The sequence below is a fragment of the Crinia signifera genome, chromosome 8 (assembly GCF_055691185.1).
Source record: "Crinia signifera chromosome 8, ASM5569118v1, whole genome shotgun sequence".
NCBI classification, from domain to species: Eukaryota; Metazoa; Chordata; class Amphibia; order Anura; family Myobatrachidae; genus Crinia; species Crinia signifera.
This window is the reverse complement of record NC_139224.1, coordinates 131,559,742-131,848,099: the sequence shown is the minus strand read 5'-3', so window position 1 is coordinate 131,848,099 and position 288,358 is coordinate 131,559,742. Positions and strand designations below refer to the sequence as shown.

Genomic DNA, 288,358 nt, shown 5'->3' with positions numbered 1-288,358 from the left:
TAGAAGGTTGACATGGTTAAGGTTGACCGGGTCAAAAGGTTGACACAATCATTCGATCGATAACGGGAAGGTCAACATATATTTTTTTTTTTACGTTTTTTTAGTCAACAGTGCTGTCAGGCAGTATTTCATGCCCTACCATACACCAGGGCATGGTTGGTGAGTGGACGCGGTGCACTTTTTCTGTATCCATGTGATGGTGTTACCATGCGGGCCAAAAAAAGTGAAAAACCAATGTCTACCTTTCGACTGTTGACATTCCCAGTGTAGACCTAATGCATGTGTTGACCATTTGACCCGGTCAACCTTAGCCATGTAGATCTTTTTCACGTATTGACCTAAGTCCGGTCGATCTTCAGTGTTTGACCCAATGCATATCGACTTTCATGCGGTGGACCCAATGACCCATACTCGTAACAAACAGAATGTAGGTATGCAGTAGATCATTTTAATCAGAAAGGTCTGCTTGTGCGTCTTATTCGTATAATGATGCATTTTCAGAAACAAAGACAACAGACTTGTGTGGGACTACTGGCTCACTCAGGTCATGTATCTAGCGGTGCATGATGTAATTGAGGCTAGATGTAAGAGAATATATCTAGAACATGCCATGGAGAGTTGTTTTTCTTTGGTATTGTGCTTAATATAGGTGGATTTATTTTTGATACTATTGAAATCCCTCACATCTGTACTTCATTCATCTTCTTGTGCACTTGATGGGTTTATGTGCGATTTGTATTGTTTATGACCTGCAGTTGACCATCCAGTACTGTAGAGTTGTGAGGCACCACACAGGTAAACGATAATACATTTGCCTATTTGCTGTACAGTTTGGAAATCCATCTGCCATGGTCAGTGCATTCTATGTACCGGACTGTACCTTGAATACGTTCAATAAAACTAAAAACATTTTAGTACTCTTGTTTTATTTTTTTAATACATCATTCAGTCTGACACATTTGTCATGAGCTTTGCTTTGGTTTTGAGCAGTTGTTAGTACAAACTTTCCATGAGTTAAAAAAATAATAATAATGACAGTGGTAACTTATGAAATGCACAGTTCACTCCTCACGGCGTGGATCTTCAGGTCTGTCACAATAGGCAATCCTTGTGTCACACTTGTGGACACCAGTACCGCTTTCGAATGAACCGTGTCCGGAGATTTAGGTACAGATACATGGCAAGCAGGCACATGCTGGTGAGGAAATAAAGAATGACACAGAGACTGATGTCTAGACGAGAAAAGCCCACTTCCAAAAACTTCACCCAACGCCCCTTCCAGTTAAACTCCCCATTTTCAATTATTACCCCCATCAGATAATTTTTGTCGATCCCCCTCTGAAGTAAACGATCCCTTGCTGCAATATGGTCAAACTCTATATCTTGGGAATCCAGCAGCCTTTCTGCCTGGAGAACCTTGTTCTGGCCGAAGCTGGAATCCTGTAATGTTCTGCGTTGGAAGATATGGATTTCCTGGGAATCCAAATCCACAATCTCATCCTGCCCCTCTCTTAGCATACCCCTACTAGATTTCCTTTTTATGATGGTAGGTCTGTGGTTTGGAATCTGTTGTCCTTTAGAAACAGCAGGTAAGTCTACATTCTCTTCTGCATCTTTGATTGGTGTGTTGGAAGCGTCATTTCTGCTCTCGGCTTCCTGTTGTTCCTCCTCCTCCTCTTCGGCCTCCCTTTTACCCCTTACCACACTGGCAGTTTTTTTCTGGTTTTCCAGAAGAACGGACTCGTCCTCCAAATACTCATAGGATAAATTATTTTCTGAGTAATGAGACTTCAGAAAAGAGAGAAGACCAGACCTGATCCAGGCGGTTTCACTCCTATACTGCTTCTGGCATTTGGGACAAAGCTCTGCAGGGGGCCATTGCATCTTTGGAAATTCTGGATCATCACTTCCCTGTCCTAGGAAAACAAACAGATGATGGAAACTTGTCAGTCACATCGAGAAATGCAGCAAACATTTACTGGCATACAAATGATACTTATAAGGGCTTCTACATATACATGCATCAAGAAAGGTCCAAAATGACACACAAGTCACTAGACAGATGGGTGCCGAATGACTGCCCGACAGATGGGATCCTGGCGTCGGAATCCTGACTGCCAGTGCCTCAGCAGGGAGGATCCAGACTGATGGGGCTATTCTCCCTTGTTGGGGTCCACGACCCCCATAGAGGGAGAACAGAACCTGTGGCGTGCGAAGCGAGCCACCAAGCCCGCAGCGTGGCGAGCGCAGCAAGCCTGCAAGGGGCTCCTTCACATTCATCCCACTGTCGGAGCACCGGCAGTTGGGATTCAGATGTCGCCATAACCCGTCGGGCAGTCATACCACACCCAGACAGACATGGATTCAGCACGGCCTACTGTCTTACATCACTATGAAATCTCTTCTGAGCTGTTGGAATGGTCTCTGAACCAAACTGGAGTTGCTTCTTAAGCTGCATTCGATAAGTGTTATACTCTGCATAGACCAGGAGTGGCCAAACCAGTCTTCGAGATCTACTAACAGTTCATGTTTTCCAGACCACCTGTGGATCTGTAGAATGTGTTGGTTAGGAATGAATGCAGCATACGTTTGAGAATGTGCCTGTTAGTAATGACTACACCTGTGCACCAGCTGGTAAACGTGACCTGTTGGTAGAACTCGAAGACCGGTTTGGCCACCTCTGGTGTAGACACACTGTCAACTTGGTAGCGGATCTACAGTCATATTAACAGAGTGGGCAATACAGGTAAGTACAGTATATACACGTATTGATCATCTGCTAAATGTGTTGTCCTGGCTTCAGAACTGGTCAGACATTTGAATTTGCTGACCAGGGTGGGTCATAAGTCCCTGCAGCCACTGGAGGGGCAGTCGGCACATATCACAATATATCAGCGGTTCAAGCCAACGTACCGCCGAGTGTGTAACCCAGCATTACACTTCATTTCATCTCCAAATATATCTACCTGGAAATTGTAGATCCTGGAAATATTTTAGTGGCATACAGGCATAAAGGAGATCTATTTGACACCCACATTTTATACATCAATGATACAAAACCTTTATGTATCTGTGTTGTAAGGGGACCGTGCTATCTAACATGTAGCACTTTGCCGCTTGCCTCCAGTATCTACCCCTAAGCTTGACTTTGTCCCCATCACATGGAACACTGTTTGTGATTGCACGATCATACCAGTGGACAGGTCACTGCCTCCTGTAATATCATCAGCACACGCATCCTGACCATGCTAATTAGCTAATGAGCTAGTTAGCTATCCCCAGGTAGCAAGGATTGTAAAGTTGAATAGAATAAAGTGTACAAACCCCAGGTAAATGCACCATGCACATCACATATAAGGGTAGTAACAGTGACTATTTTGGAAAAACAAAACTTTTTTAAAAATAATTGCACAATTGCAATCACGGAAACAGCAAGTTTAATACAATAAGACTTTCTGCATAGAATATACATTGTTTCTATGACCCATAAATCCTTCAGTTCTTCCCTGAACGACAGCATGGCAATCATATTAATTTACTGAATCAATCACCTCAATTATGCCATTTACTAATTATAATTACAAATACCATTTATTGTAAGAAAACCAACCAATCAATTTTAAATTCAATTACTAAATTTGCCATCAACATCTAGCTTGGAAGAAAACTACAGCACTATAGTCTAATTCTTGTATACAATATACTCATTTATATCCTGTAGTACTTGTCCTAATACGTTCCAAAATTCCACCTGTGCTCCTGCGGGGGGCCACCATCTTGGGGGCGTGGCTGAACCCCATTGAAGCAGGTCATGTCCCAAAGGAGGGTTACTAGTGCTGCTAAAGAGGTCTTCCAGCCCCCTTAAACCCCCCTGATTTGCCACATAAATAGCAGGACATACCCCGAACAGATCGTAGGCAATCTAGAGAATAGCAATCAGTGGCTCAACACTGAGTAACACTGGTCTCCTTTTGGGCAGATAAAAAAAATGCCAATAATAAATACCTAATACCTTCACTCTGTTTTAGTCCAATGTAAATACACTGAGAAAATGCGGTGTGCTCTAGCGTCAATATGCTAGCGCGAGATAACTTGTGCGAGTGAGGCGCCAGTCCAGTGCAATTCTGAGAACGTCTTTTGTTGTCATAAATTCAACATGACTAGGACGCACAAAGATACTGTGCTGATTAATCTATGACACGTGTTGTGCGACTGAGTTTGTATATGGAGCAGAAGAGTACCTGTACTGTACAGATTCAGGGACTCAGTCATACACAGATATACAGTAGGTTGGCCAATCCTGGGATCGGGATCGGCGGTTTCCTAGGATTTTGACCCCAAAATTGCCGGGATTTCAATCCTGGGATTGGTATTAGACTGTGCACGTGCAGTGTAATGCTGGGCAGCAACTGAGCACCTGCTTAGCCACTGCCCTGCGGCTCTGTGCAGCGTGAGGTGGTCAGAGGTCTCGCTGGCTCCCGGCCACACCGCCCACCCATCTGGCTCACGGCCGCATATCCCACCTGCCCGGCTCCCCGGCGCACCTGCCCATGTAAGTAAATATGCAGTGCAGACATTTTTATTAGGGAAACCATTCCCGGGATTGAACATTTTTTTCAATTACCGATTTCCATAACATACAGTTGTCATATCACATAAAACAGTACAGTCTCTTCAGGCACCCATTTTAAGCAACAAATAAAATAAAAAAAGGCCTAAAGCTAAGAGATTCAGACGTGATCTAGAATGGCAGGTTTTATGCTACTACAGTGAAGATGTATGAGAATATATCTGTATGCTACTGATAAGCAGTGAGTGGAGGATATCGCGACGGGAGTAGAGGTACTTCTCATAAATCTATCATACCTACCCCGTCCTGTTAAAAAAGCTCTTTTAAACATATTGATGTACGCACCTATTCACACGACCAATAGTGTCCACAGCACCCTTAATTAGTAATGTCCGTCTTACAATTCAATAAAAGTATATAAAAATAAATACACTTGTGGTTCTTTTTGAAAGAAGCTTTTTCTTTTCAACACATGTGACCATTATCCCAATGCGTTTAGTCTCTTAGAGACTTCATCAGGGGTTCATGACCTTTAGGTTATACTGTAACCCTTCTGGGTCCAGAGATGGAAAAATCACAATTCAAACTTGCAGATTGGATCCCAAGGTGAACACATCTCCCTCAGTTACAGGGAATAAATCTTGTTCTTCTGGGTGCCTAATACCACTGGACTGTGGATTATCAACAGATACTACCCTACAAGGTTTCCAACTAAAGCCTAATATAAATACACTCCCTTACCAGGGTCTATAAGTGTCACAATTTTGAGACCATAAGAAGGCTTCTTCTATACCAACCATCCACCAGAGGTGCTCCAATTGGACCCTAAACACGGTTCCATTTATTGAATTGTGATTTTTCCATCTCTGGACCCAGAAGGGTTACAGTATAACCTAAAGATCATGAACCCCTGATGAAGTCTCTAAGAGACTAAACACGTTGTGTACTGGTCACATGTGTTGAAAAGAAAAAGAAAAAGCTTATTTCAAAAAGAACAACCACAAGTGTATTTATTTTTATATACTTTTATTGAATTGTAAGATGGACATTACTAATTAAGGGTGCTGTGGACACTATTGGTGGTGTGAATTGGTGTTTTCAGTCCCAACTAGTAGGGGATTGAGTGTAAACAGCGACCATATAAATTTGTATTTTAATAGCGCAATTTTAGAGATTTGTTGTTGTATTAATGTACGCACCTGCCTGATCTTGATTCAAGAGTAATAGTTTGCAGTGCATAGCAGACAGCACGGAGATGGGAGGAGAGGTGTTTTACACATAATGAGTATACCTAACCTGTTCTGTTAAAAAGTTCTTCTCAAACATATTCATACTTGGGTGTTGAATTCTACATTGTCTACCATTTAAAAAAAAAAAAACTTTGGTAGAGATACCGTTTTTTTTTTTTGCCTTGTGAATTGTATATTCTTTTTGTTTTTTTTATTTCCATTTTTTGAACGGATACACATTGTGCATGAAAAATAAATATCTGTGATTTTTTTACTACTAAGAGAAAGTCACTATTTTATTTTGAAACATCCACCTGAGCGCCTGGTATCTAGATCATCTATCTTTCACCTACAAGCTGTATTTTATTATCTAACATACAGGGGCAGATTTATTACAGTAAGCTTATATTAAGCTCGGTGAAGTGATAAAGTGACTGTTTTTTATCACCGGCCAATCAGTTCCTAACTATGAAGTTACAGGCTTGGTTTGAAAAAGGACAGGTAGGAGCTGATTGGCCGGTGATAAAAACCAGACACTTTATCACTTCACCGAGCTTAATAAATCTGCCCCACAGTATCTTAATAAAATTTTTTAAAAAATAAACCGTAGCGGTTAAACGTGCATTTATCGCCGTCTTTCTAAGTGATTTTCGCCGTGTCGCTCCGTGTAGCAATTCTCCATCTTTTCATGGAGAAGTGGAATGTGAACTTTTAAAATAAAAGTTTTTTTTGTTTTAATTTTGGTGTAAAAAAATCAGGAATTTTATTCTGTGAAAGGGCATGCTATTTTTATTCATGTGCTTATAGCACATGAATACATATTTAATAAAAAAAAATATATATATATATGTATATATTTTTTTACACATAACAGCCAGCAGGGGGCCGGAGCCGAGAGCCGCTCATTAGATATTCATATATTCACTGCACCCGATCGGGAGCAGTGAATATAACCGGTCCCCTGCTGGCTCGGGGGGGGGGAGGGGGGGCAGCTTGTGCTGCCTGAGTCCCAGGGAGCCCTCCTCCCCTCCACATACGTTCTGCGGCAGGCAGGGAGACTTCAATCTCCCTGCCTGCCACTGTCCCACGGCTCTCTGCCGGGGTTAAGATTCGCCGCGAGGGGCAACGAGCCCCTGCGACGTTGAATACTGGGAGAGCGAGCACCAGCCAGCCCTCCGGAACACAGCGAGTGTGCAGCGAATCCTAAACAGGATTCGCTGCACACCGCGATTTTTTACATTGAATACTGCCCTTAGTGTTGCACAGGCACGGATCATGCCATTGGGTTCTTAACTATTACCCTGTTATATGGGGTTTGTGTCTCCATAGGCTATTTATATTGTACTAACTACTACATGTTCGGTCTTTTCGTCCCAATAACCACAGCTTCTTTCTAACAATATGCTGTTTGCTTCTTTCACCTGTTCTCATATGTGAAAGAGGCACAAAATGAGAACTACAGGACACTGTATGTATGTGAGAGAGGTGATGTTCCTTCAGATGTTACCCCAAAACAACTGGTATGGCAGCGTCCACTCACATTATATTACTCACCTGCAAGTCTTTTATTGACCTTGTTATGACGTGACCACAACCATAAGATCGCTCCATCCAGATCAAAAACACTGTTCATGGAGCTCTGCGCCATTTCCTCAAAGTGTGTAGCACATTCTCTGCAGCCAAAGAAGTAACGGACATAGCCGCGCATTGCCTGCAAGACCTCCAGACGAGCTAATGCACAAAACAAGGGAAGAGGTCAGACGAAATGAAATTCTACTTTTTGTAAAGTTTTGAAAATGCGCAAAGCTAATAGGTTTTCATGCTGCGAATGTTCAAAACCAGTGACATCAAATGTAATATCCAAGTGCATTAAGATAGGGCTTAAACAATGAGACCAGGGCTTGCATTGGGGGTTAAAATCAGCCAGGTAAAAAAAAAACTTAAATTTTCCAGATGTTTTTAGGGTTATTGTATTCATCCTATTCAGTGCCTGTCCTGATCTACGTGTTTTCAACTACTTTTGTGCAAACTTGTGGGCATTTTCGACTGATTTTGGGTTCATTTTTCCCCCATGATAAATCCCCCCCCCTCCCCCCCCCCCCCCAAAGGGAAAAGCATGGGAGCGAAAAAATACTACCCCCTTAGTTTTATAGTTTAATGTAATCTGATGGTGATGATTAGGTGTCAAAGTGTGGTAGGTTGTGTTTTATGCCCATCACAGTTTGACTATATTGTGGATTGGAGGCCGAAGTTTTAAACCTTGGACCTAATAAATGTTTGTACATCGCATGCGCTGAGATCACATTGCACATACATCAAGGTGCCACTGAGATCCCGCTCTCTCAATGAGGATGGGAAAGGTATTGATAGGAAGTGACCGTTTGGAGGTCGGAGAGTGGTTGCAGAAATGCAGACGTGTCAGTCTCATTTTGGGGGCTCATAGGTGCCATCTGCTGTGGGCTCATATGTACAAAGACATGGATATATAGGGGAGAACCATACACTCTACACTCAAACTAGAAGTAATGAGGTGTGCCCCTCTGCTGAGGTTTATAGTGCCACACAATAATAATATGGAGCTGCACTATTCAGACATTGCTAATTAAAACTGTAATACATTTTGCCATTAAATAGAGATTTTTTGCATAATCTTGCAACCCTTAGAATATCTGGGGTGAAATGTAATAGGATGAGAGATTCAGAAAGTGAGAGATTTGGTAAGAAATCTCCAGTTTTTTTAAAGTGGCAATCATTGACACAGCAAAACCAGTGTGATTTTGCTGTGTCAATGATTGCCACTTTAAAAAAACTGGAGATTTCTTACCAAATCTCTCACTTTCTGAATCTCTCATCCTATTACATTTCACCCTAGGGATTTATCCAATGATGAGGTTACCTGGACGGGGTAGGTAAGCCCATGAGCTTGGCCAAGATTATGTGAAAACCTCGATTTAATTGCAAAATGTATTGTACAAAAAACATGGCCTGCTCTACTCCTGCCGTGTCCAGTCTGCGTATCCATAGGGCTCTCAATGGTCCTCATTTCTGTATACAGGCAGCAAATGTGTATGCAACTGCAAATGAGTGTGCGATCACTACGGTTACGTCTCTTTTCAATCCCAGATGACAGCTTTGCCTACTAATTTCAGCAGTTGCAAAGTCAAGGAAATCGCAGGCATGTGTGTACAAACATGAATTAGGCCCCATGTGCGAGGTTTGGTGGTTCTAAAATCACTTCATTTGCTTGCAGTTGAGATAGACCAGCATGCCGGAAGCAGATGGAAAGCATCTCCTTTTATTATTTTACCAGCCCAATGCATTTCAGCAGTGACGCTAGTCCTCTAGTCGGTGGGCCTTAAATATCTATTAGGCACTTGTACTTACAGTAGAGAGGCCCAGCTCAATGTTGAATAGAATTGGGCCTGGGATTGAATACCCCCCGAAGAGTATGCCTGCTTAGCTGGCATAATTAGTAGAATTATGCTTGCCCCCTTTAGTTCTAACAAATTTAATTAAACAATCAGAACTGACAGATTTACACCCCCATTCAACACGCAGAATTGCAAGGGCACCACAAATAACACAGGGGTAGATGTATGAAGCAGTGATAAGGGAGGAGAAGTGATAAAGTGCCTGGTACTTTATCACCGGCCAAACAGTAACTGTCCCTTTTTAAACCCAGCCTGTAACTTAACAGTCAGGAGCTGATTGGCCAGTGATACAGTACCAGGCACTTTGGGGGTTATTTTGGTTCACTCTTTCTGACAAATTCCTTCTTAGATGGACAAAACCATGTGCACTGCAGGGGGGCAGATGTAAAATGTGCAGAGAGAATTAGATTTGGGTGAGTAATTTTGTTTCTTTGCAGGGAAAATATGGATTGCTTTATTTTTACACTGCAATATAGATCTCACTTTGAAGTAAAACCCCTCCCAAATCTAACTCTCTCTGCACATGTTACAGTGCATACATTGCTGTGAGAGATCCTTCTTTTAGTGTAAATAAATACAAATACAGCCAAGTCCATTCATTGAAGTTTAGTTACATATTGCACCCAAAAAAGAACAGTCGCTGTGAGGGGCGCTGGAATTTTTTAGTGAATATTTTGAGGATCTCTCACAGCAATGTTGGCACTCAAAGGGTTAATGCAATTTAAGACCTTGAGCACGGAATCCCACCTTCAAAAACAACCTTAATGCAATTTACAGTGACAAAAACTATGACTGCAATAGGAACATGAGTGTACAAAGTAGCACAACACACACATATCAGCAATCCTGACTTAAGGCCCCCATACACTATGCGATTTGGTCCCGATTTCACTTGATTCAGATGGATCGGGCATGGAAATCGGGCCAAATCGCTTGTCCAGACACCCGGTCCGACTCGATGCGCGGTCCCGTTCGCATCGGATCGGAGTCGGGAGGTCGGACCGGCTGCACATAAGATTTGCAAAATCTTATGTGCAGCTGGGCAGGAGACGCCGGAGCTAGCAGGGAGCTGTGCTCCGGGAAGGTGGAGGGAGCATGGTGGCTGGGATGCTGCGGGGAGGATGTCGGGGGATCGTAGGGCAGAGGCAGCGGACGCTGCGAGGGACAGAGGCGGCAGTAACGGAGAGCCGGGCAGGGGAAGCCGGGAGCTGTCAGTGCTGTAAAAAAAAAAGCCCATACAATGAATGGGCAGCCTGTGATTGGCTGAGCGCTCTCTTAGCCAAGACATTGGTTCCCTCGGCACACTCAGCCAGCAATTGGCTGAGAGAGCGCTCAGCCAATCACAGGCTGCCCATTCATTGTATGGGCTTTTTTTTCTCAGCACTGACAGCTTCAGTCCCGCTTTCCCCTGCCCGGCTCTCCGCCACTGTCCCCCGCAGCGTCCCCTGCACGCTGCCCTTCTAGCAGCGCAGCCCAGCATTATCGGCGCAGCTCAATGTTTTAAATAGGAGTCTCTCCCGCTGCTACACCAGACCCTGCGGCGAGCGGGAGAATAGAAAAAATCCTATTCAAAAGACTGGGCGGCCGTGATTGGCTGAGAGCTCAGCCAATCAGCGGCCGCCCAGATTTTCAATAGGATTTTTTCTTCTATGCTCCCGCCGCTGCTGACTCCCCGCGGCGCCCCTCTGCCACGGACCCTCTTCTGCAGCCCCCCCGACCCTGCTCTCCCACTGCTCCCCGGGTTTACATGCGATAAATCGAGCCGATTTATCACATGTAAAAAATGTCACATCAAGTGCCAAATCTTATCAAGCTCCCCCGGGGAGCTGCCGGGGAAGCTCAGGGAAAATTGGGGCTGACTTGTCAGTGTATGGGGGCCTTAACATTGCAACACAACAGGAGAAATTGCACGGGTTTTATCACAGGAAAGAGATCTTTAACACAATGGTTCCACATTTAATCAATTTAATGTATTATTAGTGCTGGTGCGTTATGTTTATGTTTTTTTTTAGCCGAGACCATGTTTTCATTAAGGAACCATATATACTTGTACTCACGAGATTGTTCTTGGTCAGACTTCATTTCGGCAGCTCTGACGGTCAAAAGGTGGAACAGCGTCCAGACGGTACATGGAAAGCCTCGATATTCAGGCTTGGATCCCTGACACCCAACATAGTTAACATGTGATGCCAGCACAGCATCCTGAGCCTGGGGATGGACAGACAAGGACTCACCAAGTGAGGAGGCGGAGGCACATGTGTCACATATAACTGAGGCACTTATATCTGTTATATTAGTGTATAAATGTGCAATTTCTTACTGCGCATATGCAGATTATGGTGCATCTCACGCTTGGGGTAAATTTACTAAAGCTTCCAAAAATGAAAAACAGATTCTGTATATCATTTCTCTATTGCATCTTAGAAAAATGGGTACTTGTTTCCTAGCACGGCGCCCACGATTTTGATCGTAGTGCATCTTATGCAATCGCTGCGCTCGCCACGCTTCAGGTTGGCATTGATAGTGGGGGTGGCGTTGACAATGGGGGTGCATTTAACGGTAATATCTGGGCGCCCAATTTTTTCATTGCATTGCATTCAATATAGTGGCATACAATTCATGCGATGCAATTTTTCATTGTAAAGACCCGATTTTTAATTGTATAGTCACCCATGGGTGATTTCATAGCCCCACTATCCAAGTACGCATGGAGATGATTTTATATAGTGTGGCGAGCGCAGCGAGCCACCGAGCCCAAAGTGTGGCGAGCGGACGCAGAATACATGTAAAGTAATCCGCGTCCCCTTGCAGGGCTCGCTGCGCTCGCCACGCTTCGGGCTCGGTGGCTCTATATAAAGTCAACTCCATGCGTAGATGGGTAGTGGGGGTATGAAATCACCCATGGGTGACTATGCAATTAAAAATCTGGTCTTTACAATGAAAAATCACATCGCATCGCATGCCTTAAGTAGTGGCATTCAATGATAAAATCGGGAGCCCAGATAATACACAAGTACCCATTTAACATTGTGTGCTTGTACAATTAAAAATCGCATTGCATCGCATCGCATGCCATTTGCTGGCATGCAATGCTATGCGATATATTATTGTACAAGCACTCCTGTTAATTTAACGGGAATATCGCATCGCACACCACTAAGTACGGTATGCGATGGCCGTCGTGCTAGGAAACAAGTACCGAAAAAATGATTTGGATGAATCTGGTTGGTTGCTATGGGCAACAACCCCTCTTTTAATTTTTAGATGCTTTAGTAAATTTACCGGTCACAGTTTTCTATGTACACCTTGTACTGTGCTGCGTTGGGTATAGTCATTAGGGGCGGGATGTATTAATATACATCGCCGCCCGGCCACCGCGATGCCAGCGCATATGTACTAACATATGCGTCTGGCATCGCGGTGCGGTGACGGAGGCCCCCGCGATACCTGTGCGGGGAGTCTCCGTCACCCCCCCCCTGGGTGCCTCCTCCTCCCCTCATGCCGGGACAGCTCAGCGTGGCTGTCCCCGGCGCCTCCTCCTCTCCCCTGCAGCCGGAAGGACGTCCGCCTGCCTTGCTAGGGGGAGGAGGGGTTTACCTTCCAGGTCCAGGAGGACCTGCAGCAAGGTAAACCAGGGGGAGGGGGATCGGCAGAGATGGCGGGTTTGCGGCGGAGGCAGCGGGTGGCGATAAGAAGCCCATAGGCTTCTATAGGGTATACCCTGCTATGCGGTGACGCGGCAGCCGGATATTAATACATTAGGAAATGTGGTAAAACCCCCGAAAACAGAGGTTTTACCGCATTCTTAGCTTAGTACATCCCGCCCTAGGTCAACAGTGTCTAAGTCGACAGTCAAACGGTTGACCTCTATCGAACAACAGTCAAAAAAGATCAACACGTGGAAAAGGTCAATATGGTCAAAAGGACGACACGCAAAAGATCGACATGGGAAGAGGTTCTCTCGCCATGGAGGGTCACGGTGCCTCACTGTGCTCAGCACATATATATTCTCCTACTATGCCCACTGGGATGGTGCAGTATGAACAAGTCTTTTTCTTTTTTATTTAAACAAATCATGACCTTTTTGACCTTGTCAGGTTAATGCAGGTCAACCTTTTCATGTGTCAACCTTTTCACTGTAGACCATTAGTAGTTGACCATTGGACTGCCATCCTAATTACTGCATACCGCTGCGTAAACCCCGTGGCACCTTATAAATAAAATATAATAATACAATGGGAGATGTGCAATGGAGGAAGGGACGCAGTGGTGTAACTACTGTAAGGCAGCCCCAGCAGCCGCTTGGGGTAGCAAGCAGCAGCAGGGTCTGTGTGGGCGCCGGCACCAGCTCGACGCACTGACATGCTGCTGTCTGCCGCTGCCCACTGACTGAGCACTGGAGGCGAGTCAGCCACAGCGCGGGTGGGGCCATGGCAGAGATGACAAATTTCCCCACTGATTCTATTGACTGTACACAGAGCTGGCTATTGGCTACTGTGTGCAGAATGGACGGGCTAATGGGCGGCCTGGGATGGGCGGGCTAATGGGCGTCCTAGGGCGGCCTGGGATGCGTCAGTGCCAAGGGAAGCAGCAGTGTCTGCTGGTCTCTCTTCCTCTCTTCTGCTTCAGTTTCTCCGTTATGCGTGTGATGTCATCATGTCACACACTGGGGAAACATGCTGGAGAGGAGCCTGGAGAGGGGGGGGGGGGGAGGGGGGCGCCACAAACTTTTTGCAGGGGGGAGCAAAATTTATAGCTATGCCCAGGGCTATTTTTGTGCAGGCTCCAGCAGGAACTGTAGCCCTTATTCTAGTTCACTCTTCCTGACAAAATATTTCTTAGATGGACAAAACCATGTGCACTGCAGGTGAGGCAGGTGTAAAACCCCACCCAAATCTAATTATCTCTGCACAAGTAACACCTGCCTCACCTGCAGTGCACATGGTTTTGTCCATCTAAGAAATATTTTGTCAGAAAGAGTGAACTAGAATAAGGGCCACAGGTACTTCTTTACTTTCACGGCGCCACTAGATAGGACAGATAGGATACTAGATAGGATACGATTTTGTATACGATTTGACATAAGATATCGCATAAGATATAGGATAAGATTTACTATCCATTTCATTACCCCACTATCCACTAGGGCGTGGAGTTGATTTTATATAGCGTGGCGAGCGCAGCGAGCCCCGCGAGGGGACACGGATGTTGTTTCAAAGCAAGTACCCAATATCGCATGCCATTTGCATGCAATTCCATAAAATACATTCCATGTCCGCTCGCCACGCTATATAAAATCAACTCCACGCCCTAGTGGATAGTGGGGTAATGAAATGGATAGTAAATCTTATCCTATATCTTATGCAATATCTTATGTCAAATCGCATACAAAATCGTATCCTAGCTAGTATCCTATCTGTCCTATCTAGTGGCGCCGTGAAAGTAAAGAAGTACCGGGCCACAGTTCCTGCTGGAGCCTGCACAAAAATAGCCCTGGTTACACCACTGAAGGGACGGGCATGTAATAGCGGATTGGAAGCCAATCTATCTGTAGGGAGGTGGGAGGGGCTGGAGGACTTGTACTGTGAGGCACAATAATGATGATTACTAGAAGCACTATCTAGGTATACCTGCCAGGCAGGCCTCATTTTATAGTATGGGACAATAATTAGATGAACTCACTTGATCCTTGTTGTTTAAAACGTCAGCAAAGTCTTTGTACAACGCAATCTTCTCTTGCTGTCCGCTTAGCCAATCATAGACAGACCCCAGAAGTGTGTGGAGCATGGGGCGTGCGGGGAAGTACTGCAACAGAAATAATGATGAGCACACTGAACTCATACCTACATTTTACTGGTTTAAGGACCAGATGTACAAAACAGTGATAAGGGACGAGAAGTGAGCAAGTGAAGAGGTTGCCCATGGCAACCAATCAGCACTGAAGTAACACTTATAATTTGCATACTATACAATTATACAGAGCAGCTGACTCCATTGGCTCACTGCTTCATACATGTGCCCCTAATCACTAAGGTGCGAGTCATAATTAAAAACATTTTGGTCACAACTTAATTATTTAATTGTAGAAGTAAGCAAAAAATTACTCTGTAAATTTTGTATGCAATAACCTGCAATAAAAATAAATAAGTCACACAAGAGATGCCTGCAATGGGAAAAATCTATTAGTAAGAGTATAATGCAAAAATATCAACTTGACGCCCTCTTGTGGCTAGTCTATGTAACACTATTTGATATGCAATCTTTATTACTCGGTTCTCTGATTAATAGAAAAAGAGATCAAATCATACATGCCTACTTTTAATTTCACCTATCCGGGAGAAGCCCAGAGAGGCAACACGTCAAGGGGGCGAGAGCAAGTCTGACATCACTTGGCCCCGCCCCCATGCCGGAAAATTCTGTGATTCGCCGGCCGCAGAGAGGAGGCGAGGCTTAAATGACGCAAAATGCAGGGATCGCATCATGTTAGCCCCGCCTCCTCTCTGCGGACCCGCAATTTCAGGTAATTACACCAGTGGCAAAGGGGGGATCGGGGGCAATTACCAGAATGTGGGAGACTTGCCTACCTTCCCGGGGGGGCCAGGAGAAGGACCCGATTTCCGTGAGGCTCCCCGCCATTCCGGGAGGGTAGGCAAGCCTGAATCAAATACACATAAAAAACATTATGGGCCAGATTCTCTAAGCTTCAAAAGTGATAAAATGGAGAGTGATAAACAGCCAGCCAATCAGCTCCTACCTGCCATGTTACAGACTGTTTGAAAAATGTCAGACAGGAGCTGATAGGCTGGCTGTTTATCACTCTCCATTTTATCACTTTTGAAGCTTAGAGAATCTGGCCCTATATCTTAAATGACTATTAATTAGTCTATTTATGCTAGAAGCAGTTGTCAATGTGCTCCAATTACTTAGTAGTGGTGGAGATTGCAGGCAATCTTATAGCACACACCTCGAGGGGGGAATGTGGTTATAATGACAGCACAGGCTGGTATGTGACATACAACTTGTTTATGATGTGTGGGATGCAGGCTGACTGGTATATTTTCTGTGAGGCACAGGCTGGTTAAATAAAAATATGTTGGAACATTACTGGTATATTCTATGTGAGGCACAGGCTGGACTAATAATTTGTGGGCACGAGAGGTATGTGAGTTTGGTACATGGTGTGGCATAGGACGATGCCATTATCTGTGGGCTTGTGTATCCTGAGTCTGATTCAGAGTTAGCCACACAAGTGTGTATATCGCTAGTTGGCGATTTCTGCGTGGCTGGAGTGTGAATGTGCGAGACCTGAAACTGCGATCACATCAGATTGCAGTTTCAGTGTTGAAAAGGGCGGTGAGGCAGCGTTTTGTGGGAGCAGTCCGGACAACACTGGCGTGTCTGGACTGATCGATCGGGAGGAGGGCTGCAGCGTGTTGTCACATGCACTCACTGCGATACGAAACATGGCTTTGTAGCTAGGCTGCACAGCCAAGGGGGAAGCGGTGATGTGCAAGTGTGTTGCTGTGTAGCAAAGCGCTCACACTTTAGTAATGTGCCCACAAATGTTTGCAAGCACATCACGGGACGGGACCAGGTATGTGGGGCAGCTTTGCCCTGGGCACGGTGCCCCGGGAGATCAGCTCAGCCTCCACATCTACAGAGGCACTCAGGCTCTGCGTGGCAAATCAATGCCCGATGATCTGAGAGATTTTTAGCAATCATGTAATGACATACGGAGTTGACGCAATCACAGTGGGCTTTATTTTACAAGGGTTAGCTTATATTAGCATATAACTGCAATTGCATACGGCAAATCATTGCAACAGGAGCAGGAAGAACCACCGCACCTGAATGACTCACCGTGTATAAGATGCACAAGCAGACTCTGATGATTAAAATGATATACTGCACTAGTCTTAAGGCTCACATTTTTTGTAAAGTAAAAATGTTTTTAATTTAATGGACTCTTATAGGCCTTCAACCACTTCAATGGTATGGCTGGAAATCAAACATTTCTGAGGCTGAGCTGCGCTGCAGGAGCAGGCTCTCCCCAAATAAATCTGTGCATACCACTGTAAAGAAAGGGTGCACCAGTCATGCCTCCACTGGCGCATCACCATCCCCCTGTCGCTGATTCCGCCCCTCCCCGAATCACCGATCCTCCCCGTCGCCGCTCAGGGAGGAACATGGCCGCTTGGGGAGGTTCAGTTGCACTCGGCCTTTCGAGTGTTCGAGCGCCCAAAGACAGGAATGCCCGAACAGACGAACGGCTGAGCGCCCAAAAACTCGGGCACTCCCGAGCCCCCCAAAACGGCCCCCAACTTCTCCAAGCGGGTGCAAAGCTGGCAGCAGCAGCCCTAGGGGAGCAGGGTCTGCTGCATAAAAGCAGCGGCTGCCCCTTTTGTGGTGAGTATTTCGGGTCCACTTATGGGAGTCTGTTTATTGTGTTGTATTCACTGTCATCGAGAGGAGGGGGGGGGTGCTGCAGAGACCAGGCAGTGGGAATAGAGAGCAGAGGCTACCGCCGCGGCACAGCCTGTGCGCCGACACACAGCCCACACCTCCTGCAATTTTATTTTTATGGGAGCGGGGCCACACCCCTTCCATTGGCCACACCCCTCCCATTGACCATGCCCCCTTTTTAAACCGGAGCTCGGCGGCCCTGATTGTATTCAGAAAGTCATAAGCTTTCCAACAACATATGCATGAAAACTACAGAAATAGAATGGACCCTTATTACTGCACCCTTATGGGGTCCTCTGATTAAACCCATTTTTGAACTACTTAGGTACTGGGCATGGTTTGAACACGATTAGTTAAAGCATTTGACAGGGCCAGAACTAGGGTTTCCGGCACCAGGGGCAAGGCAAGTCTTTTCAAAATCTGCTTCCCGCCCACCGCCCGGCACATAGCGCTAGGAGACGGAGTAAAAGCTGCCGCTACAGTGTACAGTGCAGCCTACACCAGTCCCTGGACCCCCACTGCCTGTCCCCAGATCCCCGCTGCCCCTTCCATGAACCCCCGCTGCCCGGACCTCACATCGCCCCCCCCCCCCATGCAGCGCCCGGTGCGCCTGACCCCCAGCCCCCCCTAGTTATGGCCCTGCATTTGAGAGTTATCATGGAGCATCCATACACACACACACACAATCAATTATACTTATGTAGATTATACTTATGTAGATGTCTATATTCTGTTCGGAACTGTAGCAGCTTCTGCATACAAAATGCTACGTGTAACATAGCATATCATATGCAAAACTGTGCGGCCAGGGCCGCCATCAAGGGGGTGCTATGGGGACAACTGTCCTGGGCCCGGCCACTCTGACAGAGGGTAGGGCCCAGGACACCAGCACCCCCCTTTAGAAACAGTTGCGTCCATCCGCTGCTCATCTGTCTCTCTGCCCCCTCAACAGCGGAAGGTCATCCGCAGCCCGCTGCACAGACACAGCTTGCCTCTAGCCTTCAGATGGCAGCCGCCCCCAGCCCCGCCTGCTGCCCGACGGTGATCAGTCAGGCAGTACAGTGGAGAGCAGGAAAGCCGGGAGCTCCCATACAAAGATGTCACGCTGTCTCCATCCCAGACGGAGAAGGACGAGGAGCGGTGATGGGAGAGCAGCGTGTGGCCATCCGGCTGTCCGCCCACCCACCTGTGTGTTGGTGATTAATTATTATTATAACACTTATAGCAGGGAGAGGGGAGAGGCGGGGCTAGCTCTCTGAGTCTGTAACACATTATTGGGATATTGGGCCAGATTCAGACACATGGGTATCAATTGCACTTATTGATACCCACCCCCACCCCCCCATTGTAGATTCTCTAACCTCTGCCCCCTACCATCCACTTATACTACCTAGAGGGGGGCCCTGCCAACTTTGTCAGCCCCGGGTCCCCCGCAATTTCTGATGCCAGCCCTGGTAATGTGCGTATGAAGATCATTTCTTGATATAATAGGGATACTAACAATCCAGTTGTGGGTCATTAGAAGAATGCAAAAGGTAATACAATTGATTTGATGTTGTAGGTAGTTGGGGGGGGGGGGGGGGGTTTGTTAATTTTCGCTTTTCAGGCAGATAATTGTTTTTATTCACTTTTCCAACAGGCTCCAACATCCCGGATGCGGCCAGGAAGCAGCTGACTTGTGGCATCAAAGTGTAGAAACAGCTTCAGGATCTAGTAGGAGAGAGACTGAGTGATTGGCGGTAATACTGAGAACTATGAACCTCGATTACAGGTAGGTGTTTGGCAGACATAGTATCGGCAGTCATAGGATAGAGGCAGCTGCTCATTATCTTACTGATCAGTGCCTTTGCTGCAGCCAGTCTGGGATTATACTGTATATCTGGGCAGGGGTTCAGTATGATTTCCCCACATTCAAAATACTAACATGTTTGAAATGTCGACATTCATTATGCCGATATGGTCCAAATGCCGACATTTAAAATGTCAACATGTCAAACTGTTTTGTTGTTTTTTTACATTTTAAATGTTAGTATTTGCACCGTGTCGCCATTTTCACCATGTCGTCATAATGAATGCCAGCATTTTAAATGTGTCGGTATTTTGAATGTCTGCCAATGCTTGTCGGCATTTTGACCGTCAGTATTTGGGATTCCGCTGGTCAGTACACTAACAATGGAATCCCAATTGTAAAATGCCCGGCAGTCAGGATCCCAACTGACAGGGGTTATTCTCCCTCGTGGGGGTCTATGACCCCCGTAGAAGGAGAATAGAACCTGTGAGGAGCGCAGCGATCCCACAAGGGGTTTTGTTGTGCTTGCCCCTCTGTCAGAATACCGGCAGCTGGGATTCCAATGTCGGTATACTGATCGTCAGGAATCCCGAGTGTCAGGCCGGCATCCCGCACCCCTGCAGTGCCCAGGTGTACATATTCTGCTGGTCTTGCATAAATACCCTTTGTTGCACCTTCAGACACAATCATTTGTTGCAGCGATGAAACTGGCACTAGCCAATGTGAGCGATTGTGCATCTGAGTGAGCGACAGTGACACAAGCACTATACTACTATAACACGCCCATAGGATGGACCATCTCTGTGCACCTGCATATCTCCCTCCCAGTCACCAATACATGTCTGATCCTATGCCTCTCACTAGCAGCTGTGCGACCCTTTAGTGACTATGACACATGCGCAGTAGCAGAATATCGCTCAGCTTCCGGAACATCGTCCATTGCAAACAGCTTATACTCTGCGCCTGCTCGTTTATGTTCTGACCCAGCAAAACAGTTTCAGAGAAAGCTGTGTATCGGATTGGAGGATATGTGATGTGAGGGAAAAAATGCTTTGATACATATATAGATAGATAGACAGATAGACAGATAGACAGACAGATAGATAGATAGATAGATAGATAGATAGATAGATAGACAGATGTACCTTGTCAGTCTCTTTATATCTACTTTGCTCTCCTTAGGCCCACAATGGCCATGTAACTGGTCGGCCTATAGTCTTGGGCATAGGGTCACTGGGGAAGGCTGAACGTTATTACTCCATAATACATGAACATGGCTTGCAGGTGCTCGCACAGGATTGGTCAGTTACAGTGATTACACACTTTGGGCCTAATTCAGTAGTGATTGGAACGGGGCGAATTCAGCCCCATTTAGATGGTGGGGAGTCTGCGCATGCGAGCGTCCATATTTGTACGTTATATATATATATTCGTTCCAGCGGGGGCAGACATCAGACAGACCAGAAGAATGCCAGCGTTTTATGAGCATCCCATTATAATGCGGGGCGTTCCCCAGGGAATGAGGGCTGGATGATGCCTGGCGGTGACATCACATGACATCAGGTTCCGCCCCATCTTCGGCGGACAGCGAAGGAAATAAGAGTCAGTTTAGGCAGAGGGGTAAGAAATCATTCGGCGGTCGCCGACCATGAAATGATTTCTCTCCCCTTCGGCTGCATGCGAGAGATGTGTTCTCATACATCCAATCGCATGGTACCAAGGGGATTCGGCTGCGGGTGGCCGATGTCGCAGCGGGTGGCGTTTCAGGGCTCGCTAAGCAGCAAGCGACTGCTGCTTAGTGAGCCTTGCTGAATCAGGCCCTTTATGCAGAGATTTTATCACTCACAGTTACAGTATTTAATGCCTAAAAGATTTATTACATTATTATATTTATGACAATGAGGGGTATTCAATGCCCTGACGGAAAGTGATCGGCACATAGGAGTGCCAATAACTCGCCGCCGGGGTATTCAATGAATCCTCACCTGTTCCCTGAGGCGGGGTTCACTCTCCCTGAGGTGAGGTGGCAGCGGCAAGTGTGGCCATTAAAATAGTAAGGCTCACCACACAATGCAATGGAGTTGCTGCATTTGCGGTGAACCTCACCGTGTAACGGGATCCTCGCCAGACTCTCACAGTGAGGATTCGGCCCAATCATTGAATATGGCTAGGGGGCTAAAAGCCATCCTCGCCGTCCAAACCTGGTCATCTATAAAGAGAATAATTCTGGCTGAAGTTACACTCAGGGCAGTCAGCTGTGAGCTCAGGAGAATACTTGGTGGACATCCAGGGGGACAGCCTGTGAGATTGCAGCAGTGCTTGCAGCCTATAAGACTTTTCTGCCTTCTACCCAAATATGATCTTACATGTGTTACGTCATATAAATAGATAGAGAACTCAGTAAATCAATTCACATACACAATACACCCAAGGCCTGATTCAGACCCATGTGATGGAGTGCGGAAATTGCTAAGTCAGAGTGTGCATGAGTAAGCCCTGAAAGTGCGACCACAGGCGATTTCAGTTTCAGACTCATCGTGGTAGGCGGCAATGGACCGCTGGAGGAGGGGAGGCCCGGAGACCGAGCATTTCATGGGAGCAGTCCGGATGTTACACTCAGCCGCTGTGACCCGAAACATGGTTTATGGGCCTGATTCAGACCTGATCAAACACAGCAATCAGATAAAACCGCTCCACTTGAATCGATCCCCACCCCTGTCCACAGCATCGAATGGTTTTCCCCGTTTGCAGACCCCATGCATGCAGGGCCGTATTTCTCACTAGGCCCGTGAGGCACGGTCCTAGGGGCGGCACCTGTTGTGGGCGGCAGGGGCCATGTCTCCTCCTCCAATAACAGTTTGACATAAAGCAGGGACACTGCTGCTTAAGAACTACGGAGCCTGCACGGGCAGTGGAACGCGGTGGAGGAGGAGTAAGGCTGCCGCTGGAGGAACACACTGCTTGCTCAAAGGGGAGGAGGACTGCTAGACTGCTGTCTATTCGATAGCTCTGCCCAGGAAAGGGTTTGCTACCTGCTGCTCACAAATCAGCGCTCAGGGTTTGGCAGAGGATGGAGGACAGCAGGTAGTCTGTGTTCGGGCAGCAAGGAATGTCTGCGCTGGGCGGTGCTTTCAGAATACACAGTGCCAGGAGCCTCCTCCTCAGCCTGATGCCCCGCTCTGACCCGCCATCCTTTCCCGCCCGGAGCCCGCTCCTGCCCGCACTATCATTACTGCTTCTGCTGTGGGGGTGGCAGGTGCTGAGCCTGCCCCCATTCTACCCCAACAACTGGTACCATGTGCTGGACTCCCGGCTGCTGCTACATGGGACCGTGCACAACATGACCATCTGCAGTGAGTACTGGGTGGGGGGATGGGGGTGGTAGAGGGGAAGCTGGGGGAGATGGCTGCAGGACATGGTAGGGTGGTTGGGGTAGTAGTAGTACAGGTGCCTAGGGTCCTGCGGTAGCGGATGACAGAGCACTAACCCACTATAATTAGCTCCACTTTAAGTCCCAGGAATAAAATAAAATGGGGGGGGGGGGACACAAAAATGTTGTGCCTAGGGGCGGCCTGACCCCTAAATCCGCCCCTGCATGCATGTGCACTGCATACCATGCCCATGGACGGTCGTTCCATAATCAATCAAGCGACACATAAATTTGCAGCCCAGCAATCAGGTCTGTATCAGGCCCAATCACCTTAATTCATGTTTGTATGCAATGCCGATGTTTTCACAACTGAGCGATTGTCAGCAGCCTATTCATGTGCTGCGAGTGACGGGACCATGTGGGGGAGATAACATGGACAGCAATATGCAAATCTTGCATCTATTTTGCAGTTTGTGCAATTGGGAGTAACTCTGACCCTTCCACTAAATGATGACTGTGACGGGGCGGAAGCGGTCATTGCTGACATCACAGACCCTCCCCATAAATGCCCGGGCACATCACTTTTTCAGAAATACCTGGAAAACGGCAGGTTTCCACCCCCAAACGCCCACTTCACCCTCACACAGTCAATATGCAAAATAGGATTAAACATCTTTTATACTGACCGGGACGCTAGTCACAGAACAATAATATAACAGTAATAGCATTAATAAACAGAAAGACTCAGACACCGTGATTGCCAGTAATGGGTATTTATTTCATTATTTATTATAATTAAATGGATTAGGAAATGTCTGGTGGCAAAGATGCCCATAACCTTCCACCATCTGAGGGGTGTCCCATGTATATACCATATAATATATACCATATAATCACACACTCGTAAGTAACCATAATATGAATAAAGACTCGGAGACATGTATTTGGCAGAATAAAAGGTGGAATTTATTTAAAACACATCAGGATTATTTAAATATGTTTAATAAACTAAAGTTTGGTGGCAAAGGGGCCTATTCGGGAATCAGTGAGAAGAGTGGAGGGGTGAGCCAGAGGAGATGTTACCATGGCAACCAATCACACTTCTCCCCTCTTTCACTGCTTCATGAATAGCTCCTAAAAAATTTTGGTACTTCTGTAGTTTCACGGCGCCAGCATGTTGGCATGGAGTTGATTTTAAATAGCGTGGCGAGCCACCGAGCCCGCAGCGTGGGCGCCGTGAAACTACAGAAGTACCAAAATTTTAAACTTAAATTAATGATCTGCCCAAAAAAAAAAAAGGCAAAAAAAAAAAATTTGTTTAATTGAATGCCAATTAGTCGAATTAAGACAAGCTTCAGGGCCAATCAGAAGCAATATAAAGACACATGAGGGGAAAGGGGGTTGGGGGGGAGAGAAAGGATAACACAAGTAAAACTCGGCAAGAGGTGAACCCAAAACCCTGCTGAGGGACTGAGGAATTTGAATTGTTGCCAATTAGCCAAATTTAAATGAGCCAAATTAAGTCCGTCAGTTCAGGTAAAAAAGGTAAAATCCCTCAAGACCTCTGCTGACAACAGCAGCAAGTAGCTAATCCCCGAGTAGGGTAGACAGGGGGAGACAAGACAACAAGGACACGACCAGCTGTAACAGTACTTACATCCTCGGATTTCCTCTAAAGACGACGCAGGAAAAGTCTGCTCAGGCATCGGGAGCGGCACAGGGGGCAGATGGTGTTAATGTCCAGCCACTGTGTCAGGCATGAGATGTGGAAAACATGCCTGCAGGATGTGACCGCCACTTCCTCTCCAATCCGAAACTGGGAGATGCAGATGGGGCAGGACTCTACAGCGCCTCCTTCTGTAAAGGTGCATCTCCTGTAGGATGGAAGGCGGGCAAGGATGACTGCTGGTCTTCGTGCTCCTGCCACTGCTGGTGCTCCTGAGGATGGTGCTGCTGCTGGTGGTCCTCCTGATGTTGGGGCTGCTGCTGATGGTACACCAGAAGATGGTCTGCGGCGCCCTGACCGTAGCCAGGAGGTGTTCGGATATGGCCCAGTTCCAGTTAACTGGGCCAATTCCCTCCGGCTCATCGTTGGTGGTAAATTGCACCAAAGGTGCAAAAAAAAAAAAAAAAAAGAAAACACAGATGTTAATGTGCGCTGATCTCTCTGATCACTGTGATAATACCTGGAGTAACCGCTGTAAAAACTGGTTCTCTCTAGGGGGGTCTGTTTTTCTTGCACTCACCTCTGCCTCTGCTCAAGAAATGACAGTTAGAGGCCAGTGCACTGAGGTTTTATACCTGGCATGTGGCATGCGGGCGGCAGTTGGTCTCTCTGCCCCATAGCCCACATCATCTTCCCACTAATATTACACAGTAACACAGTTGGGGAATCAGTGGGAAGTGACATATTAGTGCTCAGGAGTCACCACACTGGGGCCCAGATGTAATAAGATTAAAATGTGATAAAATGGAGAGTGATAAACAGCCATCCAATCAGCTCCTACATGCCATGTCACTGACTGTGTTTGAAAAAAGACAGGCAGGAGCTGATTGGTTCGTGGTTTATCACTCTGAATTTTATCACTTTTGAAGCTTAGTGCATCTGACCCTCAGTGAGAAAATCGATATATCACATATATCACATAGCATCCGATGTTTCGGATGCAATGAGATATTTCCATAGGGTTGTATGTTAGTGAATTTACTATACAATATCGGGTGCCATGGCATCCGATAACCGCATTGCATCCGATGTTTTGCATCCGATATTTTGCATGCGAAACATCGGAGGCGATGCAATGCGATTTTTCCATAGGGTTGTATGTTAGTGAATTTACTGTACAATATCGGGTGTCATGGCATCCGATAAAATATCGGATCTGATATTGGATCCAATTGTATAGGGTTTTATGCCATATAATGTACTAACCATGTATTATATGACATATAATGTGATGGATGCACCCCCCCACTATCCACGCCACCCCGAAGTGTGGCGAGAGCAGCGAGCCCCTCGAGGGGCGGCGGAATGCGCCCGCCTGACCTTTTCATACCTCCACTAACCACGTCGGCGTGGAGTTGATTTTATATAGTGTGTCGAGCGCAGCGAGCCCCGCGAGGGGACGCGTATTACGTTACATGTATTTCGCATCACATCGCATCTCATCCGATGGAAAAAGCGCATCTCATCGCATCCGATGTTTCGCATGCAAACCATCCGATGGAAAACATCGGATGCGATGCGATTATCGGATGCCCTGGCACCCAATATTGTATAGCAAAGTCACTAACATAGAACCATATGGAAAAATCGCATCGCTTCGCATGCAAAACATCAGATGTGATGCGATGCGATTTCCTTACGGTAACGTAGGTATGCTAATTGGGCGCCCAAGTAACATATAAGTACCATATATATATATATATATATTATATATATGCAACGGAAATAAGGCTGCACGTGCGGAATTGGAGTAAAGAAGGTGCAAAATTTAGTGCAGATTGGTCCTACAGGTTTCGGGCTCCATTGCCCATCCTCAGGTATCAGTAAAATAGTGCACAGATTTATATATATATATATATATATATATATATATATATATATATATATATATATATATATATATATATATATATATATATATTTTTTTTATTAACAGTTTCTTATATAGCACAGCATATTCCGTTGCGCTTTACAATAGGAGACAGTGAAACAACAAACTGGGTATTTACAGACATTCAAAGGTATGAGGGCCCTGCTCGCAAGCTTACAATCTATAGATACAGTATGTGTATATATACTGTACATACACACACATACATACATACATACATACATACGTTGTGTCTGGAAGTCACACTCATCTGTCTCTAATTATTGGTAGAGTGCCGGTCAGGAAAAATAGAAAACAAGTATTTGCTACCAGTATCCCGTCTGGGAATAGAGCAAATAGGCCAGAACACCGAATGTATACATTTTAAACATACTTTTTAAATCCATGCTCAGTCAGAAAGTTCAGTAACAGTCTCGTAACATTCACCCACCATAAATAGTTCAAGTAGCACCGCGGACGGCACCATTTTGGTGTCTGTCACCTTCGTCCTGGGCTACTCATGAAGGTAACAGACACCGAAACAGTGCCGATGGCTGTGTTACTTTAACTATTTATAGATCTCCCACCCACATCTCACCAAACACTAGCATTTTACACAAATAATCACAATTAAATCAAATACACTGGGTTCTCACAGTGTGGCGCAACTATGAAGGGAGGCTAGATGGAGGACATATCTGAGGCTGGAATTGATCAAAGAAAGGACTTTTCCTGCTCTTTGTGCTGTTCTGCAATCAATACCTCCCAACAGTGTGGAACTCAGTGTGGGTGTATAGTGGTGTCTTGATGGAGGGGGGGAGTATGGCCATGCCATGGCGGGTGGTGTAGTCATGCCACTAGTGTTTTTCATAAAGGAAACACAAAATTATTGCAACATTGCTAGAGAGGAAAAACCTCAAAACAAGAAAAATGTATCGATCAGAGGATCCATGGAATCAAGACTGTCTATTAAAATTGGGAGGTATATGCTCACGCAGTCCTCTATACGATCCTGTGCATGGAATTAACAAAGTGGATATGGAGTGTGCCTTGGAACGGACATTCTGTACATCCTTATACAGCTGTGTTCTCATACATCATCTCTGCGCACCAGGAAATGTGAGAGACTACTAACGACTGAGTGGCAGAGTCATGTGACTAGGATGCACCAGGATACTGTGCGGACACTAGCATATCTGTGTGCAACTGAGCCTCTAAATCTATATACATATACATAGCAGACACAGCTGTTTTCTATTGTGCTCAGTATACAGACTCAGTCGCACACAAGTGTCACATATCAAATTAATTTGCACAGTCTCCAGCGTTGTGGACGAAGACACTTTTGGGGGTAATTCAGACCTTCTCGCTAGGCTGCATTTAGTTGCTGCCTAGCGAGCAGTTAAAGTCGTCATACCCTTACACATCTGTTGGTGAGTGGCCACAAGGCAGAAATATCTTCTGATGGTCGCTCACCACGGTGACTGCCGAAATGCGGTCGGATGCTGACACCATCCGCCTTGCCCCTAACAGCAGTGGCGTAACTATAGCCCCGCAGCCCCCGCGGTGGCGGGGAGGCGCTGCGGTACTGTGGGCGCCGATCTGCGGGGCTATAGTTACTAGCCTTCCCACCGACCCAAGTAAACTTACACAGCCCCCTTACCCCTCCGCATGCTGCCGCCGCCACCGCCGCCGCATTCAGGGTAGTAATTAAGGATGAAAGAAGACGTTCGTGGCCAAAAATGCATCCAGTTCAGATTTATATTCATTAACAGTAGTTGCTGTAATCAGCCGCACCGGCAATGAGTTTCAGAATGTTACTGCTCTAATGGTGAAGAATCCTCTTCTTATTTCAGTACGGAATTTCTTTCCCTGGAGCCTCAGTACATGACAGCGTGTCCTAAGTATAGGCATGTTACTGAACAAATCATCTCCCAGTTCCATATGATCCCCAATCCTGTATTTGAACATACTAATGATATCACCTCCCAACCTCCGTTTCTCCAGTGAAAACATGTTCAGCCTGGTTAACCTATCTATGTATTCTAGTGATTCGAGATTGTGTCCATTATAACCTCGGGTACTTGTGTATTATCACAGCGCCCGATTTCATCTAAATCGCATACGATTTAGCAGCCGATTTGCGGCCAATTCGATCCGCGTGGAGTTGATTTTATAAAGCGTGGCGAGGGGACGCGGAAAACGCTTCCGAAGCGTGGCGAGCGGACGCAGAATACACGGCAAGTATTGTTTTCTGCGTCTGCTCGCCACACTTTATACATTCAACTCCACGCCGACGTGGGCTGACTTGGATAGTGGGGGTGTGCAAGGATGGAATAGTATGCAAATCGGCAGAAAATTGCAGAAAATCAGCTGCAAAATTGCATCTGATTTTTGCATGCGATTTGCGGCCGATTTCACTGGCGCCGTGATAATACACAAGTACCTAACCTAGTTTTCAGCTGATGACTTTGCTGAGAACCCTTACCCCTGAGATTGATAGACAGCAAAGTGGATGTCTGCACTGTATGCAGGTAACATGTATCTAAGATGAAGTAACGGTACATCTTCCAGTTGCCATGTTTGAGATCTGTATTGCATCAAATTCCTGCTCACCTTCCTCAGCACACCGACATAGCTGGTAAGAGCTTTCAGGCGATCTCCTTCCAAGGTGGAGAACCGAGCCACCTCAACTCGCAATGAATAGTGGATTGATGCCTCCAGATCTGCCATGTACACCACAGAACTGCAACATGAGAACAAAGAGGAGTATCAACCTGATAAAGAAGAGACCGACAATTGGGACTAAGGGCCAGATGTATTACATTTCAGAAAGTGATCAAATGGAGAGTGATAAAAAGCCAGCCAATCAGGTCCTACCTGCCATGTCACATATTGTGGTCAGGCAGGCAGGCGCTGATTGGTTGGTTGTTTATCACTCTCCATTTTATCACGCATCAAGCTTAGTGCATCTGGCCCTTTATCTATTAGGGTTCCACCTCTCTAACAAGCGGCACAACTCTCCTGCACCATAAACAAGATACCATCTCTGAGGCACCCAAAAGTGATGGAGCTTGGACCAGAGTATATGTGTCCGTGCGACAGTCTGCCTCTGCTCACAATTGTGCAGACGTGCCCCTACAGTGCACTAAACATCCCGTTCCTCCCCATCCCGCCTGTCCAGCAGCAAGAGAAAGCGGCAGAAATACGAAAATCTGCTAATTTGTATGGCTGGTGAATATAATTATTTTGCAATATACACAGCTGGTATAGGTCTCATATTTAAATAGTGGAATTTATTGATTAGACTCTAATGCAGCCCACACACGCACCGATTCCAGCGTGCGTTGTGGGCTTAACTAGCACACACAGCATCGCATTGTATGCCTTGTGCATACGATGTGCATGCGATGCGATGCTGTGCTAGAAAAAGCTAGTACAAAAAGTATGTGCAGCACATACTTTTTGTACTGTACGATGAGGTGCCGCGGGAGCGCGCACCCCATCGTACAGCATCACACCGCCGGCATCGGCGCGTGTGTGGGCTGCATAACTTAAGTATAACTAACTTAATTTTTGGTACTTTATACTATCACGGCTCCCACGATGGGCATCGTACAGGGAAAAATCGCATCGCATGCGATATGATGCGATGCGATTCCATTTTTCTCAAAAATCATGGACATGTGTTAAAATCATGTCAAATGCACCCCAAATGTCATTTTTCACACTGTACCACTCCCACTATCAACGCCAACCTGAAGCGTGGCGAGCGCAGCGAGCCCGTGAGGGGCGGCGGTACGCGTCCTACGACCTTTTCATACCCCCACTATCCACGTCGGCGTGGAGTTGAGAATAGAAAGTGTGGCGAGCGCAGCAAGCCACCGAGCGAGGGGACACGGATACCTGTGAAGCCCGCGAGGGGACACGGATACCTGTGAAGGTATCCGCGTCCGCTCGCCACGCTTCGGGCTCGGTGGCTCGCTGCGCTCGCCACACTTTCTATTCTCAACTCCACGCCGACGTGGATAGTGGGGGTATGAAATGGTCGTAGGACGCGTACCGCTGCGCTCGCCACGCTTCGGGTTGGCGTTGATAGTGGGGGTGGTACATTGTGAAAAATGACATTTGGGGTGCATTTCACATGTTTACTACTCATTTAAAGCCATTTGCATGCATTTGTGAACAAAAAACGCATGCCATCGCATGGTATGCCATGCGATGGCATGCGATTTTTCTCACAAATGCATTAGAAACCCGGTAAAAATCACATCGCATATGGCATGCGATGGGAGCCGTGATAGTATACAAGTACCTAATTTTTTGTTAAAGACCCCCCCCCCCCCCTTTGACAAACCTCTGGCATCAGATGAAGGCAAATTTACTGGTGGCAGCTTAAACCAGTTTAATCATATAAAAGTTATCATGGGATCATTACTATATACAGCAGCTGACTGGATTGGTCACAGATCCTGTCCAATCCGATGCTGTGAACAATACACACCCATGGATCCATGAGCTATCATCTCCTCTGCAGGGAGCCATATGAAGATAATGCAGGCAACAAGTGATGGGAAAATAGACAGCTAGAAGACAGAAAGGGACTGAGGGGGGAATGCTGGCTAAATTGCAAGAGTTCCAAAAGTTCTGTGCCAGGGATAACCCAGGAGAATACTATGTGCTTGGTTTATTCCATAGAAAAGGCTTGACAGTGCTAGAAGTGTCACATTACCCAATTACATACTACTATAATGATGTATAAGGACAGTGTTTTTAATAAATTCAAAAGTCCCACTAATCATATAAAAAATATATATAGAAAGAAACCCAAAATAAAAGTAAAATGAAATACAAGCACCCGTTGTCTTCCCCTTTAAAAACAAATTGGAATATAATTAACTGCCATGGTGTGAACACGAATATCAATATGCCCTTAACTTCATCTAACCTGTTTACGATCTTCTTTTCAACTATGTCCCCAGTAACAGGACCAGACCAGCCAATGAGATTCATGTTAACCTTCTTCACCCCGGGAAGATCCCGCAGGAGCTTGGTGTATTCAGCACGAGACTCCTCCAGCCTGCGAGAGACAAGCGGATTGACAAACAGATAACAACATGGGGTTGTGCATGGTCACTTGGAGAGATACTCACAGCTGAATTTTACTTATGGATCCATCTCTGTTCAACAAGAACCCAGATGGAAAGGAGGACACCTGGAATTTATCAACCAGATCTGACTGCTCACTGAGGACCCTCCGTACGGAGACACCCTTGTATTGAACCATATCCAGAGCAACCTAAGGAAAAATGAAAAAAATGAATCATAATTATTAACCATTCTGTCAGAAAACAGTAACAGTCAATATCTATTTTATAGTAAAAGAAAGGGCATACAAATAAGCAATAAATCATTGTACAGTGGGGCTCATAGACATGGGTAGTGGGGTTATGTAAGTGCTGCTCCACATTGATCCACTTGAGCCAAGCTTGCTGCTAACTGGGTTGGTGTAAGGAACACTAAGAAGCAAAGCAGCCAACAAAGCTCACCTAAACCACACTCCGCAAACTAGATACCTGGGTGACCAGAACTGTATCCTTCTCCTATACATAATGAATGAGGAGGAAACACACAAATATTGTAGATCTCCCACCGTTCCCACAGTAAGCATGAAGCACTGAAACTCAGTGCTTCCATTACTGCAAGATGGGTTCTAGCAGAGTACCCACTACCTTGGATCTCCATAGCAAATTTGGATGGTGTGCCTCAGGTTTGTAGGGACGATCTCCTCATATACCTTATCAAGCCAACCAACTGCCTCCTTCACCACCACCACCACTGCACACATTCACTTCCGACACACAAAAGGAACAGTTAGAAATGAGTGTGCATTCTGAGGCTTGCTTATGATACAAGAATGGGGTGATTCTAAGGAACACGCTGGTCTTTTCCATGCTGGTTGCAAGGGCTAAGTAGGGTGCACTGCGTGAACTCAGATCTGTTCCTCAGAGAGATGGGATTAGCACACAGTAGGGAAGAAAAGGTCATTGACCTGAAAGCTAGAAATATCAAAACTGAGGCACTGTGACAAAGGAGACGAGGTAACCCCATACAGAACAGTCCTGCCTTCAAGGATGGAAGCTACCGATTTACATTTCTGAATGTATCCCCCTTCACACTCCCACCCCCCTCTTCATTCCATAAATGAATGCGGCCTCTACTTCCTACTGATGAAATCATCCAACACCAAGATTTTGCTTATACTGCTCCCTACCTCTGGAACTCTCTCCCTCTCTCAGACTTTCTACAAAACTCTGAATGGACTCTTAAGATCCGTTTGACGCGTTGTCTACCCCATCTATCTCTGTCTGTCCTTGTCCTATACAATGTAAGTACTTATGAACCGTATTCTATCATCTACTCCGTACATGGGGCAGACTAGATGAGCCAAGTGGCTCTTATCTGAAATTACATTCTAGGTTTCTTTACACAGCCCCCTAACCCTTGTTTGCTGCTGCCCTGTTGCTTATTTGAGTATTATGACCACTGAGGCAGCAATGTTTATATACCATGTACTTGTCCTGCAAAGTCTTCTACTGTAAGTCACAGCTGATTACTTGATTTGCTCATTTGTTTATGTACATTGTTAGGCACTGCAGAACCCTTGTGGCACCATATAAAGGATAATAATAAGACTCTCTCTGATTAACAATATCTAGACTTTTATATACCTGTGTATATACACAGAACGCCACAGGTTGACCAATGTCGGCCTTCCTGATTCAGTGATGGGTCTTAGAAAAGACGAGTGTACAGATCCTCTGTATGGTCTCTAGTCTAGTATAGCTGTCACGTTTCACAGGTATGCCTTTAAGTCTACCCAATAAAGATGTAAAAAAGTAGCGAGAGGTTCACATCGCAAAGAAAGAGTCAGTGCTGCTATGCAAAGAATTATGTGGCCATCAGTCTGTAATTACGATTTTGACCCATTGGGCGGATGAATTGTGTGAAAAGTTTCAAATCGTATGTCATCTGGAGATGGTCACCACTGCACTGCAGGATACATTGTATGTGATACCTGGCCCTAGTGTAAGGGGGCCTTTAGTATACTTACCAGACCCCTTCGGGCATTCCATCCTTTGGGTGTTGGTATTCTGAACACTGGCATCCCAAACTATGGTCATCTGTATGGGTGTGGTATAATACTCCGACAGTCGGGATTCCGACAGTCATTACTCAGACGTCGGAATCCCGACTGCACAGCGGGGGGAGCGCAATGAAGCCCCTTGCGGGCTCGCTGTGCTCGCCATGCTGCGGGCACGGTGGCGAGCACTATTTTATTCTCCCTCTAGGGGGTCGTGGACCCCCACGAGGGAGCAGTCGAGATTCTGACGTCGTAATGACTGTCAGCATCCCGACTGTCGGGGAGCCGTCCGGCACCCATCTGTATGTATCCCCTGAAGCCATACGTAAGGGTACTCCATATATCAGTACGGTTTGGGGCATTGCTGACCTGTGATATTGCAGTCTGTAGTAAGCATAGGTGCCAATTTATGTTTTTGCTGGTAGGTGCTCAAGCCAAAAATATAGAGGAGTGGCTTCATGGGGAAGGGGTGTGGCCACAAAAAAATACTAATTTATATTACGGAGCACAGTTGTCTCCAATATTAAAATTACGGCAACAGAGTTCTACATACATAAATGCCCCCACAGTGCAGGTACATAAATGCCCCCACAGTGCAGCTACTCCGTGGACAGAATACACTCTTCCCGGCATACTGTTTCCCAGGTGGCGGGTCCGGCAATGTGGGTGCTGCAGCTGCAAATTAGAAAGTTAATATGGCGGCCCAGCAGCGGGACTCGGGCCCGTGGGTGCTCAGACATTACCGAAAAAGTGGGGGAGATGTGCATACATATAAAAATGTATTTAAGAATGTTACAGTTGCTCAGTATCTGAACATTTATAACTAAGTCCTCTAAATCATAACCACATAGATATGTATTAAAATGATTCAAGTAATGATTCAAAGTAAATGCTCATTTTCAGAATGATGGGCATACAGATGGAGCCAGCCTATACTTTGCAGGGGCTGGCGACACTTTTGCCAGCCGCCGGTTCCCGCCACGGGGGTGCGTGCACACGAGACGCTTGCGCCCCCCGTGGCAACGGAGGTTCCCCCGGGTCCCCGCCGACGGTCCCCCTCGCCATCCCCCTCCTAACCCTGGTCGTCTCCCTGAAGCGGAGATGGGCAGGAGGATTGGGACGCGCGCGTGTCCCAGTTCAATGTAACCCCTCTCCGCTGGCGCTCGCCAGAGGGGAGGCTCTCACGAGCCCCGGCCAAAGATGACAGGAGCTACTTCTGTAAGTTATTTTCTGTAGAGCGCTGTGGAATATGTGTGCGTTATATAAATAACTTTTAGAAATGAATGAATACGTAACCTAGACAAATATAAACCACATTTCTGGCCAACGTAACCCTACACCAAGCTTTTGTGTGCCTCTGTATGGCTTGAGAACACTAGAAAATGCTGACTTCTAGCAGATCGTCAGTGCCGGATAAGAAATTAGGAACCTCTGCAAGGAACAGATGTGCAAAGTTCTTACCTCTCTCGCCATGTATGTTCTGGGTTCTTCAAAAATCAAGGTTAGATATAGGTCTTCATTATTCTCAAAAAAATGTTCAACCTCTGGCCCACTAAAAGACAGGAATACATTATTCATTGTAAGCAATATTACACTAAGCCTACAGTGAGGGAAAACAAGACAAAGAGAGCAAGGCAAAATCATGCTCAAACCTTTGAGTGCCAAGTGAATTTGTCAAAATAGGTGTGAGTATTGACAAGCAAACATTTTAATTTATCTTAATGACCTGCAATGTTTAGCTTACTGTATTATAGGGAATATAATCTTTTTTTTTACACAACTTTTTGATTTGATTTTTGAAAAACCTTAAACCCTCCTGTCTAAAGCCCCATCCACATTAAAGGATATTGTAAATGATATTGCTCAGAAAAGGGCTCTGTGCGATACAATAAAGTCTATTGTTTACACTCAATATCGTTAACGACATGCTCCCCTGTGAATCACTAATGACCTCTCCCGTCTGCTGAACATGCAGGTCAATTTGGCTATTAAGCCAAACAATCCGCATGTTCACTACATACCGGGGACGTCACGGAATGATATAATTTACCGTTATCCTCAGTGTGTGCACTCAATATCAGCCACCCATGGCTGGGGTGGGTATTGTTTACAATATGATACTCAGCCCCAAATGCTCTTTTATAATGGTCTCTTCTTAAGGGGATCAGAACTGCCTCTCAGCACTGAGGTCATGGGATCGATGCCCATTGGGCCCGTAACTGTGTGGAGTTTGTATATTCCGCCCCCCCCCCCCCCCCTGTTTGTGTGGATTTCCTCCGTGTGCTCCAGTTTCCTTCAACAATCCCAAAATATACTGTTGTTGGTGAGTATGTGCAGATATCTTGTATAAATCACAAGTGCAGCAGTTACATCAGATGCTTAGCAAAATTAAATCGGTACTTATGCAGTAGCCGGGCGCCCAATTTGCATACGTACGCCACCGTAGTGAAATCGCATCGCATGTGATTTTTTGCATGCGATGCGATTTTCCTATGTAATTTATTCACTGCTGTCTGGCCTTGGGTGGTGTGATGAGATCGCATGTGATCGCATCTCCCGCAAAATCGCATGCTATTTTATAGGGTGCGATGCCATTTAATGTACTATACACTTGTATGACATACAATGGGATTTAGGCACCCCCCCACCCCCCACTATCCACTCGGCCCCGTAGCATGGCGAGCTCTCAGCGAGCCCCAGGAGGTGTGGCGGCACGCGTCCTCCCGACCTTTTCATACCCCAACTATCCACGTCGGCGTGGAGTTGATTTTATATAGTGTTGCGAGCGCAGCGATCCACCGAGCCCGAAGCGTGGCGAGCGCACGCGGAATACATGTAACGTAATTCGCACCCCCTCGCCACGCTTCGGGCACTATATAACATCAACTCCACGCCGACGTGGATAGTGGGGGTATGAAAAGGTCGGGAGGACGCGTTCCGCCACCCCTCGCAGAGCTCGCGTAGTGGGGGGGGGTGCCTAAATCCATTTGGATGTCATACAAGTGTATACTACATTAAATGGCATTGCACCCTATAAAATCGCATGCGATTTTGCGGGAGGTGCGATGCGATCTCATCGCAGTGCCCAAGGCCAGAGAGCAGTGAATAAATTACCTAGGAAAGATGCGATTTTCTTACACAGAATCGCCCACTAAGTTATTTGCTTAGTGGGCACCTGGCTACTACACAAGTACCATTAAATCTAATAGTGTCTAAATGGAAAAATTTTTAGGCAGAGACTGGCAATATCGATAGCCAATCCAGACCCTTTCAGAGCTTAAGGACAGATCTGACCACTTTCTGTGACAAGGTTATACCTGATTGGCCCTAATGGAGGACAAGCAGGGGGCGGAGACTCTTTTTGTTCCTCCAGTCTATTTATAATGCTCTGTCTTAACGCCGCTGGATCCCGACCTGCGGAAACATGGTGAGTGAGTATTGGGGGTAGGGTTGCATAGTATAATGGTAATAGACAAAACAACAACTATAAATCAAAGATACAAAGGATAAAACTTTGTAAAAGAAACTTGCAAACAGCCCCATCTTTACAACATGCAGCTCAAAGCAGAACCAAGTCCCCAAAATTGAGGGTTAGCCATGATCTCAGTGTTGGCAGAATGCATACCTGGTGCCGCATCTCGCTGACCACCTAATTCTGAGACCCGTGTTCTGCACTCAGGGGTTAAGTACCAGCTCCAAGACTGCACAGAACAGGGGTCCAGATGTACTAAGCTTGAAAAGTGATAAAAATCGAGAGTGATAAACCACCAACCAATCAGCTGCGAACAGCCATAACATGAAGAAAATCCTCATGTTTTTATTTGCTAGACACATACAGATTTGCAGTGTATTATTGTTAGCGTCAATTGTAAAAGTCTTTATGATATGTATACATGCCAGTTCTATGCAATGCGGTGCACAATGACTTTTCCTGTGTCCTCTCAAGCCTTCAAATGTAGCAGGTTTTAGTATTGTACACAAAAGCAAAAGGACTTGTCAGGTGTGTAAATGTTCAGAGTTGTTGCCGACAGTACGTACGTCATTTAATGTTTTATAATAGCGGTAGTTTAAAAACAGCTGTTGAGTTACAGCTGCAGCGTGATTTAAAGTAAACATTTAGAGAAGAGATTGGTAAAAGAGTTGGAAAGCATGGAAGCTGATTTTCTTCCCTCGCCCATAAAATAAACATAAAATGATCAGCACACAAGATGATTGGGAGAGGTGACACAGCTCACGTACTCTGAATCACGATGCCATCCGATGGACTTCGAGAAAAGGTATCGAAGAACTGGAGAACAAAGAGACAACACGGGTCACTCAAAAACAAAAATCAGTGATAAATGATAAACATGAAAGGGGCATAGTGTGCGAGGGACGAATTACTAATGAACTCTCATTAAGCAAAAAAGACAATGAAAAAGAACACAAGAAAAACTGTTACTTTTATAGTAGGGTATCCTTGTATCCCAAAGTTGGTGCAAGCTCCAGTGTTGGATTCATCGCCACAGTCTAAGACAGCCAGATATACTGCAGGCCTCCAATCTGTAGAAAGAAAACACCAATATATGATCATCATGTCCTTTTTAAACTTCTAAATGAACTTTTTGCAAGTATATTCTTTACAAAAACATCTTCCTTGGAATGTGCGCGTTTCGCCTGCGCAACAGCACAGTGCGCGTTTCGCCTGCGCAACAGCACAGTGCGCGTTTCGCCTGCACAACAGCACAGTGCGCATTTCGCCTGCACAACAGCACAGTGCGCGTTACGCCTGCACAACAGCACAGTGCGCGTTTCGCCTGCACAACATGCTCAATGTTATGTCAAGTTTCATAATCGCTATTTAATCTGTGGTTTGCAAGTCAAAAACCCAGTAATACCCAGCTTCCAAACAAATGCAAACACTATTATTACTGAAACTATTATAATAAACCCTAGCATCAAAAAATTTCTATTTTGACATGGAGCAATTAGGGTTCTTCCTTTACATGTTGAACCTGCATGTTCGCTTCAGTGCCGAAGTGCGTTTCCATGACTTTAACGCAATAAATCAATTCAGACAATCCTCACTGCACTGTTTAAGATGGATATATACACAAATAAGTAAAAATAGGCTTCATGTAGTCCCGCTACCCAAAAACTCAAATTAATCCAGCTTTAGGCAGCCTTTAGTTCCAATGGGTCAACAGTGAAAGCCAGACCCATTTCTTTATTTATTAAGTTTCTTATATAGCGCAAACATATTCCGCAGCGCTTTACAGAGAATAACGGATAGTCCCTGCCCCTGTGGAGCTTACAATCTATATTCCCTACACACACAGACATTCTAAGGTTAATTTTTTTCCGAGACAATTTATCTTCCAGCACATTTTTGGATTGTGGGAGGAAACCGGAGCACCCGAAGGAAACCCACATAAGTACGGGGAGAATATACAAACTCCACTCAGTTAGGACCATTGTGAGATTGTCATATCTATGACCTCAGTGGTGTGAGGCAGTATTGCTAACCATTACACCATCCGTAGGTGGTAGGCAAGCTTGGCAAGTATTCCTTGTTTATTTTTATTTTGTCTTACTTTATTTTAGTTTTTTAAATTGTCAGTTATTTTTGGGTTGCTGATTCAGTTTTGCTACATGCATTTTATTGTTTCACAAATATTTTTATGTTTATATTCATTATTATTCATTATTACTAGAAGGCTATTTATTTCCAAACATGAGTCATATTTATGAGGATTACGAGATTAACATACTGTACCTGTTTGCATTATAACAATAAAATATGTATAATTTGGACACCACTATTTCTAAATAAAATATTATTTTACTATTAAACAACCTCTCAAGTAATATCTCATGAAAATTTCAGATTTAAAAAAATATATATTTTTTATTACAATTACTTTAAGCTTAGCCCTCAAATTATTTAGGTTTTAATACGTTTTTAGGTATACACCCACGATCACAGTTCCCGCCGCCACCAGTTTGAGCACTGCCTGCTGTTGCAGTGGTGGGCTGGGCCGGAGGGCTGAGTAGGAGCGGCACACCTGGTAAGAATCAGAAATGACCCAAAACATGCCCAATTCACATACAATTGGTATCTAAATTGAGTGTTTAGAGGCTAACACGTTCTGGTGTGTACCCAACATAAATCCTTAACATAGTAAAACTCTATAGTATTCCACATTTTACGCAGAAATTCAACAATGTGCCCTATTGATTGAGTGCCAGTGATGATGGCAGCGGTGATAAAACCAAACCTATGGATAGGGCCAATCCGAGAGATGCGTACATATTATTACAAGTTATTTATATAGCGCACACATATTCACCAGCGCTTTACAGAGATTATTTGAAAATTCACCAGTCCCTTCCCCAGTGGAGGTTACAATCTATATTCCTTACCACATGTACACACACACACACACACACACACACACACATTAACCTACCAGCATATTTTTTGGATTATTTATTTACAGTTTCTTATATAGCGCAGCAGATTCTGTTGCGCGTTACAATAGTAGACAGTGATAAACAAACTGGGTAACAACAGACAGCCTTGGAGGTTAGAGGGCCCTGCTGCAAGCTTACAATCTATAGGGGTATATGAGGGAAACACAAGGACAGGCACCAGTAATAGCATAGCAGTCCCACCAAGTTACAAGTCCTGAAGGGGAGCTATATAATACATAAGTGCCTCAGAGGGTTATTCGTGTAGAACTTAAATATGATGATTTTTTTTTTTTATTAGATTGGGTTTATATGCGATTCTTAGGGTCAGTTATGTGGTAAATGGCAGGATTTGCTTTTGTTTGTACATTTTATGATTGGCAGCCACCAGCACTGGTTTTTCTCATAAATAATTAACCATTAATCATTTTAGTTGGTCCTGGACCACCAACCCAGGCACCCCCTGCAATTGTCCTGATGCACCCCAGGGAGCCACGGCACACAGTTTGGGAACCACTGATCCACAGTATGTTGCTTCCAGCTACTGGTCTCAGACAGGTCGTTCTCTGATAGGGTCAATATAGTTCTCTGTAATGGTGTATACACATGGGCCGATTCGGTGGCAGTTGATATTGATTTGATATTGTTGGTTGCAGGGACCTTTCGGGGTGCCGGCATCCGCTGGCAAGGAGGGGGGACCCCTTGTATTCAGTATCCATTATGTTAAATATCTTATGTACAGATGAGCTCCGGATAATCTGACATATTTTTGTAAATAGCTCTTTTATATAAAGAAACTTGGATTATAGTTTCAATGTCATTTGAAATGATTGTAAATACTAACAAAATACAAATATGAAGTCCTTTGCTTTTGAATCCTGGTAAAGTTTGCACCTCTAAATATAATCAGTGGAAACTCCTCTGTAACATTTCCAAGAACACGGGTCCACCCGCTTTGTACACACAGAGATCACACAAAATGTGCAAACATTTGTTTTTCTACAAAGAAATACACTCAACCTGATCTCATTTTAAGCTGTATCTGTTGTGAACATTTTTCTTACAATTTATTCATAGTGTAAAGGCACACACACACGGAGTGATAATAACCCATTTTCTAAGCAATCTGACTAGATCGCTTAGAAATTAAGCATGGGTCGCTCCGTGTGTGGGTCTCATAGCAATGGCCGTGTGTCGCAATAGCCGGCCACATTGCTAGTGTTCTAATCACAGATAACTGGTTAGCACAGATCGCCCATACACACATTGCTATGCGTGTATGGGCGATCTAGCACGCCAGGTGTGCCGAGTGGTGCGACAAGCCTAGATCGCTAAGCACACAAAGTTGTCCCGTGTGTATATCCCTAAAGCCCTATTCACACTAGGCGATATTGTCAACAATATCGCCTAGTGGGTGCACTCAATATCATCAAGTATGCACGCTCCCGGGCACCATTAACAACCCCCTCCCTCATCTGATAAATACTTTAAAGATAATATTCCTTTATTTATTTTTTTAACAGCTTCATAGAAATGGTGATAAAACAAAACCTGGTAATAACAGACAGTCGCAGAGGTAGGAGGGCCCTGCTCGCAGGCTTGCCTTTTTAAAAAAAATTACCTACCATCCACTAGGGCATAGTGGGAGAATAAAATAGCGTGCCAAGTGTAGCGAGGCACCGTGCCCGGAGCATGTCGAGCGCAGTGCTATGTTTCATTGTCCATGTAGACTGTGTCGACATTCTGGTAAAAAAACCTGTGAAAACCACTGTGTCGACCTTATGACTGTCGATCTTGCCCATGTCGTCCTAATTCTTGTGTCGAACCAACGACACGTCGATCTAGACCAGGGGTGTCAAACTCAAATTCATCGGGGGCCGCATCAGCAGTTTGGTCACCCTCAAAGGGCCGGTTGTAATCGTAGGTCCCCCTGTATAATTATAATGCCATGACACCACAGGCTGCTCCCCCTGTATAATATAAAATGAATGCCATGACACCACAGACAGCTCCCCCTGTATAATATAATAAAAGTAATGCCATGACACATAAATGATTATACAGGAGGAGCAGCCTGTGGTGTCATGGCATTATTATTATACAGGGGGAGCAGCCTGTGGTGTCATGGCATTAATTTTATATTATACAGGGGGAGCAGCCTGTGGTGTCATGGCATTATTATTATTATTATACACGGGGACACCTCAGGAAACAGCAGATATATATATTTTTTATTGTGAGTGTGATCCTCATCCTCACTTACTGTTTCTCCGTCTGTCCTGCAGCTTCCAGCTTTTCTTCACTGCTTGCTGCGGCTACACTGTCCCCGACTCCCGGTCCAGCTTCCCTGCCTGCTCCTACTTCTCTACAGAAGCATGGGCGGGCGGCGTCATCGTCATGACGTCCCCACCCAGTGTCTGTCACTGCCGGGCATCAGAGGGAACAGGCGGCCGGGCCCTCCTCCACGTAGCCGTGGAGGCCGGCGGCCATGTTTCTGTAGCCGCATACATATGTGCCTACAGGAACATGGCCGCCGACAGTGGAGGAACAGGTAAGGGGGCCGCGGACACACTGCCCCTGCGTGCTATCTCCTCGCGCGGGCAACATGACGAGGTCTGGCGGGCCGGATTTGGCCCGCAGGCCTTGTGTTTGGCAGTGGCGTAACAATAGCACCGCAGCCACCGCAGTCGCGGGGAGGCGCAGTGTAAGTGCGGGCGCCGGGTGGCTGCGGTGCTATTGTAATGCCTGCCTGCTCCCCCGCCTCCCCCATATGCACCGCAGCTTTACCTGTCAGCGCTGCGGTGGTCCCGGCTCCCGTCCTGGCTTCATTCTGAGCCTATGGAGACGGACCATTATAAAATGTCCGCCCCCATATAGCGACAGTTCTCTGAAACTGTCTGCTGTATGGGGGCAGACATTTTGTGATGGTCCGTTCTTTATATCAGAATGAAGCCAGGATGGGAGTCGGGACCACCGCAGCGCTGACAGGCATCCCAGCTCCCACCCGCACTGATGACAGCCCGGCTCCAACCCGCTGCCCGCATCGCTGACAGCCGGACTCCTATGTATGTAAGTATGGCTGGTGGGAGAGCGGGCTGGTGGGTGGGTGGGCGGGGCGCAAAGAAACTTTTGGCCGGGGGGGCTCAAGATTTGAAGTTACGCCACTGGTGTTTGACACCCATGATCTAGACCCATGTCGATCCAATGCATGTCGACCTAACTGCTGGAGACCTAATGATCCATACCCCTTCTCACTAACCAGTTGCTTCTGGTAGAACTGTCCCTTAGAATGGGAATAAATAAGTTAGGGGCATGGAGATACATTCTGACACAAGCTACTCTTCGCTACTGTGCTGCCAGAGGAATCAGCTCCCCACAATTAAAGCTGAGATTTAATTTAACCTAAAAAAGGAAGATGAATGCCTCAGTGAACTTCAGTCAGCCAATGCTATATCACACCCACATACATACAGTATATCTATACTAGAGTATATTTTGTACAGAAATAAATTTCCTACCAAGTACAGTAGACATGAAATACAGTATGTGACCAACTTTTTCCATCCAACGTGTGCAGTCTGATCCAATATAGCCAACACAGGAAATACTTTCTTAAGCCTTTCAGCTCAAAATCGCCTAGTGTGTATGGGCCTTTAGGACAGTGATCTGGTGTTGAAGTTTGTACACGCACACCCAGACATTCTAGATGTCATTTTGCTGGGAGCCAATTAGCATACCAGTATATTTTTGGATTGTCGGAGGAAACCGGAGTAAACCCACGCAAACACAGGGAGAATATACAAACTCCGCACAGTTAGGGCCATGGCGGGAATCGAACCCATGACCTCAGTGCTGTGAGGCAGTAATGCTAACCATTACACCATCCATACTGCCTCATACTGGTAACAGTACACTTCTCACCTGGACTTCACACCACGATTCCTGACCCCGCCTGGTGAGTGAGCTTTGAGCTAATTGGAAGGAGGGAAGGAGGGGGGGGGGGGGGGGGGGGGAGTGGTGCAGCAATTAGATCTTTCTCTCTGTTTGAACCTACATAGCATATTGCATGGGGGGCCCTTTCAAAATGTTGCTGCTCCTTTAGCGTGAGCTAAGTGGGTTCCGGTAGCGCTGAATTCCGTAGTGATGTAATTCAATGCGGTAGTGGAATGTCTGGGGTGAGTGTCTGCCGGCAGACTCTCGCTCGTGCTGTTCCTGTGTGGGCAGCGCTGGGCGAGTCCAGAGTTTTCACATCAACTAGTTTCGCCTCGGACAGGCTTCTTCAGGATGTAGAAGCCTGTCCGAGGCGAAACTAGTTGATGTGAAAACTCTGAACTCGCCCAGCGCTACCGCATTGAATTACATCACTACGGAATTCAGCGCTACCACATTGAATTACATCACTACGGAACCCACTTAGCTCACGCTAAAGGCGCATTCATATTAGCATACGGCCACCAAAAATCAACCTATTGGTACCAGAAGGACTGTGTTAGTCTGTTTGTTATCCACTTCCCCCACCCTCCCTATTTGTTGGCATGTGTACCGGTACTAGCTAGTTAAAAAACAGCTGTTACAGTCTATTACACCACCTACATTTGCTATAGAGATCTTATAGCCAGTATCTCAGTATTGTCATTTTTACAGCAATAGGATGAATCCTTTTCATATATATCTTCCAATATTTGCATTTTATATTCATACTTTGTTTTATTGTACCTGATTTTTATCATATAAATTACTCATACGTACTATTAATACAAATAAAAAGTATTTCTATTTTTCAACTTAACAAAGAGTATGTGATTTGTGCATTAATATCAGCATGACAAACACACAAACATTTAGTGGCAAGTGCAACCGAGCGCATGGTGACACCTTAGGGCAGGGCTGGGCAACACCGGCCCTCCAGATGTTGATGAACTACACATCCCAGCATGCCTTGCATCAGTTTCAGCATGGCCACATAGCAAAACTAATGCAAAGCATCATGGGATGTGTAGTTCACTAACATCTGGAGGGCCGGTGTTGCCCAGCCCTGCCTTAGGGTGTACAATCTACAGTAGATCACTTCTATCCCCAAGAGGTACCCTGTAGTATACCTCCAACACCCCGCAGCCAACCCACTTGCATCCAGTCTACAGCGCGTTCTTCCCAGAAAACCCTCTGAACGACATGTACGGAACTTTAGTTGACCATTACTCAAAGGCAAACCGAAAACAGAAACACAAAAGCTCTGGTGCAAATTTTAATTAATGATTGTGACTACAAGAACAAGTGCAACATTAAGATATTTAGATCACAAATATACATAAAATGCAACCATAGATGCAATAAATAAACATGCAGTATAACAAACTAATACAGAGGCTTGGGAAGAAGAAAATGCTATAATTGGAGAGTACTACTATGCAGTCTCCAATATGGCTCCTCTGGCGATGGCTTCATTCCCTTAACAAGAAGCGCACTGGCAATACATGTGCAGCGCCATCTTGTTACTATGAATGAGTGACGTAGTGACATAGGGCCTTATTCTAGTTCACTCTTTCTGACAAAATCCTTCTTAGATGGACAAAACCATGTGAACTGCAGGTGGGGCAGATGTAAAATGTGCAGAGAGAATTAGATTTGGGTGAGTTATTTAGTTTCTGTGCAGGGTAAATACTGGCTGCTTTATTTTTACACTGCAATATAGATTTCACTTTGAAGTAAAACCCCACCCAAATATAATTCTCTCTTCCCAAGTTACATCTGCCCCACCTGCAGTGCACATGGATTTGTCCATCCAAGAGGATTTTTTGTCAGAAAGAGTGAACTAGAATAAGGCCCATAGTGGGAGACAGACGGCTACCCCTCAGCTCCAAGAGAACTACCATCATTTATCCTGGGTGCCGCAGTTCCAGTACCCTGCACCACTACGCGCATCCAGGAGACAGCCACCAGATGGCGAGCTGTCTGAATCCTCGCTCCACTACAAGCTCCATTTCTTGCCATCAACCAGTAAAACAGGAAATATAGCTGTAGCATCACTTATCAATAAACTGGGCTCCAGACGCAGGACAGACCGTATCTAGTTATACCCCTTTTACACCACCAAAGCAACCTGAGTTATTGCCATGTCAACCTGGATTGATTTGTGGTGTTAAAGCACCACTGACCAAATTCTTGGGTTGAGCATCCAAGCTTTTCAACCGGGGTCACAACCAGTGTTTAACACGCCTTTTTCCTAGGTTGCATTCACACTATGGAGGAGGCAGCGCTTGGAGACAGCATCAGTTCCAAGCGCTGCCTCTTCCCCAGCCACCAATGATGTGCCGCCGTTCCGCCCGTCGCCGTCTGGTGTCAGCAACCAGGCTTATTGCTGGGTTGCTGTGGTATCTTTCAAATTGCAAATGCTGGGTCACTCCCAGGATGGACCCGTGTCCAAATCCCAGGTGTAACCCAGCATTTGCGCAGTGAAAGGGGTATCAGATAGTCAATAGGTCAACTCCATATGGTTGGCATAAAATGGGTCACAGGTTCTCAAACTCGGTCCTCAGGACCCCACACTGTGCATGTTTTGCAGGTCTCCTCACAGAACCACAAGTGAAATTATTAGCTCCACCTGTGGATCTTTTCAAATGTGTCATTGAGTAATGAATGCACCTGTGTACCTGCTGGGTGACATGGAAAACGTGAACTGTGTGGGGTCCCTAGGGTCGAGTTTGAGAACCCCTGCAATAGGTCAACGTGGACTAAATGTCGACAGGTAAAATGTCAACTGCGATATGGTCAACAGGTACAACATATTGTTACGCGTCAAAAGGTTGACATGACAATGTTTGACACAGAAAGGGTCGACACACAACCTTTGCTCCATTTACAATCTATGTGGACTATGATCAGGAATAGTGCCTGTGGCGAGGGCAGAAGTAGCGGAGTGAGGCACCTTTCCCAAAGCTTGGATGGCAAAACGTGTCATACAAAAATAACACCACAAAACTTATGCCAACCTTTTTATTTTTTGTATGGACCATTTGCATGTGAAGGTTTTGTATTGATCAACCTTAGACACAGTTGACCTTTTTACCGTCAACATTTTTTCATGTTGATCATGTGGGGTTGACCTTTTGACTGTCTATTTACTGTAGAACTATTGAACCACATCCCAATACGCCACACTACCGGGATAAGCCAGTGAACTTGCGATTGGGTCAAGTACAAATTCCGCTGGTGTGTACATGACTCATCCACCAGTGTACACAAATATATATATATATATATATATATATATATATATATCTCACACACATATATACATACAACAAAAAGGAACGCTTGCAAGGCAGAAATCCACGCTATATTGGACAGCAGGGTGTCTTTGATTGTCCCAAAGCAATAGACATAATATCCACAATGGACTGCTGAGTAAATAATAAATGCTAATGTGAATTAGAACAGTCAGACGTGAAACGTTTAGCTTTGCTTACAGCAAATATTATCCAAAGGTCCTTAAGGGCCAAGGAGATGTCTGTGCTGGCAGACCTCCAGATTGCACTGTATGCCTCTCATACTGTGTATACACTCTGCTGTCTGCCGGAAAGGCAACACTAAAGGCCCATACACACATACACACACACACACACTAGGCGATTTTGAGCTCAAAGTATCTCACTTTTTGAGCTACTCTACTAGTGTGTACTGGCGGGCAATAAGGGCTGATGCGTGCTCCCGCATCACTTTGGGCCCCACCACTTGTCGGCTTATTTAACAGGACAAGTGAACCACTTTCCACAGTCTCCTACTATGAAAAAGTGGTTAACCTAACCCTAACCCCCCCCCTGTGAAAACTGCTGGGCCGGATGAATGAACAGATCGATTTATCGGCCAGCGATTTTCACATCATCATACACAGGCCACTGCGTACATACCCTAATAAACAGAAATGTGCAGCTAACTTGCAACTGGACTAGATGACGCCTGTGCCCCTGAAGAAATAATTTCCTCTGCTACAGATCAACACATTTCATCTTTCATGTCAGACTTTTGAAAGAGAAAACGGCAGCTTAATACACTACACGATTTATATTTCTAACAGAAGGAAAAATACAAAAACAAGAAAACAACAACAGTTTTACCTCATAAAACTCACAGGAACAATAGGCCCAATTCAGGTTCGCAATTTAAATCTTGGCTGACCTATATTTGAGCTGTCCGGTCCAAGAACGGGGCAGGTGGCTGACGTCCTGTGATGTCAGCTTCCCACCCCTGGCAGGCAGCTGCCCAGCCTGCCCTTGCATGGTGACACCCAGCATTTTCTTGGGTGCACCCATACGAACGCTCCCTGCCTGCCTCAATCTGCACCCCCCCCCTTTTACCATGCGAACACCTCATCTAAGCAAGTTGCCGAAGGAGTCAACACATCAGACCTGCACATGGGCATATATCGATAAGGAGTAGACAATGTCTCTCATTTGTATGGTTTTTATTTTGTTTCTTACATTGGCCTGCCGTCCGTCCATCCGTCTCCCCCCGCCTCTGTGCGTCTAATTCGCTCCCAGCTGGCTTTGGACAGCACAAAAATTTGTCAGCAGCCATTTTCACCGATCCACAATTTTTTCGACTGTCGGAAACTTTTTGGGGTCTATTAACGTAGTAGTGAAAAGCCCTTAAATCACTCTCCTACAGTGAAAACAGATCTTTTCCCATCTTTGCACCGTTCAGAGTAGGTATGCCGGCTGTGGGGGCTGTGTCCTCCCACCCTAGCCTGCCCTGGCACACTGGCTCCCAGCTGTCATGTACACATTACACATGTGGGAAAGCTGCTGTGGTTTGGTTGAGTGAAGCACCATATTGTTCCCAACCCCCAACCCACGTATATGTTTTGGAGCTTGGTAAATACAGTGGGCCTTATTCTAGTTCACTCTTTCTGACAAAACCATGTGCACTGCAGGTGGGGCAGATGTTACTTGTGCAGAGAGAATTAGATTTGGATGGGGTTTTACTTCAAAGTGAGATCTATGTTGCAGAGTAAAAATAAAGCAGACAGTATTTACCCTGCACAGAAACAATAACTCACCCAAATCTAATTCTCTCTGCACATTTTACATCTGCCTCCCTGCGGTGCACATGGTTTTGTCCATCTAAGAAGGATTTTGTCAGAAAGAGTGAACTAGAATAAAGCCCAGTAGCCCCATAGAAACCTATAGTGGCTGCATATTAGGATGAGACTATATCGACCATGGAAGATATCTGCTGTAATCCATTCCCTTCATAGTACATCTGGGAGTTATATCTAGGGACACTGAATATTTGAAGGTACAACCCAAAAATGTAAATACTGATACTCCATAGTGCAAATGAATACTTGCCACAATATCATGTACATGAAAAGACAACTTGGGCTTCAGTGCCACCTGTTCTAATAATTTAAATGTTTATGTCTTTACTCCCTGCACCTACGTCATGCTGGGGGGGGGGGGGGGGCAAGCCTAGCACTGGGGAAAGCTACTGCTGCGCTGACCCAGCCTGTGCGGTGAATAGATGCCGCACTCATGCGCAGAGCATCTATTTACTGCAGGATGCTGCGGTTTGGAGTTGTGGGCTTTCCTATTGCTGTAAATGGGTCCCGGGACAGACAAATCATTTACCCGTGTTAAACCCACAGCATTTTTCGGGTGGATTGCTGGTTCTTTAAACCCAGGATATTTTTAGGGGCCATTTACACTGAGGCCCAATCCGGATAGACCTGGTAATAACCCTCAAAAATTGCTTTGATATAAAAGGGGTATAAGCTGCAAGTGAGTCACTGTTCTTTAATAAGTTTACAGATGCAATTCTGTCAGTGGTGACTGGTACCTTTTGCAGGAGGGGGCTGCTGCTGGCCACGATGCCAGCAACCCCCCTGCTGCCACTCCTCCTGGTCCTGCGTTCTCAACGCCTGTACTATGATGACAGGCGCCAGGACTGGAGCATGTGCAGTAGTGACCTCTTAACTGTGCATGCGGCCAGCTTCTATGGGCTGTTTCAGCAACAGCCCATAGAAGGGAAATCGCAGTCCCAGTGCAGGCACCGGGACCAGCACATGAGAAGTACAGACGTGGGTATTGCGCATGCGCAGACTCCGGTTTTTATGGGCTGCCGCATGGCAGCTCATAGAGAGGCATCCAGGAGGAAGGAAACACCTCCCAATGGGACTGCCTTTGTGACTGGCAGGTTGGACTTCCAATAGGAAGTCACTGTTTGTCACAGTGAAGCCAGTGCAGCCTCACAGACTGTGGGGGGAGATTCTCTAAACAAGAAATGCGGTAAAAACCCCGTTATCTGGGTTTTTACCGCATTTTGGGTTAACGCGGCGGGGGGCATCGCCAGAAAAATCTGGCGATGCCCCATAGAAGCCAATGGGCTTCTACCGCATCCCTCCGCCGCCCCGCATCACCCCCTCACCTGTGTCCGGGCAGCACAGCGCTGTGCTGCCCGGACCTGTGACCTCCTCCCTGCACTGATCCTCTTCCGGGTGCAGGGAGGAGGAGAGCCCGGCACAGCAGCAGCAGCGCCGGGTGTGTGAGGGAGGGGGGAGCCGCCGGGACCTGCTGGGACCCGGCGACTCCCACCGCAAAGGACAGCTCTTAACGCAAGAGCTGTCCTTTGCCTTAATTATCGCATATGTTACAACATATGCGATAATTAAGTATGCGATGGGCGGCGAAGGGGGGCGGAGATTCTTAGAGAATCTCCCCCTGTATCTGGCTTCACTGCAGTGGCTGATTTAACCTGGGGGCCTGCAGCCACTGAATTCTGTCCATAGTCACAGGCCTTTCCTCACAGTGGGCCTGATTCATATTTGTATAGCAAAAAAAAGTACAGTAACTGTAACTGAAACAAACCATGTTGCCATGAAGAGTAGAGAATTCTGTACATTTATATTATAGTGTAAATATTGGCCACTTTTGAAAAGTAGTCCACACATGTTATGGGCTCTACACACTTACCGGTGTGTGTAGGGTATCCGGACAACGGGTCTACACCAAATAGGTCGCCAACCATTAGGTCGACACCATTAGGTCGTCAAACAAGAAGGTTGAGATGCAAAAAGGTCGACACAAGCATCAGGTCAACATGGGGAAGGTTGACAGTCAAAAGGTTGACATGGGGTTGTTCACTTTTTTTGGAGCCAACATCTGCCGACAGGCGGTATTTCAAGCCCTACCATCCACTAGGGCATGGTGGGAGAATAAAATAGTGTGCCCGAAGCATGGCGAGAGTAGCGAGCCATGCGCGGGGACGCGGTGCTACGTTTTAGTGTCCATGTTGACAATGTTGATATTTTTAACAATTTTTTTTTTTTAAACCCATGTCGACCTTTTGACTTTCAACCTTCCCCATGTTGACCTGATGCTTGTGTCGACCTATTTGAATATCGACCTTTTTGCATGTCAACCTTTTTGGTGTAGACCCCTTGTCCCACACCCGTGAGTAGGGAGAGCGTTCTCAGCAATGCTACATCGTTCAGAACACTCAGGTTGCTCAGCACACAGCCCCATGTATAAGGCCCATCAGACAGCTTTATTTTTACACTGCAATTTAGACGATTTTTATTTGACCACACCTCACCCAAATATAACTCTCTCTGCACATGTTACATCTGCCCCACCTGCGGTGCAGCATGGTTCTGCCCAGTTACTTTTTGTTTTTTTGCTTTACCTACAAACATAAATCAGACCCAGTAGAAGTAGTATAGATTCCATAACAGATTCAATTTTCAAGAGCAACTTCCCACATACGGGGGAAATCTATTGTCAGTGAGCAGTTTAAAAAACCCTGTGGTGTTGAGTTTTTTACCAGAGCTGCGGGATTTGATATTCAATTAAATAACTGAAAATAGGAAGCAGTGATTTCTAGAAAACATGCACCCTCAGAGAAAGTCTGACTTTGCCTAAAACTGTTAAGCTACATTCCCAGATGCAAGATCATGGTCTGACACAGAAATGGTACCAGCTATAGTGCCTGGTAGAAGTGAATGGTGCGACCGGTGATGCAACTGATGACTGGCATATAAGGACACACTAATTGTTATTACAGCATATATGGGAACTAAAATCGGGCTTCTCTGTTCTGGCACATTTGGCTTCACGGATGTACTGTACACAAACAGGGCGCTGTTCCATGCACTTTACTTGCGACTTAGGGACAGATGTATCAAGCTTCAAAAAGTGATAATGTGGGGAGTGATAAACAACCAGCTCCAAACTGCCGTGTTAAAGACTGGGTTTGAAAAATGGCAGTTATAAACCAATTACCTGGGTGTTTATCAATCTCCACTTTAGAGCACCATACACAAAGGGGCTTCTGAGTGATATTGTCCACAGTATGGCCTAGTGTGGACACTCAATATCGGTAACGATGTACGCTCCCGCGCATCATTAACAAGGAATGAGATCTACCTAACATGCCGGTCAATCAAACGACCCGCATGTTCGGCGGGTACCGGTGACATCACTGAAGGGTATCGACGGCAAATACCATTCAGGGTGTATCGACAATATCGGCCACGGTTAAATATATAGGCTGCAGCCAACTTGATACATCTAGCTCTAAAGGTCCATACACACTGGGCGACTATGCCCAGCGTGTATGGACAGCGATGATGACAATCACCGCTGCAGGGAAAGCTGCTCAGTGCATACACACTGAGCGGCTTTCCCCCTGCCCGGTGCCGATGGAGGGGGGGGGGGGCGGCTTTGCATAGTGCAGATCTATGCAAAGCCGTCCTCAAAGCCACACATCTGGTATTACCACGCTCCACCACTCATCACCGGACCATGCACACTGGGCGGCTTTGAGCTGAAAGCCGCTCAAACATTCCGGCGCTACCCACTCAGCAGCTCCTGCAAAGCAGGGAGGCGCCATGCTGAAAAGGCGCTGTGTCCCTCCCTGCTAAAGCTGCCTCTGCCCTCACTGCCTCCTTCACGCCACCTGCAGCGCCTGTCTGACAGCGGGTGGCAGTAATGGAGAGGCTGAGCAGCTCCCTGCACCGTGCACACACTGTCCTCCTCCTGCGACCTGCCCCCTCTTCCTCACGGACACTTGCGCTGAGGCATGTAGCGCTGTCTGTGAAGGTCTGGATGACATGTCATGTCCGGATCCGCCCCCTACCCATTGCTCCCTGCACCTGTCAACTGTCGACCAGGCAGCAGCGCCGCCTCCCCTTCCTTCCCTCTTCTCAGTGTGCTGTGCCAGTGCCACTGCCAGTCCTCAACACTCCGCCCCCTCTATCTCCTCCCCTCTTCTTCCATCTCCTCCTTCTCTCACCTTTCCCTCTCAGTCACGAGTGCTGCACATACTTTTTGTACTGCTTTCGGATCGCATCGCACACACTTTGCATGCATGCCGTGCGATGCGATCTAGCCCATAACGTGATTCCCACAGCGTGTATGGGCACCTTTGGTGCCTGCAACATTTTGCGGACACAGCACTGAGATGGTGTATGCATACATGTACATGCACCCGAGATCCTCCATAGGATCGCATGTTGCATATGCTCCCACAATCGGGCTGCAGCTTGTTGCAATGGCAATGTGAAAGGGCACAAAATGTATGGTTTGCAGGAGGGCGCCGGACACCCTAGCACCGGTCCTGGTCAGCCCCTTGGTGTCTACCCCAGTGGTTTCCAAACTTCTTGAACCAATCCACCCTAAAGTATCAGCATTTTATTCATGGCACCCCTAGGATTAAATTGTGCCTACTTGTTATCCTTTGAGCCAGTTATGTGGGGGTGCACAGTTATGTGGGGGTGTACAGTTATGTGGGGGTACATAGTTATGTGGGGGTACATAGTTATGTGGGGGTGTACAGTTATGTGGGGGTGTACAGTTATGTGGGGGTGTACAGTTATGTTTCTGATTGGCAGCAGTTAGCACTGAATTTGCCCATGAATTTAAAAAATTTGATTTGGTCCTGGACCAGTAAACCGAAGCACCCCTGCAAGAGCCTTGTGGCATCCGAGGGTGCTTAGGCACACATTTTAGAAACCAATGGTCTACACAACTGAAGGCCATACAGACGTATTACACATTTCCTCCAATGCACATGTGCCAGATTGCTGCGCATTATCAGGCTACTTATTGCTTTATCACAGAGAAAAAACTGCCAAGTCCAATTTGCATTATGAAAGGTACCACACCAAAGTGATTAGACTTGGCAATATCCAACATCAGTGCATGAGATGTGGGTGTACCATGTGACCATTTTACCAACACTCAAATGGAACATTTACATTGCAAACAAAAGAGATGACCACACTGCTTCAGAGGCAACTGGCCATTGAAGCGCTTAATAAGCCTTATAACATTTTATATAGATCACTCTGTCTTTCTGGTCTACAGTGATGGTGCTGATACCAATGCTTGCAGACCCTGTGAGGTTGGTCATTTGCCCAGTAATCCCAGCCAATGGATGGGTTAGCACCTTTTAGCTGAATATCTTCATTCAAAATTACCTAAAACATTATTATACATTCATCACTGTAGTGTAACCTATCCCAATACACAGCAGCTGCCACAGCATGACGGAAGAGATGCACTTCCAACTGGTTACATAATAGTGTCATGATCAGTGTTCCCTCTAAGCTGTGCGCGTGTGCACACACACAACCAGCGCGCGCGCACAGACATTACAACAGAGCACACAAAGCAGCAGTTGTCCCCTTTTTGCAGTTGTGGACTCAATAAATGTGTTTCACCCATTAACTACATTGGGCGGGATTCACTAATAACCCCCGCAGCACATCGCCGGCATTCGCATTGTTAATAATCACATATGCACTAACATATGTGATTATTAACATCAAGGCGAAGGCCGGTGATGTGCAGCGGGTTCCCCCCTCCCTCCCTGCACCCTTACCCGCTGACTGGGTGCTCCATTTCCTCCTCCCTGCACTCAGAAGAGGTGCAGGGAGGAGGAGATCACTGGTCCGGGCAGCACAGCAGGAGGCTGCCCGGACACAGGTGAGGGGGGTGCGGCGCTGATTGGCGGGGGGCGCGCGGGGCGGCGGGGGACGCAAAGGGAAGCCCATCTAGAACTGGCGTAACCCCCGCAGCGAAACCCCGGCTGTGGGGCTTTGCTGCATATGGAAATGCGGTAAAAAAAACAAAAACGGGGTTTTTACTGCATTTTCAGCTTGGTGAATCTCGCCCCATTGTGTGTTGTGTTTTGAATGTTTAAATGTTTTGAATGTTTAATATAATTTTAAAGTAAAGTTAACACAAATGCTGAACATTGTTTTCCAGTTATATATGTAAGTAACGCACAAAAATTTAAAATTTCCTTCCAAAGTTGCACAGCCAATATCTTTTGCCGCACTCCGCCTTCGTAACATTAGAAGGAACATTGGTCATGATTGCTGCCTCTGTCACAACATAGGAAAAAAGCCAATAGCAGTATGGGTGTGGTATAGGTTTCTGACAGTCGGGATCCCGACGTCGGGTAAATGACCGTCAGGATCCCGACTGTCTGGACCGCGTCTGGCACCCATTGTCCTATGGAGGGTCACCCTTCATGGGAACACAAAGTTGGGTGTGGGTAAAAACCGGACCAGGACAAGACCCCCGGACCGCCTGACCAGACATCAAACTCTGCATTTTGGAGCTTGTAGCGTCCGGTCCGGGGTTGTCCTGTCCGGGGATGTCCTGTCCGGGGGGGGGCATAGGTGACACCTGTTACCAGGGAGAATAAAGCCTCCCTGTATGGCCCGGGCATGTAGCAAAAACATGAACGGTCCGGACCGAATGGGGAGGCTGTAATCTCCCCTTCTCCATGTCCCTGGTGAAAGCTATTACAGGGACCCCCCCCCCCCCCCCCAACAAGGCACACCCCCGGACGGGACACCCCAACGGACCAGACACTACAAGCTCCGGACTGCAGATTTTGATGTCCGGTACGGTGGTCCGGGGTCTAGTCCGGGTCCGGTTTTTACATAGTTCCCACAAAGTTATATATACACTACATGGGTCATACAGTAAGCACAATGGGGCCAGATGAACTAAGCTTCAAAAAGATGTCAAGTGGAGAGTGAGAAGCTACCAGCCCCTAACTGACCAATCTGTAATGTGACAGTCAGGGGCGGATCCAGGATAAAATGACAGGGGGGGCACCATGATAAAAGAGGGTTTAGGTGGGGGAGGGGCAGTGTTAGTGGTGCCAGTATACATGCTAAGAGAGCGGCAGAGAGAGGGTGGGAATGGGACTAAAAATAGGTCCTGGCAGTTAAAGTACGCAGGCCCACCATGGCGACAAATGTGAAGGATGTAATTGTGCGCACGCCGAAGGCGCGCTCCAGAAAAGGGGGTGTGGCCACTCAACAGGGGGCGTGTCCTTGAGTGTAGTGTACAACACCATATACAACTTCTACACATTATGCAACAAAATACTACACCCCATTATACTTGCCCCTTACACATGATGCCAAATGAAATAAGCCAAAATTCACATAATGCCACACGGATTGAGCTAGAATTTACATAATGCCACAGGGATTGAGACAAAATTCACATAATGCCAAATGGATTAAGACAAATTTCGCATAATGCCACATGGATTGAGCCAGAATTCACATAATGCCACACAGATTAAGCCAAAATTCACAATACGCTTCATAAACAGGGACATTGTGCGCCAAAGGCGCGCATTAAACATTTACACCATAATGTCCATTACACGTGAAGTTACAGGCTATTATGTCCATTATGTATTATGCCAAACACCATAATGCCTATTAAAAATTATGCTACATAAGTGCTGCTTATCTACATGCTCATTGCCAAGGGTTCCATGCTCATTGCCAGAGGTTCCATGCTTGTTGCCATGTGGGATTACATGCTCATTGCCAAGGGGGAATACATGCTCGCGGTAAACGGGGACAGCTGCCGCCAGGCAGAAGTGACAGCCACTGACAGTGGCAGAGCCTGGCTGTATTTAGAGCACTGCAGGTCCCCGCTATTTGAAAAAATACCCCTTTTACACCAGAAAATGCATTCCCAGGTTGGCCCCTTTTACACCAGCCTAGTCCCTGCATTTTCTGGTGTGAGGGGGAGAGAAAACCACCCCTTCCCCCCTTTAACCAGTTATCTAATTTAACCGGCTATATCTTCGGAACCAACTGACCCATTTACATGAGACAAATATCATATTGAAGAACTTTTGAGTGGGCTTTGAATGATTTTGGTCCAGTGAAACTGGAACGTTTGGTTCCAGAGTAATCTGCCCTCAAAGAACATGAACAGCCATGAAATTACATTTCAAAAATAAAAAAATTGGTTTACATGCAATATCTCTGAAACTGATTGACCGACATGGACCAGCCTGGTATCATATTGAAGGCCCAGCGATTTGGAATGGAATGAGATCAACTACAAGCTTCTTCGATGCCAGGGGGGGAGCTGGCAGCCGCCGGAACCGGGTGGGGGGGTCGGAATTGACGGGTCCCATATTATCCTATGGGGAAAAAAAGTTACAGCTTTGCCAGGCGATATCTCCGGTTCCCGGGAGGCTAGAGACACGGGGCTGGGCTCGTTGGAAAGCCCTGGTCCTCAGCTACAAAATTAATGACAGGGGGGGCACGTGCCCGGGTGCCCCCCCCCTGAATCCGCCACTGGTGACAGTTAGGGGCTGATGGTCTGGTAGTTTATCACTCTCCGCTATCACTTTCTGAAGCTCAGCACACATCCATACATAAGCAGCACAGCATGGGTGACAGTAGCTAGGTATGTGTAAAATAACACCCATGAACGCTATGTAGCAGAGGCACAGATACCCCGCAGGGTGCACTGGTGCGAGCACACCACACAGCACAGCGTTTGCACACACATGTCACACACATGTCCCAGATGTCTGCTCTCACCCTTCACATCGTGCGCCAGCTGCATCCAGTCCGGCTTGAACCTCTTGCAGTGGCCGCACCAGCTGGCGAAGAACAGGCTGACCCAGGAGCTGGAGGAGTTGAGCAGCAGCTGACTGGCCCCACTCGCCAGGGACACCAGGGGATCAGTGTCAACGAACATGTGAGCCTGGCCCGGGGCTGCGGCGGACAGTATACCCAGGAGAACCCCGGAGACACACAGCCACACCGGGACCGGCATCATCGCCATCAGCTCTGACTATTCCCAGGGAGACAGCGCCGACATCCCAGGGGTGGAGGAGACGCTGGTCCTGCCCACATGGCCCGGAAGGCAGGAGCCCGACAGTGGAGGGAGACACTGACTGACTGCTCTCCTATGAGACATACATCATTCTGTATAGGGGAGAGACATACTGACTGCTCTCCGTATGAGACATATGTACAGGGGAGAGACACGCTGACTGCTCTCTTATGAGACATACATATGTGTGGGGGAGAGACATACATTACTGACTGCTCTCCTTACATGTCTCAGCAGTAACAATTATAGCCAATAGACTAGTGAATACAGTGAGTGGAAACTCCTTGTGTAATTTATATACTATCTGTATATGGGTCATGGGGTCGACAGCACTAAGGTCGACATGCATTGGGTTGACCACTGAAGGTCGACATGACCCAAGGTGGACATTGACATTGGCTTAAGTCGACATGTCATTAAGTTGACTTGACATGGGCTAGGTCGACAGTCAAAAGGTCGACATGTTTTTTTCACTTTTTTTTTATCCCGACGTCGACACAGTTGATATGGACACTAAAAATTGCACCACATCCCCTGGTGGTGGTAACCAGCTGTTTCATGGGAATGCCAAGAAAAATGCTAGGAGTGTCAGGGACAATGCTGGGATTGACAGGGGAAAATGCCTGCCCAAGCAACAACAGTCAGCAGGGCGGATCCAGAAAAAAAATAAAGGGGGGACACTGTCAATAGGGGTAGTATGGTAGTGGGAAGGGGGATTGGGTGGAGGACGTGTTAGTGGGGACTTCCATTATGAATACATAGGGCGCCTGATCTCCTGTTTTAAGTGACGGGAGATCACAGGGCAATATTCAAATGGTGAATTTCATCACGCATTTGACGCCCATTAAACTAATCAGCACGTTGAGAAAAAATCCTTTTGGATGCCCAAACAGGTGACTTTTCTCATCTTTTAGGTTGCTACCCCTGGGGGTTGTGAGCTGAAAAGATGTGTGCGCCCATCGGTAGTAACATTTTGAATACCACCAGCAGCCGCCCATGGGTGCCGGGATGATGCTCAACATTTAAATTTCCCCCCAAAGTGTCCCCTGAAGTTGTTGTGCCAAAAGTTATAGCATATGAAGAGGGTTAGGCATCAGGGAGAGGGATAGGGTAATGCTGCGGTAGGAGGTTAGGATTAGGCCCTGGGAAGAGGGATAGGCACTGAGGATAGATATAGGGGTAGGCACTGAGAAGAGGGTAAGGGTTAGGCTGCGGTAGGGGAGGTTAGGGTTAGGCTGCGGTAGGGGAGGTTAGGGTTAGGCTGCGGTAGGGGAGGTTAGGGTTAGGCTGCGGTAGGGGAGGGTAGGGTTAGGCTGCGGTAGAGGAGGTTAGGGTTAGGCTGCGGAGGGGAGGTTAGGGTTAGGCTGCGGTAGGGGAGGTTAGGGTTAGGCTGCGGTAGGGGAGGTTAGGGTTAGGCTGCGGTAGGGGAGGTTAGGGTTAGGCTGCGGTAGGGGAGGTTAGGGTTAGGCATTGGGGAGAGGGTTAGTGTTAGGCTGTGGTAGGGGAAGTTGGCATACGGTCGCATTGTCGACCACACTTGGTTGACAGTCATTAGGTCGACACCATTGGGTCGACAGGGAGAAGGTCAACAGGGTTCTAGGTCGACATGGGCCAAGGTCAACAGGTGTTTATGTCGACATGGGACAATGTCGACATGGGTTTAGGTCGACATATGCGTTAGGTTGACAGGTTGTTAGGTCAACATGGGTTTTTTCACTGTTTTGTGAACCGATATGTGCCGACAGGCGGTATTTCATGCCCTACCATCCACTAGGGCAGGGGTGGCCAACCCATCTGAGACAAAGAGCCCCCAAAAAATTTCTGTTAAGACAAAGAGCCGCAACCATTCAAAAATGGGCGTGGCCTAGCCCCCAGAAGGCCACGCCCCATTTTAAATGGGTTGTGGCTTAGAATGACATTTGTAGGAACATGACTTTGGCAAAAAGAAAACGAGGGCACAGCCAGGCAGTTACCAAGCGGGTGCCCTACTGCACCCTACAAAGTCCCCAAGATGGTGTCCGGGTAGCAGCGTATGCAGCACAGTGAGGTAGCAGAGCACAGGCAGGGCCCCCCTCCCCAAAGTACTCATGCTAATCATCAGTAGCAGGACAGCAGCTGCTGAAGTGTTCATGGCAGAGATCAGAGATCAGCACTAAACTACTACTTTATAATAACAGGATACCACAGGCTTGCCCGCCACTGGTGCCAGCCCTTGGCGAATATATATATATATATATATATATATACATACATACATACATACACACATATATATATATATATATATATATATATATATATATACACACACACATACATATATATACATATACATATATACATACATGCGTATATGAATGTATTAGATCAGGCAATGTTCCTTCAAGGACCGCATGCTGACAAAATCTTACTGTATACACGTTTTATTGATGACTTGCTGATAATATGGAAGGGAAGTGAAAGTGAACTAACTGAAATGTTTAAACTTCAAAATGAGAGTTTGAGTCCTGTCAAGTTCACATATATCCTTAGCCGTCAAGAAGTAAACTTCCTTGATGTAAAAATTAGAGTTAAGGATAACAAAATTGAAACAGCATTGTTTGTGAAAAAGACAGACAGGAACACACTCTTGAGATTTGAAAGCTGCCACCCCACCCCTTTAAAACAGGGTCTTCCGTATTGTCAGATGTTGAGAGTTAGACGCATCACGAGTAGTGAGGAGCAAACCATAAAAGATCTGGAGGTGATGCAAACTAAATTTGAAGAAAGAGGATATAAAAGAGAAAATTTAGAAAGAACAAAATTGAGAGTCCTCGCTATTCCCAGAGAGACCATACTACAAGGGACACCAAATAGGAAAGACCCTGGGGAAAAGATACCATGGGTGACACAATATACTGGGGGCAGTGAATTAGTCACCAAAGAAGTCAAATCTTTGTGGCCAATTATTAAGACAGATAAAAATCTTAAAAGCCTTAATAATACTAGGTTAATGCCCGCATACAAACGAGGGCGCAACCTGGCCAATTTACTGGTCAAGGTTGATATTACTGAAATGACTAAAAAAGAAAAACCAACACACTTCCTTTCCAGACCAGCAGGATGCTATAAGTGCATAGGCTGCACAACATGCAGTTCTATGCTAATTGGCAATACGGTGAATCATCCATACACTGGTAAGAAATTCCACATTAGGCATCCTGTGACATGTACAACCCGCTATGTGGTATATATTCTGTCTTGCCCATGTGGTCTTTACTACGTGGGCAAGACAGAATGCCAATTCAAAGAACGTATGGCAAACCACAGACTGGCCATTAGACAGGCAGTGACCACGGGGCACAGTGACCAACCGGTGGCCAGACACTGTCTGTTAAAAAATCATAATGTGGCCAGTATTAGGACATAAATTATTGATCACATTCCGATCCCTATACGTGGTGGGAATAGAAGTAAAATGCTCCTGCAGGCTGAGGCTAGATGGATATTCCTCTTGGATACTCTATCACCCAAGGGGTTAAACGAGCAACACGGCCTATACCATTATGCATTGTCTACTATTATAAATTATGTATATATGTATAAATGATATGGTATTGTTGTCCCCAAGGTGAGCACTATCAGGTGGCACATAGGCAGATTTGTCGGGTGCATCTGATAGAGGCTCACGCTATATGTATGATACTATTTGTTTATAACATCCTTAACATTTTTTAACTTTATTGATATTTTAGATGTGCACACATATGACCGAATGGGTCTCTTAATGGCGGCTATTGTAAGCCTCTTATATTCACAATGTATTTTTTATCTTAGATGTGTTTTATGTTGCTATGACAACACACCACAGCGGGGAAGGAGGCGCTTCCGGATTCCAGAGCCGACTGCACGGGCGTGCGTGATGACGTCAGGGGGATGAGCCGGACGGAGATTCCCGGAAGGCACCCTATGATGACGTCAGGAACATGGTAACGTGTGCCGCGGCAACGGGAATAGGGAGACGCCGGACCCCGCAGGTGAGGTGTATTTTAATGTAATTGTGTGGCGGGATTTCCTTTAAGTATATATCACGTGTGTTGCACTATGTATTTTGATCCCTGAGGACGGGCCTTGTGGCTCGAAAAATGTCGGGTCTGTAACATGCAATAAACTTGCATTTTTTTCACTAAAAGAACTCCGTGAGTGCCGCCTGATTCTGCTATATATACGTGGGCTGAGAGGTCTAGTAAGGAAGGCACCGGGCAAGAAAATTACTTGGAAGCTGATTGGGGAGTGCCGGTTCGTGGGACTTTACATATATACATACATATATATATATCCTGACCTAAAGCAAAAAAAAACAGGTAAGCAGAGAACACCCTCCCTGGATATTCTCCCCTCCCCGAACACACAAACACCTCTAGCTTATATAATTATATGCATTATATTTTGAACATACACTTTACTTGTATTAGTCGAGAAGGGCTCAGGCTGGCAGGAGGCTGGGCGATGAAGAAGGAAACGGAGAACCAAAAGGAGAGAGAGGAATGCGTACGCCGACTGCGCAGTAATAAAATTGCGCCGTGCACACTGTTCCTAGTGTGACTGCGCATGCGCTGGCTCACGTCGCCCGCGGCTCGTCGCCACACATGACAGCCCGGCGCTGCAGAGCCGCACATCAAAAGGAGGAAGCCACTGAGCATCCTATGAAGGGATTATAGCTCCCGAGCCGCACATGAAGCAGAGAAGAGCCGCATGCGGCTCGGGAGCCGCGGGTTGGCCACCGCTGCACTAGGGCGTGGTGGGAGAATAAAATAGTGTGCCCGAAGCATTGCGAGCAATGCGAGGGGCTGTGGTTCACATCCAACTGTGTCCATGTCGACTGTGTCGACATTCTGGTCAAAAAACTGAAAAAACCCATGTCGACCTAATGCACATGTCGACCTAAACCCATGTCGACCTTGTCCCATGTCGACCTAAACACCTGTCGACCTTGACCTATGTCGACCTAGAACCCTGTCGACCCAACAGTGTCAACCTAATGACTGTTGACCAAAGTACTGTAGACAAAACGATCCATACTCGGGGAAGTTAGGGTTGGGCACTGGGGAGAGGGTTAGGCTGCGGTAGGGGAGGTTAGGGTTAGGCAGGGTGCTGGAATCTGGATGATGCTCCGACAGTTAGGATTCCAATGGTCATTAGTCCGACAACAGAATCCCGACTGTCAAATGTCCGACAGTCGGGGTCCTGACTGACAGGGGCTATTCTCCATTGTGGGGGCCCACAACCCCCATAGAAGGAGAGTAGGATATGTGGTGTGCACAGCGAGTCTGTAGGAGGCGTTGTTATAACTCCCCCCCCTCACCCCGTCGGAATACTGACAGTCGGGATTCTGATGTCGTTTTAATGACCATCAGAATCCCAACTATCTGAGTGTCATACCACACGCTCAGGGCTAGTGTTAGGCTGTGGGAGGGGAGGTCAGGGTTAGGCTGCGGGTGGGAAGGTGCTGGGGAGAGGGCTAGCGGTAGGCTTTGTATATATACATTTCTGACTGTATTCATTGCAGCCACCAAGTGCCTCCGGCTCTTCTGAGCCTGCGATGGTGTTCACAAGGCGCACACATCCATTTGCATGGCATGCCCATAAATTTGTGATGTGGGATTTCACTGTAGAGGGGCGGCATCTACCTGATTGCTGGCCGCCGCACATTTGCGGCTGTGCGATCAGGTTTGAATTAACCCATAACCCGTATTATAACCACCCATGGCCTCGAATAAAATCAACACTATCTGTCACTGCATGACATAACCCGTGTTAATAGTAGTAAATGACTTTCAATTAATACAGCGGAACCTCCCTGCATATTATGTATGAATCCCATGACACACCATTATGCTGTATATAATATAATCAGCATGATTATCTTCTATTGCAGGGCGATGGGTGGTGAGATCTCAGTATACACTGATTAAACTCTGCATTCAGTTGCAGTATGTACACCCACACTTCTTATGAATATTGTGCAAAACTGATAAAGGGTTTAACCCCTTCCTGACAGAGCCAGTTTTTGCGTTCCTGACAGAGCCCTTTTTTTCAAATCTGACATGTCTCACTTAAGTGGGGATAACTTTTTTTTGCTTTTACTTATCCCAGTGATTTTGAGATTGTTTTTTCGTGACACATTGTACTTCAAATTAGTGGTAAATTTGGGTCGATACAGTCTGTGTTTTTTTGTGAAAAATACCAAAATGTCGTAAAAAAATGGAAAATTTTGCAATTTGCAAAATGTTAAATTTTCTGCTTGTGAGACAAATAATCATAACACTCAAAATAGTTAATAACTAACATAGACCATATGTCTACTTTATGTTGACATCATTATTTCAACTTTCTTTTAATTTTTTTGGACACTAGGAGGCTTACAATATGAATAGCAAATTCTCAAATTTTCAAGAAAATTTCAAACACTGATTTTTTTAGGGACCAGTTCAGTTCTGATGTGACTTTGAGGGACTTGTATGTGAGACACCCCCATAAATGATACCATTTCAAAAACTGCACCCCTCACAGTATTCAAAACAGCATTTTGGAAGTTTGTTAACCCTTTAGGTGTTTCACAGGAATTAAAACAAAGTGTAGGTGAAATTTCAAAATTTCATTTTTTTTGCAGATTTGCAATTTTAATACATTTTTCTAAGGAACACAGTACATTTTACTAGATAAATGTGACTAAAAATTGATTCCCCCAATTCTTTTGTTTTCATAAATATCCTATATGTGGCCCTAGTGTGCACGTTGACCAAACCACAGGCTTCATAATAGAAGGAGCACCTACTTGATTTTGGAGCCTCCTTTTTATGAGATTATTTTTTAGGCACCATGTAGGTTTCTAGGCACCATAAGATGCTAAAAGTTAGGAACCCCCCCACAAGTCACCCCATTTTGCAAAGTACACCCCTCAGGGAATTCATCTAGGGGTATAGTGTACATTTCAAACCCCCAGGGGTTTCACCAATTTTGATACAAGTGGGCAGTGAAAATGAAAAATTACATTTTTTTACACAAAAATGCAGTTCTGGCTCAAAATTTTTCATTTTCAGAAGGTATGAAGGAGAAAAAGCACCCCAAAATATGTGCCCCAATTTCTCCCGAGTACGGCAATGCCTCACATGTGACCAAAAAATACCAGTTGGGTGCATGGCAGGACTCAGAAGGGAAGGAGTGATTTTTGGATTTTGCAGCTCAGATTCTGGTGGAATTTTGGTGGGTGCTATGTCGCATTAGCAAGACCCCCCAAGCACCAATACAGTGGAACCCCCCCACAAGTGACCCCATTTTGCAAACTACACCCCTCAGGGAATTCATCTAGGGGTATAGTGTACATTTCAAACCCCCAGGGGTTTCACCAATTTTGATACAACTGGGCAGTGAAAATGAAAGATTACATTTTTTTACACAAAAATGCAGTTCTGGCTCAAAATTTTTCATTTTCAGAAGGTATGAAGGAGAAAAAGCACCCCAAAATCTGTGCCCCAATTTCTCCCGAGTACGGCAATGCCTCACATGTGACCAAAAAATACCAGTTGGGTGCATGGCAGGACTCAGAAGGGAAGAAGTGATTTTTGGATTTTGCAGCACAGATTTTGGTGGAATGAATGGTGGGTGCTATGTTGCACCAATACAGTGGAACCCCCCCACAAGTCACCCCATTTTGCAAAGTACACCCCTCAGGGAATTCATCTAGGGGTATAGTGTACATTTCAAACCCCCAGGGGTTTCACCAATTTTGATACAAGTGGGCAGTGAAAATGAAAAATTACATTTTTTTACACAAAAATACAGTTCTGGCTCAAAATTTTTCATTTTCAGAAGGTATGAAGGAGAAAAAGCACCCCAAAATATGTGCCCCAATTTCTCCCGAGTACGGCAATGCCTCACATGTGACCAAAAAATACCAGTTGGGTGCATGGCAGGACTCAGAAGGGAAGGAGTGATTTTTGGATTTTGCAGCTCAGATTCTGGTGGAATTTTGGTGGGTGCTATGTCGCATTAGCAAGACCCCCCAAGCACCAATACAGTGGAACCCCCCCACAAGTGACCCCATTTTGCAAACTACACCCCTCAGGGAATTCATCTAGGGGTATAGTGTACATTTCAAACCCCCAGGGGTTTCACCAATTTTGATACAAGTGGGCAGTGAAAATGAAAAATTACATTTTTTTACACAAAAATGCAGTTCTGGCTCAAAATTTTTCATTTTCAGAAGGTATGTAGGAGAAAAAGCACCCCAAAATCTGTGCCCCAATTTCTCCCGAGTACGGCAATGCCTCACATGTGACCAAAAAATACCAGTTGGGTGCATGGCAGGACTCAGAAGGGAAGGAGTGATTTTTGGATTTTGCAGCTCAGATTCTGGTGGAATTTTGGTGGGTGCTATGTCGCATTAGCAAGACCCCCCAAGCACCAATACAGTGGAACCCCCCCACAAGTGACCCCATTTTGCAAACTACACCCCTCAGGGAATTCATCTAGGGGTATAGTGTACATTTCAAACCCCCAGGGGTTTCACCAATTTTGATACAACTGGGCAGTGAAAATGAAAAATTACATTTTTTTACACAAAAATGCAGTTCTGGCTCAAAATTTTTCATTTTCAGAAGGTATGAAGGAGAAAAAGCACCCCAAAATCTGTGCCCCAATTTCTCCCGAGTACGGCAATGCCTCACATGTGACCAAAAAATACCAGTTGGGTGCATGGCAGGACTCAGAAGGGAAGGAGTGATTTTTGGATTTTGCAGCTCAGATTCTGGTGGAATTTTGGTGGGTGCTATGTCGCATTAGCAAGACCCCCCAAGCACCAATACAGTGGAACCCCCCCACAAGTGACCCCATTTTGCAAACTACACCCCTCAGGGAATTCATCTAGGGGTATAGTGTACATTTCAAACCCCCAGGGGTTTCACCAATTTTGATACAAGTGGGCAGTGAAAATGAAAAATTACATTTTTTTACACAAAAATGCAGTTCTGGCTCAAAATTTTTCATTTTCAGAAGGTATGAAGGAGAAAAAGCACCCCAAAATCTGTGCCCCAATTTCTCCCGAGTACGGCAATGCCTCACATGTGACCAAAAAATACCAGTTGGGTGCATGGCAGGACTCAGAAGGGAAGGAGTGATTTTTGGATTTTGCAGCTCAGATTCTGGTGGAATTTTGGTGGGTGCTATGTCGCATTAGCAAGACCCCCCAAGCACCAATACAGTGGAACCCCCCCACAAGTGACCCCATTTTGCAAACTACACCCCTCAGGGAATTCATCTAGGGGTATAGTGTACATTTCAAACCCCCAGGGGTTTCACCAATTTTGATACAACTGGGCAGTGAAAATGAAAAATTACATTTTTTTACACAAAAATGCAGTTCTGGCTCAAAATTTTTCATTTTCAGAAGGTATGAAGGAGAAAAAGCACCCCAAAATCTGTGCCCCAATTTCTCCCGAGTACGGCAATGCCTCACATGTGACCAAAAAATACCAGTTGGGTGCATGGCAGGACTCAGAAGGGAAGGAGTGATTTTTGGATTTTGCAGCTCAGATTCTGGTGGAATTTTGGTGGGTGCTATGTCGCATTAGCAAGACCCCCCAAGCACCAATACAGTGGAACCCCCCCACAAGTGACCCCATTTTGCAAACTACACCCCTCAGGGAATTCATCTAGGGGTATAGTGTACATTTCAAACCCCCAGGGGTTTCACCAATTTTGATACAAGTGGGCAGTGAAAATGAAAAATTACATTTTTTTACACAAAAATGCAGTTCTGGCTCAAAATTTTTCATTTTCAGAAGGTATGAAGGAGAAAAAGCACCCCAAAATCTGTGCCCCAATTTCTCCCGAGTACGGCAATGCCTCACATGTGACCAAAAAATACCAGTTGGGTGCATGGCAGGACTCAGAAGGGAAGGAGTGATTTTTGGATTTTGCAGCTCAGATTCTGGTGGAATTTTGGTGGGTGCTATGTCGCATTAGCAAGACCCCCCAAGCACCAATACAGTGGAACCCCCCCACAAGTGACCCCATTTTGCAAACTACACCCCTCAGGGAATTCATCTAGGGGTATAGTGTACATTTCAAACCCCCAGGGGTTTCACCAATTTTGATACAAGTGGGCAGTGAAAATGAAAAATTACATTTTTTTACACAAAAATGCAGTTCTGGCTCAAAATTTTTCATTTTCAGAAGGTATGAAGGAGAAAAAGCACCCCAAAATCTGTGCCCCAATTTCTCCCGAGTACGGCAATGCCTCACATGTGACCAAAAAATACCAGTTGGGTGCATGGCAGGACTCAGAAGGGAAGGAGTGATTTTTGGATTTTGCAGCACAGATTTTGGTGGAATGAATGGTGGGTGCTATGTTGCACCAATACAGTGGAACCCCCCCACAAGTCACCCCATTTTGCAAACTACACCCCTCAGGGAATTGATCTAGGGTTATAGTGTACATTTCAAACCCCCAGGGGTTTCACCAATTTTGATACAAGTGGGGAGTGAAAATAAAAATTACATTTTTTTACACAAAAATGCAGTTCTGGCTCAAAATTTTTCATTTTCAGAAGGAATGAAGGAGACAAAGCACCCCAAAATGTGCCCCAATTTCTCCCGAGTACGGCAATGCCTCATGTGTGACCAAAAAGTGGCAGGACTCAGAAGGGAAGGAGTGATATTTGGATTTTGCAGCACAAATTCTGGTGGAATGATGGTGGGTGCTATGTCGCATTAGCAAGACCCCCAAAGCACCAATACAGTGGAACCCCCCCACAAGTGACCCCATTTTGCAAACTACACCCCTCAGGAAATTCATCTAGGGGTATAGTGTACATTTCAAACCCCCAGGGGTTTCACCAATTTTGATACAACTGGGCAGTGAAAATGAAAAATTACATTTTTTTACACAAAAATGCAGTTCTGGCTCAAAATTTTTCATTTTCAGAAGGTATGAAGGAGAAAAAGCACCCCAAAATCTGTGCCCCAATTTCTCCCGAGTACGGCAATGCCTCATATGTGACCAAAAAGTACCAGTTGGGTGCATGGCAGGACTCAGAAGGGAAGGAGTGATTTTTGGATTTTGCAGCTCAGATTCTGGTGGAATGTTGGTGGGTGCTATGTGGCATTAGCAAGACCCCCGAAGCACGGTGAAATGATGAACCTAATAATCCATAGATGTGTGGTATATTTTAAAACACTCCTTTATACATAGGCCGGGTTTGTCGGGGCAAGTTTCACAGTGGAAAATAGTTTCCTTTCTTATTCCCTTTTTATAGCAAACTTTGCACCTTTTTTGTGTCCTGCCCTTTCTTGCAGTGGAGGGGATTTCGTTCGGAAAATGCTGCCCTGGTACAATACGGGGGCCAGTACTAGAAGTACTGGGGCCCTCTGCCTGCTGGTTCCCAAATACTAGGCCCTTTATGACTTCCTCTTGAAAGTGCATAAATGTCCCTCTCTGGCCGGTAGAACGGAATAGCACGTAAGCGTTATACAGTGCCATCTGGATGATATACACGGCCAGCTTCTTGTACCAGATTTTTGTTTTCCGCAGGGCACTGTACGGCTTCAGTACCTGATCTGAAAGATCCACTCCGCCCATGTACCTATTGTAATCCAGGATACAATTAGGTTTTGAGGTGTGGGTACTGGTACCTCGTACAGGGACGGAGGTGGTACTGTCTCCGTGAATTGTTGTCAGTATAAGGACATCCCTCTTGTCCTTATATTTGACCAACAACATATTTTCGGTGCATATTCCCCTGCTTTCACCCCTTCTCATTACTTGGGCAATGTGCGTTTTTGGGAGGCCTCTTTGGTTCTTGCGCACAGTACCGCAAGCTGCTGTACCTCTTGAACCAAGGGCCTTAAACAGGGGGATGCTAGTGTAAAAGTTATCCACATAGAGGTTATAACCTTTATCCAGGAAGGGGTGCACTAAATCCCAGACAATTTTTCCACTAACACCTACGAGGGAGGGGGGGCATTCTGGCGGTTCAATTCTTGAATCCTTCCCTTCATATACCCTAAACCTGTGAGTGTACCCTGAGGTGCTTTCACACAGCTTATACATTTTTATGCCATACCTTGCCCTCTTACTGGGAAGATACTGGCGGAATTTAACCCTTCCTTTAAAATGTATAAGGGACTCGTCTATGCAAATGAATTTATCTGGGATGTACATCTCTTCAAATTTGGCACTGAAATGATCAATGACCGGCCTGACTTTGAATAGCCGGTCAAAGGTGGGATCATCTCTGGGTGGGCACTGTGCATTATCGTTGTAATGCAAAAATTTAAGGATCGTCTCAAATCGAGCCCGGGGCATGGCCATACGGTAAAATGGGGTGCTGTACAGAACATCTGTACTCCAATATTGCCTAATTTCTGGCTTTTTTACTATGCCCATATGAAACACCAGACCCCAAAACGTCATCATCTCTACTGCATCTACAGGGGTCCACCTAGCAAATGATGACGTGGGGTTTTGGGCAATAAACTGCTGGGCATATAAATTACTTTGGTCCACCATTAAATTTATAAAATCATCAGAGAAAAAGACTTTGAAAAAGTCAATTTCTCTGAGACCTGTGGAATCAAATTGGATTCCTGGCATGGCCAAAAACTCAGGAACCTGGGGCTCAAAATTGTCTGGTGGTGGGGTCCATACGAGATCAATTATTAGGGGGGGGGTCTCAGCTGCTCTACGGGGGCGTCTTTGAGGGGGTCCCTCATCACCAGAGGAGGAAGAGGAGCTTAAGGCGAATCCTTCAAATTCCCCGCTTGCATCACTGGCTGTGTCAGAGTCAGAAGCAAGCATGGCATATGCCTCCTCCACTGAATACATTCTTCTGGATGACTGGGATGACATTTGGGATGACATTTGGGATGCCATTTTTATTTTTGTGTTACTGGTAGTGAAATGTTTCAACACGTGTATAGTGTAGGGGGGGTACAAACTTTATTTCAACCAGGGGGGTATGTAGTGTGTAGTGTGTATGTAGTGCAGAAAAAAAAAAATACTTTATACAAAAAAAAAAAATGAAGGGGTTAAAAAAAAAAATTGAAGGGGTTAAAAAAAAAAAAAATTGAAGGGGTTAAAAAAAAAAAAAAAAAAGGTCCTGCGCCAAAAATTGAGCACAGATGTTGGTCAGTAACGTCCGTCACTGAACAGCGCTCAAAGGCAACAGGAATTTGATCAAAAAAAATAAAAAATAGATCAACCCTGTGCCGAAAAAGATGATCAGTGATGTACGTCACTGATCAGCGCACAGCGGCCACAGGACACCCCCAAAATCACAGTGTGTGTAAAAAAAAAATTAAAAAAAGACCCCACAGCACACACAAAAAAAAAAAAAGGTGATCAGTGATGCGACACTGATTACCAGTGAGGGGCAGCAGGTGCACAACCTTTGGTGCAACTGACAGTGCAACTGGCAGGTATATATAAAAAAAAAAAACCTCTGCACCCCTAAAAAGTTGCTGATCACCTCAGATATAGTGATCAGCACAAAAGGCGGGGGCAGCAGACACAAAATTTAGCACTCTCTATCACTCTCTGTCACTATCTCTCTCTATCTCTCTATCTCTCACTATCTATCACTCTATGACACTGCAGCAGCAGCACTGACAGTTATATATATGAAAAATAACCCCTGCACCCCCAAAAAGTTGCTGGGGGTGCACAAAAGGGGGGCAGCAGACACAAAATATAGCAGTCTCTATCACTCTCTGTCACTATCTCTCTCTATCTCTCTATCTCTCACTATCTATCACTCTATGACACTGCAGCAGCAGCACTGACAGGTATATATATATATAAAAAATACCCTGCGCCCCCAAAAAGTTGCTGATCAGTTAATTTATACTGATCAGCACAAAAGGGGGGGCAGCAGTCAGTTATATAAAAAATATATAGCACGATCTGTCACTATCTCTCTATCTCTCTCTATCTCTCTCTCTCTATCTCTCTCTATCTCTCTATCTATAACTCTATTACACTGCAGCAGCACAAAATATAGCACTCTCTGTCACTAGGCCTCTCTATCTCTCTCTCTCTATCTCTCTCTAACTCGATGACACTGCAGCAGCACAACACAGCACAACACAGCACAGGATGTCACAAGATGAAGCAAGATCCCAAGCAGTGATCAGGTAAGTATTGAGCAAGGTTCTGGTCAGTAAATGGCGACAGCTGGGCACGGTGACCGCACTGCACGCTATTCCAGACCGGAATGGCGTCTGCAGTGTAGTCCCCGTTAGTTTAAACCCCCCTCCATGGCTGTGATTGGTCCGTCGGACCAATCACGGCCTTTGGGGGCGGGCGGGGTGAGGTGGGGTGACACCAGTGTCACCCTTACACCCCGCGGTGATTGGTGCTGTACTTTACAGCACCAATCACCTCCGATCCCGTGTCACCGGCGAACGTTATTCGCCGGTGACACAGAAAACGCTGTAATTGGCTGTTCACACTGAACAGCCAATCACAGCGATCGCCGACGGGGGGGCTGCATCGCAGCCCCCCCTGGGCATGCAGGGACATGTCTGCTGTCAGGGACAGCAGACATCGTCCCTCTGTCACTGCGTCTCTAGACGCAGTGACAGTTAGAAGTCATGACGTATATATACGTCATGTGTCGGGAAGTACTTCCCGGCCATGACGTATATATACGTCAAATGTCGGGAAGGGGTTAATTACATCTCCTGGCATGCTTTGAATTGATCCAGAACTAAATATTCACAAAAAATGCCAGCGCCCCTCACAGCGACTGTTCTTTTTTTTTGGGTGCAATATTTAACTAAACTTCAATGAATGGACTTGGCCGTACTTGTATTTATTTATACCAGTGGTCAGGGAACTCGGTCCTCATTACCCCACGCAGTGCATGTTTTGCTGGTAACCCAGCAGGTGCACAGGTGTACTAATTACTCACAGACACATTTTATAAGGTCCGCAGGTGGAGTTAATTATTTCACTTGTGATACGGGGCCTTATTTTGGTTCATTATTTCTGACAAAATCCTTCTAAGGTGGCCATACACATGCAGATTTATCTGCAGATCTGTCCGGTTGGGACAAAAACATGGTTATGGATGAGAGCAAATGACAGTTGACCATTTGCTTGGAAATGGTGGAAAAATGACAAACTGTCACTCATCCATAACCATGTTTTTGTTCCAACCAGCCAGATCTGAAGATAAATCTTACTAGTGTATGGGGACCTTTAGATGGACAAAACCATGTGCACTGCAGGGGGGGGGGGCAGATGTAACATGTGCAGAGAGAATTAGATTTGGGTGAGTAATTTTGTTTCTGTGCAGGGTAAATACTGACTGCTTTATTTTTACACTGCAATATAGATCTCACTTTGAAGTAAAACCCCACCCAAATCTAATTCTCTCTGCACAAGTAACATCTGCCCCACCTGCAGTGCACATGGTTTTGCCCATCTAAGAATGATTTTGTCAGAAAGAATGAACCAAAATAAGGCCCCCTGTGAGGAGACCAAAAAAACTGCGTGGGGTAATGAGCACCGAGTTCCCTGACCACTGGTATAAATAAATACAAATACAGCCAAGTCCATTCATTGAAGTTAAGTTAAATATTGCACCCAAAAAAAAAAAAAAAGAACTGAAAGAGCTGTGAGCGATGCTGGCATTTTAGTAGATATTTTGAGGATCTCTCACAGCAAAGTTGGGACTCAAAGGGTTAACAACACAGTGACGGCACTCCAAAGTAGGGATGGCCATCGGCACATACCCCATCGATGGCTTCTAGAGCTGGAATTATCCATGGCTATAAACCATTCTATCTCACACCATCGATAGTTCTCTGCATGCGCAGAGCAACGGGAAGGGTCGGTGCGGGTAGCCTGTTCAGGCCGGGATCCGCGCACATGCGCAGAAGAAACTTTAGCCATCAATCCAGTTTAAGTTTCTTTTGCGCATGGGCGCACCTTCTGGTGGGGCAGGCCGCCCGCAGCGATGCCGCTGGACGCAATGACGCTGCACACGCAGTGCGCATGCACCCACAACTTTTACCATCGGAAGCCATGGATGGCATAAAACTATTCGACCATCCACTATCGATGCCCAAAACATCGAGCACTAGGTCCCAACCATCAATGTTTTGGGAACATCGATAGTCGATGGCCAACCCTACTCCAAAGGGAAACATCAGTGGGTTTTGTCCAGGCTTTGTTTTGAGCCGACAGGCGGTATTTCATGTGTGGAGGGAGAATAGAATTGTCCGAAGCATGGCGATTGCATCGAGCCATGTGAGGGGACGCGGTGCACTTTTTCTGTGTCCATATCAACTGTGTTGATATTTGGGACAAAAAAACTTGAAAAACCACCTAATGTTTGCGTCGACCTATTAACCATGTTGACCTTAGGCATGTCAACCTTTTCAGGTGTCGACCTAAGGCCAGTCGACCAGAGGTCGAACCAATGTAGGTCCCAAATGGTGCTGCGTCCATTTTTTCCTGCAATTTCCCCATGCGCAGTGGAGTCTGGGCCCTCTAGTGCTCAGACTCTACATTGTTGGCTGCAGTAGCAATCACCAGTCACCAAATCACCAGTAAAATGGCCGCCGTTTTTATCTGAAGATTCGTGCATGCGCAGCAGGGTCTGAGTGCTCTATTGTTCAGACCCTACTACACACTGAGCTGCTCATCAGAGAGGAGGGGGCTTGGTCGGAGGAGGCTGCACATGGGCCACCTCCTGTCTTATAATGCTGCTCTCCCTGTAATATATACAGTACAGGGGGAGAGAAATACTGGATGCTGATTGGTGGATGGCTGGAGCTATACACCAATTAGTGTGCTGGCAACCATTCACTGTGTGGCAGTAAGTGGAGAGATGAGGCAGGGGTCCACAGTAGGGGCAACTTATGATGTTTGTTTAAACTATTTTCCAATTAATGGTTGTGTGTGTTGGGAGGGGTGTGCATTGCTTTACCCTGGGGCCTACAATACTGTTAAGATGGCCCTGGTACAGGGGAGAGACAGACTGACCGTTTACTGTGTAACAGATATATACAGTACAGGGGGAATAAGAGGTAGACTGACTGCTTTCCATTTAGCACATATTTACAGTACCGTGGAGAGACAGATATATATATATATTTTTTGTTTTAAGGGAATGGAACAGTGCACAGGTATATGTTTCTAGTATGGTTTTGCAAGAAAAAGAGGTTTCCAAAGTTAACCTATGGAGAGAGAGAAAGCGTGGCCTCTTTAATAATTGGAAGGTGGAGGTGCACCCTTGAGAGTAAAATAAGTATTTGGAAGGGAAGAGGGAAAGACTCTCTTTTTGTTGGGGCACTCTTTTGTGAAGATTACGTAAAGTAAGAGAGGGAGCAACTAAAAGAAGGGCAACTAAAATGGTGCATGGCCTACATCCCAAAACGTAGCAGGAAAGACTAAAAGATCTTAATATGTATACTTTAGAGCAGAGAAGGGAAAGGGGGGACATGATAGAAACTTTCAAATATATGAAGGGTTTTAACAAGGTACAGGGAGACATTCTTCACAGGAAGAGGAGCAACAGAACACGAGGACATGCACTGAAACTAGAGGGAGGAAGATTCAGGGGAAATGTGAGGAAAAGTTACTTCACGGAAAGGGTAGGGGATAAGTGGAATAGCCTCCCATCAGAGGTGGTAGAGGCGAATACAGTAGTACAATTTAAACATAAAAGAAAAAATAAAGTAGCGCTTGCCAATGAGGAAAATCAATATAAAAATTTATTACACATAATAACAATGAATAAACCAATATAATAAATATAATAAAGAAAGTATTTCTTTATTATATTTATTATATTGGTTTATTCATTGTTATTATTATGTGTAATAAATTTTTATATTGATTTTCCTCATTGGCAAGCGCTACTTTATTTTTTCTTTTCTGTATCTACCTTTTGGGGACCCACTCAGTCCCTATTAAGTAGCTGCTGCATTTGACTGACATCCCATAATAGCGCCCTCTGACCGCCCTAGGGCAGTCTTCTTCTTGTACCCCTACAATTTAAACATGCTTGGGATAGGCATATTGATATCCTTACAAAAAAATAAGGATCAAATATGGTTTGAGGTAACATGTTTAAAAAAGGGGCAGACTAGATGGGCCAAGTGGTTCTTATCTGCCGTCAAATTCTATGTTTCTATGAGAGAGAGAGAGAGAGAGAGAGAGAGAGAGAGAGAGAGAGAGAGAGAGAGAGAGAGAGAGAGAGAGAGAGAGAGAGAGAGAGAGAGAGAGAGAGAGAGAGAGAGAGAGAGAGAGAGAGAGAGATGAACAATCAGAGGTCAACTCAACCAAGGATCCATAGGAAAAAAATCATTATATAGTCAACAAAAGTGCAAAGGGCATTATTCAGCAAGTCTCACTAAGCAGTGGTTGTCGCTGCTTAGCGAGCCCTGAAACGCCACCTGGCCTAATGTCCAGCCCCCTGACGTCGAATCCCCTCGGTACCATGCGACCATCGAATGATTTCTCTCCCCTTCTGTGTCTGCCAAAGACGGGGCAGTCACTGACTTCATTTTACTTGTGGAACAAAGACTGGATAGAGACCACTGCAGTCAGAGAAATGCTCTTTACCTTCTCATACCTCCCAACATGACCCCTGCCAGGAGGGACAAATTACTCTGCTGCTGGACTTTCCTCTTAATGTATGATTGCCATCACCTGTTTTTGAACAGGTTGACTAATAAGAAAGTTGTATCTCCACAAGTGATAGCAATCAAAATGAAGAGGGAAGTGCAGGAGCATTGTGTTCCTCCTGGAGAGGGTCATGTTGGGAGGTGTGCCTTCTTACACTTACATCTGTTACATGCCATTTCCCTTTAATTGCAACAAAATAAAAATAAACATTTGTTTGGATAGGACTGGGATTAACGAGGATTAGGAAGTGTCTGGCCTGAGGTGTTTAACTCAGTGTTGACAATATTTATGACTGTGCCAAAAAGTGTCCTACTGTGAAATAATACATCTAGAACAGGAGTAGCCAACTCCAGTCCTCGAGAGCTACCAACAGTTAATGTTTTCCAGGTCTCCTCACAGAATCACAAGTGCAGGGCCGTAACTAGGGGGGGGCTGGGGGGGCACGCGCACCGGGCGCTGGAGGCAGGGGGCGCTGGAGGCAGGGGGACGCTGGTGTGACCAGCGGCAGCAGCGGGGAGCTAGCGCCGCAGCCGCTGCCACATCAAAGATGGCCGCCCGCCGCCGCCCCCTAGTCTCCCCGCTCCCCCGCTGGCTGCCCTGCTCCCGTCCCCTCACGTCTCCCCCGTTGTGTATACGGGAGAGACGTGCTGCTGCGGTGCTGCATATGCTGCTGGACCGCTAGCCAATGGCCGCTCGCGGTCCAGCAGCCACCAGTTGATTGGCTGCTGGACCGCGAACGGCCATTGGCTAGCGGTCCAGCAGCGGGAGTTAGAAATGTTAAAATCATACAGCACAGCAGCAGCACGTCTCTCCCGCGAATACAGCGGGGGAGACGTGAGGGGACGGGCAGGCAGGCACAGGCACACTGACAAGCCTGCCTGCCTGTCTGCCTCCCGCAGGCGGGGGAGGGGGGGGGGGGGTTCTATCCCCCTTGGCAACGAGCACACTGGCATTCTATCCCCCTTGGCAACGAGCACACTGGCATTCTATCCCCCTTGGCAACGAGCACACTGGCACAGATCAATCCCCCTCGGCAACGAGCACACTGGCACAGATCAATCCCCCTCGGCAACGAGCACAGAGGCACAGATCTATCCCCCTCGGCAACGAGCACAGAGGCACAGATCAATCCCCCTCGGCAACGAGCACAGAGGCACAGATCAATCCCCCTCGGCAACGAGCACAGAGGCACAGATCAATCCCCCTCGGCAACGAGCACACTGGCACAGATCAATCCCCCTCGGCAACGAGCACACTGGCACATATCTATCCCCCTTGGCAACGAGCAGAGGCACAGATCTATCCCCCTTGGCAACGAGCAGAGGCACAGATCTATCCCCCTCGGCAACGAGCACAGAGGCACAGATCTATCCCCCTCGGCAACAAGCAAATTCAGTCCACCTTGGCATCGGCATGAAGCCCCTGGCATTGAGCATATAGGTAAGTGGCACTTATGTGTCAAATGTGTATGGTGTGTTATACAGTATGTCATGGGCATTGCGTCGTGTTATATAGTATTACATGGGCATTGCTTAGTGTTATAAAGTATGACATGGGCATTACGGAGTATTTATTTGTAATGGGCATTGCGGTGTTATATAGTATGTCATGGGCATTGCGTAGTGTTATATAGTATGTAATGGGCATTGCAGTGTTGTATAGTATGTAATGGGCATTACGGTGTGGCTGGGGCATGGGGGCTGGGGGCATGGCTAGAGGCTCACAGAGCCTCTGGGTCATGCCCCCATAGCGGCAAAATGGGGGCGTGGCCTCGCGGGGGAGCAGCGATTATAGGCCACGCCCCCAAATTAGGCCACGCCCCCCGAAAATTTCGGCGCGCCTCCGGCGCGCAGCATCACTAGGGTGAGGGGGGGCACCAAAAGACTGCCTTGCCCCGGGCGCCGGAAACCCTAGTTTCGGCCCTGACAAGTGAAGTAATTAGCTCCACCTGTGGATCTTTTAAAATGTGTCAGTGAGTAATGAGTGCACCTGTGCAGAAGCTAGGTTGTCTGGAAAATGTGAACTGTTGGTAGCTCTCGAGGACTGGAGTTAGCTACCCATGATCTAGAATAACTGTGATATTTTATACCTCCAGTATAACACTGTGATATTTAATACCTTTAGTAACTGTGATATTTAATACATCTACTCTCAGAGATTTTATATATCTGGTGAACTGTGTTAAAACTCATGGAGAATCACTGATATACTGTAATACATTTAGTAAAATTATGTGGTGTAATACAACTATTATAACTGTGATATATTGTAATTTATCTTGTAAATGTCTGAGATATAATGCATGTAGTATATATAACCAGTGGTGGCGGCTGCAGCACCGACTACCTAATGCAGAAGGGGAGGGGGATCTGCATGTACCCTGCATTCCAGTTTGGGGAGAGGGTGAGGTTAAAATGACACCAATTGTGTCATTTTGAATCATTTTAGCCCCGACTCCTCACCATTGAGCCACAAACCATGGTGTTTGGTGCCCCCTCTCCGGGCTTCCCCCGGAGAGGATCACACAAAAGCTGGCAATCATGGTGTTACGGTACATATATATAATATATGTATTACATACATCTATACATGTATTAGAAAAAAAATGTGTTCACCTAGATGAACAACTACAGGCGCTCAAGGAATGGGATGTAGAGCCAGCTGCTCACACCAGGGGGGGGTCAGGCCCCTAGTTAACAAATCACAAAAAAGGAAAAAGGGGGATGGTGGAGCGCTTAAACTAAACAATATCACACATGAATCAATTGGGAATCACATAAAAATAACACAATTTATTTTTTTAAATATACTATCGACAATTAAAATATGCACATAATAAATTGCTACGGACAGAGGAATATTGTTATGGTTTGGTCTCCCATTTGTATATATATAAAGAGAAAAACCGCACACCACTTAACTCATTAATTTGTGGGTGCTAGATCCCATATCACAATATCAATACATCACTTTCCACCTGAATGGGAAAAGAAATCTGCACACCAAAAACACTTTAGAAGTTTTAGTTAAAATCAAGTCTTTATCCAACAGTGACATTTTTTTTAAAACACATGGCAACATATTGAGTACAAAAAAGCTGCAAGTTATGTATCTAACAATCTCCGAAATGCCTGTAGATACCAACGCTGGCCCCATGGCCAAACTGCAAGCTGGGGTATATACGGGCATTTTGGAGATTGCCTGTTATAGATAAGTAACCTGCAGCTTTTTTGTACTCAATATGTTGCCATGTGTTTAAAATTTAATTTCACTGTTGGATAAAGACTTGATTTAAAAGTGTGCCATCACATGGTTTATATTATTGTAGGTAAGTACTACTCCAGGTAATAACTAGGCTTACATGTTCACTCTCATTCCAACATCTGCATGCTTCTGGAATGTAATGCATACACTACAATGACATTCCTATTGCAGTAGCATATACCTCCCAACATGGCCCTCTCCAAAAGGGACACAATATTCTACTCCTGGACTTCCCCCTAAATTTATGCTTACCATCACCTGTGGTTTCACCTTTCTTATCAATTAACCTACTCAAAACAGGTGATGGCAATCATAGTTTAAGTGGGAAGTCCAAAAACAGAGCATTGTGTCCCTCCTGGAGAGGGTCATGTTGGGAGGTATGTCAGTAGCCATGCTACCTAGCTGATAAACCTATATACACATGTACCCTTTTCTCTGGCAGCTACATCCTGGACATTTCATGTTTTCTTGGGGTTGCACAGGTGAAGCATTAATGCACTCCATACATGTTATTAGCACACTCCTCCCCACAGCTAGCAGACCTGGGTCCTTCATTTTTAAGGAACACTGGGGCAGATGTATTAAGCCTGGCAAAGAGATAAAGTGAAGATAAAGTGGAAGGAGATAACGCACCAGCCAATCAACTCCCAACTGTCATATTTCAAACATAGCTGATTGGTTGGTGCATTATCGCTTACCACTTTATCTCTAGTTTATCTCCTCACCAGGCTTAATACATCTGCCCCACTGTAACCCTGTTAGCTCATGCAGGGGCGGATCCAGGATAAAATGACAGGGGGGGCACCATGATAAAAGAGGGTTTAGGTGGGGGAGGGCCAGTGTTAGTGGTGCCAGTGTACATGCTAAGAGAGCGGCAGAGAGAGGGTGGCAATGGGATTAAAAATAGGCCCTGGCATTTAAAGTACGCAGGCCCACCCTGGCAACAAAAGTGAAGGATGTAGTTGTGCGCGCGCCGAAGGCGCGCTCTGGAAAAGGGGGTGTGGCCACTCAACAGGGGGCATGTCCTTGAGTATAGTGTACAAAACCATATACAACTTCTACACATTATGCAACAAAATACTAGACCCCATTATACTTGCCCCTTACACATGATGCCAAATGGAATGAGCCAAAATTCACATAATGCCACACGGATTGAGCCAAAATTCACATAATGCCACACGGATTGAGCCAAAATTCACATAATGCCACAAGGATTGAGTCAAAATTCACATAATAACACACGGATTGAGACAAAATTCACATAATAACACACGGATTGAGACAAAATTCGCATAATAACTTACGGATTGAGCCAAAATTCACATAATGCCACATGGATTGAGACAAAATTCACATAATGCCACACGGATTGAGCCAGAATTCACATAATGCCACACAGATTAAACCAAAATTCACAATACGCTTCATAAACAGGGACATTGTCCACCAAAGGCGCGCATTAAACATTTACACCAGGCATGTTCAACGTTGGCCCTCCAGATGTTGTGAAACTACACATCCCAGCATGTTTTGCAATAGTTTTAGCATTCTCTAATAGCAAAACTGTGGCAAAGCATGCTGGGATGTGTAGTTTCACAACATCTGGAGGGCCAACGTTGGACATGCCTGATTTACACCATAATGTCCATTGCACGTTAAGTTACACGGCATGATGTCCATTATGTATTATGCCAAACACCAATGCCTATTAAGTGCTGCTTATCTACATGCTCATTGCCAAGGGTTCCATGCTCATTGCCAGAGGTTCCATGCTTGTTGCCATGTGGGATTACATGCTCATTGCCAACGGGGAATACATGCTCGTGGTAAATGGGGGACAGCCGCCGCCAGGCAGAAGTGATAGCCACTGACAGTGGCAGAGCCTGGCTGTGTTCCGAGCACTGCAGGTTCCAGCTATTTGAAATAATACCCATTTCACACCAGAAAATGCATTCCCAGGTTGGCCCCTTTTACACCAGCCTAGTCCCTGCATTTTCTGGTGTGAGGGGGAGAGAAAACCACCCATCCCCCCCTTTAACCAGTTATCTCATTTAACCGGCTATATCTTCGGAACTAACTGACCCATTTACATGAGACAAGTATCATATTGAAGAACTTTTGAGTGGGCTTTGAATGAATTTGGTCCAGTGAAACTGGAATGTTTGGTTCCAGAGTAATCTGCCCTCAAAGAACATGAACAGCCATGAATTTACATTTCAAAAAGAAAAAAATCGATTTACACGCTATATCTCTGGAACCGATTGACCGATATGGACCATCCTGGTATCATATTGAAGGCCCAGCGATTTGGAATTGAATGACATTGAAGCTCCTGTAATGCCAGGGGGGGAACTGGCAGCCGTGGGAACTGGGTTGGGGTCGGAATTGACGGGTCCCATATTATCCTATGGGGAAAAAATGTTACAGCTTTGCCAGGCGATATCTCCGGTTCCCGAGGGGCTAGAGACACGGGGCTGGGCTCGTTGGAAAGCTCTGGTCCTCATCTACAAATTGAATGACAGGGGGGGACGTGCCCGGGTGCCCCCCCCCCTGAATCCGCCACTGAGCTCATGCAATCCCTTAGTGCTCCATGGCTCTGAAATGACTGCCGGCCTGTAATTGTGAATGCTGATGATCCGATCACATACTAGAATATAAGTCGGTACTTGTTTAGTTTCACGGCGGCACTTCCAAGCAGATTGAGCAAATCGCATGCGATTTAGCACCCCCCCCCCCACTATCCACGTCAACCCGAAGCGTTGCAGCGCAGCGAGCCCCGCTAGGGGATGCAGTATGCGTCCACGCGACCTGTTCATACCCCCACTATCCACGTCAGCGTGGAGTTGATTTTATAAAGTGTTGCGAGTGCAGCGAGCCACCGAGCACTAAGCGTGGCGAGGGCCAGCGAAAAACGAGCCCGAAGCGTGGCGAGGTGACAGGGAATACACATCAAGTAATCCGTGTTCCCTCACGGGTTCACTGCGCTCTGGGGTTGTTTTCCGCATCCGCTCGCCACGCTTTGGGGTCATTTTACGCGTCCGCTCGCAACGCTTGGGGCTAGGTGGCTCGCTTCACTCGCCACACTTTATAATATCAACTCCACGCCGACGTGGATATCGGGGTATGAACAGGTCATGAGGACATGTACCGCATCCAATCGCCACACTTCGGGCTGAGGTGGATAGTGGGGATGTGCTAATTCGCATCTCGGATCGAACCGTATGCAAATCGCACCCAATATTTGCATGCGATTTGCATACGATTTCAATTAAATTGTTTCAAAGAGAATTTCTGTGTAATGTAAAGTTTGTTTGTTTAAAGCTCACACACAGAGGTCTATTTCCCCAATATTCCTCTTGTCGGTCCATGTTACCTGATCCTCCAGGCTGTCTTAGCTACATGAGATTGCATTTCTCAGCCAGGCGGTGTTTATGGGCATGCTCAGCAGCGATCAACCGCTGCATAGCGAGCCTTATGGAATCAGACAAAGATGTGATTCTCATCATTCGTCGAAGGGGTATTGTGGGAGACTGGGGGGATTGCAGGGGACTTGCCCACCTTCCCGGGGGCCCGCAGGCAGACCCGATTTTCGGGATCCTCACGGCCATTCCGGGAGGGTATGCAAGTGTGGTTCAAGCTCTATGGCTGACCATGGTGCTGGATGCTTAGTTCAGTTAGCTGCACTAAGGAGAGCTATAAACAAGCTTTATTTGGGTTGTCAGACAACGGCTTTACAACTGTTTATATGAAACTACCTTCTTTATGTGGTTAATACAAATGGTTTCAGATTGCTGACTCAATAGATTCTATTTTTCAATGAAGCTGACAAAATCTTCTTTCGCAGATAAATAATGGCTGCAGCTGAAGAGAGGCAGCATTGTTTTATATGGAAGATCTCCAAGTAACTTGGGTATTTGTTCTTCAATATACAATAAAAACAATGCAACGTTCCCTGGGAACTTTTATCTTAGAAGTAATATTAATGTTACAACTGGCCCACACAAGGTTCAGTCATCTGCTCTGCTAGAGTAGTTGGCCAAATAACAGTGGTCTCCCACGAGTCACCATCGTCGGCTCAAATATTTAGTGCATGCACTAAATATCTAGTCAGATCGCCTGGGCTAGATCGCTTAGCACACGTCACTTACCACACGTTGCATTATTTTATTGTTTTGTGGCAAAATTGGACCAGTTTCCGGATATCAGCTGGTTTGTGTACAGCATTGTGGTTGAAAGCAGAAACTTTTAATCATGTTCTCTAAAGGTTCTCAAACTGAAGCCTCAGGAACCCACACAGTTCATTTTTCAGGGTTACCTGCTGGTTTTTAAATTGTGATGGTTGGTTATACTGTATACAGTGATCCTACTGGGTGACATGGAAAGCATGAACTGTGTGGGGTCCTCAGGAGCAAGTATGAGGACCACTGTTCAACAGACATCTCAGACTGTAAATGGGGTTAATTATTTTATGATCATGTCAGTAAGTGAATTAATAGATTTCATCTTCTTGTCACTTATGGAATTATACTGGAAATTATTTATTTCAGATCTTTCCCTTTCTTGTGTGATGCACCATGGAAGAACTAAAACCAACCTGAAAATTATTGGGAATAATGTGTCCACGGTTTTCCATGGAAAAGTGTAGAAGATGGTCAAATGCTGTGCATTTTTTTGGGGAAACTGAAGATGATCATGATTTGAACTGGATGTTTGAGATCAATTTTTATTGTTTTAGTTATCAGGTTCAATCCTAAATTCCAGGACTGAAAAAAATGCCCTGGTATTGGCATCCCTAATCATCACATTCGCAAACACTCTTCATCCATACTGCTGGTCCATACTGCTGGTACCATACTACAGTCTTTCCTTGTATTCCTTTCAGACTGGATACTTTTAGGGGAGGAATCAATGTTAGTCGTGCTCCCGCAGCCATCTCCCGACGGGGGAGATGGCTGCGGGGCCCTATTTAATGCTGTCTTCCCTGACAGCATTGAACAGGGGTTCCCGGCCGGAGCTCGTCTATTTCCATCCTCAGCTCGTGGCCATGCCCCTTTCTCGCCGCTCGGCGGCCGGGACATTGAATCCCGACCGCCGAGCTCAAGTCGAGCAAAGCGAGCACGGGACAGGGGCACGGCTGTTGAGCTTGCTCGACAGCCGTACCCCTGATATTGAATACCCCCCATAGACTTAACAGATGAGGTGTGTGAGTTATGCAAATGGCATAACAATATAATAAGAATGTAAATGATAATACTAATAAATATTGATTTATTTAAACAAATATTTAAGGGAAAGTATAGTGGCAAAGTAAGAATAACCAGAATCAGCACAATGCACAATAACAACCAACAACATATGTGCGGATACAATACATCCGGAAAGTATTCACAGCGCTTCACTTTTCCCACATTTTGGCCCTTATTCTGATCGGTGCGGCCCGATCAGAATATGTGGCCGCAACCGTGCAGGCGAATCCCCGCCTTCCATACGGATCGCCACCTGCCGTCCGTACGCGGATATGTGGCGATCCGCATGAAATTGGACGGGGATACGCCTCCTCCATGGTGGGAGCAGCCCCTGCATTCGATGGTCGCCGAACATCGAATGCAGGGCCGCACGCTCCACCAGGTCCCGCAACACAAGACCACACGGACACTTGTCCGTGTGAAATCTTGTATGGGGGCGGGCAGCTGACATCCGGCGATGTCAGATGCCCGCCCCGTACCCACGCGTCACGGCCTCATTACCATGCATACGCCCCGCGTTTGCATGGGAACGCCCATGAAACGCGGGGCGTATGCATAGGGTAATGAGGATAAGTAGCCCCTCACGCCCCTCTACGCCCCCTGTGCGGCGTATAGAGAATCCTTGCGGCGAATTCGCCTGCACATGCGCAGAGTGACCTCTGCACATGCGCAGTAGATAAACATCGGCGGCCCGTACGCAAGCGGGAATATCCGCATCGATCAGAATAAGGGCCTTTGTTATGTTAGAGCCTTATTCCACAATGGAATAAATTCATTTTTCCCTCACAATACTACACACAATACCTCATAATGACAACAAGAAAATAGGTTTTTTTTCAGAGATTTTTGGATATTTATTAAAAATTAAAAAAAAAAAAACTCCTAAGAAATCACATGTACATAAGTATTCACAGCCTTTGCTCAGTACTTTGTTGATGCACCTTTGGCAGCAGTTACTGCCTCAAGTCTTTTGGAATATGATGCCACAAGCTTGGCTCACCATCTTTGCCCAGTTTCACCCATTCGTCTTTGCAGCATCTCTCAAGCTTCATGAGGTTGGATAGGAAGTGTCGGTGCACAGCCATTTTCAGTTCTCTCTAGAGATTTTCAATCAGATTCAAGTCTGGTCTCTGGCTGGGCCAATGACATTCACAGAATTGTCTGGAAGCCACTCATTTGATATTTCGGCTGTGTGCTTAGGATTGTTATCCTGCAGAAAGATAAACCCTTGCCCCATTCTGAGGTCAAGCGCCCTCTGAAGCAGGTTTTTATCCAAGATGTCTCTGTACTTTGCTGCATTTTCCTCTATCCTAACTGACCTCCTTGTTCCTGCTTCTCTGTACGGATGGTACTGGCCTGGTGATGAGCCGTGCCTGATTCCTCCAATCATCATTCAATCTTTGTCTCATCAGACCAGAAAATTTTGTTTCTCATGGTCTGAGAGTCCTTCAGGAGCATTTAGCCAAACTTCAGGCAGGCTGCCATGTGCTAAGGAGTGGCTTCCATCTGGGCCGCTCTACCATACAGGCCTGATTAGGGAATTGATGCAGAGATGGTTGTCCTTCTGGAAGATTCTCCTCTCCACAGAGGAATGCTGTTGCTCTGACAGAGTAACCATCGGGTTCTTGGTCACCTTCCTAACTTGGGCCCTTTACTCAGTTTAGACAGCTGGGCTGCTCTAGGAAGAGTCCTGGTGGTTAAAAACATCTTCCATTTATGAATGCTGGAGGCCATTGTGCTCATTGGGACCTTCAAAGCAGCAGATATTTTTCTCCCAGATATGTGCCTTTATACAATTCTGACTTGGAGATCTATAGACAATTCTGTTGACTTCATGCTAGGTTTTTACCCAGACATGCACTGTGGGACCTTATATAGACATTGTCCAATCAACTGAATTCACCTCTGGTGGACTCCAGTTAAGCTTTAGGAACATCTCAAGGATGAGCAGTGGAAACAGGATGCTGTGAATACTTACAGTATGCACATGTGATTTCTTAGTTATTTAGTTTGAATAAATTTGCAAAAATGTCCCTTTTTTCATTATGGGGTATTGTGTGTAGAATTTTGAGGGAAAAAAATGAATGAAAAAAAAAAGGAGAAAGATGCGCTGTACCTCCCAAGGCGCACAACTCAAACTCCCCCACCCCATTAGGGTTGTACTGCCAAAAAAAGCCCCATACATACTAGGTGATATATAAAAAGATATCGCTCAGAAGGGCCCTTTACTTTATCGCCTAGTGTGTAAATACTGCTAACGATTCATGCTCCCGTGCACCGTAAATGACCCCTACCTTGTCTTGCTGCATGTCCAGATGAGGGAGACAGCTATGCTATCCCCCCCCCCACACACACACACACTGTCATTCCCTTCCCCACCAGCATTGTCAAGTGTGTAGTCACCCAGCCACCGACATTATCGGCGGGGATCGCCTAGCGTGTAAGCGCCTTGACAGTAAATGAAGTGGAGCTGCTGGGGCCCTAATTGTCGGGCTGTGTGTGTGTGTGTGTGTGTGTGTGTGTGTGTGGGTGGGGGGGGGGGGGGGGTCAGACTGCGAATCGATGCAGGGGTTTGGGCACCCTGTGAGCGGGAGACGAGCTGAAGAGGGGTGATGGGAATCGTGCTGCGGGGGGCTCACTGCATACAGATGATTCAACTGATAATCTGTCAAAATCCGTGTTCAACCTGTATAACAATCATTTGGATTTACCACCTGTTTACACTTGTAAATAAGACTTAATTTGGCCAAAGCAGTGTGTTTTTAATAAAGAAGCTTGGGAGACATTTTTCTTTCTTCTCCTCCACTGTTTTAATCTGATGCCTAAAATAAGGGGTCTGCATGTTTTCCACAAGAGTGGCCTATAATAGTCAGAGTGAACTATTCTTTAGATCAGTGATTTTCAACCTTTTTACCTTGCTGCACACTAAACAAGATTTGAAAATTGCTAAGGCACACCATAAGATCCCCACAGGGCAAAACATATTGGCCCCTACAGGAAAAAAAAAAACACTTATTGGCCCCATATAAAAAAAAACAATCACACTGGTCCCCACAGGTAACAAAATGAAAATACATTAGCTGGTTTGGGCTGGTTTGGGCATCTCTAGATCTGGGGGCACACTTGAGAACAGCTCAAGGCACACCAGTGTGCCACTGCACAGTGGTTGAAAAACACTGGTTTAGATTGACTTTTGTTCCTCTGTCCCCCCCTTTCACACATCCTGTATATCAGCACGAGGCCCATGTATGGCTCACCGCCCACAGTGTAAACTTCGTAGTGAGCCCAAGATGGCTGCCTCATCTGGTACACTTGTGGATGGGATGAAAACTACATGGGCCTGACTGTCTTGTTGGGACCCTACTCTACACTGCAATCACCCATTTTGTGTAGTTTCTTCTGGGGGTGACCTATTTCACCCAGGGTATTCCTACGCAGTGCGCGCAAGATGGCTGCCTCACCTGGTACCTGGGAGAGTGGAATACACAGTGGAAGTTACTTTCCAAAATGCCTGCACCAATCCTGCATTATGCTGATTACTTATTGTGCTCTTAAGAATGTCTGCTGTATCTGTGTGACTTGTCCATTGCTGTTCTCATTACAGTGTATGTATTATGTGCATTGTTTTGATGTCTGTTAAGCTCCTATGGGAGAAAGTGCGCTATAAAAAAAAAACTTACTTACTAAATCAAGACAATAAAAATAACACTAAAAACAGCCTAAAAATCAAGCTGAAAGATTCCACCTATCATTCTTGGACCCAAGTTCAATTCCCAAATACAAGTCAAGTTCAAAGTGAACTTGTCCTACTAACCGTACCTTGCTTGTTTCCTACCAAACTGGGAAAGTCAGTTTAATACTTCCTGAGGTGGTAGAGATTTGAATGTAACCAGGTGGATCAGTCTTGTGCCTTTCTCAGTGCTCAGGAGACTATCATTAAGATTAGTATTTTCACCCCTCCCCTGACACCGGGATGCAGTTGATTTGCCGGCGGTCGGAATCCCGACACTGGAATCCCGACCGCCGAAATCCCGAAACTTTCTCCCTCCGTGGGTGTCCACGACACCCATAGAGGGAGAATAAAATAGCGTGCCGAGCGTAGCGAGGCACCGGGCCCGCTGCGTGGCGAGCGCAGCGAGCCCGCAAGGGGGGGCGATCCATGTCCCCCCCTTGTCGGGATTTCGGCGGTCGGGATTCCAGTTTCGGGATTCCGACCGCCGGGATCCCGACCGCCGGGAAATCGTATCGGATCCCTGACACCACCCCAGACTGGTCTATATAATAAAAAGCACGTGTCGATACTAATCTTGTACATGTCAGAATGTTGCTACCTGGAGAATACTAATATAACGAGTTGGCTGCAAGAAAAGTATGTGCTGACGTTGAGGCAGTTGCAATAAACCAGTTACCAGCTGAGTATTTAAGGAATTCCCTCAGGTTCTTCTGTTGATAAGAAGTATTAGTAGTAGGTAAAATTGGGTTCAACTTCACCATTACATCCAACTCAGAATAAGCCCCATTATGATTAAGCATTATAGAACAGGGTTGCCGACCCTCACAGAAATTTGCGGGAGTCTCCCGAAAATCGGGTCAACCCGGAATCAGGGGGACCCCACTGAGCCCCCCGATCGCGGCATTTATATGCCGCAATCCGCAGGTCTCAGGGGAGGGGGCGGAGCTAAAACGGCACAATCATGACGTTTTAGCCCCGCCCCCTCCATGGATAACTGTTATTTCGACTATTTGTTGTAATAGGGGCGGGGCTTAATGACGTCACTGTTAAACCCCGCCCCCAAAACGCGTAATGCAAGATTCCTCTCCGGGCTTCTCCCGGAGAGGATTTTTTGAAAGTCGGCAACCCTGTTATAGAATGCTAGAATTTAACAGCATAAAAGAACCTAAGGGTCTTTCTATTCATGGGTGATTTAAGAGAGGAGGGGGCATGTGTAAGAGAGGAGGGGGCATGTGTAAGAGAGGAGGGGGCATGTGTGCAGAGTAGACTCTCCTTTCTGCAGTGCAGTAGACCCTGGCACTGTACCAGTGTCTAATGCACATGTGCAGGCAGGGTTGACTACCCTCCCGGAATGGCCGGGAGGGTCCCGGAAATTAGGTCCCCCTCCTGGCCCCTCAGAAAGGGGGGCAACCCTCCCACATTGGCCTCCATCTCCAGTGGAACGTGGGTCAAATGACGCGATAGCATCATTTTAGCCCTGCATTTTAGCCCTGCCTCCCGCAGTGCAATACATAATACCGGTATTGCACGGCAGGGGCGTGGCTAAAATGCCACAATTAGCCATGCCCCCAAAGAGATCAGCCCGTCTGTGGCTCCGCGCCCCACACCGCCCTTTTTGATCCTGACAATGGCCCCACCCCCCTGCCTTACTGAGCTGGCTGCCCTCTCCTGGGGAGGGCAGCCAGAAAGTCGGCAACCTTGTGTGGAGGTCTCCAGTAATATTGCTACCACCATGTTATCGGTGACTAATCTCTACTGCACAAACGCAAATCAGAGAAAATGGCTGCCACACAATTTTCCAGGTAATTTCTGCTGCCAGTCTGATGTGGGACCCTAGAGAGGTAAGTAATTAAACATGGGTGCAGTGTGGGCACTTTTTATTTGTTAGATTTGTGCGCTTCATTAGCGTTGTCATTTATTTGAATGTTTCTATCATGCTGAATCTGTTTCTTCTCTGCTATGCTGCGTACACACTATGCAATATGGTTAACAATATTGTCAGAGCTCCTAGGTGAATGATCTAGCGCAGTGGTTATCAACCTCGGTCCTCAAGGACCCCCAACAGTGCACGTTTTCCAGGTCACCCGGCAGGTGCACAGGTGCACTTGTTATTCACGGAAACATTATAAAAGATCACAGGTGTAGCTGATTATTTCACCTGTGATTCTGTGTGTAGACCTGAAGAACGTACACTGTTGGGGGTCCTTGAGGACCGAGGTTGAGAACCACTGATCTAGCGCATACACACTGAAAGATATTACAATATCATTCAGTAACATCACCTGCCCCCCCGCTGAACATGCAGCCATTGATGATATGGTCAATACTTGACTGCATGTTCAGACGATGATGGGGGTGGTGGTGGTGGTGGGGGGGGATTGGGGTGTTGTTAACAATATAGCGCATAGACACTGGATGATATGCACAGTAATATCATTAATGATGTCGTTATCGTGCACATCATTTTAATATATCACATGGCACCCTTGCCTTGTTCCCGGTGCATATGCACAAATCACTCGGAAACGGCCGTGACCTCCATTTTTCAAGTGATTTGTGTCTGCAGTGCAGAGATGCCGCTGCGGGACTTTGGATGGGTAAGTATGATATATGGAAGCAGTATATGTGGTTGGGCCTTCCCTGGACTCTGGGGCCCGTGTGTGTACCTATTATAGAAACACTATGAGCAACAGGCTGCGTTCTCTATGTGTGTACACCTTGCTGTGCGAGTCTCCCTGTACTGACCTGGTCTGTTCTGATTACTTTTCTCTGCCAGTAATCAAACTTCAGCCTTGTTTACTTTTTATGAATCTGAGCTGCCTGTCCCTGGCCTGCAGCATATTACTGACCCAGTGCTGCCAGCCAGGAACATACTGACCCCCCCTTGTTGTATCGTGTCAGTCGGAAGCTGAAGCTGGAGACTAGCCTGTACCACAAATTGTTATGGAAGGTTCCATTAGACTCAGCACAATGGCCATTATTCTGGTTCACATGCAAAGGAAAATTCCTTTTCAAATGGACAAGACAAAACCATGTGCACTGCAGGGGGGTGGGGGGTGGGGGCGGTGGGGGGTTGTCAGATGTAACCTGTGCAGCAGTGGCGTAGCTAGAATTTTTTCTCCCCACTGCCATCAAGAAATCCGGCGCCCCCGCCCCCCAAGAAGGGGCAAGGTGACGGACTATGGGCCCCGCTGGCTGAGCTGACAGACGACCCAGGCAGCAGTGATCGCTGAGCTGGCCCTACTCCGTGCATATCTAATCAGTGGGGACCCAGTGCAGTGCATATTTAATGAGAGGGTCCTCATCCCGTACATATGTAATGGGACCTGCTCATTACATATGCACGGGGCGGGGACCCACTCATTCAATATGCACTGCACTGGGTCCTTGCTCATTAGATATGTACAGGGCAGGAGCAGCTCAGCGCTCACTGCTGCCTGGGTTGCCTGTCAGTTCAGCCAGCGGTGCCCACCACAAACCCTGCTGGCTCCGCTCCCCCAAGCTGCCATGGGGTCTGCCACATATGTAGCTACGCCACTAATGTGCAGAGAGAGTTAGATTTGGGTGGGGTTTTACTTCAAAGTGAGATATATACAGTGTAAAAATAAAGCAGTCAGTATCTTACCTGCACAGAAACAAAATAACTCACCCAAATCTAATGCTCTCTGCACGAGTAACATCTGCCCCCCTGCAGTGCACATGGTTTTGTCCATTTGAGAAGGAATTTGCATTGTGAGTGAACCAGAATAAGGGCCAATAGGTGTTTGCCCAACACCATTGCACACAGGCCCTCATCAGTACTTAAAGGTGCCCATACACTAGGGCTAATCCAATTCTGGCGAGAAATCAGATAAAAATCGCACACCACAGCATCATCTTACAAGCCTCCAAGTCTCCTCCCATCCGGGAGTCGAGCCCACCCTGCTCCACCAACCAGCCCACACTTCCGACTACGCGATCCCCGCAGAACCCGGAAGTGCGGCTGTTTGCTGTAGAAGCGGCGTGGATCGGCAGCCGGCGTCTTCCCCAGAAGCAGACGCCGGTGCAGTCTCCAAGCCGTGGACAACACCGAAGGACCCTCCAGACGGGAGAAGATCAAGCGGGTATCAGGTACGTGCACGGTGCACCGCCGGAGGTGCTTGGGACGCCAGCCTTCGACGACACCCTGTCACCTTCCTTGACCCAGGACTGTACTCTCTCCGCTGTAGGCATCCAGTGTTTTCACTCCTGCATATCAGTCCGGGACTATCTGGGCATCGCCCAACCCAGAACCACCGTACTGTTCTTCCCTGACCCCCCATTTGCCCCCACCCACCACCACCCCCCCTCCTCACCCAGACTGTGCATTTCCCTACAGGTGACTGTGCCACCAGCACGCTGTGTCCTTTAGCCCTGCCCCGGCTATCAACAGCTGCTGCAACACAGATCACACCAGCACAGTCATTTTGTGCTCCGTTATAATTAATAAATAACATTTCATTTTTATACTGGCTCACAGACTTCTCTGTTACAGTACGCTCACATTACCGATATATCACACCATATTTTCGACAGGGCCTGAGCGCTGGTCACCAAGTATTAGCTATAATTCTCTGAGTTGGGACCCACTCGACACAGCAGCCGGCAAATCTAGGTTCGAGTGCCACCATCAACCAATATTAGCATAAAATCAGATAAAAAGTCAAATTCGCTGGTGTTTACATCAGGTCAGTGTGATGCACAGTGCGCCTGAAGATTGCACGTACTGCACTATAGATATATCGCATCACCAAGCCTCCGTACACATCGCATGCAAAAGGGTGATCGAAGGCGACTTCTCCCTTTGGTGTATGGGCACCTTCGCAGTGCAATTTCATTTATTACAGATTTTATTTGACGCTGGGCTTATTAATGTATTTATATACGGTATTGTGTTGAATTTAAAGCCTTGGCATAACAGGCTTACACGTGCTTACTATTAGAAGTACTACAATATATGTGATATCAGAAAGAAAACAGAAGCTGGGTACTTCCCTGAACAGTTTCTTTATTCTCATTATTTGTTTTCTCAGAACAGATCCGCCCTATACTTTGTATTTCTAAGGGAAATCTCATCATTAGTGCAGCCATAGGAAAGTAAAGCATTGTGTCAGGAATGTAACTTACATTTCCTGGCTCCTGTCAGTGACTCTGCACAATATCCTGCCACCTTCCTCGAGGAAATGTTCAAATAAACACAAAAACCTAAATACACAATCTAGAAAATTACTATAACAAAATGTAAAAAAAAATTGATATGCATACCTCCCAACTTTCATGAAGGAGCAGGAGGGAAAAACCACATGTGCGCCTAAGGTGTGACCTAGTGAAAGGGGCATGGTCTATACTCGCGACTCTCCCGCAAAGCCACGCCCCATTTTCTCACAGCTGTGGGGAATGATGAATAGACTCTGATCCAGTGCTGATTCAGAAGTGGATGCTATAAATTTTGCAGTGACCTGATGGTAATGGACAGTGGCATATGTAGGCCCCATAGCAAAAGTTTGTAAGGGCCCCGATTTACCACCCATATACAAAAATGTATATGTTAGGAATCGCGGTGAGCGCACTGCCCATGCATGTCACTTACCAGTGCACTGGTTTTATCCTGTGCCGCAGGAGCTGCTTGTGGTTATTCCCTGTGCATGATGTCCCTGTGTTACTTCCCGAGATGGCCAGATGCCGCCCGGCACTCCCTACAGATTTTGACAGACATGGGTGCCGCCATGACACCCGGGGTCAGCTGACCTCTGGACACCTGTCCACTGTCTCCAACAGAGGTCACATGATCCAGGTAAACTCAGGCAGATACTCCCTGGTCCAAAGTGCTGCTGCAGCATGCAGCCAATCAGCAACCACCAGGGGGATATAAGCAGGCCTCCCAGAATCGTCATGGCCTTGAACAATTGTCTGTTCCCTGTAATACTTTCCAGAGTCAGCTCCAAAGGGTCCAGGCTAATACCTGTTCCTCATACCTGTGTGCCTCTGTCCTCCTGCTGCAAACCTGCTTCCTGGTTAACCCTACTGCTGCCAGACCCACTTCTGCTGTTTACCACCTCCAGCTTTCAACCTGGAGTATTTACTGTTCCGTCCAGGACTCCCCAAGCAGAGGAACACTATCGGTTTCCAAACCGATAATATTTTCATAGGTTCCCCGACCAATAATATCACCATCGGTTCCCAGACCAACTATCGGTTCCCAGGCCGATAAACCAGCTCCCATTGGTTCCCAGGCCGACCATCGGTTCCCAGGCTGATACTAGCCTCCATCGGTTCCCAGACTGACCATCGATTCCAGTCCCAATTGGTTCCCAGACCAACCATCAACTCCTAGTCCAACATCCCAGTCTCTCTATTGTTTCTGAACCATTGATAAATATTAAACCTCCGTTACCTAGCATCCACCACCGGTCAAATATGGGCATAGAAGGAAACACAGTGCCCTCTGGTCCTGACAGTATATAGCACATGCTAAGTTGACTGGAAAGGTGGGCCCCTCCACACTCTGGGCCCCATAGCTGCTGCACTCCCTGCACTTATGGTAGTTATGCCCTTGGTAATGGATCTACATATGTGCACTAGACGCACAGCACATGTGAAGATCTGAGGATGTTGCTCGCAGTTCTCCAAAATTCCACAGCATGTTTCATAGGCTGTTGGTGTTTTCTAGGCATGGTGAAGCCAGGGAGAGTGACTGGGTCCTTGGACGAAGCAGCAGTTTTACTCCCGAATTCTGGTAAAATATCTCCTCTAACCCCCAAGTACGCTGCCTTGTAGTTATTCTTGACATATTTAATTCAATTATGGATAATACATTTGTAGTATGAGATTTGTATTTATGCCTCTACAGAGCTTACTTTGACTTCAGCTATGTGTGAAGCTACAAAAACATTGTGGTGTTGATTTACCAAGTGTGAATGGCCGTGGTAGTATTGCGCACTTGAATTTGCATGTGTCTAGCATTCTTCCAAACACACAAGTTGGTAGAGTTGGGCCAAGTGAGGGCATTGCTTGCAGCATATGTAGATGGTGCACAGGTGCAGCACACAGTGCTAGAAATAGATATGACCTTCCTGTCTGTTTGGGGGGTTTCTTTAACATAAATGGAGAGTTAAATGCCATAATAAATCCTCTTGATTTTTGGACCTCCTGTAAGAGTCTTATCCTATTCTTCTGACGGGACTCACCTTGCCTCTTATTCTGTTCTGATGGGTCTCATCTTGCCTATTATCCTATTCTTCTGATGGGATTTACCTTGCGTCTAATCCTAATCTTCTAATGGGACTCACCTTGCCTCTTATCCAATTCTTCTGATGGGACTAACTCTGCCTATTAACTTGTTCTTCTGACAGGACTCATGTGCCTCTTCACTTTTTCTTCTGACGGGGCTCACCTTGCCTCTTATTGTGTTCTTCTAATGGGACTCACCTTGCCTCTTATCCAATTCTTCTAATGGGAATCTCCTTGCCTATTTTCCTGTCCTACTGAAGGGACCCACCTTGCCTCTATTCAGTTCTTCTGATGGGACTCACATTGCCTAGTATCCTGTACTTCTGATGGGACTCACTGTTCCTCTTATCCAGTTCTTCTCATGGAACCCACATTGGGGCAGATGTATTAAGCCTGGTCAAGAGATGAACGGAGATAAAGTGGAGATAACATGAAAGGAGATAAAGCACCAGCTAATGAACTGTGGGGCAGATGTATTAAGCCTTAACAAGAGATAAATGCAAGTGTGATAGTGGGGCAGATGTATTAAGCCTGGCGAAGAGATAAACTGGAGATAAAGTGGAAGGAGATAATGCACCAGCCAATCAACTTCCAACTGTCATATTTCAAACACTAATGGACGGTATAAAATTGATAATAAATTTTACTAAAAAAAAAAATATATAATATAAACAATAAATAAACAATAATACAAATACAATTTAATTCACATTAATGCATTTTTTTATAAAAAAGGACTAATGGTGAGTGGGCTCAGTCTCAACCACCAATAGGTGGTGTATAGAAAAAATATATGTATATTAAAAAAGATATATTTTAAAAGTCAAATAGCAGCTGTTGGGGTATAATATTGTAATTATATTACCATCCTTGATTCTCCTTGTGTTTTGAATGAGAATTTTTGTAATCCAAGGATTTGTGCTGGACCAGGATTTTTCAGTGCTCTGTGTTGCCACTAGCACAATTCCCCTTATGTGTGGCTCACCGTGATATCCAAATTCAGGGACCAGGCTAAATCCCACAGCCTCAGCGTTGGAAGGATTTGGTGAAGAGAGGTGCCAATTTGTAGGGAAAGATGAATAGGTCCACTGGATGGATGGTACTGGATGGATGGTACCCCGTCTGCTCAGTGTAAGCTCAACGCGTTTCTCCGGTATATTTGTGTGTCCGGCTTCCTCCACTTGCTCCTGAGGAAGCCGGACACACAAATATACCGGAGAAACGCGTTGAGCTTACACTGAGCAGACGGGGTACCATCCATCCAGTGGACCTATTCATCTTTCCCTACAAATTGGCACCTCTCTTCACAAAATCCTTCCAACGCTGAGGCTGTGGGATTTAGCCTGGTCCCTGAATTTGGATATCACGGTGAGCCACACATAAGGGGAATTGTGCTAGTGGCAACACAGAGCACTGAAAAATCCTGGTCCAGCACAAATCCTTGGATTACAAAAATTCTCATTCAAAACACAAGGAGAATCAAGGATGGTAATATAATTACAATATTATACCCCAACAGCTGCTATTTGACTTTTAAAATATATCTTTTTTAATATACATATATTTTTTCTATACACCACCTATTGGTGGTTGAGACTGAGCCCACTCACCATTAGTCCTTTTTTATAAAAAAATGCATTAATGTGAATTAAATTGTATTTGTATTATTGTTTATTTATTGTTTATATTATATTTTTTTTTTTTAGTAAAATTTATTATCAATTTTATACCGTCCATTATTGTTTTTCTTGTTCCTAAACAACCAGCGCCAGTACAAACCAATAATTTTTTTTCCTACATATATTTGGGGCTGACTACCCCTAGTACCGGCTGCTGTTAATTGCGCACCATACACAACTCCTCTTTTCCATATTTCAAACACTGCTGATTGGCTGGTGCATTATCTCCTTCCCCTTTATCTCCACGCCAGGCTTAATACATCTGCCCCTTAAAGAGAGATAAACGTCCAGCCAATCACCTGCTAACTGCCATGTTACAGCCTGTGTTTGAAAAAAGTCAGTAAGGAGCTGATTGGCTGGACATTTATCTCTCCTTATCACCCTTGCATTTATCTCTTGTTAAGGCTTAATACATCTGTCCCTGTGTTTGAAAATGACAATTGATTGGCTGGTGCTTTATCTCCTTTCACTTTATCTCCAGTTTATCTCTTCTCCAGGCTTAATACATCTGCCCCATTGCCTCTTATCCTGTTATTCTTATGGGACCCACCTTGCCTTTTATCCTATTCTTCTAATGGGACTCACCTTGCCTAGTATCCTGTACTTCTGATGGGACTCACCTTGCCTTTTATCCTATTCTTCTGATGGGACTCACCTTGCCTGTTAACTTGTTCTTCTGATGGAACTCACCCTGCCTCTTATTATGTTGTTCTGATGGGACTCACCTTGCCTAGTATCCTGTACTTCTGATAAGACTTACCTTGCCTAGTATCCTGTACTTCTGATGGGACTCACCTTGCCTTTTATCCTATTCTTCTGATGGGACTCACCTTGCCTGTTCACTTGTTCTTCTGATGGAACTCACCTTGCCTCTTATTATGTTGTTCTGATGGGACTCAACTTGCCTCTTATCAGGGCCGAAACTAGCGTTTCCGGCGCCCCCCAAAGGAAAGGATGGAGCTGAGAGGAGGGGGCTATGGGATGCTCGCTTGCTGTCTCCCTGCTGCTGCTGACAAACAAAGTTGGAAATAAATAAAGGAATTGTAGTCTGAGATGCTGATGCCAGTTTACCTAGACATTGTTGACCCCCTTCACCATAACCTACCAAGCTATGTTGAAAAACATGTTAGTAGATTTCACTTCAGCATCATTTTGTTACTAGTACACACGGATTCCATCACTGTGAAGAACATGAACCTGAACGTCTGCAAACTTAATATGCTCCTTACTATATTGGTCTTTCCTTTTATAAAGCAGGGATTACTTGCAGACAAGATATAATTATATATTTAAGCCGTGTCATCCTTATAAACTTTATTGCATTTGTAATTGCATTAGAACAGTTTAAATAAAGCTCCAGTTGTCCCTGACAAGTCCTGACAGCCAATATACCTGCGGCTCAGGAGCTGTAGTTTTAGATCGTCTGGTATGCAACAAGCCTCACGCATGATACAACCACTAGTAAGAGATCTATGTACATCAGTGATGTCAAACTCATGGCCCTCCAGCTGTTGTGGAACTACAGGTCCCAGCATGCCCTGCCACAGTTTTAGCAATCCATTGTACAAAGTCTGTGACAGGGAATGGTGGGATGTGTAGTTGGAGGGCCATGAGTTTGACACCACTGATTGTACACCTGTGCCTCTTAGTTTGGGGGTACAGTTCAGGATAAAACACTACCTAATGCCTGAACTTCCATTTGACTGCTATTTATAGCAGAATGGCACGTTAGTTAATTATTATACAATTATTACAATTTAAGAAGCATTTTCTTGTTCTGCATTACACTTGTCATAAATATATTCCAAACAGGCAGGATTAATAATTAATCCCGCAAATTACTCCATAATATGCCCTGGCACAGAGGAGGTGATCCTGCCGGGAATAGATCTGGAAATTTTGACAAGTGAATGGCTCTTGGCTCGTTGCCTTGTTTTATATGTACATAAAGCATAGTCGGGAGGTGAACAGACTCAGGACGGGGGGAGGTAAAAGTTCCCACATCTCACACTGTCAACATTAGCTGAACATGCTGACGTCACACAGAGCTCTGTGTCTGGGAACCGGTTGGCAGCTCGCTGCCGATTCTAACATGTTGATGCTGCAGTCCAGCACTGCCTGGCAGAGGGTACTGGAGGGATCCTTGTATGGGGGTGCGCCTATACACTGGCCACTCATGCATTGCATCATACATTGGTGTAACTATGGATGAGAAAGGAGTCTTGATGCCTAAATTTGTTAGCAACAGAAGTCAGCACCTAAGCTAGTTAAGACCCTTGCACAGATTATAACCCCGATAAAACTTGATTCCATTAGGTGAAAATAGTTTTAAAAAAGTGCAAAGTGCAAGCAATTTTCTCCTAGAACCGAACAGACAATGCTGCAGCGCAACATAGTGAGAGTAAACGGGATACAGTCATTAGGACAAGCCTATTAACATCGACACCTGATATAGGACGACAAGCATTAGGGCAACAACGGGAAGGCCGATAGTTAGAAAGGTAGAAATTATTTTCCTATTTTTTTTTTGAGCAGACATAATTACAGGTGGTATTTCATGCCCTACCACCCAATAGCGTGTGATGGAAGAATAAAATAGTGTGCCGGTCACAGCGAGGGGACGTGGTACACTTAGGGGGGTATTCAATCTCCGGCGAGCACCTCCCATCGGGGAGATGCCCGCCGGGCCCTATTCAATGCTGTCTTCCCCGACAGCATTGAGCAGGGTATCTCGGCAGAACGAGCCAGACATCACTAGCTGTCGGGCCCGTTCTGCGGAGAACAGCCGGGAAGTGACGAGCTGCCGGCTGCAGCTCGCCTCTTCCCGGCCGCAACTCGCGGCCACACCCCCTTTTTGCTCCCCGGCAGGCGGGACATTGAATCCCGCCTGCGTGTTCTCGGTCGAGCTGACCGAGAACGGGGCTGGGTCACGGCGGTCAAGCAAGCTCGACTGCCGTGACCCTGACATTGAATACCCCCCTTAGACGTTGTCCTTGTTGACTTTCCAGACAAAGAAACGTGAAAATCTCATGTCGAACTTTTGACTGTAGACCTTCCAATTGTGGCCCTATTTCAGGTGTTGCCCTTCAGTGGTGGACCAAACACATGTCAACATAAATTGGATGGAACCAATGACCCATGCCCGGAGAATTTTTTTTTTTTTTTGCACGCAGTTTTGTATTTACACTTAAATTTAAACTGAAGCTAGGACTCCCCCCTTCCAACTTTTATATCTGCCCCACGTGCTGCCAGGAGTGGGTTCCCAGAAGCATGCTGGTGATCAGTGACTGTTCGGTGTCCAGAGATCAGGTAAGGGGCATAATTGCAGTCCTTTATTCTATTCCACTCTACACCTACGTATTAGATGTACCCTCTCGCATCTAGCTTTACTAGCCATGTAGCGTGAGATGCCTGGTGTGAGCAAGCGGCCAGGTTCCGTGTAACTCTGCTAGTGGTGAGAGTATTTTATTTTTTGCCAAAAATGCATCTTCGTCAAAACAAAGTGATTAATTTGAGTCTGTATATGGAACATAACACAGATTAAAAGCCTCAGTCCCAAACAGATATACAAGTGTCATACCAATCTCTAATACCTATATCCGTATCAACTGCTGATACAGATGGTTATATACCCTGTACTTTTCCTATACGGTCTTGAACTGTAATGCCCCGTACACACTAAGATTTACATTAACGATGTCATGCATAATTGTTGTGTACACAAAATATATTAATATTGATGTGCGCTCCTGTGGATTGCGAACGATAACCCCCATCATCTAATTTATTCAGTCAAATCTGATGGTATAGTCAATGACGGCAAATTCGGTAGGGGTCCCAGTGACATCACTGAACCACATCATTCAGTGTTTAACCTGTGGATCGCGCGTTTCCTTGAGTATCATGTTGCTATATGAATAAATGATAATAAATAATAATAATCAGGACCTTCTTCTCATTTATATTAAATGTACCCCATTTCGTGGATGCCATCTTTGCCAAGCCATGTTGGTACACTACTGATTTTTGGTAGTAACATTAGAAAGGGGACTGTTACAGAAACCTTTAGCTAGTCCTCTAGTAAAACATATCCCTGGTGTTACTTTAACTGCTGCTCAAATCACAGACTCAAGATGTAGGTGGACTAGTGTCTTTCAATTTAAGGTGCGTCCACAAGAGCTTGATATTACTGCATTGTAAGAAATATTGGAAAACCGTTGACTGACAAATAAAACCCTTTTCTGCTAAAATCCTGGGTCTGAACATGGCCCAACCTGGCTCAGGCACTATTTACAGTGCATCTATGACCCAAGTTATTCCTAAAGCCAGCCTCTACCACACTGCACTAATGTGCACAGTTTCTGTTTTGCTGATGCTAAGAGGTGACATCTCCTGGAGCCAGGTCACTCATTTACACTGCTCCATTACCAGGTCCACCCCGGGCCAGATTCCCAGGTCCCTTGAACCATATAATTCCTCTAAAACCCTATTTAACTGAGCAGCGACCCGTCAATAATCTGGATTATTGAGGCAATGGAAAAAGGGGTAATATTCCAAAGGAAAATGCTACATGCGTCACTCCAACACCATAATCTCTAACATACACAAAAGATCAAGAAATAACCATCTTTGAAAGCATAGTAATTCCAGAGCTGTCTGCTGGAAAGCAGCTAAAAGCATAGCGTGGTATTAAATGTTTATTTTTACCCACGCCTAGGTGACTTCAACCATTAGCAAGGCTTTTACCCCGGCCAATAACCCTGCCTAGCGCAGGACTGATGAAACTTCACTTCCTTAGTAATTAAATTAGCAGGGGCTGTGCCTTGGAGGCTTACACCTATGTGTGTAGTGAATCCACTATTATTAACAGTGACTCCTAGAAAACAACATGGAACCACACCCTGAACAAGAGCCAAAAATCAGATGTATAAATCAATATTTATTTACAGCTTTAGCTTTGTTAATGTACATTTCTCCTGTAGGTTATTCACAAGGCTATACAGAGCAAGGGAATTTACAATGCAGCATTTCGGGTGACAGGAACAAGTGGCCCCTGAGCTGAAACCAGCACTGGAGGAGGGGAGGCAACTTCATGCTACTCCGCTGCGACAAAGGATAAGATCAAATGGACTTGGGCAAACTGGGGCTCTCCGTGTATTGTAGGACTACGCATATCAGTATATCTTGCCAGCCTCCAGGTCCAGAGAAGCTGGAGAACACCACACTGCCCATGTTTGACACCATTCATCCTGTGCTATGCCGTCCATAAGCTTAGAGTTTTTATCCTTGGAAAATTATGTAATACTCTACTAAAACCATAAAGGATGATTAACAATCCTCTGCCTTAGTGATACTTGTAACTTTACAGTTGTCGAGGACTGGCTACAAGAAAGGACGTAATACTGCTAAACAGGTTCTCCAAGTCCTGTACTGCTGATTCAACGCATCTTACACAGAGTCTGATTAATTACTCAAGTCCCCTGTAGAGCAGATCACCTGACATCAGATGCTCTGCTGCAGTCAAATTGTGTCATGCACAGTCCATCGGGTGACCACCGCAGAAGCCATGTTATTTCTTTATATAGCAGCAGTGCCATTTGCAGATAATTAACAGCACTTGGGGGGTTAAGGCGTAAAGAACTCCCTCTACAGGTAGTCAATAACACAGTGAAAGTATAAAGGTAGATTCTGTGGACTTGCGAGTGGCCATCATTCCTCTTCGGATGCATGATATCACGTTACGCGCCAAACGTAAAATGCGCTAGAGCACAGATGTTGTGTAAAGGGGTCCGGCACCAACACTATGTGGAGCTTCAGTGTTGCAGAGATGACTACTGGAGATTAGTCTATGCTGTCTTATGAATGAGTGAAATTAATGCTAAATTAATTCAAGTTAATTGTCTGTGGATACACCCTCTCTTTGTAATGGTAATTTGACCAACCTTTTACTTTATGATTAATGTGTGTGTGTGTATATGTTCTCATGCCAAGGCGCTGACCTGGGAAGATTGCCCATCTCCGACACCCGGCACTGTACACCCAACATTTCAAGTATTGCAAGAAGGTAAGGACACTTAATGAGGCAGCTGTACACACCTATGCCTCACAAACTCATGGGAAGTTTAACTCCTTATCAGTATCACACCCCCAGTAACTGTCAGACACACAACAGCACCTTCCATAGAAAGCAGAGCTGCAGATGGGTGCCGATTGTAAATTTATCTACTTGCACTGTGGCCTTAAGACCATCAGGTAAAGTGTCGTTGCAAGAGACCGTAAGAGCCTCTTCCATATCAGAATTCATAAATAATTTAAAATCAAGTCAAAAATGAAAAGTACAGGGAAATTCTTTGCATCAAGTCCAAACGTTGTAGTCCCAAAAGGAGGATTGGTAACCGTCCTCCCTGTAGCCTCATACTCTCTGATTAGAGAAAAAGGGTTACTTCCAGGGCCTGACACGTCCATGTCGCAGGGACAGCACAACCCTGTGACGCCTCCCTGTACGTGGAGGATATCTCCATCCAATCCCTGTGAGCAGCAGAAATCTTCATGTGTACAAATCACACCAGCAGTGCGAGGTTCTTCTTGTTCTGGATGTGTTGCAGAACTTGTACTGTGTCCCGGATTAAAGCCTCAAATATCCCATCAGCCAACTGCATCTTCACAAACAGCTCATCTTCATCATAGTTCACCCACTGTGCCTCCTCTTCATGCAGCTCTTGCACCTGCCAAAACAACAAGGACAGCAAAATCAATAAGGACACGGGCATAATGTAACAAATACAAATCCCTGTTTACTAGGAAAGAAAGAGGAAAAACTGTAATCCAAAATGTGCTGCTACTGGACGCAGTGTAGTTTATATCAAGTAGCGCAAGCAGTAGTGGATTTCCAGTGAGGCACAGTTAGGCTATTGGCAGCACATATGCTGCCCCTGTAAGCGGACACAGTAAAATGTATACATAATTAAAAAGAAAAGTCGGTGACTTCCTTATTATGCTATAAAATTGGTAAACTCAAATAAGCTTTATAACCAGTGAATGAAAATACTAAAATGGTCCTAGTCGGTTATAAGACCACCTAGGGGGACCCTACCCCATTATTGACCCCTAACCACAAGGAGGAGGTGTTCGTTACTCAGACACTAATGGATGTAGTGTGGTTTACACATTTTACGCCCAATTCTCGGTAAGTGGCAAAGTCACAGAAAGCGGTGAAATATCTTGGTAATTATACAAAGCCTATAATTGAGTGATGATGGAGTTTAATAAAAATCACTCTGCACCATTTCATATTTATAGACCGCAGTAATCTTCATTGTTAACCTTTGATAGGTTATTATTTAAAATTTGAGTTCAACCCTGAGTGCCAAGCGATTTTGTCAATAGGGATGAAAATTGCCCTGTAATGTTTACCTTATATAGGAAATATAATTTTTTTTTTTTTTGCACATTTATTATTTGAATTGGTTAAACAAATGTGAGCGACACTGCCATTTTTAGTGGATATTTTGAACACCTTTCACAGATGTTGGCACTCAAAGGGTTAATAAAAGTTCTACTTTTAAATGTTGACAAAGGGCTTTCTAAAAGATATTTCACAATATCATCTAGTGTGTAAACTCAATATCGTTAACGCGCATTCCCTCAAAAACACCAATTACCAACAGCTGTGATATGGAAATGATTGGATTGGCTTGATAAAAAAAAAAAAAAAAAAAAAAGACTAATAAGGAATGGACCTCTTTATTTTAAGTGCCTAGAACCAGTCCCTTTATATGTTCCTTCACGTCTGGTAAATGCCTACCTAGAAAGTCTGCGTACCTAAATCCAATTTCTGTGAAACGCTATTCCCAAACGTCATGTGACTTTTTTTTTTAATAGATTAGATCGAAGTGTGATTTCTATTTTTTACTTGCAAAGTACCATTTATTTTGAATGCCAATATCGAGCTAAGACAGGAGATTGTGCCCTTCTAACCACCATTACATAGATCTTCGGGAATAACGTTACATATTAAATTGATATACAGTAATGCCAATAAAAATATTAACTTGGATATTTCGGTCTTACCAATATATGATCCACTCTGTCTCTCTTCTTCCTACCAAACTTCATCATCCTCTGCCAGTCTGTTTTATGGTTCTGTTCCTTCCTCAGGCTCAGGAGATTTAGAACTTCACTGGTCAAAAAAGTCTATGAAAGAGCAGAGTGTGTGTTACAATAAAGTAAATGGAATTTTAGGTACTTGTTTCCTAGCACGGCACCCATCTCGTTGATTGTATGCCTTAAATTTAAGGTACTTAAGGCATACAATCAACGCGATGGACCAGATTTTCTGTCCATCACCAGCTAATTTGCCGGTGAAAGAAAATCGCGTTGATCGCGGCCCTTAATAAGGGACCGCGATTTTCCCATAGGGAACAATGTTAAATTATTTTTAAAGTGAAAATCAGGTTGATCGCGGGCCATTATTGCGATCAATCCGATTTTACATAGGTGACAATGTGAAATGGGCCAATATGGCCCATTTCACATTGAATATGGTTAAAAAGTATGTTTAATGCCCCCCCATTGGTAACGCCACCCCACTATTGACGCCAACCCGAAGTGTGGAGAGCGCAGCGAGCCCGCGAGGGGCGGCGGTACGCGTCCTCCGACATTTTCATACCCCTACTATCCACGTCGGCGTGGAGTTGATTTTATAAAGTGTGGCGAGCGCAGCGAGCCACCGTGCCCGAAGCGTGGCGAGGGGACGCGTATACCTGTGAAGTTATGCTCGTGCGCTCGTCGCGCTTCGGGATCGGTGGCTCGCTGCGCTCACCACACTTTATAAAATCAACTCCATGCCGATGTGGATAGTAGGGGTATGAAAAGGTCGGAGGACGCGTACCGCCGCCCCTCGCGGGCTCGCTGCGCTCACCACGCGTCGGGTTGGCGTCAATAGTGGGGTGGCGTTAACAATGGGGGGGCATTTCAAACATGAGGGGGTTTGGTATTCAAATGGGGGGTTTTGGGCCTTTTTACATTGAAATCAATGTAAAATCAGGTCTCAGGGACCATTTTACATCGATTCCAATGTAAAAATCGATGCGATTTGGTTGGCATGCGATGCGATCGACGCGATTTTTCCAACCCGATGGATACAATTAAAATCGGTGGCGCCGTGCTAGGAAACAAGTACCTTATTTTACACCTCCCACTATTACATCCAGTACAGTACCTTCACTTCCTGCACATCATTGTGATCTCTTACACGGCGAGAGTAAGATGGAGACACACGAAGAGGTTTCTTCCATGGTGGCTGAGATCCTCGGGGGTCCACAGAACATATCTCATCGAATATGTGTAACGTTAGGTCAAACAACATCTACGTGGGATGCAAAGAACATCATGCAAAAGTCACATATGGAAATAAAACAACACTTTTTTTGGAAGTAACTACAAAGAATGGCCCATTTTTCTTTGTAGCTCGCAGAATAGGACTTACTTCTTTATAGGCACTTGAAGCTGGGCTCTGCTCATCACTCTCTGTACATGTGAAAGCAGTTCGGATTTCCTGAATGTCACTGTCCATCTGCTTCCATCCCCACAGCTTATCCACTGCCACTTGCACCAGCTGTTCCACCTCTGGCACAGTGTGAGGAACAGCCAGGATGAGCTCTGGTGGGGTTACAGGCTGTATGGGTTTTGGTGGTGGCTCAGGAAGGGGTGCTACTGTGCTCGAGTCGGTTATAAGACCAGTAGAAAGGTTACGTTCCAGATGCTGGTTTTTCCGACTACTCAATCCAAAATCCTCGTCAAACCAATCTTGGTCATCCCCGATGACAGAAAGCAGGCTACGACCCTGCTCATACTCTGCTGTATCCTCTTCACTATATGTCCTGTGCACAGGCTCCTGGTTAAAGAGTTATTAAAGGTGTTACAGAAATGCAGCAAACACAATAAGGTGTGGGTTTATAGGGTAAAAGAACACGGACCTCAGCTATAACTCCACAACAATGCACATTTTGCCTATTCACAGTATGGCATCAACTAATCCTTAAGGTGCATACACTCTAGGCAATATTTTTAAATGATATACATGTTAACGATATTATCGTGCATATCGTCTAGTATGTGTGCACTTTATAGGTAAGCCTGCAGATGAACCCAAATCTGCCTAAACCCGGGAGGGGCAGATGATGTCACTTAATTATTTCATTAGCTATATCGTTCAGTACGTATGCTGAATATATCTTAGTCTGGGAGTGCCACCAATATCGTTAACAGTGGATTACACAGTGCATACGCCCCGATAGGCTGAAGCACTATCAGTCACTAGGTACTGTGGCTCACTAGTTCTCAGCGCACTGATCACGGAATGACTGAATTCTGATACAGTTATGGGCCTACACACATAGCGACTTCGTGTCACTTTCTAAGCGATCTGACTTAAATTTGACTAGATTGCTTAGAAAATGCCTCTACATCGATCTGTGTGTAGGGGCCATAGCGATAGCGATGCGTGGCCGGGTGTATCGCTATTGCCGGGCGATGTAGATCATGCAGGTATGATAAATCTAGTCAGATCACTGGCCCTGGCAAATCCCTCAGCACACATTGCTGACCCATCGCTGTGTGCTGAACGATCTATCATCGCTCAGCAACATCACCACGGTTTGTGACATTGGTTGCTGTTTAACTATAGTACATATGATAGATCTAAAAAAAAAATTAAAAAAAACTGATAAAGGATGTAGTACATTCACAAATAAAAGTTCTCTTATTTATAAGCTTAGAACTTTCAGGAAACATTTACATTAAAGCTGCATAAATACACTGCTTTGAAATACTCAGGGGTAAATTTACTGAAGTTCCTAAAATTTATAATTTCTCTATCGCTTCCTAGAAAATGATAGGCAAAGTCTGATTGGTTGCCATGGGCAACATCTGCACGTTTTAATTTTAGTAGCTTTAGTAAATTTACCCTTTAATATAATTTAAGTTTATACATCCCACTTACCAGCCACTGAGGTCGGGCTTCCGTTGGGATGCCACCGCTCTCTTTGGGCAGATCACTGACGGGATGACTGCTCTGGAGATCTTGGTTGCTCTGCTCGATTTTCTGCGCCCGTTGTTTGCGTATGTTTTGGAGGTAGATAATTGTATCCTTCAGGCAGGACTGTAGAAGACTCTCTGAAAGTGTACCCACATCTGGTGGGCTTTTATATAAGCTGTCTTCATGAGGCTTCTCAGTAAGATCCAGCAGAGGGGTTTGTGGTTTCTCACTTTCCTTGTCTAGAACGTTGGCATCTGTGGCGAGATCTACCTGCAGTTCTTCCTCTAGGGATGTACTATGTGACTCTGAACCACTACAGTCTGTGCTTTGCATAGGGATCTTTGGGGACTTTGGTTCGTAGTCTTCAACTAAAGGAATGTGGTGGTCCTTCTGTTCAAGAGATGTATCTATAGTGAAGATGAATTCTCCTGCTGATGGAGACCTTTGTTCCTCCTCTGGTAGGAGTGTGATCTTGTGTGGGGGTGCAAATATTCCATGCAGAGGTGAGCACACAAAATACCGGCTGCCTCCAAGTGAGCCGTCATTATTGCCTTCCGACTTGTCAAGCTCCACCCCGGCCCATTCACCCTCTGCAAATAGGGTCTCCCCTTTAAATCGCAGGGTGCCAGGCTGCACTCCGCTCACCAGGACTCTGTCTCCTAGCTGCAAACCTGCAAAAGGATCACTTATTTCACTGGAAGGCTGGGGTTCTTGCGTGGGAGGCCTGACCTCTGTGATCCCCTGATAGTCAGGACTTACGGACCGAAACCCGCTGCGTTTAGCATCTGGCTCATCAAAACCTTCACTGGGAATTTCTCTCCCTGGTGTCGGTGGGTATGAAACATCCAATTCTTCACGAGGTGTCTCGGAGACCGAATGCTTAAAGGCTGCAGAGGTCTCAAAATCATCGGAGTAGGAGTGATCTCTGTGAGGGGAGACATTCTCCTCGGGGGTTACACTCCTTAAATGAAGTTGCAGGGCAGGCACAGGTGAGATGGATTTATGGCTTTGTGTATCTGCCACGTCCTCCGGTATCTCCGAATGGATGCTGGAAACTGGGCTGTCGTATGTAGAACATGGCACAGGCTCCCTGAATGGGGGTGACAGTGGAACAGTACTGGGGATGCCTTCCCTGGCAGAGAATGGAGCAGGTGTATGCGCAGACTCATCAGGGGTACTCTCCGTCACAACCTCCTTTTTGCTGATCGATGAATCTTCCTGACTGATGCTTTCTACTGGAAAGTGAACAAATGATAAAGAAATAACCATTAGCAGAAAATGCCCTGCACCACTACGTGCGAAGAGTTATTTGCATACACTAACATATGAGCGACTCGTACCTTCAGACTTAATACTGATCTCCTTTAGATCATCTCTATAGGAAGGCGTACTTTCAGCTCTGAGGAGATAGAACGAAGATTCAGTAGTTACAACCTAAAGCACTAAGAAGCCAAATGGATCACAGATATAACAAATTATATACCAAATACATTTTATTACTGGATACCTTTCTTGGGCATCAGGCCGTGCTAGGACTCCCTCTATGGTAGGCGTTGCAGATTTGTGCACACCTTTAATACTGGGCGTTGTGCCTTGTTCTCCGCTGAGTTCAGCTTGCGTCTTTTGAATGTATTCATCGTATGACTGCAATAAGGCGACGAAAATCATTATAGAGCATTTCTCAGATCACTACAAACACATAATAAATCTCATTGTCAAGATGCCTTATTGTCGCCACTGAAAATAGTCCTTGGATGTTCTCTTTTTAACATTGGCTCAGCTTACAAAAGTGCTTATGACACTTGCGTGTCACAGCGTTGGTTCCCAACTCCGTCCTAAAGCCACATTAACGATATTCCTACATAAGCACAGGTGATTTAAATAGAAAGTTAGCTTGAGTAAAACTTCTTTCACAAGCATGGATAACCTGAAAACCAGGACTGATGGGGAGCCTTGATGGCCGAGTTTGAGAAACCCCGTTTAACAATGTTAAAAGACTTAATGTTGGAATGAGCAGTGTGTATAAAGTCCTAGTTACACTGCAAAGAACATGCATGAAATACAATCAAATGCACCTTATTGTATGAAGATCTAATCAGCATTTGCGGTTACCTGAAGTTGCTGAAGTAAGATGGCTTCCTGTGCTCGTAATCTCTCCTTCTGCCTTCTCTTCTGCTCTCTCTTTAAGTTCTCTACAACGGATTTGCGTTTCCTCAGCTCTTCCTTCAGTGCCCAGATACGGCCTTCAATATCACTTTGATCGGATGTGGCCTCTGGAAAACAGAGGATCAATTAGACCTCAAGACATTGTAAGATACACACATAATAATATACACAATATATAAACTTATCATACCGATTCTGGTCGATGATAAATACCCACATTTTCTAATCATGAAAAGTCATCAGTAAGTGCGAGGAGGCTGGAGAAACAAGATGACTTAAGGTCTGCAATTTCAGGACTATTTTTATGCAATCTGACTAGATCACTTAGAAATTAAACCACAAATGGCCCCGTGTGTATCCCACCCAGCGATGGTGATGCTAGGTCACGCGCTGCGCTGTTGCCTGACTAGACCTTGTCTGCATGCAGACAAAATCTAGCCAGATCGCCAGTGTTCTCACAAGAGAACACTGGTTCAGATAGATAGCTCAGCACACGTCCCTTTACCAGTAATGTACGTGGAGCTATCTTTGCTTAAGCACATTGCTCAGCACATGTCACCCTTAACTGAAGTAGACACAAATGCGAAAGCTTCTGAGACCTGCTACTGGCAACATATAGTTTCTGATTAAGCCACGTAGTAGACAGACATGTTTCTGAAGTCCCTTAAATGTGTCCATGAGACCCTGGGACCTCAGAATGAAGGCACAAGTTCTAAAGGAAAAGTTCATGTTGGGAACAGGCAGGATGGAGAAGGTACCCAGGACCCCAATTTAGAGGATATATAAGGCAGTCTGTCAAAATACAGTAAGTTGGTCTTTTTATAAAAATTAAAAAAAAAAAAATTCCCACCACCTGTAGGGGACACAACATACAAAATGGAAATGAGCAAAGGGCTACAGGGGAGAGCCATTGATTCTGGGGGAAAATATAACCCCATCATCCGAGTACCTCTATGGCAGAGAAATAAATGATCTGCAGTATGTTTCAGTATAAGCCACCGTAGGCGAGCATACAAAATATGAATCCTATGCAAGGCAAGACATACTAATATTTGTACTTGTTCACAGGACAACGGTAGTGGGCCTAAGTGTAAAAAAGGACATGTTCTATAAATACAAAGACATTTACCTGAATGTGTCATGGACAATGATTCTTCAGACCATGTGTGAGAAAGTTGGTGGGGTCTTAGGGTAATGTGGACCCTCTGGCGCCCTGTCTTTACACTTTGCTTGCTAGATTCCAATTCCGCTGGGGACTTGCTGCTTCTTGAAGGAGACTGTAATGAAATCCATTGTCATTTTCTTACTGCACACAACTAAAGATCTTACTTCTATAACAACTACCTACAGAGGTTAAGGGTCACACAGTGAGTAGAACATCAGAATACATGCCCCATAATGTCAGCGTATCTTTGGAAGCCCAAGTGCTAGAGATACACAAGGTTCTAAAATATAAAGCTACAGACACCACACAGCAATGTACTAATATAACAATGCTTTAAGGTTAAGAGAGTAATCATGGTGTCCTCTGGTCAATGCTGCTAAACACCACAGTTAGACAATATGTAGTATGCTGGGATCTGTAGACACTGGAGAGCCATATGATGCCTAAGCTTGCTCCAGCCAATATAGACAGTCTACTATACACTATACTATGCACACTACACAGTGGAGGAGTTTATCCAGCTATGATACCTGGGTAGTATACGTTACATGTACTTACCATCTTGCTAGGGACAGACACAGCCAGCTCTTCAGAAATGCTATGTTCTCTGCTCTGCTCATGAATCTGTTCAGCAATGGTTGATGGTTCAATGCTCTCCGAGTACTCAGAAGGGCTTAAGGAGGGTCTTGTCCTTATTGTGGGACTTACTGGGGTTGGTGACCCATCCCTGCTCCTCTTCTCTGTGGAGGAATGAAAGCAGAAGCTTCACATGGGCAGTGCAATGTTACCTCCTCAAATATTTTCAACCTCAATTCCCTACACACTCCCTCCTGCATATCCTCTACCCTGATCTCTGCATCCCACTCGCGCATCCAATATTTGGCCCAAACTCCCGCCTTCACTGGAATGAGCTCCCTCACTTTATTAGGACTCTCCCCAACCTTGCAATCCTTCAAACGTTCACTGAAAACTCACCTGTTTATCAGAGCATTCTCTCCTGCATAACCTAGTACCGAGGCCACTCTACCTACCTTTTTATGTCCTGACCATCCCTGCCCTGCTCACTTCTTGCCTCCAGGCCTCCTTGCCTGCACATCATGTCACCGGTCTGTCTCCCCTCCCTCTAGACCAGTGGTCAGGGAACTCGGTCCTCATTACCCCACACAGTGCATGTTTTGCTGGTAACCCAGCAGGTGCACATGTGTACTAATTACTCACAGACACATTTTATAAGGTCCGCAGGTGGAGTTATTTCACTTGTGATTCTGTGAGGAGACCTGCAAAACATGCACTGCGTGGGGTAATGAGGACAGAGTTCCCTGACCACTGCTCTAGACTGTGAGCTCCTTGGAGCAGGGCCCTCTTCCCTCCTGTTTACCAAGCCATCGTCTTGCATTTGAAATACAGCTCTCACCTACCACCAATACTCGCATCTCTTCTCACTCATGTTCATTAATTTCTACCACCAACAACTTGCCCCCAGTAACATGCAGACTGCTCCTCTGCTTCCCGACATCTCAGCTGTATTGTGTACTAAGAATTGTGCTGCGAATTGTTTCCCGTGCTGTTTTTTGTTCTTCAGTCACTGATCTGTTCAGTTCTGTGTACCCTGTATTGTCCTAATATGTGCCCTATGTACAACTCTGCTTTGGTGCCTTATAAATAAAATGTAATAATAATAATAATAATAATCTATTCACAGATACATGCACTAGATGTGTTTTCTATAGAATTCCTGACACTCACCTTCTACTATAGTGTCTTCTCCTTCTGTACTATGGCTTGCTGGTTTTACACTTTGGTTATCCCAAGCAGCCAGAGCCTGCTTCTCAATACACCTAATTTCCAGCTCTTCAGCATCCAGTCGCCTTTTCCACTCCAGCAGCTCTTGTGCATGTAACCTTCGCTGCACCAGCTGCTGCTCCCGTTTCGTCAAGAATCTGGGGAAATATTTGAATATTAGAACCAACCTAGACTACGGTTCAATGCACCCAGGATAGGGAAGGATAAGGGAAGTGCAAGCAGAGGAAAGAGAAGACACAACATCCACATGCTCTGCCTTCACTAGCCCCCCCAAACAGCACACTGTCATGCCCCCAGGATTCATCTTCATCACTGCACCTTCCTCCCCGCCCGCCCTCACACAGTGCAGGGAGCAGAGGGAGTCGTGCCGTTACCTGAGCAGCTGGCGGCAGATATAGAGCTGGAATTTGGGGTGAAGTTTGGGAAAGCACACACTGAGAGAGGCCCAGTGCTGGGGCGTAAAGACAGAGAAGAAGCAGTGAACAGGGCAGATGTCTCTACAAGAGAAGGAGCGAGAGTTTACCAAGGAGACGAGAGAGAGAGAGAGAGAGACAGATGAACAGAGCGGAACAGCCGAAAAGCCTGCGAGGATCCTGGAGGATGCCAAGCAGAGTGCAATTGAGAGAGCCAAGGAAGTTGCAAATATGTTTTGTGTGTGGGGGGTTTGCTACTTTCCTGGAAGAGAAGGAGCTCAAATAAAAGTAAATAAGAAACTAACACATGCACGCACAGAGAAGAACACTTATAAGGGGTACGCCAATGTTCAGCTTTGGAAACATAGCGCAAGGGCAACTGATAAAAACTATTCCAGACACAGGAGATAAAGATTGATGTCTGCAGTAATTATATAACCATTATATACAAATTATAATCCATATGTAGTGCCAGTGATATGTTGTCTTAACAGCATAGATTAGAAACAATGCAGTTTAATATTGCACAAACCAAGTCATGTGGTGAAACAGGTCCCATCCAGCGATACAATCAAGTCCTGCGTTTGCTTCACTATTATTAGCCGCGGGACCTATTCAATGTTGCTTCAAGTCTATTTAGTTCTAGTGATTGCTAGCATGTTGCATAATCTACGCCTGATTCAGACATATACGCATCTCCATCACCTCTCCACCTGCATGCATGGGTGTAACTGGGCCTAGTGTAGTAAGGACATGTAGGCACAGTAGAAGCCTATGTTGGGTTTACTTTCTTGCAACAAGTATCTGGCTGGTGCAAGTGACTGCAGATGAAGAATGATGGCTTTTTTAACTCAGAAGTTCAATGCATGCAGTGCGGGTGTAGCTGCACCTAGTTGCCAATGTATTTGTAACTGTGCATTTCATGCAATGAACAGGGCCGGCCCTAGAATGGTCAGTTCATTCTGCTGCGTGTTGGGATTGGAGAAAGAATTCTGCCACCAAAACATGTAAAATGTAATGACTAAAAGCAGAATATAATTTGGCTCTACAAGACAACTTAATATGAAAAGAAAAGAACAAAAAAAGCTGAGGATGCATAGCATAGGGCAAGGAGCATGCTACATATCGCGCTGTATAACGGCATAGTTGGGGAAAGTACACAATATAGGAAGGCATAGTTACTTGGCATCCATGTGGCCGTGCATTTTGCGGAGCTTCTGCATGATGCTACTCGTCTCACTCCCAGAGACGGACACTGGAGATGGGCTGCGGCTCTCCGCCTCAGAGGGAGCATGGCTTGATGATGGGCTGGGCTGAATGTTCACCTCACTGGGCTGCTCCTGCTCAGCAATGGGAGACTTCCATTACTAATACTTTCACTAACATTTTGTTATAACACACTTGAAAAAGAACCAATAAAAATGCATAATCACCATAACAACAACGACGACGACGACAAGATAAATGTAACAATATAGGGGGGGGTATTTAACAAAGTCTGGATGTGGCTGTTTTCTGACGAAAAGTGCCTATGTATCCGACTGTCGGAAACAGCGACACAGACTGAATACCCCCCATAAAGAGTAAAGTCGTGGCCACATTCCGATTTATGGTAAAATAAATATAAAACATTCTTGTCACAATGGTTTTTGTGAAATGCGGATCTGCAGAGAAAGTGCTAACAGGACTACCAGCCACGTGTGCCCTTTGTACCAGTCCCCCAAGTGGACACCCTGGGATTACACAGGTTATGCAGCAGGAGTGGCAATGGTTTTATGGCGAGACCTGAAAACAATTCAGGATCATAGCGTGGAGTCCGGCGCTGATCGGGTGAACACAACATAGAGGGTCACATATAACCAAAAACTTGGGAGTACTAAACGTATACCAAAACCCTATTAAAAAGGACTTCATCACTAAGCAGGTTGTGGATTGGTAGAGCTACAGTGTCACGACAGACAAAGGGTCAACAGGTCACCATGAGGTGCCCACATTTTTCGGGTGTCAATGTGGACACCTGTTGACATAGACCCTGAATTAGTGTAATGCACAACCTCGCATGGCTCGCTGCCCTCGCCATGCTTTGGGCACGGCGCCTCGCTACGCACTGCACACTATTATATTCTACATCTATGCCGACATGGATGGTGAAGTATGAAAAAGTCCAAAAAAAAAAAATTGTGAAAAAAAATCACGTGAACCTTTTGAACGCCGACATTTGACCCTGTCGACCTATTGAATGTCCATTTTGACCAGTGGATCTCAACCTCGGTCCTCAGGACCCCCCCAACAGTACACGTTTTCCAGGTCTCCACACAGAATCACAAGTGAAATAATTAGCCCCACCTGTGGATCTTTTAAAATGTGTCAGTGAGTAATGAGTGCACCTGCCGGGTGACCTGGAAAACGTGAACTGTTGGGGGGTTGAGAACCCCTGATCTAGACACTATAGATCAATCAGCAGGATACCCACTAAGCCTTCCCCTGCAAGTGATTCCTGTGTATAAGTTAAAGAGACAACATACCTTATAGTGGCCGATTCTTTGAACGCAGCAGTGATGCTAAAATCTGCTAACGCAGCAGGTAAAAGACGCCTACTGTCGGCATTGCAGATCCGGGATTGGATCACTATTGCACTGACAATCTGATAAATAGTATCAAATAACACAATACAATAGCCAATCTGTGATGTTGCAAACGTGTGATATATTTAGACACACGATGCAAATCACAGACAGGACAAAATCAGGTGATAAGGAAACTGGTTTATACCGGAAAAACTCGTCAAGACCCCTGGTGATCCATTTGACGATTGTGGGACACTTTGCGCATATGTTGGATAACGTTACAGGCAGTTCACCTGCCACCCAGGGTGACGCCGTATTTGTTTGGCTATTTCTCTGCTCCCAGCTCGAGTGTGTACAAGCGACAGCGGTGCTGCCATCTGGAAACTGATTGAAAGCGGTCCTTGCACCTGTGCAATTTCTTCAGACACCCCTCCACACACAGCACTTACAAGGTGTGTGGACGCTTCAGGTTCTGGAGCTCGACAGCGGGATAAGAACCTGAAAAACTGCCGCAGTGTGGTCCCTTATAACCCCTGGAGATTGGAAATTTCTCTTCAGAGACAGAGGGTTTCAACAATTGGTGAGCACATATTCTACTCCAGCAATTTTTTGGCCATAGTGCCGTGACATTAACCTGGATAAAATTTCTGTCGACATGGAGTGTTAACATAAACTCCCATTTATTTTGAAGTACTGATAATAACATCAACCACCTGGTACTGCTGGCTGCTTATTATTATACTGGGACTCTGTATATCCATGCTTTTCTAAATCTGAGCCTACCCATACGCAATCGGAAATTCCAACCCCATATATGTGAATATTGATAGTATTGCAATTTATGGATGTAACTACTGTTGGAATTAATAATGTATGAATTTGCATAAGTGTCCCACAGATGTCATTGTGATCACCTTCTATTTCTATTCAGAAATGTATAGTTTTTTTGGTACTTATGTAGTATCTGGGCTGCCGATTTTTTGATTGTATGCCTTAAGTTAAGGCATACAATCAGATGCGATGCGATGCGATATCGCATCGCATCGCATCCGATATCGGATGCGATGACCCGATTTTTCCATAGGAATCAATGTTAAAATGATTCCTATGGAAAAATGGGTCCTTTTCATACCCCTACTATCCAAGTGGGCATGGAGTTGGATATAAACCTGTGGCGAGCGTAGCGAGCCACCGAGCCCGAAGCGTGGCGAGCGAAGCGAGCCCCGCGAGGGGACGGTATTCGTCCCCTCGCGGGGCTCGCTTCGCTCGCCACGCTTCGGGCTCGGTGGCTCGCTACGCTCGCCACAGGTTTATATCCAACTCCATGCCCACTTGGATAGTAGGGGTATGAAAAGGACCCATTTTTCCCATTGAATTCCATGTTAAAATGGACTCAGTCCATTTTAACATTGATTCCTATGGAAAAATCGGGTCATCGCATCGCATCGCATCGAATCGCATGGTCGCATGCGATGCGATGCGATCTCCCGATCCGACCCGATTTTGAAATCGGCAGCCCAGATACTACATAAGTACCGTTTTTTTTTTTATATTTTATTACTGTATTAATAAATTTATTGATTTTTATGACAATTGCGCTCCTTTTCTTATCAAAAATACCAGTAGTAAATAACACACTACTAGATGGTTTAGAAAATGTGGTCACATGAACATAACCCCCATCTGAACATCTCATTCCAAAACCATGGACATTAATATGAAATTGGTGTCCTCCAATCTAACGCTACTCAGCTTAAGAGTCTCACCTGTGCTGGCGAGGCCTATAAACCTGCACTGGAAGATGCAGACACGGGCCTGGGCACTTCAAGAGGAACGCAAGACCCGTTTTGCACATAGAACTCTCAATCAGGCTGAAAGGTTAGATAGGTGTGGAAAAGTCTAATGTTACCGCTTACGGTTTTAAAAACAAATACGGTATATGAAAAACTGACCAGCTGTCCGCTCTCTGCAGACTTCAGCTTCTCCTGCAGGCGCAGGGTACTGTTCTGGATTCGCTGTATCTCCTCTTGCTGCTTCAGGATAAGCTGCCTCTCCCTGCGAGCGGCTTTATTTGCTTCCTGCAGGCGTTTAATTTCGGCCTGGAGACAAAATAACCTAGGTCAGGGAAGGCACGACTTTGTGAAGTTATACTGTAAAATGCTCTTTCTCTGGACATACCTGTTCCTGCTGCAGTCTAAGCAAAAGGCCGCGCTGTCGTTTTCTCAGAGGAGGCATTTTATCATCCTCTCCTTTATCACGCAGGCGCCTGTAATGCATACAAACAATGTTGCATGACCAAAGGAATAAATGAGGCAACAAACTCATGTGATACATATGTTATGTATTACAAATGATTTTTCACACAATGGGGCAGATGTATTAAGCCTTAACAAGAGATAAATGCAAGGGCGATAAAGAGAGATAAACGTCCAGCCAATCAAAACGTTACTCATTTTTTTCAAACACAGCCTATAACATGGCAGTTAGCAGGTGATTGGCTGGACGTTTATCTCTCTTTATCACCCTTGTATTTATCTCTTGTTAAGGCTTAATACATCTGCCCCAATATTCCCCAAGTACATACAGGTACCTGTATGTCAACTGTGGCCACAGTATCGCTCTGACCTGGTGGCAGGTTTCAATGTAAAGATACATTTTAAATAAAATCAGAATTTCAGGTTCTGTAAAAGCTCTCCAAGCAACATGCCTGCAGGGGTATGGAGAAGGGGTACCATTATAGTGGCAATGGTAAATTAGACATCAGAAATGCCCTATCGGTTTAATATACATCAGTCTTACTTACAGCAGCAAGGAGGGCCTTATGAAGGGGGTGGAGAAGCATAGCCAATAGGGAAAACCATGATAACGAAAATATGTAAAAATATATCACCACAAAAAGTACTGTAAAGGGAGACAATAGCCTAAAATGTACACTTGCAAATGCAAGACACCTTTCAGGTAAAAAGGGAGAATTACAACTAGAAGCAATGAACGAACAATACAATATAGTTATCACGGAGACATGGGCCCATATTCTATGCGGCTCGCGGCTAATTCACGGAGCCCATTGCCTTTAGCCGTGAGTCTCTCTGCTTCTGCGGCAGCATTCGCTGTTTCCCCCTCACTCCAAAACCAGGGGGGGGTAGTAGAATGCTGACCGGGCAAGCGGTGACAGCTTGCCCCCGGCTTTAAATACACACCATTGTGGGATGATACTCATGACTGGGCTGTCAACTCAGATGGCTACACTCTCTTCAGGAGAGATAGGGTAACAAAAGAGGGTTGAGGAGTAGGTCTTTCTATATTAAGCTGATGCGTTTGCTTTTAGCGGGCTTACTAGTGTTACTATATTACTGTCTACCTAATAATCCACACTTGAGAAAAAGAAATTCTGTGAAACTATTTGCCAAATATTGCTTTTGAATTTTAAGTCTTTGGAATAGATAAAATCATGAAGAGGATTAATTAAACTGGAAACACACTAGCGTTAATCCAACATGGGATGGAAACCAAATAACCTGTTAAAACATCAGGAGCATTTTACCGATTTTTCAATGTTTTGTGGTTGTTTTTTTCAAATTGGGCTATCCAATTGGATCGAAAACACACAAGTTAGTAAAACAATGAATGATCCCACAAGTCGTTAAGGAACCCCCCTGTTGTCTGAACATACAGTCATATCTGGCTATCTCCAGCAACTGCATGTTTAGCAGGGGTCCGGGTGAAGATGCCAAACAGTATCGTTCAGTGTTTTAGCACTGGATCATTCGTCCGGTGGCACCGCCGACATTGTTAACAATATCGGTGGGGCTGCAATTGCTCAGTGTGTACGCACCTTTACTTACAACCAAGGAACACACATTTTATAGTATGCCATTATGTCAGTATTACGTAGCCTTACCTCTTCTGGTGTTCCAGCCACGCCAGTTCTGCTTTAGTCTTGTCTTTGAGCGCTTTCTGGCGAAGACGAAGAAGGGCGGCCTGGTGAGTAGAGCGCATCTCTCCTTCCTGCATGTACTGGCGAACCATCTCCATAGTGAACTTCCAGAAACTGTCCTGACCACTTGAAAACGGGCCACTGACCTCCTGTGTGATGAGCCAATGGACATAATCACGCAAAGCTAAAACACACTGAAGTCAGCGTTGTTCTCTGCTGATCACAAAGTGTCACCTTGTCAGGAGTGCTCTCTTCATCTGATTCATGTCGCTGGCTTCTCTGTCTCTCCAAACTACCACGTCTATGGGCTTCAGAAGGGAGTAGGGAACGAAACGATAATTCTTCAATGCCTTCCTCATTTATAGGACCTGCTGAACTTGCACCTGGGAGATAAGAACCTGATGTTTGTACTTTGGTAAAGTCCATCCATCGTATTACATGAGGGGAACACTGCGGCCATGGTCCATGAATTAGGAATCTAATATCAACTATGCACAAAGCTCCTCTACCTCTATATTCCCCCCCATCAGGAAAAGGGGATTTTGGTCCTACCTGTAAAATCCTTTTTTCTGAATCCATGGTGGACACTGGGACAGTGGGGTGTGGGTGGAGCTTCAGCTACAGGCACCAAGAAGATTGACAATGTTTTTGTGCAGCCCAGGCTCCTCCTCCTCCACGCCCCCTACAGGCTTCAGTTTGTTCAACAGCTTATCCGCAAGGAACAGGAAGAGGAAGAGGAAGAGAAAAGAAAAAAGGAAACCTAGCTACCATGGAAGTGTAAGGTTCCAGAGAGTGACGTATATACCCACTCATTGCAGATTAGTGCGTTAGGGTGGGCGCCCAGTGTCCACCATGGATTCAGAAAAAAGGATTTTACAGGTAGGACCAAAATCCCCTTTTTTCTATCATACCAATGGTGGTCACTGGGACAGTGGGACGTCCCAAAGCTGTCCCTTTACGGGAGGGGACGCACCTGAGCTGCACTGAGGACACGGCGCCCAAAAGCAGAGTCTGCTGAGGCGAACGTGTCGAATTGGTAAAATTTGATAAAAGTATGTGGTGAAGACCAAGTGGCTGCGCGACACAACTGTTCTGCAGAGGCTCCCTGGTGAGCTGCCCAACTAGCCCCAACCGAACGGGTGGAGTGGGCCCTGATGGAAGAAGGGACTGGCTTATTTGAGGATAAATAAGCCTGCTTGATTGTTAACCGCAGCCAGCGAGCCAACGTCTGCTTTGTTGCAGGCCAACCTCGCTTGTTAGCATCATATAAGACAAACAACGTCTCAGTCTTACGAATGCTTTGTGTTCTGGAAACATAAACTTTCAGAGATCTCACAACATCTAGAGAAAAAAGTTCCAAAGAGTCTTCCAACGGAGAAAACGCAGGTACAACAATGTCCTGATTAATATGGAACTTGGACACAACTTTTGGTAGGAACTCCCTACGGGTCCGCAAAACTGCCCTGTCCGGATGGAACACTAAATAAGGAGAAGCATGTGACAGGGCTGATAGGTCTGAAACTCGCCTGGCCGAGGCTATTGCTAACAGAAAAACAACCTTCCATGTTAGCCATCTGAGATCTATCGACTCAAGCGGTTCAAACGGGGGATGTTGTAGAGCCGATAAAACCACGGTTAGATCCCATGGTTGGATTGAGGGGGTAAAGGGGGGCTGAATGTGGAGGACCCCCTGCAGGAATGTACGGACTGCCATCCGTGTGGCCAGTTTCCTTTGGAACAGTATTGAAAGGGCCGACACCTGAACCTTTAAAGAAGATAGTTTGAGGCCTAAAATCGAGGCCTGTTTGTAAAAAGGCCAGGATTCTGGCTAAACTAAACTCCCGCGGGGGGAGGTTTCTTTCAGCGCACCAGCCGAAAAAAGCATTCCATACTCTATAATAGACTCTGGAGGAGGCTGGTTTTCTTGCCGCGATCATGGTCTTAATGACCGGTAAGGAGAACCCTTTTGCTCTTAGAACTTCCGTCTCAAGAGCCATGCCGTCAAGGAGAGGCTGTGCAGGTTGGGGTGAAGGCATGGTCCTTGTGACAGCAAGTCTGGACGGGCTGGTAGAATCCAAGGAGGTTGAATGGACATTTCCTGAAGGTCTGTGTACCAGGCCCTTTGAGGCCAATTGGGAGCCAGAAGAATTGCTGTGGCTTGCTCCTGCTTGAGGCGCCTGATGATTCTTGGAAGAAGGGCTACTGGAGGGAATATGTAAATTAGGGAGAATGGCCATGGGGCTGAGAGCGCATCCACTAGGCAAGCTTGTGGATCTCTGGTGCGAGCCCCGTAACACTGGAGCTTTTTGTTTGATCTCGAGGCCATGAGATCTATTTGTGGGAGTCCCCACCTGGCAACCAGCTCCTGGAAGACTTCTTCGTGGAGAGCCCATTCTCCTGACTGGATGTCTTGCCGACTTAAAAAAATCGGCCTCCCAATTCTGGACCTCGGGAATGTGGACCGCTGATAAGGCCATCAGATGGCGTTCTGCCCAACTGAGGATCGAGGATACCTCCTTCATTGCCGCCGAACTCCTGGTCCCTCCCTGGTGGTTGACATATGCCACCGCTGTGGCATTGTCTGACTGAATCTTCACTGGTCTGGAGTGAACCAGTGGTCCTGCACTCTGTAGAGCCTTGAGGATCGCCCTTAGCTCTAGTATGTTTATAGGGAGTTTTGCTTCTTCCCCTGACCACCGTCCCTGGAAGGAGTGTTCTGACAGGACCGCCCCCCAACCTCTGAGGCTGGCGTCCGTTGTCAGGATCATCCATTGGGGGATGACAAACTGGCGCCCCTTTTGTAGGTTGTGTGGAATAATCCACCAATTTAGGGATAGGCGGGTCTGCCTGGATAGAACAAAGGTCTGTGTTTTCAGATTTGCTCTGGAGCGGTTCCAGTGGCCTAGCATCTCCCTCTGGAGCTGACGGGAGTGGAACTGGGCAAATTCTGCCATGTTGAAGCATGACACCAGCTTTCCTAGGACCTTCATGCATTGATGCACTGAGACCCTGCGCTGTTTCAGAAAGAGCTGTAGAAGATCTCTTAGAGCCACTCTTTTGTCCTCCAGGAGGAAGACCTTTTGGGCCCTGGTGTCTATCAAGGCTCCCAGGTGCACCATCCTTTGAGATGGGGTTGTGGTGGACTTCCTCCAGTTTATGAGCCACCCGTGCCTCTGAAGGAGGGACACTGTGAGCTTGAGATGCCTTTGGAGTGTCTCTTGGGACTGGGCTAAGATCAGGAGGTCCTCCAGATATGGCAACAGACGTACCCCCTGGGTCCTGAGTGCTGATGCCATTACAGCCATGATCTTTGTAAAGATCCTCGGGGCTGTTGATAATCCGAAAGGCAGTGCAACAAACTGGTAGTGGCAGTCCCTGATCGCGAAACGGAGGAAGCGCTGGCTGTCTGCCCTTATTGGCACATGCAGGTAAGCATCCTGGATGTCCAGGGATGCTAGGAAGTCCCCTGGCTCCAGGGCCTGAAGGATGGACCTGAGAGACTCCATCCTGAACCTGGGCACTTTGAGATACTCGTTTAGTCCCTTTAGATTGAGGATGGGTCTGTAAGATCCGTCCGGCTTCCCTACCAGGAACAGGCTTGAGGAGAAACCTGTCCCTCGCTGAGAAGGCGGGACCTGCTGTTAGCAGGGAGCTTACAGAGCCGGACAATGCCCTTGCTTTCTCCGGGTCTAAGGGGGTGCCTGTTGTGAAGAACCGAGCTGGAGGGCGACCCTGAAAGGAGAGGGAGTATCCCTGAGCAATTATGGTGTTCACCCACCTGTCGGTGGATGTGGCTTGCCATATCTCGGCAAATGACAACAGGCGACCGCCCACCGGTAAGCCCTGGTGAGCCGCCTCCCCCTCATGCTGCGGGCTTGTCTGTCTGCTTAGGGGCCTGACGGCGTCCTGCCCAGGACTGCTTTGGCTTGGAGGCCGAAGAGCGCTTTGCAGAGGGCTGAGCTCTCGAAGAGGGCTGACCCCTAGGCCTCCCCTGGGGTCGGAAGGACCGAAAGGACTGGGATCTTGGCTTTGTTGGTGCCGAGGGCAAAAAAGCCGTTTTGGACGTGGCTATTGTGGTTACAATTTTGTCCAACTCGGGGCTAAAAAGGACCTCGCCTGTGAAAGGCAAAGCTTCTAGGGCCCTTTTTGACTCGGAATCAGCGTTCCATGTACGCAGCCAGAGAGCGCGCCGAGCTGCTACTGATGAGGCTGAAATTTTAGAAGACAACGCAGCTGCATCTACTGCTGCCTCCTCTAAATATGTGGCGCCTTCTCTGATTAGGTCCACTGTGGACAGCAATTCAGAGCGCCGGGTACCTGAGGTAATTTGATCCTGCAGGCTGTCTGCCCATGCGCCTATAGCCTTTGCAACCCATGCCGAGGCCATGGCCGGTCTGGCTGAGACTCCTGCATTGGTGAATACTGCCTTGAGGCAGTGTTCAATCTTCCTATCAGTGGGATCTTTAAGAGAAGCCACTGTAGGTATGGGGAGAGTGGTTGCCTTTACCAGGCGAGCCACATGTGCAGCTACCTGCGGAGGAGTCTCCCACTTCTGCCGGTCTGCCTGCGCAAACGGGAAGAAAGAAATAAGGCGTTTGGAAACCAGGAACTTTTTGTTCGGGTGTTGCCATGCTTCTGACAAAACTTCCTCTAAATCTGAATTTGAAGGGAAGATGGCTAATTCCTTCTTCTTTTTGAAGTGAAGGGCGTTAGGCGCTGATGCTTGTGAGTCCTCTATGTTAAGGGACATCCTAACCGCTTTAACTAAAGAATCCACCCTGGTCTGGGTCATTCTTTCCTCCTTATCAGGTTCCTCTATGTCGACATCATCATCTGTGTCGACCATGTCCTGGTCACCTATATCATCACCAGAATCTGAGTTATGGGCTACCACTGGAGCCTGAGCTCTGCGCTTAGGTGGGGCCCTCAAACCTGACTGTAAGGATGCCGACACCTGAACTAAATCCTGAATGGTGGAGGAGAAACCCTGCACCCAGGCAGGTTCAGGCATCACAGCGGGTTGTGGGGGTTGAGCTGACTCCCTGGATGCAGCTAACTGTGAAGCTAACTCTTTCATTGCAGATGAAAGAGTGGAAGCCCAACTGGGCTCCACTGCCTGTGGGACTGAGGGGCCCCCAAGAGGGTCTTGTGCAGAACAGCGCTCACACATACCAGCCTGGTCCTGCACAGAGGAATAATTTTCCTTACATTTTGTACATGTGTACGCATGCAGCTTAGGCGCTTCCCTGACAGGCTTAGCTTTGGAAGGCTTCTGTGACATACTCTCACAGAATCCTCAAACACACTAATGCAATGAAAAAACACAGTGTATACTATCACCCTCTGACACAGAAAAAGGTATTCAGATGGGGGACAGAAAACAAGACACAATACTCTCTGACCAGCGCTAATATAGTGTGGTACAGAGGGCTGCTGAAAAACCTGGTCCTGTAGCGTGTAGAGGAGCAGGAAAACCTGGTGCGCTTCTCCCTCAGTAAAGTCCTGTAATGGCGCTTACTGTACGCTGCGTGGGCGTGGAGAAGCTGAGCTCAGGCGGGAAACAGTGACTGTGCCCGCTCTGAGAGTGGAGGCGGGGAGCTGTGGATCAGACCCGCCTCCCCTGGAACCAACAGTGCCCTGCGCCAAAATGGCGCTCCACAGCGCGGCACCCTGGTGGTCTAGTGGCCGCGCAGAAACAACTGGGTGCCACTGCCAGGGTCACCGGGCTGCACCATGCCCTGGTGACATAGCTGCTAGCGGTGTGCGCCGCGAACGGCTGTCCCTCAGAGAGACCCGCTTACCTGTGGGTGGGCGCAGCTTCCTCCGTGTCGTGAGGAAAAACGGCAGGTCTGGCTATGAAAGTCAGCGTGCCGTTTCCAGCCACAGGGGAGCAGCGCTGCTGACGCAAGCTGTCTCCCAATCTTTGTAGTAAAAAATAAGTTAAAAATGTAATGAAAAGTCTGACAGGGCACGGAGCCCTGTCCCTTGATACCTGTGCCTTGAGGCACCAAGAAAAAACTGAAGCCTGTAGGGGGCGTGGAGGAGGAGGAGCCTGGGCTGCACAAAAACATTGTCAATCTTCTTGGTGCCTGTAGCTGAAGCTCCACCCACACCCCACTGTCCCAGTGACCACCATTGGTATGATAGAAAAACACCATTTATTAACAAACAAAACCCAAAGAAGGGAAGTACAATACGCACACAAAAACAGGGTGACTTCATCTCAGAGGAGGCTGCCAGGTTGGACTCACCAACACCTACTGAATGATTGTACCACAATCTCAGTCTATGTTTCCGAGTACCCGATAAGGAATGCTTTTAAAAAGGTTTATCAATTAAAATTTCAAAGCCAGACACACATTGCGATCTCTGGATCTCAAGCAGAAGTGCTCTAAAACCCCCATACACTGGGGGGAGATTTCAATGGATCGGGCAGATAAATCGGACCACTTCTCATGTTTAGACATTCTGTCCGACATTCTGTTGGACCTCCTGCACATAAGATAAACATTATGTGCAGCCTGGAGCTGGGTGGGGGACGCTGAGAGCTGGCATAGGGGGATACACAGAAGCGGTGGGATGCAGAATTTTTTTTTTTTTTTAATGGGAATTTTTTTCCCTGCAGCTCACCTCCCGGGCTCTCAGAAAACACTGCTGTCCATTTCCCCCAGCCTACGTCCGCTCACCGCTTCTGAGAGTACCCCGCCCGCCACTCTTCATCCCCCCTTCCGGCTCCCAACATGTAACGTGCCAAATCGTGTCAGAGCTCTCCTGGGGCACTGCCGGGGAAATAAGGTCTGACTTGTCCATCGGACAGGATGGCCTAATGTATGGGGACCATTTTGTGGGCCATCCAAACAGACACCATAATGAAAGGACAGCCAACTTGAGTACCAGCTGAAGAAAATAAAAAGATACTTTGTTGAAACTAGGTACCCATATAGAAGGGGTTGAGGAGAAGGAGCTTTCACAATTTAAATTAAAAGCTTAACTCTTAGATCAGCCATTATACTAGACATGGTTGCAGTGTACTGCATGGGGCCTACACACAGGGAGATATGCTGAGCGACACTAGATCGCTGGATATTAAATCGCAGGGCGAGAGAAACGCGCATGGAGCAATGTAGGGTCATTTTCTAAGCGATCTAGTGAGATCATAAGATAAAGCACTGAAATTGCTCTGTGTGTAGGCCCCATAAGTGATAGAAATAGATATAGGGTAATAACAGTCACAAAATGATGGTCGCAGAAGTTGTACTAAGATACACAAGAACAAAACAAAGTTCTTCAAACCTTTATCATCAATAGATAAGCTGCTATCTCCCTTCACTGCACTCGGTTCTGGAGTGGGCAACTCTTCAGAGATACTCTCCCCCAACTCTTTATGGCTCATGGTTTCCTCCTTTATGGATGAAGCTGGCAGACTGTCCTGCTCACTGCTACTACTGCAAAACAACCCAGCAACATGAGGAACACGTTACCTGCAGCACAAGACATACATCACTCACTTCATCCACATACCTGCTGTGCAATCCCTCTTTGAAGCTGGATGCACTGCTTGGAGGTTGGGAAGATGGGGAGGCCGATCTTGAATCTTTTTTCCTGTAAAATAAAGAAATCAAATCATGACAAAGCATACAACAAAATAGACTGAATGTGGTGTAGGATATAGTATTTCCATAGTGTGATGTGCTGTATCTGTAGTCTGAGAGTCCAAATACCTAATCCCATGAGAACGCGACCGTTTCTGTTGGTCACTAGGAGATGTTGTAGCAGGATCGGAGCTGGTTGGAGATAAATGTCCATGTTCTTGCTCCTAACAAAAAAATAAAATGACAAAAAAAATGAGGGAATGGGTTTTTAACTTTGTGCGCCTTTCTTTATGGCACAGAAACAGATGGGAAGCGGTCATCTATTAGAATGAACTTAGGTCTACAGTCATTAGGTCGACCCCACTAGGTCGACTGGCAGGAAGGTCGACATGACTTAAGGTCGAATTTGCATAAAGGTCGACATGAGGAAGGTCGACTGGTCATAAGGTCGACATGGGTTTTTCACTGTTTTTTGAGCCGACATGTGCCGACAGGCGGTATTTCATGCCCTACCATCCACTAGGGCGTGGTGGGAGAATAAAATAGTGTGCCGAGCGCAGCGAGGCACCGTGCCCGAAGCATTGCGAGCGAAGCGAGGGTCCGATTCTCATTGCCAACTGTGTCCATGTCGACTGTGCGAGGGGCGGCGGTACGCGTCCTCCGACCTTTTCATACCCCCACTATCCACGTCGGCGTGGAGTTGAGAATAGAAAGTGTGGCGAGCGCAGCGAGCCCGAAGCGTGGCGAGCCCCACGAGGGGACGCGGATACCTGTGAAGCCTGCGAGGGGACGCGGATACCTGTGAAGGTATCCGTGGGGCTCGCCACGCTTCGGGCTCGGTGGCTCGCTGTGCTCGCCACACTTTCTATTCTCAACTCCACGCCGACGTGGATAGTGGGGGCATGAAAAGGTCGGAGGACGCGTACCGCTGCGCTCGCCACGCTTCGGGTTCACGTTAATTTTGGGTGGGGTGCGAGGTGTGGCGTGGGGGTGCATTTCACATTGTAAGCACCCATTAGGGTTAATCACATAGGGGGCAAAAATCGCGTCGCATCGCATGGTACGCGATGCATGCCATGCGACACGATATAAACATTGCGCGATGCACATTGGGGGTGCCGCTATAATACACAAGTACCGATATGACTTACTCAAGTCATTGGTTACAATTCAAATAGGTTTAACTTGATGGACTAATGTCTTTTTTCAACCTTAATTACTATGTTACTATGTTAAGTCCTCTTTTTTAAACATGACTAAAGGCCCCATACACTAGTGAGATTTGATCCGACTTGACCAGATGATGGATCGGACCGTTAAATCGGACCAAATCTCATATGTTTGACATCCTATGAATCCTATGAATACTATTAGATTGTAGGAGTAAAGTGTTTTACTGCCAGAGATAACCCTGCTTCACAAATACAGTATATTAGCACAGCAAAACTGTATCAAACTGAGGAAGCCGCTGACGGGTTTCACACAGGCAGAGTGCAGACCAGTCTCCTTCTATTCACCGCAATTGCTGCCATTACTGGTGATTCATACAAAATACCTGTGGCTACAGATTTTTCCATTCCAGTCATCCGGAGTGCTTCTCTGGTAAAGAGGGGATGGTATACGCCTGGACATTACCCATTTGAAAGAGAAGAAGTCTCAGGACATTGTAATTATCACACAGCCACTGGAGGGATTATCCTATTTGCGGGACTGGTAAATATAAGGATCACTGCCTGCATAAAGTTTAAAGCCAAATGCCTGACAGTTTGATGCCAATTCCAGCCTCATAGTAGCAGCTATTTATGCCGTTGTGTGTTATATGTTGTTCGTTTTGTGTGTCTGCTTTATTCAGGAATTACTGTGAAGTGCACTTCAAATTATGTATTTTATATATGAATTCTTTTTCTTTTAAAAAATTACTATATAAGACCAAAAATAGTTGATACTGAATATATATTATTATACTGAGTACAGCTGTGCCTCTAATCTGTGCCTGTGAGTTTATGCCACAGGCATCATCCCTATACCAGTTTATCTATATTGGGGTACACATCAAGGGGCTGCAACAGTGCTCAGTACTCATTGCTTTTTATATTTATTTTTATAGTGCTATTCGAACCAGCGCTGCTGTGTGACCTTAGAGCCACAACCTTTTTTCATATTAGCACAGCAACCTAGTTCGGATATATTTTGATTGGTTCAATTTTTTCTTTGTTTAAAAAGATATCTATATATATCCCCACATGTATATAGTGGTTTCTGCAGCTGATCTTTGCTATCCACACATAACAGTTTGTTAGAATAACTGTGATTATTTTCACAAACAACAATTGATACTCAGGTGTTTATGATCATTCAAATCAGTTAATAGTCTGAAAATCGACCCCTCTCATCATTGTTATTAATACATTTCTTCCCCTCCCCACAGCAAAATTTGGTACTTATGTAGTATCTGGGCGTCCGATTTTGTGATTGTATGCCTTACCTTAAGGCATACAATCAGATGCGATGCGATTCGATGTGATTTTGCATAGGATTCAATGTTAAGAAGGTCCTGTTTATTTCCCCACTATCCAAGTGGGCATAGAGTTGATTTTATATAGCGTGGCGAGCGCAGCGAGCCACCGAGCCCGAAGCGTGGCAAGCGAAGCGAGCCCCGCGAGGGGACGCATATTTCTTAAAAAGTATTCTGTGTCCGCTCGCCACAGGTTTATATCCAACTCCATGCCCACTTGGATAGTGGGGAAAGGAAAAGGACCACTTTTTCCCCATTGAATTCTATGTTAAAATGGACTCAGACCATTTTAACATTGAATCCTATGGAAAAATCTTGACCATCGCATCGCATACAATTTGGTCGCATGCGATGCGATGCAATGCGATTTCTAAATCGGACGTCCAGATACTACATAAGTACCCAAAATTTATTTTGTCAGCGGATAGTTTGAGCAGTTGGTGAATGGGTGCACAACTTTTCCACTAAATGTGACCTGGGAGAAGTGCATGAAACAGTAATGGAACATGCTGGACCCAAAAATGTGCCATAATAGGACCTTGATAGAAGGTTGGTAATAGCCTATAAGGAAAGCACTATAGCTTTTTAAAATGTGTAAAATGGATGAGACTTCTGATCGTTACAGCGCTGACATTTACATACATATATATATGTATTTTTTCGATAGAATGTGTTCATAAAACGAATGTTTAAAACCAAAAATATGGTATATGGAGAAATAAAATTGAAATGAAAATAGAAATGTTTTACACAAATAGCGCCTTGTGTGTCGTAAAATGATAAATGCTTCTATTTCTTGCTCACCTCTTGAACCTGATTCTTGTTTTGGGATGCAGATGCGTCAAGGGTTTTCTGGAAGCGATGAAACATTTCTGACTGTGCCTGTATTAAGATACCACCTCTGGTTATTAGACATTTCATGTTACTCACTCAGCAATCAAAATGCTTTACATGTGAACACAAAGATTTAACCATTTGCAGTCTGGTCTAAATGTTTAAATTGTCTAATTTTTTTTTTTCATCCAAAAATGGTCTACATTGAATGTTGAACGACATTAATGTTTTTATTTTAAAGTGGTTCACCACATCGGAGAAGCAATCGAGGCAGATATTTAAATATAACTTTGCGTCCTCATCGTCAGTTCAAACACTGGAGACCCAGTATAAGATACTGTCCCGCTGGTACAGATGTCCATCTATACTACATAAACTAAACAACTCTCTACCAGATCTCTGCTGGAGAGGTGGTCAATCATCGGGCACACCTTTACACATCTGGTGGTCGTGTAAAGATATCCAAGGGTATTGGCGCCAGGTTCACAATATCTCTGAAAAAATCACCAATTCTTCCCTGCCCTTTAGCCCCGAATTCTGCCTATTAAATCTTATGTATACGCCTATCTCCCGATTTAAGAAATCTTTGCTTAGGCACTTAATGAAAGCAGCCAGGGCGGTAATACCTTGCCACTGGAGATCATCAACCCCCCCTCCCCTATCACACTGGTTTAGAAGAATAGACATATATGTCTATGGAGGACCCGACTTCCTTTTTAAAGGACTCCACCCAGAGCTTTACCACTACGTGGTTAAACTGGCTTACTTTTAAAGAATCCCCAGATCACTCCCACCATGCCTCTCGGCTTCCACGGTGTAGAAGTCTCTAGATAAACCCCCCCTTTTTTCTTTTCCCACCCCCGCTTATCCTTCTCCCTCTCCCCCCCCCCCCCTCTTTTCTTTTTCTTCTCTACTCTCTTTTTCTATCTGCTCTCACTATTACGTTTCTTACTTTCTTCTTAAACAATGTACATCTTTCCTTGTTTGGCTAGAAGAGATTACCTTGATATACCAATGTTTGTCTGATAATTATAGTCTCATTATAATTTTGTTTCAGAAATATTGCACACAATTTTTGTAATTGTCCTTTATTGCTGCTCCTCTGAAAGTGCATCGCATTGTAACATTTCAAAGATGTTCTGTACTCTTCTTTAATAAAAATTGATTGCATAAAAAAAAAAAAAAAAGTGGTTCACCATTGGATCTGCAACTATCGACAAGGCTGTTCAGCCTGACTAGACGTTAGAATTGAAAGGGTTAAACAATCACTTGTAAACGTTCAACTATATTGGTCTCACGTATTTCAAGGACATTGAGCAGTGGTGCACCACAACTCTCATGGTGTTCGGTCACTGTCTGGTAAAGTTATCTGAAAAGTTTAGCTGAACAGGTTTCAGTGATATCCAATGATCCATCCAGTTACCTGTGCTGCTTGCTGTCGAGACTCCTCCATCTGTCTCATACTTGCTTGGGTCTCTTGTTCTGCCTGCTGTCTCAGCGCGGCCATGTTTTGCTCATGGCGTTGTTGTTGAGCCTGCAGGAAATACCACAAGTCCATTATGCAGACTATGAGAGCTTAGAGAACATCTAAAATAGGCGAGACAACCGTCTAAAAGGTACTTAAAGAAGATCCATACACAGGGTAAGATTTGGGATGTTTAAGAGGAGTGCATAAGAAACTATGGCTATGCTTTGTCAAATTAACAAGTAGTAGCTAATGTTTACGAATATAACATGGAGTCCTTAACAAAAAGAGTGAACGCAAGGGTAAATGTATGAAGCTTCCAGCAGTGGTATTTATCCCCATAAAGAACATTGGGGCAGAAGTATTAAGCCTTAACAAGAGATAAATACAAGGGTGATCAGGAGAGATAAACGTCCAGCCAATCAGCTCCTTACTGAATTTTTTCAAACACAGCCTGTAACATGGCAGCTAGCAGCTGATTGGCTGGATGCTTATCTCTCCTTATCACCCTTGCATTTATCACTTGTTAAGGCTTAATACTGGGGTAGCCAACCCTAGTCCTCGAGAGCTACCAACAGTGCATGTTTTGCAGGTCTCCTCACAGAATCACAAGTGAGCTAATTAGCTCCACCTGTGGATCTTTTAAAATGTGTCAGTGATTAATGAGTGCAGCAGCTAGGTTGTCTGGAAAATGTGCACTGTTGGTAGCTCTCGTAGGCTAGGGTTGGCTACCGCTGGCTTAATACATCTGCCCCATTATGTGCAAGGTGATAAGGCTCCAACCAATCGGATCCTAACTCAATTTACATACTGGAGCTGACTGGCTGGTCATCATCATCTTGCACAGAACATTTTTCATGGGGATAGTTACCACTTCTCCAAGCTTCATACATTTACCCCACAGGCTGAACATGACCTCAGAGGAACAGACTAAAAAGCAGTAGTGTGAACAATGCACAGTAGCAACCATGTCCCTGAACAAGAGCATGATGCGTACTTATTCTGTAGCAAACAGTGATTTAACCCACACAATACAGAACCGGTTTAGGGTATCTGGGTGTCTAGGTTAACAGTCAAAAGGTCAAACACTATTGGTAGACACATCAACAAATACAACATGCATTAGGTCGACATGGTCAAAAGTTCACCACGAAATAGGTCAACATGGGTTTTTAAAATTTTCGTGACTATGTCAACATAAGTCGGCAGTCACCGGACAGGTGTAACATTTGCGCTCGCCATGCTTCGGGCACGGTGCATCACCACGCTTGGAACACTTATTTTCCCTCACGACTCAAACAAAAAAACTCACGTCTACCTCTTTCTTGTGTCGACCTTTTCACCATGTCGCCCTAATGCATGTCTTCCTTTTTGATGTGTCAACCTTTTGACTGTCGACCATTAGAGGTCATCCTTTTGACTGTTGACCTAGACAATGTTGAACGAATGACCACATCCCGCATAACCAACCTTGCTCCTTTCCCCTTAAGATAGCCGATTATCTAACGCAGGCTGATTAACACAATCAAATACGACTTCAAAGGCCGCGGTTTTACAGTGACATAATCAATATGCACCTTGAGGATCTGGGCTAGTGAAACGGTTTCCTGCTGTGCCAGAGAAATCCCGCGGACACGCTCGACGTCACATATCTGCCGAACAGATTCCTCCATGGCGCCCAGATAGTTCAGTTCGGCAGAAAGGCGTTGTTGCAGGCCAGCAGGAGAATATCGCATCATAGCCCCTGCAATACACAAATTCAATTACCTTGACAGAGCCATAAGCCGTACTTGCACACGTTAGGAAATAATTCTCACCACGTACCTTGTCCAGACCCAGAAATTAAACCTGGTGCTTGGGAACCCATTACTGGATGTCCCGACTGTGGCACTCGTCCGCTTGGATCTTTAAAGCTGTAGGGATGATCCTTTCCAGAGTCTGACAAGAGACTGACCCCACAGAGAGGGGAAAAACAAAATACATTTAAAAACGGTCTACAGTATCTGTAAGCTTGTGAAATTTAATCAGACGCTATTGTGTCTTCACAATAAAACAAGTGTGATACCTTGCAGAGGAGCGAGCTGAAATATTCCCCAGTGTGCTCTCGGAGTCAGAGCCGGACAACCGCTCTCTACCAGGAGTCAGAACCGGAGACGCTTGCTTGCTGCCTTTCTTTTTATGGTCAGAGCCCAATGAGTTTTGATCAACTTTTACAGGCAATGGGGAGTTATCATTTTGCCAGTCCTTTCCTACAGGGGAAACAAGGGGGACGCATTACTAGCTATAATAAACAACTCCCAAACTTACACGAAATTATCAATACAACTACTATACACAGAAAAGGGGTCCGAACTTGTAACTTACGCTTTGAGCTTCCTCTCTGAGATGAAACTGATAAAGGAGATGAGGCAGCTGAGGGGGTTTGTGATGAATGAGACGATGCGCCCTCACTTCTGGATTTGAAAACAGGTAGTTCCTCCTTGGTACTGGAAGCATTGCTATCCAAGCTGCATATTAAAGAAAGCAATAGTTAAATGGGTTATAGCAGACTAAAGGGTAGATGTATGAAGCAGTGATAAGGGAGGAGAAGTGATAAAGTGCCTGGTACTTTATTACCAACCAATCAGCTCCTAACTGTCCCCTTTTAAACCCAGCCTGTAACATAGCAGTCAGGAACTGATTGGCTGGTGATAAAGTAGAGAAAGAGGAAAGTGTTGCTGGACGCACTCATTGGGGGAAAGGAAAAACATTATTCTATTAGTAATAATAAAAAAAACATTTTTTTTTTTTTATGATTTAGAACTCAATTGGGGGGGGGGGGCTGGGTGTCCCACAAGCCTTTAATGTGCACTGGCAATTAGGGCATACCCCCTAGCTTAGGAGAAAAATGTAAGGTTAAAATCAAAAACTGACAAGACGACTGTACATGTAAGTGCTCAGAATAATAAAGAGTGATATAAAGATTAAAAATGTACGACTGGACTGTATGATGCCTATTTTATTCATTAAGAATACCGCTGCTAATTGGAAGGACACCAGGTATTCCGAAATCCCACTTCTATTTTGCGCTCAGATATGCAGGAAATGGAAAGTCATTTACCTGTGGTGTTGTGCCTTGTGTACATAAAGGCAAATAATTTTCACGCAATTGGCAACCACTTTAAAATATGAGGAGCTTGTAATTTGATTATACTGATCTTCTGTTATTTTCCTCACTATTAAGTTATATGGATAGAAAGTATCAGACTTATAGCAACATTTTCCTATACGATTTGCAACCAGCCCAGAACTTATTTGATATTGTATGTTCAATGTTATACCAGCTCGTTAAATTGTATATCTGACTTCAATGTGTGGTATGATATTGCAGTCATAGGCTGTCCTATGCTGCCCTCTTGTGATCCAGTTCTCTGGTAATAGTGGAATTCACTTTCAGCAATGGGTACCCAATAAGATTAGTATCAATATCATACACTGCCCTGTGCTACCCTTTTATAGTGTGAGTGTACAGTTGTAATTTTATTCATTCCTAATGGGTTCAGCACAATGTCTGAATAATGATTCAGCAATAGGTACACAGTGAAATTAGCATCAATATAATAAGCTGCCTTGTGCTGCCTTATTTTAATGTAGATTTGTAATCATTATTTTATTCACTCCTATTGGGTCCAGCACAATGTGTGAATATTGATGGTTTGACAGACTGCCCTCTAGTGAACCAAATATGCAATTATAGTTGGATTCACTTTTGCTGATATCGGTATTGTGTGTAGTTTGTATTCAATCAGTAATAGCATAAACGGACTTATGCTGCCTTCTTGTGACCCAACTGTATAATAGTAGTTGGGTTTACTTTTTTAGTCAGCACAGTGTGAGATCACTGTGATATCAGGCTTAAAGCAGTTTTATTTGGTATGGATGGGCTGTAACCTTGAGTGTCGACTTCACTCCCTCACCAAAAGCTAAACATTTATACCCCTTTTACACCAAAACGCCGGGTCGCACCCGGCTTTTTTAGACCCAGGTTCAAGCCGGGTGCGACCCGGCGTTTAGTGCCATTTACACCGGGCGGACAGCCCGACCCGCACCCGCGCCCGCCCCCCCCCCGGAGCTTGGAGATGACAGCGCGATGTCATCTCCAAGCGCCAATCACCGCCGCGCGCCGCCACCGGACCGGAACGCTGCTGGGGGCAGCCCAGCACTAAGGTAAGCTGCTAGGCTGCCTCCACTCCCCGCGCACACTCCCCCCGCCGTCGCACAGGAGGTGAATGGATGCCGCACACAGGCATCCGTTCACCTCCCTCCCCCGCTGCTGCTGTCTGCAGACAGCAGCGCCGGCTGTCAGTGACTGTCAGGCTGACAACCCTTCCAACCTGCGGACGCTGCGGTCCGCAGGTTGGATGTTCCCCATTCATGTAAATGGGAGCCGGGTCATCTGACCCGGCGTTCCCATTTACACCGCCCTCTACCCAGGTCCTAGCCGTGTTCTACCCAGGTCAGGACCTGGGTAGAAGTCCCGTGTAAAGGGACACGGCGTTAGGGATTTACACCGCCAAAGATCCGGGTCTGACCCGCCTCTGACCCGGATTTTTCGGCGGTGTAAAAGGGGTAATAATTAGATAGCATGAGGTTCATAATACATTATCAGTCTATGAATATATTTTACAGACAAATAAATCTAATGGTGTGTACACACTTGTACAATTTAGACTATATTACAATTTGCAGCCAAGACTTTCTGGATGCGATATGGGAGCATGTATCGGGAGCGCATTGGGATCGCAAGGGTTAAAACCCATACAATCTGCATGCGATCCAGATGAGATTTTGACTATATAGTCAAAATCTCATGCACATTGTACAAGTGTGTACACACCATTAGTCTATTGGCATCATAACTGTCACTACACGTGTTTCACCATTTAAGGCTTTTTCAAGGCCTTGAAAAAGCCTTAAATGGTGAAACATGTGTCTGTTTTTTATTTTAACCATCAATATTTCACCTAAGCTAGGTGGTATGCCCTAAGTGCCAGTGCACATTAAAGGCTTGAGAACAGACTTAATTTCATCAGCAAAAGGAATAAAAAAACAAACCAAAACCTTACCTCTGATGAGCAGCTTTCTGGGAATCTGTTGCAGATTCACTATCTTGGGATGAAATGAAGTCATCGGCATAGGAGATGCTGTTCTGGGAACTGGTCTCTGAATATACGGGTCGAAATTCAGCGACATTTTCTTCAGCACGTTCATTCAGTTCTATGGGACATAAACATTTCAATTGATATTCCTGGAACAAAACGGGAAATGTTTTCAGAAGGTAAATCTTTACCCTCACCTTTCCTAAAGAGTTGGTACGTCCTGGTAAAGATGTTGATAACACTGTTGGGACTCCCTTTCGACAGCTCTTCCCAAGGGCCTTGAACATCAGACCTAATATTAGAAACCAGCAATGGTGTATACTTGTTAGCCTCCTGCTGGAATTCAGAAAGTGGAGCAAAGGCTTTGTCCCTGATGCAGAACTCTTTCCTGTTCAGAGTTTCTGCTGGGTGGAGATCTGACCCATTCCTGGGGTGACCATCCCCTTCAGAAAAGCTCCCGTCACTTAGTATGGGCCCCTCACTGATGGAGCTGGTGCTGGAATTGGGAGAGGGGCTTGCTTTATTTGGAGAATCAGAAGGTCTCAAAATCTTCTCAAGTCTTTGAATAGGTGACCGTTCCTCTTCTTTGCTTTCAGATCTCCCAGCGGCGGTACTTGCGTGAGGATTTAATTCCTCTGGAAGTTTCCTGTAGAGATGGTTAGCCCCAGGAAGGTCGTCCTGGGAGAAGTGAGTTGTACAAGTGCTAAGCATTTTATGAATCCTATTGGAGAACACATCTTCTCTACTCTCTCGTTCTGGAGGACTGTCTGGCTTTTTCCATGCTGTTTTTACTGGTGGTTTTGGGTCAGGATCAGATGACCAGGCTATTGGGAAGGTCAGTGAACCCCCGGCTAACTTTTTTGCCTCATTTTCAATCCTAGAGGACAGGGAAACTGCTGTGGCCTTTAAGGACTCAATGCGATCCAAATTGCTCTTGAAGTCAGCAGATGGCTTCCCTTGAAAGGTCACCTTCTGTGTCACCGGGAACGCATTTACTGTACTTTTCCTTGAGTTGAGCAGAGACTCCAAATCTTTAGGTAGAGCAAGGAAGGAAGATTGAGGTAATGGGCCCTGGAAGGCAAGCCTGTCTGGCTGGGGATAGTATGCTTCCACTAGGTCACTCCTAAAAACACAATGGACTACAATTACTGGGGAATTAGGGACAGGAAATTAAAACTGGAAGTGAAGGAGGAAAATATACATAGAAAATTACTTAAAAAAAAAAGATATATAAAGGTTTCCTCAATAACCACCTGTGGTATGAGGAACACCGAGCGGCATAGCGTGTTTTTTGCCAAAAATGTGCACTTCATCGCAATTGTGACAAAAGAACTTTGTATACAGATTCAGACATATGGCACACAAATACAAACTGCTGCACATCAATCAATCAGTGCAGTGAAGTGAATCTGTTCGGTCGCATCTCACTGCTTCACTTTCTGATTAAAAGGACGCTCAGTGCAAGTCACACTGGACCTGGACAGCATGAGAAGAGATGATTTGCCTGAGTGCATCGAAAGTGTATGAGGACACATCTATATCATAGAAGCAGGTAAAAGTTTGCTCAGCTACTCTGTTCTCAATAATAAATAATTATATAAAAGGAACAGTTCCTGATAAAATAAGGCATTATCACTAGTGCCCCTAACACATCGCGACCCTGGGTACAGTCTAGGTCACTGAACACAAGTTTCAAGCTGTTTCATAGGGACTGAAACCCGTTCACACTGCAGCCTGGACCTGGGATATTGTCGGGGCTCATCGCCTGCTGGCACTTATCTACAAGTACCAGTGAGCCAGTCTCTGTTGTTGAGCACAGTGTGTTTAATGGTTAGTATCACTGCTTAACAGCACTGAGGTCTGTGGGTTCCCACTGTGGCACAGAGTGGAGTTTGTATTCTCCCCATGCCTCATTCCCAACATAAACATGGGGTTAGGAAACAAATAATGGAGGCACAGGAAATAGTGGTTGCATGAAAGAGCAGTGGCGTAGCTCAAATGAGAAATTGGAGGCACTACTCTTTTGGGGCAATTAAATGGTTTGTAGCTCCTGTCTAAATTTATTACAGGTGTTGAGAGGGGAAGGGGATTTGGGAATGCTTCTGCACTAGAAGTATAAAGGTCCGTTAATGAGGTCCCCAAATGTCTGTTTCTGACTTTAATTTCAATATAACTAGAGATGGGGGTGCTGCCAAAGACAATAAATTGATACAGGAAAAGACGACAGAAAAGGATTGTCTTTTTTGCTGGTGCACTTAGAGAGGGAAAGAATGAAAATTGGGTACTTGTTTCCTAGCACGGCCACACCGATCAGAATCGCGCTCATCGGGGGTAAAATCGGGGCCATCGCGGCCGCTAAAAAAATTGGGTGCGATGGCCAGACGCGATGCCCGCGATTTCCCCATAGAGAACAATGTTAAATGCCTCAATTTACCCGCGATGACCACGATTTCCCATAGGAAACAATGTGAAATGGCTCAATTTAGCCAAATTATCATAGGGAACAATGGTAAATGGCCCCAAACCACCCCTGAACATTGAAATGTCCCCCCAAAAGTTATTGACGCCACCCCGCCATCAACGTGAACCCGAAGCGTGGCGAGCACAGCGAGCCCGCGAGGGGCGGCGGTACGCGTCCTCCGACCTTTTCATGCCCTACTATCCACTAGGGCGTGGAGTGAGAATAGAATAGTGTGGCGAGCGCAGCGAGCCACCGAGCCCGAAGCGTGGCGAGCGCAGCGAGCCCCGCGAGGGGACGCGGATACTTTCACAGTTATACGCGGCCCCTTGCGGGCTTCCCAGGTGTCCATGGCGACGCGGACACCTGGGAAGCCCGCGAAGGGACGCGTTTACCTGTGAAGGTATCCGCGTCCGCTCGCCACACTATTCTATTCTCACTCCACGCCCTAGTGGATAGTAGGGCATGAAAAGGTCGGAGGACGCGTACCGCCGCCCCTCGCGGGCTCGCTACGCTTCGGGTTCACGTTGATGGCGGGGTGGCGTCAACTACTTTTGGGGGGACATTTCAATGTTCAGGGGTCTTTTTGGCCCATTAACTATTGTTCCTATGCTGATTTGGGTAAATTGATCCATTTAACATTGTTTCCTATGGGAAATCGTGGTCATTGCGGGTAAATTGAGGCATTTAACATTGTTCCCTATGGGGAAATCGTGGGCATCGCGTCTGGACCATTTAAGCATTTTTAGCTGCACACGACGCGACCGACGCGATTTTTCACTGTTTTCAATGCATTTCAATGGAAAAATCGGGGGCATCGTGTCGGTCGCGTCGCAGGCCACTCAAATTACCCCCGATGGCCAAGATATGTGGCCGTGCTAGGAAACAAGTACCGAAAATTGAATAAGTTAATATATAACTTTTAATATTGTAATACTTAAAACCGTTTAGGTGAAATTATGAACCACATAAATACATTAGACAAACATTGAACAATAAAAATGAGGCATGTGTTGTGTGAATAATTCTGGGGGTTAAACAGTTAATTCTGGAATTCATTTGGGTACTGCACGGTCTGGGATACCGTGCAGTACCCAAACGAATTCCAGAATTAACTGTTTAACCCCCAGAATTATTCACACAACACATGCCTCATTTTTATTGTTCAATGTTTGTCTAATGTATTTATGTGGTTCATAATTTCACCTAAACGGTTTTAAGTATTACAATATTAAAAGTTATATTTTAACGTATTCAATTTTCATTCTTTCCCTCTCTAAGTGCGCCAGCAAAAAAGACAATCCTTTTCTGTCTTCTTTTCTTAAATTGATGATGTATATAAAGTGGAATTCGGTCTGCACCCCTCAGGATTGCATGCAGAAAACACAGAAAAGTGGGGCTCATCTCAAGTTTCTGGTACTCCGTAACTCCAGTGCACCAAGCAGGGGACAACATGCTTACTGCAGCCAACACTGCGCAATCTCGTGTGAGATATGGGTGGACATAAATACAAATGCACAGCACCTGTACAGTCTAGACAAGACTTACAAACAATTGAACAACTCCCCTTTATATGTAACTACAATAGCTAAACTGATTTTCCCATTACCATCACCTTAACCCCATCCCCCTGGTATAAAACACAATCGTCATAAAAATAAAACCGCAATAACCGCTAATGGGGAAAAAAATCTTTCTATAAAATAATAAACAAACAGGGCTCTCACCTAAGAAGAGGCTCAGAGAGCGAGAGATCACTGCTTGAGGAGGCGCTCAGAGGTCTCTCCTGACCCTTGTTCTCTTTGTCAGATTCACCAGAAGGCTGATACAAAGGCTTGGATATTTACAGAAAAAGGAGGGAAATAGACAATCAAGTAAATAACTGAAAAGATTTGCAGGTTTTCAATATTTTGTGCTTTCAAAACAGACTTGGATACTTGTACGTTTTCCCCCTTAAAAAATGTAGGTGTTGCCTATAGAAACCAATCAGATTCCAGTATAGAAAATGATAGAGTCTGACTGGCTTCACCTACTGTCATCCCTCTCAAGGCTCAATATAAGAACTTGCATAAGAATGGCATTGGGACCAGGCCACAAGCCTCTTGCAAAACATAGCACCATGCACTTTGGGGGATAGGAGTCAAATATGTAGGGGTAACCAAGTGGCCTTCCTGGAGACATGGCCAGTTGAGGCAATTGTAGGATTTACCACCTTTGAGGAACTAATTGGTGGGCAAGGGAACCATTAGTTGCAGAACATGTCAGATGCATAAGCTTCAAAAATTGATAAAATGGAGAGTGATAAAAAAAAAACCAAACAATCAGCTCCAGTCATTTTTCAAACCCAGCCTGCAACATGACAGGAGCAGATGGGCTGGTAGTTTATTACTCGCCAATTATCAATTTTTGAAGCTTGGTGCATCTGGCCCCTAGTCCGGTAGGGAACAGTACATTAACACTGTGACTACATATAGAGACAGGACAGTCCCCCTCCCAAAACAGAAGTTATCGGCACATTTTAGTACAGCAAGGTAGTTTAAAAAAACAATAGACACTGAAATATGCAGTTGTATAAGATAAATAAGAGGTCGGTTATTTTCTCACTTTACAGGCCACTGGCATCATCTCTAGCAATATATACATTTCTCTAGACCCCATAGGCATAAAAAAAAGAACAAAACAAACACAAAAAAATATAAAAAAAATTAGAAAAAAAAGGCAGCATAGCAGAACTCACTAGGTAAGAAAACAATTGTTTGCCATGTATTGCCGGAAATTAGTGCCCGAAGCTATTCAAGTGTCCGTAACGCACTGGACACATTAGTCGGGAGTCGCCGTTTACCAAACATAGGGCCCGATTCAGATTTGTTAGTAAAGCAAAAAAGCACGCAAATGGAGAAAACTACATTGCACTGCAGGTGGGGCAGATGTAAAATGTGCAGAGACTTTGATTTGGATGGGGTGCGTTCACACTATAATTAAAAATTGCAGTGTAAAAATAGATCTGTAACATATGTGGGCTACATGCAAAAAACAGACCGTATTTACTCTGCAGAAAACAATGTAAATGTATTTTCTCCCCCTGCATAGCAATATGGTTTGTTCCGGACACAAAATTATTTGCTTTTTTGCTCTGAAATCGGTCTCAAAATGCCTAGGAATTAGTTGCGGTAAACATTAAGTGCCAGGAGCAACGATATTGGCATAAGTGGTAAGTTTGCAACTACCACGGTTTGGATGAATTTCTGTTCGAACCTCAGGAGGCTGTGAGCAGAAATCTAGTGTTGCGGTTTTACAGAGCAGCCTACTTATTATCTGCGGGCAATCATTCCTAGAGCCAAGCTAGACCTGAATGTGGAAAGGGAGAAGCAGATAATGGACAAATGTTATATGTTAGAAACAGTAAACCTATTATAGGCTTCCATTCATTCATAACCAAAAAGCACTGAAGAAACTTGCTGATCATATATCAATATGCGCAACTAAGGTAACTCACCTGTTTTTCTTGCGTAGTCGCATCAGGCCAGGCCTGACTCAGTAGCACTTTGGTGTACGTATCCTGTAGTTGATGCAAGTTGGATTCCAATGATTTCGCCTCTGGAACTTCCTTCTCTCTAGGTATCACCGCTGCACTTTTGGATTTGCCAAAAGCCTCTCTCTGTTTTTGATAAAGCTCTTTTAGCCGCTGGTTCTTCTGTTCCTCCGCTTGCCGCTGAGCCTCTCTCTGTTCGTTCTGCCGCTTTTTCCTTTCCTCCTGCTGGCGCATTATGTACAGTCTTACCTGCTCTGTGTCGTAGTGTCTCCTTTTAGAAGAGATAGGTGGCACCTCTGACGTCTGTCCTTTTTCAGACTTCCTTTTTGCAGAAATGTGGCTTTTGTTTGGACCATGTTTTGTGTCATCAATACCGGAATCTAACTGCAGATCGTCTAAGATGCCTCTGATCTCTAGTGGAAGGAAATCTTTCTTTACATCGGCGGAATCGTTCTGCTGTTTTTCTTCCTCCTCAGATTGTGACTTTGTGTTCTTGCAGTTTAAATTATCGGCCTGGCCCCTGCTAGACTTAACATGACGTGAATCAGACCGGCTTGAAGAGTTTGCTGCAATATGCGGAAACAAGACAGAATTCTGCATTAAAACACATTTACATTAATGAGCTAAATTAGATGTTAGTAATATAGCAATTAAATGGAAATCACAGAAAAGAAATGTACAGCAACAATTCCCTAACCTGACTTAATGGACCTATCCTGGTTATCTCTTGGCGCATCTTTAGATGGCGCTTGTATGCCAGCATGGCTATCATTGGGCACCGTCCTTTTATCCGCATTTCTCTCTTTGGACCCCGGCCTCTTGTAAGTCTGACCACCAGTAGAAGATGAGCCTTTGCTTGACTTATGGACATTAGGCTGAGATTTTGATTCGGTCTCAATCTTGGGTGCAGGTCCCAAGATTTGTTTGACCAATTTCTGTCCATCTCTCCAGGAAGACGTACTGATTATGTGTCCTGCTATGGGAAAATTCATACAATGATATAATACCACAGAAGACATGTACATGACATGACAAAAATAGCACTAATGTTCTTATTTGCTCACCTAGCTTGCCATCGGGACTTGCTGAGCCCCCGGCTCCTCCCAATCTCTGTACTTTCCTCACTGTCCTGGGTGTTCTTCTCCCTCGTGACTTTTCTGCAGAACAAGTTTCATCTGTGTAAAGACATTAGGTTTAAAAAGGAAGAACCTCTCCACTGTCATTCCAACTCAAGAACTCCTCTTTCTAACACATGCATTTTTATTGTTATATTTGCCTAGAGTCTCTGGTTATCCATCTATCTCCCTTGTGATGGCTTAATTCAGGGCTTGACAAATTTGTTTTAAATCTAGTAGCCAGGATGGAAGTTTAGGAGCCAGACAAACTAAAAATAGGGCCAATGCGCACACCAAAAATTTAAACCGTAATGCCTATTATACATTTCACACACCCATTACATATTATGCCACATGTCATAATGGCCATTACACGTTATGCTACACACTTAATACATTTTACATATTATACCACACACCATAATGCCCATTACATACACCACTCGCCGTAATGCCCATTACAGGTTATAACAAACTTCAGGGGTGCATCCAGAAGCCTCTTGTGCCCCCGCCCCCAACCTTAACCCAGCAGCAGCCTCCTAACTGTACCCCCATAACCAAGCAGCTGCGTCCTAACTGTGCACCCTCACCCAGTAGCAGTATCCTAACCCCTTCCGTGCCCTCATTCACCCAGCAGCAGCATCCTAACCCCCCCATCTCCCTCATTCACTGGCCAGCAGCAGCATCCTAACACCCCCCCCCCCCCTCTCCCTCATTCACTGGCCAGCAGCAGCATCCTAACACTCTGCAGCACGGCTTGGCTGTCCTGGAAGGGTGGGTGGGTTGTCCACCTCTCTGCCCAGCATTATTGAAAGCCACCACTGACTCTGCCTGGCGCGATCTGCTTCTTGGCAAATCTGGTCACCAGGAAGCAGAATCTGGTCGCCGTGGTGACCTGGTGCCCAGCTTTATTACATGGACAATACTCAATTACTAGACTACGCTATTGCTATATACTCAATCCTTACCCTGGCAAGCTGGCACCAAAGACCCATGCAGCTGTGCACTGAGGTTCTGAAAGTCAGACCCCTGAAAGACCTTGCCATCTGGGGTTCGGATTTTTGTTTCTGGAGGGTTGAAACCTGCAAGAAAAATATAGAAACTTGCATCAAACAGCACAAGTATAAAACTACAGGAACTGTTCAGTCCATGGCATTCTCCAAGTCAGTTTGGAATATAAAATCAACTGTCTGTGTCCCCCTACCCCAAAACATGAAAGAGCTTTTACAAATCAAAGAACCTTTAGCAACATTAGAATATTCTATATACATAATTATTGCATAACTATCTAAAAAGGCACAGCCCAGAGAGTACAGAAACTACACAGAAAAAGCAAAGGAAAAAGTTGTCAAAATGTAATAGTACATAGCTAGACATCATTCTAGAGCGTTCAAGTTCATGGCAAATACATAAATGCACTAAGCCTTGGAGAGTGATAATGTGGACAGCGATAAAGCGACACCCAATCAGCTCCTGTCTTTTTTCAAACACAGACAGTAACATGGCAGTTAGGAAATGATTGGCTGCTACTTTATCCCCGTCCACGTTCTCGCTCTCCCGGAGGGAATTGGCTGGTACTTTCTCTCTCCAAGCTTTAATAAATGTGATAAAGTCACAACACGCATTTTCACATTGGATTAACTTGTCTCTGAATTTGAATGTTCACCCTTTTATATAGGGTATTGTAAAACTGTTGTAATTTATCACTACAACCCCCTCCCCCCCCATGGTTTCAGTGAATCCCTACCAGGGTAGGATGGTGGTGGTGGAGCCGCTGCCACTTTCCGCGTCTTCGTACTCGTTGTGATGTCTGTGAAGGTTGAAGACTTCAGGACATGCTCTCTGCTGTCCCGGTCCCCGGAGAGTTCCCACTGTCTGCGAATACGCTCTTTTAGTTTCTCTAGCTTTGCATCAGGCTGTCGCCTTTTTAACGTCTCTAGCCTGTTACTAGAGGGGCTGAATGAAGGGGGCTGCTGAGAGGTTTCTGTTGGCCTGGTCTCCCTATAATCAGTGTGTATGCCCCGGTTAGAATGAGGTAATTTCCACTCCAAGGCATCAATGGCTAGCCGGTCATTTAGGTAACGCACGGTTGTCTCATCCACGGCTGAAGAACGGGTGCTGTCAAAGTCCTTTTCCACTTTGCCGCAGTCCTTTAGACCAGATACTGAATACGCAGTGCCTCTCTCATTTGTAGACAGGGCATTAACAGAGTCACTAAAATGAGATTGGTATTGAGAGATTCATTCTTCAGAAAAGAGGCACAGTAATGTAGTAAGTTAACAGTAAGGCAGGCAGGTCCAGTACTAATTCATATGTAATTAATCAGCCTTAAGGTCCATACACATTGGGCGGTTTTGCCTAGTGTGTATGGATAACGGATGTTGGGGAAAATCGCTCAGTGTTGTTCACCCATTTTAGCAATTTTCCCCGGAGTGGATGGTTTCCCATAGCGGGACACTATGGAAAGCTGTCCACTCCCTCGCTCATCTGTCAGTAATACTAGCAGATGAGTGGCATCAGCGATCACCGCTGCCACGTACACACTGGGCAGCGTTTGCGCTAAAAGTCGCTCAAACTGAGCGGCTTAAATCTCAAAGTTGCCCAGTGTGTATGAGCCTTAAGTTACTGAAAGCTCCTAATTGCAGAATTACTACATTCCCTTCCTATCTTGCTTTATCTTCTTCCAACCAGTATAGTTCTCCTAACAATGTCATTCATTTATTGTTGATAATACAACACATTATTGAAAAAGGAAACCTGATAAAAAAAAGTGTTGCATTTCAATTAGAACAAATGTACTGGATTTACAAAATCATATTTACATTCCCATTTACTATTCAGTCCTGAGCACTCGTTATTGTTTAATCAATCTTCTGTAGCATCATCACCTAATATTGACCAGAAGACAGGATTGTCTTGTTTACAAAGGGTCTTGCTATTTTCTTTTTTACTCCAGTGAGACTCAGTCCTACCCCAGGATGATGACATTTTATACATGTAGAGTCTACAGATGGCACTTAGGCTGCAGGAAAGGAGACCTCAGCCACTGGCGAGAGAAGTGCCGCGGTTCAGATCGACAACAGAGATCCGATCCGCAGCTGCTGGGCTCAGGCGGCACACTTAACCGCTCACGGCACACCAGTGCGGTTGAAAGCTGCTGATGTAGACAACAGACTACCTTGCAGTGTCTTTAGAAATCATTGCAAATATGGTTAATATAGGGGCAACGCTAAGGCATCGGACAGCTCCTGGCCATGCGCAGTCTACCACACATGGAAAAGTTGCTGTTTCATTACTGACATAGCTGGGAGGCAGAGCAAACTACACAAACCCAGAAATAGACATTTAGGTTTTTGGCCAGGCTGCTTCTGTCAGAACAGTGTTTAACACTGCAGGTGTGTATCACTGCCATCCAATCATGTGCATAAGATGTCCATGCCTAATGGTTCTTCTGTCAGCTTAAATAGGTATAAAAATACCAAGCAGTAAAAACACAGCTTAAATAGGTATAAAAATACCAAGCAGTAAAAACATTAAAAAACACACAACATAGGCATGTATTCAATGCCGGTGCGAGCGGCCGGCGAGGGGGTTAAACTGCGAGGATCACAGAAAACCAGTGATCCTCTCAGTTTAACCCCCGCGCCGGCCGCTCGCACTATGCAACGTTCCGGGGGAATCCTCGCCATCACAGAACGGCGAGGATTCCCCTAAACTGCGAGAGCCGAGGCTAGTGCAGCAAACTCGCTGTAATTAGCCTCGATTCTCGCAGTTTTTGGAGGCACATTCGCAAATTCCCCCTCGCTCAAAAAACGGAGCGAGGGGGAATTTGCGTATGAGGGGGGTCAGTTGAATACTGACAGGGTGAGCGGTGACTGCGAGCAAAAAGTCCTGCTCGCAGTCACCGCTCGCCCACGGCATTGAATATATGCCAAAGTCTTAGGACTCAACCATATTTCCCACAAAGGGTGCAAGTTGCTATTGCAGTGGCTTGTAAACTCAGCCAATGACGCCAAATTTGCACCCCTCATGACCCCTTCTAGTGCCGGACTCACACATCCATATCCGCAAGTCAGCAGTATCTTAAGTGTTGTATACAGCCACACGTACAACTGCAAATGCATTGCAGGTATGCATTTGAATTTGCATTTCCACTTCATATGAAATCCCACTACAGTCCCAGAAATCTATTTGGACTGCACTTTGGTCTACGTAGGGAAGCATGCCAAGGAAGAAACTCTTTCCAAGAAAGACTTTTCTTGGCAGGCTTTAGTACACAGAGCGATGCACAATCAAAACAGACTTCAAGTATTTAACTAGCCGCCGTCCTTCCAGTCAGCCTACGTTTAGTGTGGTAACACTTGGCAGGCTATCCCTTCCTTGCTATGCCCTACAAATGTGGCCCGCATCTTAGGCCCCCTGAGACTGACAGTGACGGCAGATATGGGGACAGGACTGAGTGCTCAACTAAAAAACATAGAACCACACTGCAAGAACAGCAACTGCCGTTTAGTGCAAAGGGGAATATGTATTGGCAATGTGTCACAACAGAAATGAAGATGAAGATGAAAAGAAATGCAAGGGCCATAAGATCCATGCATATGTTATAATATGTAACCAATAGGTTAAGAGTGTTGCACATATGTTTCTTTGCATTCAGTGCAAGACTCCAAAAGGGAAGCAAGACTTGAACCCCAAACATTACACCTCAGTCCTCATTATGCTTGCACTTACCAGTATGAGGCCAGAGGTTCTCGGAAGCCAACGTGACAGGAGCCTCTTACGTTACTTTCCAGAGTAGTGACCCGTAGAGGGCTGCGAGAAGACTTGTCTCTGCCAGACTTGCTGGGGCGGGAAGATTTGCTGTGGTGAGCATTTGAATCCTCAATATATCGTCCATCTAAAGACAGAACAGACATTATATAAAAAAGCAAAATAAAAATTCAACTGGCTCAGAGCACAATACATGGAGTTCGAATGATGAACTACAGATATATCGGGAGCCATGCTGCCTTGCCACCATTAAATGCTCCCTCGCCTGCGCAGATGATGGAGGGGGTCAGTAACGACCCGTGTGAGCACGCACCGGCCGTCTGGTGCAGCATACACACCGGGCGGTAAAATGAGCGATGGCACTTATAAGGGCTAAAACAAGTAATATGGATTGTTTTTTTTTATTATTTTAACGCAGTGTGCATGGGGTTTAGGGGGACTATATTAGCAGTGGGATAACTACAGCGCTGGCACAGTCCAATTAGCGGGGATTGCACCATGTGTGACTCCCCGAAGTCAGACTGAACTTCGTAGCTCTCATGATTTTTAGGCGTGGGAAAAGGGCTATTTAATTGAATATCTTTTCCCTGTTCCATAGGGATTTTAACTGGCAAATATAATACACCTCTAAAGCTTAATTAAGTGTTAATGGGAGAAATGTAATTAGCCGTGTGCTCTACTGTCCTGGGTAGAGCACCTGGAGCTATTAAATTAATAGCAAAATGTAAGCCTGCGACTAGCCCCGAGGCCGCCCTTAAGGGCCTGATTCAGGAAGAGTTGTAGGGGCCTCCCTCGAAGCTCAGGGCAAGGCCGTCCCACACAACAAATGTGACACAGAAACTACTGGGCAAGGTATATTATAGATAACACTGTCTGTGCTTACTGGTAACAGTAATGTTTGTGTAGAAGACTTAAAACTATTACTACTCATTTGATAACCCACATTAACTATATTACCAATACCTACCCTTCCTACTTATCTTCCGGGTAGCGCTGTTTGCTGGTTTCCTAGTATCCATGCTGGAGTCAAACACTGCGCTGCTATTGGGGGCCTCATTCAGCTTATCTTCAATGTGCCGAAGCTATATGACAAAAGAAAAAAAGAATGACTTCTAGGCTTTACCTGCAGAAAGACATGGGAGTAGAACGAGCAGCATTCTAAATATACTACAGCACAACAGTGTAAAAGCAAACCGCCCAACAAGTATAGGAGGTTACTCAGACCTGATCAGTGTTGTGCAAGTGCGCAAGCGGTTTGAGCAGTGAAATACTGCGCATGCATACGGATCGCAGTACGCATGCGTGAGGCCAAACAGCTGCAAAAATCTCTTGGTAACGTGACTGACAGGAAGCCGTCATTTGGATGCGGTAACTGTCCAATTTCCGGTGTCAAAAAAATGTTGCGGAGGGGTCTATTTTTTTTTCTATGCACGCTTGCACAGCCTGGAAAGTCCATACAATGAGCAGTAAGTTCCGTATGGATTTGCACTGGGCATTTCAGTCTGAATGGCCACTATCTGATCACAGACCACTGCAATTCTGCACAGCAGCGATCCGGTTTGAATAACCCCCACAGTAACACAAGATGACAATGCAGTGGGTGCAATGCAAACTTACAGTAGCTTTGGTGTTCAAGATAGTTTTCCAGGCTTTATGGAGCTCTGCAACAATACAAACAAAATATGCTAGAAATCCTATATAGCACAAAATACATGCAAAGTATTCATTATCTACACCAAGACCTAATATCCACTAATGTTAATTACATAGTGTTAACTCTAGGGTGCTCACTGGGGAGGGCACATTGATCACGTGACTCACATACACCACTACACACCTATAGTACACCTACAAATGTGCCCTTAAACCTTTACCTTCATTTCCCCAGGAGCCTTTATGTCACAAACGCCAAATTGCATGTGAGCCTGCCGGGAAGCTATCCTATTATAATACCCAGATAGCAGGAATTTATCGGGGATTATGCTAATAAGCAGCTCTTCAGAGCCGTGATAACACCTGGGTCAGAGAATTTAGCCCTGATCCCATGTGTACTCTTCCAAAAATGGGAATTTTTCAGCCAGGAAAAAAAAGGACTTTAATATTGTAGACCCATACCCAACAATGGGCTAAAATCGCAATATTAGGCCTTTTTTCAGCCAAAAAATTACCAGGACTAATAGAGTACCGGCCCTAGTTAAAAGTTAAGTAGAGGGTTAAACTGGATCTATTGTTCCCCCTTTTCCAGGAGGAGGTGGTTTAGTAATGGGATCAGTACAAAATAAATCTGTTCTTCTACTAGGGAAATAGCGCAAGGCCCCTGCCGTGCCGCACACAGCAGTTTACAATGGTGGGGATGGCCAGAGCAGTGGTGACAGCCGGCTGCAACCGGGCCGTGGCTGTCCCGTGTGAATGGACACAATCGTGTCCATTAATAACTACTGTGCACGGCACAGCTTTTGTCCGTGTGGGGTTTCGCCGCATGGCAGGAGACGGAGCGTGTGAAAGGGGCCTAAGTCATTGGTTCCCAAACTTTTTGGGATCACGGTGCCCCGGAAATAACAGAACAGCACCCCTAGGCCTAAAGTTTGTCATTGTTAAAGGAAGAAAAAAATATTAAAGGAATTGTGTTTAGATCTCATCCTTAGTGTCAGTTATGTGGTAATGGACAGGATTCACTTCGGTTTGTTCACAATTTGCATATTATATTGGCTATAAATAATCGGAATTGGTCTTGGACCACCAATCCTGGGCACCCCTGCAAGTCCATCAAAGCACCCCAGGGTGCCTCGGCACACATTTTGGGAACCATTGTGTAAGTACATGCTCACGGTTTACTCTTTTCTTTCACTGTGTTATGAAGCTGCAGAGCAGATCACAGTCTGCCCTCAGTGATCCTATTCGCACAAGAGGGCAGGGAGTAACGTGCTCTCACTTTTCTATTCTACACCTCAGAGGGTGAGTAATGATTCTGCATGGCACACAACACTAGGTATGCTATCGCTTGCCAATGCACACAGACAGAGGAAACGCTATACACCATTATTTCATGCCCAAGGCAGCTTTTAGTGATATTGGCTTATGCCATGGGTTTCAGATCCCATCTTATTCTAGTCACTTGCAGTAAACCTAAGTTAAAAAAAAATGCATAGTGAAAGCCTAAAGCTTGGCCAAAGGTTAGTTATAATGCTAGTAACAAAGAAATGGCAATGCTATAGTAATTTCGGTGTGTTTCTGCTCAGTGCACAACTACTCCTGATACAAACAATTATGTCACCCAGAGACTAGAACAACTCCTGGCCTACCTGGAATACTCTGGTGCTGTGGATGTGAAGGGCCCTGGGAAAACTCTGCTGTCCTCCATAAATTCTTCTCAGCCATTCATCTATAATTGATAGAATAAATAGTGCAGGCAAATAAGCAGAGACCTAAGTGCATAAAGGGAGTTACAATCTCTCTCCCACTCCAGCTCTCCCCTTTAAACATAGTGCAGACCAAGCTGTCATAAGATCAACAGGAGCTTTCTTCAACAGCTGCCATGGATAAGTATCAAATGGACACTCTTGGATGCTAGGGGTTTAATGAGGGACAGTGGGCAGCGAGGGTGTAAAAGGACATGCTAGCAGACGCTTATGCCAACTTTCTAATCTGTGCATAATGATATGCTGTGACCTTTGACCTTTTAGGGGTGACCCATGTCAGAAGTGACTTTTTCCTTTCTTTACTACAATAAAACGGTATACAGTTCGGTTGTTAGGTCGACATACATTGGGTCGACCACTGAAAGTAGACATGGTCTTAGGTCGACACCTCAGAAGATCAACATGGGGTTAGGTCGACAGTTAAAAGTCGACAGAGTTCTCATGTTTTTTTGGGGAGCCAACAAGCAGTATCAAAAAATAGTGTGCCGAGTGTCTGTGTCAACAAATCGGGACAAAGAAACCCATGTCAACCTACTGACCCGGTCGACCTATGCCCATGTCGACCTTCAGTGGTCGACACAATGCATGTTGACCTTACTGGCGTCGAACCTATGATCCATAACCAATAAAATATGTAAGTTACAAAATTCTAATGGACAACTCCCCTCCACAACAAAAAATAATCTCATACTTTTTATACAGCAAATTGTGTCTAGTTGGTTCCAAGAATGTGTGTTATGCCGACCATAAACGGCAACAACTTTCATTCAATAAAAATCTGGTACTGTATGGTAGCAAATTTGTAATTCAATAATTGTTCGCTCAAGCAAGGCGCTGCAGTTGTACCGCCAGTCAGGCAAGGGACGCTGCAGTTGTGCCGCCAGTCAGGCAAGGGACGCTGCAGTTGTGCCGCCAGTCAGGCAAGGGACGCTGCAGTTGTGCCGCCAGTCAGGCAAGGGACGCTGCAGTTGTGCCGCCAGTCAGGCAAGGGACGCTGCAGTTGTGCCGCCAGTCAGGCAAGGGACGCTGCAGTTGTGCCGCCAGTCAGGCAAGGGACGCTGCAGTTGTGCCGCCAGTCAGGCAAGGGACGCTGCAGTTGTGCCGCCAGTCAGGCAAGGGACGCTGCAGTTGTGCCGCCAGTCAGGCAAGGGACGCTGCAGTTGTGCCGCCAGTCAGGCAAGGGACGCTGCAGTTGTGCCGCCAGTCAGGCAAGGGACGCTGCAGTTGTGCCGCCAGTCAGGCAAGGGACGCTGCAGTTGTGCCGCCAGTCAGGCAAGGGACGCTGCAGTTGTGCCGCCAGTCAGGCAAGGGACGCTGCAGTTGTGCCGCCAGTCAGGCAAGGGACGCTGCAGTTGTGCCGCCAGTCAGGCAAGGGACGCTGCAGTTGTGCCGCCAGTCAGGCAAGGGACTGTAATTGAATTTGTTTGATTTAAATAAATTTAACTATTTTTGTGAGCAAATTGCTGATTGTCATTTGCTCCCATACAGTACGAGAACTAGTTGGAAGGATGGAAGAAAGTTGGTCTAGTGCAGGGCTGGGCAACAATGGCCCTCCAGCTGTTGATGAACTACACATCACAGGATGCTTTGCATTAGTTTTGCTATGTGGCCATGCTGAATTTGATGCAAGGCATGCTGGGATGTGTAGTTCATCAACATCTGGAGGGCCGCTATTGCCCAGCCCTGGTCTAGTGTATGGCTAGCATAGCCTACACGTGTATTCTCCCTTTTATTTGTCACAGGGTAGATGCAGATAAACCAGTGAGACTGCAAAGAGGAAAGTAGAAGCTAAAATGGTTGTGAAACGTATTTAAACCGGAGGTCACGCTTCATTCTACTTATGCTTATTTGAGTAATTAACCCCTTCCCGACATTTGACGTACATTTACGTCATGGTCGGGAAGCACTTCCCGACACATGGCGTAAATGTACGTCATGGATTTAAACTGTCACCGCGTCTATAGACGCGGTGACAGTTTCAACATGTCTGCTGTCCCTGACAGCAGACATGTCCGTGCATGCCCAGGGGGGGCTGCGATGCCGCCCCCCCCGTCGGCGATCGCTGTGATTGGCTGTTCAGTGTGAACAGCCAATTACAGCGTTTTCCTGTGTCACCGGCGAATAACGTTCGCCGGTGACACGGGATCGGAGGTGATTGGTGCTGTAAAGTACAGCACCAATCACCGCGGGGTGTAAGGGTGACACTGGTGTCACCCCACCTCACCCCGCCCGCCCCCAAAGGCCGTGATTGGCCCGTCGGACCGACGGACCAATCACAGCCATGGAGGGGGGTTTAAACTAACGGTGACTGCACTGCAGACGCCATTCCGGTCTGGAATAGCGTGCAGTGCGGTCACCGTGCCCACCTGCCGCCATATACTGACCAGAACCTTGCTCCATACTTACCTGATCACTGCTTCATCACTGCTTGATCACTGCTTGATCTGTGCTTGTAGTGTGCTGGATGCTTCCTGGATCCTGTTGCTACTTGTGCCTTCCTGTGCTGTGAAATTGTGCTGCTGCAGTGTAATAGCTAGATAGAGAGATAGATAGAGAGAGATAGAGAGATAGAGAGAGATAGAGAGAGATAGAGAGAGAGATAGTGTCAGAGAGTGCTATATTTTGTGCTGCTGCAGTGTGATATAGTTATAGAGAGAGAGAGAGAGATAGAGAGAGATAGAGAGAGAGAGATAGATAGATAGAGAGGCCTAGTGACAGAGTGCTATATTTTGTGCTGCTGCAGTGTGATAGTTATAGAGAGATAGAGAGAGATAGAGAGAGAGAGATAGAGAGAGATAGTGACAGATTGTGCTATATATTTTTTATATAACTGACTGCTGCCCCCTCCTTTTGTGCTGATCAGTATAAATTAACTGATCAGCAACTTTTTGGGGGCGCAGGTTTTTTTTTATATATAGATATACCTGTCAGTGCTGCTGCTGTAGTGTCATAGAGTGATAGATAGTGATAGATAGTGATAGATAGTGAGAGATAGAGAGAGATAGTGACAGAGAGTGATAGAGAGTGTATATTTTGTGTCTGCTACCCCCCCTTTTTGGGGGTGCAGGTTTTTTAGTGTCCTAGAGTGATAGATAGTGAGAGATAGTGAGAGATAGTGAGAGAGAGTGACAGAGAGTGACAGAGAGTGACAGAGAGTGACAGAGAGTGACAGAGAGTGACAGAGAGTGACAGAGAGTGACAGAGAGTGCTAAATTTTGTGTCTGCTGCCCCCGCCTTTTGTGCTGATCACTATATCTGAGGTGATCAGCAACTTTTTTGGGGGTGCAGAGTTTTTTTTTTTTTATATATACCTGTCAGTTGCACTGTCAGTTGCACCAAAGGTTGTGCACCTGCTGCACCTCACTGGTAATCAGTGTCGCATCACTGATCACTTTTTTTTTTTGTGAGTGCTGTGGGGTCTTTTTTTAATTTTTTTTTTACACACACTGTGATTTTGTGGGTGTCCTGTGGCCACTGTGCGCTGATCAGTGACGTACATCACTGATCAGCTTTTTCGGCACAGGGTTGATCTATTTTATTTTATTTTTTTGATCAAATTCCTGTTGCCTTTGAGCGCTGTTCAGTGACAGACGTTACTGACCAACATCTGTGCTCAATTTTTGGCGCAGGACCTTTTTTTTTTTTTTTTTTTAACCCCTTCAATTTTTTATTTTTAACCCCTTCATTTTTTTTTTTTTTTATTGGTATAAAGTATTTTTTTTTTTTTCTGCACTACATACACACTACATACCCCCCGGGTTGAAATAAAGTTTGTACCCCCCCCTACACTATACACGTGTTGAAACATTTCACTACCAGTAACACAAAAATAAAAATGGCATCCCAAATGTCCTCCCAAATGTCATCCCAGTCATCCAGAAGAATGTATTCAGCGGAGGAGGCATATGCCCTGCTTGCTTCTGACTCTGACACAGCCAGTGATGCAAGCGGGGAATTTGAAGGATTCGCCTTAAGCTCCTCTTCCTCCTCTGATGATGAGGGACCCCCTCAAAGACGCCCCCGTAGAGCAGCTGAGACCCCCCCCCAACAATTGATCTCGTATGGACCCCACCACCAGACAATTTTGAGCCCCAGGTTCCTGAGTTTTTGGCCATGCCAGGAATCCAATTTGATTCCACAGGTCTCAGAGAAATTGACTTTTTCAAATTATTTTTCTCTGATGATTTTGTAAATTTAATGGTGGACCAAACTAATTTATATGCCCAGCAGTTTATTGCTCAAAACCCCACGTCATCATTTGCTAGGTGGACCCCTGTAGATGCAGTAGAGATGATGACGTTTTGGGGTCTGGTGTTTCATATGGGCATAGTAAAAAAGCCAGAAATTAGGCAATATTGGAGTACAGATGTTCTGTACAGCACTCCATTTTACCGTATGGCCATGACCCGGACTCGATTTGAGACAATTCTTAAATTTATACATTACACCGATAATGCACAGTGCCCACCCAGAGATGATCCCACCTTTGACCGGCTATTCAAAGTCAGGCCGGTCATTGATCATTTCAGTGCCAAATTTGAAGAGGTGTACATCCCTGAAAAATTTATTTGTATCGACGAGTCCCTTATACATTTTAAAGGAAGGGTTAAATTCCGCCAGTACCTTCCCAGTAAGAGGGCAAGGTATGGCATAAAAATGTATAAACTGTGTGAAAGCACCTCAGGGTACACCCACAGGTTTAGGGTTTATGAAGGGAAGGATTCAAGAATTGAACCGCCAGAATGCCCCCCCTCCCTCGTAGGTGTTAGTGGGAAAATTGTCTGGGATTTAGTGCACCCCTTCCTGGATAAAGGTTATCACCTCTATGTGGATAACTTTTACACTAGCATCCCCCTGTTTAAGGCCCTTGGTTCAAGAGGTACAGCAGCTTGCGGTACTGTGCGCAAGAACCAAAGAGGCCTCCCAAAAACGCACATTGCCCAAGTAATGAGAAGGGGTGAAAGCAGGGGAATATGCAACGAAAATATGTTGTTGGTCAAATATAAGGACAAGAGGGATGTCCTTATACTGACAACAATTCACGGAGACAGTACCACCTCCGTCCCTGTACGAGGTACCAGTACCCACACCTCAAAACCTAATTGTATCCTGGATTACAATAGGTACATGGGCGGAGTGGATCTTTCAGATCAGGTACTGAAGCCGTACAGTGCCCTGCGGAAAACAAAAATCTGGTACAAGAAGGTGGCCGTGTATATCATCCAGATGGCACTGTATAACGCTTACGTGCTATTCCGTTCTACCGGCCAGAGGGGGACATTTATGCACTTTCAAGAGGAAGTCATAAAGGGCCTAATATTTGGGAACCAGCAGGCAGAGGGCCCCAGTACTTCTAGTACTGGCCCCCGTATTGTACCAGGGCAGCATTTTCCTGATGAAATCCCCTCCACTGGAAAAAAGGGCAGGACACAAAAAAGGTGCAAAGTTTGCTATAAAAAGGGAATAAGAAAGCAAACTATTTTCCAGTGTGACACTTGCCCCGACAAACCCGGCCTATGTATAAAGGAGTGTTTTAAAATATACCACACATCTATGGAATATTAGGTTCATAATTTCACCGTGCTTCGGGGGTCTTGCTAATGCCACATAGCACCCACCATTCATTCCACCAGAATCTGAGCCGCAAAATCCAAAAATCACTCCTTCCCTTCTGAGTCCTGCCATGCACCCAACTGGTATTTTTTGGTCACATGTGAGGCATTGCCGTACTTGGGAGATATTGGGGCACAGATTTTGGGGTGCTTTTTCTCCTTCATTCCTTGTGAAAATGAAAAATTTTGAGCCAGAACTGCATTTTTGTGTAAAAAAATGTAATTTTTCATTTTCACTGCCCACTTGTATCAAAATTGGTGAAACCCCTGGGGGTTTGAAATGTACACTATACCCCTAGATGAATTCCCTGAGGGGTGTAGTTTGCAAAATGGGGTCACTTGTGGGGGGGTTCCACTGTATTGGTGCTTTGGGGGTCTTGCTAATGCGACATAGCACCCACCAAAATTCCACCAGAATCTGAGCTGCAAAATCCAAAAATCACTCCTTCCCTTCTGAGTCCTGCCATGCACCCAACTGGTATTTTTTGGTCACATGTGAGGCATTGCCGTACTCGGGAGAAATTGGGGCACAGATTTTGGGGTGCTTTTTCTCCTTCATACCTTCTGAAAATGAAAAATTTTGAGCCAGAACTGCATTTTTGTGTAAAAAAATGTAATTTTTCATGTTCACTGCCCACTTGTATCAAAATTGGTGAAACCCCTGGGGGTTTGAAATGTACACTATACCCCTAGATGAATTCCCTGAGGGGTGTAGTTTGCAAAATGGGGTCACTTGTGGGGGGGTTCCACTGTATTGGTGCTTTGGGGGTCTTGCTAATGCGACATAGCACCCACCAAAATTCCACCAGAATCTGAGCTGCAAAATCCAAAAATCACTCCTTCCCTTCTGAGTCCTGCCATGCACCCAACTGGTATTTTTTGGTCACATGTGAGGCATTGCCGTACTCGGGAGAAATTGGGGCACAGATTTTGGGGTGCTTTGTCTCCTTCATTCCTTGTGAAAATGAAAAATTTTGAGCCAGAACTGCATTTTTGTGTAAAAAATTTAATTTTTCATTTTCACTGCCCAGTTGTACCACAATTGGTGAAACCCCTGGGGGTTTGAAATGTACACTATACCCCTAGATGAATTCCCTGAGGGGTGTAGTTTGCAAAATGGGGTAACTTGTGGGGGGGTTCCTAAATTTTAGCATCTTATGGTGCCTAGAAACCTACATGGTGCCTAAAAAATAATCTCATAAAAAGGAGGCTCCAAAATCAAGTAGGTGCTCCTTCTATTATGAAGCCTGTGGTTTGGTCAACGTGCACACTAGGGCCACATATAGGATATTTTTGAAAACAAAAGAATTGGGGGAATCAATTTTTAGTCACATTTCTCTAGTAAAATGTACTGTGTTCCTTAGAAAAATGTATTAAAATTGCAAATCTGCAAAAAAAATGAAATTTTGAAATTTCACCTACACTTTGTTTTAATTCCTGTGAAACACCTAAAGGGTTAACAAACTTCCAAAATGCTGTTTTGAATACTGTGAGGGGTGCAGTTTTTGAAATGGCATCATTTATGGGGGTGTCTCACATACAAGTCCCTCAAAGTCACATCAGAACTGAACTGGTCCCTAAAAAAATCAGTGTTTGAAATTTTCTTGAAAATTTGAGAATTTGCTATTCATATTGTAAGCCTCCTAGTGTCCCAAAAAATTAAAAGGAAGTTGAAATAATGATGGAAACATAAAGTAGACATATGGTCTATGTTAGTTATTAACTATTTTGAGTGGTATGATTATTTGTCTCACAAGCAGAAAATTTAACATTTTGCAAATCGCTAAATTTTCCATTTTTTCACGACATTTTGGTATTTTTCACAAAAAAACACAGACTGTATCGACCCAAATTTACCACTAATTTGAAGTACAATGTGTCACGAAAAAACAATCTCAAAATCACTGGGATAAGTAAAAGCAAAAAAAAGATATCCCCACTTAAGTGAGACATGTCAGATTTGAAAAAAAGGGCTCTGTCAGGAACGCAAAAACTGGCTCTGTCAGGAAGGGGTTAAAGATCACCAATTTAAAGATCATTAAAACAAGATTTAATTAAAACTGCATCCTTCGCGGTGCCCACTACTAAAAAAAAAAATTCTAACAACCCAATAACAAAAAGTAAAAGAAAATAAAAGTTTACGATAATAAAAGCTGAAAAATCCCTCTCTTAAAAATGGCGCCCTGTTCCTCAGAGCACCAATTCCTGTTTCAAAAAAGTTTGTAACAGGAAAAGTCAATGGCGAATGGAAAGGGGGGAGGGGGGGGGAGAGGAGATATTATAGGTTTTGCTATTTTTTCTGATTAACTGGACTGCCTAGCTTCTGCCTGATTCAGAGATGGGTGTTATTTGCATTGCAAGATACAGAAGCAATGCAAAAATCTGCTAATACATACAGAAGGCATTTGAGAACAAAATACACCCAGTCAGCACCATAGGTTCAAAGAATCATTATTGGGTTATCACTGACATCATCGGTCACGGCATTGGACATCTGAGTGAGCCTAACGTGGCAGTTTCAGCCCATTTTCTAAGCGATCTGACCAGGTCGCTTGAAAATTACCTCAGATCACTCCTTGTGCAGGGGCCATAGTGATAGCTAGCACCAGGCGATTAAGAACCTGAATGCAGGATAAATCTAGTTAGATAGTTAGAGAGAACACTGGCCCTGAGAGAACACTGGCCCTGAGAGATCGCTCGGCCCACATTGCTGTGTAGCGCTGTCTGCTCCGTGTGTAGGCCCTATTAGGCTGGGTACAACTCAATTAGGTCTGATCTGGCTGGTTGAAATGAAAATCTTGTAATTTCTGGGAGTAAAGGTCTATCATAGCCTTTGTATGGTGACTGGTCAAGTACCAAATCCCATGCAATGCTCCCCTGTATACAAAGCAAGCATTTCTGCAGTAGAAAGCTGTACCTCAGGAGCTGAATATCTGCTGGAGAGTGGGGTTTATGCCTAGAATACCATGGTTGAATGAGTTTCATGTCTTGGCTAAACAAGTCACCAGCAACATGAGAAAGGAAGAACGTGGGCAAGAGGAACTACAAGTAAACAATGTTTATAACAGTGCTTGAAAAAAATCAAAGAATTGCAAGTTGCACATGAGAACAACAAAGGGAGAATTCAAGGTACTTGTGTAATATCTGGACGCCTGATTTTTTCATTGTATTGCATCGCATGCAATATAGTGGCATACAATTCATGCAATGCGATTTTTCATTGTAAAGACCCGATTTTTTATTGTATAGTCACCCATGGGTGATTTCATACCCCCACTATCCAACTATGCATGGAGATGATTTTATATAGTGTGGCGAGCGCAGCGAGCCCCGCGAGGGAACGCAGAATACATGTAAAGTAATCCGCGTGCGCTCGCCACACTATATAAAATAAACTCCATGCGTAGTTGGATAGTGGGGTTATGAAATCACCCATGGGTGACTATACAATTAAAAATCAGGTCTTTACAATGAAAAATCGCATCGCATGCCTTAAGTAGTGATATGCGATGAAAAAAAACGGGTGCCCAGATAATACATAAGTACCGAATTCAATTGCACATGGTTTTCAGGCAAAGACTGAAAACCAGGCATAGGATCCATGATAAGGTCATGGACGATGTTATTTCACGGCTGCGCCTGAGAAAACAGGATTTATTAGGGATTTTATTCAGTACCTCTGTTTCTCCCCAAAAAAGCCACAATAGGTGTCAGAATTCGGCTGCCTTTACAGCTAATTGGTTATCCAAGGGGGATTTATTAGCCCACTGTAGGCAATTGAATCCCCCCTCCCTTGACTGTACTTTTGTTTGGTGCCCAGATTCGATTTGATGACAAAACTTCAAAAATCAGTTCTACATTAGGCATCATACTCAATGCTCATTTCATTGTATTCAGTTATTTATATAGCATACACATTACTCAGTGCTTACAGAGTATTTAGTCATTCACATCATTAATCTTAGGTTTTTATCTCATGCATTTAACTAGTGCTTTTAATGCTAACAAAATGCATTTGAAAGGTTACGAAAGACGAACCCATTACTTTAAGTACATCATACTCATTTAAATTGGTTCTCTTTAACTAGCATTTGTGTGCAGTTAAAGAAAACCAGTCCTGTGTGCACAGTATTGGAGGGCAGACCTGCTGCACGCCTGAACCCCAATGGCATGCGATATATGGGATCCTGCAACATGGGAGGCTCAAATGCTATCGGGTGGGGTGTCTTCCAGGGGAGAAGTTGCAGGGGGGGGTTATGCTGTGTACTTTGGCGCTTCGAGCACATCATGGTCTGTATCTTCACACTGTTATACAGACCAGAGTCTCCTAAAAACACCACAGCAGAAAGCAAAACCCCATACATGAAAGAGGAACTGTGTAATTGTTAAAAGGTGCCGAGTGCTAGAATTAACACTAAGGGGTACATTTACGAATACCCCTTTTTACACTGCCACAAAAACCCAGGTTTTTCCCTTGCCTTCCCTACCCGGGTCAGCAGCGGTGTAAAAGGGATCAACCCGTGTCCATTTACATGGTACTTCTACCAAGGTCCTGACCAGGGTGGAATATGGCCAGGAGCTGGGTAGTGGGCAGTGAAAACGGGTATGCAGGGTCGTCCGACCCAGCTCCCATTTACAGCAATGGGGATGCCCAACCTTCGGACTGCAACATCCTGTGTAGACAGCAGCAGAGGCAGGGAGGAGGTGAATGGATGCTTGTGTGCGGCATCCAATCACCTCCCGGACGGGGCTAGGGGGGTGCACGGAGGCTGGGAGCAGCCCAGCAGCTTATCTTGGTGCTGGCCTTGCCCCCAGTGTAGCGGTCTGGGGTGGTGATTGGCGGTCCTGGAGCTTGGAGATGATGTAATCTCCAAACACCAGCCCCGTTCACACTGTGGGTCGGCACCGCAGTGTAAATGGTGCAAATCCCGTATCCAACCTGGCTTGCAACAGTGTTCCAATTACTGGGTCGGACCTGGAATTTCGATGTAAAAGGGGTATTAGATTCTACTAATTTAGCACCTACTAGAAGATGAATGATAGCATCTGATTGGTTGCTATGGGCAACATATCTTCAATAGAAATCCCTATTAGTAAATGTACCCCTAACTGACCATTCTTGCTTTTCATAGTAATGCACAGGATTATATGATTGTCAATATGAGCAGATGTAACGCTAGTGGTCACACTAAAGGCTCTAAATTGGTTCAACTATTAAAGAGGGCAATAAAATAAGCTAGACCAACCATGAATAATACAGGTGACTGAGCCCGTTCTTCACATATGCAGAAATTTAGGGGACAGTCACATGAGGTCTCGGATGTTGGTAGAAAAGGTGTGGTACAGTAAACGCGGCTTTCAGATGCTGGGCAAGTAATTATCTTCCCAAGATTAACACACTCATACAGTAATAGTCTACATGAAAGATTCAAATGATAATCACCTAGAATACGCAGCATTATGACAGTGACAACAAAGCCAGACTCCTACTTAACCTTAATGATGATGAAATAATTTTTTATATCATTGAAATCTTTGAAGAGTTATTACATGCAGCATTAGGAATCAGCATTTACTGCATCTCCAGAGTTAATGTGATTTTGTGGAACTGCAGGAGAACACTTTGCCAAGCAGCCCCAATGTAACGGGCAGTGTAAAGGGGTAGCCTGGGTCATCTGCCCTGGTCCTGTTCACAGCTTGGCGATTGGGTAAAATAAGGAATTTGGTACTTACCGATAATTCCCTTTCACCGAATCAGCAGGAGACACTGCAGTCATTACATGTGGGGATAGAGTAGGTGTACTGGAGGAGTGGCACTTTAAGAAAACTTTACTGCTGCTGGCTCCTCCCTCCTCTATCCCCACCCAGACCCCAGTCTTAGAAAAACTGTGTCCGAGAGGAGAAGAGAGACCAGGGCCTGCCCGGTAGGGAACGGAGCTAAAACATAAACAGAGTTAGTAGACAATGCACATAACGTGAACATACTAACAAAACATAACACATAGGATTTTTGAAAAGATCCCTATGTACTAATAATAACTATGCAACAAACATTGCAACAATAGAAAGAACGTATCTTTCACACACACAAACCACACTAACATCATGGCAGGAGAACCAGTGCTGGGTGGGCGTGCAGTGTCTCCTGCTGATTCGGTGAAAGGGAATTATCGGTAAGTACCAAATTCCTTATTTCACCTACATGCAGCAGGAGCCACTGCAGTCATTACATGTGGGGATACATACCCAAGCTTTTAAGTCCGGGCGGGAGAGCTCTGGGGCTCCTGTAACACTGCCCTACTAAAAGCCGTAGCCGAGCTGGCGAAGGTATCAAACCGATAAAACTTTGCAAACGTGCTAGATCCCGACCAGGTAGCCGCTTTGCACACTTGTGTCAAGGAGACACCTCTCGCCATGGCCCAAGAAGTACTTACTGACCTCGTGGAGTGCGCTGACACTCCCGATGGTACCTTCTTTTGTGCATACAAGTAGGCTTCCCTAATTGTACAGCAAATCCATCTTGCCAAAGTCCTTTTTGTCGCAGGCCAACCTCTCTTAAGTGCATCGTAGAGCACAAAAAGGCTGTCAGATTTCCTTAGATGTTGGGTTCGCCTAACATAAACCTGTAAGGCTCTGACTACATCCAGAGAAGCATCTTCACCCTGAAGAACTGGTACAACAATAGGCTGGTTTACATGAAATGCAGAAACCACCTTAGGAAGGAAATTCCTGCTAGTACGTAGTTCAGCCCTGTCCCTGTAAAAGGTAAGGAAAGGAGACTTACACGATAGGGCTCCTAATTCAGAAACCCTACGTGCTGAGGCCAAAGCCAGCAGCATCACCGTCTTCCAAGTCAGAAATTTGAGATCCGAGGTGTCCAGTGGCTCAAAAACATCTGACTTCAAAAACTCTAGAACCACCACTAAATTCCATGGTTCCGTAGGAGCAGTGAACGGTGGTTGAAGTCGAAGTACTCCTTTAAAAAAGGTTTGTACCTCAGGAATCAGCGCTATCCTGCGATGGAAGAATACTGAGAGGGCTGAAACCTGGACCTTGAGAGAAGCAAGCTTCAAACCTGATGCAAGTCCCGCCTGCAGGAATTCAAGAAGTCTAGCCAGAGAAAAGATTGCCTTAGGCACCTTCCTAGCCTCGCACCAGCGGATGTATGACTTCCATATTCTATGGTAGTGAGACGCTGTTACATCCTTCCTTGCCTTAAGCATTGTAGGAATGACCGTTCCTGGTATACCTCTTCTCTTCAAAAGTTCGGCCTCAACCGCCACGCCGTCAAACGTAGACGAGGCAAGTTTTGGTAGACGAATGGACCTTGCTGCAGCAGGTCTTCTCGCAGCGGCAGGCGCCAAGGTTCCTCCACCATCAGGTCCCTGAGGTCGGAGTACCACGGACGCCTGGGCCAATCTGGAGCGATTAAGATGACTTCTGCTGCTCCCCTCTTTATCCGTTTGAGTACCTTTTGAAGTAACGGAATAGGAGGGAAGAGATATACCAGGTCGAAGTCCCAGGGAATGGAGAGGGCATCCACTGCCGCAGCCGCTGGATCCTGAGCCCTTGCACAATACTGGGGAAGTTTGTGATTCAGTCTGGATGCCATGAGATCTATCTGTGGCATCCCCCATCTCTGAACCAGCTGTTGGAAAACCTCCGGATGAAGACCCCACTCTCCCGGGTGGAGGTCCTGCCTGCTGAGGTAATCCGCCTCCCAATTTTCCACTCCTGGAATAAAGACTGCGGAGAAACCGGTGGTGTATGTTTCTGCCCAGGACAGAATCGGGCGGACTTCCCGCATGGCTGTCCTGCTCCTGGTGCCCCCTTGTCGGTTGATATAGGATACTGCCGTGATGTTGTCCGACTGTATCCTTACCGGCAAACCGACAAGAAGGGGGTGGGCCTGTGCCAGTGCCAACCTGATAGCCCGTAACTCCAAGATGTTTATGGGTAAGCGGGCTTCCTGGCTGGTCCAAAGACCCTGGAAGGTGCGACCCAGCGTGACCGCACCCCAACCCCGAAGGCTGGCATCTGTGGTCACCATAGTCCAGACCTGAGACTGGAAGGAGCGACCCTTGGTAAGGTTGGATGTATTCAGCCACCACTGAAGAGAGAGTCGAGCTTCCTTGGACAGAACAATGGTCTTGTGGATTTGAAGATGGGATCCCGACCATTGAGCTAGAAGATTGCCTTGAAAGGTCCTGGAATGAAACCTTCCGTAAGATAGGGCCTCGAAGGCTGCCACCATCAGGCCTAACAGCTTGGTGCACAAATGCACCGATACTCTGCGAGGCGTCAGGACCTGACGAACCCTCTGCTGGATGACTGTGACCTTGGATAATGGCAGAAAAACCCTTTCCTGGACAGTGTCGAACAACAGACCCAGAAACAATATCTTCTGTGTTGGTTCCAGCTGAGACTTTTTGAAATTCAGGATCCAACCATTCTGAACCAGGAAGTCGCAGGTAGTCCGGGCATCCTGTTGTAGTTTTTGTGGAGAGGATGCTTTCAGGAGAAGATCGTCCAGATAGGGCACAATCGTTATCCCCTGAATCCGAAGGGCTGATATCATGCAAGCCATAACCTTTGTGAAGGTTCTTGGAGCTGATGAAAGACCGAAAGGGAGTGCTCTGAACTGGTAATGCTGATTGCGAATCGCAAACCTGAGGAACCGATGGTGTGGTTCCCAGATCGGAATATGCAAATAGGCATCCTTTATGTCCAGTGATAAGAGAAACTCCCTTGGCTCCAGGCTTGCAATGACTGACCTTATAGATTCCATCTTGAACCTGTGGTACACAATGTAATCGTTGAGGTGCTTCAGATTGAGAATGGGCCTTACCGAACCGTCCGGCTTCGGTACTAGAAAAAGACTTGAGTAATAACCCAGCTTTTCCTGAGCTTTGGGGACAGGTATAATGACCCCTGCTTGTAAAAAACTTTGAATGGAGTTGACCAAAGCTGCTTGTGTTGTTACTAAAGCAGGTAGGCCTGTTGTAAAAAACCTGTTCGGCGGAGCCTGAACAAACTCCAGTTTGTACCCGTGTTCCACAATCTGAAGCACCCAACTGTCTCGACAGTGAGACCTCCAGACGTTCTCGAAGAGGGATAACCTTGCGCCCACCTTGGGATCCCCCAAATGGGCGGGAAGCCCGTCATGCCACAGGTTTGTCTGCAACCTTGGTTTCTGCACGACGGGTAGAGGTAACTGCGGTTGTGGCTCCTCTGCCACCTCTGCCTCTGCGTCCTCGAAAGGACGAAAAACCTCCCCTGGCACGTCCTCTGAATGAGGCGCCCCCTCTAAAAGCCCGAAAGGACGGTGTAAATTGTCTCTTCGGTGGGGGAGTGGCCGAAGGGAGGAAGGTAGACTTACCTCCGGTAGCTTGAGCAATGAGCTTGTCAAGCTCAGGCCCAAACAACATATCTCCCGCATAAGGCAAAGCTTCTACTGCCTTTTTTATGTCGGCCTCCGCCTGCCAAGATCTTAACCAGATAGTACGTCTGGCCAATACCGCTGAAGCTGAGATTTTAGCACCCAACTCAGCTACATCTGAAGCAGCTTCTCCTGTATAGACAGCTGCATCTTTAACATACAGAGCCAGCTGTAGCAGTTCGTCACGGGGCCTACCGCTCTGTAAACCCAACGCAAGCTCTTCAGCCCATTTCTCCATGGCCTTACTGACCCAGGCTGAAGCTAAGGCTGGTCTGAGTAAGACCCCTGCCGTTGTATAAATAGTTTTTACCGTTGTCTCAAGACGGCGGTCAGGGGCCTCCTTTAGAGCCACTGCCGCCGGAACTGGAAGCGTGGTCCGCTTGGAGAGCCTGGACAGCGAGACATCAGCTGGAGGCGGAGTCTCCCATTTTTCTCTAGATTCTTGAGAAAAAGGGTAAAGTAACTTCATGCGCCTAGACAATTGGAATTTTCTGTCTGGCGTTTTCCATACATTTAGGAGAGGTCTGTCTAATTCAGCCGAATCAGGGAAGGTAACCTGCTGTTTTTGTGTCCGCCCAAATAAGGACAAAGGAACCGGAGTATCGTCCTCCACCAAATTAAGTGTGGTGCGAACAGCCTGAATCAGGCCCTCTACCCCCTGAGGATCATCACGCTGTAGCGCCTCATCCTGAATGAATTCAGGTTCATCTACCTGAAGCAAATCCACATCGTCCTCCCCATCAGTATCATTATCATCCTGTAATAGACCTATGGGAGATCTGGGACGCTTTTGTGAAGGCCGTGAAGGCCCAGCTACAGGGTTGGACCCAGAGGCCACAGATTGCATAAGCGTCTTAACCCAGGCTGGTTCAGTAGAACCCATAATGGACAGGTGAGCATGAAATCTCTCCCTGTCCTTCCTGGAAGCAGCTAATTCTGCAGCCAATCCAGCCAACACATTCTGTAGTAAAGGCTCAGAAGATTCTGACTGAGAAGCCTGTGTCTGAGGCTCCACTTCCTGTGTGTGCTTTGCCTGATAACAAGATTCACACAAAGAGACACCCTTTATATGCTGGGTGAACTGCTCCTTACAGGACTTGCATGTAAAAACCTTAAGGGCAGCCTTGGAGGCAGCTTTTCCTGCCATACTGTCAGTGTATGAGATTAGTTATAAAATCACACACACACACACAGACACAATATACAAGAATGCACAGACTTGTAAAGCAACAGATACTATTCCTAAAACAGCGGAGCTGAGCTAGGATAGGGAGGGGGAGCCTTCCGCCCTTGTATCAGAGATTATGCACAATCTCTGTAAACTGTGCACAAAAAATAACCCCTTAGTAACTTACAGACCTGCTCTGTAGTGGGTAAGGGGGGCGCTGGACTGCAGTGCGTGCGCTGGAGCGCTGTACACGATGTCCTCAGATCAGCCTTGCGGAGGTACAGCAATGGCGCCGGCAGCAGGGAGAGAGGAGAGAAAGAAAGGGCGTCTTGCTGACGTCACCTAAGCCCTCCCTCTCCCTCCGGCGCGTAGTTTTACTAGAGCGGAGCGCTGTGTACAGCCTCCGCTCTGATGCTGTCCCCACTGACGCTCCCCAAAATGGCGGCCGTCAGACTACAGGCTGCTGAATCATTGAGAACGGGTGCGCCCGCCCGTCTCAGGCCACATTTCGGCGCACAGCGCCGCTTACCTGCAGCGATGCTGCCTTCATCCCTGGAGCAGTGGCCAGGCCTTGGACCCGTAACGCGAGCCGCGTGCAGCTGCGGCGGGTCCCCGATGCGGTGGCACCGGTGGCCGGGTGCATAGAAGGCGCACTGCGGGCAGTGGCGACCAGCACCCCTCCAGGTCCCTCGGAGCAGGCAGACCCTGCGGAGGGGTCTGCCTGTGATCAGCAGTCAAAAAATAAAAATATTTTCAAAAGAAAAAGTAAAAATAAAAGTAAAAAAGACCTAACTCCCTGAGGAGAATAGGCCCAGAGAACCTACTCCTCCGGGCACTTTTTCTAAGACTGGGGTCTGGGTGGGGATAGAGGAGGGAGGAGCCAGCAGCAGTAAAGTTTTCTTAAAGTGCCACTCCTCCAGTACACCTACTCTATCCCCACATGTAATGACTGCAGTGGCTCCTGCTGCATGTAGGTGAAAACGGAACAGTGTTTGTGAAAGTTGACATCTGGAAGATGGAGATATTACAACCTCCCCATATGGTCTAGACTATTCCTGTTGTCACCCCATCCCCACTTCTTACGTAGAGCTTCAATCTCTCCCTATCCATCTTGCCAGTGACCATGACACTCCCGCATGGGACACCACTGCAGGTGGAAGGCCCAGAGCTCTGGATTTGCAGCGGTCTGCCCGTATTGTAACCATGTTCCGAACTAGGAATTAGGCTCAGTGGCAAGAGTGTGCTGAGGGAAAAAAATGTCTTGTTTTACTTACCCAGTAATTAACCCCTCCCTCATGCACCTGGGAAATGCTACTGAACTAATTGAGCATCTACCACTATCTGTATGTCAGTGGCAAGAGCAACAGCAGAGAAAGGAAGAAAAAATGTTGGAACGCTGACAAACCAAGTCAGTGCAAAGTGGGAAGTATCTTTTAAGATGAGCGAAAGATGCCTTATGCATAGTCATAAATGTACTGGAAAAGATGCTCATGCTAACATTGAAATAGTGCAACAATTTCTTGGTTTTACCATCAAATAAATTAACTTTAGATAAATATTCATCAGAAAATATAGAAAATCTGAATTGTCTGGCAAGACATAATAAAGCGAGCATCTTTTGGTTTAAACACAATTAAAAACTTTTCAGTACTCTGTAACTGGATGGACCAAAAAGTGTCCCAACTAAAGAACTGGATGAGAATTGGTCTGTGCTACATCGGAGTTAGTGCGCGGACTGGGGAAACGCAACAGCTCCTATAAGTGCACCATATCCACACAGACTAGTGCACCTAATTTATACTTAGCAACCAACATAACTACTCAATCCCATCAACCAATACTTGTTTTCCTGCCCAAAAGTGGCTATCAGGATCCAAAAAATGTTTTAAATTAAAAAAAAAAATAAAAAAACACAACACAAATCAACATAAATAAAATCCCTAAAAACTATTTTGTCACAGAAAGCAAAATACGAAAATTTACACTGCTAAAAAAAAAAATGTTTATTTGATAAAGTAAGACACTTGGTATGAAGCCAAGAATGCTTCACTTGTTTAATAATGAAAAAAAGGTATGGAAAATAAATATCAGTGTGCAAACATGATGCAGGTCTTTTTTTCATAACTTCATACACCTTTATTCTTACAGAGAGATTCTAGGCTAGTCAGGGGTTTTCTATTGGAAGGTTTTATTTAAAAGGGTTAAATAACATAGCAAAATTCAGGACTTACATAGTGGCTATACCTGTGCCAGGTATGTGATGTGACATTGTACTCTCCTAACAGGTACATTGGACTAAATATTAGCAGCATATTGAATATATGATATTTGAGTAATTACATTGGACCATTGCTAAGTGGGCTGAATATCTGCGGCAAACTGAATATATATTATATTTGGGTAATTACAAATTTATTTACAGTTCTTATATAGCGCAGCAGATTTCGTCGCGCTTTACAATTGTAGACCGTGATAGAACAAACTGGGTAACAACAGATCGACATGGAAGTAGGAGGGCCCTGCTGCAAGCTTGAGTTATACTTAACTCAAAATTATAGCAAAGCAACGAAATAGTAATACATTACAGCTCAACAATGTCAAATGCACAACAGTTCTTTATACATTTAATAGCATAATTATCAGGTGGAATAACAACAAACCTCAAAAAAAAAAAAGTGTTTACTTTTAATATAGCTATTTAGGGCTGATGTCTAGTGTACATGTCACATAATGGGGTGTATTTACATCCTGTACCAAACACCTGTATGTATACATGTTGTTTAAATGTCATATGATGGGGTGTATTTACAGTCTGTACCAAACCCTTGTATGTATACATGTTGTTTAATTGTGAAAATCTTATGAAAATGCAGTTATATCTATTGTTTTGTCATATTTTAGAATAAGTTTGTAACAATTGCTATCAGGACTATCCGGTCTAATACCAAAACAGCAGCTTATTTATCTTTTTAATGTTTACTCATTTTTTGTGTTTTTTTTTTTTTTTGGGGGGGGGGATAACCTTTCTGCTGAAGCTCATACAACGGGTGCACGTTGAATTCCTCTCAGCCAATAAGGTTGGGGGTCCCTGTGACAGACTAGTAGAAAGCATTATAATGTAACTTAATACGGTGGCTAAATTGACAGCAGCTGGTGTCTGCCGACCTCGGGACAGAACTTCCCCCCACCTCATTCATATCACAAATAGGTAGCTGCTGTGGAGGCTGGGCATTCTTGAACATGTAGTTCCAACTGTAGATTGAGAAGCTCATAATAGGTAGTACCAGTACAGGTGGAGACCCTTGGCAGTGCCCCGGCGTCCCCTACATCAGTCTGGGGGTCCCATGGGCTCCAAGCAGACTATAGCCAGCCTCCGTTGCCAAAGTCAGTCTCCACAGATAAAAACTAACCTCGTCCCCCGCTCCACAGGCGATTCGGTGCCACTTCTATCCTTCTTCTCCAGAAACACAACTACTTCCTCTTCCGGGGCCGCGTCTAGCGTCTCATTGGCTGCCACAGAGCGGAAGCAGTTCCCGGGCCGTAACAGACATTCTAGCCGCGCCAGAGCAGGCGGGAGGCTGCGTACATGACGGAGATCACGCGAGATCGATCTCTTAGCGTCACTTGTACTGCTTGTGGGCGCCATCTTGGTTGTGGCATAGCAGTTTTGTTTTTTCTTTTTCTCTTTTATTCTTTTATTATTGCTATTTTGCAAGCCTCCCAACATGACACTCTCCAAGAGGGATCCAATTCTCTGCTCCTGGGCTTTCTGATTGCCAACACCTGTGCAAAAACACCTTTCTTATTAGTTAACCTGTTCAAAAACAGGTGATAGCAATCATACATTAAGAGGAAAGTCCAGCAGCAGAGTAGTTTGTCTTTCCTGGCATGAGTCATGTTGGGAGGTGTGATTTCGGTAGGCGGCAGGTTGTACCTCAGTCTTTTGGAACAGCTGTAGTCATGGGGATGTGGGATGGTGGTATTGATAAGTATGTGGCAAATTGATAAAGCCAATCAGATGTGTTTGAAAATATGACTGTTAAGCTGGCCATACACCTAAAGATTTAGGCTGGAGCCACACACAGGGTTTTAGAGGTTCCCATTTGCCAGAAGGAGACTGGGCGTACACAGTCTCCTATGAGGCCGCCCGCCCGCACATATGTGGTGGGCCGCAACCTTTGGGTCCCATCGCAGCAAATTGTGATTTTTGACAGGATGGCGAGATGACCCGAATTTCAAGGTGAACACAGTGCAGCTGTACCGCACTGTGTGCTACTTGAAATCCGGTCGGCGTAAGGAAAAGGTTGGAACTCATGGTGGTGGTCCGGGTCCCCTGGTCAGTGGTCCGAGCTCTCCTTGCGCTGTAGTGAGAGAGTGGCACCCTTTTTTTTTTTTAAATGGCTGCGGTCAGCCAATCACAGCTCGCTGTGTCATTGCCCCACCCCCTTCTGCTGGTTATATTAGCCAGCATGAGGCAGGAGGGCAGGCAGTCCAACAGCAGAGGAGTAGAGACGAGCTCCTTGATAGGCAAAGCCCTGGGGAGGCCGCCCCCAGGTGAAATTGTGGATAAGTAAAATTTTAAAACAAGAGGTGTTTAGATTATTTTAGTATTGCCTTTGCAGGGGGACTATAGGCACCAGCAGACCATTAATGGCCCCACACGCTGGTACCTTTAGCAAATTACAAATTTACCAGAAAAAATACACATTTACCAGGAGATATGCCATAGACTGGTCCATGTACTGGTTCATGCCCATGTGGCCACTGTCTGAACAAGTGTTTCATCTTAAAATGGCTTGATCACCAGTTATCCATAGAGGTGCCCTGTTCGTTATATAGTGGATATGATAGTAAGATACTGGTGGAGATTGGGCAGGCCAGACATGTCAGGTAAATAATGTGACAAGTAGCATTGGGGCAGATGTATTAAGCCTTAACAAGAGATAAATGCAAGGGTGATAAGGAGAGATAAACATCCAGCCAATCAGCTCCTTACTGACTTTTTTCAAACACAGCCTGTAACATGGCAGTTAGCAGGTGATTGGCTGGATGTTTATCTCTCTTCATCACCCTTGCATTTATCTCTTGTTAAGGCTTAATACATCTGGCTTAATACATCTGCCCCATTGTACCTTGATATCAGTGGCGTAACTATAGCACCATAGACCCCGCAGTAGCGAGGAGGCGCTGAGAAAATATGGGCGCTGGGGGTCTGCCGGGACCTGCTGCCTCTCTGGTCGTGACCACAGATTTACTTATCTCGACACTGGTCGCGGTCATGGCTTTCAATACACCCCACAGTCATCCACTGTGGCTATGCATCAATCACCAGGAGCATGTACTTTGATTGATTGTTAAATCCAGGGCTGTGGTATCAACTGCTCACCCTGTTTGCCGCTGGTGGCCAGGTATTGATACTTTCTTGTGGATAAGCTTCTGCCAGATGGCAGAAAAGTCATAATATTTACCTAAATAAAATCAATTTATATTTTACAATAAACTATTATGCATCACAGCCTGCACAATGACATCCTTGTTTTAACAGAGTATGTATGGATATGTACAGCCATGGCTAAACCTTGTGAGAATGACACAAATATTAATTCTAAAAGTCTGCTACCTCAGTTTTTAATATGGCAATTTGCATATACTGCAGAATGTCACGAAGAGTCATCAGATGAATTTCAATTAATTGTAAAGTCCCTATTTGCAATGACAATGAACTTAATCACCCAAAAAATTATACTGCATTTCACCCCTGCCAAAAAAAGAACCAGCTGACATCAGGATATTGAATCTCTTGTGAACACAGGTGAGAGTGTTGATGAGAACATGCTGGAAATCACTCACATAACTGTGTGTGGTCCTGAGGACCGAATTTGAGAACCTGTGTGCTAGAATAACAGATTGAAAGCTTTAAAAGGAGGGCGGTGCTTGAAATTATTCTTATGATGTAAACTATGGTTACCTGCAAGGTAACACATGAAGTAATCATTGCTTTGCACCAAAAGGGCTTTACAGACAAGGATAGTGCCGCTAGTAAGAGAACACCTAAACCAACCAGTTTTCAGATCAACAACAACTTCAAGGAGAGAGGTTTCAAGAACATCCAGCAAGTGCCAGGACGGTTTCTTAAGCTGTGTACACACGGGGGAGATATATTGCTGAGCAATATATTGCTCAGGGTCTCCTTTTCATCAGCGACCAGAGATGGTCGCTGATGAACGGGAACCTCTGGCGGTGGTGCCGCAAAGGTAATCAGCTGGTCGCAGGAGCAAGCTCCTGCGACCAGAATGGGGCTGAAAACGGGAGCACGTACCCGGCAATTTATCGCCAGGGCACACTCCCATCACTGGTAATATGGTCGCCAGCGACCATATTCCCAGCGATATCAGCCCCTTTCGGAGCCTTGTGTACACGGCTTTAAAGTTGATTCAGCTGCTAGATAGGGACACCACCAGTGCAGAGCTTACTCAGGAATAGTAGCAGGCAGGTGTCAGTGCATCTGCATTCACAGGGAGGTGAAGAATTTTGGAGGATGGCCTGGTGTCCAGAAGAGCAGCACAGAAACCACTTCTCTCTCTAAAGCTGTGTATACACAGGACGAAATTAAGCACATATCCATGTGTTGTGGACAATAAATCCCATGTTCAGCTCCTAATGGTTGCTGGAGCACGCTTCTGCGACCGGCTATTCCTTCCCCCGGCAGAGTCTCCTTTTCATCAGAGACTATCTCTGAGCAATATATTGCACCGTGTCTCAGGATTTTCAGATTGCTGAAGGCTCAGGCTGCCCCTGATACACTGCGGTGCGCAACATGACATCAGAGGTCACACTGCACAGCCAAACAACAGTTGCAACCACAGCCCTTAGCAGTGCCCAACCTGCGCCCCCCCCACAGTCTGCAGCAGAGCAGAAGCCAGCCCACACAGCAGACGAGGAGGCACACAAGTGGAGACTGGTACCTGGGGGCATGGGGCTGTACGGGAGAGGCAGAGAGAGAGAAGAACTGAGGGGAGAGAGACAGAGAAGGACTGAAGGAAGAGACAGAGCGAGAGAGAAGGACTGAAGGGGGGGGGGGGGGCAAGATAGGGATGAGGGGAGAGTCCTGCTGCTGCCTGCCATTGTGACCATTAAGTCAATCCCGTGATTGAGCATTTTTCAATCCAGGGATTGGAAATTTGGCCTGGGATTGGCATTCCAACAACCAACCCAGTCTCCACAGAAGTAAGCACTGTGACTGTGATATCCACAATGACAGCTACCAATACCTGTAGTTGAATATAACCCCTAGAAAACCAATCACTGTACCCAGAGCTGAGCTTACAGTGGAATACTACAAAAAAGCAAGATATCGGAGCAGAACACATCTGCTAGGAACTGCAGGATGTGCAACTATGTTACAGGCCAATAGAGAAATGGACACTGGAATCAACTCTGGCTCTCTGTTCAGCTGCACTGCTGAAAAAAAAGACATTACCGAGCCCTCATATCAGAACCAATGGGCCCAATAGACCCACACCACAAGAAACAGATGAGCATCAAAATAGGCTAGAAGTCCTGAAAGATGCCTGTAGCCCACCATTCTTAATATGCCAGGTGCGTTTTGTACTGTACTAGATTGTATCTAGTTCAAATCGCATGCGATACGATACTACAGTGTGTAATTTGAACTAGATGCAATTAAGTACAAACAGTACTGCGTGCACTTTTTTGGCTTGTGATATGAACTACGTTGGAGAGCGCATCGCAAACCAAAATAAACATGGTGTGATGTGAACTACACATGATGTGTCTTGAACTTTTCAGTTCAAACGCATCCGAGAATTGCACAGTGTGCGGGCACCATTAGTTTCTTCAGATACTCCTGATAAATGTAATCAATTAATTAGGGCGGTGCGGGGTCACGAATCAGATCAGATGGGATTTTATACACATGCAATTTGGCCACTTTTTACCCAATTTCAGATCCTTAGGAATCACACTATAAGGTCCATAATATTTAGCTTACCTTGAATTTTGCTTACCCGTACAAAATTTGCATGCAATGTTTTAAATGAAATAAGGGGGACACATTTTTTTTTTTATAAATATTTTTTTTTAAATAAAAAAACATACAAATTACAAGTTTTAATATCCTAATTTTCTTTCAACATTTTATTGAAAAACATTTTATTCCCAGAAAAACAAAATAGTAAAATATACTGTATTTTCTAAAATACTTCAATCATCTGTGTGTGTATTAAGCAAAATCTTTCACAAATAAAAGCAACACAAATCATATAATATATACAAACTCAGTGCATTAAAATATATACATTACCTTCGATATTCTTTATACTGTTTCTGCACAAAACCAGAGGACAGTTTGTGGTACAGTTTATAGACCTGCTGGGGATCTGAGTAAAGCAGATGATGTAGCTACATACGTGCAGCTACAGTTACACCTTATACGACATCTTGACTCCTAAGCACTTTCTATGTGTAAAAAGCAATTCAAGCTATAAATCAATCTAGTCTACTTGGCTGCAATGCCACTTAGGGACCAGAAGTGGGGTCTCTACTGAAGCTGCAAAATATATTTAAGACTGCAAAAAAAGGTGAAGTCCAACAGAACCAAAAAATACTGTGGCCCCCACTCTACTAAAACCATCCGTCTAGTGCCCCATTATATAGTTCGGGATAGCCATCCAGCAGACCCCTGTACCTTCCAGTCAGTAGATGCCAGGAAGCGCTCTCCCTAAAAAACTCGCCCAGTGGGGAGCACTACCTTAAAAAAAAAACACCACTGAAGGGGTTAATTATCAGGTAAATAGTGAGAGCAGAGTAGGCATCATAGAGATTTCTAGACATGCTGGTATAAAAACAAAGCATTTTGCACTATGCTTTATAGTACTAGAGAAAGTGAGGTCTGATATATCCACGTGTGTATCGAACTTTCTACTAACTCAAATATTTTATTCATAGGGAGTTTATTAGGTTTTTTTGCAAACTATATCCCATCCAGTTTAAAAAAGGTTAATATATAAACACTTTAATGCAGTAGGGGGGAGATGGTACTGAATGGGCTGCTAAAGTTGTGGGTGGCTTAGAGAGAAAGCTGGACTGGAAATAGAGCAAGGTGAAATCACAAAAAAGACCATCATAAATGAAGGTGTGTGTGATTATCTGTAGCAGTATCTATCTAAATAATAAACCTATAATAGTTGGCTCGGACCAGAGTAGGTCATAGATACCTTGCAAGCAAATGTTTTATGATTTTTCATATATTTACATTCCTGGTAAGAATACAAAAAAATGACAGTGAAGACGCTGGATGACATCCATTTATTAATGCTCCTTATTGGCTAAGGGTGGTACTTAATTAGCCCCCAAAATGATTTGGCAAAAAAAATAAATGGTGAGATATATATATATCTTCCAATCCCCATACGCATGGGAGAGACAAACGGCACTCCGGTATAACAAACAGTGTATTAAGGAATCTATGTAACGTTTCGGGGTATCAGCCCCGTCCTCAGACAATTCCTACAGCAAATGTGCGCCCCCATTGCCCCAAATATTTATACATACCTGACCTCACTGGCTCCCTGGGTCCAGTCACGCTGTCACCCCGCTCCCGGAAGTCGCCGCTGACTACATCCTGTCCAGGACGCTGCTAGCGTTGCCAAGCAACACTTAGCATGCGTTCCACCAGACAGGAAGCGTAGAGACGGGAACTTACTAGAGAGCGGAGGAGACTGATCATGGAGCCTCAGAGAGCTCCAGCGGTCAGATAATATAACATGATGGTCTGTATGTGTAGACATATGTAAGATGTCTTAGAGTGTTGACAGGTTCATCGCCAGTATATCATTGTTGGCTGACTTAATGGGTGATTCACTTTGCTGGGACAGTGGGGATGTTATATTGTCTGACCGCTGGAGCTCTCTGAGGCTCCATGATCAGTCTCCTCCGCTCTCTAGTAAGTTCCCGTCTCTACGCTTCCTCTCTGGTGGAACGCATGCTAAGTGTTGCTTGGCAACGCTAGCAGCGTCCTGGACAGGAAGTAGTCAGCGGTGACTTCCGGGAGCGGGGTGACTGGACCCAGGGAGCCGGCGAGGTCAGGTATGTATAAATATGTGGGGCAATGGGGGCGCACATTTGCTGTAGGAATTGTCTGAGGACGGGGCTGATACCCGAAACGTTACATAGATTCCTCAATACACTGATTGTTATACCTGACCGTCTTGAGTGCCGTTTGTCTCTCCCATGCCTATGGGGATTGGAAGCTGTTTTTTGTATTCTGGCACCAGGACAAGCTGCTTATGAAGACCGAGTGCCGGCAAGATTGGATTGTGTATATATATATATATATATATATATATATATATATATATATATATATATATATATATATATATATATATAATTTGTTTTTTCTTTAAGGGGGGGGGGGGGGGGTGGTGGTGGAATACAATTAAGCTCTTTTTTTTCGAGGCTAAAACAAAGTCTGTATTAAGTTGATTCACCCATCTGTTTTCAGGGTGGCTACTGTGAAAACAGGGCTTTTTTCCACCGGCCTAGAGCAGGTGAAAAACATTCACCATGAGTGCCAGCTTCAGTGCTAATTGAATAGTCCCAGGGAAGCCTTATCGGCCCAAGTAGGATTTTGAATCAAGGAATTAAAATTCTTGATTACACAACATGGTGAGTAAGACTCAGATATTTGCTCTACCTTCTACTTTGAGAAAGACCAATTCCCATCTGTTCTTTTTAGGGTTTTCATGCACAACGCAAACGCAAAAGGAAATGTTAAAGTGGAACTTTCCTTTGAGAAGACTTCTGAAATGCTCTGAACCAGAGGATTCAAATGTTTACATGATGCATCTTAGTCTTCAAACTGGGGCATGCATTACAGCTGCATCCAGAGATTGTTTAGAACTGTCTCGAGCACTAGGACATAACCTATATACATAGACAAACCTAGATAACAGCAGGTTGTGTGCATGGCCAGTAGCTCAACATTAAACTGAATTTTTATGAAGATATTACCAATGGTCAGGAGAGCTACAGGCACTTCTATTTAAGAAAAAGCTTCCTAAGCAAATCATGGAATACATGGTAGCATGTTCTAAATAACAGTATTATATATGTCTATAGAATAGAAGATAAAAATAGAAATATTAGCTATAAATTGTCCAGAATATTTACATTTTAAATTTCAATATAAATTAAGGGTCTTTATTTTTCAAATGGTTATGTTTAATTATATTCCCCAATTAATATTATTTTACCATTGCGGCAGAACACAACCTATAGCTGTACTTTGTAATATGGGAAGAACAGGTCAATGTGAAGGTATTTGACTTGATAATACGGGCTGCACTTTTCTAACCTCACAGCTGTTTGCCAATGGATATATAGAATATCTTAAAGACTGTATTTTATATAGAAAATAGTCTACTGCTCCTCGGCTTCGCCTTACAGGACATATGATGAAGAGGTGACTTGTTCTTAGAAACCTGGAGATCATCAATAGTGGACCAAGTCAGTCTTTTTCTGCTTATTTCCGTTAGGGGCCAGAGAAGACTCCACATGGAGAATACATGAAGACATTAAACATCTGTTTCAATTGTTGGTATCATTTAGAGTCACCTGACTATACAAATTCATAACCACGTGACAGCGAAGCCGGCAATGTACTCAGGAGTGACTTCATATAGAATACCAGAGACATCTCTTCATGCTTTGGTTTCAGTTTCCTCACACTGCTTCCCAACATCTTTTTCTGGAAACACAGGGAGCACCACGTGGGAGATTCGGCTCCACACTCCACTCAGCTTGTCCACGTCCATCTCGTTGTGGGACTTGGCATCTGAGACGATGAACGTTTTGCCAAAGAAATCTCTCACTTTCTCCTCTAGCTCGCCAAGTTGAATATCGGTTTGAAGGGTTGAGTCTTCCAAGAGAACTGTAAGCACCAGTGCCACATTTTTAAAGTGAGCATTTTCGTGGTCACAATATTTGTAAAGAATGAGCAGTGACCCGGGTGGTAGTAATTCTAAACGGTGCAGCACTGCTGCCCTGGCCGTGCCCTGGAAACCTGCACTCAGTTTATCGTCTAGTTCCTCCTTAACGTCTTCACTGTTCTCAGATTTCCTGTCTGGGCCAGAGATCACCGTGTAGTTACTGTTGAGGGAGGTCGCATATGTCTTGGCTATCTTGTTGCCTACACAATACAGAGTTTCTTCTGCATCCTTGGCAGCGGTTAGTAAAATGATAGCAGGTTGCTTGTTGTCTGTGTTACGGAGGTGCAGCTCCAGAATGCGCCGACTTCTTCTCCACAGTTCCGGTGACTGATTGGTAAAATCAATTTGCAGCTTTCTAAACCCATCGTAGAATTCTTTCATGACTTGGACTTCATCCACTTTGTGGGGGTCTTGCTTCTCTAGGATAAAAGGCTTCAAAGCAAAAGCAGTAATTGCCCCTAACACTACTAATAGAATTAGCAGGCATTTACCTTAAGGGGAAAAAAAAAAAATGAGAATTGTAAATCTATTCGTTCAGCAAATCCAAAAAGTGTGACAAAACAAAAATGAATGGCATCCAGTCCCCCAGCAATACAACCACTATGCACCCTTGGATTGCAGCACATAGTGCATGGCCAATGGCTCTCAAAAGACTTTTGCTCACAAATTAGTCAAACATCCCTACACTAATGCTGGGTACACACCAGGATGACTAGGGCCCGATCCCCTCAATCTAGATCCAATTCCAACCAATTGGATGTAGATTGGATGGTGATTGGGCCCTTTTCTGTCCTGGTGTGGACCGATACCGATCCGATGCGCGGTCCCGCGGGTCGGTCGGTCATTATTGAGATCCTACCTGCTGCAGGTAGGATCTCAATGACGACCATACAGCCGGGTGCGGGTCGCCATCGGATCGGACCCGCTCACGGTTCACATCGTGAGCGGGTCGTGCCCCCCCGCGTCACAGTAAGCGGGTCGGACGAGACACTGACGACCCGCTCACGATGTGCATCGTGAGCGGGTCGTCCTGGTGTGTACCCTACAGTTGGGTAACATTTTTAAGGTGCCCATACACTTATGCGATTTGGACACCTTACACCCCGATTCTAACACATCGGGCAGAGAAGTTGGGTAAAAAGTGTGCAAATCGTATGTGCCCAACCTTCAATTCCGATCCGTGGTCCAGTGAGCATCGGATCGGAACCACTGGGATCATACATGATATGTCTTATACAAATGGAGCCTTCCATTCAGGAGTCCCATTCGAGGGAGGCATGCGATACCTCGCGTAAGTATAGGGAGACCTTAACACAGGGGTGGCCAAACCGGTCCTTGAGATCTACCAATGGTCTAAGTTTTCCAGTTCACCTAGCTGGTGCACAGCTGTAGTCATTACTAACTGCCACATGACCCAAATCACCTAGCTGGTGCACAGCTGTAGTCATTACTAACTGTCACATGACCCAAATCACCTAGCTGGTGCACAGCTGTAGTCATTACTAACGGACACATTTTCAAACCTGCTGCATTCATTCCTACTATAGATCCACAGGTTGCCTGGAAAACATGCACAGTCGGTAGATCTTGAGGACACGTTTGGCCACCCCTGCCTTAACATATCAGTATAGCTGCCTAGGGGGCTCTTGGGAAGAGACAGGCAGATTGGATGTTAAATTATTCATAATGGTTTGTGTCTTTGCCCTCAATTAGTCTGGAGATGCTGTACTTACACAAAAGGCCTGTAAAAAGGTTTGAGAACCACTATTCTATAAATGCATCTAGTTGTAACAGAGACGCAGCCTCTGTTGTGGGAATACAGCAGTCAGTAATATACATACCTATGTTGTTAGTAGTCCCATCCTGGTTGGCAAATTCAGAAGTAATTGGAGACACTACTTTTTCTTCTATACAAAGATAAAGACAATATTATTGCAAGTGTAGTTGTCAAAACTCATTATCGTGCAATTAAGCGTTAAAATAGAAGTAAAAACACTTGTGAACCAACTGTGGAAAAAAGGGCAGTGTGGTAACCTGGAACCTGGAGAGTTTAGCTAGCAGGCTCAGGGAAAGTCAAGCGTTTCAGGAATAAAATGTGTGTTTACCCGCTGGTAGTTTTCACTCTGTCTCTTCCTGAAGTTTGGCAGCCTGACTGACCAAAATCAGAACACCTTTCGGTACTCTTTACCTAGAAGGGCGCCAACGATCAAAATCGTGGTCATCGCGGGTAAAAATCGCGGTGATCGCGGTCATCGCGGGCATCGCGGGTAAAATTGGATGGTCGCGATGACCGCGATGACCGCGATCACCGCGATTTTCCCATAGGGAACAATGTTAAAAAAGCTGATTGACCGCGATTTCACTGTTAAATGGCTCAATTGACCCGATTTGGCCATATTAACCCTGAATTAGGCCCAATTAACCCTTAAATGTCCCCCCCAATTTTTGACGCCACCCCACGATCCACGCCAACCCGAAGCGTGGCGAGCGCAGCGAGCCCGCGAGGGGCGGCGGTACGCGTCCTCCGACCTTTTCATGCCCTACTATCCACGTCGGCGTGGTGTGAGAATAGAATAGTGTGGCGAGCGCAGCGAGCCACCGAGCCCGAAGCGTGGCGAGCCCCGCGAGGGGACGCGGATACCTTCACAGGTAGACGCGTCCCCTCGCGGGCTTCACAGGTGTCCGGGTCGCCACGGACACCTGTGAAGCCCGCGAGGGGACGCGTATAACTGTGAAGGTATCCGCGTCCCCTCGCGGGGCTCGCTGCGCTCGCCACACTATTCTATTCTCACACCACGCCGACGTGGATAGTAGGGCATGAAAAGGTCGGAGGACGCGTACCGCCACCCCTCGCGGGCTCGCTGCGCTCGCCACGCTTCGGGTTGGCGTGGATCGTGGGGTGGCGTAAAAAATTGGGGGGGACATTTAAGGGTTAATGGGCTCTGTGGCCCATTTAACATTGATTCCTATGGCCAAATCGGGTGGATTGAGGCATTTAACACTAAAATCGGGTCCATCGCGGCTTTTAACATTGCTTCCTATGGGAAATCGGGAGCATCGCGTCGCGGGCATCGCGGGTACGTTTATGGCCGGCCGCAACGCGACCGACACGATTTTCATGTTTTACATTGATTTCAATGGGAAATCGCGGGCATCGCGTCGGTCGCGTCGCGGCCATACATAAATGTACCCGCGATGCCCGCGACGGGCGCCGTACTAAGTAAAGAGTACCCACCTTTCTTTAAAAGACAAGAAGGGGTGTGGTTGGTCTGTCACTCTTGAAGGGGGAAGGAGGAATGTGGGGTATTTAAAGCCCCATACACACTGGGCGATTGCACCCAGCGCCGATATAGCCAGTCACGGGGACCTGTCATCGGCAAATGCATACAAACTTGCCGATGCCAGCTGAGGGGGATTGAAGTGGGGGCCACTTAATGTGCTCCCTCTGTATGAGTACAGATGACAGGGCGTGACATTAAAATACCTGCGTTAGCGCGCATCATTTGTCGGACATAGCATATACACGGACCGATATTATGAACAATACCGTTTAGAAGGGCAAAAATGAGCGATATCGTTTATTACATCGCCCAGTGTGTAGGTACAGTTAGGACACTGCAGGCCATTTGTCAGTATGACAGATGCCAAATCGTGGCCAGTGACTAGGGAGTACTTCTCTGGACTGTGAGCAACATACTCCATTAAAGTCACTCTTTTGCGACTGGCACTTATTGTGGTCCTGTCCTGTTGCTATGTTTTGGAATGCGATTATAAAACGAATACCTTCTATGGGAATTCCTGCACAGGCCTTTACCCCTCAGGTGTGTTTGTTGGCTGCTTTTGATGATGTGTTAGATAGTTGCACACCGTGATATAAATTAATTTATGCACTCAGCAAAAGTCTGTGTGGCCCATTTGTGGATGTCTCGGGATGCGTGGATCAAATTGGTCAACGGGGTGGCTTGACAAGAGAAATTCACATACATATCTCGTAAGGCAAAAGGTAAATATCATATAGATGGCTAAAAGCCCCTTTTTATATAGATACTCTGGAAATGATTAAAAGATCCAATGTGTAGTGTTCCACAACTTAGACATCTACACCATATAGGACGTTGGGAGTGATATGGTTTGTTTGGTGATGTGCAATTTATTTTACTCCGTGCTCGTCTGTATTGTAATATAATAATACCCTTACACACAGTGAACTCTTACTATATGTGTACTTTCATATTGTATTGCAGTATTTCATTATGGTTTAGTATTATGTGGGTAAGGAGCAGGATTCAGGAGAGCGACAATGGTTTAATTGACAAGAAGATATTTTTATTAACGAATGCAAGGATGCTTGCTGTAATATTCTGTATGGATGCAACATTGTTATGTTTTGTTGTACATGTTTAATTTGTTCATAAAAACAAAACAATAAAAAAAATATTGAAACATTTGTTATATAAATTAAAATAAAAAAATGTTTCCTATATAAACATAGGTAAACATTACAGGTTATTATAATAAATAAAAATGTTTTCTTGCCAACTTGCACACCTATTTCGACAAATTCACTTGGCACTCAGAGGGTTGAAGAGCCAATTACATGTGAATGCTATGTATGCTTAATATAAGCAGCTGGAGACAAAGCACAACTGGTTGGGAGCAAAGTAAGTACTTGGCGCTTGGGAGGCGGTGTCTGAGAAAAAGCAGCAAATGGAAGAGGGTGGAAGAGCGTCACATGCAGACAAATACTCACCAGTAACCAGAGAACTCCTGAAAAGGAAAAGTAAGAGAAGTCAATTTACTTTAACAAGACTGCGCCAAAGACAGCTGAGAGTAAATTCTCACAAAGAATAAGCAGGTGTACAGTATACAACACAATGTTCTACACAAATCATAAATACCAGCTATTAATGTAGATCCTACTTAAGGTCCATACACACTGGGCTATTTTTCCCAGCGTGTATGGATGGCGATGATCGCTGTTATCGCTGGGGGGAAAGCTACTCAGTGCATACACACTGAGTGGCTTTCCCCCCTGCCCGGCGCTGTCAGCAGGGGGCGGACGGCTTTCCATAGCACAGTGCTATGGAAAGCCGACCACAAAGCCGCTAATCTGCTACCAGCAGATGAACGGCTTTCCTGGCGATGATGCGGGAGTGTGCCGGGCCATACACACTGGGCGGCTATGAGCTGAAAAGCCACTCAAAATAATAAGTTTGAGCGGATTTCAGCTCAAAATCGCCCAGTGTGCATGGGGATTTACAGTCCAAGTCAATGCAGATGACCATCACTAGAAGCATGGATTGTCCTAGCAGCTGCATTGGTTATACCCGGTCTTTTTTTACACTTGTCAATTACTAAGGTTTTATAATCTGCGCGCTGCTTGCCCTACATAAATTCTGCCTATTTTTTCTTCTTTTTTTTTTTTAAAGCAGCACTCATTTAAAAAAAAGGTAAAACAAGGTTGGTCTTGCCATTTAAACAATTGCCGCTTTAAAAATATAGGTAAACTCAACAAATTTTCACAAAGCAAGCAGCTCATATGCTATTACATAAGCACCAATCTGATGAGGAGCAGCATTTCGAGTGTGCCGCCACAATATGATACCTATAACGTGTATCCTAATGCACTTTAAACGCATTTTCTTGTGGATGCATAGAATTGTGTATTATCCCCATTCCTAGCACATGAAAGCATTTTTTTGGTGTGGCATTTGTGCTTATGTCCTTAAATGCATCTTCTATATATTTTACAGGTAAATAAAATTATTACATATTACCTCATGACGCTTCCCTGGGGCCTACCACCACCTGAAGCAAAAGAGAATGGAATAAGGTTATACCTAAATGAGCACATACACTTCTCACGATACACATCTAAAATGCTTCCTATGACCACTAAATTCCAATGTGTTTGTTAAGAAACTACCTTTCTCCAAAATTATATTCCAGCTTCCAAGTGATCTGTCGTTCCTGAGACGTGGGTCTTTAAATATATTACTTTCTTGCTGTGGTTTATTTGAATACTGATTGGAGCAGACACACATAACCATAAAATTCTGCGTAACATTACGTGTAACCACACGGGATTATGGTTGCATTTGCATATATGCCACTTATTACTCTTAATAAATCATAACGTTTAGGGGTCAGATCACAAGTTGTCCACTCTGCAGACATTGTGTTTAGAACATCTATACTTTGTAGATTAGAGATCACCAATTAGAACACGGTTTCCTAGTCAATTATTAATCAGAGATTCAAAAGGACTGAAAAACCGTGAGCAGAGGCTCACAGACATTCATATTCATGCATTACTCTAGGAAACTTACACAAGTGTATTCGAGCCATAAGATTAGCTTTTAACATAGGTATCCTTGGTGAAGTCACTGGGGTTTACCATAGATTTACAAAGCCCAGCATCAATTCCTAATGCTATGTTGGAAGCAAGTAAATGGTCTTGAACCAGGGAGGTATGCGCAGGTCAAAGTACCATTAATTGTAGGGATTACAGCACTGTTCAGTTACGGAATGAATCATTTACAGCTTTTCCTATTATCATTTTTATACTTGCATTGATAATGAAGAAAAACTGATGTCATAGTACAAGGAATGTTGCATAAATGATTACTAGACGTACCTCTTTGCTGTTGAAGACTGGGTATTTTTTTATCATCTTCACCTGTCAGATAAAAGGTAACATTACAAGAGAAACACATGGTATAGAACGGTAGGATTATTTTAGTATCTTTTGGTATAACGGGTCGACTGTGTCAAGGTCAACAGAAGCTGGTTGACACACGCAAGGTCAACAGACAAAAGATCGACACAAACGAAAGTTCAAAAGATGAACTGGTCGACATGACACTTATGGTTTTTTGGTGTCAGTTTGTACAGTATTATTATAATTATAATTTTATTTATAAGGCGCCACAAGTGTTTCGCAGCGCCGTACAAAGGAACAATACAGGGAGACAAAGCTTGGCATAACATTGAATAAATAACAAAAATACAGTACAAATAAAGAGCGCCACAGATCAATACACATTACAGCTTAAATATAAGTAGTGAGGACTCAATCAACATACGACTAGAGGCTTGAGGCCAATGATGGAGATGAGCATGCGGACAAAGATGGTCACTGAGTGTTGGAGTATAGGAGAGCTGTGAGTGAAATGTGAAGAGAAGTGGGCTTTGACAACAGGAGGGAAGAGGAGCTTACAATCTAGTAGGAAGGGGAGACAGACAGATTACAAGAGGTGCACGTGAGTGGGTGGCGGTTAGATAGCAGGATGTAAAAAGGCAAGGGTTCGGAGAACCAGCTGGTTTATGCAGTGGAAGGGTACGCTTTGATGAATAGGTGAGTTTTCAGTGCCCGTTTGAAGCTTTGGAAGGTCGGGGAGAGTCTAATGGAGCGAGGGAGTGCGTTCCACTGAAGGGGTGCAGCACGGGCAAAGTCCTGTACTCTAGCATGGGAAGCAGTGATCAGGGTGGAGGAGAGACGACAGTCGTCAGTCGACCGTAGAGGGCGGGAGGGTGTATGAATGGAGATGAGGTATGACAGTAGATTTCTTCTCATGGACACAAAATGAGTTTATCGGCTCACTCGCCGCCATGCTTCAGGGAAGCGACCTCTGCTCTTGGCACACTTTACCGGTCCAAATCAGTTACGGTATAGAAGATACATAGGGGGAAATTTACTAAAGGAAATTTGTAAAAAAATAGGTCTATGTGTATACAGAAATAGTAAATGTCAAAAATAAGTGTATTTCTGGATACACATAGACCTATTTTTTTTACAAATTTCCTTTAGTAAATTTCCCCCATAATGTCTAGGTTGACCACTAATGGTCGATAGTGACTAGGTCGACACCTACGAATGGTTGACACAAGCTTAAGATGGACATGGTCAACATGGGTTTTTCACAGTTTTTTGTGTGTCTGTGTTGACATGGACACCGTATAAGTGTGCCATGTCTTCTCGCCATGCACTCGGCTCACTATTACATTCCCACTCAATGCTCACTTGCATAGTAAAGTATGAAAAACCACCGTAAAAACAAAAAAAAAAAAAAGTGCAAAAATACCTGTCAACCTTTTTCATGTTGACCATGTCGACTTTAAGCTTGTGTTGACATTCTATTAATGTTTACCTATGGTATGTCGAACCATTCTTAGGTGTCGGCAATTAATGGTCAACCTAGAGACTGCCGACCTAGGGTCCGCATACCTCAGAATCAGGGTCCATTTGGATGGGAAAATAAGAAAAAGTTCAAAAATAAAAATGTCAACATTGTCCATGTCACAGGGCAGAGAGACTGGGTAAAGTATTGTTCTAAAGGTATATATGTGCTACAACACAAAATGCTTTTGGACCGCGTTGAGTCACGTAATAAAACATACCATCAGAAAAACCGGCTGGAGTTCTCGTCTTGAAAGTCAGTGTTGAATTGACAGGGTCTGCAAGTAGATGTAAAATAACCAGAAGCCGGTTTACAGGGACAAACTGGAAGAAACACGCAGCTACAGTATGCCATATGCACCTTCTAATGGTTTTAACCAAGTCATTAACTTTTTGTTGCATTAGATCTTGAGCAATGATGATAGGCAAAAGCCATCGGGCTGAGAAATCAGGCGAGATTGGCCCAATTAGCAGGTGTCCGAAGTTGTGATCTTATGTCCTGCGCGCATCAAATCGGACACGGAGATCATTTGTGTTGCAGGGAGTGGAGATCGCATGCAGGGAGGGCCGCATACGATGCAGGGGAATTGGATGAGACGTCTCCCGTAAGAGAAGTCGCATAGCGCATGGGGGCCTTAACTTTCATTCCTTTGAGGATAAAACTAGCCACAGAATAAATATACCATACAAGAGCAATTTGCCTTTACAATGAACTCTAATGAATTGGTTTGTTTGATCATTTAAGCGCCTGCAGAGAGATTAAAAGACCCATATCACATTATCTTCATCTATAGCAAATGGCCCCAAAGACAGGAAAGTAGAAGAGAGACATAAGTGAAGAAATACGTACCGGTAGCCGGAAAATTCCTGAAAGGGAAAAGTGAGAGGGGTCAGTTTACTGCAGCAAGACCGTGTCAAAGGTGGCTGAGGGTAAGGGGTTTATCGGGAGTTCTACTGAAGAAGGGATGTTACGATGGACAACCAACCGGATTCTATTTATTATCTTCTAGAAGGTGCTAGATAAATAAAAAAGTAGATTCTGATTGGTTGCTATGGGCAACATACCATCTTCAACATTACTCCTATCTTAGTAAATAAGCCCCTAACAGAACCATACAAAGACTAAGCACATGTACAATGCAGTGTTTTACACATAAATACCAGCTATATGAATAGACCCTACTTGCATTAACAGAAGAAACCCAGAGAAAACATGGATTGTTGCCCCTTGGATCGAGCACCAGCGACAGATACAAGTCCTAACAGGTGCATCTGAATCATCCTCTAACAATATCGCAATTACTATTCCCAGTCTACAATTACGCTGGTCAAAGACTGAGGCTTAACAGTGCAACTCCATCATCAACCGGATAAAGAACGCTATAATGAGTGTGCTGCAACATCATACGTATACAGTGTGTATTATATTAATGCCCTTTAGACGCATCTTCTTGCGGATGAATATAATTGTGTAGACACAGGTACCGCCTTGTAGCTGGACCGAGTGCTGGTGTATGTAGTACAGAAAGAGGAAATGAAAAATAAACACATAAAACAACAAAAAATGCTTACTTTTTTTCATTTTTTGGAGTTTTTCTTTATTAGTTTTCATTTCCTCTTTCTGTACTACATATACCAGCTACAAAGCGACAGTTGGGATCCCCACTGTCGGAGCGCCATACCACACCCGTTATCTTTGTACTGTAAAGTCATTGTTTTCTTGTTTGGTTTATTTTTGTACTATTGTTCGGTGCTGTGGAACCCTTGTGACTCCATATAAATAATGGCGATGATTATAATAATCCATAACACTTTCAATAATAAATTCATATTGAAGACCATGTTTTACGCATGCACTTTGGACACATGCATCTAACTTCAAAAGGAGCTTCTATATATTTTACAAATAAATACAATTATTAAATGTTACCTTGTGACGCCTCTTTGGGACCCAACACCACCTGTAGGAAAAGAGAGTGACATAAGGTTATTAATTTTTACACCATATTTAGATTCCTCTAAACTAGTCCTGCATCACATCCACAATGCTTCAAATGCACACACTAATACCTCTTTTCGACAGGTCTAAAAACCTGGGGTTTTGCCGGGTCGACCCGGGACTGGCGTCAGTGGAAACTGCTACAAGAAAAAAATCCTGGTTCTAGTGAACTGGGATTTTTAACTGGGAACTTGTGGAGAAGTTTGGATGCTGGGGAGAGGCTGTGTTTAATAAGAGCTAGCAGAGAGAGTGCGGAGGAGGGCAAAGAGCAGACTGGACGGACACAGTAGTATGTGAGTAGGCCCCACCCCTCCTCCCACTTTTTTTTTTTTACTTCTGAATAAAGGCCATGTTTAATGACAGCCATAGGTTTTGCTGGCATTACCCGGGATAAACAAAGTTCAGGCTACCAGGGAAAAACCCGGGACTACGATGCTGTGGAAACGGGGTCATGCAGAGTTCGACCCGGCAAAATCCTGGATGAAAATGCTGGGTCTTACCCAGGATTTTGGTGGAAAAGTGGTATTATCTATGCAGATAGGCATACGTCAAACATTTTACTTAATAAAAATAACTAAAAACAGCAAACTGCAATATTACATTAAGCCCTTAATGGTACAGCTAAATGACAATAAATTAGTTTAGAAAACAAGTTAAAAATCACTTCATTAGGATTATACTGACATTTCAACTCATACAGGGATAATTGCAGTTAATATTTAATAAGCCCCCAAAAAGCTCTCCGTGCTACAGCTTATTGGAATTCCCCAAAAAACGCCCCGTTTTCCAGCGGCCACTCAGTCTGTGTGTTTTCGTCATAACTCATGCGGATTTAAAGGACTCCTCCATTTACCATGATTCTGCAGGTTCTAAACACAGAGTGCTTCAGTGACTCCGGAATAGCAGGTATTGATGTGTTAGAGACAAGTATTAGCCAAGCCTGCTATTCTATGACCAAGAGGCTCTCCTACTTGCCCATAGAATAGATGGAGTTCCACAATGCAGTTGATCTCAGCCGCTGACAACTAGGAGTGCAATTATTGAGAGAAGCTGTATCACAGGACTACAGCCGAGCCTGAGAGCGGAACAGACAACGCCTGCACCTGCCAGCAAGATAAGCCGCTTCTGACCAGTGTTGTGTCTGAGGTAAGTGAAAGGGGAATAGGCTGAGGGAAGCCAGAGGGGATAAGGGAGAAGGAAAGTAGTGGGAGGAGGTGCTGGGGCGGGTCTCTGTGTACAGTACAATCCCAGGATTCCAAAAATAACGCAGGGTTGGCTTCTCTGGCCAGGAGGTACTGATAACTGTTAGGGTGAGCCATTCCACTATAGCAGGGGTTCTCAAACTCTGTCCTCAGGACCCCACACAGTTCATGTTTTCCAGGTCACCTGGCAGATGCACAGGAGCACTCATTACTCATTGACAAATTATAAAAGGTCCACAGGTGGAGCTAATTATTTTAATTGTCATTCTTTGAGAAAACATGCAATGTGTGGGGTCCTCAGGACCGAGTTTGAAAACCTGTGAACTATCGGATTTGGAGCAACTGCACCGGATGTGGTTCTATTTATTGTACAGAACGCAGTAATATTTGTTTCTGAACGCACAATTCAGTGCTTACCCCCATTATCATTTTTATTTTACAACTATTAGCAGACACCTTTTGATGTTAGAGCACAGGGTATATTCTCTGCCATATAAACTAGACATACCTCTTTGCTGTTGATAATAGGGTGTTTTTCGTTCCTCTTCATCTGTGAGATCAAAACAAACATGTAACATTACACAAGACACACATGGTATAGAAGGGATATTGCATTTTAGGTCTTATAGAGACAGGGCAAATTGACTGTGTAGAATATTTTTCTAAAAATGGTGTGTGTGTGTGTGTGTGTGTGTGTGTTACAGCACAAAGGCCCTTATTCTGATCGGTGCGGATATTCCCGCATTCTTACGGAGCGGTCCGCACGCCACGGTGTTTTGCCGCATGCGGCCATCGTCCGTAGAAACGCCCACGTGTCCTCCGCATTCGGACGGACTCACTCTTTAAGAACAGGGCGTGTTTACGGACAACATACAAACCATGCGTGTGCGGGAGAAACACTCCGATTCTGCACGGTATTACAGAGTATTACAGAGTATGCTCGGAAATACCGCATCCGACCGGGAGCCAAGCGGTGCTACCGCACGTAAGCGGAGTATTTACGCCAAACAACCCACTATTATATATCTTCTGTATTGCTAGTATTAATATTCAGTCATGTCCATTGTTAGCAGTTTTAAAGTGTGTGACAAGTACAGCATATGTGGGGGATTAGTACGGTTTCCTTGAAGCAGCAATGGTTTCAATTAAAGCACTGACAAGCGTCCTATTAGTGAGTAATGAGTAAAGGAGTCGATTCTATTGGGTTCAGGTGTTAATGCTTGTAGTCATTAGGCGTACGTTCGCCTACCGCATGAACGAGTGGTGTCCGCAAAGCAATAGTACACTTGTGGACACCGCACATTTCTTCCCTTTTTGATCGCGTGCATTCGGAGTGGTATCCGAATGTACGCCCCCCAACATAAGTGTACTCCCCCGTGTCCGCCCATGTTTCCGCCCCGTTTTGCCCACTTTGAAACTACGCCCATGTGTCATTCCGCATGACGCCCATAATACGCCCATATTTCCCGACTGATTGCGGGGAACAGTTTTGGACGGGATTTGGCCGAACAGGTACGGAGTCAAGGCGTGACACATGCGCGTTGCGTTCTCCACGCATGCGCAGACGCCGTAAAGACGCGATCCGAAAGTATGCGGTAAAGTCCGCGTCAATCAGAATAAGGGCCAAAGTTATTTTGGATGGTGTCAAAACACATACCTTCAGAAGAGCTGCTATGAGGTCTTCTCTCAAAATCCAAAGTAGAATTTATAGTGTCTACAAGTAAATGTATACAAATAACCAGCAATAAGTTAACAGGGACAATCAAGAAGATTGTGTGATATACAGTGTACAATAAAGTTAATAGATAACCATCAGGCGCTGATCAGATCAAATGTATGACTCCTCCCACTGGTGGTGTAATTTCAATACCATGTATGGGGGAAATAAATAATCACATAAAGTGGCATATATGGGCCTTTAATCTGAATGAGAGACTTGACTTTATCAAAGATGACAAAAGGAGAATTTGCTAAGAGGATGTGAGATTTCCTGGTTAGGAACTTTAATTCCATAGAATTCAGGACCCTCACTTAACATGTCTAGCTTTAGAGGGAAACCCCTCAATATGCAGTTAATTTGCTGATAGTGTGGTCCGATTGCGATGTATTGGACTGACAAATCGAGTGATGTTTCGCATGTAATCCTGCCGCCCGGTTAACGGATGGCCATACACTGCTGCAAGAGGTTGCAGCAGTGTATGGCCACCTTTAGACATCAATACCTGCTGGTCTGGAGTCACTGAAGCACTCTCTCTTTAGAACCTGCAGAATCATGGCTACTGAAGGTAGACTTATATCAGCAAATGATCCGAAGGTACAAATATTTTATCAGGCAGCAATGCCTCACACTCCAGAAGGCATATAACATTTTAGTTACCTTTATGTATGTTATAGTGCACCATTTTTTGGAACAGTTTTCTGTGATTTTATTAGTCCCACATGATCATCCTGTAACGGAGAGCCTCTGACGACATCCCCGGGGTTTGCCCTAGATGCTAAATTTAAATGGATATAGGATTCTGCAGTAGTACACCTTCTTTGGGATAAAGTAAGTCAGTCAGAGGTGGTGATTATTCTTAAATTTCTGATGTAGCTCAGATATCATTTCAGTCTACATCAAAGCCATGGGAGTAATATGTGACTATGTTATGTAAAAAAAAGAGACTACATTTACCACATATTAATAGATGTACAGTACCTCGGTGTCGATGACTGTTTGTCTTTCCTTCCTCTATGAAATAAAATAATATGAAATCTATTACAGATGATACGAGGATGCACAGTGGGTACTGTACTATTGTTAAATATGAGATAAAGAAATGGTATCCCTTTACACACTGAGCTAGGAATATGTCATTATGGGCCTAATTCAGACCTGAATGCAGGACAAACTTGTTCTCAAAATGGCCAAAACCCATGTGTACTGCAAGTGGGGAAAATGTACCTTGGGCACAGAGTGTTAGATTTGGGGGAGTTATTTTGTTTCTGTGCAGGATAAATACTGGCTGCTTTATTTTTACGTTGCAATTTATATTTCAGTTTGAACACTGCCCATCCAAATGTAACTCTCTGCACATGTTACATCAGCCCCACCTGCAGTGTGGTGTGATTTTGACCATTTTGAGAAGAAACTTACTACCTTTTTATAACATAATATTGTCAGAAGACATACAGAACGTGGTTTACTGACCTTTTGAGAATGGAGATCTTTTAGGTTCTTCTTTGACATTTCCTTCACCATCATAATCACTGCCATCCTCTCCATCTGCCATAGACAAACAATGTAAGGGAAGTTGAGATGTAATAATATAGACTTAAAAACACATAAATATATCCATATTCTGGTTAGAAAAGTGATCAATAGCAAATGTACTTGTTGAATGGTAGATTACATCTTCTTTAAACCAACACAGAGGGCATTTAGAATGTAGGGAGAGCGGTAGGCAACAGACAGACTGAATTATATCCAGATTAAAATAGAGAGTAGGTAACGCAGTTATACTGTAGGCGGTTCTACAACTGGGGCTTAACTGATATATGTTGGTGAGCCGCAGTTTGTGATGATCAGGCTTAGGGGGTTCAAATGAAAATAGCAATTCCAAGGTGTTATATTGTCATCAAAGTGAAACCGAAGAACAACATATGAAGTAGACAGACCCCAAACAACTAGACAGCCTTACACAGTTACTTCAAATCGGCATGAATCATTTTCCAACAAGTTAGGTTTAGAACACGGATTAATATTTTTATGCGAATAAAGTTTTAATTTTAATCTAACTGAAAAAAAAACTGCAGAAGCAAGAGGTAAGAGAAAAAATACCCTCAAAATTAGGCAGTTGAATAGCTACCATTGTAGAGGGGACCCTGAGGCAGCATGTCACAGACAATACTGTACCCATCCTCAGCATCCTTCTAAAGCAACAGGAAGATTACTCTCACCATCCACACCCACTACTGTTGTGATTCCCAAAAGTGAAGACAGTAAGTAGTGCCGTTACAGATGTCCCCAGTGGTGCCAGTTACATGTCATGTCCTAAGTAGTGCCGTTACAGATGTCCCCAGTGGTGCCAGTGACATATCATGTCCTAAGTAGTGCCGTTACAGATGTCCCCAGTAGTGCCAGTTACATATCATGTCCTAAGTAGTGCCGTTACAGATGTCCCCAGTAGTGGCAGTTACATATCATGTCCTAAGTAGTGCCGTTACAGAAGTCCCCAGTAGTGCCAGTTACATATCATGTCCTAAGTAGTGCCGTTACAGATGTCCCCAGTAGTGCCAGTTACATATCATGTCCTAAGTAGTGCCTTTACAGATGTTCCCAGTAGTGCTTTTAGCAACAAAAAAAAACACTTTATGGAATGTATGGTTATCGAAATAATTTGGATAATGGATATTTGGATCAGGGATATTCAACCTGTACCCAAAAGCCAGACGTGAAGTATAATATAATATAATTATGGCATAATAGAGTTAAAATAAAATGTATTCACAAAAATTTTTATTCATAATAACCAACTACTTTTTATTGAACAAAAAAGGGTACTTCTGTAGTTTCACGGCGCAGATATATTGGATGTGATATCACCCGAAATATCGGATGCGATCCGAAGCGATTTTATATAGTGTGGCGAGCCCCGCGAGGGGACGCAGATTACTGCTCTCACCACACTATATAAAATCAACTCCATGCATAGTGAATAGTGGGGTTATGAACAGGTCAAAAATCGCATTGATATATCGGCTGATATCGCATCCGATGTATCGAGCGCCGTGAAACTACACAAGTACCCCAAAAATATATAAAAAACAAACAAAACCCCCCCTTCCCCCTAAAATAAAGCAGGTAACAATATATCCAATATTTGCTCCTATTATTTCTTACCGGAGTCAGAGCTTTTAGTCTTTGCGGCTTGTTTTCCTTTCTTTTTATCTACAGGTACACGAACATCTGTAATAATAAATAAATAAAAAAGGCACAAAATGGATATTAGTAAGGATTATGGAAATGCCAACAACTATCGTGGCTATACGCTGCAATTATGGTGCATCCAGACTCAGCTTTTTGGAAGCAGCACTAAAGGTTCCCATACAGGCTGCAATGAGCTCTGTACTTTGTGGTCTAGATCGCATCGCATCCAGTACAAAAACGCATGCGATGTGCTAAAGCATTGTGCTTTTTGTACTAGATGTGATCTAGTACAAAATGTATGGGCTGCACATACTTTTTGTGCTGTGCGCTAGAGTGCGCATCGCACCGTGTATGGGCACCGTAAGAATTCATGAATGAAGTGAAAGATTGGGACACGGGGACAAACTCTTCTGCCTTAATAGTGTAATAAATGGTTGCTATGGGCAACTGCTCTACTTACCTACTATTTATAAGGTTTGAGACATCCCCACCCACTAAGTTTTCATGTGCTCCAGTACAACCCTGGCAGAACAAGCAATGCAGCAGCTGTCTACATGAAACTATTAGACACAGACATAGTTTTTAAATATTTATGACTCATTTTTCAATGCCTGATGATGCCTAATGAACACTTTTTATGATCACATCTGTGATGCACTCAGAAGCATTAATGCTAAAAAAAAATACTAAGTGGTGCTACGGCAATGCCCAAGAATTGGCAACCAAACAAAATACTCACCCTACCTAAAGGCCCACATACACCATGCGATTTGGGCCCCTAACGTATGGGGGCCTTTACTTTCAGGTATAATTTCTTGTTCTGCCAAAAAGATCCTGCAGACTACTAGATTCTTCTGATTGGCTTCTCATTTACACACTAATTTGTGCGCCAGGGATTATTTACATAGCACACTTCGGTGTGTTTAAGATTTAGGATACGTTGATGAACATGGTTACAAAGCTCTATTAAAAGGCAAGGACAGAGTTAAGGTATTATTTTCAACATCCTCTCCCAATATAGCTTTCAATTTGAAATTGGACTTTATTCCATTGTAGTAGAGCAGTGGTTCCCAACCCTGGTCCTCAAGTACCCCCAACAGTGCATGTTTTCCAGGTCTCCACACAGAATCACAGGCAAAATAATTAGCTCCACCTGTGGGTCTTTTAAAATGTGTTTGAATAATGAGTGCACCTGCCGGGTGACCTGGAAAACGTGCACTGTTGGGGGTACTTGAGGACCAGCGTTGGGAACCACTGTAGTAGAGGCTCAAAAACACACTAATAGATAGTAAAAAGTAGGATGTGTAGAAAAGTGACCACGTTGCCATATTTCAACCGTGTCACTTGCTGGTGTTTCAGTTAAGTTGTGTGTAAGAATGTACAGTATTCTCCCCGTGCTGGCCTGGGTTTCCTCCGGGTACTCCAGTTTCCTCCCACATTCCCAAAAAATATACTGGTAGGTTAATTGGCTCCCAACAAATTAACCCTAGAATGTCTGTGTGTGCATGTACATGTGGTAGGGAATATAGATTGTAAGCTCCACTGGGGCAGGGACAGGTGTGAATGTTCAAATATTCTCTGTAAAGCGCTGCGTAATATGTGTGCGCTATATAAATAGCTGGTGGTAATAATAATATAATAATACAAAAGTCTGTAATTAGTGATTGGACTTCCAGAGAATTATGACCCCCACACAACAGGCGACCCATTGCCACGATCATGCTCGCATGGCTAAACAGATCCATTGGCTAATGGCCAGCGATGACTAGCGAGATCCATAGGGAATTTGTGGAAAGTAAACATGGTAACAATGCTTGATTTTTAAGATTCATAGAACCGATTCAAAAAATGTGACCAACAAGGGACCGAGCCACTGAACATCTTGGAAGTATGCGGCTGTTACAGCTGTTGTACCTAGCAAAATAATTGGTCCACAGATCATCGCCCGTCCGAGAACACATCCCCTCGCATGCGGCTGAAAGGGACAGAAATCATACGATCGTCGGCCATCGAATGATTTCTATCCCCTTCGGTAATAAGTCAGTCTGAACTGTGTTTGCACCACTGATCGCCGAACACGGGGTGGATGCTGAGGTCATGTGACATCAGCCACCCGCGTTCACAGGCAAACCCCCAGCGTTTTCATGGGGACGCCCATAAAACGCAGGTTGTTCCCCTGCTGCCCCGTTCCCTCTCCTGCCCGTGCGAACGCCTTCAGCAAGTCTCACAGTCAGCGAGACGTTTGCACGGGCAGCATCCATCGACATAGTGTGTACCAATATAAGTCTTCTTTGAAGAAACAGACTGATGGGGGCCTTTAAATGTAATTCTTTAGGACATAGGTGCAATACATCATTTAGAGAACAATATTCAATATAGCTACTAACCTTTGCCATATGGTCTGATGGGAGGACGTAGCGAAACAACAGGTTCTCTCTTGTCTATGGAACAAAGCAAAATAATGTTATGTCTACGTTTAACACATTGGTGTTTGTTTGAAGTTAATTTAGGGCAGCATAAGCCTTACATTACCTGCTGACATTGTATCCATTTGCTTATCCCTACAACTTGTCTTTTAAATATCACATTTCAGCTATCTAAATCGCATCCTATTAAATGTCACCCCTAGTGTTCATTCTAGCACCTTCTACCTTTGAAAACCCATGCATAGCCTCTTCCCTGTCTGGGGTGTCGCTATCTGCTATCAGCACTGATATGCAAACCAGACCTGTGCTAGAAAACCCCCACAGCAGACAGCGACACCCCAGGCAGGGAACAGGAATTGCAAGGGTTTTCAAGATGGCGGGTGCTAAAATGAACACTAGAGAGCTGTCATCCCCCTATCTGTAAAGGAGCACCACAGGGGCCTATTACTTATGACGAAAGTCACACCCATATGCACAGTGTATGTATACATAAAGCAGCTAAACATATACAAAGTATTAAGTGTGCTGCAAAATGGCAGTCTGGATCCCCAAACACTTCATTATTTATGGGTTTCTGCTTGCTACCTAAGGAGTGTTGCAAGCAAAAATCACAGGTGCCCGCAGAATTACCACCTACTGGAACAAACAATTGACTAGTTCCCATTACTTTAGTTGGGCAGGCATGTCCAAACTATGGCCCTCCAGCTGTTGTGAAACTACAAGTCCCATCATGCCTCGCCATCGTTTTGCTATTGGGGAATGCTACAACTATGGCAAGGCATGCTGGGATGTGTAGTTTCACAACAGCTGGACTGCTGGTCACAGTTTGGACATGCCTGATTTAGGGCAAAATCAGCTCAAAGTTAAATTTGCTGGATTTATGTCCCATCTAGCTACCCTATATCATAATGGTTCCTATCATAAATATTACATCAATGTTTTCACAAAGACCCCAATACAGGAAAAGCCCAGACCCCACAGTGTCAAGTCTGTGGAACATTTCCCCACAAAGTCAACACATTTGGCACTAGACATGGACATGGTAAAAAGGTACTACAGTACCATGACTAGGTGTTAAGGACATGACGAGTGGGCACTACAAAAGCCAGGGGGGTTGTGTGACTCACCACGACGGTCTCCAGATCCATGTGTATTTCGGAATCGTCCTTGCTGGTCATTATAAGCATGCTGCTCAGAGACGGTGGCTGTAAGGGCGACAAATATAATAAGCCCCTGCAGCAACATGGCACAGTCTGAGAAGTTATCAGGAGAGAACAGGGTACAGTGCATTGTCTTGGTTAGCAATCAATCTATTCATATGGGATACATTCTCAACAGTGACTGCTTCTAAGGACTTGAAGGAAAACATCATGCCTGAAAACCAGCCCCGGGTTTATTGAGCCGGATCTAGTTCCAAAAACACTGGGGGGAAAAAAAGCATAGGGGTCCCCGTATTTCTGAAACCAGCCCCGGACTCTTGGACCAATCCTGGTTCAAAAAATACGGGGGACAAAAATTCTGGGGCTCCCCCGTATTTTGAAACCAGCACCGGGCTCCAACAGCCCGCGGTGTCATGCCACAGCCGGGGGACACTTTTTACATAAGGTTCCCCCGGCCGAAACATAAGAACCGTGGCTGGTCAGCCTTGGACGGGGTACCTGGAGGAGTGGGGAACCCCCCTAATAAAAGGGGTCCCCTCCAGGCTTCACCCGTCATGGGCTGACGCACGGGGCTGTCACCGGCGTCCGTGGGCTGTGGACACCGGTCTGATATGGTTAAACCAGTCATTCCTAACATTGCTTTATGCAGGTGAACTGCAAGTGCCAGCAGACCTCCCCCGCATGCTGGAACTTGGAGAACCACAAGTCCCAGCATGTGGGGCATTAATGGGCCTGCTGGGACTTGTAGTCCACCTGTAAAAAGAATGTTAAAATAAAAGACACACAGAGAAAAGTATAACTTTATTACACACCTCACTTTTACACCAACATACTTACCACCAGGGTCCAGCGCTGTCCTTCCTCCTGCAGAGCCAGCTCACCCCGCACTGACAGCAGGGTGAGGCGGCTTTCTCCAGTGCAGATAACAGCTTCTGTAGCGCTGGGAGGCTGCTAGCATCTTTGGCTTATGTGTCTCCATGGAGAAGCATAGCTCAGCCAATCAGGGCTGAGCCATGCATCTCCATGGAGACGCATCTCCATGGAGACGCCGGAGAAAGCCGGCTCAACCCGCTGTCAGTGCGGGGTGAGCTGGCTCTGCCGGAGGGAGGACAGCGCTGGACCCTGGTGCGGTAAGTATGTTGGTGTAAAAGTGAGGTGTGTGTTTGTGTGTGTAATAAAATTATACTTTTCTTTGTGTGCGTGTTTTATTTTAACATTCTTTTTACAGGTGGACTACAAGTCCCGCATGCTGGGACTTGTGGTTCTCCAAGTCCCAGCATGCGGGGAGGTCTGCTGGCACTTGTAGTTCATCTGCATAAAGCAATGTTAAGAATGACTGGTTTAACCCTATCAGGCCGGCGTCCACAGCCCACGGACTCCGGTTTCAGCCCTGGACGGGTAAAGCCTGGAGGGACGGGGGGACACAGACCCTTTATTGGGGGGGGGGGGGGGGGGGGTACCCCATCCAAGGCTGACCAGCCACAGTGCTCATGTTTCAGCCGGAGGACCTTATGTAAAAAGTGTCCCTCAGCTGTGGCATGACACCGCGGGCTGTTGGAGCCCGATGCTGGTTTCAAAATAAGGGGGACCCCCAGAACTTTTGTCCCCCGTATTTTTGGAACCAGGACCGGTCCAAGAGTCTGGGGCTGGTTTCAGAGATACGGGGGACAACAATGCTTTTAGTCCCCCGTATTTTTGGAACCAGGTCTGGCTCAATGAGCCCGGGGCTGGTCATGTCCAGGAGGGGGGACCTCGCGCCATTTTTTTTTATTTTTTTTTTACACAAAATCGCACATTTTCATGCCTACAAATCACACATTATCGCACTTTTTTGCACGGAATACGCAACTCATTAAATATGCGAATTCGCAGCAAAAAATGCGATTTAAAAAAGTGCGATAAGGTGCAATTCCAAAATGTTACTATAAATCGCATCCTATTAAATGTCACCCCCTAGTGTTCATTCTAGCACCTGCTATCTTTGAAAACCCATGCAGTGCCTATATCCTGTCTGGGGTGTCGCTATCTGCTGTAGTGCTTCTAGCACAATGTGGTCTGTATATCAGCACTGATATGCAAACCAGACCTGTGCTAGAAAACTCCCACAGTAGACAGCGACACCCCAGGCAGGGAACAGGAATTGCAAGGGTTTTCAAGATGGCGGGTGCTAAAATGAACACTAGAGAGCTGTCATCCCCCTATCTGTAAAGGAGCACCACAGGGGCCTATTACTTATGACGAAAGTCACACCCATATGCACAGTGTATGTATACATAAAGCAGCTAAACATATACAAAGTATTACGTGTGCTGCAAAATGGCAGTCTGGATCCTCAAACACTTCATTATTCATGGGTTTCTGCTTGCTACCTAAGGAGTGTTGCAAGCAAAAATCACTGGTGCCTGCAGAATTACCACCTACTGGAACAAACAATTGACTAGTTCCCATTACTTTAGTTGGGCACTGCGGCCATAGACTAACTTCTATGGAGATTAGAGAGAAAACATTGTGCTAAAAATCCATGAAAAAGGCCATTTTATAATTCACTACATACAGGTATCGTAAATAGTATCCATTCTAGCACCCTGCATCTTTCAAAACCTGTGCAGTTCCTCTTCCCTGAATCTTTGGTGTCTGCTGTGGTGGTTCTAGCACAGTCCTAGTCTGCATAGCAGTGCTGAAATACAGACCACATTGTACTATTGCTGTGTTATTGCAATAAGAATAATTACACCACTGACAAAGAATTCTGTATTATTTTGCGGTTGAGCAGCATTAACTAGGAAATTTACATGGTAGGATCTGGAACAACACGGGGCTTCCAATGGGTACTGAGACAGATAACCCCCATGGTAGTTGCTAAACTGTAGTGGGCTAAAGGACATGCCACGCCCTGGGGGGAGGAGCAAGGCTAACCGTAACCCCATTAATGGCACTGTATAACTCTCTCTTGCGGCACCTCACAAAGGAAATTATTAACAGCCAAAGAAGGGATGTTAAACTCTGTATTAAGAGATGTGAGCTAATGCTGATATACACAGAGCTGCTGCCAGCCGTAGGGGGGTCCTGAATGCTGCACTAGGTGGTGGTATTAATATAACCCACACTACAGGATGGCTGGATGTATAGGGAGGAACAGAGGCTCTGTGGCGCTAGTTTCGATTCCGCTGCTGCAACCAGCAAGTAGCGTTCTCCCGCCCCCGCCGCGTTTCCCGATCAATGGCACAGACGTGTTGCGTGGGGCAGATATGCCAGGACTGATCCCACAGCACGGGTCACCCCCACTTACCGGCTTTTGCCATATTTCGAGTCACCCTCTTGCCCTCTTCCATGCCTCACTATTACCGGTAACGTCTGCTACAGCCGAACTCACGGGGTGTATTCCCTGCTACTTCCTGGGTAGGAAATTATACGTCAGGGATAGGTTTCCAAGGGACAGTTAATCGTGCTACACCGGGAATGAAGCCGCGAACACACTTCACTACCCACTTCCGGTATAGCGTCACTACGTGTCAACATACTTAGTGTAGAGTTTATACTAAAATAAAAAGAACCATATCTGCATTGTTTCACTGTTTCTTTGGCTGTAGTATTGGGGTACATTTATTTGCTAAAGATTCTACAAATGAAAAGAGGTGATGTTGCCCATAGCAACCAATGAGATTCTGTTTATCTTTTTTGATACCCTCCAACATGACTTGGCTAAAAACCGGTTAGCTTGAAGTAACATGCGGAATCGGAAGTCCCAAGTCATGTTTACCTGTGCTGTGTGAATGCATCTGCATACCTCCCAACTTTCACTAGTGGTCCAGCGAAACCTTTGCGTGCAGCACAGCCTTGCGTCTTAAATTTTGGGGGCATGGCCTCGCGGTGAGGTGGCCCTGCCTTCAAATTACATCACCTGTGCGAGGCCATGCCCCGTTTTTTCGGCTGCTGCCCCTCTGCATGCAAGGAATAGATGCTGTGCAGATACGCACAGTGTCTATTCCCCGCTGACAAGCGGATGGCAGCGGGGAGTCCCATCTGACCCCCACGGGACACTGCTGGCCCTGGGCGGGATGGGGGAACATCCCCAAAAACTGGGACGTTCGCGCAGTTACTGGGACAGTTGGGAGGTATGCGTCTATCTACAAGCAGCCCGGCAAGGAACTATGTCCCACCACGTGCATTCCAGTAAGGGGGAGCACACTAAAAATATTTACTATAGAGATCTGGACACTGGAAGTTCTGTGCGCTTCACCTGTTTGCAAACCAATAGGCAGCCTGGCGGGGACCCCTACTCCGCTATGCGCGTTCCAACAAGGAGGAACTCACAGTTCATGGATCCGGCTGTGTACCCAGCATATTGGTTGGGCCAACCATGTCCCCGGCTAAAAACCGATACAATCGGGACAAACTGGGTGCAAATTGGCCAGTCGAAGAGTGCAAGTCAGGGTCTATTGCATTTAAATGGCAATGCTCACCTTTTGCTGGCAATTGAACCCATAACAGCCAAGGTTTTAAGAGTAGCCATACTTCAGCACAGGTGACTTCATTAGTATCTCAGTTGATTTTATGTAATTATATTGTGTGTATCATACCCAAAATGTTGGGGTTTATTTACTAAAGTTGGCCATACACTAATGCAATATTCCCAATTTCAACGCATTGGGCTGAGGAATCGGGTAAAAAGTGGCAAATTGCATGTGTTTTAGATCTGCGATCCTGTGCACGTCGGATCAAAGCCCGTAGATCACAAGGGCTGCACTATAGATATATTGGATGTGGCAGCTCTTGTTGTGATCACATGCAATATTTTGCATGAAAAATGACCGCATGTGATATATCGCATACAATCCTGCCATCTGGGATGCTGCCAGACAGTTCAAGGGGATTGGCTGTGCAGTAATGTATCGCCAGCTTAAGATAGAAGTTCTGTTGAAAATTGGATGTTGCTACGAGCAACCTATCAAATTCTATTAGAAGGTGCTAAATACATTTTTTTTGCTTGGATCTATCTTGCATAGGACACATGAGTAGTCACCTAAGTCCACCTCTGGTGGCACCATTATTGGCCACAGTAAATGCCAAGTTAGATCCAGTGCCTTCAAGTCACATCATTATTATTTCGTCTTGATCTTGTGTGATGATTCAATGTTTTGAAAGCTGCTATGTAAAAAGTTGAACATAAAAGAAAGTACAGCAGTAAAACAAAATGAAATATGTTCCGATACCATTATTCGTTTAAGCCAATGTTGTGGGGTTTGTTTGATGCATTTATGAATATATGAAAATTCTAATTTTAGGTATCACATACCTCCCAACTTCTGTAATATAGGATGGGGGCACCGAAAAGGGGGCATAGCCAATGCAAAGGAGGGGCGTGTCATATGTAAATGATGGTGCCACGGGCCATGCAGCCTTTTCACCGTCCTTATCGCTGAATGGGAGGGAGGAGGGCCCCAAATATGTGTTTAGACAAGGGCCCCGTGAGATCTAAATCCAACTCTGGAGATGTGTGACATTTTGTAGGAGTGTGATTGCAATACAAAAAAAAACAGTGAGAAGCCACAGTAAAAAAGATTGGGCCAAATTTTGATTTGTATGTAACCCGATAATTTAAATGATGGTGAGGGAACTGTGCATACACTGGCAGTGCCCCGTTAGCTCAGGGTTGCCTACCCTCCCGGAATGGCCGGGAGTCTCACGAAAATCATTTTAAATGCCGCAATCCGTGGGTCTCAGAGGAGGGGGTGAAGCTAAAATGGAAAAATTGCGTCATTTTAGCCCCGCCCCCTCCACGGAGGTCTGCGAATTCACCTGTTGGTACTTATATGTTAGCCGGGCGCCCGGCTATGCTACGCAGACAACGTAGCTTTGGCTACGTTGTCAGAGTAGCCATTGCCGGGCGGGCGGTAGGTGAGGCAGCCACGCCAACCCAAAGCGTGGCGAGCGCAGCAAGCCTGCGCGGTGATGCGGTACGCGGCCTCCGACCTTTTCATACCCCCCCACTATCCACGTCGGCGTGGAGTTGATTTTAGATAGCGTGGCGAGGGGCCGCTGATTACTTTACATGTATTCTGCGTCCGCTCACCACGCTACGGGCTCGGTGGCTCGCTGCACTTGCCTCACTATCTAAAATCAACTCCACGCCGACGTGGATAGTGGGGGTATGAAAAGGTTGGAGAACGCGTACCGCCGCCCCTCGCGGGCTCGCTGCGTTCGACACAATTCAGGTTGGCGTTGATAGTGGGGGTGGCATTGACAATGGGGGTGCATTTAACATTGTAAGCACCCATCAGGGTGCTTGTACAATTACAAATTGCATGCATCGCATCGCATGCCACTATATTGCTTGCGATACGATAGGATGCAGTACCATGAACTTCGTGGGCGCCGTGATAATACACAAGTACCAGAAAGGCTAATTAACTAAGCTCCACCCACACAATCTGCATACGTAATAAAGCCTACCCTAACAAGTGGTATCTGCTAGACCTACTGCATTGACTACCCACCCATCAGGGTGGGGTCGCTGCCCCCGAGCGGGTGATCGAGCGAAGGCCTAAGCCAATGAGAGGCAAGCACACCGAAAAGCAAACATATACATAGCATCATCATTTGAATAAGAACTAAAGCAGCCCATACATGCTGCGATGCCGGGCTGTGCGTTCTGTGCTTTGAGGTGCGCGCTCCCGCGGCACCTCATCGCACAGTATAAAAAGTATGTGCTTGACGTTAACGTTATTCTACTCTCATTCCAGTCTGGAAACGATAAACTTCTTGGTGCCGTTAGCTGTTGCTAATCTCATCTGCAAAATGGAGCCAATATGCCAGCAAAAATGATTACAAATATATAAAAAAAAATATTCAAAATATATTTTATTGAACTTCAATAGACAAAAACAATACATCAAATAGTGGATGAGGTTCAAAAACCATTTTCATATAATTTTTTTTTAAATACATTTTTGTGTTTGTTATATTGTTTAATAAATGTATGTAAATGTTTTCATGTGTTAGTGTCCACTTTTCAGTCAAAACCAGGCACTGTATTTTTGTCACTTTTGTATTTATTATATTTGGGAGCTTTACCCACTCCCCATAGAGCAGGGACTAGTGTGTGGCAGTGTCTGTGTAGTTCCATATGTTTCAGACCTCTGTAGTATATCTGTTTGAGAACAGCTGCTGATGTCCAGCTATAGAACTACATCTCCCTCAATGCTGCTGTGCTGCACTACACCCTCCCCTTCCCACTAGTCACCATGTATTATGGTGCCAAAGTCTAGCAGGCAACTCCCTTCCTGACACAGGGCTGGCTCTGCTCACTTTCGTTTCTGTGCTGGAAGTGGAAGTTACATACTCAGGAAACTTGTACAGAGGACGCATATAGAGTAACTAGCTGTGTGTGTCTACTATTACTGCAGAGAGTGGAGTTCCTGTAACCCAGAGGTATGTGCAAGTGTCTGCCTGTCACCATTAAGCTTCCTCTTCTTGCTATTATTTGAACACTTTCCTTGCTGGAGATGAATCCGCTCCCCTAGCTAAGTAGGGACTGTCTGGTTTTAAATATTTATTCCTCTTTCACATCTGCCTGCTGTTAATAAGGTGCCGATTTAACAATAACTGTATTTGCATTGTGATCTGGGCATGATATTAGCATCCCTAATAGTACTGCAGTATGCGATTATACCGCCAGAATGTAACAGTGCGCACACACAGGGACAGCGCCTATGAAAGGAGCCAGGCCTTGCAATATGCTCAGAGAGTGGAGACCACATCAGTAGTTCTTCACGCCTGTGTCATGTATATGTGCAGCTCTCATTGAGCAAGAGAGTTCCGAGGTGCAGCCCACAGGCTACAGCAGCAAAATGCCATCTTCAGATGATGTCAGCTGCACAGGCCAAACTCCACTATGTTATGCATTGCCAGCATCAATTCCCAAATAAAAACATATGGTGGCTGCAGCCAGCCACAATATGTTGGAGATATCTGCTGTTGTCCCTCCTTATGTTGGGGATAGTGGTGTAAGTTCGTCCCAGGTGCCCAGAGGCAAGATAAATATTGGTGCCCCCCAAATAGCTCAATCAGTAAGGTGTCTGTCTCCAGTAAGACAGGTCATGAGATGTAATATAGGGTGTAACACCTGCAAAAATGATGTAAGGAGGGGGAGTCAGCCATAGAGGCGATATCGGAAGCTTTCAATTAACTGATTCAAACTCAAAGAGAAGAGGTGCCCCCTTAGGAACAGGAGCCCGGCGGCAGATGACTCCATTGCCTCCCAGAGTTACACCTCTGGTTGGGGATATCTGCTGTTGTCCCTCCTTACAGTTTGTTGATAGTTGTTGATAGCTGTTTTCAGGGAATATGCTACAAATATTTATGATAAATAGGCCCCTAAGGTAGGCAAATGTCTAAAACTCCATACAAACTAGACAAGAAAGTACAAGAGATCACTCAGAAGGGCCCCTCTGAGCAATATATTTTACATTCTCATCCTGTGTGTACACTCAACATTGTTAACGATGCATGCGCCCATTCATTAACAAGGGCCATGTTGTGTCGGGTCCCCATTGCCACGAATATCTAAAACAAGAGGCATTAAAGTAGGTTTGAACAGTAAGCAGGACACTGTATACTGGGGTAGATGTATGAAGCGGTGATAAGGGAGAAGTGAGCCAGAGGAGAAGTGTCCCACGGCAACCAATCAGCAGCTCTGTATACTTTTATATTATGCAAATGATAGATGTTACTTCAGTGCTGATTGAATCCATGGGCTACTTGGCCCAGCCTCCCCAAAAATTCAGGACTTTCCAAGGACTTTCAGGAGATTAGGGAAGTTAGCTTTAAAGAAAGCTATGAGATAACAGAGCAGAAAGTGCTTTCCCATCTTCTCAGTGTTTGAGATGAGATGGTCTTTCTTGGATTAGGTGACAATCATTTGCCCCCCCCCTAAGTAATGCTGCTTTCCCACTGCCAAACCTGCTTTGACCCGGTTTCTTTAAATGGGTCAAAGCAGGTTTAAACCCTTTCCCACTGCATGTAGTAAACGGTATATTACTGGTTAATTACCATTTTTGTACCTTTCACATTGAACCCCTTGTGAAAGCTACAACACGGTAATTAACCAGTAATATACCCCCCCCTCCCCTGGTAACTGCCCTGTGCCCACCCTCCCCTGATACTTACCTGCGTGGGGGATCCGGGCAGCGGGGTCCATCCCGCATGGGCACTGTGCTAGTGGTCCATTCGGGGTCCGGACAGTCCCTGCAGCTTATGGGAACTAATAGTTCCCACTATGCGCATGTCTACTGAGCGCGTGCATATCAATGAGCCGCTCATTACATATGCACATATGTAATGAGCGGCTCATTGATATGCACTTCGCTCATTAGACATGCGCATAGAGGGAACTATTAGTTCCCATCAGCTGCAGGGACTGCACTGACGCTGAATGGACCCCAAATGGACCCTGCTGCACCACCAGCACCCACAGCACAGTGCCCATGGGGGATGGACCCCACTGCCCAGCATGCAGAGGGACCCAAAGTACTGTGCCCATGCCGGACCCCACTGCCTCCTCAGCAGTGCGTGAACCCCGCTGCCCGGATCCCCCACGCAGGTAAGTATCAGGGGAGGGTGGGCACAGGGCAGGTACCAGGGGAGGGGGAAGTAGTGTGGGATTTTAAATACCGTTTAAGAGGCATTCCCACTGCCTAAAAAACGGTATTTAAACGTGTAGGACTCTGCTTTTTAAACGGGTTGAAATACCGGTTAACTTTAACCGGTATTTCAACTCTGGCGCTTTCCCACTGCAGCCTTAAATGGTAAATAGTGGGGAAAAAACTGCAATTTACCGTTTAAGAGCTGCAGTGGGAAAGGGGGAAAGGGGCATAACACTACTGACCAATCACTAAAGCTCTGTAAACACTTCATGACGTTGTAAACGATTTTGCCGATTCCTCAGGGCCTAGGGTCGGCACCTATCACGGGCGGCAGCCGCCAGGCAGGCTCCTCCTGCTGGCACCCAGTATGTCAGTCTGACACTTTTACAGAGCGCCCGCTTGCCACGGCTCCTCAGGGAGGAGCTCTCTGCATCCCCACTGCCTGTGTGCTCAGCTCTGCTGCTGCTGTTGGCTGCCGGCTGAACCCTGAAGCTATAGTTCTGTGTCCCCGTGTCCCTCCCTCCAAGTTCAGAGCAGTTCATGCAGACAGTATGCGCCTGCTCCACACACTGACAGCCTGAAACTTCGGAGGAATCTGCCCAGTGCCCACACAGGCTGTGAATTATTTACTAGTGTGTTACTTTCATTCCTTGCAAGAGACAAGGAACTATTCTCCGTGCAGAATACCGAGCCCTTCCTCCCCTCATATTGCTGCTGCATGGAGAGAAATGTGTCTGGAGCAGACACTTTAACTGTTTGCATTATTTCTATTAACAGTAAGTGCCACTAAATTTTCTGATTAAAAGTGTGTGCCTCTGTTTACCAGAGCTAATTGTTGTGTGTTTCCAACACCAGTGTACTGGTGTTTTTTTATTATGGCATATATATATATAATATAAATATATATATATATATATATATATATATATATATATATGTGCACATATACATAAATGTTGTGCCTAGGGGCGGCCTGACCCCTAAATTCGCCCCTGCGATTCCTTTCTATCAAAACGATGAAATTGAAATAACCTCCAGTATGTACGCACAATGTTGTCGATAATACGTGTTCCTCCGCTTTGTCAGCATCATCCTCATGCAGGAAGATGGAGGATTTTGCCACCGGTCCAACACCCCATCTGTCAGTTGCTTGCTGCGGCTACCGGCCACTATATATGCACTTAATGATGCCGGCACCCCGCAAGATCCCATCGTTAATGAGGTCGCTGGCAGTGGCGGTTTTACCAATGGGCTGCAGGGCTGCTGCACCCCCCCAGGTGAAATCCACCACTGTTCTCTGCCTGTGAGACTGCTCTGGCTTCAATGTGACTGGCAGTGACTTCATATTGGAAGTCCGACCTAAAAGTCACTCAAGGCAGTTCCATTGGGAGGTGTTCCCTCCCTCCGGGATCCCTCTCTGTGCGCAAATGCAGGGCAGCCACAAAAATGGGTTCTGCTCATGCACAGTGACGCAGATTACACTGCACATGCGCCAGACTCGGGAACCTGATTAACCCTCTGGGGGCTGCTGCAAAGGCAGCCCATGGAGGCTTGGGCCAGCGCATGCACGGTATGTATGAAGATACTGCGCATGCGCCGGCTCGTTGCAAGGGACTGGCGGCTGGGACCGGGAGCAGCGGGAAGCACAGCAGCAGTGTGGGGGGGGGGGGGGGGGGGGGGGCGACGACATCGTGGCAGCCCCCCCTCCTCCACAAGGGTAAGAGCCACCACTGGTCGCCGGGTAGATACATCATTAATGTACCCGGCAGTACATCTGACCCTGTTTGCTCTTCCTTAAACTTGCTCTCCTGTATGTATATGTAATTTAAAAACAGTCCTAATAATAACTCCATCCCCGTACTGTATAACAGGGTACTGTAATATGATTGAGGCAGAAAAATAGGTGGGTATAAATGCAATCAAAGGTGGAGTGGATTATGTCCAAACAATTTATATGCTAATGCTTTTCCTGGGAGACACACCAATAGCTGCTGCTAGAGAAGGGCTTGTATTAATGTGAGGTGAGGTCAGTTATTTTAAACCTAAGAAGAACTGGTCTGGTTGGTCTGACTTCTAAAGCACAAGCCAAGCCTACATAATATACAGAGGCAATGCTGGCAAACACCGCTATGAAGGATTATATATACGATTGTTCAAAAGTAGGAAGGGACAAGGGATTGGGACAGAGGTGAAAGACACAGAGAGCATGATAAAGGGATGCATACAGTACACCAGGTGAATAAAGACCTGTTCTTAATTATTAAGTGTAGTGTTTTATTAGTCAAGGAAATCTATTTTCTGTTAATACTGCTTGATGGTTAACTGGTCCCAAAAAATATCACCAGACCACTGCAGACATCGGGCGACCCGCTGGATGTGGTAAACCGTAGCCCCCCAGATAGGTAAAATAATTTCCAGTTTTAGGTGATATGAACCTGTAGAGTTTCTTAAGCAAAAACATATATTAATGACATCTTGATATACAGCCTTTTTTACGTGATCCAACTAAATATCATACAAGGTGAGAAAATAGGTGTAAAATAGAAATCAATGATTGGAATAATGGAATCAGAATTAAGGCCCCCATACACTTATGCGATTTTGGTGATTTAACCCGATTCCAATGGATAAGCCTGAGAAATCAGGTGAAAAGTGGCCAAATCGCGTGTGTTTGACATCAAATCCGATGCTTGGCCACGTGCGCATCAGAGGGGATCCAGAGATTAAACATCCTGCACATAAGATAAATCGGAATCTAAGCCGTCAGTGCACATCAAGGCTGCATCCGATATATCGCATACAATTTTAATTGAACTCCCCAGCAGCACCCTTGGAGCCCTTCCCTGCTTTTTTTTACATGCATTAAACCATAGTCAATAAATCGCCTGTAAAAATGGAACCTCAAGTTCCAAATCGGATGGAAGGACTACCGGGGGATGTTGCCCTTCAGACAAGTCGCCCTAATTTAGCCTTTATTGTGGCTAAATCCCATAATGGCTTAATCTCCTGGTACTTTCATGGGTGGGAACTCTGTGGAACTAATTATTCTGTAGGTAGAGTATCTTTGTGTTTCATGCTTTTGCATGCACCACGGTCTGTAATGTCTTGTATGTCATTCAAGATGACTGCCTGCTATATCATTATTTTATATGTTACATGTTGTTGTTCTTCATCTTAATCATCATCGTGGTTTAGCACCAAATCCCCACATTGAGTTTTTCTGCTAATTCTTATTATTTTGAGGCTATATGTACAGCTCAGAATAGGTACAGACCATTACTTGTGTCTGGTTCCAGATTCCTATATATATGACTCTCCCTCTTTAAAACTAGGTGGAACTAGAGTGTGACTACATCATGTGCGGTTCACGCACACTTTTCTGTATTATCACTATTACTGTGCCCCTTGGATTGTCTATTGCATTGTATACTTAGATTGCTATACACTTCTTGACAACGGTATTACTATACTATAAAAATGACTCAGTCTGGTCTAATCAGTAGTTACAAGTGTCACTTTGGTGTATGAAGAACAAAGGGCATTCCTATGCTGATAATAAGAAACTTTACCAGTTTGTTCAATTAATGTCCGCTGCATTGGAGGGAATTACCATGGCAGTAGAGAGCCTGGTTGGGCACGGCCTAAATATTGGAGGCATGACCATGCTAGAATAATTGACAGAAAAAATAGTGCTTTAAGCACCTCCCTGGCCACACTGCACAAAAAAAAAATACCTTACACCCCACTTTTTGCACAGTGACACATAGTGGGTGTCACACGCCCCCGCAGCGGTTACGGTACTCACCCTTCCACGCACGCTGCCATCTTGGATATGGGCAAAGAGGATGATTGGGCCAGGTTAGGGTTTTTCCTCCCACAACTGCCCTGTTAACCAATGGCAGGGTTTCCCTAGGGATATAGGGGATCTGCCTAGGCAAAACTGGGTCAGTACAAAAAGTCTCTTGAGCTGTTCAGTTCTTAGGAGAAACTCTTGACTATTCCTAGTGCCTTCGGCCATCCTGCCGTCCGTTTCAGCTCCGCCGGTCTCCGAACCCATTGCTACCGTCCTCGCCAAGTCCAGTCTCAGCCAGGTTCCCAGCCTTTGTCGGTGTCACCTCCTCCTGCTCCGGCTATCTTAGACTCCTGTATCGAGTCCTGCATCCCAATTGGTCGTCATCCTTCTCCCCAGCCTTTCCAAGAACCAACTGCTATCTGAGTCTGTATACCCAGGTGAACTCCTCAAACATACTACCCACTCTGCCATACCCTCATTATCCTAAAGTTCTTTATTAGTTACTTCCTATTACCAGTGACTGGTGCTCAAAGAAGTATTTGAGGAATTACTGTCTGCATAAAGTCTCACATTAAACCGGCTCGTTTTAACCCCTCTTTTGCTGGTCCTTCTCAAGTTCCTGAACACCACACGATCTCATCAAACCCTAGCCCTGTGATAGGGGCTTATTCTGATTCACTCGGAAAGGCACAATCACTCTCTAATGGACAAAACCATATACACTGCAGGTGGGGCTGATGTAACATGTGCAGAGAGAGTTAGATTTGGGTGTTTTATTCTTTCTGTGCAGGGTAAATACTGGCTGCTTTATTTTTGCACTGCAATATAGATATCAATTTGAAGTACACCCCCACCAAAATCTAACTCTCTCTGCACATGTTACATCAGCCCCACCTGCAGTGCATATGGTTTTGTCCATTAGAGAGTGATTGTGCCTTTCCGAGTGAATCAGAATAACATCCATAATGCCCCCTGCAGTGCCGCTTACACATATAATGCCGCCTGTAGTGCCGATTATACATAATGCCCCCCTATGAGATCACAGTGACTCCTTTTGGGGCTGTTTGAGGGTGGGAAGGGGCTATTGACTGGTGCATGTAGCTTCCACAACTCAATCAGGCCCATTAATCCATGGCTTACCATGTGGGGGAAATGTTCCATAATTGTATAGCTCCGGGTGTGATGCCTTTAGCTTTTCCTTGTGTGTAAAACCCAGTGCCTAATTGAATTTTCCCCCATATATTAGGTTTTTCTGTACTATAAAGACTAGTATCTTGATATTGCTTTGTAGTAAACCTTTTATTCTTTTCTCTTGGCAGTTTCAGAGGAGGAAAACTTTGTAATATGTAAAGGAAGCTATAATGCGAGGACAGAACTTGTCTGGGTTATAGAAGTTACTAGAATTACCAAAGAGAAGAGAACACAAAGGCAACCTAAGAAACCATCTACTGAATAAAGTCATCAACACAAATTATGGACACGGCACCATCAGTCCATCCAGATGAAAGTCAAAGTCAAACAAATTCACAGCAACAATTATATGATAATGAACCTCAGAATAAACAACCAACAGAACCGCTAGCCCCCAAGGTTCCTCAGCTCTCACATGACCAAACAGCTATAACTTCAAAGTTATGCCAAAATGATCTTTCTTCACCAAATTCAAAAGAAGAAAAGAGTCCAGAATTTTCATTAAACCTAAAACAAGAAATACATGATAATATAACTGAACCAATGACTTTACAACTCACCAAAGTCCAAGGAGATATAAATATCTCACTTGAAAAACAGTTCCCTTTAGATAACCAAAGTTTGGACATATCGAAACTTCCTGACATTGAAAAGCCAGCATCATGCTCCCCAGAGCTTACTGTGGACAAAGACAAAGTAGCTGCTGAGACAACAACATCTGGCACAAAGGATCCAGAACATTCTGCCATTGAAGAGCCAAGTTCAATCTCATCAGAGCCACATGTTGATAAACACACAACAATGACACCAGTGGTTGGAGCAAAGGGTCCAGAACATCTTGCCATTGAAAAGACAACTACATTCTCACCAGAGCTCTCTGGTGGTGAAGACAAAGTAACTACTGAAACAGTGATACCAGCATCTGTTGCTAAGGAACCAGAACAGCAGGCCATTGAAAAGTCATATTCATACTCATCAGTGCCCTCAGTTGATACAGAAAAAGTAACTGCTGATTCAGCAACACCAACATCTGGTGCTAAGGAGCCACCTTCATACTCATCAGTGCCCTCAGTTGATACAGACACAACAACACCATCATCTGGGGCTAAGGAACCAGTACCTCCTGTCTTTATAAAGCCAACTTCAAACTCATCAGTGTCATCTGTTGTCAAAGCAACTACTGACACAATGACACCATCATCTAGTGCTAAGAAATCAGAAGAGCCTGAATTTGAAAAGTTCACTTCATACTCATCAGTGTCCTCTGTTGACAAGCATAAAGCAGCTGCTGACACGGCACCATCATCTAGTGCTCAGGAGCAAGTACATTCAACTTCATGCTTACCAGAACCAAATGTTGACATAGACAAAGACACTACTGAGAAAACAACACCGTCATCTAGTGCTAAGGGACAAGGACTTGCTGCCTTTGAAAAGCACACTGATAATGTGGAGCAAAAAGACCCTGTAATTCGAAAAAGAATCCCAGAAAGGCCTGAGAAGAGCCATGAAGTGGAAGGAGCTGTTGAAAGATCACCCCCTGTAATAGATGAAAACAAAAGTATAAACATACATGTTACATGGGGCATGGTGGTACCTGTGGTTTGTGGTAAGAATCTCTACGACAAAAGTTATAAAACGAATAAGTTATTATTAGAAATAGTCTAGAATTATAATTACTGATATAAAGGTACAAGTGGAATGAATGGTCTATTTATACTCAGGCATTACAGGTCTGGAGCTATAAGAATAGCCTAAAATTATAAGTATTAGTATCAAGCAAAAATATTTAGAAGGCTTTATAAAAATATAAAGTAATGATAAACAAAAAGCGAAATTATCACCTTTTGGCTAAAGAAATACATTTTGCTGCCTGTGGTTAGCATAAGGTGATCCCATAGGACAATTCCAGTTGGAATGGACCCCAAGAGACTGACAGGGTGTAATGAATTGTATCCCCCCCCCCCCTTTCCTCCACTGCAATCCACCCCATGGGCTCATCAAGTGGGTGAGATGGAAGGAATTATATCTCACCCTTATTGTATATTTATATTTCACCCGGATGCGGTCATTTGGTCTACAGCATGATGGTTGACAGTCATTAGGTCAACACCATTAGTTCGACATGGGTCTATGTCGACATGGTTCTAGGTCGAAAGGTCATTAGTTCGACAGTGTCTAGGTCGACAGTCAAAAGGCAGACACTGGGTTTTTCACTGCTTTTTTGAGCCGACATAGACCGACAGGCGGTGTTTCATGCCTTACCATCCACTAGGGCATGGTGGGAGAATAAAAAAGTGCCCGAGGGGATGCGGTGCACTTTAATTGTCCATGTTGTCGGGTAAAAAAAATAAAAAAACTTGAAAAACCCCATGTCGACCTTTTGACTGTCGACCGAGACACTGTCAAAGTAATGACCTTTCGACCTAGTACCGTGTCGTCCTTTCCCCATGTCGACCTAATGACTGTGGACCATCATGCTGTAGACAAAATGATCCCAACCCTTTCACCCAGGGTCATTATTAGTTACACGACTTCACTCTGACTCTCCATTTATTATAATCTTGTTCACATGAGGAATTTAATAAGCCAAGATAGAACCTTTCTGGTTGCTGGGAAGAGTCAGGTAAGCATTCTAGTGGTGTGTCCTGATAGAGGATCTGTCATAGTTCCAATGGTGGGTCCCTTTTTGGTCCCATGTTCTCCTACAGAGTGGGTTAAGCACTGATATAATTTTTTAAAAAGTTACCTTTAAAGTTTTACTTATCATAGAATCAATTCTTGTCAATTAAGCATTTTATACTGTATATATAATCACCTGAATACAGTCACATAACACTATTGATCATATGACATCCTAGTAAAAGTTTAAGGATCCCCTACAGTGGTTCCTGTCCCTGGACATTTTTCAACACCCAGAGCAAGCTTTTGGGGCCTATACCAAACTGCATGAAGTATTTTTTCTTTCTTACATTCAAAATTTATATTATTGAACATTATTCTACTGTCATCATAAAACAAATACTATCATTAAATGGCTATCAGGTAAAAATGGTGTCCCACCTCCCCAAGGACAACCAGCACCAGTGTCAAACGCAGGATTTTCAGAAGGGGGTTTCCAGAGGGGTGGAGCAAAGCACAGAGATGGACACTTAGGTGACCCAAATGGCAAACAAAGGTTTTTCTGGACTAATTTTTGCGCTTGCAAGCTGCCTTAGGTTGTATCGGATAGTATGAATCACCTAACATACCACATATAAACACAGAAAAAAGAAAATACCAACACAGTCCTTTAGGCGCTATCTAGAAGGAATTCTCTCTCGGATTCTTGAACAAGAATACCCAAAAAGTGAAAGAAAAAAAACACCACAATAGTGTAATACAATTTTTGATGGATGAGTATGGACAAAATTCAATAGATGTCAATCTTTAATAAGTGGACTCGTACCCTTCACGTTGGTCTACTGTTTTAAGGTAGACATAAATCACTTATGAAGGAGCGGCCTGATTGCCATATGATTTCACCCACTTGGAACGAGGCTCCACTTGAATCCACAGTGCCCAAGGAATAGAAAGTAAAACCACAATAGTGTAATACTGTTATGGTAAAATAATCAGAATTCAGTACATATTCATCCTTAGTAGGGGGACTCGTACCGTTTGAGTTGGTCTACTTTTTAAGGGTAGACATAAAACACTTATGAGGGAGCGGTCAAATCACCATTGGATCGCCTCAATATTCACTCTGCTTGTAGCTCATGAAAATAAAAGAAAGCTGGTATGGTGTAATACCGCTTTATTCACAAACATTAAAGACACATACAACAGGGTTAGAAACTCCAGACTCTCACCGAGTAGATATGTCCACACTGAAATGTAGACAATAAGGCAATAGATGTAAACCAGGCGTCCCTGCAGCCTCTCATGGTGCTCAGTCCAAAGTCCTCTCCCCTTACTCCACCGCCAACGCGTTGGTCTCTTTATCAAGGCAGACCATAAAGATAAAGAGACCATTGTGGTCTGGAAACGCGTTGGCGGTGGAGTAAGGGGAGAGGACTTTGGACTGAGCACCGGGAGAGGCTGCAGGGACGCCTGGTTTACATCTATTGCCTTATTGTCTACATTTCAGTGTGGACATATCTACTATCTATAGGTATTACACTATTGTGGTGTTTTTTGTCTTTCACTTTTTGGGTATTCTTGTTCAAGAATCCGAGAGAGAATTCCTTCTAGATAGCGCCTAAAGGACTGTGTTGGTATTTTCTTTTTACTTAGGTGACCCAGTATATGCCGGGTCAGTTAAAGTATTATAGATAGACCAAATGTATATAAATAATAAAAAATAAAATATATATATACATACACACACACATATACATACACACATATACATACAGGGGCGTCAACAGCAGTGTAGACCCCTGGGCATAGCAATATATTGGGGCACCTACCGATCCTCCAGCGGTAGGGGTGGGGGAAGCTTTGATGTCCCACGGGTGGTAGGGGGTATTATATCAACCGCTCAGCGTGTAGGGCCTGGATCAGTAATTTCCACTAATTACCCCTTTACTGCACAGATGATGGGAGATGGGGTGGGAGAAGGGGGCATTGGGATGAATGAAGGGGCCCTGATACATTACTTCCAGGGTGGTAGAGGGTGTTTAATATGCAGAGGAGGGGTGTATAGTGGAGTGGGCTTATTATTCATAATTTTCTGGTGGGAGGACAGCTTGCTTGACTGCAGATATCTCCAGTTCCCAGAAATAGATTTCTTAGATTTTAATGGAATTAAAAACTAGAGAATCCCACATACCAAATGATACTGGGGACTAGGGGATCAGAGTTCAGGAGGCAGAGCAATCCGCCAACGAGTATATAAAACTACATACCAGGTGTGTGGAGCTGGAGCAGCAACCAGCTGCTGGAAGGCTGATATCTCTGGTTCTGGGCACAGTACAGACAAGGTGCTAGTGTCCATCAAAGGGGGAGAGTCCCAGCTTTTGGAATATACCCTCAGAAAAACTCTAAGTCAGACAGAACCTGAAATATCTGACTGGGAAGAGCAATTAACAGGCTTGGATGGGGACCACTGCTTTGAAGTCAGATATCTCCAGTTCCCAAAGGCCGATTTTTGTACCCATAGAAAGAGGGGACCCTCAGCTTTCAGAATAGGGCCCTTAGACTCCTGGGGGGGTTTCTAGGTATTTAGAAACCCCCCTGCGTGCGCTACTGAGCACTGGACTTGAAGCCCAGGACTTCTCTCTGCACTTACTCCTTGATTCATGTTGCTATTCACGGATCTTGGCAAAACAAAAAAACACTGCTCCTTTAGAAGACTTGTTATAAATGGAAGGCCACTCAGGGACACTCTCCATAGGATTGAATGGTCCTGATTGGTGACTGATTGGTCACTTTGTGGCAGCTCTCATGTTCTGACCAATCAGTGTTTCTTCATTCAGTCCTAAGAAGAGTGTCTCCTAATGAACTTCGGATACCTGAGTCTATTTTTATTTATTTAAATACTAAAATGCTTAGGGGTTTATTTACTTAAGGAGGTCAGATTGATATTAATGGATTTTAGGCTTCCTAAAACACACATTTACTATCATTTAAAAATGAATATAAGAAAAAAAACTCAACTGTTAGTAAATGTGTATTTTGGCCCTGTTAGCCTTATATCGATTAAGATAAATTATAAACAAACTGACACTGATTAAAATAGATTTCGGGGGCGTGGCCTATACTCGCGGCTCTCCCGCGAGTCCACGCCCCCATTTTGCCGCTATGGGGGCATGACCCAGAGGCTCTGTGAGCCTCTAGCCATGCCCCCAGCCCCCTGGCTACGGGAATAGACGCTGTGCGCATGGGCACAGCATTTATTCCCCACTGCCTAGCAGCTGACAGGGGGGACTCCCAACAGCCCCCCCTCACCGCGGGACACTGACGGCCGCGGGAGGGACAGCGGGACAGGCCCTGATAATCGGGACTGTCCCGCTGAAATCGTGACTGTTGGGAGGTATGCTTTATCAAATATACCTTTTAAGTGGCCCATAAACCAGAGGTGGCGATGCCCCGACCCACTGGAAGCTCCGGTCCACCAACTGGATGCACAGATTAGTGGCCATCAATGATTGTTGATCTGTCGGTGGATTGGGGGAAATTAAGCAATTAAATGAAGCTTTCACCGGGATTGATTCCCCGGTGCAATTATCCCCAATACACCACAGGTGTATGGGCCCCATTAGTGTGTGTGTGTATTGCCTGTGGGCCAGAGTCAGACCAGTTCCCTAGGCTGCGTTTACTTGTGAACAGGTAAGCACCATCTGGCTGAACTACCGCCCAAATTCCCTCACTAGCATGCAAGGGGATGTGTCCGCGAACACATCCCCTCGGATACTGCCGCCTGGGAAAGAAATCATTCAATCTGTTGCATAATCGATAGTCTGTTGCAGTCTGGGTTTTACCTGCAAATTTTCTTTAAAGAAATCTTTAGATAGCAAATCCGACCGGAATTTGCATAAAAATCTGAACTAAATGCTTAGAAAATGTACCCCCTGGTCAGGGGCGTAACTAAGTTTTTAGCGCCCCCCCTGCGGATGGTTTTTCGGCGCCCCCCCTGGAACACCCCCGCCGCCGCCGCCCGCCCGCCACCCCCCCACCTAACCTGACCCCCCCTTCTTACACTTACCTGTCCCCGCAGTCTGCATCTCGCCCGGCTCTCTGCCGGGACCTGCCTGACGTCACGGTCCCGGCCGGCTCCTGCTGCTGCAATGAAAACTGACTCTTAGAAAATGGCTGCCCCCATACTGCAGACAGAAAACTGTCTGCAGTATGGGGGCAGCCATTTTATAATAGTCAGTTTTCATTGCAGCAGGAGCCGGCCGGGACCGTGACGTCAGGCAGGTCCCGGCAGAGAGCCGGGCGAGACGAAGACCACAGACCATAGACCATACCTCTGCAGCCCCCCGGCGGGCGCCCCCAATTTCTCTGCGCCCCCCCGTCACCGCGGGGGCTGCGGAGGTATAGTTACGCCACTGCCCCTGGTTTTTTGCTGACAGTGTTTAAACTCAACATCATGTTTGTTTTATTTAGATATCAATAGATTTAGGCGATTGTTCGGTTCTATTTGACACTGATGCTAAGTATTTCCTTTTCTTGAACTTCAGTAAAACCTGACATATTTTCTTGTCTGCCAGTAGGTTCTATTATTGTGGCTGTGGCTGTTTATATCTGCTTATGGAGAGGACCCGCAGAATCTTCAGGTTCCAGTAAGTCAGTCCTGCAGATTTTCAATGATGAGTTTAATAGCCTCAAAGCTGATTTCCCTGGACAGAAGGATGATTTGTGGTTGAGAAGTGGAAAAATGTTGAGGAATCATCTCGATAAGTCCGAACCGCTTGAACCTGCTACCTTCATACTCACTGCGGCCCAAAATGGGGAACGTACTTTACGCTGTTTAAGTGATCGTCTAGCAAGTACCTACGCCATTGCCCACAGTGCAAAGCGGTTGCTGGTTCTTGGACCATCTATGGCTGAATCTGATGGTATTTCCACCAAACTGCGGATAGATGAAAAACTTACTAAAGGGTTTGAGTCTGACGCCCGGGCAGCAGTCCTTCACCGCATAGAAACCCTGCCATCTAGTTCCTTGCTCATCCTTTACAAATACTGTGATCACGAGAATGCTGCCTTCAAGAAAGTGGCACTAGTGCTCACAGTACTCTTAGAAGACAAAGCACTGAACACAGATTTGTCTCTCACCGAACTGGAAGAGAGAGTGAAAGATTTCTTGTGGGAACAATTAATTAGTTCAGACGGCATCCAATCACACCACGAGCTAGACAGTGACAAACTGAGCGGGGTGTGGAGTCGCATTTCACACCTTGTTCTACCGGTTCTGCCTGTAGATGCCATTGAGGATGGAAACTGTCCTGGGATCCAGATGGAAGATGAATGAACAGAGATTGTAGATTTGTGAATATAATAGATCATGGTGTACTTGCCCATAGGACTCCCATTCATCTAAGTGTGCCTTATTATAGATACAGTATAAAATGGTTATCTATCTGCCAAATGTGGATATCGCAGAGCGTTCAAACACCTGAACTACAGTATGTCCTGCTCCACAAGCAATGAAAGAGGAGACATACACATGTCTGATGGGTTTTGTAAGACATCAGTTTATTTGCACTACTACAACGTTATCAACGTAATTAACAGAATCATTATAATCATCACCATCCAATTAGGTTGCATGTAAGAACTACATTGTGCAGCAATCCTGATGGTTTTGAAGATGTATTTTTAAGCATCAAAGAGCAAATTAAGTTTTTAGATTATTTTTATTCATCATATATTTGTCACTTTGAAAAAATTACATGAGATGGTGTAAGAAAAAAATGAAGAAAATGAATGTATTGTAATATATTTTAAAAGTAGCTTTTGTAAATTTAGCATTAATTTTAAAGGAAAACAGTCTGTGGAATTTAATGTTATTAGCAAAAGCTTGGGTGAGATTTAATAGGATGAGAGATTCAGAAAGTGAGAGATTTGGTAAGAAATCTCCAGGTTTTTTAAAGCGGCAATCATTTACACTGCAACACCAGTTTGAGTTTGAAATGCAAATGATTGCCGCTTTAAAAAACCTGGAGATTTCTCACCAAATCTCTCTCTTTCTGAATCTCTGATCCTGTTAAATCTCACCCCGGGTGTCTATTATGTGAATTACACAGTAGTTGCAGATACTGGCAGGACACATTGAAACTTATAGTTCCACAGCTGGTGAGTCAGAAGTAGCCTAAGCCAGACTTACGTCGATTAGTAGAGGCTCTTTCCCCCGTTCTGGACTGAAGTGGGTTTGGCGTCAACCACTCTCTATGAAAACAAAGAAATGGGACTGTTAATTCCCTGCCTAGTGCAGGAAGCTCTAACTAGTGCTAGGTATCTTTCTGAGCATTTGGGGCTCTGTGCATAGCACTCAGGTCCCATAACATGTACATGGTGCCCTTCAGTCTGGCTATCACAAACTCAGTTACTTCTCCCCAGCTGCCGGCTTGGGCCAGAACTTGGCATGTTCAAATTTGCTGGTCTTAAAATTATTATTCTAAGCCAGACGTGGCCACTACGTGGCCTTCCAGCTGCTGTAGAATGTCATATCCCAGCATGCCCTACCTCAGCTTTGCTGTTTGGCCATGCTAAAACTGCTGCAGGGTATATGGGGATATATAGCTCATCAACAGCTGAAGGGCTACTTACTGCCTATTCTAGGCTCTCATATTTGGAGAGATCGGGGAAGCCTGGAATGTGTATACCTCTCTCCAATCTGACGTTATACAAGTGTGAAGTTGTGGAGCGACAAAACTGTTACACTCCAGCCAACCCCAGACTTGTTCCTTGCCTACTATTGTATTAAATCTAGCCGGATTTAATGTGCAATATTTTATAAAGTGGGGTAAGGCCAAACATCAGGTCAGCATACCCATAAGCAGGCTAACGTGCCCCACATAAGTCTGTATGTTCCTAGGTTTCCATGCTATGTTCCTCTGCATCAGGATAGATATTATACATACACTAAGCTTTCAATGTGGTTCTGTAGCTGAACAATTACTTTGCTTTAATTAACCTGATTTGTTCATGATCTCGATGGCCATGAGAATGAAACCTAAATAGGTTAATTTTCTGGTTTCCCAGCTTTCATTCACACACACCATGAGGGTTATGTAATACATTCAAAGTCCCGCCTGCCGATCGGCGCAAAGGGGGCCGGTTTTTGCCGGCACCGATTGTTGATCTTCGGCCGAGATCGCGTCCATCTAATGCCGTTATCGGCAGAACGGGCCCGACAGCTTCTGAAGTCGGGCTCCTTCTGCCGTGATCCCTCTTCAATGCTGTCGGTAAAGACAGCATTGAATAGGGACCCACCGCTATTTCTCCCGTTGGGAATAGCGGAGGCACACTAAATACTCCCCTATGGGGGGGTAGCAGATTGATGAGGTTGTGGACTGTGGTACTGATGTAAAATGATGTCACTCAGTGGTTGCGAGACTACTGTATAGAAAAGTGCAGAGCTGGAGATGCATTGATGGCACTTCTCTGTCATTCCTCCAGGGGGGGGGGGGATCTTAGAATGCACACCCGATTTACATGAGGTGCTATCATGCTGGGACTTGTAGTTTTGCAAAGAAAGACATGTGGTGCAGATGCACACTCCATATTATTAATCAAATTCAATCAATAATAGAGGTTCTTGGTATATTCATTGGCCAAGAAATATTTGCCCACCAACCAGCTTCACGGTAACCTCATTTCTGGTGGGTCCCTAATACTAAGAATCTGGGGCGCGGAACCCCAAAAAGGCCAGCATAAGCCAGTCACCCCAGGGCAGCACACAAGTGAAAAACTAAGCTATAAATGTGTGTTAATAAGAAAGAAGCAGGAGCTAGAGGTTAAAAAGTGTAGTGCTAGGAAGTATAATATAAGTGAAAATAAACAGTGCTAAATAAATATTAGGGTGTGCCACCCCGAAAGCAACTCGGCTACACCAACCCAAGGGGAACCGCGCCCCAAATCCATCTCCAAGACTAGCAATTAGTGTAAATTTTTAGGTCTTACCTTCATTGTGCCCTCAGTTTGCAGTCTGTGGCTACCAGGGACCAAACTGGTGAACTAATGTTCAGATCAGGTGGGCGGGGTGCTATTTTAAAGGTGCCCATACACTAGTAAGATTTATCTTCAGATCTGGCTGGTTGGAACAAAAACATGGTTATGGATGAGTGACAGTTTGTCAGTTTTCAAGCATTTCCAAGCAAATGGTCAACTGTCATTTGCTCTCATCCATACCATGTTTTTGTTCCAACCAGACAGATCTGCAGATAAATCTGCGTGTTTATGGCCACCTTAAGTTGAAGGAGTCCCAACCTTCAGGTGTACAGGTGTACACAATGTTAGCTTAGGGGGGGGGGGATCTTAGAATGCACACCCGATTTACATGAGGTGCTATCATGCTGGGACTTGTAGTTCTGCAAAGAAAGACATGTGGTGCAGATGCACACTCCATATTATTAATCAAATTCAATCAATAATAGAGGTTCTTGGTATATTCATTGGCCAAGAAATATTTGCCCACCAACCAGCTTCACGGTAACCTCATTTCTGGTGGGTCCCTAATACTAAGAATCTGGGGCGCGGAACCCCAAAAAGGCCAGCATAAGCCAGTCACCCCAGGGCAGCACACAAGTGAAAAAACTAAGCTATAAATGTGTGTTAATAAGAAAGAAGCAGGAGCTAGAGGTTAAAAAGTGTAGTGCTAGGAAGTATAATATTAGTGAAAATAAACAGTGCTAAATGAATGTTAGGGTGTGCCACCCCGAAAGCAACTCGGCTACACCAACCCAAGGGGAACCGCGCCCCAAATCTATCTCCAAGACTAGCAATTAGTGTAAATTTTTAGGTCTTACCTTCATTGTGCCCTCAGTTTGCAGTCTGTGGCTACCAGGGACCAAACTGGTGAATTAATGTTCAGATCAGGTGGGCGGGGTGCTACTCTAAGTTGAAGGAGTCCCAACCTTCAGGCTGCCGTGATCCCTCTTCAATGCTGTCGGTAAAGACAGCATTGAATAGGGACCCACCGCTATTTCTCCCGTTGGGAATAGCGGAGGCACACTGAATACTCCCCTATGGGGGGGTAGCAGATTGATGAGGTCGTGGATTGTGGTACTGATGTAAAATGATGTCACTCAGTGGTTGCGAGACTACTGTATAGAAAAGTGCAGAGCTGGAGATGCATGGATGGCACTTCTCTGTCATTCCTCCATCCTGACAGCCAGAAATCAGGGTTTCATTTTGACAATGTAATATATAGGTAACAGTCCCATTGCGCCGATTTCCAGCTCCAATAAGACAGGCGGCACTCCAACGGATAGAGGTATGAAAAGTACAATTTTATTCCATAAATGCCTCTGCCTACGTTTCAAGACCTCAGTCTTGTCATCAGAGCGTGCATAAATATAAAGTGCTGTGCAGAAAAAAGAAAAAAAAAGACTGAGGTCTTGAAACGTAGGCAAAGGCATTTATGGAATAAAATTGTACTTTTCATACCTCTATCCGTTGGAGTGCCGCCTGTCTTATTGGAGCTGGAAATCGGCGCAATGGGACTGTTACCTATCATTATTTGAGGAAGGCACCACGGGCAATTCCTGTATTCAGCAAGAGTGCCGGATTACAAATACCTGTGTGTGTGTGTGTGTGTATATATATATATATATATATATATATATATATATATATTTTGTCTGTTGACCACACTGATCACCAGACAGTATATCAAATAACACGACATAACTATTTCTCAAGGTCAGGGGCAAAGGAGACTATCCCTGGTCCTGGCTTCAATAAAATCAGGGACACTGTCCATTGGCAGAGGTGATTCCTCTTTATTGCTGATGTGGTTCCTTAGTGGGTATTATTTGGTGATCCCAAGACAATAGCACCATGCACTACAGAAATACTAGTAGGGCCAGGGGATTAGGTCAATGCACTAATAGTGACCAATATCCTGGCACCTAGACATTCAAGGGCACCCTAGTTTGTCTGGGGAGCACAAACAACATCCTTTAGAAATTGCTGATATCCAGATATGGGGGGAATTGAGGGAGTTGTACTACCCAGATGTCAGATGCCTGGTTGCATAGGAAGAGGAATCCGCAGCAGAAAGAAGTAATAATACCATTGTACAGTATATAGGTCATTTGTACTTCCTCATCTGGAATACTGTGACCAGTTCTGGAGGCCATGTCTGAAAGATATAAATACATTAGCGAAAGAAGGGAAACTAACCAAGAAAGACTAAAATATCTTAATATGTATAGTTTGGAGCAGAGAAGGGAAACTATATTAACTTTAAAATATATCAAGGAGGGAAACATTCTTCAAAGGAAGAGAAGTATTAGAACACCTGGACATGCCATGAAACTGGAGGGAGAGGATAAGTGAAATAGACTCCACTCAGAGATGGTAGAGGCTTAGATAGTAGAATAATTGAAATATGCTTGCTATAGGCATATGAATATCCTTACAAAGAACTAAGGTTCAAACAGGGTTGAGGTTATCTAATGGCTAAAAAGAGGGGCAGACTAGATGGTGCAAGTGGTTCTTATCTGCCATTACATTCTACGTTTTTATGTTTCATTTCAATTAATGCCAAATCAAGACGCACAGATTGTAATTGGTGGAGGTTATTATAATAAAATACAATACACACATCACATTTTGAGTTCAGTTTCTTATTATTTAAACAAAAGAAAAAAAAAATTTGAACTGGTTTTGGATCAATTATTTTGCTATGTCACGGGGACTACACAGAAACATAAGTGATGATTGCATAACCAATTACTGACAGTAATACTGGAGAATGACCGGCTGAAACATAGGCTCAATACAATTGTGAGAGAGCCTCAATAGATAAGGGGTTAATGAAAAAGTATATAATGTAGGGGCTGAATCAGAGGTGGATTGTTGCTGTCGCTACGTCTTTGTACCCAGCGGCCATACAACAGTATGCAAATTCTGCATAAATACACGTCTCCTGCTGGCTTCTCTGATCTGCTGCTGCTTCCCATTGCCACACCCAAAGGCCAGCAGCTTGTCAATCATGCTGTGGTCTTTGGGGTACTGCAAAGCACAGAGACAAATCTGTACATGCGCAGTGCCACCCAATGTATAATATGCCATCCTGCTGCCTGGCAGCTGAAAGGTGAGTTGTCGGGTACTGCATGCAAGGTACCGCATGCAATACGCAATACCCCGCTGTAGGGGATGGGGCCTTAAGTCTCTTGGCGGAACTTTGGGATTGGAGATGGGATTGGAAACATTTTTGTTGTGACAGTGTCTTGTCACATCAATTCATTAAATAATATAGAGGATGATTTCGTTTCAGCCTGGTGCCTTTTTCATAGGCCTCTGTTTCATAGCTAATTGAGCAGAGCTAAATAGCCAATTCCCACAGCAGAAAATATAAACTATCTTTTAGCCACAAGGTGGTAGCAAAGTCCATCTTAGCAAGCATATTCCTTGCTAGGATCTGAACTACTACAGTATGGAAGCCTGTGCACAGAGATACCGGTTACACTTGTTTGATGCAGAACCAGCTCCACTGGGGGAAATTTGCTAACAGGGGCGGATCCAGGATAAAATGACAGGGGGGGCACCATGATAAAAAAGGGTTTGGGTGGGGGAGGGGCGGTGTTAGTGGTGCCAGTGTACATGCTAAGAGAGCGGCAGGAGAGGGTGGGAATGGAATTAAAAATAGGCCCTGGCATTTAAAGTACGCAGGCCCACCATGGCGACAAAAGTGAAGGATGTAGTTGTGCGCGCGCCAAAGGCGCACTCTGGAAAAGGGTGTGTGGCCACTCAACAGGGGGCGTGTCAACACCATATACAACTTCTACACATTATGCAACAAAATACTAGACCCCATTATACTTGCCCCTTACACATGATGCCAAATGGAATGAGCCAAAATTGACATAATGCCACATGGATTGAGCCAAAATTCAAATAATGCCACATGGGTTGTGTCAAATTCACATAATGCCACATGGATTGAGCCAAAATTTACATAATAACACTCACAGATTGAGCCAAAATTCACATAATGCCAAATGGATTGTGTCAAAATTCACATAATGCCACACGGATTGAGCCAAATGCATAAAATGCCATACGGATTGAGCCAAAATTCACATAATGCCACATGGATTGAGCCAAAATTCACATAATGCCACACGGATTGAGCCAAAATTCACATAATGCCACACGGATTGGGAAAAAATTCACATATCGCCACACGGATTGAGCCAAAATTCCCATAATGCCACATGGATTGAGCCAAAATTCACATAATGCCACACGGATTGAGACAAAATTCACATAATGCCATATGGATTGAGCCAGAATTCACATAATGCCACACAGATAAAGCCAAAATTCACAATACACTTCATAAACAGGGACATTGTCCACCAAAGGCGCGCATTAAACATTTACATTACATACATACATACCATTACACGTTAAGTTACACGCCATTATGTCCATTATGTGTTATGCCAAACACCATAATGCCTATTAAAAATTATGCTACATAAGTGCTACTTCTCTACATGCTCATTGCCAAGGGCTCCATGCTCATTGCCAGAGGTTCCATGCTCGTTGCCATGTGGGATTACATGCTCATTGCCAAGGGGGAATACATGCTCGTGGTAAATGGGGGACAGCCGCCGCCAGGAAGAAGTGATAGCCACTGACAGTGGCAGAGCCTGGCTGTATTCAGAGCACTGCAGGTCCCGGCTATTTGAAATAATACCCCTTTCACACCAGAAAATGCATTCCCAGGTTGGCCCCTTTTACACCAGCCTAGTCCCTGCATTTTATGGTGTGAGGGGGAGAGAAAACCACCCCTCCCCCCTTTAACCAGTTATCTCATTTAACCGGCTATATCTTCGGAACCAACTGACCCATTTACATGAGACAAGTATTATATTGAAGAACTTTTGAGTGGGCTTTGAATGATTTTGGTCCAGTGAAACTGGAACGTTTGGTTCCCGAGTAATCTGCCCTCAAAAACATGAACAGCCATGAAATTACATTTCAAAAATAAAAAAATCGGTTTACACGCAATATCTCTGGAACCGATTGACCGATTTGGACCAGCCTGGTATCATATTGAAGTCCCAGTGATTTGGAATTGAATAAAATCAATCACAAGCTTCTGTGATGCCAGGGAGGGAACTGGCAGCCGTCGGAACCGGGTGGGGGTCCGAATTGACGGGTCCCATATTATCCTATGGGGAAAAAACGTTACAGGTTTGCCAGGCGATATCTCCGGTTCCCGGGGGGCTAGAGACACGGGGCTGGGCTCGTTGGAAAGCCCTGGTCCTCAGCTACAAAATAAATGACAGGGGGGGCACGTGCCCGGGTGCCCCCCCCCCTGAATCCGCCACTGTTTGCTAATATGGTAGTTTTATTTCAGATGGGATGTTGCTACTAATAAGATTCCATCTATTATCTATTATCTTCTAGAAGTTACTTAAATAAGAAGTAGATTTTGATTTGTTGCCCATAGCAACATCCCATCTGAAGTAGAACTCCTGTATTAATAAATTTCCCCCATTGTCTCTAAACATTACTTATACCCCATTCGCAACAGAAGCAAATTATGGGGTTAAAGCTTTTTTCATTTCAATTTTCTGAATGGCCCAGGTTTTTATTTTTTGGTGTGAATGGGTCAACCTGGGCCTTAAATTCAAGGGTTTCCGGCCCTGCTCTTGTTCGAGGGAGGGTAACCCGGAATTAAAAACCCGGGTTGACCCTTTCACACAGAAGAAAAACCTGAGTTATTCCGTAATTACCGGGTGGAAAAGCTTTAACCCGGTAATTTGCTTCTGGTGTGAATTTGGGCATCATGGATGGGGTAATGGTTAGCATTACTGCCTTACAGAGCTGAGGTCATGGGTTCTATTACCACCATTTCCCTAACTGCAGAGTTTGTATATTATCCCTGTGTTTGCAAGGTTATACTGAAATGGGGGCATGTTCTGACTTTTACTGGCCAAACTGGACTCAAAAAGCACAGGAGAACCAAGTATCACAGTACTTCTGTAAGAGAACTTAGAACGGAGGCAATGAGACATACACATACCTCCCAACATGACCCTCTCCAGGATCTGTTCTTGGACTTCACTATTAATGTATGACGATTCTTCAGCTACAGGTCCTCTTCCTGCCCTTTGCCATTTTAAATGCAGAACCGCCTTATGAGCCAATTAGAGCTTGCATGTGTTTTGCACTATTAATTGTACTAGACCATTGTCATATCCCTACATACCTATGTCATAAATATATAGTTTTGACCTTTTTTTTTGCACGTACACAGAGTAAATAGAAGACTACAACTGAAATAGGCAGGAAATTATGGTGTGGCTGAGAGATATTTTATATTGTACTGAGTGCCAATAGATAGATGAGTGCCTGATTCACTGTATTAGACACACCCAATTGGCGGTGTTAGACATGCCCAATAGGTGGTGCTAGACACACCCCTTTCACGGTGCACCCCGTAATAAAATGTGCTATCACCTATGGATGAGATGATTGGGATTTATAGTTTATGCGGCTAAATGCGGTTTTCTGGGCACAACCTACAGGAGAAAAAAAATTGGTACTTGCTTCCTAGCACGGCGCCAGCGATTTTTATCTCAAGCATCGGGACCTAAAAAAATCGCGCTGATCGCATCGCATGCAACCAAATCGCATGCAATGCGATCTACGCGATTTTTACATTGGAATCAATGTAAAATGGTCCCTGAGACCCAATTTTACATTGTGCCCAATGTAAAAAGCCCCCGAAACCCCAAATTCAATTGCATAGCCCCCTCATGGGTGAAATGCCCCCCCCCCATTGTTAACGCCACCCCACGATGGATGCCAACCCGAAGCGTGGCGAGTGCAGCGAGCCCACGAGGGGCGGCGGTAAGCGTCCTCCGACCTTTTCATACCCCCACTATCCACGTCGGCGTGGAGTTGACTTTATAAAGTGTGGCGAGCGCAGTGAGCCACCGAGCCCGAAGCCCCCGCGAGGGGATGCGCATAACTTCACAGGTATACGCGTCCCCTCGCGTGGCTTACTGCGCTCGCCACGCTTCGGGCATGGTGGCTCGCTGCGCTCGCCACACTTTAAAAAATCAACTCCACGCTGATGTGGATAGTGGGAGTATGAAAAGGTCGGAGGACGCGTAACGCCGCCGCTCACCATGCTTCGGGTTGGCATGAATAGTGGGATGGCGTTAACAATGGGGGGACATTTCACATACTTAAAACCCCGATTTTTCATTGCCTTGTTAGTTACTAATCTGTTGTTGTACCCTGTTTCTTATTTTTCAGATGTTATCTCATCTGTATAATTGTGTTTCATTTTTAGGACCTCTCATTGCACCCATTGCTGTTCCTTTAATTAGTAAATAAAATTTTTCAGGAAAACTTAATAATTTCTTGCCTCTGTAAATTCCAGTAAAATTTAAAAAAAATACATTGAATTCATTACGGGCTTGTATGTTGAGAAACTATGTTACTATATTATGTGTTCAAGATTTATATACAGTATATAAGGGCAGCATCAGACCGATTTGTTATGGGCTGAATTTGTCCCCATCCCCGATGTTCGGGGGCTGCACATGAACTAATATGCACATGCGCAATCCCCGGGAATGGACAGCTTCATAGAGTTTCACACTCACAGGGGCTGGAACAGGGAAATGCCCAGTGTTTTATGGGCGTCCCCAGGTGGCGTTTAACTGTTCGCTTGGCTGCGAACATACGCAGCATAGCGAACATGTCTGAATCAGGCCCATAGTGCTTTTAAATTATATATAAGTAATAAGCAAGATGTTTATAAGGTCACAGAAATTATAATAAGGTTACAGAACTGAAAATCAATAACCCAAACTATTACTGGGTCCTGTAACAACAGTGATCTGGGGATCTATAATCTGAACCAATTTTAAAATCTGAAGAGCAGCAACAAAGAACTTCCCAATCTGCTCTGATAAGAAGTAACAAATGTTTGTATACTAATCACAGTCTCACAGCGTCTCCGGTTGTCATCAGTAAGATTAGTTGCTCATTTCAAAGCTTTGCCCTTTAGCTGTGAAGACGCATTGACTAAGGAAGGTATTTCGCTGTATTCAAGGCCTTCTGTTAGTTTTGAACTAATAGTCTGCTGCCTAATGCCTGGTACACACCAGGAAGACTAGGGCCCGATCCCCTCAATCTAGATCCAATTCCGACCAATTGGATTTAGATTGTGTGGTGATTGGGCCCTTTTCTGTCCTGGTGTGGACCGATACCGATCCGATGCGCGGTCCCGCGAGTCGGTCGGTCGTTATTCAGATCCTACCTGCTGCAGGTAGGATCTGAATAACGACCATACTGCCGGGTGCGGGTCGCCATTGGATCGGACCCGCGGGTCTGAAGAAACACTGACGACCCGCTCACAATGTGCATCGTGAGCGGGTCGTCGTGGTGTGTACCCTACATTAGACTCCAAATAAGTTGAGATCCTACTTGCCACGGTGCCAGCTCTCCCTGAATAGAGAGACACTCTCAAATATTGGTGATCTTCCCAACTGCCTAAAGAGTCTAGCCAGGCCAGGAGTGTGCAACTCACAGCTGGCATTAGCACTTCCTGCCCACCATGGAGGATCACTGGGGAGAAGAAGGAGGATACATGCTACAAGAAAATGGCTACAAGAGTGCCTGTGTTCCCAAGGATGTGTGATGAATTATGAGAGATAGGATTTAATAATTTGCTATGAAAACTGCTGAGGTTTCAGATTAGTGTTCTTCTGAGTCAAGATGTCTCTTGGCACTCCGAAGTTTGTAGATTTTTGGAAGCTTGAATGTTTAGCAGGTAGTAACCCTAAGAAAAATAGGATCCTGGCTGGTATTGAACCCATGATCCTGGCATTGGTGAATACATACTGTCGCTTAGCACCACAGACACCTCATGGTCCACATTTGACCACTGTGACCCATTCCAACTAGAGCCGTAACCTCATGTTAGCACTGTCCAGCAGGAGACGTAGGCTGCTGGAGGGGGAGGGTTAGGCTGCCAGAGGGATGGTTTGGGAAGACACCGCTGAAATTATGTAAGTAATTAATACAGTATATGAATGTTGATGTAGTTAATTGCAACATTACGATCATGCAAATGTAAGGAACGATGACAAACTATAGCACACACTTGATTAAGAGTTCTGGACACCCTAGGCCAGGGGTTCCCAATCTTTTTTGAATAACGGCACCCTAGAGTATCAGAATTTTTTTTACGGCACCCCTAGGCCCCCAAAAATGTAGAACAAATATTTAAATAATTAGATTGTGTTTATATGTGATCCTAAGGTTCAGTTATGTGGCAAAGGGCAGGATTTACTTCTGTTTGTACATATATTTTATTATTGGCAGCCACCAGCACTGGTTTTGTTTTGTCCATAAATATTTGACCATAAATAATTTGAATTGGTCCAGGACCACCAACCCAAGGCACCCTGCAAGTGTTCTGAGGCACCCCAGGGAGCCGCGCCATAGTTTGGGAACCACTGCTCTAGGCTGATTCAATTGTAGCACTGTAACACTGCTAAAGCCAGGGCACAGTAAACTACCATGTTTCCCCGATAATAAGACACTGTCTTATTATTTTTTTTTTTCAGTCCAAAAACACCAAAGAGCTTATTTTTGGGGTAGGGCTTATTTTAGCTCCTCAGTCCTTTTAGCTACATTATGCCCCTCAATCTCCTTATACTTTAAGCACACCTGCCGATTTCCTTTCCTTCTGCATTTTTCAGCCACTCAGCCTTTCCTCCGCCGCCGCTCAGTCACTCCCCTCCCGTCTGTGAACAGACGCCACTCAGTCCTTGAGGTGCGCAGTGACGTCACATGCACAATGCATCCCTGGGACCGCTGATGCGAGCAGAGGCTTCAGCGGTACCAGGGCTGCTACCGTAGCAGCAGCATCCATTTCATGCGGGTGGGTGGGGGGGTTTAGCGGAGCTGGGAGTTTAGCACAGGGACTGGGCAAAATGTGGATTAAGCTAGGGCTTATTTTGGACCGTTGTCCAGAAATAAGGGTAGGGCTTATTATTGGGGTAGGTCTTATTATTAGGGAAACAGGGTATATGGACAGGCCAGGACATAACAGTCTTACGGCATAAGGCTACACTATGAAACAGCTGATTCAGTAGAACAAAACAACAACAAATTAATGTCAGGACTCTCGGCCGCCGCCGGTTCTGCAGAGCATTGCGCCGCGTGCATTACTCACCTGCACGGGCGCTGTACTCCTGGCGGTTCTGCAGCCGTCACACAGGGGTTCCCCGACTTGGTGTTACTGGCAGGGATGGGGGTATGTCCTCTGGGGGTCCGGCTGCTCCCGTGGTTGGCTCCTGGGACGGGCGCCGCCATCGTGCTTGTGGCATTAGGCAGAAGGGGGCTGGGTCAGATATAACCTCTGATTGGAGGTTGGGCCCGTGACATCACAGCCTGGGGAATAAAAGACTGTGCTGCCTATTCCTCATTCCTATGCTCAGTGTCCTGCTGACAGCCAGTGAGAGTGTACACAGCTCCAGGTCTCTCTGAGTCCTGTTCGCGATCCGAAAAGTTCCGTTCTCCTTCCAAGTGTCTCCTGAGTTCCGTTCTCCTTCCAAGTGTCTCCTGAGTTCCGTTCTTTTTCCAAGTGTCTCCTGAGTTCCGTTCTCCTTCCAAGTGTCTCCTGAGTTCCGTTTTCCTTCCAAGTGTCTCCTGAGTTCCGTTCTCCTTCCAAGTGTCTCCTGAGTTCCGTTACCCTTCCAAGTATCTCCTAAGTTCCATTATCATTTCAAGTGTCTCCTGAGTCCTGTTATATCCATCTGCTCCAGCTAGTGTCCAAGTCTCCTTGGAGGTCCGCGACCTGCTGGGTGGACGCAGCAAAGTCCAAATCCCCTTGTGGGGATCCCTGGTGAAAACCGCCACCCAGTTTAGACTCCGCGCCTCTGATCGGGAGTATCGCCAAACTCCTCGAAGACTCCTATGAGACGTCAATATATTCGACCAGCAGTTCTTTCTCCACCATTGGTCTCCGTGTCAGAATCCACGCCCCCAGTGGATCCACAACAACCCGTTGTGACAATTACATAGAAACATAGAATTTGAAGTCAGATAAGAACCATTTGGCCCATCTAGTCTGCCTCTTTTTTTACCCTTCAGGTAATCTCAACCCTTTTTAATCCTTATTTCTTTATAAGGTGTAAGACAGTGGCAGGGAAAGTCATAGACGGCAGGTACTTTTCCCCTAGAATCCTGTCTTATGGCATATAGACTGCAGGCTATATCAATCTGTGTGGTAAGCTCCGGCTTACAAAGGGTGTTCTGTCCTGGGCTGGTAATCAGGAGAACACCTGATTCTTTAAAAAGGAGTCAGCCCTCTCCTTAGTGCTCTCTCTCTCTCCCTGGGTGTTGGAGGCAGTAAGCTGCTGCTAGAGAGAGACAAGGCTGTAAGTACTGCATTACTTGGTCTATATCTGCTGTGTGTGTCCAGTGTCACATAGTGTGGCCCTGGTATAGAGAGGGACGTTTATTCTGTTTAGTTAGAGCTCAGACGAGCAGGTTTTTGTTTTCTGTTTTGCCTGAAGTGTAAAGGCTGTTGTTAGTTTCTGGCTCTGAGTGCTGCAATAAAACTCAGGCAAGCCCTGTTTTGGACCCAAGCCGTGATGTCACTGTCTAAGTCTGTGCCAAATCCTCACCTGTGCCTACCCGTTTGATGCTAAAACCCCACATATGGTGGAGAATGCGAGCAAGCATCTCACTTAAAGAGACATACATCGAACTATAGGACTTTTGCTACAGCAAGCTGGAAGTTGTTGCTAAAGGCAACCAGCCACAAGTGAGTGTCTGGAGTGCACTGATACTTGCATGTCCTGGCTGAAGGCTGCTGTAACACTGCAACAGGAGACTGTTAAAATGGAGGACCTTTTAAAACACTTGGTGCAGGCAAACGCATGTCAGCAAAAGGTGCATGAGGAGGCCATGCGTGCCCAGGCTGAAACCAATGTCTTGCTGCTTGAATCCAACAGACTAGCCTTAAAGGAACAGCAGCAAATGAATCTGCAATTACAAGAGCAAATACAGAATGTGGCTAAGAGTGTGGCGCAGAGTGTGCAAACACCCCAACCCTTGCTTCCAACCACACGGGCTGCAGTACAGAAATCTCTGCAAAAGATGACTCTCACGGATGATGTAGAGGCCTTTCTTGCGGTGTTTGAACGTGTAGCAGAGCGTGAACAGTTACCCGTGGATCAATGGGCAGGTGTGGTAGCACCTTTTCTAACTGGAGAACCACAAAAGGCGTATTTTGATCTGAGTGAGCAGGATGCTAACGACTACGCGAAACTCAAGGGAGAGATCCTTGCTCGCTTAGGCGTAAACATGAGTGTGCGTGCCCGGAAGGTGCATAACTGGACTTTTTCTGAACAGTTACCTGCGCGGTCCCAAATGTATGACCTGGTCCACCTGGTAAAGAAATGGCTACAGCCAGAGGAGTCTACACCAGCGCAGATCGTGGAGAGAGTCGTGCTGGACAAGTATCGTTGTTCCTTACCTCCAAAGGTTCAGCGCTGGGTCGGTCAGGGCGACCCTAATGATGCCGAGGGGCTTGTCAACTTGGTTGAGAGGTACAGAGCTACTGAAAATCTACTCCAAGAAGTGCCTCCTGGACATTCCACCCTCAAGAACAGCAAAGCGGCCGGATCATCTGGTAAGACTGTTCCGTTTACTAGAGGGGTGAATAATGTTGTAAAGGGAGGTGGCCTAGATGGGGAACAAACAGTGGAGAGGCGTTCCCAAGGGACAGTAGGGTCCAAACCTGGGCCGCAAAAAGACTGGGGCCGCATACAGTGTTGGCGTTGTCATGAACCTGGGCATATTGCTGCCAATTGCCCCTTTACTTCTGAGCCAATGGAGTGTGATACAGCCTGGCGAAGCTCTTTATATGCACGTTCTGTTTTCTCTGCTGAGACTGTGTCAGAAACTGGACAGCAAATATGTCATGTAAAGGTGGATGGTTATCCCGGGAGGGCTCTACTGGACTCTGGGAGTTTAGTTACTCTCATCCATGCCAGCTTGGTAGACCCTGGGACACTCACAGGACGTTACATAGGGGTCTTCTGCATACATGGGGACACCAAGGAGTATCCCACAGCTTTAGTCCAGCTAAAGAGTACTTGTGGAACTGTGTCCCATGAAGTGGGCGTGGTAGAGACCCTGATGCATAGTGTGATCCTGGGAAGAGACTTCCCATTGTTCTGGGACTTGTGGAAACAGAATGTACACTGCACTAGAAATGCTGTTAATAATGAGAATGTGTGCCCTGTGATTAGTCCTGAGCCTTTTGATCAGGATACTGAGGTTCAAACGGTAGGGGTGACCACTATTGAATCTGACCGTTTTCCCCTAGCTGTTCTTGCAGGTGAAGCTGAGGAGCAGGAAGAAGCGTGTGACATGCCTGAGCTAGAGATGTCACGTGATAATTTTGGGACTACTCAACTTAGAGATCCCACCTTATTAAGAGCAAGGGAAAATCCTAAAGTCATAAATGGTGAGCCCCAATACCCCAATGCTGACAAAGAGTTCCCAAATATGGCCATTAACCAGGATCTACGGTATCGGGTAGATAAAAAAGTGGGAAGTGTAAATTATAAAGTGTATCAACCAGGTAAACGGAAGCCAGAACAGTTGTACCATGTGAACTTAATTAAACCCTGGAAAGACAGAGAGACTCTGACAGCTGTAAGTGCCCCCTCTAGTGATAGCCCAGAGGTGCGGGTGTCAGAGACCCTGTCCAAATCCCAGAAGCAGGAAACTAAAGAGTTAGTACAAAGGAATTATGATGTGTTCTCAGAACTTCCATGGCGCACCACAGCCATAAAACATGACATTGTCACCGAACCTGGAGTTCGGGTACGCTTAAAGCCCTATAGAGTACCAGAAGCGCGTAGACAGGCCATATCTGGGGAGGTCCAAAAACGTTACCTGGGGTATGTTATCGGGAGAGGTATAATAAAGCCACAAATAAATAAAGTGGAGGCTATTCAAGACTGGCCTCGTCCTTCGACAAAAAAACAAGTCAGGGTTTTTTTGGGAATTCTGGGGTATTACCGTAGGTTCATTCCCCAGTTTGCAACCATAGCAGCGCCCCTAACCGATCTTACCAAAGGAGGTAGGGCAGTTAGGGTCAGCTGGAACCCAGAGGCTGAAAGGGCATTCCAAGAATTAAAAGTGGCCCTTTGTAATCAACCAGTCCTGATCACTCCAGATTTTAAAAAAGAGTTTGTCGTACAGACTGATGCTTCTGATGTGGGACTAGGTGCTGTCCTCTCCCAAGAAGTTGGTGGAGAGGAACACCCGGTAACATATTTGAGCAGGAAGCTCACACCTACGGAGAGAAACTACAGTATAGTCGAGCGGGAGTGCTTAGCAATCAAGTGGGCCCTTGAATCCCTAAAGTACTATCTCTTAGGACGCTCCTTTAGATTAATCACTGACCACTCCCCTCTTACATGGATGTACCAAGCCAAAGAGAGAAATGCAAGGGTCATGAGATGGTTTCTCAATTTGCAAAATTTCAAATTTACAGTGGAACACAGAGCAGGAAGGCTTCAGGGTAATGCCGATGCCCTATCCCGAACATACTGCCAGTTGGCAGACAGTGTCCGACCCCACAGGTTCGAACAGAGGGGGAGGGTATGTAAGACAGTGGCAGGGAAAGTCATAGACGGCAGGTACTTTTCCCCTAGAATCCTGTCTTATGGCATATAGACTGCAGGCTATATCAATCTGTGTGGTAAGCTCCGGCTTACAAAGGGTGTTCTGTCCTGGGCTGGTAATCAGGAGAACACCTGATTCTTTAAAAAGGAGTCAGCCCTCTCCTTAGTGCTCTCTCTCTCTCCCTGGGTGTTGGAGGCAGTAAGCTGCTGCTAGAGAGAGACAAGGCTGTAAGTACTGCATTACTTGGTCTATATCTGCTGTGTGTGTCCAGTGTCACATAGTGTGGCCCTGGTATAGAGAGGGACGTTTATTCTGTTTAGTTAGAGCTCAGACGAGCAGGTTTTTGTTTTCTGTTTTGCCTGAAGTGTAAAGGCTGTTGTTAGTTTCTGGCTCTGAGTGCTGCAATAAAACTCAGGCAAGCCCTGTTTTGGACCCAAGCCGTGATGTCACTGTCTAAGTCTGTGCCAAATCCTCACCTGTGCCTACCCGTTTGATGCTAAAACCCCACAAAGGATATTCATATGCCTATCCCAAGCAAATTAATTGACATAGTGATACAAGCAGGTCTATGCAGAGAACACTACTTAACAAGTAAAATAGGCAGAATACATGGACAGTTGCTCACAATGGGGGAGATGTATCAAACCCTGGAAAGATCCATTCCGTCATTCATTGGTCGGAATGGATCCGACATGCCCTATTCAATCAGCAGACAAATCAGACTGTTGGATTTGGCTGCTGCTGCTCACCCGGCCAGTGATGGGACTGGGTGAGCGACAGAGGAGGTGGCGGGAGGCGGACAGGAGGTGGTGGGAGGCGGACAGGAGGCAGGACAGCAAAGAGGGCACCAAGTGAGCTGCTGCTGAGTGAGCTGCTGCTGCCCACCTGATGCCATCCTCCCTGCCTCAATCCGACTTTTTAAAAGTCGGATTGAGATTGTTGGAAACGTGTCTAAAACATATCAGATTTGGCCGCGTTTACATCAGAAGCATGTGGATCCATGTCTATTCTGCCAATCCATGTGGTTTCCAACAGGTCGTAGCATTCCAACTTGTCAGAAGAAAACAGCCCATATTGAATAGATCGGAACCCCTTACGACCTATTGAAGTCGAAAACTGCCATCTTTCTGACAAGATTAAATACTTCTTCACAGAGTGGAGTAGTTGTCCGTGACATCAGCTTCTTTCATTTAAAAAACTGGGCTAAATAAACTACAGAAGCTGATTCGTGGCTTTGCGCAACTTCTCCACGTGATCACACTCCAAGGCTTGATAAATCTCCCCTATCAGTTTGGTACAGAACTTGAAGAACAGAACCATGTGGATTCCTACAATCCAGGAAACACCCCACAGGACAGATCTCTGGTGTGATTCACAGTGATGTTCACATCTTTGGAAATGATTGTAGCACCTCCTTCCATACAGTCTCACAGACCGTTTCCTGGACCACACATGGAGAAGCTCTCAACAGAGAGATCCTAGCACACACTATAATGATGGATTTATCAGCTGTGTTACAAGAGCTGAACATCGGGACATCAAGATCCTGAGTCACACAGAGACATCTGGTGCAAGAGCGATAGCCATCTGGAGAATTAAACACAGGAAGAGACATCTTCAACAAGAGACAATCTGAGAAAGAGACATATTGAAGGAAATCATATTCTGAGATGGGAAACACAGGAACACAGATGAGAAAGATGCTGTCTTCCTCACAAGACATAAAGCAGCATTGATTTCTTAAGAGGCAACATATAAATAGTGTTATTAACACTGTGCTCTTTCCAAGGGAAACAAAAATGACAGCTGCTGCTAAGGAAACATATCAACCATGTGAAGAACAAGAAATAAATACAATTATTCACAAGCAAAATCCCAAGATTTTGAAGTCATTGGAAAAGGGGTATAATCAAAAATACATTTAGTAACACATACAAAAAAACTTTATTCCAGAGAACATGAAAGCACCAAATCTGTGATAAAGTGTATAATTTGTTTTGGCATTTATTATGATAAAAAAATAAATACTTGTATGATATAAAAAAATGTTCTTGAAAAAAATGTGTGTGTGTGTGTGGGGGGGGGGGGGGGGGTGAGGTGATGATTCAAATCCCCCCATAGATTAATAATATTCCACTGCGACCTGAAAAATTGCCTGGTCTATCATTCCTCCAAATTTCTGGGTCTCAGCTCTGTTGGGTGTGGTATGGGACTCCGACAGTCGGGATCCTGACAGTCATTATCCCGACATCGGGATTCCAACTGCCCGGGGTTAGACAGCATGGTGAGTGCCAAAAAAGCCCCTTGAGGGCTCGCTGCGCTCGCCACGCTGCACTCGCCACGCTGCGGGCACGCTGCATTTGCCATGCTGTGGGCACGGTGGCTCGCTACGCGAGCCACCTATTCTATTCTCCCTCTATGGGGGTCGTAGACCCCCATGAGGGAAAATAGTGGGTGGCCGTCGGGAACCCGGCTGTCTGCGTTTTGACAGTCGGGATCCCAACATCGGGTAAATGACTGTCGGGAACCCGTCCGGCACCCGCTCTGTTACCCTGGTTGGGGGCAAAGCTGGGGACCCAGACCTTAAAGATCCATTCACACTAGAGGATAAAGGTCTTCTGAGCTATATCTTTTATACTTCAGTGTGTACACTTAATGTCGTTAATGATGCCCATTCCGCCCATGGTTAAGACCCCTCCAGTCAGCTAAACATGCAGGTCGATTTGGCAACATATCCAATGACCCACATGTTTAGCGGGTCCCAGGGACTTCACTGAACATTATTGTTTACCATTATCTTTTAATGTGAACGCTCAAGATCAGCGGCCAATATTGTTAACTATATCAGCTGAGGCCAGCATCACATAGTGTGTATGGGGTCTTTAATCCTGGGTAGTTTGTGTGAAGAAAGAGAAGATATGAGGATATGTGTGGTCTGTACAGTGGGTATATAACTGGATAGGAAAGCTTATGATGGTTGAGTGACCGGTTCTGGAATGTAATAATAACAAAGCTTGCCTGAAGAGGTGAGTTTTCAGGGAATGCTTGAAGGATGCTTGAAGGTTAAGGAACAAAGTATGGCCCTTATTCTGGTTCATTCGCTCGGATGCGAATTCACACAGGGACCGATGTTTTGCATATGCGCATGTGCAGCAGCATTTCTGCACATGTGTATACGTTGGGTGCATGCAAACTTGGCGAGAATTCTGGTCCCCAAGTGCACGCTCCCAGCCTTGCGAGCGGGGGGTGGAGAGGGGCGTGGGGTACTGGACCGGGGCATTAGCATATGTGTGTCATTAGGTCTTTTCTGAGATCCTACCTGCTGCAGTTAGGATCTCAGAAATGACCATTGTAGTGGGTGCGGGTAGTGATCAGATCGCAATCACATCAGGGACTTTTTCTGTACCGGTCGGCGGCTCCGTCAGCTCGTGAGCGCGCCGTACGTTCCTGTGATGACCTGCTCACAAGCAGGATCGTCCTGATGTGCACCCAGCATTAAACCTGACCCACTGCAAATCATGCTCTGATGTTTTGCATTGAATACACAGTACAAGATACTTCAACTTGTCCAGAAAACAGAGCTGGTTGTCAGGGCCGGTTTAACAATGGGCCTGATGGAGCTACATCTCCAGGCGCACTCTCCAAATAGGCCCATTTTGTAGATGAGGACTATGGCATTCCAACGAGCCCAGTCCCGCATCACTAGCCCCACGGGAGATACTGCCAGGCAAAGCTGGAACGTTTTCCCCATAGGATAACATGGGACCCGCTAGTTCTGACCCCCACCCAGTACCGATGGCTGCCAGTCCGTCCCCCTGGCATCACAGAAGCTCAAAGTTGAAGCTCATTCAAACCCAAATTGCTGGGCATTCAATACGATATCAGGTTGGTTCATATGGGTTAATTGGTTCCAGAGATATTGTGGGTAAACCGTTTTTTTTATTTCTGAAATGTAATTTCATGGTTGTTCATATTTTTGAGGGCAGATTTCTCTGGAACCAAATGGCCCAGTTTCATGGGACCAAAATCATTTGAAGCCCACTTAAAAGTTCTTCAATATACTGCTCTCATGTAAATGGGTCTGTTGGTTCCGAAGATATAGCCAGTTAAACAAGCATATTGTGAATTTTGGCTCAATTCGTTTGCTATAGTGTGTATTTTGGATCAATCCATGTGAATTTTGCCACAATCTGTGTGGCATAATGTGAATTTTGACTCCTAACGTGTAAGAGGCAAGTACAGTATAAGGGGGTTACTATTGTGTTGCCTGATTTGTATAAGGGGTATATGGTGTGCAGGGCCGGACTGGGACCAAAAATCGGCCCTGGCATTTTGAGCACACAGGCCCACCTGCTGCGTGTCAAAAAAGGGGTGTGGTCTAATGGAAAGGAGGAATGGCATCACAAAGGGGCGTGGTATTACACATTATACTACACACCGTAATGCCCATTACACATTATGGCACACACTGTAATGCCCATTACAGAATATGACACAATCCTTATACCCATTACACATTATGGCGAACACACCGTAATGCCCATTACACGTTATACAGTACCAAAAACCGTAATACCCATCACACGTTATACCAAACACCGTAATGCCCATTACATATAATACCACATGCCGTAATGCCTATTAAATTTTATGCCACATCAGTTCTGCTTACCTACATGCTCGTTACTTCAGATTTCATGCTCGTTGCTACAGGTTTCCTGCTCCATACCAGGCGTTTCATGCTCGATGCCAGGGGTTGCATGCACTTCGTCTGCGCTGTGTTCTGTGCAGGCAGCGGTGGCTCCTTCGCAATTTCATGGGCGATGGCAGGCCTGGCAAAGTGGGTGACGATGGCCTGGGCTGGCCTACTGGTGCTGGGCCCTCGGCTGGGCAAAGTGACGTTGAACACCAAATAATAAATTACAGTCTACTTTTGACAGACTGTCCCAACTTTTCAATCTTCCCTGAACTGCTGCTGGCTGCCTTGCTCTCCATGGCCTGGGCCAGTCAGCTGGGGCCTGGGCGCTGCCCAGGGCACACTGGTGCAGTGCGGGCAGCGGAAGGACTGAGTGGCGTAAACTAGACATATTTCTACCCCTGCAAAAAAGTTTCTAGTGCCCCCCCAACTGGGAAGTACTGTGTGTTGTAGGATGTACTGGGGGGGCTGGCAGTGACAGACAGATTAGTGATGGCGGGGTCTTCGCCAATGGCAAGCGGGGGGGCAAGGTCAGGGCTTATAGGGAGGGAGCCGAGCTGAGCGGGTGACTGTCAGCTGCACTCAGCATGTGAGAGACCCATAGCTTTCAGCCGCTACTGCTGCCTCTACTCACCAAACTTGGTCCTAGACGTCACATCATGCTGCGCCGCTGAAGCAGGAGGGCACATCCAGCGCTCCCAGCGTGCGACACGGCAGCGTGTGTGTGACGTGACATACAAACACAGTGAGTCACGTGGGGGTGCGGGGGGAGTGTTATCAATAGGAAATAGGTTGGCCGGGACGCTGGTGGTTGGAAGCTGCAGCTGCCAATCATTGGAAGTGCTGCAAACATCCGGGGGCACGCCTAAGGTCATGTCTGATGTCACACGGTGGGCGGCGCGGCACACAGTGATTGAAGCCCAGGACTCAGCACATAAAATTGGCCCACAAGGTCATCTGCCCTTCTGGCATTTGCCAGAAGTACCAGATGGCCAGTTCGGCCCTGCCAGATAGTGTAGCGTGTATGACATAAAATGTGTGTATGACCGAGATAAAATGTAGATCGGTCGGACATGCCGCAATGTTCAGCACGTCCCACTGATTTGACATGCATCTGCTAGTGTATGCCCTGCTCTGGCCAATGGATGGACAGCTAATGGCGATGGAGGTGTGTTAGCTAATCGTGCACAACTGAGAGGAGTTTGCCATCATGTCCCATAACAGTGAGGGGGACAACTACACTAGTTCCGCCGAGTACCTCCAAAGATGAGCGGTTTGGATTACCTTAAATCCGAACGCACCCGAACTTCCAGTATCTAAGTCAATCAGAGTCACAATTCAGGTTTTATTATTTATTTATTAACAGTTTCTTATATAGTGCACACATATTCCGCAGCGCTTTACAGAGTATACTTGAACAGTCACATCAGTCACTGCCCCTGTGGAGCTTACAATCTATATTCCCTACCACATGTACACGCGCACACAGTCATTCTAGGGCTACAGTAATTTTGTTACGAGCCAATTAGCCTACCAGTATATTTTTGGATTGTGGGAGGAAACCGGAGAACCCGGAGGAAATCCACGCAAGTACGGGGAGAATATACAAACTCTGCACAGTTAGGGCCATGATGGGAATCCTGCCAGATGGGTTCCAAAGCGGGGGAAAAACGTCATTGTCCCGATGTCAGAATCCTGCGGGTTTTTGATTCTGTAGGATCCTGCGGCAGTGACTCTCCGCCATTTCACTGTGTTCTGCTGTGTGCTGCACTGCTGGTTAAAGTACAGTAGCTACGTATTTTCTGTCACCCCTTTTTGCAAAGTACAGTAGCTGTTCTGTGCCCACCTAAAGTGGCTGTGCAGTAGTAATGGTTTGGTATGGGGGTCCGACAGATGGGATTCCAACGGTCATTAGACTGAGGCTGGAATTCCGAGTACCGGTACTTTGACTGCGGGGCGAGCGCAAACAAGCGCAAACAAGCACCTGCGCTCACCACACTGTGGACTCAGCTGCTCGCTACTCTCCCCACAGGTTCTATTCTCCCTCTATGGGGGTCATGCACCCCCACAAGGGAGACTAGCCCCTGTAAGTCGGCTTTTAAAAGCTGGGATTCCAACCTCGAATCCCGTTGGAATATCGACTGTTGGGAGTTCAACCGGCACACCGTTGGTAAGTAGCTCTACAGTGTGTATTGCCACTTGCCAGGTGTGATATAGAGTGAGAATAACAATAAAAATCGACTCCCCTTCTCTGTTCCACAATCCTTTTTTTACCTCAGTAATAAAGATATAATTTGCATCTTTGATTTTCCATCTGTCATAATATCTATATATATGCTGTGATGGTTCTGGCACAGAATGGAAGGGATGACACAGGGACAGTTGCCTGGCTAATTTAAAGTCACCTCTCTGCTGGAACTTTTCTACCTGTGCACAGTGACACCTCTGTGCATAGTCACCTGCTGGGAGATAAATGTCCCCCTCCCTGCTTACCTCCCCATGATCCTGATATTGGAGAAGCCTCCTTCCTCTAAGGTAATAGGTCCCGTGTCACTGAAAGCAGCGGCAGGAGCAGAGACGTTAGTATGCAGGTGTAGTTCCAAGAGCTGCCAATAGGTGGCGATGGTGCAGCACGGAGTGAATGACGTCACTGCAGTGTAGCTTCGAGTAAAACCGAGATGCACTGATTGCTTGGCTGGCACAGTGGCGTGTGTCGTTATTCCAGCGTCTTGGGAAGCTCAGGCTGCGGGTTCGAGTCCCACACCCCTGCTAAGCAGCTGCCTTAGATGTTAGCCCAAATACGAGGATTAGGTAGTTAGTTAGTTTAATAATAGCAGCTGTGGAGGCAGGGACAGCCTGTTTTTTTTTTACTATTTGTAAGGTTCTTCTTATTCTAAAATCTACACACTGGCTTCCTCAGACTTGATGCCTTCCCTCGTAAACTTTTGTTATATAATATGTTATTTGCAGTTTCACAGTCCCCCCCCCCCCCCTTAACTGCCTACCGTCCCCAGTCTTATCTTGCCTCAATATTGTCCTCTGTTAGCAATTTATCTCACTGATCTGTACAAACTCACTTGAGGATTGAATCGCATGTACAGTGCAATCTCATTTGTATAATTTGTTCGGTACTTGTGTATTATCAGGGCGCCCATCGCATCGTATACTATTACACTAAATAAGGTATACGATGGTATGCGATGCGCCGTGATATTGTATAATAAAATATCACATTGCATCGTATGCCATTAAATGGCATGCGATGCAATGGTATACGATTTTTAATTGTACAAGCACCCTGATGGGTCCTTACAATGTTAAATGCCCCCCCATTGTCAACGCCACCCTCAGTATCAACGCCAACCCAAAGCGTGGCGACCGCAGCGAGCCCGCTAGGGGCGGCGGTACGCGTGCTCTGACCTTTTCATATCCCCACTATCGATGTCGGTGTGGAGTTGAACTTAGATAGTGTGGCGAGCACAGCGAGCCACCAAGCCTGAAGCGTGGCGAGTGCAGCGAGCCCCGCGAGGGGACGCGCAATAAATGTAATGTAATACGCGTCCCCTCGAGGGGCTTGCTGCCCTCACCACGCTTCGGGCTCGGTGGTTCGCTGTGCTCACCACACTATCTAAAATCAACTCCACCCAATGTGGATAGTGGGGGTATGAAAAGGTCGGAGGACGCGTACCGCCGCCCCTCGCGGGCTCGCTGTGCTCGCCACGCTTCGGGTTGGCTTTGATACTGGGGGTGGCATTGTCAATGGGTGGTGGGGGGGGGGGGCATTTCACATTGTAAGCACCCATTAGGGTGCTTGTACAATTAAAAGACGCATCGAATCGCATGCATCGTATGCTGCTATATGGCATGCGATGCGATGAGATGCCCGACGATGCAAATTGTGGGCACCATGATAATACACAAGTACCATTTGTTCTTCTCAATACCATACATGGTGGTTGGTTGTTTATTCTCAGTTACCTTGTTCTACCGATATATACAGTTTAAATGTATCATTTATCTCACTGATCTCAATCAAAAAGCAAAATCAAATTAAACTACAGTAGTTATTAGTGGCAATTCTTCTATCCGCCAGCACCGCCGATCCACAAATTAGTGGCCAGCGAGGATCGAGATCTGTTGGGGACTTAAATTTTAAAAAAATCTGTGATTTACAGATCCCCACCGTCATTGGTCAGGATTGGAAATTTTAAACATGATTATTATTCCTGATTCCTTGAGCCAGGTGTCAGGTGATTTGGGAATTGCTCCAATAATAGGTGCGATGAAAGGGGACCTTCATGCATATGTCACTGTACCTCTTTAGTGAGGGTGTTATATTTATTTAAATATCAATGTGCAGTTATGTAGATTGTGGATAAAGGGGTCAATAGATCGACCCAAGCTCAAGATCAAGACAAGCACAAAGCCTACAGTAAAATATCCTGTATATGAAAAGGTCGACATGGTTTTCCTTTTTTTGTGTCAATGTCAACACCTGTCAACATGAAGCCCTAATTAGTGTAGTGCATTCAGTCGCATGGCTCCCTTCGCTCCCGTGGTGCCGTACCATTCCCAGTGGTAGTCCACGTGGATCATAAAGAACGGAAAATGGTGAAAAAATCATGTCTACCTTTTCATCTGTCGACCATTGTCTGATTGAGCTTTTAGTAGAAAAAGGAGATACCAACTTAATCCTGGGCGCTGACTGTAGTGATCCCCACAGTTTCTCCCCTCATTCAAGGTATTTAACCGGAAATGAAAAGAAAGGAAAAGAGGGGGGGGGACACACAATAGCGTAATATTGTCTAGATACACATTAACTATTGTAACAAAATAAATGATGTTTTGAGACGTTCAAACTCGTACCCTTTGGAGTGGTCTGCTAAGATAGGCAGACAATAGCGCTCATACAGGGGCGGTAACATCACCGAGTTGTCATCAAGGATATCCAATTGCAATCAAATGTACATGCAAGAAAGTTTAAAAGCTGGTATAGTGTGATACCGCTTTGTTTATTTGACACATATAAGTAAAAACAATGGTGTAAAACATCAGCCTCTCACCGGATGGAGTGGTCTACAAAAACAATGCAGACAAACAGGCACAGATTGAATTCCCAGGCATCCCCGGAGCCCACTGTCCAATCCAGTCAGAGTCCAATAGTTCTCCACCTTCTCTCCACGGCCAACGCGTTTCTGAACCTCAGTGGTTCCTGTATCAAGGCATGTGGAGATACATCCTAGTCCTATCTTTATACCCCTAGTCGGTATGGCCTATTTCCAGACATGGATTAGCTGCCAACTAAATCCCCCTATGTTAAAATCACATCTGGTGCTGGAGTCCATTCCATGTTACACAAACGGCTCCCGCCGCAATTAGCCACACTTGCGGCGTTCGTCGTTCTTCTCATACTTCCGCATTCCGTCTCCTGGCGGAAGCGGAAGTGACGTTCTGCGTTCCATATCGGGACGGACGTTTCCTTTGTTTGCGTTCCACAATATGAGTTAGAGCTCCCGGAAGGCGGAAGTGACGTTTTGCGTTCCATATCGGGATGTTCACTTCCTTTGTTTGCGCTCCATGCTGCAATGGTTACTGCTCCCAAGCTCATGATATTTGTGTTCCGCACATTATTTATATAGACTCTCCGTCCGTCCGCCATTTTATTGAAGTTATAGATATAGAAGCAAAATAGAAAACAGATTAACATTTTGAAACTTTGCGGAAATTTTTTTTTAGCAGCATTTGTAAGAATAGCAGCATAAACGGATAGGTCTTATCTACTAGCAGCATATTTTTATAGCAGCATATCTTGGAAGTTTATAGCAGCATCATGAAAATAGCAGCACAAACAAATCAGCCATTATTTGATAGCAACACAACAATGTTAAAAATAATGATATTAAAAAGAGTTTAAAAACATATAAAATATATAAAAAACATTAAATGAACCACTTGAGCTCAAAGTCTTTATTTAGGCCCCCCGGAATTAATGTTTGATGATTAAAAATCATAGTCATCTAATTTTTTGCCAATACAGCGGCAATGTCGCCTCCTCTACAATTGCTTTTGACTTTTTTGAGAATATAAAAATTTTTAATAAAATCGGGGTTACATTGATGCTCACTTTTAAAATGCATAGATAAGGCATGATTCTCTAGGCCTTTACGAACATTTCTGATGTGTTCGCCTATTCTTATTTTAAAAGGTCTACTGGTTCTTCCTATATAAAATTTATTGCATGCACATTCAATTGCATAAATTACATTAAAAGAATGACAAGTTAAAAATTCCTTAATGACATGTTTCTTCTCATTGATGGAGACTTCCGTTACTTTTTGGCCAATGTTATTTTTCACGGTTTTACACCCCATACACGCACCACATCTATAGAAACCTACAGATGTGATTGTTGATTTTTTAGGTGACGTAGGACACATACTTTTGACCAACTTGTTCTTCAAGTTGGGAGCCCGCCTGAATATACATACAGGTTTTTCAGGAATTTCGGCACCTATTATGGGGTCCTTCCTAAGAAGGCCCCAGTGTTTCTGAATTATTTTCTTTATATCCTGGTGTTGGGATGAATAGTTGGTGGTGAAGGACCATTTAAACTTTTCACTGTCATTGGTCTTCTTCTCTTTTGGCCTGAATAGAACTTCTCTATCCATGCTTTGTATTTGGACCAATGATTCCTCCACTCTTTCAACATTGTACCCACTCTGTAGGAACCGTTCCTTCATTTCTGTGGCTTGTTCACAAAAAATTTCTTGATCAGTGCAATTCCTCTTGAGGCGTTTGAATTGCCCCATCGGAATCGTGTCAAGCCATCGATCCTGGTGGCAGCTATTTCTATTTATGTAAGCCTGCGAGTCGGTGGGCTTGGTGTAGTTCTTTGTTTTAAAGACTCCATCTTCTACATATATAACAATATCGAGAAAATTTACTTGACTTGAACTTATATTGTAGGTGAACTTGATACCCTTATCATTATTGTTCAGATATTCACAAAACATTTCCAGACTCTTCCTGTCTCCACTCCAGATAAAGAGGTCATCGTCAATATAACGCCGCCAGGACACCAGGCTTGCCCCATATGGGTGGTGGGACCAGATGGTATCGGTCTCCCACTCACCCATAAAGATGTTGGCATAGCTGGGGGCAAACCTGGTGCCCATGGTGCTTTTGTTTGCGTCAACCTTTTGTCAATGTGGACCTGGAGCATGTCAACCTATTTTCAAAGTCCACCTAGTACATTTCTACATTTTGGTGTCAACCTAGTGGCTGTCACCCTAGCATCCAGATACCTCCTATGTACAGCAGTATTAAAGCAAATCATTTATTATTTGTAGCCTCAATGACATTTTTGTTCACCTTTAGCTTTTATAGATTGCTTTAGTCTGCCCAGGAGGACTTTAGTAAAGGTGAAATGAAAGTCAGATTAAGGGGGTATGCAATCATTAACGACAGAATCGATGCGGGATGATAGCACAACGGGCCCGACTTCAGAAGCTGTCGGGCCCGTTCTGCCGATAATAGCCGTGGGTTGACGTTATCCGGGCCGCAGATCAACAATTCACAGCCGTTTTCGAGGCCACGCCCCCTTTGCTCCCATCGGGCGATCTGACCGCAAAAGGGCCAGGATCAGGGCTGTCAGCGGGGATCGACAGCCGTGATCCCAGATTGAATACCCCCCTAAACCAGTTATTGTTGGCTGCAAAGTCTAAAGCACACTAATATTTTATGTGTAATTTCACTCTATATAAGACCATGTCATTGGGCACATGCTGGGAGTTTCTCTGTGAATATTGAGGGTTATTCTGGTTGAGTCCACCAAACCCTGCAATGCGAATGGTGGCCTGGGCGCCACCCATTCGCAAGGGTGATTCCCTCGCAGGGCCTGTGAATGGATTTTACACAGTAATATCCATTTGTAGACTAGTGGGATCCTCCCACATCACTCGATGGTCAGCGACCATCGAATGATGGCGAAGATATACGCATAAAAAAGTCACTCTTAAGTCACCTACATATGCGTGGACGCTCTGGAGTAAGTGGGGGGCAGCTGACCTCCGGTGATGTCAGCTAGACACCCCCTGCACCCACTTCATCAGGGCATTTGCATAAGAACGCCTAGTGTTCTCATGGGAATGCCCAGGAAACAGTGGGCGTTCCTATATGTAAATGGCCCAGGCCGCCGCTCCACGCCTCTCCATGCACCCCACCCGCACACTTGGGTGCATGCGCCCAGCGAACACCCTGTTCACCATGTCCACACGCACCCGGCGTATGCACATGTGCAGAAATGACCCTGCGCATACGACCACCATCAGAGCCCATGCGAATATTCTGGTCCGTGCGAACAGACCAGAATAAGGGCCATTGTGTCCAGAGATCTGCAGTAAAAATACATCAGTAATCTTTAAAGCAAAATGTTGTCCAAATTATAAATTTCTACAATGATTTATGTCATATGTTTCAATACAAATGCAATGTAAAGCAGAAATAAAATGAAAAAAAAAATCTCATGTGCGGTTTAGTGTAAAAACTAACGCTCACCTCTGTCACTTGTCATCATGCTGGGCGGGAGGCTACCGAACATCGGGTCCCCCTCCCAGCCTGCTGCAAAGATGAGCAAACGCCCTACACCCGACACAAAGCCCCCCCCCCCCCGCATCTCCCCCACTCGCCGTGCAAATACCTCTATTTGCGGCTCTTCAGGTACGGGACAAGCCTAAAATGACACAAATCATGAAGTTGATATCAGTCCCCACCCCCCAAACTGCCCCCGAGGAAACTGTAATAGTAGGTAATATATGTCTCACATAACATGCTAACATCATGCCAATAAAAGCAACACAACTGTAAGTGTAACGGTGCCATATTACCAAAGGTTAGATTACATTCAGGAATCGGGTAGCATATGTGATATTGGGTGTATGTTTTTGGATTATTAGGGGTACTAAGATTGGTTATGGTATAAAACATAGACTGACCTGGTAAGAGAAGGTGTAGATACCTGGTAGAGAGGAGGCATTTGTACCTGGCTGTGAGGAGGTGTAGGTACCTTGCTGAGAGGATGTTTAGGCAGCTGTCTAAAAGGAGTTGCAGGTACTTGCCTGAGAGAAGGTCTATGTACCTTGTTGAGAGGAGGCATTTGGACCCGGCTATGAGGGAACGTAGGTACGAGTGGACCTAGGTACCTGGCTGAGAGGTGTATGTACATGCCCTAGAAAAAGTGTACTGTAGGTGACTGTCTGAGGGGAGGAGTAGGTACCTGGCTATAAGGGAATGTAGGTACTGTACCGGGCTGAGAGAAGGTATAGGTACATGCCTGAGAATAATGTACAGTAGGTGCCTGGCTGAGAGGAGGTGTAGGTACCTGGCTGAGAGGAGGTGTAGGTACCTGGCTGAGAGGAGGTGTAGGTACCTGGCTGAGAGGAGGTGTAGATACCTGGCTGAGAGGAGGTGTAGGTACGTGGTTGAGAGGAGGTGTAGGTACCTGGCTGAGAGGAGGTGTAGGTACGTGGTTGAGAGGAGGTGTAGGTACCTGGCTGAGAGGAGGTGTAGGTACGTGGTTGAGAGGAGGTGTAGGTACCTGGATGAGAGGAGGTGTAGGTACGTGGTTGAGAGGAGGTGTAGGTACCTGGCTGAGAGGAGGTGTAGGTACCTGGCTGAGAGGAGGTGTAGATACCTGGCTGAGAGGAGGTGTAGATACCTGGCTGAGAGGAGGTGTATATATCAGTGGATTAGCCAGATAGTGTAGCGTGTATGACGAGCTAAAATTTGTGTATGACCGAGATAAAATGTAGATCAGTCGGACATGCCGCATCGTTCAGCACGTCCCACTGATTTGACATGTTCAAAGTGTCATGTTAGCTGCATCTGGCAGTGTATGCCCTGCTCTGGCCAATGGATAGCTAATTGCTAGGGAGGTGTGTTAGCTAATCGTGGCAAACTGAGAGGACTTCGCCATCATGTCCCATAACAGTGAGGGGGACAACTTCACTAGTTCCGCCAAGTACCTCCATGACATGTCTCAACTAAAGATGAGCGGTTTGGATTACCTTAAATCCGAACGCACCCGAACTTCCAGTATCCAAGTCAATCCGAGGCACGGCTCAGGTTTTATTATTTATTAATTAACATTAGCGCACACATATTCCGCAGCGCTTTACAGAGTATAGTTGAACAGTCACATCAGTCACTGCCCCAGTGGCGCTTACAATCTATATTCCCTACCCAGGGCCGGACTGGGACCAAATATTGGCCCTGGCATTTTGAGCACACACCTGCAGTGGGCGGGACCCTTGCGCGGCAAAGCCACGCAGCGAAAAGGGGGCATGGCCTCATGGAAAGGAGGCATTACACACACCGTTATGCCAATTACACATTATGGAACACCCCGTAATGTCCATTACATATAAGGCTACACACAATAATGCCCATTACACGTTAGGGCACACACCATAATGGGATGGGGATATGATGGTAATGAGGACTGAGACAATGTAAATGAAATATCAAGGTGCTTTATTATAAGGGTCTGATTGAAAATGGGAGTAGGGCTGCCACAGTGTCACTCTTGAGGGGCCTTGGAGAGGGGTAAGGGATTCCTTTAGGGAACCCTTTGTCATAGGGTCTTTGCCTGGATCCTATGTCCCCCCTGGTGATTTACTGGTAACCTCTATTGGGGCTGGGTGATTAGTATTCCAACTCAAACTCAAAGGGTTAATTGCCCATTCTGTGCAGGATTAAATTTCAAAATTCAAAGCCAGGTGTGATGGGTATATATGCTAAACTGCGTGCCGTTTGCATATGCTTACCCTTGCAATGTTGTTTAGGCTCCCCTTTCCGTCTGTGATGCTGTCTATTCCGTTGGTGGTACAGCGGTGCGGGGGTGCTTGCGACCGCTTGTCTTCGCTTGTGGGGGGATTGCGGCGTGTCCGATTAGTGCTGCCGCCGCTTGTCCCCTCTGTTTGTCTGGTCAGCAGCGCCGCACTTCCGGGTCTGTGAGATCTCGCGGTTGGCAGTGCGAGATCACGCTCTCCCGTCTCAGCGTTCCCCCGTGTGTCTGACAGACATGCAAATTAAGTGGCCGCTCAGCAATGGATGAAGAAAATCATCCCACAAGGCCATCTGCCTTTCTGGCATTTGCCAGAAGTGCCAGATGGCCAGTCCGGCCCTGATGGTGTGGTAAACTTAGGTGACCACATAAAACGTGTGGAAATGTTGTCTACCAAGTTTTGGCTTTCAGTATTTTTGTTATGACTGGAATGGCGCCTCTCTTTACGAACAAAAATGGCTCTACATAGATCGACCACGTCCCAGAAACTCTTAGAAGAGGAGATAGAGATGGAAATTTGCTCAGAAGGGAAGCCACCTGGATACATCGATCAAACCTCATGGACTCAATGACAAATTCTCATTGAATTTGTTTCTATAATGAGAACTTTAAAGAGATATTACAGTCCAATGGCCTTGAAAGGCCGATCGTTGTGTGCTTTTCCTCTCCGTCTTCTCTTACTATCCTTTTTTTCGAAACTTTGATACAGTACATGTGTTTGTCATGTGAGACCTATACAGAGCTAACAGGAGACCAAACAGGTCTGTCATTGTGTGCGTTTTTCCTCTCCATCGCATCTTACTATCCTATATAATTCTTCAAAAATTCAACATGATAATAGTAGTTGATACATGGCCTTGAAAGGCCGATCGTTGTGTGCTTTTTTTCCTCCCCAACTTATCTTACTATCCTTTAAAGACTTATTCATATTATCGTTATGTGGCAATTATATTGTTACACATTAGGTCCAGCAGGTATGTTTATCCCTCTCCACCTTATCCTTCTATCCTTTGAATACCATTCTAAGATGCATTTGAAGAAGATGCAGATGTTAATAGAGAATATGTCACACCATGAAGTTGAAAAATTAAGTCGGGCGTGTATATATATATAATTGACCCACACCAAAGAGAATTTGAGTCCAGTCCAGCATTGAAAAGATTTTCCACATAAAATAAAAGCCCCAGCAGGCTCATCTTAGTGTGCCTTTTCTTCACCTTTACTTCATCTTACTATCCCTTTTATAATATTTCTTATTGACATGTCTAATGATACGTACATCACCCGTTAGGGTGTCTTTTTTAGCAGATATTTATCATGGAGAACTTTTATGTCCAACACATTCTTTGCTTATTATTTTTTTTATTTTTACGATTTTAAAACTGTTCATCCTGAACTAGTGTCCAGGCACACCCAAATAGATAGTCTCTCACATTCAGAACCAACCAGTGCCGATGCAAGGCGCCGGAGCGCCCCAGACGGGGGGGGCGCCCCGGCGCTCACACGCTCTACGGGTGGGGAGGAATACGGCTGCCGTGCTGCTCCTGGGGGGGGGGGGGGGTGATGCCGCCGCCGGCGTGCTGATCTGGGGGGGGGGAGAGGGATACGGCCGCCGCGCTGTTCCGGTGTATATATACTAACCCTTCAGGAGGAGCTCGGGTCTAGCGCAGCAGGCGGGAGGGAGAGCTGGAGGTCTGGCTTAGCGGGCACGAGGGAGGCCTTGCAGTTCAGTCCCGGCGCAGTGTGACTGACATCTTCCTCCACCCGCACTGTGTACAGCCGCTCAGGCGGGCAGCGCTGAGCACTTGGCTCACCCTCAGACGCTGCCCGGCTGAGCGGCTGTACGCGGTGCGGGTGGAGGAAAATGTCAGTCACACTGCGCCGGGACTGAACTGCGAGGCCTCCCTCCAGCCCGCTAAGCCAGACCTCCAGCTCTCCCTCCTGCCCTGCTCCCAACTACCGCCCCCCAGTGGCCGGCGCCCTAGGCAAATGCCTAACACTGCCTAGTGGTGGCGCCGGCCCTGGAACCAACAGAATGCAACTGTTGGGAAATTGGTCACCACACTCTTTAAAGTTCGATTATAAAAAAACATCTCTTTTGTCTACTTTCTTCTTCTTTTGTCTTCAATTATTTATTTATTATTTATTAAAAGTTTCAATGTCTCTACGTTTCACAGGATCTCCTACAGTATACATGTATATATCAGTGTGGGTTGGGATCATTTGGTCTATTGCATTATGGTCGAAAGTCATTAGGTCGAATCCATTAGGTCGACATGCTAAAAGGTCGACATGACTCTAGGTCGACATGGGAAAAGGTCGACATGATTCTAGGTCGAAAGGTCATTAGTTCGACAGGTCATTAGTTCGACAAGGTCATTAGTTCGACAAGGTCATTAGTTCGACATTGTCTATGTCGACATTCACAAGGTCGACATGGGGTTTTTCTCTGTTTTTTTACCTGAATGTCAACACAGTCGACATGGACACAGTTTAAAGTGCACTGCATCCCCTCGCATCGCTCGCTGCGCTCGCAATGCGTCGGACACGGTGCCTCGCTACGCTCGGCACACTATTTTATTCTCCCACCACGCCCTAGTGGATGGTAGGGCATGAAATACCGCCTGTCGGCACATGTTGGCTCAAAAAACAGTGAAAAACTCCATGTCGACCTTGTGAATGTCGACATAGACAATGTCGAACTAATGACCTTGTCGAACTAATGACCTGTCGAACTAATGACCTTTCGAACTAGAATCATGTCGACCTTTTCCCATGTCGACCTAGAGTCATGTCGACCTTTTAGCATGTCGACCTAATGGATTCGACCTAATGACTGTCGACCATAATGCAGTAGACCAAATGACCGCATCCCATCAGTGTATGGGTTCTAAGAGCCAGTTTTACCACTGACACAAGATCGGAGGTCAATTGATAGCCTCTCTTTAAAAACACAGCACATGAAAAGTGCACTAAGCCACTTCTCTACACTAATTAATACTACGATGCACAATGTATCTTATAGACACTTAGATTTAATGTTTACTTAATGCATATATTTTTCATGTTATTTTAGCACATTGATTGTTTATAATTGTTATCTCCAACAGCGCAGATCTCGAAGCCGCCGGTTGAGCACCGCCAGATACAGTTACCATAGGAACGGCTAATATATTTTATTTCTGCACTGCACTTTTGTGACAAAGTTATGCTACCAGCTGTCCTGAGGAAGGGGCATCGGCTCCGAAACTGTTGTCATCTAAGGCTGAAGTTTTGCACTATACTTTTTGTGTAATGTTTTAAATAAAAGTTTTCACGTCTCTGAGAGTGCCACCTCCTGATTTATTGGAAAACTCAATTCTATAAATAATTACCGTGGAGGGCACCCATCTATTTATTGGTGGCTCCAAGTGCCGGTCTTATCGAATTGTATATATATATATATATATATATATATATATATTTGAAAGTATTTACACAAATAGAGACACACCCATGAGCAGACCACCCAACCAGAACACTGATCACATTCCCCCACATTATTAGGTGCTGGCCACAACCCCTATTATTGCGCATAATAGGCCCTTGATAAATTTCAGCTCCAGGCCCATTTAGACATTAATCTGTTACCAGGGCCGGTGCAAGCCCCCCGCCCGCCCCAGGCAAAAAAAACGTGCGCCGCCCGCCCGCACGCCCGCCTGGCGGGGGGGGGGGGTGGCGGGTGATACTGCGGTGGGCGATATCCCCCCCCCCCCCCGGAGCGCAGGTGGTGCTGCACAGAAATCTCCTTAGCGGGGAGCTTAGTAGTTTCATGGCACGGGCGGGATGGGAGCGGGCGGCGCGAGCAGCGTTTTTTTTATAACACGGGGATAGGAGAGAGGAGAGGGGAGCGGGCGGCGCGAGCAGCGATTTTTATAACACGGGGATAGGAGAGGGGAGCGGGCGGCGCGGGGGGAGCAGCATTATTTCATGCCACGGCCGGGATGGGAGCGGGGAGCGGGGGGAGGAAGGATGAAGAATCACAGACTTACCTGCTCCCTGCTCCCTGCTTTCGGGTACCTCGGCGGCTCACTACCGCCCTCCAGCGGCCGGCGCCCTAGGCAAATGCCTAGTTCTGCCTAGTGGTGGCGCCGGCCCTGTCTGTTACCGCGGGTTGTGACAAGTTGCAAAGTTCTCTTACTTGACAAACTTAAAGGCTGAGCTAATATTGGTCCTGCCCTCAACTGGAAGATGAGCTTATCTCTTATTTGTTCCCCTGGCTGATGGGAACTATGTTTAGAAATGGGAATTTGCCCCCATAGTTAATTGCAATTAATATGGTGGTGTCCTTATTAAGTGCACCAAGTTTTTTATCTATATATTAATATTTCATGTAATTTTTATATTCATATTTGTGCCTCTTGACTACTATAAGCCTGTTCCCCCCTATTAATTTATTGTATTCCTATTTAATCAAAATTACCATCCGTGTGCACCTTATTCATTAAAATGAATATATGTGCCTGCTTATTAATTGAAATAATAATAAATGTGTCCTCCTTAAGGCTTGCCCCTTTACTCATTTTAAACTAGAGATGTGCAGACTCGGATTCCAGAGATCCGAGCCCCCACGGACGTCATTATTCCGAGCCCGGTTCCGAGCAGCGCTCGGAGATTCCCGCCTGACTCGGGTCTGTCCGCGTATGCAGAACGTCATCGCCCGGCGCTGGATTTCGCGAGGCTTTAAATAGCGGCTGCTGCGCCGCCATCTTCACTCCAGTCTAGTAGTGGGTTGGGAGAGGGTGTGTTGGTGCTGCTGCTGGGGCTTAAACTTGAGCTTGAGCTTGAACGCAATATTTTATTCGCTGGGGCTGTCTCTCTCAGTGCTGCTGTGTACTATGTTCTCCTCTAGGCTTAGGGTGGGATCACCCTAGCAAGTAGGACAGTCTAACTGTGTACTTGTAGTACTACTGTCCCCTCTGTGCGGTCTACCTCTGGTGTGCTGCGCTGTAATTATTTTATTCGCTGGGGCTGTCTCCCTCAGTGCTGCTGTGTACTCTGTTCTCCTCTCTGCTTAGGGTGGGATCTCCCTAGCAAGGAGGACAGTCTAACTGTGTACTTGTAGTACTACTGTCTCCTCTGTACTGGGGCCTACCTCTGGTGCTGTGCTGTAATATTATATATATTATATTAATAATTAATTATATTATACAGAGCCGGCCTTAGGCATAGGCAAACTAGGCAATTGCCTAGGGCATTTGGAATGCCTAGGGGCATCGGGAGCTTCTGCTGGTTAAAATGATATGCAGCATGCCTATATTCTGTGTGTGAGTGAGGCTGTATCTGCATATGAAATGGTGTATTCATGGAAATCACTGTAACATAGCATTCCACAGTCACACACAGAATATAGTCATGCCGCATATCATTTTAATCATTGGAAGCTCATGAGTGTCCTGGACACATAATGCAAATAAGATGAATTTTCATGTGTAAGGGGCATTACTGTGTGGTATTATCAGGGGTGCCGAGAGAAAGGGGTAGGGGGTACAAATTACCGAGGCCAAAGTCTGATGGAAGGGCCCAGTGGGGGCCCCCCTCCCCTTAAGTAACAGCAGCAGCTCTTCTCCTCTGCCCAGCTCACACTGCTTTGTGCTGGGTTGCAGTGTGGCCATGGAGGTGCTTAATTTACAATATTTTCTCAGGATTTTTTTCTAAGGGTATAATGTGAATAATGTGAAGAGTAATGTATATAAGGTAAAGTGGTACTACTGTGTGAATAAGGGACACCATTGCATAATATAACGTGAATAAAGTTGCACTACTGTGTGGCATGATTTAAGATTTAAAATATTGCGGGTAGGAGCACCAAAATGATGACTGCTATGATGAGGGTTGATGGTGCTGGGAAAGGGGGGCAGGGTCAGAGGCGGAACTAGTGGCGATGCTAGGGGTCACCAGCCAAAATCTTGCCTAGGGCATCATTTGGGCTAGGGCCGGCACTGATATTATATAATATAGTCCATTGGTGCTGCCTGCACTGAATCTGCCAGTATTATTTACTCAGTCCACTGTTGCCACTGGCAGTGCTACTGCCTAAGTGTACCTACCTAGTACATACTAGGCTGCTATATATAATTTAATAAATAAATAATACATTTGCTGCGTGTGACTGTAAAAAATAATTCCATGCTGCTGGTGCACTGACGTGTGCCACTGAGTGCCACTGCCAAGCAGTACCTAATAATAAAATAAATTATTATAAATTCTGCTGGTGCATAATAGTCTGCTACTGGTGCTGTGTAACTACATTTTGTGGTGACCACTGCCAGTGCTACTGCCTGCCTGCCTACCTACCTACCTACCTAGTAGTTTAGTTTCTCTACCTACTAGGCTGCTATATTATTAATACTTAATTAATTTAATTATATATAGTCCACTGGTGCTGCCTGCACTGAATACTGTGAATAGAGGTTGCCAGTATTATTTACTCAGTCCACTGTTTCCACTGGCAGTGCTACTCCTAAGTGTACCTACCTAGTAGTACAACTACATACTAGGCTGCTATATATAATTTAATACAAAAATAATACTTGTGCTGCGTGGGACTGTAAAAAATAATTCCATGCTGCTGGTGCACTGACGTGTGCCACTGAGTGCCAAGCAGTACCTGATAATAAAATAAATTATTATAAATTCTGCTGGTGCACATATACTAGTATTGCTGACGTATCTACCTGTCTTGTGCATAGTTATCCAGCTACCTCGGTGCAACCTTTTGCCCTAAAAACAATATTGTGAGGTGTTCAGAATAGACTGGAAATGAGTGGAAATGAATGTTATTAAGGTTAATATAGCGTAGGAGCAAAAAAAACCCCTCAAAATTCTGTGATTTTAGTAGTTTTTATGCTTTTAAAAAAAAAAATCAGAACCCAAAACCAAAAAAAATCCAAACACAAAACGTTTAGGGGGTGGTTTGGCAAAACCCATTAGAACCCAAAACCTCAAGGTAATCAGAACCCAAAACCCAAAACACGAAAAGTGGCCAGTGCACATCCCTATTTTAAACAGTGCCTTCTTCCTCATTAAAAATAATATTAGTGGCCCCGTATGATTTTAAGGTAATATTAGGTACCTAGGCTTGTCAGATAAGAGTAGCCACACTCCCAAGATGGCGGTGAGCAGCCTTTGAGGAGGGTGGTCAGCAGCAAGGTGTGGTCACTTTCTTATACACCGGGCCACTTTTGAATCTCTCGATGGAACTCACTTTATTTTTATTTTAAATATTAATATTTTCTCTTCTATAATATTAATATATATTGTTCAATAAATTTTTCTGTAATATGGTGGTTAATACTTAAAGTGTTTGGTCTTCTTTTCTTCATTTGAAATGATATTGCGTGATTGTCCTGTTATTCAGTATATAGCAGAAAATAATGGTACTCTGTAGATGGCTACCAAGATCTCTATCGAATAAGAAGAATTTCTTTACTGGGAAGAGTGACATGGTTGGAGACAGGCAACCTCTACTTAGTTCCAGAGAGCTCCAGAGAGACCAGGGATTAACAGGCTGCAATTCACAACATTTTCCTGTGTTTTTGCACCGCTACCTGCTACCTGGATACACTAATGTAAATATACATAAAAAAGTAATTTATTCATATTCACACAATTTTTTAATACACTTTGGCCCTTATTCAGATCTGATCGCAGTACAAATTTGTTCTCAAAATGGGTTCTGTGCAGGGTAAATACTGGCTGCATTATTTTTACACTGCAATTTACATTTCAGTTTGAAGTGCAGACCCCACCCAAATCTAACTCTCTCTGCACATGTTACATCTGCCCCACCTGCAGTATAGAGAGAGTTAAATATGGGTGGGGTGTGTTGAAGCTGAAAACTAAATTGCAGTGTCAAAATAATGCAGCAAGTATTTACCCTGCACAGAAACAAAATAACTCACACAAAGCTAACTCTCCCTGCACATGTTACATCTGCCCCACCTGCAGTGCTCATGGTTTTGCCCATTTTGAGAACAAATGTGTACTGCGATCAGATCTGAATAAGGGCCATTGTGTTTTACTGGTCAGTGATATATGCAGTATGTAAAGACTTCTGCCAGATTGATTCATCATTACATCAGTATTGAAACCATATTGTAGACTGTTTTAAACGGTTTTACAATAAGAAACCTCATCAGTTTAACAGACTGCAGCTATTTCAAATGCTTCTAAAAGCGCAGGGTTTTATTGAGCATAATCGTTTCAATTTTATTGGCTTCCAAAATCAGAGTAGGAAGTTGTGTGCCAATTTCAGCAGTTAATTGGTTAATTGTCTGTTGTAATTAAAGCAACCTATGAAGTTACTGTGCTTTCAGTTAATTACGTTTCTGAAATGTCAGCAGTCAATGAACTTGCAGAGGCTACAAGCGGGATATTTATAGACTTGTCTAGTCTTCGGAAGAGAAATTTCGCTAGTATGAGTGTGCCACTCCATTGAAGGGCCATTTAGCGAAATTGTATGGTGCAGTTAAGATGGAACCAAGGTGCAGTGGGCTTTTAGTTACGATTGGACAAGGCCACTCCAGATTTAGACCCACCACTGTTACCTGTGTGTATTTTGAGGAACACTTTGGGGAAAAGGGTGTATCAGCTGGCACATTTACTATTAAGGATATGTCCTTTCAGTAATTTTAATGAATTTTTGGCGAGAACACCCACACAAACAAAAACAATGGGCCTAAGATAGACATAGTAAACAAACGATTTGTCACTAGGACAGGGAAATAATATTCCAACTACCCAAAGGCGCCATTCAGGGCCGTTGAGTCAAATATACGCAGGATATATAAAAAGATAATATGTGCACATTAGAGTGTACAGGATCTTCTAAAGTAAATTGATGCAGATTAGTATCATATCGAATCAGAGTCTAGTATCAAATTTACATATCAATATCTATCCATCTAGTAAAACAAATAAAAAAACAAAGCAAAACTCAAAAAAAATAACTCCCCATACCACCCCCAAAACAAACCTCCTCATAACCCCCCACCTTGTATAACCTAACCCCAACCTAGGAGATACTTGGATCCCAAAACTCCCTTATAGCCATACTAAACTAAACAACCCTCCCCCCCCCCCCCCGATCTCCCACCCACCCATCCATATACAGAATATAGAAAAATGGAGTACATATACTTCAATATGGTGTTGGTCCACATTTTGCAGCCTGTGGTGCCAAGAGAGAGGGGGTACTAATTACCCCTACACAGGTCTAATGAAGGGGCCCAGAGGGCCCCCTGTTACCAGGCAGCAGCTGTAGCAGCTCTTCTCAACCCAGCAACTCAGCACATGCTGCGATATGCTGGGCTGCAGTGTGACCAGGGTGGTCCTTAAAGTAGTATCTTTACTCTTTTATTATAGGGTGCATGTCCACACATCCATGAATAGGCCACACCTCCTGAAAAGTACCTGGGCCCGTGCCAGACACTGTACTGTCTGATACAAGGAAGCTCGTAAAAAGCTAGGCCATTATCCTTAGCAAATTTAATTTCCACTGGCTTGGTATCAAGGTATTTGTGAATAGCAGAAGTAGTACCACTATTGAAAAAGGGAAATAATTACATCCTGTTAATTATCGACCAGTCATTTTTACATCAATAGTTGGGAAAGTATTTAAGGGAATATTAAGAGATAACATTCAGGATAACCTGGCATGCAATAAGATTATTAGTGGAAACCAGCATGGATTTGTGAAAGACTAACTTACTTAATCAGTTTCTATAAGGAAATTAATGTGAGTTTATAATAGGGAAACACAGTACATGTGGTCTACATAGATTTTGCAAAGAATTTTGTGCCTCACAATAGGTTGATTGACAAAATGGGTGAGCTGGGTCTAGGTCGGTGGTTCAAACTTTTATGAATTGTGATGCCCTAGAGCAGGGCCGGTGCAAGCCCCCCGCCCGCCCCAGGCAAAAAGAAACCGCGCCGCCCGGGGGGGGGGGGGAGAGATTGGTGGTCGTCACTAATGCGGCAGCATGGGGGGGGGGTGCGGGCGATACTGCGGCAGACGCCCGCACCCCCCGGAGCGCTGTACCTGCTGCAGCTTCCGGGTGCTACATATCGTCCCGTCCTCTCCTTTCTCACTTAAACCCCCCCAGCAGGGAGCCGACGGCTAGCGCGGGGGGGCAGCGTCTCCATCCTCGACGATGAAAGCAGCAGGAGCAGGGAGCGCAGGGGGCAGCGTTGAATCACGCCGGGCGGGATGAGGCTGAGCTGCTTTCTGGTACTTCTCTATGGTACCTTGGCAGCTCAGTACCGCCCTCCAGTGGCCGGCGCCCTAGGCAAGTGCCTAGTCCTGCCTAGTGGTGGCGCCGGCCCTGCCCTAGAGTAGTGATTCTCAACCTCGCTCCTCAGGACTCCCACACAGTGCATGTTTTCCCGGTCACCAGCAGCTGCCCTCTGTCACATTATAAAAATGCACTGGTGACTTGGAAAACATGCACTGTGTGGGGGTCCTGAGGACCGAGGTTGAGAACCACTGCCCTAGAGTATCAGAATTTTCTTCACCCCCATGGGCCAAAAATTTCTTAATAGGAAATGTAGATTTTTTATATAAAATGAAAGTAAATTGCATTTATATAACATCCTTAGGGTCAGTTATGTGGTGAGGGACCGGATTCACATCTGTTTGTCTACATTTTATGAAGGGGAGACACAAGTATTGGTTTTGCCTATTACATTAGGCACAAATTGTTCTTGGATCACTAATCCAAGGCACCCCTGCAAGTGTCCCAAGGCACCCCTGGGTTCCACGGCACACAGTTTGGGAACCACTGGTCTAGGAGAATGCAGTTAAAATCCCAGCAGTCGGAATCCCGGCAGTCAGAATTCCGGTGTTGAAAATCCCGACACCAGAATCCCGACTGCCGAAATCCCGACACTTTCTCCCTCCTTGGGTGTCCTTATCGGGAGTTCGGCGGTCGGGATTCTGGCGTCGGGATTTTGAACGCCGGGATTCCGACCGCCGGGATTTCGTAGGTTTTTGAAAGTGAAGATATTTCTGCAATTTAATAGTCTGATTTAAAGCGGCAATTCCTTTTATGGCAAAAGTAGGTTGGTTTTGCCTTCATAAAAATTGCCATTTTAAGTAGAACTATTAACGTGCAGAAAATTTCTGAACTTTCAAAAACCCACAATTATATTTGGCCCTTTATTCTTTCACAATGTATTATAGTATTGTGTCATTTGTGTTAAAAGAAATGGGTACAACTTATATCTCATGCGTATCCAATAGAAGCAGTACGTTGCTGTATGTAAGCTTTCATCAAGTGACGTGATCCTTCCTCTACCTACCATGCATTTATTATTATACTCTCCATGAGAGTGCCCCACCATTATTAAGACCGGATGTCCCAACTGACAACAATTATCTTATAGACACACAACATATTTCTCCCAAGCTGTACAGAGCTGGATGACACACCAAGATGGTTATCAAGCACAATATTTATTAGTAACGTTATGGGGAATGCATCATCTGGATTCTAACACTTGAAATTGCCTATTACTCAGTTGATGGCATGGTGTTTTAATCCCTGAACACATGGTAGTGAATGACAAGAATATGAAATAACTTTCCCCAAGGCTCTGACATTATTTGCATGACGTTCTAGAAACCCTTCGATCGGTAACTTCTCCTGTGAGCATAAGGATAAGAGAGGTTTCTAACTGAATGCAAAGTGAGTCAACAAGTTCTACATTGACCTTGAAAACTTTAAACAGACCAAAAGCAGACAAATCAAGACAACCACTTGTACATTATGGCGGTTCAGTCGGTGCTAGTGTCCTCACAGAGTATATGTCATAATCCCAAATAAAAACAGTCTTTATTATGTTATTGTGCTATACAGGGCCCACTCTACCACTAGGCAGCTTTAGGCAGCTGCCTAGGGCGCCAGGATCTGGGGGGCGCCACCAAGTCTACAAATAAAAAAATCAAGAATGTTTATGAGGATCCTTGTTGTACTTAATGCAGGTGGCGACTGTAGAACTTCTAAGACCTCATAAGACCTCACCTCCATACTTCCATTGAGGCATACTTCCTACAATGCTGCCCCCTCCTCCTTGTACTCTGTTGTGGGTGGCAAAGGGGAGGGTGCAGAGGACCTCCAGGAAAAGCAGGGGACTTGGCCACCTTCCCTGGGTGGGGGGGTGGGGGGTGGGGGGGAGAGTAGGTTGAAGTTTTGCCTAGGGTGCTGAGAAACCTTGCACCAGCCCTGGTGCTATATTGTATATTCATGCGTTTATTGTTTTTGTAACAGTACATAAACTACTGTAGTAATCTGTATTTATCTAAGTAAGACGGACTCCGTATTAAAGGCCTAACTCAGACTCCTAAGTGTCATTTTACCAACACAGCTGATTGGCTGGTGCATTATCACTTTATTACTGTTTTATCACTTTACCAGGCTCAATACAACTATACATTAATTCAGTGTACATACTTATACATGAGAGAAACTAAATATAAATATTTATTCATAGTAAATTAGTAATGGTCATTTATTACCTAATAATACTGTATATATGTGTGAATTGTGCTCCTACATGAGTTCTGTCTGTGTAGCAGTCTAAGTGTATCTGCAAGTGTAGATTCAACCATATGGAAGGGTCCCAAGACAGATGCCTGCAATATAACAGATGAAGAGAGTTATCTGCAGGGGATAGTGAGACTGCTTTGTGAGTGCAGCAGATCAGCTATACACATGTGCAGAACAGGCCTCCCCCTTCCAGCTTAGTGTCAGCCACCTGATTCCACTTTAAATAATTCCTTGGCCAGAGGGGAGGTGGATGGGAGAATTGCTACCAGGGGGCTCCCTCTCGTGACAAGTCCTATATACCAGTAAAGGATTAAGGGGGGAGGTCTATCATTTGAAGAGAAGCCTCCATCCCCCTGTAGGTAGAATGTGGGGGGTATTACTTGCTTCCAAAACCCTTAACCCAGTCGGCACCAGCTGATGCTCGCAACGTAACCTGCTTTGAGGTTGCTAATGAAGGTTCTTTTGGGGACTTTTTTCAGGTTCATCTCTACAGGAAGCTTGACAGAGGGAAGTCAAATCAGCAGCCCCCTCACCCTCGCTAACTAATACTGATCCTGGGAAAAAAGCCTTACAGAGAAACAGAAGACCTGGGGGCTTAAAGACAGACTGGAAAACCTGTGGGAGGACGGACCATTGGGATTCCTAACCCAAAAAACATACTATTCCAGATCATATATCCTGAAATATTCATGGGACTGCAATAAACATATGTGTCTATGTATCTCTTAACATATAGATATTTTAGTATTAGCGCATTTTCACCTGAAAAGTACACTGAGTGGTGAAAGTCTAGAGAAACGGAAATTGTACTGTATGTGGTGAAAGTTGATTTTATTCAGATAACATATAGTGGGGCAGATGTATTAAGCCTTAACAAGAGATAAATGCAAGTGTGAAAAGGAGAGATACATTTCCAGCCAATCACCTGCTAACTGCCATGTTACAGGCTGTGTTTGAAAGTCAGTAAGTAGCTGATTGGCTGGACGTTTATCTCTCCTTATCACACTTGAATTTATCTCTTGTTAAGGCTTAATACATCTGCTCCATTGTTACAGGCTTTAAGAAGTAAATGTATGAAGCAATGATAGGGGTGGAGAAGCGAGCCAATCAGTGAGCCATGGCATCCAATCAGCAATGACGTAACATTTATAAATTTGCATACTATAAAATTATACAGAGCAGCTGATTGGTTGCCATGGTCAACTTCTCCACTGGCTCACTTCCCCACTCTTATCACCACTTCATACATTTACCCCTAAAAGTGTAACTAAACCAAAAAATATAACTGTAATTATAAGTTTCCATATTAATGCACAAGGCTGCAGATTGAAATACAGAACTCTGAAAGGAGTGAGTACGACTATGGTCCTACCATCCTGGTCACCTTTTATCTCCTGCTTGTGATTAGCCAATCGGATCCTCAGAATGTTCTCTCCAGCAGATGTGTGCGCTGATATAGTGAACGGCAGTGTCCTACCCTCTCATGTGTTTATGTTAGGGAGCAGGGCGGCATTTGAGGTTTGTACTGAAATGATGAGTGTGCCTCAAAGTGTGCAGAAGTATAAAATGTTTTAGATGTGCACTGTGCAAAAGTATAGTGCCAGTAATAAATGCAAAAAAGTTACATTTCAAAGTTCATAAACAGAATAGTACTTAAATGAAGTGTAATAAACATAATACAGTCTGTCTAGACAATGTTATTAATTAATAGTCATATTTACAGTGTAAAGGGGTGCCGGATGCGGTCCCGACAGTCGGGATCCCGACAGTCATTTACCAGACGTCGGGATCCCGACTGTCAAAATGCAGACAGAAAGGTGTCTGACGGAGACCCGCTATTTTCCCTCATGGGGGTCCACGACCCCCATAGAGGGAGAATAGGTGGCGAGCGCAGCGAGCCACTGTGCCCGCAAGGGGCTTTGTTGCGCTCACGATGCTGTCTGAGTTCGGGCAGTCGGGATCCCGACATCGGGCTAATGACTGTCGGGATCCCGACTGTCAGAACCCTATACCACACCCGTGTAAAGTACATATAAATACATACACAAATACATTAAAGTAATTAAGCCCATTCCTATATAATAAAAGGCTAATATTGATCTTCACCTCTATGGGAGGAATTCAATTATTCTGCCCACCAGCAGCCACAAGAAGACGCCCATCGTAGCAATTCTAGTGTTGCTCTATTTGGCCGCACACAACCATCGGCACATTACTGTTATGCTAGTAATTAGCTAAACATAACATCAACTGTGTTCCTCTTTAAAAAAGTAAATGTGATTTTGCTTTCCTACTGTAGCATAGAATGCAAATATCAAATAAATAATGGAAAAAGATCACAGCTACCATAATAATAATAATAATAATAATTATCATTTAATATAACGCTTTTTCTCTAACAGGACTCAAATTACTTTATAGAGATGACATAAAAAACAATGCAAATATACACAGTGGCCCGAAAAATGTATCTTACACCAATGGATCCATACAGCACCTCCCACCATCCAGTTGTTTAGGGCAAAACTCTTCCATGTGTTTCATATGGAATGGGTGGAGAATTTCTTCCAAAAAGAAGACCGCACCAATTTTTTTTTCATAATATGGGAAGGTTTCATTGACTCTTTATCAAATGACCTAAAAAAAAAACAGATCCAGAAATGTTTTCGATAAACTCAATGGTACGAAACTCGTATCCTCTTATGAGATAATCCAATTGCAGGGGCACAGTGCTTGATTATGTGTGATCCTCCGTTCGTGTCCATCCGAATATATACTCCTCATGCAGTTATCTACCACTGTTAATGTCTGTATTCTTTCTGTAAACCAAGGTTATATGCTGTTTACACATTGAACTGTCCAACTGTAATGCTGTGTACACACGGTGAGATTCCCTTGCTGTTCGACTTAAGATTCCTATGTACTATTTACATACAATTTATACAATCAGCATTCGATTTGCACTATATAGTCATTGCTGCCCTGTCTATCTGGGTTTTCGATTTGTCCTGTCCCGGGAGTGCACATCGGGGTCGCAAAGTAAAAAACCTGTGCGATCTGCATTCGATTTTGACTATATAGTCAAAATCTAATGTCAGATCTCACCGTGTGTACGCAGCATTACAGAAATCTGTATTTTATATATGTTCAATCCTTAATAAAAATAATAATAGAAAAACCCATAAAAAAACAATGCCCATAGTACATATCTAAGTAATACAGCGAAAGACAAGAAACACAAACATAAAAAAGAAAACCTAGAACGCATCAAGTAAGCTTCTATGGGTTGTGTATTCCACTCTCACAAGGTATCAGGTGAGGCAGCCATTTTGGGCGCACTGCGAAGGATTACCCTAGGTGTAGTAGAAGGGATGCCAGAAAATGGAATGATTGCAGTGTCCTAAAACTCAGAGTAGGGTCCCAACAAAAACATCTGGCCAATGTATTTTTCCTCCAATCGACAACGTACGTGCTGCCCGTGGAGGGACCATCCTAGGCATATATCTGGGGATAACTGCATATGTGGCTGCTGCCGGGGTGTGCAATAATTGTAGATACACATTACATGAATAGCACATGGTTGGGTAAATTTACTAAGATTGTAGTTCTATTGAAGATGGGATATTGTCCAGGTGGGCAAGGCTTCAAACTAATAACACTCAGCGCATCAACAGAGTGCAATGTGAGAGACTTTTACATACAGTAGCATACCTGACAGGGGGAACTAAATGCAGTATGTGGGTTCTTAGCATGTCCATTTCCAGGATGTGGGCATTGGTGTTATCAGTTGTGGCTCCAGATCGGGGGCTGCAGCTCAAAATTTAAGAAAGGAGCCACACCCACTGCCACCATTCCAAACTGACTCACTGGCAGTGGGCGTGAATTCACCATTTGAATTTTGAACTGTGCAGCAGCCCCAACTCTGGAGCTGTTACTGGCTGTTGTCATGTTTTGTAGTGCAGTTGTAGAAATGCTGGACACCAGACCATATATTTATTAAACAAATAAATAAATAAAAAAATAGATATATTTATATATACTGTACACTACTTTTCAGACAATTTGTGTTTTACATGAAAACTGACTTTTATTTATCAAATGAGTTGCAAGAACATATAGTCAAGACATTGGCAAGGTTAGAAATAGCGATTTTTATTTGAAATGGTAATTTTGTCCTTTAAACTTTGGTTTTGTCAAAGAATGCTCCTTTTGCAGCATTGCAGACCTTTGGCATTGTAGCTGTTCATTTGTTGAGGTAATCTAAAGAAATTTCACCCCACACTTCCTGAAGCACCTGTCACAAGTTGGATTGACTTGATGGGCACTTCTTGTGTACCATCCGGTCAAGCTGCTCCCATAACAGCTCAATGGGCTTGAGATCTGGTGACTGCGCTGGCTACTCCATTACAGACAGAATACCAGCTGCCTGCTTTTTCCTTAAATAGTTCTTGCATAATTTGGGGGTGTGCTTTAGGTCTTTGTCCTGTTGGAGGAGGAAATTGGCTCCAATCGAGCGCTGTCCTTATTCAAAATCCCTTTTACTTTGTACAAATCTCCCACTTTACCAGCACCAAAGCCGGTGCCGGACGCTTTCTTTTACCCGACTATTCCTATTCCCTTGTGGGGGTCCACGACCCCCATAGAGGGAGAATAGAATAGGTGGCGAGCGTAGCGAGCCACCGTGCCCGCAGTGTGGCGAGCACAGCGAGCCCGCAAGAGTCTTTGTTGCGCTCACCATGCTGTCTGAGTCCGGGCAGTCGGGATCCCGATGTCGGGCTAATGACTGTCGGGATCCCGACTGTCGGAAACTTATACCACACCCCACCAAAGCAGCCCCAGACCATAACATTACATCCACCATGATGACAGATGGCGTCAGGCACTCTTCTAGCATCTTGTTCTGCATCTCATAAATGTTCTTCTTTGTGATCTCTAAACACATTTAACTTCAAGTTGTCTGTCCATAGCACTTTTTTCCAATCTTCCTCTGTCCAATGTCTGTGTTCTTTGCCCATATTCATCTTTTCCTTTTACTGGCCACTCTCAGATTAGGCTTTTTCTTTGCCACTATGCCTAGAAGTCCAGCATTATGTCGCCTCTTCACTGTAGACATTGAGACTGGCATTTTGTGGGTACCATTTAATGAAGTTGCCGGTTGAGAACCTGTGAGGTGTATATTTCTCAAACTAAAGACTGTAATGTACTTGTCTTCTTGCTCAGTTGTTCTTCGGGGCCTCCCACTCCTCTTTCTACTCTGGTTAGAGTATGTTCTCTGAAGGGACTAGTACACACCGTTGTAGGAAATGTTCAGTTTCTTGGCAATTTCTCACATGGAATAGCCTTCATTTCCAAGAACAAGAATAGACTGTCGAGTTTCACATGAAAGTTCTCTTTTTCTGGCCATTTTGAGAGTAAAATCGAACCCACAAATATGATGCTCCAGATACTCCACTAGTTCAAAGGAAGACCAGTTCTAATGATTCTCTAAATGTAACTTTGGAGTCTATGATGGTAACCGCCCAAGAAACCCATGTTAAACTTTAACATGGGAGTCCTCTGGACCCATGACTATCCAATCAGCCGCGGAGCTCCCACGGAGCCCACTGCTGATTGGCTAGGGGAGGACCCGGTGTCTGACATCACAATCTCACAGTTTGGGGGTGGAGCCCAAGTGTAAACAATCACTTGGGGCTTCTCCAGTACGATGGTAGGGGATATGCGGTTTTTTGTTTAACCCTTGAAGGCCTACATGGAAAGAAGAAGATGCAATCTACATCGGATTAGTTGGTGAGCATAATTTATTTCCACAGGTACCTGATTGGATTCTACAGGACAAGAGGATGGCATAAGGTGGAATCCTTAGGTAAGTATGTATGAATGATTGTAAAATGTATATACATATGTATATGCAAGTTTTATTTTGCTTATGTGTGTGTGTGTTTTATTTCACTATTGGTTTTGCGGTAGAAGTACAAGTACCCTTTGTCAATGCCTAATTTATCCCAGCATATAATTTCCATAATCATAATTATGACCATGCCCACTAAATTAATATAGTCTGAGATAAATATTATTCATATCTCATAAGTAAGGAAAAGATCGAATATTAATTTACATATTTTTAGATATAACATAATGTCATGTTTGGACTCAAAATGTGCGAAATTATAATAACTGTCAGATGACAGTTATTAGAATTCCATATGATATTGCACACACATGTTATTACAAATCATAAGTTCACATAAGATTTAAAATACAGTAACAGAGGGGCGTGTCTATAAGCTAATGAAAGGAGGTGAATGAATGGTACTCTGGAAAGCACCTTGAGCCAGTCACAGGTTACCGTAAACAAAAGCAAGTGATACCAGGGGAAGACAATAGGATCAACCCCTCCCCCTAGAAAGTTTTCATGAACAGTAAATGAAACTCACACAGTTAGTTGTTTTTGGAAAGCCGAGCAGAGAAGATGGACTTGAATTCTCCGGGGAGAGTGACCGTCTACTACATGGCTTTGAGTAACGTATAAACTTGTAGGACTTGATTGTATTGTGTACTAGGACCCCGGCTATGGATATGGATTATGCTAGAGAGTTTAAAAGTATTTAACTTCCATTTTTAGTTGTCTTCAGATAAACACATGTGCATAGGCCCAGCGTATGTTTACCGAGGGTTTGGACAAAGAAAGCTTCTGTCTGTAGTTAAGAATGATCTGTGTGAATGATGTATAGTTAGCCTGTAGTTCATGGATTGTATTGTGGTTCACAGTGGCTATGTAGTAGGTAGCAGTCGGTAGATTGTATAGATTGGAATGTGAGCAAGGATATGCTTAAATTGGTAGATATAGCCGTGTACATTTACATGTGGCAAAGCAGAGGCCTAGTTCCTGGATCGTTTGTATGCAAGGAGTGTAAATAGCTTGCTTTTCTCTGCTATGTGTCTGGATATTTAAACTAGCCACTGTGTGATTAAGGAATTGGTTGCAAAGGAGTTCTGTAATATATGGTATGGACTTTTTGTATGAAAGTGAGTGTGTTGTTCTCAAAGGGATTCTTGGTGTTTGAATGCATGTGTAAAGTTATGCAAGAACAGAGTGTGATTGCCGAGTGTGGTGTCCAGTAAGAGTGTCTAAATAGACTATCTGATGGAGCCTACGTATATGTAACAAATGTGGATAGCATGATGCTCGGATGGTGCGTGTGTAACGGCATGTGATGTGTGTATGATATAGGAAGGCCATAGATTGTATGGGCCAGTTAGGTGTTCTGTACAGTGAAGTACATTGTAGCTTAAATGATATTCAATTGTGTATGCTGCAGGTAAAGTGTGTTTGCTGAATGTGCGAGTTATTATAAGGAAAGTACAGGCAGTTTATTGTGCGATTACCAGGCAGCTGTTTGTGCCTGTAGATTGATAAGGTTCCTTTGTGTGCCATGCGGCAGTATCACAAAATGGCGGACACAAAGACTTGGTAACACAAAATGGCTGCTTCTTCATAAGCCACGCCCCCTCCCAGCACTGTAATACACATACACATTATTTAACACTGAGGTTAGCTTTATTTAAGGATGCTGGAATATATAATCGTTATCATGTATAAATACCTGTATTGTTATATTTTGTAATCCATGATACAGTTTCATCAGTTTACATTCATAAATAATATTCATTGGTTATATTTCTGGACATTCGCTTATTGATTGCGTGCGACATGAATAAATTAGATAGACTTTGAATATATAAATAAATGTACTTCAATAGATGGGGTCTCAGTCCTGGGGATTAAGCATTTGACGATGTGCAGATATGCGCAGGTTTGCGAATATCGGCAGGTGTGGGATCATCTACCAGAAAGGAAGAAAAAGTTTTTTTTTATTTTTTTCTGGTACATTTTGTGTGTGTTTCCATATTACTGCCGGTTAGGGGCCTGTGTTGGATCTGTAGTATTACAAAGCTCTAATTTGAACTTTGGGACAAAAGGAAAAACATTTATTTATATTTAAATATCAAGATGCAATCCTATAAGTAAATATGTTTTAAATAATTTGTTTTTTTTTCTCATGTGATGGTATCTCCTTTTGATGTTTATCTTTTAAATAATAGTCAGATATGATTGGCAAGGGCTGTTTCAGGTTGAATTGTTTTTTTTTAAATTTGAATTGTTTTATAAGCAGTGCAAATTTTAAATAAATGCACATTTTTTTTTTATAATTGCAGCAGAAGCGGATTATAAGGGAATAATGTATAGCCATAAATTGCAGGTATTTTACTGCAGACCATCTCAACCTGAGAAAGCCATATGTATAATTGTATGTTGCAAAGAATTCTGGGTAAAAGTGCTATGTCTACTAAATAAATTTATTTTATTTTTAGTATATCTTTCAACATATGGTAATGAGAATAGTAGGCAAGGTGGCTAGGAGTGTTTAATGGTAAACTTTCATTCCCATAATTGATAGGGTTGAGTCATAAGTATTTTTGCTTTAGAAAGATAAAAGCAGAGAGAGATAAAATACCAGTCAATAGAAAAATCAAATACAGTTAAAATCAACAAATTCCAAGCGGTATGAAATTTGAATGTTACTCTAAAGTATTAAACCTGAAACTGAAAGTAATTATTACCAAGTTATGATATATAACATTTTTCTTTTTTTATTTCAGGCTAAAAGACAGATTTTCTCCTAAGCATATAATACAGCAAAGAAAAAGATTCTTAACTTTTAAAAGGGACAGCCAGAGGGTATTTAGATGTAAATTAAGGTGTTGAGACAATAGATTCTTAACCTGGAAACTTAGACAAAGCAACTCCACTTAGAAAGGCAAAATTTGAATAGGAATGGTTCATTCAGTTGCTTTCTCTCCCACCAGAGACTGCAGTTTAAATAGTTCACAATAGAAACAAAAGTTTTTTTCTTCTGTTATGATCTGTTACCCCAAATGCATAAGTGCATGGAAAAACTGGTAAGAGGTATTGTACTGTGTGGAGTTTGTACCTGTTAGGAGTAAAATTGCATTTGTTTTCCCATGTGAATATGAGATATCTACAGTATTGTAAGAGGTGTTAAATTCATAGTGCCATATCCGTGCTAACCACAAATGTTATAGAAAGAGTGTACTGTTTAGATTTCTTGAAGAATTAAGTTAAATACAAGCGCAAATAGGTTTGCAAAGTATACAAAAGAAGGCGGGACTCGGACACATGGGTGTCAACGTCTGCCGCTCATTGAGACACTGTTTGCGTGACGGACACATGTGCTGGCACATGTGATTGCCTAGGTACGCTGTACAGGTAAATGCCCAAGGATGGGTAGTGATACTTAATTGAGTGATAATTATAAATTCATACATATTGAGTAAGACTCCTGTTGAGTTACAAACAGGATCCTTTTATTATTGTTCAAAATTCAAGAAATTCAAAAAGTATTGATTAAATTCCCATTGATAGTCAAGGGAACACTCGTGTGACATCCAGTAAGAAAGCTAACAGCCTAGGAAGATTTTCTGTACAGAAATATTTCAAGTTTAAGCATAAGACCGTAAGATGTATAGCGCCCAGTGTGAAAAATAACTGAGGCGAACGGGTGTGTGACGGCACGACTCAGCGCAGTGTAGTCCAGTGTAGGACAGTCCAGTTAGGACCGGGTTCACGTGACGACGTGCCCATAGGAACTGCCCCTTCAGTGGAATTAATTCCGCTAGGAGGGTACAAGAAGATATATCGGAACGCACTTGTTTCCGATTAGCTACTTTAGAAATCCGATTTTTGGGGGTATAGGAAAGCAAGTTTGTTATACCCTGGAAAAATTGTGCCGCATCAAGCAAGTTGGCTAGAAGTTCGCTGCTAGTTGAGAGCTTGGTGATTGAGTAACATTACCTCGCATTGTGGGCTCTTCGCTTGATTGCGTCGAAGTGTCGCTGTGTGGAGAAGTGAGTGTTTGGGGAGCTCTCAGATAATTAATAACCCACCGATTATCTATTAAGCTGTGAACGTTTATTCCTGTAATTATGGGTAATAACGGGTCACGCTGTGATAACGTGCATGTTAGGGAGGAAGCAAGCCAGCCAAAAGGAATGGCTGCTTTTATTAAGTGCTGTGAGCACGGTGAACGAGCAGTTGTTTGCCAAAAGAAATGAAAAAGGAATACACAGGCAGCAAGTTTAGAATTTCCCAGTGTTGATAGCTTTGAACCGGATGAATTACACAATAAGAATTGAAAATTATGTCCGCTCTCATCAACGCGAGGTGAGAAGAGGCATAGTGTTTGTTTAAAACTGTGGTATAGGAAGAGGCAATAGGAAAAGTGATGTTAAAGGTGCAATTAGACTGTTAATGCGGAAGTAGCAATACCCCTCCCATTCATATATATAATGGGACCAGTTATTCTAAAGTGTCTGATGTAATTGTGAAACTGACTAACCTATACCCTGTGTCAACTCCTTGTTAAGGATTAGTAAGTGTTGACGCAATATTCAAGACAGCTGTCATCTCCGAGACGAGAGAAGTCAAATGTAAGGCGGAGTCAAACAGCCAGAGAGGATGCTGTTTGTTTTTCCCAAGTGGTAAGAGAAGGTACAGTTGACGCCAAATTGACAGCTGGAGAAGTAGGTATACTGGTTTCACATTGACTCAGGTAATAAGTATTAAGGTAACAAGATAAATTGAGAATGCCAAAATTGTATTTGAAATTAATTACATCCCCAGGTTAATAACTGCTGTAGGTATAGAGAAGCAGAGATGTCGCACAAATGAAGAATGGTAACTAGAAAGACGCCTAGACTTTCTTTCTCATCTTTTAGCAAATAGATTAAAGATTTAAACGTAGAACACAATATTACAGCAAACACATGAAGGTTTAGACTATGGTAAGACATACAGGTATAGAACACGAGGAAAGGTAGAGAACAAGATAACATGTTCTACTCAAAGGAGTACTGCATACGATCCGCCCTCGGTACCAGGGTAATGACGTATAAGGAAATTTGATTTTGAAACATGCTTGTTCATTACATGACATATAGTTCCCATGACACATATGTATGTAAACACATAGATATAGGGAAGTGGTTAAAGGTTAATAGCCACCTAGTGGTGACTTGTATGTGATGTAACTGTCAGTCCAGGTTCTTAGGAATCAGGTAAGGAGAAATGGAAGTTAATGGTTAGTTTATACGTACTCTCTTTTGTTTGTTTGATTGTTACTGTTTGTTTTGATGGTTCTCAGAATCAGACATATGTCGTGTAAGGTGTCTAAAGATTTGTTTTTCTGTTTGTTGTTTAGTTAAGCCAGAAAGAGCTGTGATTGGACCCGGTCAAATGTGACACATTGAATTTGGAAACCACTATTGCTCCTAACTGCATGGAGAGCGTATGGACCTAACATTGAAAAAGTTTCATACCCTAGACAACGAGATATATATTAGTGTTTTAAATGAGATTTAAAAATCTCAAGATATTGATAGTGTTAGGTCCAGATGTCAAGTAACTGATAGTCCCTAGTGATTAGACAGAGAAGAGGAAAATGAGGGATTGAATATTCTGAATATCTCAGATTTCCTCTAGTCACATTTTTCCGAAGAAGAACACAGATTATCTGGCTCAGAGAAAACTGTATTTGTAATATATGGAGTGGTATAGAGGTTAAATTGAAAGAGGTTTGGTAGTACAGGGTAGAAATACCCTTAAATAAATTAGAGCGCCACCTAGTGTCAAAAGACAGTAAGGCGAGGGTTAAACTATAGCACTCTAGAGTGTAGAAGCTTCACAGATGTGGGAGGCGGGATGGGTTTTTCTAACGCTTGGGAAGTTCTTTCTGTTTATGTCTCTGCAGGGAAACAAGTCGACGACAGAACTATCGGAAGTCTACAAGTGGATCGGATGGAAAACAAGAAGCCAAGGATGGTAGGGAAAATAGGTGAAAATACAAAAATATTGATACTTCTTTTTCCTACAGATGCAATGGAGAGGGAGAGACGAGCCCAGCAGTAGACAGATGATGGTCCTCGAGATGACGACTTGGATACCGACAGATGACTAGACAGGAACCCAGCTAGGAAGCCCCAAGAGCCGACGAACTACACAAGCCGACCAAGAGAATGATGACCCCTAGACGACCCCACGTCGTGATGAGCAGAAGACCCACTATGAGACTTTTTCTTTGGCCCTTAGTTTTAATGTCAAGAGACACTAGGAATGACCCAAAAAGGCGTAGAAGGTTTTTATCCTGGGACCCTACTCAGGTTTTTAATCCCCTACTGCCCAAGGAGAAATGACTGTTCTCCACTCTTTCAGGAAATTTTTATAATACTCTGTTAAATTGTTTTTGTTATGTTGTTCATCCATGTTTACCCAGCATCCTTTGTAGGACATATGAAGGTTGTACAACCCTGTACACCCTGCGGTAGGTTACACAACACCTATGCAGGAACACTACACCCACCTAAACAACTACACATACACTCCCCAAATGTATCATTCAGTCGTGTGTGTCTGGGCTGTGGCCCTACAACTATTGTGAGGTCATGGTCTGGACATGCCGGCGTTAAGTAAATGCACTCCCCCATTTATTATTAATCTCGGATTAAGCCATTGCGCAAAAATGATACATCCCCTTCTTTCTTTATACATACACATAAGTTCCACCCTTTAAAAATCTTTTTTTTATCAATGAAAAATATTTTTATGAAAAATATTGAAATTTTATGAATTATGAAAATTTATGCGGAAATTATGCATTATTAATGTGACAGTATTATAATCTGTCAAATGGGCGACTGTCAATGCCTAATTTATCCCAGCATATAATTTCCATAATCATAATTATGACCATGCCCACTAAATTAATATAGTCTGAGATAAATATTATTCATATCTCATAAGTAAGGAAAAGATCGAATATTAATTTACATATTTTTAGATATAACATAATGTCATGTTTGGACTCAAAATGTGCGAAATTATAATAACTGTCAGATGACAGTTATTAGAATTCCATATGATATTGCACACACATGTTATTACAAATCATAAGTTCACATAAGATTTAAAATACAGTAACAGAGGGGCGTGTCTATAAGCTAATGAAAGGAGGTGAATGAATGGTACTCTGGAAAGCACCTTGAGCCAGTCACAGGTTACCGTAAACAAAAGCAAGTGATACCAGGGGAAGACAATAGGATCAACCCCTCCCCCTAGAAAGTTTTCATGAACAGTAAATGAAACTCACACAGTTAGTTGTTTTTGGAAAGCCGAGCAGAGAAGATGGACTTGAATTCTCCGGGGAGAGTGACCGTCTACTACATGGCTTTGAGTAACGTATAAACTTGTAGGACTTGATTGTATTGTGTACTAGGACCCCGGCTATGGATATGGATTATGCTAGAGAGTTTAAAAGTATTTAACTTCCATTTTTAGTTGTCTTCAGATAAACACATGTGCATAGGCCCAGCGTATGTTTACCGAGGGTTTGGACAAAGAAAGCTTCTGTCTGTAGTTAAGAATGATCTGTGTGAATGATGTATAGTTAGCCTGTAGTTCATGGATTGTATTGTGGTTCACAGTGGCTATGTAGTAGGTAGCAGTCGGTAGATTGTATAGATTGGAATGTGAGCAAGGATATGCTTAAATTGGTAGATATAGCCGTGTACATTTACATGTGGCAAAGCAGAGGCCTAGTTCCTGGATCGTTTGTATGCAAGGAGTGTAAATAGCTTGCTTTTCTCTGCTATGTGTCTGGATATTTAAACTAGCCACTGTGTGATTAAGGAATTGGTTGCAAAGGAGTTCTGTAATATATGGTATGGACTTTTTGTATGAAAGTGAGTGTGTTGTTCTCAAAGGGATTCTTGGTGTTTGAATGCATGTGTAAAGTTATGCAAGAACAGAGTGTGATTGCCGAGTGTGGTGTCCAGTAAGAGTGTCTAAATAGACTATCTGATGGAGCCTACGTATATGTAACAAATGTGGATAGCATGATGCTCGGATGGTGCGTGTGTAACGGCATGTGATGTGTGTATGATATAGGAAGGCCATAGATTGTATGGGCCAGTTAGGTGTTCTGTACAGTGAAGTACATTGTAGCTTAAATGATATTCAATTGTGTATGCTGCAGGTAAAGTGTGTTTGCTGAATGTGCGAGTTATTATAAGGAAAGTACAGGCAGTTTATTGTGCGATTACCAGGCAGCTGTTTGTGCCTGTAGATTGATAAGGTTCCTTTGTGTGCCATGCGGCAGTATCACAAAATGGCGGACACAAAGACTTGGTAACACAAAATGGCTGCTTCTTCATAAGCCACGCCCCCTCCCAGCACTGTAATACACATACACATTATTTAACACTGAGGTTAGCTTTATTTAAGGATGCTGGAATATATAATCGTTATCATGTATAAATACCTGTATTGTTATATTTTGTAATCCATGATACAGTTTCATCAGTTTACATTCATAAATAATATTCATTGGTTATATTTCTGGACATTCGCTTATTGATTGCGTGCGACATGAATAAATTAGATAGACTTTGAATATATAAATAAATGTACTTCAATACCTTTAATGCTCCACATGCTGGCGCTTATGGTTCTCCAAGTCCCTGCATTTGTGGGAGGCTTCCTAGGGACTTGTAGTTCCACAACAAAACCCAATAGTTTATTCTATTTTTTACACAGAAAAATCAGCCCAGTTACCACCACCCTGGAGCACCGGGGACAACTCTGGGCTTCAGCCGAGGCAGGGGTTATGCAGGAGGGGGGATTCCTTTATTGGGAGTCCCCACTCCCCCAGAGTCCCTGCCCGGGCTGACCAGTCAGGGTGTTAATGCTTTGGCCAGGGGAACTTGCATAAAAAGTTTGTGGCATCATACGGCTGGCTGTTTTTGCCCGGAGCTGGTTGTCAAAATACAGGGGACCCCAATTAATTTTGTCCCCTGTATTTTGAGAACCAGAACCAGCCCACGAGCCTGGTGCTGGGTTTAGAAATATGGGAGAACCCTGTTTTTTTGTCCCTCTGAATCTCTAAAACCAGGACCGGTTCAATGAGCCCTGGGCTAGTTATAGCCGTGGGGGGTGGGGGCACACTGTTTTTAAAATTATTTATTTATTTTTTATACAGGGCAGCATTGCATGAATCTGACAGATCAAAGAAAGAATAAGAATAATAAGAATGTGAAAAACCTCTTATTCAATTGAGTTTTATGTGTTTTATATATGTGCATAGATTTACATAGCAATATTACTAATTGCATTAAGATTGATACTATAACCAATAAATATTTTATATGTTTATCTAGTGTTGAGATTCAATTATCCATGTCAACCCTGTTTTTTGAATTAGCACAGAGGTACTATCCATTGTGGCTCCAGAATCTGGGGGCCCCCTGAGTCTGAACATCACAAAATTAAGGATGACTCTGAAATAGGCATCCATGTTGAACTAAATGCAAACAGAAGGTGTTGAACTTCTGAGATGCTACCTCGATCCTTTACCGGAGTTTCTAGGAATTCCGTATTGGTGAGTGGGTGGTATGAACTGTAAGCTGAAATTTTGCCTGGGGTGGCAAAAACCTTGCTCCAGCCCTGGGGCCATCTATTCTGCTCTTCTCCTGTCTACACCACCCTCTTTAAGCCTCTTCAGTTGGGTGTCAATGTCAATCCTCAGGGTGCGTGGCCTCGCTGACAAAAGGTCCCACTCACACGCTATGCTGTAGGGTCCGTACTGGGTGTCATCAGACCTTTCCTTGTCTGTATCCCCCTCTTTGCCCTTCCTCAGTATCTCTACCTCTGTCTCCCCTTGTATGCCTATGTCCCCCTTTCTCTCCTTGTTTGTATCTATTTCTTTATTTTCCTATGTGGTCTGTCTCTGTGTTTACATTTATTATGTACTACATCTACAACAACCTATAGAGTGTGAGCAGCTCCTAAAGGCACAGTGATAAGGGCATGCACTAAGATGCGGTCAATATACTGACAGTTGAGATGACGACAACCGGAATCCTGGTTGGAATGTTTTGGATGGCCAGGGTATCTTTATGGGAAAAGAAAATAGCTGATCTCCACAGCGCAATAAACACTTCTGCCCAGGGTGACACCAGGAAAGCTTCCACCAGAAAAGCTTCAAGATATGTATAGAAATAGCAGAATTTTGGTGATACACCCACTGGCGAAATGTGATAACACTTACACAAAATATTGGTTTGTATAGGTCCAGACAAATGGATTAGTGATCTATAATAGCTCAAAAGACAAAGGCAACAAACAGGACCATAGTGTGATAATGTCAGGCAGTTCTGAATAATTTAATTCAAGCAGCACACTCACAAAAGTAGGTAATATATGCGCATATCAAGGGTCTTTAAGCCAGGTCTGAATTGTGTTCTCCTCCTCAGGTTTTTAGAACCTATAGGACTGGCGTACTTTACATTGTACATCTATACTTTACATACATCTTTATGGGACCTGCTGGGTCTTAGGCAGGTGCCTAGGTTGCCTTGAGGAACATCTGCCTCTGGACAGAATGCATCAAAGGTAAATATGTGGTCATACCTCTGAAATGTTTTGGGTGCTTTTCTAATATGGACCTAGCTGGTGGTTACTTCTCGAAATGTGCACAAAGGACAAAAGTTACTTATGAGGCAATCTCAGGCTGGAATCCCAATTCAGAACTTTAATAAACACAAAAATCAGTTTGCGCAAATACGAATGAAAATCATGGCAGGATTTTCCATAGGCGCTACATGGAACATGGAAATTTACTCTGCCGATTATTCAGCTCAAAATACAAATTTCAAATAGACCACTTTTCAGCAGCCGAGATTGCAGAAGCATGTGTGCGTCATTAAAGATTGGTGCAGTGCTTCTGTATATAAAAGTAAGGGTTCAAATAATAATAATAAAAAAACCTTGTGGGGTTCCCCCTCCTAAGAATAACTAGCCCCGGGCTCTTTGAGCCGGTGCTGGTTCCAAAAATACAGTGAAAATATTGTGTAGGGATTTTCTTTATTTAAAGAACCAGCACGGGACTCTTGGAGCCATCCTGATTTCAAAAATATGAGGGGAAAAAGATGTGTGGGTCCTCTGTATTTTTAAAATTGCACTCCACTAGTGCAATTTTATACTAAGATAATGTATGCTTATAGAGATCCTTGCGGCCGTAGCATTACCCCCTAACTAGACAGCCCTGGCCGGGCTCCCTGGTGGATTGAGGACCTCCCCCAATAATAGTGCCCCCCTCCAGGGCACCTGAGGGCAGGGATGAATCTTGGGGTTTTTGAGTGACACAATGCAGGTACTTAGTATATCCTCATAGTCGCAAAACATTGGGCAAAGTGTACTCAGGGAGTTGTTCCAGAATGCAGGTGAATCTAGGTATATTGTGGCTCATTCAGGTGTGGTTTCACCTGCAATATCATGCGCAAAATACCACTGAGCATGTGTAGGACCCACACACTAACGGCAGGCAGCCAGGAAGGCAGCAGAATGTCAGTAATTGACAGTCTGCTGCCATTTGGGGAGCAGTAGGGGGGCCTCAACAGCATCTATTTGTGAAACCGGAAGCAGCAATGATAGTAAATCCAACCACATCTGAATGATTCCCCATTGTGCAGAGGGCTCCGCCCACTGCCTGTAAACACTGGCATTGCATGGTGGGGGCGTGACTACAATGATGCAATCACACTGGCCATGCCCCCAAACACAGCATCTCACTCATAGCTCCACCCCTGCCTGCTCCTTTTGTGGCACACCGGCAGCTCCGCTCCCCCACCGATTCACGGAGTTGGCTTCCCAGCAGGGCCGGCGCCACCACTAGGCAGCTTTAGGCATTTGCTTAGGGCGGCGGCCACTGAAGGGTACTGAGCCGCCGAGGAGAACAGGAAGAAAGCTGCAGCAGGCTACCAGGTCCCAGCAGGATGGAGTTCATCCCAGCAGGTGAGTCAGCGAGCCGTATGCCCCCCGCACCCCCCCGGATCAGCGTTAAACCCGCTGCCCCCCGTTCTGGTCGTCAGCGGCACCTCCCCTGGAGTCGTCCCCCCTCCCAGCTACCCCATCCGCGGCGTTGCAGAGATGCATCCCCCCGTCCCCGTCAGAGCGCGGTAATCCGCAGGTGGTCCCCCGGCCCGCGGAGGGGAGAAGGGGGGGGCGGGGGTCAAGCGGGGGTCGTCTG

The 288,358-nt window shown here is 45.1% G+C and overlaps 4 protein-coding genes across 10 annotated transcripts; 1 reads left to right on the top strand and 3 right to left on the bottom strand.

The window, feature by feature from the left end:
• Window positions 1-918: 918 nt before the first annotated feature.
• Window positions 919-58,267, bottom strand: QSOX1 (quiescin sulfhydryl oxidase 1). Its single transcript, XM_083157173.1, has 12 exons — window positions 57,915-58,267; window positions 38,034-38,134; window positions 37,832-37,880; window positions 36,910-37,006; window positions 35,054-35,144; window positions 31,602-31,747; window positions 31,397-31,528; window positions 29,065-29,194; window positions 14,913-15,035; window positions 11,288-11,438; window positions 7,354-7,530; window positions 919-1,916 (listed from the first exon to the last, which is right to left on the bottom strand). The coding sequence occupies exons 1-12, from the start codon at window positions 58,159-58,161 to the stop codon at window positions 1,114-1,116; spliced, it is 2,247 nt and encodes a 748-aa protein (XP_083013299.1). The 5' UTR covers window positions 58,162-58,267; the 3' UTR covers window positions 919-1,113.
• Window positions 58,268-102,983: 44,716 nt separating this feature from the next.
• On the bottom strand, window positions 102,984-173,781 carry CEP350 (centrosomal protein 350). 6 transcript variants are annotated; one of them, XM_083157167.1, is made up of 39 exons: window positions 173,624-173,781; window positions 153,878-153,957; window positions 152,193-152,236; window positions 151,543-151,657; window positions 150,537-150,702; window positions 147,550-148,016; window positions 146,771-146,884; window positions 145,752-145,862; window positions 145,385-145,663; window positions 144,652-145,253; window positions 142,883-142,989; window positions 138,895-139,820; window positions 138,665-138,815; window positions 135,924-136,066; window positions 135,625-135,808; window positions 135,384-135,508; window positions 135,137-135,303; window positions 133,518-133,628; window positions 132,065-132,142; window positions 128,875-128,969; window positions 128,675-128,755; window positions 128,447-128,598; window positions 121,388-121,536; window positions 121,118-121,302; window positions 119,395-119,482; window positions 119,169-119,315; window positions 115,832-115,989; window positions 114,611-114,733; window positions 114,180-114,373; window positions 112,992-113,173; window positions 112,398-112,545; window positions 111,215-111,375; window positions 110,610-110,746; window positions 110,443-110,501; window positions 109,067-110,337; window positions 107,552-107,959; window positions 107,285-107,431; window positions 106,135-106,257; window positions 102,984-104,789 (listed from the first exon to the last, which is right to left on the bottom strand). In XM_083157167.1, exons 2-39 carry the CDS (start codon window positions 153,951-153,953, stop codon window positions 104,625-104,627), a joined length of 8,139 nt encoding a protein of 2,712 aa, XP_083013293.1. In that variant the 5' UTR covers window positions 153,954-153,957; window positions 173,624-173,781; the 3' UTR covers window positions 102,984-104,624. The 6 variants fall into 6 exon arrangements, with proteins under 6 accessions (XP_083013293.1, XP_083013295.1, XP_083013294.1 ...); XM_083157169.1 differs by having other exon boundaries at window positions 109,067-110,334; XM_083157168.1 differs by having other exon boundaries at window positions 145,385-145,660.
• A 6,867-nt stretch (window positions 173,782-180,648) lies between these two features.
• On the bottom strand, window positions 180,649-205,564 carry LOC146026470 (torsin-1A-interacting protein 2-like). Its single transcript, XM_083157166.1, has 16 exons — window positions 205,389-205,564; window positions 202,067-202,144; window positions 200,901-200,954; window positions 198,487-198,552; window positions 196,795-196,869; window positions 196,303-196,335; window positions 195,262-195,318; window positions 194,113-194,154; window positions 192,334-192,364; window positions 191,254-191,270; window positions 190,625-190,681; window positions 188,862-188,903; window positions 188,002-188,032; window positions 186,975-186,991; window positions 184,066-184,131; window positions 180,649-182,715 (listed from the first exon to the last, which is right to left on the bottom strand). The coding sequence occupies exons 1-16, from the start codon at window positions 205,429-205,431 to the stop codon at window positions 181,937-181,939; spliced, it is 1,488 nt and encodes a 495-aa protein (XP_083013292.1). The 5' UTR covers window positions 205,432-205,564; the 3' UTR covers window positions 180,649-181,936.
• A 3,797-nt stretch (window positions 205,565-209,361) lies between these two features.
• Window positions 209,362-225,301, top strand: LOC146026469 (uncharacterized). Of its 2 annotated transcripts, none has more exons than XM_083157165.1 (3): window positions 209,362-209,530; window positions 216,856-218,336; window positions 223,927-225,301. In XM_083157165.1, exons 2-3 carry the CDS (start codon window positions 217,010-217,012, stop codon window positions 224,682-224,684), a joined length of 2,085 nt encoding a protein of 694 aa, XP_083013291.1. In that variant the 5' UTR covers window positions 209,362-209,530; window positions 216,856-217,009; the 3' UTR covers window positions 224,685-225,301. The 2 variants fall into 2 exon arrangements, with proteins under 2 accessions (XP_083013291.1, XP_083013290.1); XM_083157164.1 differs by having other exon boundaries at window positions 223,924-225,301.
• Window positions 225,302-288,358: the final 63,057 nt, after the last annotated feature.

What these genes read in the sequence shown, in the direction of transcription:
- QSOX1 (XM_083157173.1), bottom strand. Translation starts at nt 58,161, where the DNA reads ATGGCGATGATGCCGGTCCCGGTGTGGCTGTGTGTCTCCGGGGTTCTC. An exon ending in GAACATACATGGCGAGAGAG is followed by an intron (nt 31,748 to 35,053) that starts GTAAGAACTTTG and finishes ATTTTTCCTTAG; the next exon opens with GTTGCTCTGGATATGGTTCA. An exon ending in ATGTCGGTGTGCTGAGGAAG is followed by an intron (nt 15,036 to 29,064) that starts GTGAGCAGGAAT and finishes TTTCTGTTGCAG; the next exon opens with TACTTCCCCGCACGCCCCAT.
- CEP350 (XM_083157167.1), bottom strand. Translation starts at nt 153,953, where the DNA reads ATGGCTGAGAAGAATTTATGGAGGACAGCAGAGTTTTCCCAGGGCCCT. An exon ending in TCTTGAACACCAAAGCTACT is followed by an intron (nt 151,658 to 152,192) that starts GTAAGTTTGCAT and finishes TTTGTCATATAG; the next exon opens with CTTCGGCACATTGAAGATAA. An exon ending in AAAGAGGGATTGCACAGCAG is followed by an intron (nt 128,599 to 128,674) that starts GTATGTGGATGA and finishes GTTGTTTTGCAG; the next exon opens with TAGTAGCAGTGAGCAGGACA.
- LOC146026470 (XM_083157166.1), bottom strand. Translation starts at nt 205,431, where the DNA reads ATGGAAGAGGGCAAGAGGGTGACTCGAAATATGGCAAAAGCCG. An exon ending in TGGATCTGGAGACCGTCGTG is followed by an intron (nt 200,955 to 202,066) that starts GTGAGTCACACA and finishes TTTGTTCCATAG; the next exon opens with ACAAGAGAGAACCTGTTGTT. An exon ending in CATCAGACCATATGGCAAAG is followed by an intron (nt 198,553 to 200,900) that starts GTTAGTAGCTAT and finishes TTATTATTACAG; the next exon opens with ATGTTCGTGTACCTGTAGAT.
- LOC146026469 (XM_083157164.1), top strand. Translation starts at nt 217,010, where the DNA reads ATGGACACGGCACCATCAGTCCATCCAGATGAAAGTCAAAGTCAAACA. An exon ending in GGTGGTACCTGTGGTTTGTG is followed by an intron (nt 218,337 to 223,923) that starts GTAAGAATCTCT and finishes CTTGTCTGCCAG; the next exon opens with TAGGTTCTATTATTGTGGCT.